At 43.6% G+C, this 229,670-nt stretch overlaps 1 protein-coding gene and 2 non-coding genes across 5 annotated transcripts; all 3 read right to left on the bottom strand.

Moving 5' to 3' along the window:
• Positions 1-4,634: 4,634 nt before the first annotated feature.
• Positions 4,635-193,814, bottom strand: LOC128941430 (ubiquitin-associated protein 2-like). Of its 3 annotated transcripts, XM_054283193.1 has the most exons (30): positions 193,716-193,814; positions 188,430-188,507; positions 187,454-187,564; positions 183,197-183,350; positions 180,027-180,104; positions 155,532-155,586; positions 154,249-154,352; positions 144,635-144,645; positions 144,244-144,261; positions 134,780-134,786; positions 129,341-129,393; positions 120,035-120,102; positions 117,716-117,914; positions 116,553-116,757; positions 98,934-99,205; positions 97,669-97,841; positions 95,718-95,925; positions 90,541-90,580; positions 86,638-86,821; positions 82,263-82,329; positions 80,775-80,961; positions 79,435-79,526; positions 78,472-78,519; positions 12,987-13,065; positions 11,330-11,544; positions 8,808-8,907; positions 8,617-8,724; positions 7,101-7,168; positions 6,201-6,389; positions 4,635-4,727 (listed from the first exon to the last, which is right to left on the bottom strand). In XM_054283193.1, exons 1-30 carry the CDS (start codon positions 193,812-193,814, stop codon positions 4,635-4,637), a joined length of 3,363 nt encoding a protein of 1,120 aa, XP_054139168.1. The 3 variants fall into 3 exon arrangements, with proteins under 3 accessions (XP_054139168.1, XP_054139165.1, XP_054139167.1); XM_054283190.1 differs by lacking the exons at positions 134,780-134,786; positions 144,244-144,261; positions 144,635-144,645; XM_054283192.1 differs by lacking the exons at positions 134,780-134,786; positions 144,244-144,261; positions 144,635-144,645 and having other exon boundaries at positions 86,638-86,809.
• On the bottom strand, positions 98,150-98,232 carry LOC128941439 (small nucleolar RNA SNORD121A). The gene has a single exon (XR_008483554.1). It is a non-coding gene; the product is annotated as a small nucleolar RNA SNORD121A (small nucleolar RNA).
• On the bottom strand, positions 149,515-149,585 carry TRNAK-CUU (transfer RNA lysine (anticodon CUU)). The gene has a single exon. It is a non-coding gene; the product is annotated as a tRNA-Lys (tRNA).
• Positions 193,815-229,670: the final 35,856 nt, after the last annotated feature.

Below are 229,670 nucleotides of genomic sequence, written 5' to 3'. Positions count from 1 at the left end.
TTGAAAAAGTTTCATTTAGCCATTCTTCTGGGATCTGCTGTTAGCTGCCCCTCTACTGAGGGAGGAAAACAAAAGTGTATCCCACTGCCCAGTGGGCCAGCATTCATCCTGAACTTCTTTTTGGCAGTGGGAGAGTCTCCTTCTCCAGTGCTTGCTAGTAGCCCTTGCCTCCTGCAGCCCAAGTCCAGTGCTGGCCTGAGCCTTCTTTCTGTTGCTTATGTAGGTCACCTGCTGGTAAATGCAGCTCTGCTGTAGCTCTGTGGGGTTGGCAGAAGATAAAGCTCCCTGGGGCAGCCAGGCTGTTCCTGTGCCTGCAGTGGCTTCTGGAACATAGGGCAGAGAGATGGATGGGTGCTGGGCTCCCTCCTGCCTGGCTGGCTGGGGCACAGATGGATGTGTGTAGCCCCACAAAGAGAAGGGTACACAGTGCTTTCAGGCTGAAAAAGAAAGCAAGCAATCAGGGTTTGACAGCCTATTTAGGAGTATGCTTCAGCTGATGCCCTGAGCTCAGCCTCCTGTATTATTTTGGGAGCTCTTGGCAGAGCTTAGGGCCCTCAGCACCCTCACCCCATTGCAGTGTGCTGTAGTTCAGCTGTAGTACTGTTCCCTGAATTCACCTTTCACGTGGATTGGCAGCCAGCCCTGCCCTTCTGTGCTGAGCCCTGGCAGCCCCAGGAGCAGATCAGAGGTGCTGGCCCTGCTTGGGCGGGACCCTCTGTTCTCACAAGAGGCAGTCACCCTGATAAGAACTGCAGGCTCAGGCATTTGGTATAGCTTGGTGGTTTTAATGATACATCACCAGCTGCAGTCCCTCAAGAGGTACTTTGGTGGGAGTAAACTTTGTTCTGTGATCAGCTTGGTGGGAAGCAAGGAGCAAGATGAGAGTGAGCAAGTTTAAAGTGTATTGCCTGGAGGGAGAGGAGGGGAAGGTCTGTGGGGGTCTGTTTAAAGTTATCAGAATGTTGCTTGGCTGGGGTTTGCTGCAGCAAGGACAGTCCCTGTCCCTCTGCCCCAGCTTGTGCTAGTGTGTCCTCAGCAGAATGAAGGCAGCCCAAGTGGTAATACCTTGTCCCCAGTGTGTTCTGTGATGGTCTGCTCTCCTGCTTGCTTTTTACCTGGGGAGGCAGCTGGAACCCTCCTCAAGTGTCCCACAAGGGCTCCTTCAGGTCATCCTTCCATCAAGGACTAACAGCCCCTGGTGCTTTTTGGAGCCAGCAGTGGGCCTCCCCCTCAGCTCCCAGCTTCACACCAGCCCTGGGAGAGTGATGCTGGTGTTGGTAAATGGGCCTCTGGCACTTGATGCAAGACTGGTCTCAAGGCCACACTGGGCCAGGAACATCAGCCTCCAGCTTTGAGGGGCTGTTTGGGGCATGAAGGAACAGAGTATGGCAACACTGGCTGTGCTGACTTGGTTTGAAATGATACTGCAGCTTTCAGGATTTCCCTTGTATTTTTGACTGTCTTCACTGTTCACTGTATGCTCTCCAGTGAGTTGTATTTTCAAGCTTGGTGTTGTAAGATGCATTATCTCATGTTAACCTTTTTAAAGACAGAAAGCAATCTATTTTGAGAGCTCTGACCATAACCAAACTAATTTCTCTTCCCCACTGTCCTGTTCAGTGTCATTGCTTGTTGACTTGCTGGTTTCATTTTTTGAGATATAAACTGAAATGAGGGTATTATGTTTGGGTTTTGGGTTTGTTTTGGTGGTGGTTTTTTTTTTTTTGAGCTTTTTTTACCTATTTAAGAAATTGTGGAAAAATGTTTACCTGATCTTTGTATTCTGTTTTTTTCTTAACCTTTTTCTCATCTCAGCCAATATTAGTGTTTACATTAGCAACTACCTGCCCTTTCAAATACAGTTTTACAGTTTTCAACAATTCTGAAACCAGCAGGGTACACTACATTTCTTAGTAGTTTTCTTAGCTGAAATCCCAGATGGTTTCCTTTTTTTTTCAGTATAATTTACCAGAAACAATTAACTGATGCATTTTTGTGTTGTCTTCCTCTTCAGTAGTTATGTTTTGTCTTTTCTGCACATCTATTAATAAAAATGTGAAATGAAAATATGCCAGTACTTTTACTTCCCTGTTAATTGAGTTAGTCTATTTGCATGGGTTACTTAAAGCTTTGAATAACAGCTGTTCACAAATTCAGTGGTGCTCCAGTATCAATACCTATACATGTACATAAATAATCTACAAGGTTATTGGAAAACTAAAGCTGCTGTTTGACAGCTGTCTATACCTTAAAGAACAAACTGATTTGGAGAAGCACTTTGGCAAAAAGCCATGAGATTTGCTGTTATATTTATTTACTCATCTTAAGTCAGCAAAGAGGAGACCAGGGAGAAGACTGTTAATGGTATCATATGACTGCAGCAGGATGCAAGGACTTGGAGTAATGGTGATGCTGGCATGGGGTTGGGGTGCTGCTGGTGGCCAGTTTTCTGGGGCAAGGTGCTTTGACTTCATGCAGAAAATCGGCAGAGGAATTGAGGTAATCACTGCCAACCACCCCTTCAGGGTGCTTACCCTGCCTGGCCCATGCTGTTCCCTCCAGGCTCAAGAGTGGAGAAGTATCTGTTTTTGCAGTGCTGAAATTAGCAGGACACGTGTACAGGTGTTGTATTTGCTATACAACATTGTTTGCAGCACAGCAACGGCCGAGTCAAATGTGTTTGGGGCCTGAATGTTTCTGCTTCACAGCCATGCTAGAGGAGTGGTTATGGCATTGTAGAGCTGACTTCCTAGAGGAGTCTCCATGTTGGGGAATGAGACGGTGCTGTCTGGGCCTTCTGACTGGGATCAGGCCTGCTTGTAGCTCCTGCCTGCCTTGAGCTGACAGTAGCTTCTTGATCTAGACGGTGTTGTACCAAAACCAGGACAAACACACCATGCTGCCCTGTCACTGGACAAACCTGGCTGCCCCTTGTGCAGTGGTTGGGGTTTTTTTTTCTCCATTTCCTTGATGGCCAAGTGCAGCAGAGCAACCTTGGTTCTACCATCACTGTGGAACAGAGACTTAAAGAGAAAATTCCCACAGAAGAGCCCTGTTGGAGCTGACGATAAGGGGAAAACATCCTGTTTAGGCTTGCAAGGGGACGGAAGGGAGGCAGTAAGTCTCCAGCCTGCAGAAACAGATTGTTGTATTCCGAGTGCAGGACCGAGCACTTCGCTTTATTGAACCTCACCACAGACCTTCCTCCTGATGGAGTCCCTGGACTTCATGGGCAAAGCAAGGAAGGATAGTGTTGCTGTGCTCCCTCCTTAACATTCCCAGCTGTTCCACAGGGCCTCAGACAGAGCACAGCAAATGCAGAACATGATGCTTGTGGCAGAAGTCAGGGTGCTGCCCAGGATCCCAACCCAATGCAGCTGCCTATGAGCTTTCAGTACCAAGGTGTGCTCACCTTTGTCACAGTATTCAGCATCTCCAGCATACCCATTTCTTGCTCTTACCTTCCCAGCAGGAGGAGGTAGAAAGGGACAGGCTGTAAAAGCAAAACTGCTTGAGGCCTTTGAAAATGCAAACACTAGTGATACATTCAAAAATTTATTAGTTGGAGGGAGAGTTAAAAAGAAATAAAACTCCTAAAACATTCACTGCACTGGTGTAGGACAAGAAAGACCAGGAGTTGCCTCCAGGGTATTGTTTTAGAAAAAAGTGGGGAGGGACAGGTGAAGTTTCCATCAAGTAGCTGTGTCTTTTCTGGGCAGGGTGGCTCAAGGCAAAAAGAGGTACAAGACACAGCTTATACTTTAATTTAAGAAACCGCTACATAGTTTTTGCCTCTAATGATAGAAAGCAAGTTGCAGGATCCACTGAGCCATCCAAAGTCTCTTGCTAGAGAAACAGAAAAACCCCAACCCAATACCAAAACACACAACCACAGCCTCCCCCCCCCCCCAAACAAAAAAGGCCTTTATTATTTAAAAAAGTGAAAAATAAAAAGGTGAGAGTGCAGCTCAGGGCCACAGTGAACAAACTGCCCACGAGAGTTCATCTTCCACAGCAGGAAGGAATGAGGACATGAAAGAAAGAGGAAGGACCCACAAAACTTTTTTTTCCCTTACCCCAGACCGTTTTTTATCTCTTTCAAGTAACAGCTATATTGAAGGGCTGAGGGCAGAAATCAAATAAACAGGACACATCTTGATTACTTTTTTTTTTTTTGGGGGGGGGGGGGAAGCAGGTCTTATTTGCCTGAATTTAGAATTGCATTAACTAAATGGGCTCCAGCTCAAAAAAAAAAAAAAGGCACAGTTTGTCTTTTGACAGAGTTATAAAGCTTAAAAAACCAAGGAAGGATGATCTATCTGATGCAGATGGGAAATTCATAATAAGTTTCCCTACAAAGAAAATAAAACAGGCTGCAAGATGCAGAAAACAACATTTAGCCTCTATTGCATTTACAAATACATATATAAATATATTACATACAACAGCAACTTCAAGAGGAAGCAGGCAAGTCACACTGAGAATGGCTGCCTGGCTGCAGTTCTCCCCCACAGATGTTTGGCTGAGCAGTAATTTCTCCTAATAATTCTAGGAATGGGGGTCAGCTTTTTATTTTTCTCTTTTTTTTTTTGCCTCCTCTCCTTTCATTCTCTCCCCCCTCCCCAGTTTTGGATTTAGTTTGTCCAGTATGGAGAAGTACCATAGGTTTTGGTAGCCTGAGACTTTTGCTGCATGGTGCTGGGTTGATTGCGTTGGCCAGATCCACCCTAGAAAGAAAGGAGACATGAGCACCAACACTACTAGGAAGATAAGCCTGTCCATACATAAGCAGAGGAGCTTCCACCAACACAGTGATGCTCCCCTCCCGGACAGATCTGTTTCTGCTCTGCAACATCTCTACATCCTGCAATCCAGGACAGTCACAGAGAAACCAAACAGAACAGCAAGGACCACCATCCCACTACCTCCCATTCAGGTTTAATGACAAGGAAGAAGAGGAGCAGGACTGGGGACAACAAAGGAACTCTCCCAAGGTGAACAGAAGCAGTACACCAGCCAAAGATGACACATATTAAGAAACAGAAGTAATTTCCTGTTTCTTGATTCCAAGGCAGAACGTTTTTTTGGGGAACATTTATAGTAAGGAAACACATGGGCTGGTAAAACCAAACCAGAAATTGGAATTAACATGCAACCTGCAAGGGGATGATTTCCCTGCCAGAATTACAGTACAAGTGTTCACATCTTGCTCTTCTGCCACAGCCAGGGGACATCAACACTTGCCTGGGCTTCACACCTCACAGCCCATCTCTCCATGCCCCACATCAGGATGGCCTCTTCACAGAATCACAGCCTGGCTGAGGCTGGCAGGGACCTCTCAAGGTTTCTTGCCCAATCCTTCTGCTCAAGCAGGGTTGTTCAGACCTATGTCCAGATAGCTCCAAGGATGGAGACTCCACAACCTCCCTGGGCAACCTGTGCCATGCTTGGTAACCATCTCAATAAAAAAATGTTTCCTGATGTTCAGAAGGAACCTCCTGTGTTTCAGTCTGTACCCATTGCCTCTGGTCCTGTCACTGGGAACCACTGAAAAGAGCCTGGCTCCATCTTCTTTGCACCTTCCCTTCAGGTACTTATATATATATATACATACATATATTGATGAGATCTCCCCTGAGCCTTCTCCTCTCCAGGAGGAACAGTCCAAGCTCTCTCAGCCTTTACGGATAAGAGATGACCCAGTCCTTTCATCATCCTTGTGGCCCTTTGTTGGACTCTCCAATACATCCATGTTTGTCTTGTACTAGGGAGCCCAGAACTGGACATGGGACTCACCAGTGCTGAGCAGAGGGGAAGGATCACCTCCCTTAACCTTCTGGCAGCACTCCTGCTAATGCAGCCCAGAATGCCTTTGCAGCAAGGGCATAGTGCTGGCTCATGGTTAACTTGGTGTCCACCAGGATGCCCAGGGCCTATTCTGCCAAGTTGCTTTGGCCCCCAGCATATACTGGTGCATGGGGTTGCTTCTCCCCAGGGGCAGGACTTGGCATTTCCCCTTGTTGAACATCATGAGATTCCCTCCCCAAGATGGCCAACAGTATTGAGTCTGTCAGTCTACAATTGCTGTCAAGGCCCTTTCCCAATGAGCAAAGCAAAAACCAGAAGGAAGCAAAAACCCCCAAGCCCTTGCTAGGAATCTGCCCTCAGGCACACTGAAGATGATGAAGGGGCTGACTCACCTGCCCATCTTGCTGAAGGTGGTGATGCAGCATCTGGGAATGAGGCTGCTGATGTGCAGGGAGGATATGGAGAAATGGGGCTGGAGCATAACCTGGGGCAGCACCAGGGTTCAGCCCAGTTGATCCGAGAGCAGAGGGTAGGCTAAAAGAAGGTGGTGTGCCAGCATGGAATCCCTGTTTGTCAAATGTCTGCACAGGAGGCGAGGGGGACAGCATCAGAGACTGGTGTGAGCAGCCCCATGGTGACCAAACATGAACAAGAGTGGCCCAAAGACACATCACCTGAAACTTTCCTCAACCCCCACAGAGCAAGCCAAGCTACACCTGCAAGCACTTCAGCAGATGAGCTTCAGCTCCTTTTGTCATCCATTCTTCTGAAATAATTACTCCAACATTTCATTTTTATTTCCACAGCTACTATGCTCCTTTTTTCCCTGACCTCTTTTTATTCAGTGGGACATGGGATGGCAGCAGTTGCCTGAAATCAGTCCTTCACACATTATGGGGTCTCAGGCTGAAATTACAAAAGCAGAAGAATCACTTGCAATAAGATTTTTTTCCCCCTGACCAAAGCTCAACCCAGCCTCTTGACTCACTTGCTTTGAGGGATATTTTGACCAAAGACATTAGTGCCATCACACTTCATTTGCAACCAGGACACAGCACATGTGGGGCAGCATGGGCAGCATAGAGTGCCCACACCTATGCCAACAGCTGCCATCAGGAGCAGTGGGACAGAGAGTGAGACTCCTCTCCAAAAGCAAACAGACAGCATAAGAAATGCCACAGCCTGTTGACTCTGAGAACCAAGTGGCTTGGGAATGACCCCAGTCTCCTCCACAAGGGCATCCATCGGTCAGGCCTCAAGAGCACAGGGGAGGAGAGTCCAGCATTGCTCACCTGAGTCTTGTTATAGACTGAGCCACTGATATCAGGCACACCCGTGTTACTTGAGGTCACAGAAACACCTGGAAAACAAAAAGCAGCCACCAACAATGGGAAAGTCAACCATCACCTAGCATGAGCCCCATGCTTTGCTCCCAGCACCTCTGACAGCCTCAGTGGATGCACCTTTGTCTGCAACCACTGCACCCCACACCCTGCTGTTGCTGCTGGCCCACCCAGTGGGGTTCTCCATGCTGTCAGACCCACAGCACTGCACATGGGAACAGAAGAAATGGTTACGGTTCCTCACTCCCACTGCAAAGCAGGAAAACAGTCAACTGGAATAAATCACCCACATTCACAACCCAGTGGTTACCACTTGGATTCGAACGCACTTCACCAGGCAGCAGTTTGCTGCATCAAACACTCATTTGAGCTCAGAAAAAGACAGCTTTCCCCTAGGATTGCACTGAGCAATGAGATTCAGTATCTGCTACACATTTGAACCCTTGTCCTTTTACATCCTGCAGAAGGGTGAGGTCTGCAATGTTCCTCTGCCCAGAGAAAATTAATATCACTGATTCAGGCTGCCTTCCATCTAGACAGTCTGGTGCCATATCAGGCTCAGGAACACTCACCAGCAAGGTGATTTTCAAACCAGCCACTTATTCAGTCTTATAAAGACTGTCTCTAATCATTTCACTTGGTTCAGAATAAAACTAGCTGTTCCTTTGGCCAGTGAATCAGAGGACTGGGCTCAGAGGGTGTGCACTGTTTTATGGTTGTTCCCTTCCAAGGACATTGCTCCTTTTTGTATTGCTCCTCTACAGATGAGAGCGAGAGCATGATCAGCTCTTGGCTGAACACAGCATTTCAAACACACAGCAAATGCTTGGTACTTTCTGAAGTCCAAGGATGAACTAGTTAGTGCTAAGCAGCTAAGTATACACTTCTCAGGTCTAACCAGCATGAGCAGAATAAAGCTTTCATATGAGCTATATAAATTATTCAGCCTTTACAGTCACAAAGGAAACATTTTCAGGCACAAAAGAAAGTGATGACTTACAGGGTGTACAGACAGAAGCCAAACAGCCCAGAGACCTGTGAATTTCCCTGTTCAACCCTAACACATGGCTACCTCAAGTGACTGCCAAGAAATCCAATTTAGTCTTCATTTGGCAGAGGACAATTTCAGCAACAGCATCTAACTGCTTAGGCTTCAAAAACACAGCACTGTTGCAGGATCACTATATTCTTCAGCAAAGAAAACTTCAACAGAGGAAACAGCTTACCATTTCTCCCACGTATAATTGTGGACAAAGCTGCACATCAGCCACACAAATCCTTATGCAAAGTTCAGCCATGATGTTTAGAAGGAACACTTGGGCCATTAAAAAAGCATTTTGTATATGTGAGATGGACAAACAGCTTGGATCGTGACCCTGTTTAGAGCTGGCTGCTGTGTTGACTGCACAGCACTGGGAGTTTGCCCTACTAAATCCCACTCAAGCAACCTCATGTTTCATGTTACCTTTCCCAGGTCCAGTGCCAGCAGATTTGTTTTGTGCTTGAGATGACCCACTGTAGCCTCCTTTGCTGTAATCTCCAGCTGCTGTTCCCTGTGTTAAGTCATCATAGCCTGCCAGTGTGTACAAGACAAGGTGTTACAGTGAGCAAACAGCTCTACAGATATGCATGTGAAAAGCACAGTGGTAAGCATACCTGCCCCATAGCCATGCTGCCCATAGCCACTCCCTTGCTGAAAAGGAGTCGACGTGGTGTTCAGGTTGACTCCATGCTGTTTAGCAGATGTTGGAGGTACCTGGACAAAGGAAGGAAACAAAAGACTGTTCACCAGAGAATGGTACACAAAACACAAGGTCCCTCTGCCATCTAGTGGAGAAGGCACCTTCACCTTGTGGGAAATTCAATCTGGAGTTGGGAGCACTGGGCTGACATGGGACATGGCATTCATGCTTCCAGAAGTAAATTGCTGTAGTGGCTTTATGCAAGCTCCAAGTTTTCTGCCAGAGCTGCCCCCCGATTACATCACAGCCCTCTCTCAAAACAGGCTGTGTATTTCTTTAGAATAATAGAATCATTAAGGTTGGAAAAGACCGCTAAGATCAAGTCTAACCTTCAACTGAACACCACCTTGTCAGCTAAACTATGACACTAAGTGCCCCGTCCAATAATTTCTTGAACACTTCCAGGGATGATGACTCCACCACCTCCCTGGGCAATCCATTCAAATGCTTAATCACCCTTTCTGTGAAGAAATTCTTCCTGATGTCCAACCTGAACCTCCTCTGGCACAGCTTGAGGCTATTTCCTCTTGTCCTGACCCTTGTTCCCTGGGAGCAGAGCCTGACCCCCACCTGGCTGCACTCTCCTGTCAGGGAATTATAGAGAGTGAGAAGGTCTGCCCTGAGCCTCCTTTTCTACAGGCTAAACATCCCCAGCTCCCTCAGCAGCTCCTCATAGGACTTAGTCTCTAGACCCTTCCCCAGCTCTGTTGCCCTTCTCTGGACACCACCACCTCAATATCTTTCTTGTAGTGACGAGCCAAGAATTCAACACAGGATTCGAGGTGTGGCCTCACCAGTGCTCAGTACAGGGGAATGATCACTGCCCTGGTCCTGCTGGCCACACTATTGCTGATACAGGCCAGAAGGCCTTCTTGGCCACCTGTGCACACACTGGCACATGTTCAGTGTGGTAATCACATATCCTCTGAACAGAGAGAGACATAGCTGTCCCAGGATTTTCCTGGGAAGCTGTGAGAAAATTAGAGAAAATAATTAAAACAATTATTATCTCTCTTTCTGTAACCGTTGTTTATAGATATGGTTCTGCAGAGTGTGCTATTCATAGTTCACCAATAGTGTGAGAGGTTTTTACTTTGAGACCAATCAAGTCTCACCTTAGTGAGTCGCATTATAAAAGGACCTGCTACTTTCATTAAATGGGCCTTCTGATTCACCTTATGAAGACTGGAGTCTTTCATTCTGTCCCTGACTCAACAGCATCAGTTCAGCTGGCTGTTGACCAGCACCCCTAGGTCCTTTTCTGCTGGGCCACTTTCCAGCCACTCTGCCCCAGCCTGTAGCACTGCAAGGGTTTGGTGTGACCAAGTGCAGGACCCAGTACTTGGCCTTGTTGAATCTCTTTCATACACTGACTGTAAACAGCAAATTGTCACCCACAGAATCAAATGAAACACCAACTTCTGTCCAAGTCTGTTTCATAAGACACAGTCATACAGGGTCCTAAAATAGAGTCATCTACCCTTCTGCTTGGAGCATCCCTCTTCCCAAATAACATTTTCCCTCCTGAGACTCCCTGCTCTCTGAATTAATCCAGTCTCCTCCATCCTCAAAAGGATTTCTTAGGCATTCTCGGCTCTCTGACAGCTTTGGATCTCCCTTTGACTATCTGGAGGGCGCTACAGGCTTTCAGGAACACCAAGTCCAAGAGCTGCAGCTGTCTGCTATTTATAGTAACCTGCACAGGAAGAATCTATGAGCTCTGGCCTTTTAAATTTCCCATTTTCTTGAGGAAGAGACTGCAGCTATTTTCTCATGCTTGCATGTTTTTGGAGATCCCTTACAGACTGGGAAAGATGACTGTTCTGCTGCCATGAGACTCCACCTGGAGTACCATATCCAGTTCTGGGGCCCCCAGTACAAGAAAGACCTGTTAGAAGAGGTCTAGAGGAGGGCCATGAAAATGATCAGAAGACTGGAGCACCTCTCCTTTGAAGAAGGGCTCAGAGAGTTGGGGCTGTTAAGCCTGGAGAAGAGAAGGCTCCAGGAATACCTTATTGTGGCCTTTCAGTACTTAAAGGGAGCTTATAAGAAAGACACAGAAACATTTTTTTACCAGGATCTGTAGTGACAGGACATGGGAGAATTGCTTTAAAGTGAAAGAGGGTAGATTTAGATTGGACATAAGGAAGATGTTTTTTCCAGTGAGGGAGGTGAGACACTGGCACAGGTTGCCCAGAGAAGTTGTTGCTGCTCCATCCCTAGAGGTGTTCAAGGCCAGGTTGGAAGGGGCTTGGAGAAACCTGGTCTAGTGAAAGGTGTCCCTGTTCATGACAGAGTCATTGGAACTACATGATCTTTAAGGTCCCTTTCAACCCAAACCATCCTGTGATTCTAAGATGTAGAAGGTTTGGGCTGAAGAGAGCAAAAACCAGAGAGGCACACAGGGAGGGTTACAGTTTAGGCTATCACACTTACAAACATGGTTGGCCCATATTGGAATGCACTCGTAACACCGGGCACACCAGCATAATAAGGTAACCCAGTGTAGCTGTACCCTGGGGGCAGGGTCGGATTGAGGAATGGCTGCTGAGTTGTATGGTGAGTCTGAGTCTGGTTCTGCTGTGACTGAGCGAGCGTGGTAGCAGAAGCAGGGGAGGCAGAATCCCCACGGCCAAATTTTGTTACGTCACCTGCAAAAGAACAAACTCATCAGAAAAGCTATCAATGCTACACCAGAAGTGGAGAATTCAAAGGATTCAAAATCTCTGAATACAAGTAGACAACTACAGAAGAGAACACATCCAACATTTGAAAGCCTGCAGTTGTTCATGGGAAGCCCTCTCCCAGTCTCTGTTCCTGATTGCTACAGGGACATTGCTTGTTAGTGGCAGAGAACTCCATGCCATGGCTAATCCATTGTTAAAATGGAGATACCAATACTTACCTATCTCACACAATCTGAGCAGATTCATTATATCAGATCATTGCAATAAAACATGCTAAAAGCAAAACTATGGTAAACAGCCAAAGAGCAGATAGTTGTTGGGTTAAAATGTGACTCTCCTAGAGGTTAAACTGATTAGCTAAGCTTCATGGGCTGAAACCAAGTCAGGATTTACAGGAAGTGATAGACATATTTTTGTCAGACTGTTTATTTGCCAAGCATGACTAGAGTTAATGTCTGGTTCCTCACACCACCAAAGTTCTGGAAACAATAGCTCAAGGCCAGGAAAGCAAGACTTGCATCATGGCTCACCTTTTTTAAGAAGTAGGAAAGGAAATTCGGTTATTACTCCAAAAGCAGACTCCCAAGAGAAATGATTATGCAGCAGAAAAACTCCCGAACACTTGCATTTTCTGGTGGCCTACAGGGCACCATGCTCACTTGCTTTTAGGGAGGTGACATATATCATTCATATCTATCTCATTTCCAACTAATATTCCTTTATATTGGTTACCAAAAAGTATGACAACACTTAAAATCATTGTTATAGGAATTATAACACCTATAGCTACAGTTTAAAGCTGTAATCAGATTGTAGTGAAAGAAAACCACTGGCTGAAAATCCTGGATAGCATTAGAGTCATCTTTGCACAACAATAACTGAAGAGTAAGAGCAGGAATGAACAAGGGCTTCTTAGACCAGGTGCTTTTGGGAATGAAGTACATTAGATTTGGAGAGGGTGAGAGGGAGCCTGATAGAGACAGCTCCTGCTGAGAACATACAAGTATTAAAATAGCAGTAACATAGGAAAGCAAGCCAGTCAAATTTCAAGAAGAATAATTAAGCTATGAAATAGTTTTCAAGCACCTATATGCACTTGGGAAGGACACTAGATGACACTACCATTTAAATTTGTAACAATTTTGCACTTATTCTCAAAGGGCATCCAACTTACTCTCAAGAACTGCTGAGTCACATATGAATTACTGACCAAAACCATGAAGAAAAAAAAAAAAAAAAGAAAAAAAAATCAACATCAGTGTTTAGAGAGAGATGCTTGCTTTTGTTTGGCTAGTTTGGCCTGATGGGTTTAACTGCCTACAGAAGGGGAAAATGACTGCTTTTTCAGCAACAGCAGGATGACCAGCACATCTCACTCACCATCCTCATGTTTAAATAATACTCACCTGAGAAGGGGTTGTTAGCAAGGCTTCCATCTCTGCCTGTCAAGGTTGCAGGAGCAGGAAATGTAATTCCGTAGTAATCCTTAGAAAAAGACATAATCATTTATTGATAGCTGAAATCATAACTAAGCTGGACAACTCTTATGAACCCTTATATTTTTTATAATATAACCCTTATATTTCTTATAAGCATAAGAAATTTTTAAAAGAACTAAAGGAAGTTTGTGCAGAAACTGACCTTATCATGTACAGCATAGCTGAAGGTTTACCTGTATCCTCAACTTCAAAATAAACCTATTTTACAGACTTTTTTAATATCATAGACAAACACTTAATCTCTTAATGGTAAATTAAAGGCAATGACTAAACGCTTACCCCTCCCAACCCGCAGCTCTGAGCTGTCATATTCCAGCGAGACTGTCTGGAGAAGCAACAGACCATCAGAGGTCAAAGACCTAAGTTGAAGCCAGGACCATAATCACAATGTGGATGTAGTCTAAAGAGTCTAAAGGTTTTAACATGCTCTGTTTTCTAAAAGTAAAAAACATCAGCTAGGAAAACTACAATTATTTTAAAAACTGTTGAAAAAGAGTTATGTGAAAAACACCAATCACTAATTTTTAAAAGTTTAATAGTAATAAAATGGTTATAATAATAGTAATATAATTAGAGTAATGAAAATTTGGACAATTAGGATTTAGGACAATACGAGACAATAAAAGCAAAGAGTTACGGACAGTCTGGGTACATTTTTCTGGGCAAAATAAGCCCGAAAAAGGACACACATTAACAGAGGATTAACCCTTAAAAACAATAGCCCGTTGCATATTCATACATCTCATATATGATGCATAAATTCCATTCAAACAAAAGATTCTGTCTGGTCAGTGTCAACTTCTTCCTCTTAGTCCTGACGGCATCTTCAGGGCTGAGCAAGGTGGGAAGAAGTTAGTTTCTTCTGATAATGGAGCAATAAATTCTTTTTCTCTGAAAGATTTAGGTGTCCTGTGGCTGCTATCTGGTGCAAGTACCTCATTCCTTTCTTTAAAAAAATATCCAACATACATAGTTTCTATTTTAACATTATGTTATAGCCTAAAACTATATTTAATACACTACTTAAAAAAATTAATACAGCATAACTTTCTAATGTAACACATATAATATTCATTTTAATATTTGCAAAAAGCCAATAATAAAATACGCATTTTTCACAAGTTACCACCTGATGATTGGAAAATTTACTTAAACTATGTTACAAGAGAACTCAGATCAGTAGTCTCTGAAGTGAGGTGCACAAGACAATCCACTGGGGTGCATGAAGTAATTGGTTCTGGTATAATTAATAAATACAATTTAAAAAAAATTAAAATAGAGCATGAAAAAAAAATTGTTCTCATCCTTTTTTTTATTTTCAGTCTTTTTTATTTTCATGTATGTTTTATGACATACATATTAGTACAATAGTATGCATATATAATTTATAAATAAAAATATATTGGGAGTGCTCACAATTTTTTTTGCTGATGAGGTGGTGCAATCAAAAAAGGTGGAGACCACTGCCTTAGATCATTCTTCTACAGGAAGGTAAGAAAATTCTCACCCTAGAAAGCTCTCACTTAGACAGGACATGCCAGCGAAACCAAAGCAATATTTTGTCTTCAGTTTGGGACAAAAAGAGAAAAATCTGCTCTTCCCTTTCTGGGTGAACTCCACATATGAGGCTGGTACTCTACTAAGTAATTTTCCTCCTAATTCTCATGGTTTTCTCCCCACCGCCTCTAATCCATCGAGTATCTTGCATTACAATGCCGGGTATGTATTCTTTCACCACCTATATCACCTTCTGATGAGCTGTTAATAGTCGCTTGTTTGCAACAGCTGCCCAATGCACACAGCCTAAAGGGGGGGGCCATCCCTGCTAATGGGACATCAAGGACTCACCAGTATGACTCATAGAATTACATCATCCCATTGTGAAATTCCCTGCCCTGAGGGAGGAACCAAACATTCCTACCTGTATGTAATCTGGGACTTGGGACAGCATGATACAACCACTGGACCTCCAAAGAAGGACCAGACCTTTCTACAGGATCATTGCTTGGACAAGGTCACATCCATCACTCTAACGGGACTGCTACCACCACCCTAACCAACAGTGTGTCTGGCTATATTCTGACTTTGTTGGTTTAAGCCAATGTTCCTGTAGTATTGCCATTTTTGTAATTGCCCTATTAAATTGTAGTTCTGATTTGGAATCTCTTGCAACATATTTGCGTGGAGTTAATTCCTCCTGCTGGCTTGCCTTCAAACCAGCACAAAGAGTTAATGCTTTAACCATTTACGTATCCATTTTCACAGTCTTCAACATTGGAAAAGCATCCTCCTCCTTCATACCCCTCTCTGCAAATTCCCCAGCACCTTCTGCCTTGCTGCATTTCTGCCCATCCCTCCCATCTCCTAAATCCAGTCCTTCATCACTGAACATGAAACCATCTGGCAAGGATTTAGTATTGCAGGTGTTTTCTGTAATTTGAAACTGTGTTATATTTCATCCTCCTTTCCTTCCCAGTTGATTCCATCTCAGCACCTCCAGCATGAATCACTTAGCAAAACAACCAAATTCATATTAAAAATCTTTGCAGGTTACTCAAAAGCAGCACTCCCATCTCATTCTAAGGAACATCATAACGCAAAAAGCAGATTTGAAAAAGAGATCTGAACAGGATTCATTGGACATGAACTGGAACTGACACAGTAGCATTTTTTCCCTATATAAATCAGAAAAAATAAAACCAAATCCACATGAGAACAGGATCTAAGGATTGCAATTATTACCACTGCCCCTCAGGTAGAGGATGTGCTGGTTTTAGTTTGGGTGGAGTTAATTTTCTTCCCAGTGGCTGGTATGGTGCTATGCTTTGGATTTGTGCTGAACACAGGGTTGATAATACAGTGTGGTCTTTGTGAGGGTCCCCAGGACGAGGGAAGAGATGAGAATCTGACCCCATGTTCTCAGAAGGCTGATATATTATATTATATTATATTATATTATATTATATTATATTATATTATATTATATTATATTGTATTATTGCTATACTAAAACTATACTAAAGAAAAAGGATACATCAGATGGCTCAACAAGAATGATAATGAAAGTTCGTGACTGACTCCTCAGAGTCTGACACAGCTGATGGTGATTGGTCATTAAGTTAAAACAATTCACATGTTTGGATAAACAATCTCCAGACCACCTTCCAGAGCAGCAAAACATGGAGAAGCTGAGGCTTCTCATCTTCCCAGGAGAAGAAATCCTGGTTAAAGGATTTTTCAGAAAAAAACACGGTCACAATATAGAGATGTTTTTCTTATTGCTGAGCTTACACAGAGTCAAGGCCTTTTCTGCTCCTGGTACGGCCATGTTGGGGAGGAGGCTGGGGGTGAGTGGGAGGTTGAGAGGAGACACAGCTGGGACGGGTGACCCCAACTGACTGGAGGGATATTCCAGACCATGAGACATCATGCTCAGCATATAAAGCTTGAGGAAGAAGGAAGGGGGTAATACATTTGGAATGATGGAGTTTGTTTCTCCAAGTCCCCATTTACATGTGATGGAGCCCTGCTTTCTTGAAGGTGGCTGAACACCTGCCTGCCCGTGGAAAGCAGTGAATTACTTCCTTGTTTTGCTTTGTTTGTGTGTGCAGCTTTTGATTTTCCTATTAAACTATCTGTATCTCAACCCACAAGTTTTCAAGGTTTTACTCTTCTGATTCTCACCCTGATCCCTCTGGTGGGGGAGTGAGTGAGTGGCTGCTTGGGGCTTGGTGCCTGGCTGGCATTAAACCACGACAGGAAAACCACATCAGCACTGAATATCCCTATCCCACACACCTGTGCATACACACATTCCAAACAAAAAACATTAGAAATTACGAGTGCAAACCAGTTATGTTTACATTTCATTCCCACCCATAGGAAAACATCAGAAGAGATACTCTGCTCATCAAACAACATGGGTATTTCCTGACCTACAGAAGGCATGCAGAAGAAGGTGCCTAAAGTCAAAACTGACATATCAGGAATAGACTCAAAATGCAAGACAGAAAAGGACTGAAAATCAATGTGTTTTGATGTAATAGAAGTAAGTTCCACTAAGCAGCTCACTAGGTAGCACGCACACCAGCTAAGGCATTTATAAGATCTCTACTACACAGGCAGCCTGCAACAGACTAACAGAAAAGACAGCATATCCCAATGTAATATACACCAAAATTAAAACAAACAAAACTCCCAAAACACAACACAGTGAGAATTTACAGCATGAACATAGGCATTAAGAAACTGAATTAAATTTTAAAAGGCATACACATACTCCTCCCCCAACTCACTACATCAGCAGCCACCAGTACCTCTCTCGACTAGAAGCTTCCCAGGAAGCAGTGATGACTTGCACTTGGGACTCAGCCCACTTTCACTTTCAAGGTGTAAACAGACTAGCATGTCAAAGACAATTATTTCTACCAGTTCCTGTGTCCCATACATCTAATGTTGCCCAATTTCCACAACAAATTCAAAACACAATAAAAATACTGAAAAATCTAGAAACCACAACCATTGCATGCATAGTTGATGGAAAAACCTTCACAACATTTATGCATTTATTTATAAATATCAACACACTGAGGAGAAACTGGGGGAAAATGACATATGACCCCAAAAACATTCTTCAAGATATTTGCAGAGAGAGAGGAAACATTCTTCCATCAGCAAGGTTGTAGATGTTATAGAGAAAGGTGGGGGCTGTGAAAAATGCGTATTTTATGATTAGCTTTTCGCAAATATTAAAATTAATATTATATGTGTTATGGTAGAAAGTTATGCTGCATTAATTTTCTTAAGTAGTGTGTTAAATATAGTTTTAAGTTATAACATAATGTTAAAATAGAAACTATGCTATGTAAGATACTTTTTAACTAGCTCAAGAAAGAGATGAGATAATCAAGAAATTCTTCGCACAGAGATAACAGCAACAAGACACTAAAATCACGAAGAGAAAGAATTATTGCCTCCTTATCGTGAAGAACAGTCTCCTTCCAGACTCCATGGAGTCTGACCATGATTTACAAGAGGAAGGGGGGGAAATTGACAATAACCAGAGAAATCCCTAGTTTGAAAGGAATGTATGCATCATGTATGAGATATATGAATATGCAACAGACTATTTGCTTTTAAGGGTTAATCCTTTGTTAGTGAGCCATGCTTTTTTAAAGAAAGCATCAGAACATTTGTATTCTTTGCTTTTATTGTCCTTTATTGTCCTAACTCTGATAGTCCAAATTCTTATTGCTGTAATTTGCATTACTATTTTTTATAACCATTTTATTACTATTAAACTTTTAAAATTTTAAAACAAGTGATTGGCGTATTTCACAGGGAAAAAAAAAAGACCTACAAACCAAACATTTTTGTCAATAAGAAATAAAAGAAAGCGTACATTAACTCATATATACAAATAATAAGAGTATGAAAGAAGAAAAATAGATGTTGGTTGACAAATTTAAAAATAAAATCAAGCAAGACCACTCACAAAAGAGACAAAAAGGAAACCCTAAAATGCATCCCCAGTACAGCTACCCCAAAAGCCTCTGCCACCATGCTTTCATCACCCACTGAACCATAACAGCACAGTGTAGAAAACTGTCAGGCTTATTGCCTCAAAATGTGGAGAATTGATGAGACTAGTTGAGCAAGAACTTGAGCTGAGCCACTTGCTTATCTTGCACCTGGCTTGAGCAAGGGCATGCTTATCTTAACAACTGAATGATGTCTGGGGTGAAGCAAAGGCCTCAGCTTGATGTCTCAATGAAGCTGGAAAAACAAGCACAGAAGCCTCATAGAAGAGCACTCATGCCTCTCTATCAGACAGTAGCCTCATACTCCCTTATCCACACATAACAAGTCTTGTTAGAAGTTTATAAATTATGACCTAGTCTCATCTCCTCAAAATTATAAATCTGGTCCTTTGCAAACACTTGGTGGAGAGGAGAAACACCTTCTTAAGAGGAGACACTTCACTGATTGCTGGGCAGATTGACAGTTCTGACTCATTTTCCTTTCTTCCTTAGCAGAGATGCCTCTTTCAGTAAGAAATTGCACTTAGCAGATGACGCCCAGATGAAAGTAAGCTTAATTAAATGTGAAGTTAAGCTTAGTGAACTGTGGATTCTTAGCTTAATTAATCATTGGCTAGCCTTAGGATATTTAGCATTAACACAGCAAGAGCATTTATCAATGGCAATTCTGAATCTGTCCCCTCAATAAACTATCTATATTGGACTTTGTGAAACTGTCTCAGTGAGTCCTTGAAGATGCTCTGTCAGGCAAAAGTTAAATCCATACTCTTAAAGCAACACACAGGAGACAGGTTTTCCCCACACTTCAACAGCAGCCCTCAGGAGAAAGTAAACAGAAAGTAAAACTGAAAATTTAAACAGAAATGCTGTCTAGATGATGATGAAAGAAAGGCCACAGAAATATCTAAAGTTGGCTGCCCAGAAGCAATCCAAGCACAGCATTTACTCTCACCCACCGCCAAGCCTGACCAGACTCCTGCCATGCAGCACCCACAGCCCTGCCTGCAGCATGGTGCCCTGGTGTTGTAGTGTGTTCATTAAGTTAATTTAATTCCTCCCCCATTTTATGTATCTGCTCCCCCCCATTTTGTGTAAAATGGTTCTGCCCTCCTCAGTTTTCCCGCCACAGCCCTGCCAGTTATATTGTCAATCTTTTAGGTTATATAATTCCTCCTCCCCTTTTTCCCTTATATGTATGCCTTTTCTCCTCCCTGGGCCAAGTCAATCACCCCTCACTCCACCTAGTATTCCAGAAGCTTCTCCTCTTTGGGGGTTGTGGTTGGCTGTGGTCCCGGGGCCCCTCCCATACCTGGTACCTATTGGGCTCTCCACTATGTCATTTGTGTTAAGCTCATCCCCTCTCCTCCCCCTATTGGTCTTCTGTAAACCCCTCCCGGGTCCACTCCTTCCCTTTATAACCTTGAGGCACCTTTTGTTCTGGGTCATTCGCTGGTATGTCAGGGGGTACCTCCCTGGCTGGCATCGTGGGTTTTCAAATAAATCTATTTCGCCCCCAGCGAGTGTCCAGCTCCTTCCTTCTCGTCGTTTAGCAGCGATCCAGTCCGCAACCAGCACAGCCCGAGGCCTTACGACGCTAAGGGGTGCTGGCAGACTATGCAGCTGGGTGTCGGCCTTAACCTCAGCTAGCCGGACTCTGACCTTCTCTGCCCTTGAAGGCCAAATACACCTTGCTGCACCCTGGTACTCCTACTCCTGCTGGCTTTTGCCACAGCCCTTGCTTGCTGCCACCTGCATCCCTGTGACATCAACTTCCCCCAGGACAGCTCCCAGCCCACCACAGCACTGCCACCACCAGCATGTGCCATTTGCCTTCAACATCCTCCTCCACATCAATCACTCACAGCAAGCTGTCGCCACTGCCCCCCACATCCTCCAGCACCTCTTGTACATCCTCAGCAGTCCTAGCACTCCCCAACACTGGGATACCCAGGCACGGCAGGACCTCGACAACCTCCAGCATTACATCCACCACCTGGAGCAATGCATGCCAGGCAATGGCATGCTCTTTGAAGGCCAAGGGCCTCACAACCTGCCATTCAGTATCAACAAATACTTCAGGCTCATCCAGGACTTCATCTGCACCTGCCTCTGGGACCATGTCCAACTCAAAGCTTGCGTCTGCTCTGAACATGTGGACACACTCATGTGGCAGATGAAGAGTCAGCCAGCTCCTGTCCCCCACCAAGCACACCTGCATCAAATGCCCATCTCGAGCCAACATCAGCAGCCACAGATTGAGTGGAGGCAACAGCAGCAAGAGCTGGGATTGTTCAGCACTGCTCATACCTTTTCCAGTCAGGTGCCTGTGCCAACAGGGAAACAGGCATGACCACGGTGAGGCTGGGGCCAGTCTGTGACACAGTCCATGCACTGGAGAAAATTGCTGTGCTCTTAAGAGAAGAAGGCCATCATACATATGCATGAAGGGCAAAGACAGGATCTCCACAGGCAAGCAGGGATAAGCCTCCCTCCTGCAGCCCATCCCACTGATGCCTCCTGCCCTGGTTGAAGGCTCTGGACAGCAGGCCACTCTCAGGGACCCACCATATCCCTCTAAGTCCACAGACATCTCCCACTGATGCTGGACCCTCAAGCACACACTTGCCCAAACAACATGCTGCCTGCCCTACATACTCCTCCTCTTCCACCACTACCCCTCTCCCTTCCAAACTGTCTCCCACTGCCAAGATATGAAAGCCATCTCCACCACCCCATCACAATCATTCAGCAACGCTACAGCACTGCTTGTGGCCTAGCAGGGTGGCATGGACAAAGTGCACCTGAAAGAGGCAAGGAAGGGGCTCACCAAGGCCTGGGGAGATTTGGACAAGGAACAGCACCTCAGTGCTACCAAACCCACCCAAGAACCACCAAAAAGCCAAAAAAAAAGCATAGGACATGCATTACTCATTGTTCTCCTACAACAACTGGCCCAGGATGCTTCTGCCTGTGGTCACACCAGTGGTCGGGGTACCTGCCTAACTACATAAAGTACATTGGCCTAGGCCTTCCTCACCCCAACACATCATTAGCAAACCAAAAGATATGCCCCCAAACACTACCACCCAACATGGCTCAAACCAACCAGTACAGACAGGGCAGAACAGCATTCCACATGAAGGAAACTGCTCACTCACTACCAGCATCAGCTGCTCCTTCACCCTCTGTGGCTGTTTCAGCTGGAAACTTGGCGGAAACACCAGTTTCATGTAGTGGTTTTGGTTCACCAATTTTTTGTTTCCTGGCCAATGCACCAAATAATGTGGTGGGTTGAGCGCTGGCCAAATGCCAATGCACCCACTAGAATTACTCATTTTCTGCTGCAAGATAGGAATTAACAGGAGAACAAAGCAGGCTCAAACTTTAAAGGGTATACAGAAAACTTTATAAACAGAACTAAATGAAGAATAATAAGAATCAGAATAAACCTTTAAAACACTTTTTCTGCTCCCCAAATCCTCTTTCTTTTCCCACTGACAATGCACAGAGACAAAACCTGGTATTTTCAGTCAAGTTACCACCTCTAAAATAGTCTTTCTTCAGTTCACTTAGGGAGAGGAGTCTCTCTTGCCACGCGATGGAGACTTCTCCACAAGAAACAGTTCGCTTGTGGTTTTAAATTTCCACCAATAGCAACCACCTGGGAATCTGCATTTGTGAAGTCCTTCCCATCTTTCACAGCCTTCTCACAGCTGTGTTCCTGGGCCATGTCAACTTATGGGGGTGCCATTTTTAAGGATGAGCTGTTGTAGCATAAAAACAAAAGTTCTCTTCATCCATCTCTGGGAAAAAGAGATTTTCTTCCATTCCTGGGGCAATGTTTCTCATCTCATCTCATCTCTCTCATTTCTTTCTGTTCAAACTTCTCATTTGATCACAGCTACTGCAACATCTACTTATTTCAACACTGGTGCCTCTGTTCATGGCTATGGTTAGAATGCTACATCCCCCAATGCATTTAATTTTACAGGGAAAAAGAGTCTGATGAATCAATTATATTCTTCTCCATAACCTTACAAGCGGATTTCAGCCCAAAACTAAGGCATCTCCTCATTCTTCTCCCATCTGGAATTTGACTTCTTCTTTTTTGACCTCAGTGTCTTATGTTATCTTCTGTGTGTCTTCACTCTTTCACTTGAGAGAGGATCAACATTTTGCAAGTTTCATCTGTGCAGTGAAAGAGTTAATATCTTGCCCAGGCCTGCGGGTGGTCATGTGATCTCTGCAGGGCTTCGGCCAGAGCTGTTTACTATGAAAGTTTCTTCAGCAGATGCACTGGGGGGGAGGGGAATGGCTAAGATCTCAGCAACCAGGCTAGGACTCAGCTGCAGCACACCGGAGCCCTGCGGCCTCCCCTCCCCCGGCCCGGCCACCACGCCGGGAGGGAACTTCTCTCTCTAAAAGCGGGAAGAAAGAGAGTTTTTTCCCAGGCTTGCCTGTCTTTAAAATATGAATCTCACAGAGGCAGATCTAGCTTTATTAATGGTTTAACAGGTTGTCAATTCTCAGAGCTAGCCAGCTATTAGTTTTGCTGGGCACAGAGGAAGCTCTTAGCAGCTTCTCTCCCCCTTTACTCTCGGAACCAGCCTTAAAGGTGCAGTGTGACAGTGGTCACAAGGGTCTTCAGGATGAGAGAGAGACGAGAATGTTGACCTCATGTTCAGAAGGCTTGATTTATTATTTTATGACATATATTACATTATAACTATACTAAAAAGAAATAGAAGGAAAAGTTCTCAGAAGGCTAGCTAAGCTAAAGAATAGAAAAGGAATGAATAACAAAGGAGCTCTCTCCGACTCTGTCCCAGAGAGAGCTCGGTCCTTGATTGGCCATTAATTGTACACATCCAACATGGGCCAATCACAGGTGCACCTGTTGCATTCCACAGCAGCAGATAACCATTGTTTACATTCTTTTTCTGGGGCCTCAGCTTCCCAGAAGGGAAAATCCTAAAGAAAGGATTTTTATGAAAAGATGTCTTTGACAGTGCAGAACTTAATATCCAGCACAAACAGACGATTGGGGATACAAGCATCATAAAGTCAACCCAGGACATTCCATCCCATGTCCCCATATCGTCAGCTTACTACCAAAACTAATACATATTCTAACTTTACAAACACATACATTATACATATATATATATATATCTATATATATATATATAGATATAGATATACATACAGTATACAGCTATATACAGACAATGGCAGCGACATTCAGCAAACAGTGATATTTACATATGGTTCTCACCCAACAATCAGATCTCCCTGAGGTACACATTGTGTTGTTCCATCTTTCTGCATTATCCACCGTGTGCAACCTGGTCCTTGAGCAAAGACAACCCCACAAATGGGTTTATTTGTATTTGGGGCAGAATTGATCCAAACTGTCTTCTCTAACAAACCTCTGACACGCACCACTAGGACTTTGTCTCCGTCTACTATATGCAGGGGCTCAGATTGGGCAGGGCCTGCTCGGTTGGTGGAACCTCAGGTGTTAACTACCCAGGTGGCCTTTGCTAGATGCTGCTCTCAGTTTTTGAAAGATCCCCCATCCAATGCTTTCAAGATGGTTTTTACCAGTCCATTGTACCTCTCCATTTTGCCTGCAGCTGGTGCATGGTAAGGGATATGGTACACCCACTCAATGCCATGTTCCCTAGCCTAGCTGTTGATAAGGCTGTTCTTGAAATGAGTCCCATTATCTGACTCAATCCTCTCAGGGGTACCATGCCTCCAAAGGACCTGCTTTTCAAGGCCCAGGATGGTGTTCCGGGCCGTAGCATGAGACACAGGGTAGGTTTCCAACCATCCAGTGGTGGCTTCTACCACTGTGAGGACATAGCGCTTACCTTGGTGCGTCTGGGGCAGTGAAATGTAATCAATCTGCCAAGCCTGTCCATACTTATATTTGGACCACTGCCCACCATACCATAGTGGTTTTACCCACTTAGCTTGCTTGATAGAAACACAGTCCCACCATCAGCCACAGACTGATTCAGACTGCACTAGAAAAGGGTAAGGCTCCAGAACATCTGCAGTACATTGATGACATCATTGTGTGGGGGAACACAGCAGCAGAGCTTTTTGAGAAAGGAGAGAAAATCATTCAGATTCTCCTGAAAGCCAGTTTCACCATCAAGAAGAGCAAAGTTAAGGGACATGCTTGAGAGATCCAGTTCCTGGGAGTAAAGTGCCAAGATAGATGATGTCAGATTCCCACCGATGTCATCAATAAGATCACAACAATGTCTCCACCAACCAACAAGAAGGAGTCCAAGCCACCTCAGAGGTAATAGGCACAGAAGCACAACTCTTCCCGGCACCCTGACTACTGGTGCTGGAGTGGATGTTCAAAGCAAAGGTTCCCTCTACCCACCATGCCACCAATGCCATATAGAGCAAGTGGATTGCTCTCATCACACAGCACGCCTGTATTGGAAAACTGAATCACCTAGGGATTTTGGAGATAATTACAAATTCGTCTGAAGGTGAAAATTTTGGTCTCACTGATGAAGCATGGAGTTTGTTATCAGAGACTGCACTTGCTCCCCACATCCTTCTCAGAGATCGTGTTGTCTGTAGCGGACAGTGGGAGAGAGCTCTCCTTTGCTTTTAGTTATTTTTTTGCTAGCTGAGGCAGACAAGTTCCCTGGACTGTGTTTTTTTCTTTTTCTTGTAACTGTTCAAACCTGCTCTGGACTGAAGAACTCAGAAAAACACCAGAAGCTCACACCTGTGGCCCCCCAGGGCCGGGATGCTGCATTCCAGCGCCAGAGGGACTGATAAGAGACTAAGTGAGCCGAGCTACACCTCATGAAAGGGACTTTCTGAGTTTGCCATCTCTTTGGAGCAGTGAGATGTTTTGTTGTTTAATATTGTTCATTTTTTCATGCTGGTGAATGCTTTGCCTGTTAAATAAACAGTTTTTTCCACTTTTCTCCAAGGAAATTTTTTCCTGAACTGGTTGGGGGAGAGGCTGCTTGAATTTGCTTTCTGGAAGGATCTCATTTGGAGGTTTTCTCCCAAATTTGCCCTAAGTCAAGACACCCTCCAACCACCAACTTACAAATATCTGCCCCCGAAACTGCCCTTCACACTGTCTGCTCTGGTTTCGGCTGGGATAGAGTTCAGTTTTTCTTAGTAGCTAGTACAGCACTGCTTTAGATTCAGTATGAGAAAATTATTGATAACACACTTGTCTTGGTTGTTGCTAAGTGATGCTTACCCTGAGTCAAGGATTTCTTTGCATCTCATGCTCTGCCAGGGCAGAGGTACACAACAGTCGGTGAGGGAGCATGTCCAGGACAGCTAATCTGGACTGGCCAGAGGTATATTCCATACCATAGAATGTCATGTCCAGTATACAGAATCACGGAATGGTTTGGGTATGAAGGGACTTTAAAGATCATCTGGTTCCTACCCCCGCCCCACCCCCTTGTGCCATGGGCAGGAACACCTTCCCTTAGACCAGGCTGCTCAGAGCCCTGTCCAGCCTGGCCTTGAACACTTCCAGGAATGGGGCAGCCACAACTTCTCTTGGCAATCTGTTTCAGTACCTCACCATCCTCATAAGAAATAATTTCTTCCTATTATCCAATTAAAATGTACCTTCTTTCAGTTTAAAGCCATTACCCCTTGCCCTGTCATTCCATGCCTTTGTAAACAGACCCTCTCCAGCTCTTTTGTAGGCCCCCTTAAAGTACTGAAAGGCTGCTACAAGGTCTCCCTGGAGCCTTCTCTTCCCAGGGTGAACAGCCCAAACTGTCTCAGCCTGTGTTCATAGGAGAAATGCTCCAGCCCTCTGATTATCTTCAAGGCCTTCTCTGGACTCACTCCATCAGGTCCACATCCTTCCTATGTTGAGGGCTCCAGAGCTGATTACAGTACTACAGGTGGGATCTCACAAGAGCAGAGTAGACAGGAAGAATCACCTCCCTTGACCTGCTGGTCATACTTCTTTTCATGCAGCCCAGGGTACACTTGGCCTTCTGGGCTGCCAGTGCAAATTGCCGAGGCATGTTGAGTTTCTCATCCACCAACATGTTAAAGTCCTTCTCCCCAGGGCTTCACTCAATCCATTCTTTTCCTAGCCTATACTTGTGCTTGGAATTGCCTTGACTCAGGTGCAGGATCTTGCACTTGTCCTTCTTGAACACTGAGGTTTGCACAGACCCACCTTCAAGGTCCCTCTGGATGGGATCCCTTCCCTGCAGCATGACAACTGCACTACACAGCATGGTGTCATCAACAAACTTGCTGAGGGTGCACTCAATCCCACTGTCCATGTTACCAACAAAGATGTTAAACAGCACTGGCCCCAATACCAACCTCTGAGGAACACTACTCATCACTGATCTCCACTTGGGCATTGAGCCCTTGACTGCAAGTCTTTGAGTGCAACCATCCAGCCAAGTCCTTCTTTTATTGCCAATTGTAGTGGGTTGACCTTAGCTGGATGCCAGGTACCCACCAAAGCCTCTATCTCACTCCCCTCTGCAGCTGGACAGGGGAGAGAAAATATAACAAAAGTTTTATGAGTTAAGGACCAGGAGAGATCACAACCCAAATACCATCATGGGCAAAACAGACTTGAATTAGAGACGTTAATATCCCATGGGGTCACAGTCTCCTCTCAGGCATCCACCTGCTCCAGTGTGGGTCTCTTCTGCAGGCTGCAGGCGCATCTTTACATCCCCATGGATCTCCACGGGCTTCAGGGGCACAGCTGCTTCATCATGGTCTTCACCACAGGCTGCAGGGGAATCTCAGCTCCAGTACCTTGGCCACCTCCTCCCCCTCCTAGTCCAGTGACCTTGATGTCTGCAGAGTTGTTCCTCTCACATGTTCTCACCTCGCTCTTCTCTGGCTGTAATTACAACTGCACAGTAACTTTTTCTTTCTTTTTAAATATGTTCTCACAGATGCATTACCACCATTTCTGATTGACCCAGCCTTGACCAGCAGCACATCTGTCTTTGGAGCTGCCAGGGATTGGCTCTGCCAAACATGGAGAAAGCTTGTGTGCTGAACATGGAGAAAGCTGGCTTCTTCTCACAGAAGTCACTCCAGCAGCTCCCCCACCACCAAAGATTGGCCATACAAACCCAATACAATGACATACCTATAGAAGCTTCTTTTTTTTTTTGTTACCCTTGATGTTCTTGGACAGATTTACATCTGCAAGTGCTTTAGATTTCCTAACCGGATTCCTGACTGCTCAATCTCTCTATTCCTCCCAGGCTACATGTCCCTACTTCCACCCTCTGTAGGCTTCCGTTTTGTGTTTAAGTTTGTCCAGCAGCTCCTTCTTCATCCATGAAGGCTTCCTGGCATTTTTGGTTGATTCCTTCTTCATTAGGATGCATTGCTCCTAAGCTCAGAGGAGGCGATCCTTGAACATCAACCAGTTCTCTTGGACCTCCCTTCCAGGGCTTTATCCCATGAGACTTTACCAAGCAGATCCCCAGAGAGACCAAAGTCTGCTCTCCTGAAGTCCAGGGCAGTGAGCTTGCTGCTGCTCTAAGGTTCTCAACCTCCACCATTTCATGGTGTTATAGATGAATAATGTAATAGTTGACTCTCACAATTAAGAGATAGATATTATGCAGATGATAAAATGTATAGTGATGTTATTGCAATAGTCCTCCCATAGTCCTCTTTCCCCTCCCCCTTGTAATAGCCTCAGTAGCCAGGGAATTTGGAGAGGGCCAGCTTATTACCAAGAGGTGCAGCATAAAAACACCTGACCTCCAATCAAGATGTAAGAAAGTAATCTCCACCAATGGGTGGCAGAGGAGTTGACTGACAAAACTTTGGGAGGGGCTAAGGGTAAAAAAGGCAGAGCATCCATTTTGTAGATGAGCATGTGACTGATAGTCACAAAGACTCCCAGAACTTCAATTTTTCCTTATGAAAAATTGAAGCTCTGGGAGTCTCTCTGACTATCAGGGTCTTAGAGTGACATTATGATGCTTGTATCCCAAGTCCTCTGTTCTGTTTATACTGGATATTATGTTCTGTGCCTTCAAGACTGGCTCTGAAGAGCCAAGTTTTGTTTTGTTTTGTTATCAGCCTGCTCACTCCCCCACCAGTTGGCGGGACACAGAGACGGGGCAGTACATAGGGCTGCTTTTGCTTTTTCTTTGCGCATGCTTTTGCTTTGCTTTTGGTCGTGCTTTGCTCTTGCTTTTACTCCTAATTGTTAGTCAGTTTAGCTAGGCAGTCCAAATTTTCCCTGGACTGTTTTTCTTTCCCTTTTCTTGGAACCACTCAAACCTGCTCCGGACTGGGACCTGGGAAACATTGAGAGTTTGCACTTTGTGGCCTGCAGCAGCCATTCCCAGCGACTGTGAGGCTGATAACAGAGCAACCACTCCCAGGAGAGACTTTCTGAATTTGTCATCTTTTCTCAGAGTGGTGAAAGAGTTTTGTCATCCGGTATTGTTCATTTTGTGTGCTGAGAGGTGTTTTGCCTGTTATATTAACAGGTTCTTTCCACTTCTCTCTGAGAAATCATTCCCGAACCGATTGGGGGGAGGGGCCGTGTGGATTTGCTTTCTGGAGGGGCCTCCTTTGAAGGTTTTCTCCCACATTTGCCCTAAACCAGGTCACTTATTTAGTCCTTTTGTTGTATTTTTGTTAAGGTTTAATAAACCTTTGAAATTTTAAGCAGTCATTTCTCACAATGATCACTGCAGCCCAGGCTGCCCTTGAGCTTCGTATTCCCCATCAGCCCCTTCTTGTTGGCAAGAACAAGGTCCAACATAGCACCTCTCCTTGTTGGCTCCTCTAACACTTGGAGAAGGAAGTTGTCATCAACATATTCCTGTAAACTCTTGGATTGCTTGTGCCCTGCTGTGGTGCTGTCCTTCCAGCAGATGTCGGGGTGAAGTCCCCACCTCGATGATGACCAGGGCTTGTGAATGTGAGGCTGCTCCTATCTGTTTATAGAGGGCCTCATCAGTTTGGTCTTCCTGGTCAGGCAGCCTGTAGCAGACCCTCACTTTAACATCACCAGTCCCTGCCCTGAACAAGTGCAGAATCAAAAAAAAACCAGTAAAAGATTTGGAAAACACGTCTGTCGCTGTTGAGGGTTAGGATTTTTCCTATTTTTTTTTTTCTTTCTCTCAGGGAATTTTGTCCCGTTTGTTACCTGGGAGATGATAATGACTGGTACTTAAGAGACAAAAGAAGTGGCCAAAGTGGAGGGGAAGGGTGAAGCTGGCTACTCTCTTAGATGGGGGGTTTTCTCTTAGGGAGAGCAGAGATACCTTCAGATTTTGGCTGGAGGGTGAGGGGCTGGGCTCAGCTTCTCTCTCTCTCTTGCTCTCAGGATCAGAGTGGAGACAGGTGGGGTTTAGTGCCAGACGGTTGCTGCCCAGAGGATTGGCTGCCACTATGGTGCCTTTGTCCTCCCACTGCTTCTCCTACCAAGGGTGAGTGTACTAGTTTGAAAGTGAACCAGTGGGAGATCTCAAGTCAGAAATACAATTAAATAGGAAAATTAAAATAAATGCAATAGTACAAAACCACTGACAGAGTCAGAATACAACCTGACACCCTGTTGGTCAGGATGTTGGTAGCAGTTTGAAAGGAATGGCAGATATTAAAAACAAGCTGTGGGTCTGCTGGTAGATAAAACTAGCACTGAGACATAAAAGAAACAATGGGAAGGATTCCACTGATTGATGAATGGAAAAAGATATTTGCTTTCACAAATAAACTTTAGGGTTGCTGATAAATTAAATTGGACATTGAAAGATTAAAAAAAAAATGGAGAAAAAATCGAAATTCCATAATGTAATATATGGAAGGGATAATTCATGCTATTAATGTATGGTATAAAATATTGTGAAATCCAAACCATGTCTTTTGACCACCCCGGTCAGGAACAGCTGTCTTATTTAGATTCAACTAGTTCCCAGACACAAGATAAGATAACAATCAATGCCTTAAGGTAGGAATAGAATCTTCCAGGACAATAATCGTTGGTTTCCCTGAGTTGTCAGGAACCACCCAAGAGCGATTGTCGCCTTGCTGATTGCATCTATCGAGATAGTCAGCAATGCCACCCTGATACATCTGAATACACGGCTCCTCTGAAGCCGATTGACACCAATGGCACACCTGGATGAGGCTTTTGTCCACCCCTACACATGGAAAGCAAAAGCCATGCATGTGAAGAGACACAAAGAAAATTTGGTCATCTTTGCCTCGGGCAGAATAAACTGTATAAAACCTCTCTGTGCAAAGCCCAAGCATGAACAGGGGGCAATTTGACACTCGGGAGGTCAGATCCGAGTTCACCTGGCACCGATCCCAGGCCTGACACTGCGTTTTTGGCTGTGGTGGTTTCGAAGACTGAACTTCGGTCTCACAGACAAATAAATAAATCTTTGCTAAATTTTTGATAATTTTCACTCAAGATTTGATCATTTATAACAATCTGGTGACAACCCAACGTGATTTGAATTTGGGGTTTGGGATCCCTTCCCCCCCAGTGGGCACCCCGCTGATTTCAGCGGTCTGAGCGGGATTGGGAGTTCGCAAGACCAATCAAAAATCACCGAACCAAAACCAGAGCCACAGCCAAAGAGGGATAAAAATGGGCCCAGTTCTCGGAATCTCAGCAAGATCCAGGGGATCTCCGAGCCCGAGGTGCTTCTTCCACTCGGAAAATCGATGTGCACAAAGAATCCATGCGGGAAAAGGAAACCTGAGTATCGCATGGTTGAGTGGGGTGTGACCAAGCGTATGTGTGAGACGTGATTCTATCACAAAGGGAGCGTGGGCCCCACGATTGCATTTCCACCATCCCATAAGGGATATGGTCGGTCAAGGGGGGAGTGGAACATTTTTGCTTAACACACGCGGGACCCGAGACTTGCAGGGAGTTCGAGGGGGAAAATCAGTCACGGTTGGGTCAGGAGGGGGAAGAGAGGGTCCTAGAAAATTCTAGGAGTCCGTCTGCCTTCTGATCTGGAGAAAATAGGCAAGAAAACCGGAGATCAGTCAAAAAGTCAGCGGAACGGTTCTCCACTTGACCGAGTAAGACTGGCGGCATTTTGCAAGCTCTGGAAATTGACATTGGACAAAGAATTAGGACTCACGATGAGCGTCCCAGCCGGAGGAGACAAGATGAGAAAAATCGCAGATGGGATTTTTGGAAAAATGGGGTTGGGAAAGAGCAGGTTTCAGAGAAAACTGCAGGAAAAATCTCCCCAGAGTCCTGGGAAAGTTCTGCCAGAAATACCAAGAGATAGTCTGTTGGGGTGGATGCTGGAACATTGGGACGAGAGCCCAAGGACAGCAGGCAGATCCAAGGAGAAAATGGTCCATTTTTGTATGGAAAAATGGGGAGGGAAGGAGATCGGAAAATACGTGGTGTGGCCGATTTTCGGCACATTTGAGGATTGGACTTGTGAGTCCTTGTATGATCATGTATTTGATCGCTGCCCGCAGGATTTTGAGGAAATTGAGTATGCAGAGATGGGGAGGTACGCTCGTACAAGTTTATACCCGGTACGAGCCCTCCAACGCACAGCAAAAAGGGAAAAGGAATGGGAACCTTTGGACAATCCTCCACCTCCTTACCTTGTTCCTCCACCACAGCCTGGACCAGCTCGGGCACAGCTGGTGCACACATTGCCTCTCGAAGCGGGGATCCTGCTGGGTCAGGTCTCGGCACCGCCGCTCCCACCGGAGCAGGCTGCGGCGCCTTCCCTTCAACGTGAACAAGTGATGGCAGCACCCCGCTCCCATGTGAGCAAGCACTGCCCCAGACCCTTCCCAAAACCGAAGAAAAACAGGTAACAATCCTCAGAGACAGCTCTCCCCCGGCCCATAGGACAAGGCGGCTAACAAGGAGGGCAACCAGGGGAGACAGTGGGGATGAGGAAGAGAAGGCCAGCTTCTTCCCTTTATGGGAGGTGCCGATGGCTCTGGGAGTGATGGGCTTTGTACATGCGCCGATCTACACCAATGATGTGAGTGCGTTCAAGAAAGAGATGGGAAAATTGATGGATGATCCTTTGAGGGTGGCAGAAAGGCTAGATGAATTTCTAGGGAACAGCTCATGCACCTACGAGGATCTCCAAGTGATCCTGATATCGCTGTTTAACAGCGAGGAAAGAGACATGATCAGGCAAGCCACGATCAAAGATTTGGAAAAGAGGACCCCTAATGGGGGGAGCGGGAACGAGAGGTAGACAAACCAGAAACCGTCCTGGAATGTCCCGACAGAAGAGGGGAGGCAGAAAATTGTAAATTTGAGGAATATGATAATTCAGGGTATCAGGGAGGTGGTACCCAAGGAACAGAACATGAGCAAGGTACTCAGGGAGTGCCAGGGGAAAGATGAGACCCCCACGGAATCATTGGAGAGACTCCGCAAGGGTTTGAGAATGTATTCGGGGACGGATCCCAATTCTCTGGTCGGGATGGTTTTGCTAAAAACTCAGTTTGTGGCAAAATCTTGGAAGGACATTTGGAAAAAGTTAGAAAAGATAGATGGGTGGCAGGAACAAGGATTGCAGGAGCTGCTCTGGGAAGCCCAGAAAGTCTACATGAGACGGGATGAAGAGAAACAGAAGATTCAAGCTAAGGTATTGGTAGCTGCAGTAAGGGAAGCACAGAAACAGGAACAGGTCAGAGACACGGTGAAAGCGGTGCCAGCGAAGAAGCAGAACCCTTCCCAAGGAAAAGGACCGAACAACCAAAAGAAGGATTTCAAGTGCTATTACTGCAAGCAAAAATGACACATCCAAAGGAATTATCCCAACAAAGCCAAGGACCAGGCAATGTTTCAAGAAGATTAGGGGTGTCAGGGGCTTTTCAGTTTGCGGTCTGGAACACCGAGGGAGCCCTTGATAAAATTAAGAATATAACCTCACAGGCAAGAGATGTGGTTTTTAGTAGACTCGGGGGCGGAACGAACAGCAGTTCAACAGCTGACAAAGGGGTACTCTCTGAGCGACGACTCCATGATAGTAATCGGGACGAAGGGGGAATCTTTCGAGGTTCCAATCATAAAGGATGTAGAAATAGAAATGGAAAACAAAAAGCGTATGGGAAATATATTACTGCTACAGGATGCGGATTTCAATTTGCTGGGGCGGGATATGATGGTTGCCCTGGAAATTGGCTTGGCGGTGGAAAAGTCACGGCTCAAGGTGAGTATGTATAAACTCACCGTTCAGGACGAAGAGAAAATAGACCCAAGGGTGTGGTATGTCCAAGGGGAGGCTGGGAGGCTGGACATAGAGATGATTCGTGTTGAAATTGAGAGACCAGAAGACCGTATACTGGTCAAACAATATCCCATCTCCATGGAGGGGAGGAAGGGATTGAAACTGGTGATTGATGAGTTGATAAAGAAAGGAACGTTGGAGCTGTGCATGTCTCGGCACAACACCCCAATTCTGGCTGTGAGAAAATAGACGGCAGCTTCAGGTTGGTGCAAGATTTAAGGGCTGTGAATCAGAGAACTAAGACTTTGTTCCACACAGTCTCGAATCTTTTTACTTTGTTAAATAACATTTCTCCCGAGGACACGTGGTACAGTGTAATCAACTTGAAGGATGCTTTCTGGACTTGACTTCTAGCGGAGGACAGCAGAGATTATTTTGCATTTCAGTAGGAAGATCCGGAGACGAACAGAAAGCAGCAGCCTAGGTGGACGTTGTTGCCTCAGGGCTTTGTGGACTCCCTGAACTTATTTGGGCTGGCACTTGAGCAAGTTTTAAGTAATTTCGTACCAACGGAGGGGACAAAATTGTTACAATATGTAGACAATTTGTTGGTTGCAGGTCCAAGGGAGGAGGTTGTAAGGACGAGCACAATCGAGCTTTTGAACTTTTTAGGGGAAAAGGGGTTGAAGGTGTCAAAGTCGAAGTTGCAAATTACAGAGCCCGAGGTCAGGTACTTGGAATATTGGTTAGGTAACCAAGGGCAAAAAGAAATTGGATCCAGAGAGGGTGGCAGGGATTATTGCCTTACCGCCCCGCAAACAAAAAGGGAGGTCAGACAGCTTTTGAGGTTCTTGGGATATTGCCAGCAGTGGATTGAAGGGTACAGTGAGAAGGTGAAGTTTTTATATGAGAAACTCACCACGGACCAGATCAAATGGACAAAGACAGACAAAGAGGAATTCAGGGGTGTCAAGGAAGCACTCACAGCAGCACCAGTGCTGAGCCTCCCTGATGTGAAGCGACCCTTTCAGTTGTTCGTGGATGTGAGCAGTCACACAGCACATGGAGGGCTGATGCTGGACTGGGCAGGGGTCAGGAAACCGGTAGGTTAATTGTCGAGGCTTTTGGACCCAGTAAGCAGGGGCTGGCCCACCTGCTTGCAAGCAATAGTCACTGTAGCATTGCTGGTGGAGGAAGCTAGGAAAGTAACCTTCGGTGCACCTTTGGTAGTATTTGCACTGCACAACGTGCGGGGCATACTACAGCAGAAGGTAGAAAAATGGCTCACTGATGCTAGATTGTTAAAGTATGAGGCCATTTTGATTCACTTGCAGGACTTGGAATTGAGAACAACAACTGTACAGAAACCTGCACAATTCTTGTTTGGGGAAGCTTCAGAGGAATTGATTCACAATTGCATGGAGGTGGTTGGATTGCAAACAAAAATCAGGGAGGATTTAGAAGAGGAAGAGTTGGATGAAGGAGAGAAGTGGTTTGTGGATGGATCAAGCAGAGTAGTTGAGGGGAAAAGGAAATCCGGATACACAGTCGTGGATGGAAGGACCTGAAAGGTGATTGAAGCAGGTCCCCTAAATGCGAGTTGGTCGGCACAGGCTTGTGAACTGTACGCAGTTCTGAAGGCTCTGAAGGGACTGAAAGGGAGAAAGGGAACAATTTTTACTGATTCTAGGTATGCCTTTGAAGTGATCCACACTTTTGGGAAAATTTGGGAGGAAAGGAGGCTGATCAACACGAGGGGAAGGGACTGATGCACGGAGAACTAATCTGGCAAATCTTAGAAGCTCTAAGGGTGCCGGAGGAAATTAGGCTGGTCCATGTCAAGGGACACCAGGCAGGAATTCAGTTCCGGACCAGGGGAAACAATTTGGTGGACCAGGAAGCCAAAACCGCGGCGTTAATAACGGTGAGTACCCCCGAGATCACAGGGACTGAGGTCCCTGATGATCCTCCTCAGCCCTCCCAAAAGAAGACTGAATGTTATGAAAAGATTGGAGGAGAATTGAGAGAAGGTAAGTGGAGATTACCTGACGGGAGAGAACTAGTTTCTAAAGATTTTACCAGGAGGATTTTGCGGAAACTGCACCAGCGAACACATTGGGGGGCACAAGCCCTGGCAGAACAATTTTTGAAATTTTTTGGGTGCAAGGGAATTTACGAATTGGCCAAACAAGAGGTACAAGGGTGCCTGATTTGTCAGAGAATCAACAAGACAAGGGCAAAACAGGCTGCCCTGGGGAGTCGCCCTGTTGCGTGCCAACCATTTGAAAGAATTCAAGGAGTTGCCAAAAGTGGGGAGATTCAAATTTGTGCTTGTGATTGTGGACAAATTGACCCATTGGGTGGAGGCTTGTCCTAGCCCATGGGCAACGGCTCAGACGGTGACCAAAAATTGCTGGAGGAAATTGTACCCCGATATGGGGTGGTGAATTGCATTGATTTGGACCAAGGGACACATTTTACATCAAAGATTATTAAGCAGATGGCTGATGCGCCAGGCATTCGGTGGGAATACCACACTCTGTGGCATCCCCAGTGTTCAGGACAAGTGGAAAGGATGAATCAGACCTCGAAAGTGCAGTCATCTAAATTGATTTTAGAAACTCGGATGTCTTGGTTGAAATGCCTGCCTTTAGCATTGCTTAATATCCGAATGATGCCTCATTCAGAGACGGGGCTCTCATAGTTTGAAATGTTATATGGAATGCCATATAGACATGGAATGCCGGTGGGACACCCCAGGTTTGAGGACTGCAAGATTCAACCGTATCCGGTTACAATCAACAAAAATTTGCAAGAACTTAGAAAACCAGGGATAGCGGCTCAGAGTGCTCCTCTGGGATTTGCTATCCACAAAATCCAACCGGGTGAGAGAGTGCTTGTGAAAGTGTGGATGGAGGTACCCCTCTCTCCTCACTGGGAAGGTCCCTTTCTTGTGCTCTTGACAACAGACACGGCCAGTCGGACAGCAGAGAAAGGGTGGACACACGCGTCTAGGGTGAAGAACGTCGAGCATCAGGAGGAAGCACCCGAGTGCAGGGTCACTTCTTTCCCAGGCGACTTGAAGCTCAGACTCCAATGTCTTTGTAAATGACCGATGGCGAGCGGGTAAATTGTATACTGTCTGATTGTGTATGCTATCCGTTTGTACACTTCAAGTATGAATATTGTCAGGGGGTGTTTGTTGTTCACTGTAGAAGGGAACAGTGGCCGAAGGGTCTGTTCACTCAGTGTCTGGAGGAAGAGCTCAAGCTGACTGACCGAATCCAAACCCTAGCCACAAATTTTGGAATCATTGAATTAGATTCACAGGAATGGTTTCAAATTTTTAAGAACGGGGTGCGTGGAAAGCTTAGATCAAAAGCAGAGATTCTGGATGTGGAGTGCCAGAAGTGAATCAAAGTACCGTGCAGTTCTGATGCAATCAGAGTGTCACGGTGGGGCGCCTTTAAAAGGAGGTATGCGGCTAGGTCTGAGAATGTGTTCCCAGAAGAATACTCCTGCTGCCGTGAAGATGGTCTTCCTCGCCACTGGTGGCACCCCAGGGGGCGGAGGCAAAGGCAGAGGAGTACGCCTGGTGGGAATCCTGATTGGCCTGAGCCTAGCTGTGTGCGGGATGCATAGTCTGCACACTGAGGTCCCAATGAGAGGTGGAAACAAGAGCTCAGCAGATGAGTGTGGAAATTGCATTCAGGTGGTCCCAGTTGTGAAAGGGGACGGGAGACCCTCAAGCATACCAAGCCCCGGAAGAATGTCTGAAGGATCCTGGCAGGTACTGTTGGAAAAACGGCACAAGGGTCAAATTGTGTGAATTGGAAACAGGGATTTGGTGTATCAATCCCGAGGTAGGGCTAAGGAACGGGCTGTCAGATGAGCACAAACACCAGATATGGAAACGAAACGCAGAAATATTGTCAATCCCCATTTTTAACCAATGCAACCGAACTATGCAGGTTGGGGGGAAGACAGAATCGATCTTTGTCGTGTATCACCAGGTGAATCCATCGTGTTGTGACAATGCGAGGCTGGGGATATGCACGATGAACGGGAAAATGTATTGGATGGAAAGAAATGCTAAATTTGATAGTAAATTTACCTTGAACAGACAACCAATCATATTGGATTTGGCATAGGCGAATGATGATAGGGTGTGCCTGTAATATGACCGGGTGGTCTGTTTCGCGAGAAATAAAGATGGTGAGGATCCTGAGGGAAGAATGAGAGAAATAACTCAGGAATTGAAACAAAGGGAGTCAGAAATGAGGATGAAACGAGTTAAATGGGAAAGATTAAAAACTCTGGGAGACCAGTATGAATTACTGGAGAAACAATATGGTGATGGGGAATTACTTTCCCCGGACAGGAATTTATTCATTGACCTGATGCACAAAATTGCAACCGAACTAGGATTGTCAAATTGCTGGATTTGTGGGGGGCTGAAGTCAGCAGAGAAATGGCCTTGGAAAGGCGAAGGTTTGGCTCCACAACAACTTCTGAAATGGGACAATCTGAGGGTCTCAAAATTGGCACAGAGGCCTGAGGGATGGATTTTGGACCAGAGGGTGATTGGAACCATCTGCATCAGTCGGGAAGGAAAGGAGTACACCAAAATGGTGGGATACACTCCCTGTGTGTCCACTCTGATGGTGAACTCAAACACCAAAAGCAAGGTCTGGCAGCCAGAACCCCCTTTCAGTTACTGGAGCTGGAAGAACGAGACAAATTGCAAGTGGAACAAAAGGATAGGTCTGTGTTGGGTCAAAAATCCTGGAGCCAACCCTATTCAATCCCTGGAGGGCCTGAAAGAGTATGGGGAGACCCAGGGAGAATAAACATCAGATGGAAAGCCCTGGATGGAATTTATTGTATTTGTGGGAAGAAGGCATACAGTGAGTTACCCGCAAGGTGGAAGGGATCATGCACTTTAGGCATGATCCGACCAGTCTTCTTTACTGTCCCTCGAACAAAGAGTAACCTATTAGGGGCTCCACTGTACGAGACCCTGAGGAGGGAGAGGAGAAGCTTGAAAAAGATGATACCCATGATAAGTGGCAAAGAGAACCTGGGGGGAGGAAGAGTGGCCGGCTGCAAGAATAATTGATTATTATGGGCCGGCCACGTGGGCCCAGGATGGAAGCTACAGGCATAGGACTTGTATTTACCTACTGAACAGGCTGATTCGGCTGCAGGCAGTGGTGGAAATTGTATCAAATCACACCTCAGAGGCCCTGGATTTACTTAGTTGGCAGCACACCCAGGTACAGGCATTTGTGTACCAAAATCGAATAGATTTAGACTATTTGCTAGCTGAAGAAGGGGGAGTGTGTAGAAAGTTCAATGAATCAGAATGTTTTATTGAGATTGATGATTATGGGGAGACCATAAGAGGATTGGCAGCCAAAATCAAGAAGGTGGCCCATGTCCCCATTCAGAAATGGAATTCGATTTTGCAATCTTCATGGTGGGACAGATTGTTTGATGGGGCCTGGTGGAACAAAGTTATGTTTTTTGTGCTCTGTTCAGTAGCTGGAATCCTATTCCTGCCCTGTCTAATTCCTTATTTTATTAGACTGATCCATTCTGTAGTCCAAGGGATGCAAATAGCAATAGTGCCCCTGGACCCGGAGGTGGCTTCCGGAGGCAACACATCTAAGATCATGAGATTGGGAGAAAGGGAGCATGCCAGCAACACTGCCGAAATATTGGTGAAATTTGAGAAACAAGTGAAAACGAATGAAAATAATACTGAGTACCATGGTGTTCCACAAGGGGAGTACAGGATAGTGTAATAAAGGTTACTCTTTTTGTGAAAGACCCTTAATGGTGGCAGGTAGAAGTAGAAATAAAAAGAATTTAGCAATTTGGGTTATAAAAGAAGCATGAATTAAATTAGTGATATAAATGGGGAGGGATTGTAATATATGGTAGGGATGATTCATGCTATTAATGTATGGTATAAAATATTGTGAAATCCAAACCATGTCTTTTGACCACCCTGGCCAGGAACAGCTGTCTTATTTAGATTCAACTAGTTCCCGGACACAAGATAAGATAATGATCGATGCCTTAACGTAGGAATAGAATCTTCCAGGACGATGATCGTTGGTTTCCCGAGTTGTCGGGAGCCACCTGAGAGCAATTATTGCCTTGCTGATTGCATCTATCGAGATAGTCAGCAATGCCACCCTGATACATCTGAATACACGGCTCCTCCGAAGCCGATTGACACCAATGGCACACCTGGATGAGGCTTTTGTCCACCTCTGCACATGGAAAGCAACAGCGATGCATGTGAAGAGACACAAAGAAAATTTGGTCATCTTTGCCTCGGGTAGAATAAACTGTATAAAACCTCGCCACACAAAGCCGCGAGCGTGAACAGGGGGCAATTTGACACTCGGGAGGTCAGATCCGAGTTCACCCGGCGTCGATCCCGGGCTCGACGCTGTCTTTTTGGCTGTGCTAGTTTCGAAGACCGAACTTCAGTCTTGCAGACAAATAAATAAATCTTTGCTAAATTTTTGATAATTTTGGCTCACGATTTGATCATTTATAAGAATAAGAATTAAAAATTAAAAGGGAAGGTTATACATTAGAGGGAAATCTTTGGTATCAGGCGTATTGTGAAGTCTGTACCTCTCAAGTACCTCAGCCAATGGGGAAAGAGAGAATGGAAATATGGCCGGGAAATTTGGATAAAAAGGAGGCTGCGTCCTCCAAAAATTTGAGACACCCCAGGGGAATGCCCCATGGACTCTCCCTTTGTTCAAATAAAGCAAAAGGACTCCTCTGTCTCCTATTTGGACACAAACCTCTGATGTTTGTGGATTAATTTTCCTAACAAGTTTGGTTAAATAGTGATTGAACTGGGACCTTATTAACACCTGACCTTAGTGGAAAAGGACCCTCACCATCTACTTGGGTGCCCCAGGGGAACACTTGGGACTCCGAACCCCTCCAAGGGAGCCTCTCCTGGATGCGTTCAGGAGCCAGGCTGCCACTGCCCAGCTCTGCTGTCTTCTGCCACTACTTCGCATTTTTCGCGACACTTTAACCCGATATCCTGTGTCTGCCCACCTCCCTGTGGTTCCTGCTACAGCTGCAGAGTTTCTGCTTCATTTTGTTTGCCACCCTCAGGGTCTGCTCACCCCTGCCATTCCAGCCTGCTGCTCTGAGGTTCCTGCTAAACCCCATCTTGTCACCCGAAGGGACCCCGGGAGCAACTGCCCCTGTGGGTTTGTAAAGGAAACCCCTTTTCTATCTCTTCTACTGGCTCGCCTGCCATTACAGCATGGAGAGAGGAGACTGAGATCAAGCCACAACGCCCTCTGCAGCTGTGGGGGAATCATTGCACCTTGCCCTGGCCTACTCGGAGTCACCAGCACTCCTGCCGGCTATGACCATCACTGCACCAAAGGGAAAAGTGCTTGATGGCCGAAAGAAGGCTGTTACTGGGTTTCTGGTTCTGTTTGTTGTTGCTGCCATTGTTGTTGTTTGTTTGCCTTTTTATATATACACACACTAGTAAAGAACTGTTATTCTTTTTCCCATATCTTTTCCTGAAAGCGCCATCATTTCAATGTTGTAATAATTTGGAGGGAAGGAGGTAATATTTTCCATTCCAAAGGAGGTTCCCAACTTCCTTGGCAGACACCTGTCTTTCAAACCAAGACAGTCACCCTGGCAATTCCAGAGAGACACAAATCACTGCAATATGCTGGGGCCTGGCCCAGGCCTACTGAGCCCTGATCAACACCACTCAGTACTCTCAGGGGTACAAGAAGGTCTCTGAGTCTGACAACAAGACAACAGGCCCTGCAACTACTTCAACCCCTGTGACAGGCCTTGCAGATGAACCAGAGAACCACCATGTGCCGGTATCAGTTGCCCCTATACAGAAGAAATGTACACAGAAGTCAGCTCATAAAAGAGCTTAGTAATGGAGGACATGGAGGGAGGGTGAAGAGGGTGAAGCAGCAGGATTGTCACAAGTGCAATTCACAGGAACAGGAGGAAGAGGAAGAACAAGTGGTAACCACTATTCAATCTCTATCCTTAAATGAGCTGCAGGAGATATTAAAAGATTTCATCTCTCATCCAGGTGAGTGTATTATTACTGCCTAGCTGTTCTGATGCTGAGATAACAGAGCTAGCAGTTTGGAAATAGAGAGTAAGGAAGTCAAGCAGTTGGGATCACTTGCTAAGGAAGCAGGCATTGACAAAGCAATGGGAAAAATGACATAAGCCCTCAGTCTCTGGAGGCAAGTCCTGTCAAGTGTGATGGAAAGGTATCCCTAGAAGGAAGATATTCCATGTCACCCAAGACTAGACTGCAGTTGAGAAAGGTATCTTACACCTGAGGGAATTAGCCATGTGAGAGATGATTCATTATGACCTGGACAATGCGTAATTACATAAAGATCCAGACAAAATCCAATGACTACAACCCATTAATTGGAAATGTGTACAGAGCACACCAATGTTGCATGCCAACCCATTAACAACATTAATCTGGAAAGACAATACATCACTAACAGTGGATGAAGTGGTTCACCATCTCTGGGAATATGAAGACAGTATTTCTTCCTCCCTCATCTCAGCTGTGAAGAAACTGTCCGATAAACTGATCCAGGAGTTCCAGCAATTAGGAGGGATATCACAGAATGGATAAGGTTGGAAGGGACTACCAGTGGTGTCATCTGGTCCAGCCTCCCTGCTCAAGCAGGATCATCCCAGAGCACATGGCGCAGGATTGTGTCCAGATGGTTCTTGAATACCTCTAGTGAGGGAGACTCCACAACCTCTCAGGGCAATCTGTTCCTGTGCACAGTCACACACACAGTAAAGAACTTCCTCATATTCAGGTGGAACTTCCTGTGCATCAGTTTCTGCCTGTTGCCTCTTGTCCTATTGCTTGGCACCACCAAGAAGAGCTTGGCTCCATTTTTTCGAAACCTCCTTTCTCATACTATATACATTAATGAGGTCTCCTCTCAGTTGTCTCTTCTCAAGACTGAACAGGCCCAACTTCCTCAACCTTTCCTCATAAGAGATTCTCCAGTCCCTTAATCATCTTTGTAGCCTTCTGCTGGACTCAGTCCAGGAGCTCCATGTCTCTCTTGTACTGAGGAGCCCAGAACTGGACACAGAACTCAAGATGTGCCTCACCAGGGCTAAGTAGAGGGGCAGAATCATTTCCTTTGACCTGCTGGCAAAGCTCTTCCTAATGTACCCCAGGATCCCATTGACCTTCTTGGCCACTGTGGAAATGCATCTGGCTGGGATGAATAGTGGTTTAGCCTCGGTAGCATATACAGAAGGCATCAAGCTGAGACCATGGGAAGCAGAGTACTGAAAGGGAGATATCTAGTCTGGTCATGGTGAGAAGAGTGTGGTCATGGAAATTAGTATGTTGATGGAATGTTAATGGAACTATTCTATATTAAGTCATGATTCTGGTTCTTGTTCTCAGTTGGTTCGGAACATGTCACATATAAGGTTATGTCCTGTTGATAGTGGAACCCTAGAAAAAGTTAAAGATAGAATCTAAAATGTTAGGCTTTGTGCTTTGCCAGATCAACTGCACCTGCGTAAGCAGTATGATAAATTATATAATTGTTAGATGTGATGATTGTTTAGTAATTAAATGTAATTATTATATAACCATAAGAAGAATAGTGAGAAACTATGTTGGAAATTCAGAGAGGGGCTAAATTTATGTATACAATAGAACAATATAAGTTTAATAATTAACATGAAAGTTATGTAACGATAGAGTATAAAACATGATAATTTTGGATGTATGGTCGGAGTCAGATTTGGGTTGAATATACCCCGATTCCCAGAGCTCTTAATAAAAGCACCGCATATAATCGCTCCATGATTATGTGTTTTTGAACGCTAACACTGTCAGGGTCTGTCCTAGTGGACAGATGACCTGATGGTTTGTAGGAATGATCTCAGAGTGCAAAAACCAACACGGTACAAGGGGGTTTGCAGTGATAATCAAATCAAATGCAATTTTATTGAAATAACCACAGCAAAAATGCGATAGAGGGATTAAGGGAGAGAAAAATAGAGGGAAAGAGAGAGAGAGAGAGAGAGAGGGGGAGAGGGGATATAGCTACCAACGCAGAGATGAAGTCCTTTGGTCCAGTCCAGCCAAGGGTCCGCCTGCTACGCTGGGGAGATCTCAAAGGCTCTAGCTAACTCAGAGGTTTTTATTACTGAAAATTGTGAGGGGGGGAAACAGGTACAATAGGGAACAGATGTAACAGGTAGTCCATGTTCTCAGCAGTAAGCGAGAGCCATTGTTTTCTTGCTCCAGTGGTCACAATCTGCAGGCAAACATCTCACTTCGGTCAGCTTGCCTCCCCCACACACCTCCCCCGGGCTGGGGGTTTCAGTCCCAGTCCTTGGAAGGAGCAGAGGGGCCTTTTAGGAGTTTCATGTCTCAGTCCTTGGTGGAGAAGCTTCTCACATCTCCGTCTGTCTGTCACGGTGGTTGTAATACAGGTGAGGGTCTTCTGTGGGAGACCACCCGAAACTCAGGAGAAGTCCTGCCAGGCCAAGAGGTGGGACAGCTTCCAGAGCTGCTATTGTTGCAAACGGGGCATGGTGCCCTCTTCTTAGCATACAGCAAACACACTTGTGAAAACAATAGCTTAACACTGAGCTTTCAGGTCTCAGGGCCCGTGGCGTGTGACTTTTCCCCTTCAGAGCCAGATATAGACGGGGGGGAGGATCTTCTCTTCAGTGGTTTCCCAAGGATGATTGTGAGGCAGATGAGGGAAAATTCTGACAGACTCTCACATGTCCTGAGTTCACGTTTGTGATTGGACCCTTACCCTCAGAATATCCCTATATTTTGTTATGTTCGCCACACCTCCCAGTCTTTGGATCTTGCCCCTCAGACTGTGCGGTTTCTGCGTTTGTTTTTTTGCTATTAAAGTGGATTTTTTGGGTAAATTCATTGTACCCATTCCTCTATTTATGCCACTGTCCCCCCAGCTGGACCAGACTTGGGATTGCAGCGAGCCGGACTTCAATAGACCACAAGGGCACACTGATGGCTCATGGATGCCTAGGTCCTTCTCTGCAGTACTGCTTTCCAGCAGGTCGGCCCCCACCCTGTGCTGGTGCACGGGGTTATTCTTCCCCAGGTGCATGACCCTGCACTTGCCTTTGTTGAGTTTCAGATGGTTCCTCTCTGTCCATCTCTCCAACCTGTCAAGGTTCTTCTAAAGGGCAGAACAACACTCTGGAGTATCAGCAACTCCTCCCTGCTTTGTGTTGCTAGCAAACTTGTTGAGGAGGCAGCTGCCCCTTCAGCCAAGTCATTGATTAATAAGTTAAACAATACTGGACCCAGTATTGAACCCTGGGGGACATCATGAGTGACAGGCCTCATTCAGACAGTTCTCAACCCACCTTACCATCCATGCATCCAGTCCACACTTCCAGAGCTTGCCTATGAAGATGTTGTGAGAAACAGTGTCAAATGCCTTGCTGAAGTCCAGGTAGACAATATCCATGGATCTCCCCTCATCCATCATGGTAGTTGTTTCATTGTAGAAGACAATCAGGCTAGTCAAACATGACTTCCCTTTAGTGAATCCATGTTGACTGTTCCAGGTCACCACCTTGTCCTCCATATGTGTAGAGATGGCCTCCAGATTGAGGGCTCCATCACCTTTACAGGGACTGAGGTGAGGCTGACTAGCCAGTAGCTTCCTGGGTCCTCCTTCTTGCTCTTTTTGAAGATCAGGGTGACATTTACTTTCTTCCAGTCCTCAGGCACCTCTCCTGATCTCCACAACCTTTCAAAGATGATTTTGTGAGTGGCTTTGCTATGGTGTCTGCCAGCTCTCTCAGCACTCCCGGATGCATTCTGTCAGGGCCTGTGGACTTGTGGATGTCAAGTTTGCCTAGGTATTTTCTGACCCAATCCTCCTTGACCAAGGGAATGTCTTCCTCCCACCATTCCTTTACCCTGCTCTCCTGGGTCAGAGATCCCTGAGGGCTGGTCTTGTCAGTGCAGACTGATAAAAAGGCAGCATTCAGTAACTCTGCCTTCTCTGCATCCTCTGTTACTGGGGTCCCCCATGGATTTAGTAACGGGCTCACATTATCGCTGGTTTTCCTTTTGTTATTGTTGTATTTGAAAGAGCCCTTATTGTTGTCCTTAATATCCTTGGCCAGATTTAATTCCAGATAGGCCATGGCCTTCCTCATCTCACTTCTACTTACTCTGACAACCTCTCTATATTCATTCCAAGTGGCCTGACCCTGCTTCCATCTCCTGTGTGTTTCCTGCTTATGCTTGCGTAGTGACAGGAGTTCGTTATTCATCCATGCAGGTCTCTTGCCACCTTTGCCTGACTTCTTGCTGATTGTGATACATCATTCTTGAGCCTGGAAGAAGTGGTGCTTGAGTATTGACCAGCATTCTTGGACTCCTCTTCCTTGCAGGGCCCATTCCCATGGGATTCTTCAAGAAGATCCTTGAGGAGGCCTAAGTCAGCTCTCCTGAAGTCCATGGTTGTGATCTTACATGCTGCCCTGCATCCTCCTTGCTCAGTACTGAACTCCACAATCTCATGGTCACTGCAGCCAAGGCCTTTCTTGTTTATTAGTATAAGGTTAAGTAGCTTGTTGGTTTCTCCACCCCTTGTGTCAGAAAGTTGTCATCAGTGTTTTCCAGCAACCTCCTCAACTGTTTGTACTTCTCTCTCTTTGGGCCCATATCTCAGTGTATTGTGTTTAACTGAGATAGAGTTCATTTTTCCATAGCACCCCTCACTCCTGTGCTTTGCTTTGGTAGCTGGAAGGGTGTTGAGAACACACCAGAGTTTTGGCTACTGCTGAGAAGTACTGTATCTCTAACATTCCTTCCCCCATCAAGGAGACTAGGAGTGGGCAAGATCCCGGGAGGGGACACAACAAGGCTAGATGACCCAAATTAACCAAAGAGATATTCCATACCATATGACATCAGTTCAGAAATATAAAGCTAAGGGAGACAGGAGGAATGGGGGGCATTAGTTATTTTACAATGTTTGCTTTCTGGAGCAACCACTACATATGCTGAAGCCCTGCTTCCCGTGAAGTGTCTGAACATCACCTGATGATGGGAAGTAGAGATTAACTTTTTCCTTTGCTTATGCACATGCAAACTTTCACTTTTGTTCCTTTGCTTTAGTAAGCTGCTTTATCTCAACCTATGAGTTGTTTTCCATCTTATTGTCTCCCCTGTCCCACTGAGGAGTGATAGAGCAGCTTAATGGACACCTGGCACACAGATAAAGGTCAAACCACTACATTCAGGAACTGAGAGCAGGTGTCCTTTCATTCTTGAGAGAGTATTCAGAAGGTACATGTGGAAAAAGTTTTACAGCAACTTCTGTGAGCCAAAGAGAAGTTTGATAAGAGGATCCATGTTTACCCCTGAAAGAATTTCCTACCAAGGTCATTGACATAGAAACCAAGAGAAAAGGATAAATAAGAGAAACATGCAACTGTCTATTCCAATAAGCACTTTGTTTTTCTTTCCTGACCAATGAGTACAGTGTAAACTTAAGAGTTTTGTAAGAATGTATAAAATACATGCATGCTATAATAAAAACGGGTTAGGAGTGTTGCTTTGTATTGTCTTCATCTCAACTACGACAGGTACACACCATGGGATACCCTGTGCTTTTACTTGTGGAACCACGTAGAAGGCATGAGGAAATGGGATGGAAAACCTACTTTGACTCTAGAGGCACAGGGGCAGGAATTGCAGGGAAAAACAATCACAACCCAATCCTGGGTTCATCCAGGAAAGTTGATGCTCCAGTGGGCAGATTCCCAGGCAGAATGGAAGGGCTGATTTCACTACTGATTCAATGGAACCAAGTTTTAATCCATTTCTACAAGAACTAGAGAATCCTGTAATCAGTATTAGAGAGGCCCTGACTCTAGCCAGGTGGAAAAGAGGGACAACTGGGTTTACTGGACTATGTGGATCCAATGGCCTGGAACGTTAGACCCACAAGAGTATAAGCCTATAGTAGATACCAGTGCACAGTGTACCCTAATATCATCGTGCTATGGCAAGTTGAATATGAGTCAACAGTGTGCCCTGGCAGGCAAGAGGGCCAACCGTGTCCTGGGGGGCATCAGGCAAGGCATCGCCAGCCAAAGGAGGTGATTGTCTTGCTCCACTCTGCACTTGTGTGGCCTCATCTTGAGTACTGTGTACATTTTTGGGCACCACAGTATAAGAAAGATATAAAGCTATTATAGAGCATCGAAAGGAAGGCTGTGAAGATAGTGAAGGACCTTGAGAGGGAGTTGTATGAGGAGTGTCTGAGGTCACTTGGTCTGTTTAGCCTGGAGGAGACTGATGGGAGACCACATTATACAGCTCCCTCACAAGGGGCAGGCACTGATCTCTCCTCTCTGGTGACCAGTGACAGGACCTGAAGGAATGGCATGAAGCCGTGTCAGGGGAGGTTTAGATTGGATACTAGGAAAAGGTTCTTCACCCAGAGGGTGGTTTGTTGGGGCAACAGGTGTTGGTGTAAGGAAAGAGTTGAACAGAGAGCAACAGAAGCACCTGCAGCAGCAGCAGAAACGTATCTACCTGAGACAGAACTGGACAAACAAGTCTCTACTTCTACTTCAGCATAAAACTGTACACTCTTTGTGTTCATTTACCATGGCTTTGGAGAGAACAATGGAAAATGTCAAGAGGACAGATTTTTGTAGAACTGTGATTGCGTCTGTAAGCTGTAACCAAAAAAAAAGCTCTTAGGAGTAAAGATATATATACTGGTGCTTCCAAATAAGTCTCAGATTCATACTCTCTGCTGGTGGGTCTCGTCCCTTCATGTATCACAGTGGCTGAGCACTGGAACAGTCTCCCCAGGAAAGTGATCACAGCATCAAGCCTGCCAGAGTTCAAGAAATGTTTGGACAATGCTCTCAGACACATGATGTGACTCTTGAGGGTGTCCTGTGCAGGGCCAGGAGTTGGAGTTTGATGATCCTTGTGGGTCCCTTTCAACTTGGGATATTCTATGATTCTATAAAGGGGCAAAACACATTTGTATTTCTGGAGTGAAAGGGGGATCCCAAGAGTTGACTGTATTGGAGGCTGAAATCAGCCTGACTGGGAATGAATGGCAAAAGCACCCCACTGTGACTGGCCCAGAGGTTCTGTTCATCCTTGGCATAGACTATCTCAGGAGAGGGTATTCCAAGGACCCAGAAGGGTATTGGTTGGCTTTCTGTATAGCTGCCCTAGAGACAGAGGAAAGTTATCAGCTGCCTACCTTGCCCAGTCTCTTGGAGGACTCTAGTTGTGGGGTTGCTGAAGATTGAAGAACAGCAGGTGCCAAGAGTGCACCAGCAGCAATATCACACCAACTGAGACTCCCTGATTCCCATCCATAAGCTGACTCATCGACTGGAGACCCAAGGAATGATCGGCAGGATCCACTCACCCTTTAAAAGCTCCACATGGCCAGTGCGAAAGTCTAATGGAGAATGGACACTGACAGTGGATTATCATGGCCTGAATGAAGTCACACCACTGAATGCTGCTGTACCAGACATGTTGGAGCAATATGAGCTGGAGCCAAAGGCAGACAAATGGTGCTACAACTGATATCGCTAATGTGTTTTTCTCAATCCTGGCAGCAGAGTGCAGGTCACAGTTTGCTTTCACTTGGAGGGGCATCCAGTACATCTGGAATCGACTGCCCCAGGGGTGGGCACATAGCTTTACCATCTGCCATGGACTGATCCAGACTGCACTAGAACAGGGTAAAGCTCTGGAACACCTGTAATACATTGATGATATCATTGTGTGGGGCAATGCAGCAAAGTAAGGTCAAGGGACCTGCCCAAGAGATCCAGGTTTTATGACCTGATGGACGTTGCCAGATACCAGTGGATGTGATCAACAAAACAGCAATGTGTCCACCAACTCACAAGAAACACAAGCTTTTGTAGGAACTGTAGGCTTTTGGAGAATGCACATTCCAAAATATAATAAGCTCTCTCTACCAAGTGATCCAGAAGAAGAATGTTTTCAAATGGGGGCCTCAGCAATGAAAAGCCTTTGAACAAATCAAAGACGAGACAGTTAGTGCTGTAGCCCCTTGGGCCAGTCAGGACAGGACAAGATGTAAAAAATGTGCTCTACACCACAGCTGGGGAGAATGATCCTTCCTGGAGCCTCTGGAAGAAAGCACCAGGAGAGACTCAAGGTTGACCCCTGGGGTTTTGGAGTTGGGGATCTGAAGCCCTCTGTACTCCAACTGAAAAGGATATAGTGGCAGCTTATCAAGGGGTCCAAGCAACTTTGGAAGTGATTGGCACTGAAGCACAGGTCCTCCTGGCACCCCAACTGCCAGTGCTGGGCAGGATGTCCAAAGGAGGGGTCTCCTCTGCACATCATGCAGCTGATGCTACATGGAGTAAGTGGGTCACACTGATCATACAACAAGCTCCAATAGGGAACCCCAGTCATCCAGGAATCTTGGAAGTGATCATGAACTGGCCAGAAGGCAAAGGTTTCAGAATGTCACCAGAGGAGGAGGTGACATGTGCTGAAGAGGCCCCACTATATAATAAAAAACAAGAAAGTGAGAAGCAATATGCCTTCTTTATTGATGGATCCTGCCATCAGTTTTCAGAGGTGAAAGCCATCCAGTTGGCCTTAAACACTGATGAACAAGAGAAATGTCCAATACTTTTTCTCTATACTGATTCATGGATGGTGGCAAATGCCCTGTAGGGATGGTTGCAGCAATGGAAGCAACAACTGGCAGCACAGGGGCGAACCCATCTGGGCTGCTGCATTATGGAAAAATATTGCTGCCTAGGTGGAGAACTGTCCTGGGTTGACTGCATGATATTTTTATCCCCAATTGTCTGTTCTGTTTATGCTGAATAATAAGTTTTGCACCTTTAAGACTTGTTCCAGATAGTGAAGGGGGAAGAAAAGAAGCGAGCAGTTTGTTTTCAGACACTGCACTCACTCCTCCACATTCCTGCTCCTGGACTGTTGTTGTCTGCAGATGGACAGAAAAAGGGACAGAGCTCTCCTTTGTTTTAGTTAGTTTTATCTAGCTGAGGCAAAGAAGTTCCCTGGACTGTATTTTTTTTTCTCTTTTTCTTTGGACCTGCTTAACCTGCTCTGGACTGAACACCCAGAAGAGCACTAGCAGCTTGCACCTGTGGCCCACCAGACTGGGCCTGGGCCGCGACATTTCCAGCACCAGAGGGACTCATAAGAGACTGAGTGAGCCAAGCTGCAACCCAGGGAGGGGACTTTTCTGAGTTTGTCATCTCTTTTGGAGCAGCAAAAGGTTTTATTGTTTAACAAACAGTTTTTTACACTTTTCTCCAAGGAGGTATTTTTTCCTGAACCAGTTAGGGGAGGGGTCAATTGAATCTGCTTTTCTAGAGGAACCCCTTTGGAGGTTCTCTCCCAAAATTGCCCTGAACCAGGACAAGAACCTGGTTGAAAAGGTACATCACATAGATGCTCATGTACCCAAGAGTCGGGCCACTGAAGAACATTGGAACAACCAGCAGGTGGATCGGGCTGCTGGGATTGAAGTGGCTCAGGTGGCTCTCCATTGGCAACATAAGGGTGAATTATTTCTAGCTCAGTGGGCCCATGACACCTCAGGCTATCAAGGAAGAGATGCAACATATAGATGGGCTTGTGATCAAGGGGTGGACTTGACAGTGGACACTATCGCACAGGTTATCCAGGTATGTGAAACATGCTGCAATTAAGCAGGCCAAGCGGTTAAAGCCTCTTTGCTATGGAGGATGATGGCTGAAATATAAATAGGGGGTGGTCTGCCAAGGCAAGCGCCATGTGCTTCCAATTGTGGGAGCAACTACAAGATTGCTGGAAACATACCCTGTGCCCCATGGCACTGCTCAGAACACTATCCTGGGTCTTGGAAAGCACATCTAATGGAGACATGTTACTCCAGAAAGAATTTAATCAGACAATGAAACTCATTTCCAAAACAACCACATGGACACCTGGGCCAAAGAACATGCCATTGAGTGGGTGTATCACATTCCCTATCACATACCAGCCTCTGGAAAGATTGAACAATGTAATGGACTGTTAAAGACTACACCAAGAGCAATGAGTGGTGGGACTTTCAAACATTGAGATACACATTTAGCAAAAACCAACCTGGTTAGTCAACACCAGAGGATTTGCCAATCAGGCTGGCCCTGTCCAATCAAAACTTTTACATATTGTAGAAAGAGATGAAGTTCCTGTAGTGCACATTAAAAATAAGCTGAGGAAAAGTCTGGCTTATCCCTACCTCAGGCAAAGGCAAACCCATCCATGGGATTGCTTTCACTCAAGGACCTAGGTGCGCTTGGTGGGTAATATGGGAGGATGGGGAAGTCTGTGTGTGCCTCAAGGGAATTTGATTTGGGGTGAGAATTGCCAATTAATTAAACTGTATGGTGTTAATAACTATATAAAACTGATAGTAAAAGGTTTTAAAATCATAAGATTTGGGGAATTAGAAAGAAGCTAGACTTAGTGGGGCCCTGGAAAAATGTTAAAAATAGACTCTGAAAATGTTAGGCTTTGTGTTTGCCAGATCATGTGAAATTGCACCTGCGTAAGCAGTATATGATAAATGATATAATTGTTAGATGTGATGATTGTTTAGTAATTAAATATAATTATTGTTTAATTGTAGGAAGAATCATGAGAAACTGTGTTAGAAGTTTGAGGGGGGCCACGAGGAGCCCATGCTTGGATGAAATCTATGTATACAATAGAACAATATAAGTTTAATAATTAACATGAAAGTTATATAACGATAGAATATAAAAACATGTTCATTCCGAACCCATGTCGGAGTCAGATTTGGGTTTGTACCCCTGACACCCAGAGCTCTTCAATAAAAGCACCTACAAATAATCATTCTCGTGATTATGTGTTTCTGAACGCTAACAACACTGTGTATTATCACCTCTGTGGCAGCTATATGCATCATCATGCTGGGTACCTTATGACATCCATCTTTGCCACATCCATTCTGGAAAAATGAACCTGACTTCCCTCTGATTTGTACATTAATGAAGAATGAACTTTCATAAACCAGAACAAGTGCAGTGGTGATGGAATCAGAACTGGCTTCAACATGCAACAATCCAACACTATTCACCATCTTTTCTGCCTGAAAGACTGTTAGGACAGATGGACCCCAAAGTCATGGACTACATTAACTCAATGAACTTTTATAGGGATGTTTCATAGACTAAGGGAATGATATCTGTCTGTATAGCTATCAAAAAATAGGAAAGGTGATGGGATATTGAGAAGTGTGGGACCTGGTATGATGCAAATGGTATGGAATAAGGGGTAGATACTGTCCTGGTTTCATCTGGGATACAGTTAATTTTTTCTTAGTAGCTGGTACAGTGCTGTGCTTTGGATTTAATATAAGAACAGTGTTGATAACACACTGATGGTTTGGTTGTTGCTAAGTGGTGCTTACCCTGAGTAAAGGGCTTTTCAGTGTCTCATGTTCTGCCAGTGGGCAGATGCACAAAAAGCTGTGAGGGAGCATAGCCAGGGCAGGTGACCCAAACTGACCAAAGGGATATTTCATACCACAGAACATCATGCCCAGTATATAATCTGGGGGAGTTACCACAGTCCAGTGGATTTTCATCTGGTGTACTAATTCCAAACCTCCATTTAGGCCTGGAATTAATGCCTTCTTGTTTGCCATCTGTGCTTGTTGTGGTGGTTTATCTTATGGGAACTTCCCTCTTTGACAGTATTTTGAGACAAGTAAACTGCTTTTAGTCCTGACAGTGCTCAAGTGCCCAGAGCTACCCCCTCAAATGATGTCTGGACTTGGAGAGCTCCTGAGATTGCCAAGAAATATGTAATTTTACAAATCATCCAAAATGTAAAAAAATGATGTATTGACACAAAGATGACAAATATACCAAAATGAAAAAATAAACAAATCACAACCAACACTGGCATATTTCATAAGGAAAAGAGACTTGGGCAGGAAGGGAAATTCAGTGGAACACAATAGGCATCAGAGCTCACTTGGGAGGGAAAGGAGAAATCACAAAAAAACCACCAGCAGTAAAACTGCCCCACATGTTGCTATCCCAAAACTTTCACATCCCCCACTGAACCACTACAGCCAACCTGCTCCCAACACACCAATACCCTCCCCAAGCACAGCCACTCCACCAATGCACTTCCTGAAGACCACCACAGCCAACAGCAAAAACTGAAAACCACAGCGGGAAACCTGTTGCCCTCAGAAAGCAAGGAAAGGAAAGCCATGACACCACATAAAGCTGCTCACATGGCAACACCCAAAGCATAGCACCAACCCACATCACCACCAAGCCTGACCAGGCTCACACACCCAGCACTCACAGCCTCACCTAGGCTGTGCTCACAGACCTACAGCCTTGCCTGTGATATGGTACCCTGGTGCTCCTGCCAGGCCTCACCACCACCCATGTCTCTGCAACACCACCTTCCCCTGGGACAGCCTCCAGCTCCTTCAGGCCATGGCTCCTAGCATGCCACAGCCCTGCCACCACCAGCAGGCACCCTTTCTCTTCCCCAAAACCCTCCTCCACACCTACAGTAACTGCTGCTACCATACTCTGCATCCTCCAGAAACTCTTCACCATCCTCGGGACCCCAAACAGCCCCACCCACCACCACTGGGATGGCAAGATATGGCATCACGTCCTGCACCACATCCAGCAGCTTGAGCAGTATGTGCCAGCCAGCGGCATACTCTTTGAAGGCCAAAGGCCCTGCAACCTGCTGCTCAGCATCAACAAATATTTTGGGTGTGTTATAGATGAATAATGTGATAGTTGGCTCTCACAATTAAGAGATGAATATTATGTATATGTTAAGACAAGTTTTGTAGATATATAGTAATGTTATTGTAATATGTCCTCCCATAGTCTTCTTTCCCCTCCTCCTTGTAATAGCTGCAGTAGTCAAGGCATTTGGGGAGGGCTAGCTTATTACTAGGAGGCACAACATGACAACACATGACCTCCAATCAAGATGTAAAAACGTGATCTCCACCAATGGATGGCAGAGGAGTTGATTGACAAAACTTTGGAGGGGCTTAGGATATAAAAGGCAGAGCATCCATTTTGTAAACAAGCATATGGCTGCTAGTCATGGAGACTCCCCAGCGTTGTAATTTTTCCTTATTCAGTCTTTGTTGTATTTTTTTGTTAAGGTTTAATAAACCTTTGAAATTTTAAAAGTGAGTGTTGTTTCTCACAGGTGCATCCAGGACTTCCTCTGCACCCACCATCACAGACCCTATGCCTGAGACCACATCTGCCTAGAAGCTCACACCTGCTTCCATCTCTACAGCCACACCCATATCATGTGTGATTAGCCCAACTGCCCTGACCAATACGCAGAGCTCCACCCATGCCACCATCACCGCTTCTGGACCACTGCCCCATTCCCATCCCTATCCTCCCACCTCCACAATCAGTGGCTAGATCCACCACAAGAACAGTCATGGACCCTGAGCCTCCACTGACTACTCATTTATTCTATTTAATTTGACAAGAGTGTTTAACTATTTATTCACTTATTTATTTGACAGAAGATAAAGACCTGTAGCAAAAAAGCATGTTGGTGCCTCTTGTCTCAGGAGCACAGTGACAACAAGCCTTTGTGGTAGGGAGAAGTGACCTCCACTCAACACCAACTCCAAACAGAGCTCTGCAGTTCCCATGCTCCACAACCTTGTGCACCCTTTGTTTTGGCATCTCCCCAAGAATGATATTTCCTCAACTTCTTTGGAAAACCTCTGCCAGGGTTTAGCCATCATCATCAAAATAATCTCTTCAGCCTGTATCTTCTCAACATTTTCCACATTTTCCACCTTCCATCCCAGTTTAGACTGACTAATGATTAGCACTGGAGTCCTCAGTAAAAGGAAGGCATGGACTTGTTGGAGAGTTGGAGTTGTTCAGCCTGGAGAAGAGAAGGCTCCAGGGGAAACCTTATTGTGGCCTTTCAGTACTTAAAGGGGTTTTATAAGACAGATGGGGACAGACTTTTTAATAAGGCCTGTTGCAATAGGACAAGAGGTAATGATTTTAAACTAAAAGAGGGTAAATTCAAACTAGATATAAGGAATACTTTTTTTATGATGAGGATGGTAAAACACTGGCACAGGTTGGCCAGAGAGGTGGTGGATGCCCCATCCCAGGAAACATTCAAGGCCAGGTTGGATGGGACTTTGAGAAACCTGATCTAGTTGAAGATGTCCCTGCTCATTGCTGAGAGGGTTTGTCAGAAATGGAATGTTATAATTTATGGCTTAAACATTTTCATTAAGGACTTTTGACTATTATAGCAAAACTGTACAAAAGCTGCAGAGAAAAACACCAAAACACTGAATGAAGCCCTGGACTGTTTGTTGATGGAGATAAGATAAAGTAACTTCGAAGAAGAATACATTCACAGAGGGATCAAGCTTAGCACCTTCAGGGTGGAGAGCACAGTCCTGGGGCTAACAGCTGCCAGGCTTGCACAGACTCTCACACCAAAGGGTGTGGGGGAGGAAGAGAGGTTTTGGGTGTGTAATGAAAAAGTCTCTGGTTCAGAGCAGTGAACACCCATCCTCCACTGTGCGGAGGACCTCAACTGTGGGGCCCCTTCATCCCGGGAAAAGCTGCATCCACAAGGATGCAGATGGGGTGTCATGGCCCATCAAAGGCCCCACCACAAAGGGGTCCCCAGACCCTGCACCAGAGCACTGCAGCCTGATGCAACAGATCCACAGTGTTGCAAGAGACAGTGTCAAACTTGTCCTCCCCAGGGGAGGCGGGTGGGCATTCCCACCTGGCCCAAACATATATTAATCCATGGGATTCTATACTTTGTGGTGGCAGTGGGCAGCGGGGGACTCTCACCACCAAGAAGACCAGATGGATGGGAACAACAAGATGTTGTTGGGACCCCCAGAAGGGTGACATGTTTCTATTTAACCCCTGTTATAGATGAGTAAATGGTTTGCTCTCACAATTAAGGGATGAACATTATATGTATGCTAAAAGAAGTTTTATAAATGTATAGTTATGTTACTGCAATGTGGTCCCCCCAGTATGTGTTATCGTGGGATGGTCTTGGTAATCTGGACATTTGGGAAGGTTGGCTTGTTACTATGGCAGCACCTGACCTCCAGTCAGAATGTAAGAAAGTGACCTTTACCACTGGACAGCAAGGAAGGAGTTGACTGACAAGGCTCTAGGAGGGGCTAGAGATATAAAAGGCAAAGCGCCCATCTTGAAGAGGAGCCAACCATGTGGTAAGCAGCCACGAGAGAGGCTCCCAGGCCTATTTTTCCTTATTTAGTCCTTTTGTTTTGTTTTTATTAAGGTTTAATAAACTTTTACAATTTTTAAACTGAGCAGTTGTTTCTCACACCACTGTCTCTCTCCTTGTCCCCCCATGCACAACTCCTTTTCTTTTCTTTTCTCTTTTCTTTTCTTTTCTTTTCTTTTCTTTTCTTTTCTTTTCTTTTTTCTCTTTGCCTCTTTTACTATAAAATAAAATATATCAAGTGTTTTTTTTGCACCAACATCTAACCTCATTGGATTTTAATAATGTTTTTTGGCTATATTTTGAACCTTTCTGGGTCCGATCCGTTTTAGTTACAAAGACTTAGTTTCCTTCGGTCTTTTGTGTTAAACTGGTTTGTAACAGGGATTGAACTAGATGACCTTAAAAGATCCCTTTCAACCCAACCCATTCTATGATTACATGAAGGAGAGACACAGCAGAGATCTCTTTGACTCGGCTGAATTCAGCTACTCATGCCACTTCAGGCACTTTTCATGCCAACTTTCTCATTGTCTTGATTGAAAACACCTTGCAGCATGAGCAATTCTCAGGCAACATAGACAAGGTCCAGCCATGGACCTCCAACACCAGTGTATCTCCTGCAGGGACAGTGTTGGAAAATATACCAGGTTTAAATTTTTTTATTTTTAAAGTTTAGTCAGGTTTGTTCGCCTCTGTCGCAGGGGAAGGGAATTAAAGTTTCTTCCCAAGGTATTTTTCTACCAGGTGTGGCAGGACTTCCTCCCCCCTCCTCTCTCTACCACAGATGGCAGGTACAGATGGGAGAGAGAACCCAGGTGGGTCAAAGGCCCAGCAAGGGGTCATCTCATGGTGCCAAAAGGTCTGCAGCCTGGCCAAGAATCAACATCATGATATGGAGAGCAGACGTGGGAAGCGATAAAAGAAAAATAAATATCATTGACCAAAGACACTTCTCTTTATGACTATAAAAGTCACACAGATTATCACGGAGGTAGAAGCCTCTGTTGAAAACAGAGTTCCCTCCTTAGAATTTTTAAAAGTTTAATAATAATAGGATAAAAGAAGGACAATATTTCCAGCACTGGGGTGCTTTTGACAAACTGCCAAAGAGCACCGGAAAAAACTTAAAATCATGTTCTCAATATACATTGCTGGAGTTACATGCATATTCATTAGCTTATACATTATTTAAACATTCCTGAGAGCTTTTGATATTGCAGGGGCTCTTCTAGGTTTCCCATCCTGGCTTATCTGTATGACATCCTGAGATCAAGTCAATAAATTTTATTCCTTCCCATTATTTCATCCCTGTTGTTTCACACTTTTCTAATAAGAGGAGTTATCAAACTCATTCCCAGCTTCCTCTGGTGCTCTGTCTTGTGTCAGTGTTATCTTATTACTTGGAGAGGTCAGTCAGTGGATGCCCTTACACTGTTAGTGTAAGAGATGCTCTCTCTTAGTGTGAGAGATGCTACTCACTTCCAAAAATGTAGAAAGGTTTATTAAACCTTATCAAAAATACAACAGAAGACTGAATAGAGAAAACATTACGGTGCCAGGAGCAAAGGATTTTTCCTACCATGTGCTCGTCTACACAATGGAGGTTTTGCCTTTTAACCCTTTTGCCCCTCCCAAAGTTTTGTCCATCAACTCTTTCTTCTCTGTCCAGTGGTGGAGTTTACTTCCTTAAATCTTGTTTGGAGGTCAGGTGTTGACATAGTGACAAGCCGACCCTCCCAAATGTCCCAAACCCAGGCAGTCTCCTGATAACAACACAAGGGGGTAAAACATAACTGTTAATCTATAAAGCTTTTCTTAGCATATATACATGACATTTGCCTTTTAATTGTGAGAGTCAATCATCGCATTACTCATCTATCACATTAGTTACACAAAAGCTTTTTCACATCTTATGTTTTGCTAAGGTCTATAGTACAATACGTTAATCATATCACTATTTCTATAAGCGATACATGGATATTATATTCATTACACTACTATTTCCATGTGCAATATAGTACATACTTAAGCCGATAGAGTATATTATATTAACAATCAGCTAAAAAGACAACATTTGTATCATATCTAAATACTTATGATCAATAACAACATGCAAAAGCTAATACATAAATGCGAAAGACAATATTATCTAATCATTTTTAACACCCCTTACACACTCCCTGGAAATGTGTAAGATGGCTACTTGTGGAGAGTTTTTGTGCAGACGTGGCTTGAGGAAAAAGGCCATGATCATATACAGCTGGTTAAGCAGTAAAAATGCAGCTGTAAGCAGTAAGTTCTCAGCCTTCTGATTACAAGAAAACATCAACACTGTGTCCTTGAGCAGGTAGTAAGACAACAATAACAGGGTGTATAAACAGGTACTAGTCTCAACAGAAAACCACAAAGCATCCTGAGAATGTAGCTACAAAAAAGGAGCTGACATTTAATCTGTAGCCAATGATGAGCTTAGCTTTTGCAATATGTATGAGCTTGATTAACACTACTATAAAAGCATGTAAGCCGGATCAATAAATTTGAGACTCAATGATCATCAATAGGATGTGCTTGTCTCCCTTCGCTCCGACAGCTACTTCTCCAAGCCTGAACGCATCTTCCGGGCTACTTTTCCAGAAATTGAGGAAAAGGATTTAGATGTGTGCCCCATCAACATCTGGATACATGGAATCCTAATCTATACTCTTTCTTTGCTAGCTGTAAATTGGTACCTTTAATCATTCACTTGATTTCTAAGTTGTATGTAACAAAAGGTTAACCCTAAGTAACATTGTAACAAGATGTGCAGGTAAAGTAAGCAAGATAACAAAGAAAGCAAGATAGAAGGGCAAGTGAGATAACAAACGCCATCAAGAGCAAGATTTCAAATTTTAACAAAACTTACACACTGCAAAATTAGCTAAAAACAGGTTAGACTGAAAAAACAAGAAGCACCAGGCATATGCTGAAGATAGAGGTAAAAAGTTCAAACGTGAGGAAGACTACAGAAGCCTTCATCAAAAGACCACCAGAAGACTGATGACCAGAACAGAAGGAACTGATGCATGCGTGAAAGCAAAAACTGCTATAAAATCATGACACAGCTTTATGAAAATATGAGTATGCCAATGATATGTAATGGCGATGTTGTGCAGGAGGACTTTTAAAATGTAACTGAAGGCTAAAGAAGATTGAGTGAGCTTTTGGCAGAGATTCGCCTCACTCCCAGTGCTGAATAAACAAATACCTGCTCTATAGCCGTCTGATTACAGTCTTATTTTCTTGCCCAGTTTTGGGCTTCACACTGTATGTTATCTACTAGTAGTTCCCTTTTTGTTGTTGTTGTTTTATGCCTGTGTAGTACATAGTCTGTTTAGAGTCTTAATGTCTGATAAATTTGATTCTATTAAATAAATAATTAATTCTATAATAACCAAATCGGCCATTCTTACAGAACTTGTGGATGAGAGCGGGTTTTGTGGTGCTGGCTGCCCCAGTGAGACTACTGTCTGCTGCCAGAGGCCTGGGCAATAGGAAAGTACTTATCTAAACTCTCATATCTATTCATAACACCAGGTGAGGCCTGATGAACTTAACATCTCAACAGACTGGGAGTAGCACAGAAGATACACAAAAGATAAACACATCAACAGCCATCAAGGACCATAAACGGACTATCAACTCTAAATATCACCCATGGTATGGTTGGAGACATCCATTCTGGGAAAAGAGAAATAAGAATGAGGACCTAATTAGCATCGGATGGAAAGAGATCTGTAGCCAATAGGAAACCAAATACTAAGAACTATATTACTTGGAACCAATGAACATTGAGCCAATGAATTTCTATGGGTTTTGACTGTATAAGTGTGGCCGCATTTCTCTTCACAGAGAAAAGCAAGGCACAACTTCCCAAGGATATTTCTGGGAATCGCAGCCAGGAACCTCAGAGAAAGAAAACACTATTCTTATCTCAATTGCTGCTTCTCTTGTTGTTCACAAGTGGAATGCATTGTGGAAGATTGTTTACCTGAAGGGAATTGGTAATTGGATTCTGGTGTGAGTGTTTTGATTCATTGACCAATTGAATCCAGGTGTGTGTGTGTCCGGACTGTCGGCGGACAGTCACGAGATTCTGTTCAGTGCAGTGGAGTTGAGTGCTTGTGCAGATTCAGTTTACACGTAATGTAATATAGTGTAATATAATATAGAATAATATAGTATAATAAATAATTAATTAGCCTTCTGATATACATGGAGTCCTCCTCATAATTTCTCCCAGATGTTGGAGTCGCCCTGTGTTTACTATATATAAGTATCTGAAAAATCTTGTAAAATTCATGTGTCATGGACTGATTTTCTCTGCATACCCCAGGCTATATGTGGATGAAATTATTTATGCTACACATCCTGGCCAGAACAACATCCTGGCCAGAAATAAAGTAATGCCTTGATTCTCTAACCCTAAAAATGCTGTTGGAGGGGTTTTGTTTTTTCTGCAGTTTCGGTGACAAGGGGACCTAGGTATGCCAAAACATCATGCATATGCCAGCACCCAAAGCATAGCACTCCTTAACACAACATTGCCTGACAAGACCATGGCTCCCAGCCTGTCAACACCACCACACAGACATTTTTCCTCCTCCAAAAGCTTTGATAAAACATATGATGTTATGGATACATATTATAATATTGGCTTTTCACAAATATTAAAATGGGTTTTATATGTGTAGTGTTAAAATAACTTTGTTATAACTATATAGTTTTTATTTCTGTTGTTAATTAAGCTTAGTGAAATAGCTATGCTTGTGTAAAAATGTCTTCTTAGATGGGATAAGATCTAATGAACATAGGATGAGGCAACTTGCTATAGATATGCCAACTATCAGCACTCATTGTCTGAAGACAGTGTGGACCAAGGCCCAAAAATTTGAGGTGATAAGAACAGACTAAAACCACAACCAAGGAATAAGCATGCTCTAAAAAGGTGTATCCAAGGAGGAGACATGCTAAATAATTCTTGGAACATGCAAACTAGTTTGGGGAAAAGCTTACTATGCATAAGGATCTATGAATATGCAACAGGTTGAAGGGAAAAGGTATTTAAGGAGTATCCGCAAAGATAACAGTGTGCTTTTAGCTAAGTGCCAAGATTAACCTGGCCATAATAACCTTTGCTCTTAGGTCTGAGTTGCAGAAAAACACTAACTCTACAACTTTGTAAAAGTTGTAAAGCCGGTATGTTTATTATAGCACTGGACGCATGTGGGGATTGTTCCCCCTAAAGGACATGCGCGCCCCTGAGAATTCCCAATCCTTTTTTATCCCCCCTTATTGGTACATATGCATAGAGATTCACAATAGCTTCATGCATATTCATTTTAGTGGTTTCACATTACAGCTTGCAACTAGTCCTTGTACAGAGAAAACTCTCTGGTCATCCTGTCCATCTCTTGCCTTAGTTTCAAAGTTCAAGGGGTCCTTCTTATCTCTTCAGCTTGGAAATTGCATTCCTTTTTCCTTGACTGAGGCAGTTTTTGTGAGGGCAGCAAAGCTAACAGACTAAACAAGTTCATGTATGTTAGCAAGGTACAAACTTAATAATTCAAAGTGGCACATTTCACCTAAATCTGAAATGGATTTCTACTCTGTTAAATTTCCACTCTGTTTCAGGTCCTTGTTTCTTATTGTCCTTTATTAAACTTTTTAAATTTTCACAGGAGAGTGAACGCTTTTTTCACATTTGACAATAGCTCTCGTAGAAGCAAAATGTGATCCTTGCTGTTGGAGGGGACCTTGAAACTTCAGCAAGTGAAACCACCACCTCCTTCTCCTCCTACTAGAGCTCTAACTAGATAAGTTGGTTCAGCTCCATCTTCAGAGGACTCTTGGATATCCCTCCTCCCTCCTCTTGGGGCACAGGGGCTCAAGGTCATCCCAAATGCAAGAACTTTGGCTTACAAACAGTCTTATGGGGGGCATTTTGTTCTTTGCTCCCCAGCCATCTCAGGCAAAAAGGTAGAGAAAGCACAATACTGCGGTTACAGGCACACACTCATGGGACCACAGCCAGGGACTCAACCCAGCAGGAGTAGGAGCAATATATATATCCAAAGGAAAAGCCTTTCTTATCCTCAAGAGCTTCAGACATAGGAGCTGGGGCAGCTGTATCCAGGAACACATCCAACAATCAAGTGCCTACACCCAGAGCCACTTCCTCAGAAGCTGCCGCCTCCTCAGAAGCTCCTGCCACAACTGCAGCAACCACTGCTTTCCCCCTCAAGGCCCTCGGTCCAGGAGGGGACTGACCAGGTTCTTCTAAACCACATTTCACAATCCTTCGAAAAGGGAAAAGATCAGCTAATATGAAAACAAAGGCAATAAACAAGGGAAAGAGACCACTGAAATGGAGGTTTTGGGGGTTCACTTTAGTTAGCAATATGAATTAAGCATTTAAATTTTAGCTTGTAGAATTGTGTGTTGAATTTTAACCTTTTACTTAAGAAACCTCTGCCATGGTACAAATGCAAATTTCTGAAGCTTCTTGCATAAAGAACAATAAATGAAGAAGACCATGGGATGCAAAGAACACAGATAAAGGGGCTCCTCTGTCTCCAAGGTCATCAAGACAGACAGACATACTCAGATAAGCACCAAGGGACCAAAAGCACATGCGCAAAGGAGAAAAGTTCAATCATGAGGAAGACCACAATCTTTGGCCTCAGAGACCACCAAAGACCCCTGTGCAACCACCACAGCAAACAACGCATGCCCAGAAGGACGTGGATCTAATTATCATGCGAGGCAAGGACAGGCAGGGCCAGGGGTTGAATATGCATCGAGAGGTTGTGCAGTGTAATGTATATGAAACACCTTTGCGAATAAAGATGTGGCTCAGACCAGGGCTCGGGGCACAAGTTTTCACAAGAGTTATCTCGCTTGTGCCAGGCACTGACAATACATACCCACTTCATAACTACATCAGATTATGGAGTCTATTCCGCGTATCGCTTCACCAAAACCTACACCAGGTCATTACAGACAGAGAAGACTTAACCATTGCCCTGGGCAGCCTGTTCCAATACTTGACAACCTTTTCCATTGTAATATGTGATGTAAAGTAATTCATGCTTGTGTGGGAAATGTATTAAATAAAAATTGTAAAATAAATTATATATGTAAGAAAAATCCAAAGAGCCTAAGACCACAGACAGCCCAAGAGACAGATTACCACATAGGTGGTAAGGAAAGAATGCCTCATTAGCAAGCAAAAGGACATGGCTGGTACGGAGATGGGCTTCTCCCAGAACCACCTGGGAACACCCAAGAATGATCAGCGCTTGATAAGTATCATCAATCAAGATACCCGAAGTCATCAAGAACATACATTTGAATACCCGACTTCTGACATGATCAATGCCCACCACCTCCCAAGAAACAGCATTGTCCAGCCCTGTACAGTGAAAAGAAACTTCATGCATATGGGGGGTGACAAAAGAAATGGAGGCACGTCTGCCTCAGGCAGAAAAAACTGTATAAAACAGCCCCACCGGAGACGGCATTTGTGAACAGAAAGAAGTCTGATGCGATAAAAGTCAGATCTAAGTTCACCCAGTGCCAATCCCGGGCTCGATGGTGTCTCTTTGACTGTGGCTATTGAGGACCGTATTTTCAGTCATGAAAAAAAATCTTTCACTATCATTATTAATTTAGCTTTCTCGCTGATTATTTATAACACCATGAAGAAATTTTTCCCAATATCGAGTCCAAACCTCCACTGGTGCAACTTGAGGCCATTTCCTTTGTCCTATCGCATGTTCCATGGGAGAAGACAATGTTAAAAAAGAGGACTGCAATATGATATTGGCTTTCGCATTTATATATTAGTTTTTGCATTGATCATAAGTGTAATATATGGTAGGGCTAATTCATTCTATTAAAGAATGTATGTTATAAAAGATTGTAAAAATCCAAATGCATGTCTCTGACCACCTCGGCCTGAGAGCAGATGTCTATTCAGATTACAATGAATTCCCAGACACAGCTAAGATAACAATCGACGCTTTAGCGTAAGAATAGACGCTTCCAGGGCGATGATCACTGGTATCTCCAGTCCTTGGGAACCACCTAAGAGCAATTATCGCCTTGCCGATTGCAGCAATCAAGATAGTCAGCAGCGCCAAACTGATACATCTGAATACATGGCTTCCCTGGAGCCCATCAACGCTGACTGCACACCTGGAGCTGACCTTTGTCCAGCTCTGCACATGGAAAGAAACAGCGATGCATGTGAAGAGTTACAAAAGAAATTTGGACACCTTTGCCTTGGGCAGAATAAACTGTATAAAACCTCGCTGCAAGAAGCAGCATTCGTGAACAGGGGAGACCTGACGCACTAGAGGTCAGGTCCTGGTTCACCCAGCGCCGATCCCGGGCTCGACACTGCCTCTTTGGCTGTGGTGGTCTCGGAGACCGAAATTCGGTCATGCAGATGGATTAATAAATCTTTGCTAAATTTTTTATAATTTGGCTCACGATTGATCATTTATAACAATCTGGTGACAACCCGACATGATTTGAATTTGGGGTTCGGAGACCCCTTCCCAGCCAGAAGGCGCTTCACTGATTTCAGCGGTCTGAACGGGATTGGGAGTTCGCAAGACCAATCAAAAATCACCGAACCAAAACCAGAGCCACAGCCAAAGAGGGATAAAAACGGGCCCAGTTCTTGGAATCTAAGCAAGATCCAGGGGATCTCTGAGCCCGAGGTGCTTTTTCCACCCGGAAAATCGATGTGCACGAAGAATCCATGTGGGAAAAGGAACCATGAGTATCGTGTGGTTGAGTGGGGTGTGACCAAGTGTATGTGTGAGACGTGATTCTATCACGAAGGGAGCGTGGGCCCCACGATCACATTTCCACCATCCCACAAGGGACACGGTCAGTCAAGGGGGAAGCGGATGCTTTTTCTTAACACACGCGGGACCCGGGACTCTTAGGGAGTTCAGGGGGGAATCAGTAACGGTTGGGTCAGGAAGGGGAAAAAGATGATCCTGGAAAATTCCAGGAGCCCATCTGCCTTCCGATCCGGAGAAAACAGGTAAGAAAACCGGAGATCAGTTGAAAAGTCAGCGGAACGGTTCACTGCATGACTGAGTAAGGCTGGCAGTGTTTCGCAAGCTCAGAAAATTGACATCAGAAAAGGATTCGGGACTCACGAAAAGCGTCACAGCCAGAGGAGACGACATGAGAAAATTTGCAGGTGAGATTTTTGGAAAAATGGAGTTGGGAAAAAGCAGGTTCCAGAAAAAGCCTCAGGAAAAATCTCCCCAGGGTCCCGGGAAGGTTCTGACAGAAATTCCAAGGGAGAGGCCATTGGGATGGATATTAGAACATTAGGACAACAGGCCCAGGAGAGCGGGGAAGTCCAAGGAGAAAATCATACATTTTTGCATGGAAAAATGGGGAGGGAAGGAGATCGGAAAAAACGTGGTCTGGCCGGTGTATGGCACATTTGAGGCACGGACTTGTGAGTCCCTGTACAACCACGTATTCGATCCCCGCCCACAGGGTTTTGAGGAAATTGAGTATGCAGAGATGTGGAGGTACACTGGTACAAGTTTATACCCGGTACGAGCTCTCAGACGTGCGGTGAACAGGGGAAAGGAATGGGAACCCTTGGACAATCTTCCACCTCCCTACCTTGTTCCTCCACCCCAGCCCGGACCAGCCCAGGCACAACCAGTGCCCACGTTGCTCTTGAGGCAGTGATCCCACTGGGTCAGTTCTCGGCGCCACCGCTCCCACCGGAGCAGGCTGCGGCGCCTTCCCTCTCACGTGAACAAGCAGTGGCACCTCCGCTCCTGTTGGGATTTTAGCTGACTAGAGACTGGAAAAGTACTGGACTCAGCCTAATTTGAGCTATTGCACCTGCAAGATAGCGTGTCCTTGAGCCTAGCTGGGTATGATAACAAGTAGACAGAGAGACGTGGGAAAAGGGAATGTAGGCCCAAAAGAATGAGGAAGAGTTGATGGTATAGTTTAACCAATAGATCGCTTGGCTTGCAGAATATTCATGATCTTGATACTTGTGTGTGTAAAAGTTTGAATCTCTTGCTAAATAAACAGAGCTTGCTGAACACTCATATTGAGGGTCTTGAGCCTTCCCTGAACCAAGACAAATGGCCTACTGCAACACGCTCCCATGTGAGCAGCCGCTGCCGCCGAGCCTTCCCAAAACTGAAGAAAAACAGGTAACTTTCCCCAGAGTCAGCTCTCCCCTGGCCCATCGAACAAGGCGGCGAACGAGGAGGGCAACCATGGGAGACAGTGAGGATGAGGAGAAGACTGGAATCTTTCCTTTATGGGAAGTGCTGACGGCTCTGGGAGTTATCGGCTTCGTGCATGCGCCGATTGATACCAGGGATGTGAGGGCGTTTAAGAAAGAGATGGGAAAATTAATGGATGATCCTTTGGGGGTGGCGGAAAGGCTAGATGAATTTCTAGGGACCAGTACCTACACCTACGAGGATCTCAACGCGATCCTGAGATCGCTATTCAACAATGAGGAGAGGGAGATGATCAGACAAGCCGCGATCAAGGATTGGGAACGAAGAAACCCCAATGGGGAAAGAGGGGACCAGAGGTGGCCAAACCAGAAACCGTTCTGGAGTGCCCAGACGGAGGAGGGGAGGCAGAAAATGATAAATCTAAGGAACATGATAATTCAGGGTATCAGGGAAGCGGTACCCAAGGGACAGAACATGAGTAAAGGTACTCAGAGAATGTCAGGGAAAGGATGAGACAACCACAGAGCGGTTGGAGAGGCTCCGAAAGAGCCTGAGAATGTATTTGGGGATGGATCCCAATTCTCCAATTGGGGTGGTTTTGCTGAAAACTCAGTTTGTGTCAAAATATTGGGTGAACATACGGAAAAAGTTAGAAAAGATAGACAGTTGGCAGGACAAGGGGTTGCAGAAATTTCTCCGGGAAGCCCAGAAGGTCTACATGAGGCGAGACAAAGAAAAACAGAAGATTCAAGTTAAGGTATTGGTAGCTGCAGTAAGGGAAGCACAGAAACAGGAACAGGTCAGAAACACGGTGAAAGCAGCGCCAGCGAAGAAGCAGAACCCTTCCCAAGGAAAAGGACCGAACAACCAAAAGAAGGATTTCGAGTGCTATTACTGCAAGCAAAAGGGACACATCCAAAGGAATTGTCCCAACAAAGCCAACGATCAGGCAATGTTTCAAGAAGATTAGGGGTGTCAGGGGCTTTTCAGTTTGGGGTCCGGAACACCGAGGGAGCCCTTGATAAAATTAAGAATATAACCTCACAGGCAAGAGATGTGGTTTTTAGTAGACTCGGGGGCGGAACGAACAGCAGTGCAGCAGCTACCGCAAGGGTGCTCACTGAGCGACGATTCAATGATGGTAAATGGGGCAAAAGGGGAACCCTTCAAGGTTCCAATCATAAAAGATGTAGAAATAGAGACAGAAAACAAAAGATGTACAGGAAATATATTATTGATAAGGGACGCAGATTTTAATTTACTAGGGCGGGACTTGATGGTAGCCCTACAGATCGGCTTGGCAGTGAAAAATTTCTGGCTCAGGGTGAGAATGTATAAACTCCCTGTCCAGGACGAGGAGAAAATAGATCCTAAGGTTTGGTATGTCCAAGGGGAGGCTGGGAGGCTGGACATAGAGACGATTCGTGTTGAAATTGAGAGACCAGAAGACCCTATTCGGGTCAGTATCCCATCTCCATGGAGGGGAGGAAAGGATTGAAACCGGTGATTGATGAATTAATAAAGAAAGGAACGTTGGTACCGTGCATATCCCGGCACAACACCCCAATGCTGGCTGTGAAAAAGACGGACAGAGGCTATAGGCTAGTGCGATTTACGGGCTGTGAATCAGAGAACTAAGACTTTGTTCCCCACGGTCTCGAATCCTTACACCTTGCTGAATAACATTTACTCCTGAGGACACGTGGTACAGTGTGATTGACTTGAAAGATGATTTCTGGACCTGTCTTCTAGCAGAGGGCAGCAGAGATTATTTTGCATTTCAATGGGAAGACCTGAAGATGAACAGAAAGCAGCATCTCAGATGGACATCATTGCATCAGGGCTTCATTGATTCCCTGAACTTATTCAGGCAAGCACTTGAGCAGGTGCTGAGTCACTTTGTACCAACGGAGGGGACAAAATTGCTACAATATGTAGACAATTTGTTGGTTGCAGGTCCAAGGGAGGAGGTTGTAAGGACGAGCACAATCGAGCTTTTGAACTTTTTAGGGGAAAAGGGGTTGAAGGTGTCAAAAGTTGAAGTTGCAAATTACAGAGCCCGAGGTCAGGTACTTGGAACATTGGTTAACCAAGGGTAAAAAGAAATTGGATCCAGAGAGGGTGGCAGGGATTATTGCCTTACCGCCCCGCAAACAAAAAGGGAGGTCAGACAGCTTTTGGGGTTCTTGGGATATTGCCAGCAGTGGATTGAAGGGTACAGTGAGAAGGTGAAGTTTCTATATGAGAAACTCACCGCAGACCGGATCAAATGGACAAAGACAGACAAAGAGGAATTCAGGGGTGTCAAGGAAGCACTCACAGTGGCACCAGTACTGAGCCTCCCTGATGTGAAGTGACCCTTTCAGTTGTTCGTGGATGTGAGCAGTCACACAGCACATGGGGGGCTGATGCTGGACTGGGCAGGGGTCAGGAAACCGGTAGGTTAATTGTCGAGGCTTTTGGACCCAGTAAGATGGGGCTGGCCCACCTGCTTGCAAGCAATTGTCGCTGTAGCATTGCTGGTGGAGGAAGCTAAGAAAGTAACCTTCGGGGCACCTTTGGTAGTATTTGCACCGCACAAATGTGCAGGGCATACTACAACAGAAAGCAGATAAATGGCTCACTGATGCTAGATTGTTAAAGTATGAGGCCATTTTGATTCACTTGCAGGACTTGGAACTGCGGATAACAACCGTGCAGAAACCTGCACAGTTTTTGTTTGGGGAGGCTTCAGAGGAGCTTGGTCACGATTGTGTGGAAGTGGTTGAGTTACAGACGAAGATCAGAGAGGATTTGAAGGAGGAAGAATTAGATGAAGGAGAAAAATGGTTTGTAGATGGGTCAAGCAGGGTGATGGGGAAAGAAAATCCGGATACGCAGTCGTGGATGGACGAATGGGAACGGTGATTGAAGCAGGTCCCCTGAGCACGGGTTGGTTGGTACAGGCTTGCGAACTGTACGCAGTTCTGAGAGCCTTGAAAGGACTGAAAGGGGAAAAGGAAACAACTTTTACGGATTCTAGGTATGCCTTTGGAGTGGTTCACACTTTTGGGAAAATTTGGGAAGAAAGGGGGCTGATAAAAACCAGGGGAAAGGGACTGATGTATGGGGAATTGATCCGGCAAATCTTATACGCTCTAAGGGGGCCGGAGGAAATTGCCGTGGTCCATGTGAAGGGACAGCAGGCAGGGATTCAGTTCCGAACCTGGGGTAGCAATTTGGCAGACCAGGAAGCCAAGACCGCGGCACTGATGATGGTAAGTACCGCGGAGATTGAAGGGATCGAGGTCCCAGATGACCCTCCTCAGCCCTCCCAAAAGGAGATTGAAAGCTATGAGAAGACGGGGGGGAAATTGGAAGAAGGTACGTGGAAATTGCCAGATGGGAGAGAACTAGTCTCTAAAGGTTTTACCAGGAGGATTTTGAGGAAACTGCAGCAACGAAGCAATTGGGGGGCACAGGCCCTGGCAGAATAATTTCTGAGATTTTTTGGATGCAGGGGAATTTATGAATTGACCAAACAAGAGATACAAGGACGCCTGATTTGTCAGAAAATTAACAAAACTAAGGCAAGACAGGCTGCCCTGGGGAGTCCCTCCATTGCATACCAACCATTTGAAAGGATTCAAGTCAATTTCACAGAGTTGCCCAAAGTGGGGAGATTCAAATTTGTGCTTGTGATCGTGGAAAAATTGACCCATTGGGTGGAGGCTTTCCCCAGTCCACGGGCAATGGCTCAGAGAGTGTCCAGAAAATTACTGGAGGAAATTGTGCCCTGATATGGGGTGGTGAATTACATTGATTTGGACCAAGGAACACATTTTACGTCAAAAATTATTAAGCAGATGGCTGGGGCACTAGGCATTCGGTGGGAATACCACACTCCGTGTCATCCCCAGAGTTCAGGACAAGTGGAAAGGATGAATCAGACTTTGAAAGCATAGTTATCTAAAGTAATTTCAGAAACTCATATGTCTTGGCTGAAATGCCTACCATTAGCCTTACTTAATATCAGGACGATGCCTCATTCAGAGACAGGGCTCACCGTTCGAGATGCTATATGGGATGCCATATAGGCATGGGATGCCGGTGCAACACCCCAGGCTCGAGGACAGCCAGATTCAACCATATTTGGTTGCGATCAACAAAAATTTACAGGAACTTAGGAAACAAGGGATAGTATCTCAGAGTGTTCCTATGGGATTTGCTATCCACAAAATCCAACCAGGTGACAGAGTGCTTGTGAAAGTGTGGAAAGATGTACCCCCCTTTCCTCACTGGGAAGGTCCCTTTCTTGTGCTCCTGACAACAGACACGGCCATTTGGATGGCGGAGAAAGGCTGGACACACACATCCAGGGTGAAGAAAGTCGAACATCAGGAGGAAGCACCCGAGTGGAGGGTCACTTCTTCCCCAGGCGACTTGAAAATCAAACTCCAACATCTTTGTAAATGACCGATGGTGAGCGGGTAAATTGTATACTGTCTGACTGTATATGCTATCCATTTGTACATTGTAAGTGTGAATATTGTCAGGGTGCTTTTGTTGTACACTGCAGAAGGGGGCAGTGGCCAAAGGGATTGTGCACTCAGTTTCTGGAAGAGGAGCTTGAGCTGACTGACCGAATCCAAACCCTAGCCACAAGCCTAGGAATCATTGAATTGGACTCGCAGGAGCGGTTTCAAATTTTTCAGAACGGGGTGCGTGGAAAGCTTAGATCTTAGGCAGAGATTCTGGATGTGGAGTGCCGGAAATCAATCAAGGTACCATGCAACTCAGATGCCGTCAGAATTTCACAGTGGGGTGTCTTCAAAAGGAGGTATGTGGCAAGGTCAGAAAATGTATTCCCTGAAGAATACTCCTGCTGCCGCGAAGATGGTCTTCTTCACCGCTGGTGGCACCCCAGGGGGCGGAGGCAAAGGCAGAGGAGTACGCCTGGTGGGAATCCTGATTGGCCTGAGCCTAGCCGTGTGCGGGATACAGAGTCTGCACATTGAGGTCCCGATAAGAGGCGGAAATGAGAGCTCCGCAGTGGAGTGTGGAAATTGCACTCAGGTGGTCCTAGTTGAACGAGGGGATGGGGAAACCTCAGCATACCAAGCCCTGGAGGAGTGCATCAGGAAGCCCGGCAGATACTGTTGGGTGAACGGCACGAAGATCAAATTATGCAAATTGGACAAAGGGATCTGGGGTATTGATCCCGAGGCAGGGTCACGGAATGGGCAGTCAGGCAAGCACCAGCATCAGATATGGAAAAGGAATGCAGAAATAATGTCAATCCCTGTTTGTAACCAATGTAATCCAATAATGCGTGTTGGGGGAAAAACTGAATCGATTTTTGTCGCATATCATCAGGTGAATCCATTGTGTTATGACAATGCGAGGCTGGGGATATGCATGATGAACGGGAAAATGTATTGGATGGGAAGAAATGTCAAATTTGACAGCAAATTCACCTTCAGCAGGGAACCAATCATATTTGATTTGGCACAGGCAAATGATGATAGGGTGTGCCTGCAATATGACAGGGTTGACTGCTTTGTGAAAAATAAAGACGGTGAGGATCCTGAGGGAAGGATGAGGGAAATCACTCAGGAATTAAAGATAAGGGAGTCAGAACTGAGGAAGAATTGAACAAGAGAGATTGAAAACACTGGGAGAACAGTATGAATTACTTGAAAAACAATACACTGATGAGGAATTACCTTCCCCGGATCAAAGCATTTATTGATTTGATGCAAGAAATTGCAACTGAACTGGGATTGTCAAATTGCTAGATTTGTGGGGGGCTGAAGTCAGCAGAGAAATGGCCATGGAAAGGGGAAGGTTTGGTTCCAGAACAACTGCTGAAATGGGACAATCCGAGGGTCTCAAAATTGGCACAGAGGCCTGAGGGGTGGATTTTGGACCAGAGGGTGATTGGAAACATTTGCATCAGTAGGGAAGGAAAGGAATATACTGAAATGGTGGGATACACTCCATGTATAACTACCCTGACAGTAAATTCAAACAATAAGGGCAAGGTCTGGCAACCGGAACCCCCTGCGGGGTACTGGAGATGGAAAAATGAGACGAATTGTGAATGGAACAGAAAGATAGGACTTTGCTGGGTCAAAAATCCTGGAGCCAACCCTTACCAATCCTTGGAGGGCCTGAGAGAATACTGGGGAGACCTAGGGAAAATGAACATTAGATGGAAAGCCCCAGATGGAATTTATTGGATTTGCAGGAAGAAGGCATACAGTGAGTTACCCGCAAGGTGGAAGGGATCATGCACTTTAGGCATGATCCGGCCAGTCTTCTCTACTCTCCCTCGAACGAAAAGTAACCTACTAGGGACTCCGTTGTAGAAGACCCTGAGGAGAGAGAAGAAGTCTGAAAAAGATGATACCGCTGATAAGTGGTAAGCAAACCTGGGGGGAGGAAGAGTGGCCAGTTGCAAGAATAATTGATTATTATGGACCGGCCACATGGGCTCAAGATGGAAGCTATGGATATAGGACTCCTATTTATCTACTGAACTGGCTGATTAGGCTGCAAGTAGTGGTGGAAATTGTATCAAATCACACCTCAGAGGCCCTGGATTTACTTAGTCGGCAGCACACCCAGGTACGGGCATTTGTGTACCAAAATTGAGTAGCTTTAGACTATTTGCGGGCCGAAGAAGGGAGAGTGTGTGGAAAGTTCAATGAATCAGAATGTTGCATTGAGATTGATGATTATGGGGAGACCATAAGAGGATTGGCAGCCGAAATCAAGAAAGTGGCCCATGTCCAAGTTCAAAAATGGAATTTGATTTTGCAATCATCGTGGTGGGACAGATTGTTCGATGGGGCCTGGTGGAACAAAATAATATTCTTTGTGCTGTGTTCAGTAGCCAGAATCCTATTCCTGCCCTAATTCCTTGTTTTATTAGACTGATACATTTCATGGTACAGGGGATGCAGATAGCAATAGTGCCCGTGGACCCAGAATTGGCTTCCAGAAGTGCCACACCTAAAATCATGAGCCTGGGAGAGAAGAAGTATGTGAGCAATGCTGCCGAAGTATTGGCAAAATTTGAAAAATTAGTGAAAACGAGTGTAAACAATACTGAGTATCAGGGGATTCCACAAGGGGAGCATAGGATGATTTAGTAAAGTTTTGTTCTCTTTGTGAAAGACCCTTAAAGGTGGTGGGTAGAAGTAGAAATAAATAGATTTTAGCAATTTGGGTTATAGAGGGAGCATGAATTAGGTTGGTGATATAGAAGGGGAGGGATTGTAATATATGGTAAGGATAATTCATGCTATTAAAGAATGTATGTTATAAAAGATTGTAAAAATCCAAATGCATGTCCCTGACCACCTCGGCCCGAGAGCAGATGTCTATTCAGATTACAACAAATTCTACACAGCTAAGGTAATGATCAATGCTTTAGCGTAAGAATGGATGCTTCCAAAGCAAGATGATCACTGGTATCTGAGTCCTTGGGAATCACCTAAGAGCGATTATCGCCTTGCCGATTGCAGCAATCAAGATAGTCAGCAGCGCCAAACTGATACATCTGAATACATGGCTTCCCTGGAGCCCATCAACGCTGACTGCACACCTGGAGCTGACCTTTGTCCAGCTCTGCACATTGAAAAGAACAGCAATGAATGTGAAGAGTTACAAAAGAAATTTGGACACCTTTGCCTTGGGCACAATAAACTGTATAAAACCTCGCTGCAAGAAGCAGCATTCGTGAATGGGGGAGATTCTGATGCGCTAGAGGTCAGGTCCTGGTTCACCCAGCGCCAATCCCGGGCTCAACGCTGCCTCTTTAGCTGTGGTGGTGTTGGAGAATGAAATTCAGTCGCGCAGATAGATTAATAAATATTTTTGAAATTTTTTATAATTTGGCTCACGACTGATCATTTATAACATCCTTTATTTAACTTTACAAAAGTTCTTTATCTTGAACTCTGTTTTTAACAACGCTGTATTATATGGTAGAGAGAATTCATGCTATAGATATAGATATATGTGTGTATAAAATATTGCAAGGACTCAAAGCTATGTCTCTGACCACGCTGGCTGGGGGAAGGGTCTTATTCTTATTATAACCAGTTCCCGGACAGCATTGAGATGATATCAGATCTGTTGCTGTATGAATGGAATAGTCCCGGGCTGCTATGGGAGATTTCCTTCAGTTCCTGCATTCGGGAGATACCATCTGGATCTTCCCGGAATGGAATGTCAAGGGGGAGCGCAGGAGACACACACATGGTACATGACTTCATCGCGGTACTCAGAAAACCAGTACATGTGAATACAACTTCTGCCTGGACACTCAGACATTCATCTGCATCTATGAGTTCGCTTTTGTCTGTTTCTCCATCTGTGTGGATTCTATTTTACATGCAAAGAAACACAAAGAAATATGTGGTCATCCCTGCCCCAGGAAGAATAAACTGTATATAAGCTGGCCGCGGGAAGCACTCGGGGTGTACCTCTGGGGAAATGCTGTCACTCTGTCAGCCGGAACCCGAGGTCACCCAGCATTGTTCCTGGGACAGATGCTGTCTTGGCTGTGGGGGGTTTTTCTTTTTTTTCGAAATTTCTATTTTTGTTATTGTTCCAATAAATCTTTGCTAAATTTTTTTACATAAATTTGGCTGCCAATTTGATCATTTATAACAACACTAACATCCACCTCACTACAACTTCTTTTCAGGTAGTTGTAGAGAGCAATAATGTCTCTCCTGAGCTTCCTTTTCTCCAGGCTAAACAACCCCAGCTCCTTCAGTCTCTCCTCCTAAGACTAGCCATAACTGGACTAAGAAATCTACACTCTTGACCAGCATTTTCAGCATGCTTTACTTGCTGGGTTATAAAATAAAGTTGCCTGAGTTTGAGACAGGTGTTCAGGCTGTGCAGCTGGACAGGGTTTTGTCTAGGACATCCCTGTATTTACCTTTGACTATCTCACTCTGGCTGTCCCCAGACTCCACATGAAAGACCTGGTTCTGACTTCAATCTTTATCTGTGGCATTCAGCCAGTGATACTTCTTTTCAGATTACTGCTCGTTGCTCCATTTCTGCATCTAGAGATACACTGAATCACTAAATCCGGTGACTTTTCTCAGTAACATACTACCACACGTTCTCTTCAAGATCCTTGTCCTAGTTTTCTGAAAACAAAATTATTTACCTTTCTGCCATCTAGGCTGAGACTCTTTGTGAATCTAACTCTCAGCTTCACTCAAGTCATTTACATTCTCGATACAGGTAAAGAAGAAAACTTCATTTACTCTCCCTCCTGCAGCTCACCTGCATTTGTTGCCATGATGCACATGCAAAGATCACCACCTATGAGTGTTGGAAAACATACCAGTTTAAAAATTTTTGTATAACTTTAGTCAAGGGGTTTTGCTTGCCTTTGCCCCGGGAAAAAGTTAAGTTTCTTTCCAGGGCATTGTTCCACCAGGTGAGGTCTGAGGAACTCAACATATCAACAGACTGGGAGTAGCCCAAAAGACAAAGGGCCATCAGTGGCCATTAACAGAACATCAGCGGCCATCTATGAACATCTACCCTCAGATGCCACCTCTGGCAGAGTTGGAAACATCTGGTCTGGAAAGAACTGATAAGAAAATCGTAGAATGAAGATCTAATTAACATCGGAGGTGAGGAGATTCAGATCCAATGGGAAACTGAAAAATGGGAGTTGCTCAACTCTGGACCAATGAACTTTAAAACAGTGCATCACTATGAGATTTGACTATAAAATTTGGGAGAAAATCCTGCAAAAACGTGTGTCATGGAATGATTCTCTCTGCACATCTGGCCTATGTGTGGATGAGAGGATTTCTGTGGTACATCCTGGCCAGAATAAAGTAATGACTTTCTAAAATTAAAAATGTTGTTGGAAGTTATTTGTTTTTCCCGCAGTTTTGGTGACATGAGCACCTCCAAAAGCTGTCAGATGCACCTACTGGCTGCCAATTTGCTTACTTGCTGTTCAATCCGACCTCTTAGTAAAAGAAAACATTGACACTCAGACTTCAACTAGCTTTGACAAGATGTCATACTCTCCCTATAACAATTAAAATTTTCTCAACTCACAAGTGAAATAGAGATTTTTGGAGTTCACTTTAGTTAGCAATATGAATTAAGCATTTAAATTTTAGCTTGTAGAATTGTGTGTTGAATTTTAACCTTTTACTTAAGAAACCTCTGCCATGGTACAAAGGGCATAGGAAAATGCAAATTTCTGAAGCTTCATGCATAAAGAACAATAAATGAAGAAGACCATGGGATGCAAAGAACACAGATAAAGGGGCTCCTCTGTCTCCAAGGTCATCAAGACAGACAGACATACTCAGATAAGCACCAAGGGACCAAAAGCACATGCGCAAAGGAGAAAAGTTCAATCATGAGGAAGACCACAATCTTTGGCCTCAGAGACCACCAAAGACCCCTGTGCAACCACCACAGCAAACAACGCATGCCCAGAAGGACATGGATCTAATTATCATGCGAGGCAAGGACAGGCAGGGCCAGGGGTTGAATATGCATCGAGAGGTTGTGCAGTGTAATGTATATGAAACACCTTTGCGAATAAAGATGTGGCTCAGACCAGGGCTCGGGGCACAAGTTTTCACAAGAGTTATCTCGCTTGTGCCAGGCACTGACAATACATACCCACTTCATAACTACATCCGATTGTGGAGTCTATTTATTCCGCGTATTGCTTCACAAGCACAGAACACATTTGCTTCTGTTTGCAAATTGACAGTTTGACTGCATCAATTTATACAACATAGAAAACTGGATGATTAAAAAAACAGAATATAGAACATAGAGATAAGCTCTCAGTCACTATCAAATGAATTAATTTGTGTTGCACAAATGATCAACACTGAAGATAACTTCTTTAAAACTAAATAAAGCAAGCCATTTACTTACCATTGGCAGCCTGGATTGAAGCATCTGGAGATCATCATAACCATAAATCTGCTTAAAGACAGATAGAAAATAAAACATTATAACACATTTCTCTGATGATGTTCAATTTGGGGCTCTGTTTAAACAGTTTGACCTAGGCCCAGTCTATTTTAGAGATGTACAAATATATTTCACATTATGCTATCATGGTGCACTGTAGCATTTTAAGGCTAGTAGAGCAAAGTTTAAAATGGCTTTTCACTCTGATGTTGCTTCCTTGTGACAGCAGTCTTCTGAGAATATTACTGTTGCATGTTCAATATGGTTTTTGCAGATGCAGCATTCATCAAATTGTTTAAAATCTACAGGGCATTCAGAATTGGGAGTAAGAGCAACAATCTTCCTTGCTGTAATAATTACTTCTGAAAATAGCAGAATTTAAGATTCTATTACTAGACCACAAAGCAACCTATGGTATCCCTCTCGCATTCAGTGTAATATAGAAGAATTACTAGAATTAAGTTTCTGATTCAAAAAACAGATAACCAAAAATATGTTCACCCTGGTCAGACACCAAAAAGTTACATGCGATCTATTTAAGTATGACAGACAGGATACATGGCACATTTTGACCATTACTCTGCATGATTACTATTACATTACTACATAATACTATCTAGTCCAGTAATACAAATCTAAATGGATCTAATTTTATTCAAAGGGCCTAAAACCTGATAACGCTGAAAACCACAGCAACGTGCATGTTTACCTACAACAGCAGCCAGATCAGGTCTGTACCAACACTTATACAGTTTACTATCAACAGTAAACCCTCACTGAATACATTTAGCATTCTTCAGCATTTGGAACAAAAATTTCAGGTGGAACATGTGCCAACAGAAATGCATTGGCATAGACAACAGCAGGTCTGTAGGGCTCACTTGCACCAAGGCTTAATCAATCAAGGACAAACAAATTGCTTACTGGGTAGGCAGGCAGAAGTCCTCCAGGTCCCACAATATACTGGTTATGCAACAAGGGTGATAAACCTTGAGGCAGATTTGGGGGAGCTTTGCCTATAGAATTAAAATACAGGCACTTTAACAAGTCTTTAGAAAAGAAAAGGCTTCAGCATTGAGACAAGATAGCTCACAAGTCCTGGCAGCTGCACTGTCTTAGTTTGTAAAAGCAGAACTACACAGAAGAATTTTGTGCTGGTTGATGAAAATGCTCAAAATAGCCTAGAGAGTTTAACCATGCCTCAAGGAAGGGAAACCATAGGCTACTTAAGACTGAAAAGACTCCCATCAGAGAACAGTCTAATTTTGTTATTTACTCTGTCCAAGAGAAATACAATAATTACTGGAAAGTCTCCTTTCCTTGGTCCCCTCCCGAAGGCAAAATTCAGGCATTGTTTTCAGTCTAAGAGCAAATTATCTCCTTTAATTTTCTGCTCTGTCAACACATTGCCACTTATCACCAGCAACAGACTGGAAAGCACTAAATGTTGCCAGCATACTGTGGGTGACTTACTGCACCTGGGAAAAGCAAAGAGGAAATTGAAACAGCTTCAATTGCCTACATGAAGCAGAGCTAGGAAGCAGAAAAGTAAAAAAAATCACTTTGGCCAGTCATCAGAAACTTTATTTACAAGCTATGGAAATGAGAAATTCTTCTGTAACTAAGTCTGATCTCAATATTTAAATCATTCACTTCCCTCCCTAGGATTTCCTTTTGGCAGTTCAGGCTAATTAGAAAAGAAAGAGAATTTAGTATTGCTTTCATTTCAGTGCAAGAAGCCTCCCAACCTTCCCTCTGTGGTTCCTTTTTCTGAAGTGCTATTTTCTGTGGAATGACCCAGACATCAGACACTTTTTTCCTTTCTCTAGATGTGGCAATAGGGAAGTGGCATATGATAATGAGGACACTGCAGTATATTTTGACACTGCCAAATAAATTCAAGTCACAGAGAAGACTGAAATTAAAGCTAATGTGAACTCACAGCAAAGAGCTGATTAAAACCTGGAATACAAACACGGTCAATCTCCTAGTCCAAAACTTCCCAAGTCAGAATTACTCTGGTTTCTATTTACAAAGCTATTTGGGGATGGAATATGTTACATAAATGCCACATTATGTCCTAACAAATATCTCAAATGCACAAACCCAGGCAATTTTATTTTATAACCCAGAAAATAAAGCATGCTGAAAATGCTAGTCAAGTGTGGATTTCTTAGCGCAGCTATAGCTGGCAAGATGCTCAACTGACAGCCCTGCTGATCAAAGTCCTCTGTCTCTCCACATAAACTGTTAATATTGCAAACCTGAAGACATTAAGGGAGCTGCCCGTGTGGTAGCAGACACACTGGTAACACTCAGGCCAAGGCTAGCTGTAGTGTTCATACTGCTTGCCATGCTGACAACTGAAGAGGTGGTGCTAGTGGCTGAGGTTGAAGCAGTTGAAAAAGTTGTTGAAGGCTGAAGTGAAGTTGTGTTCTCAACACTAGTGTGCTAGAAAGGAGACAAAAAGATTGAGGATAACAGAGCAAATGAGGCACAGTGAAAGATGGGGGGGGGGGGATGAACAAAACTAAAAATCAAACCAAACAATCTTTTAAGTAACAGCAGCACATGTAAAAAATAATGCATTATCTATGTATCAGGCAAGCAATTGAGTCGCATGCTTGTGATTTTTAAGCATTCAAAGAAAATTATTACATGAGACAAATTAAAACTGCTATATCATCACAAAATAATACCACAGTAACTCAAATGTCACTCCCTTGCATTATTTCTTGCCCTTTTTGCTTGTATACTCCTTTAAGCTAGGATTTGTTATGTTAAATAAACTATATTCTTCCAAAAGACAGGACACTGCTACTGTGATTTCCTCAGTGCATTTGTGGAATTTAAAAGATTAAAACTGCAGTGCCCCACAACAGAGTCAATGTGGTAAACTGAAACACAAACAAAATGTATTACAGGAACACATGAAGATAAAGGAGTTCCTGGTTTGAATCCAGCACAATACAGTACTTTAGCTGTAAGCTGATCACACCTGCAAAACAGTGTCATCAACACACAGAAACCAAAAAGAACTCTGACAGGAAAAAAGAAGTACATTTTGATAAGTGTGAATTTTAATTTACATATACAACAGGAGTGGAGCATTACAAACCAAAATTCAAGCATAAAGAAAAGCAGTAACTTATCTGCACACCTCAAATGGGATTGTAGAGACAGAACAAGGCAGTGTCTGTCTGACTTTAATTTGTGCAACCTCATCTAGAGCACTGTGTTCACTACCATTTGCCTTGTTATCTCTAATACATTAAATACACAGGTGACAACAATGTCACATGGTAAACTCTAAAATCATCTGTCCTGAAGCATTTGTCATGACATGTACCACTCCATCACCTGCACTTTGCCAGCTAATCTCTCCAGTGGAGTCTGTGAAGGGTCCACATTTTAGAGCAGTTTCAGACAGCCACATCTAAAGTTTTATTTCTTTTTTAAACACATTTTTATAAGAAATTCTTTCTATATTCCATCCCTCCTTGCTGGCACAAAAATTTCCTCTACAGTTGTGTGACTGGCAAGTCTCTGTAACAGCTTGTCCTGATCGAGTACAAATCACAAGTGGTAAAGACTTTTTTTTACCACTAGAGAGCTGGCAGTCCTCCTTCCCTGAGATAAAGCTCTTGTTTCGTTAATTAGCATACTGGAACACACTGAACTAAGAGAGGGTCTTAATCATCAGATAAACTGACTATATGCCAAATATCTGTGGAAATGCAAATAGGACTTACCACATGTGATGTGCTTGAAGACAACACTGAGGCAGAGGAGAGGCTGCTCTGATGACTGGAAAGGGAGCTAAAAAGGAATTGCAAAGAGTTAAGGTTATAGATGAGTACTATAATAGTTGGCTCTCACAATTAAGGGATAGATATTATGCAGATGTTAAAATGTATACTGATGTTACTGTAATATGTCCTCCCATAGTACTCTTTCTCCTCCCCCTTGTAATAGCCTCAGTAGCCAGGGAATTTAGAGAAGGCCAGATTATTACCAAGGCACAGCATAACAACACCTGCCCTCCAATCAAGATATAAGAAGGTAATCTCCACCAATGGACAGCAGAGAATGAGTTGACTGACAAAACTTTGGGAGGGGCTAAGAATATAAAAGGCAGAGCATCCATTTTGTAGATGAGCACGTGGCTGATAGTTACGGTGGCTCCCAGTGCTGTATTTTTTCCTTATTTAGTCCTTTTGTTGTATTTTTCTTAAAGTTTAATAAACCTTTAAAATTTTAAAAGTGAGCAGTCATTTCTCACAGTTAATAAAAGTATTTTTTCCTAAAACATTTTAAATATATATATGTATATACACACATACATATATACAAATAGAGTAGGTAGTAGAATATTAGTTAAAGAATAAAAATTGTAGCTATGTGTATACACATATACACACAGTAGGATAATAAAGAAAAAATTGTCTGTAGAAATGTGTATATATATACACACACCCCCTACATTTTCCCTTTAACTAATATCCTACTACGGTTTAATTTAAAAAATGAAGTACAGAAACAACTATTACTAACAAGAAACATCTAAAACACCATTCATTTATAACTATCAAATTACTATATTTTTAGAAAAAAATAACTGCTGGTTCAGGAATTATGTAAAGTCCAAAACCAGAAGAACACTCACAGAAACACATGGCTTGTTTCTCATTCTTTCCATAAGCAACTGCTGCATTAGGTGAGATAGTGCATTGGTTTGAGTCATTAGGGTATTTCTCACATAACCTGTATAACATTAGTTCAACCAATTAGACCTGCAGGGTATTTTCCCCATAACTCTACCAAAGGCCCCAAGAAACTATCAAAAGACAGGGCTCAAAAAAAAAAACAAAAAACCAACCAACAAATGAAGAGCATCTATGAAAGCCCAAAAGTTCGCCTTACTACTATATAATCTGTCAATTTAATCAAGGCAAATTAATACCACTACACCCTACCAAAACCAATTTCCTCTTTGAAAAGATGAAACAGAACTATTAGTTCTGTTTTATACATACACTGTAAAATATGAAAATAAAGAAACCCCTGATTAAAAACATTTGCAATAGCTTTGCTTTAGAAAGCAACTCTGCTTTAGCACCATCTTTTTTCCTAACTGACGAGGCCTGTGAACTATTGGAACTAACAGCAGCACTGACATACATCTGTAATCCAAAGATCTCCCTGAAAAGTGACTGAAATGGTTTTTTAAACATTTACAGTGACAGAAGTTATACCTTACATTCAAGGTCAAGAACATAACTTACAGCACAATAAACAAATTGAACACTGACACAGCAAAGATATAAAAACTATGTATGGTTTGGTGCTCAAAAATAACCTCCTCATTTGAAATCAGAAGCAAGAGAGATCCTAACCATAACAAATATTTTAGTGTTCTCTATGGAAATAGTCACAAGAAAATACAGTAGTTTTCATAGCAAAGTTGCAGGCTAAATTATATGCCCTAATTAAAGGGCAAACACTTCTGGCAGCTCTTTTGAGGTGCGGGACCAGAATAAATGTTGGCAGTTCCATAGATTAATTTTACTTTGACTCTAAAACTGTTCTCTGCCTGCAGAAATTACAATGACACCACTTCAAGCAGCAAGGAAAAAACCAGTTCAGTCGTACATACATTTTTAAACCACTCCCTTGCCCACTCTCCCCAGCTCTTCTATAGCCTTAATTCACTATCTGACCTATGGTAGAGACAGACAAGAACCACCAGCACAACCAAGCCAGACATGCTTGGAATTCAAGAATCATCTTTCATGGTGCTTTGTATCTGACTAACAGCATCAATCCTCCAACTAAAATTTCTACCAATGTACACAGCTTTTCAACAAACAAATGTGGGGATATATTTTCAACGTGAATGAATTAATTATTGTTGTTTGACACATTTACCATTTTATTCAACACAAAACACTAGTGTATTAAGAGACTATGTCCTAGCTGTCTAACAGAAAAAAGTCTGTGATAGCCCATAAAATTAGTTTCTTATATTAACAAATACAGTACAAAGGTGAGTAATAAAACATAACCAGCACAGCCTCGGGATATCACCTGTCTGAGGACAAAGCTCAAGTAACAGGCACTAAAATATCAGACAGACAGTGTGAATGAGCTAAGCTGTGCTAAATGCACTTCCAGACACACTAATCTGACATTTCAAAGTGTCTGAAGGAAATGTTTTAGAAAAAGGCACACACTTTCCCTGTGGAACCATTCCTATTTTCTAATTTTAAGAAATACAAATATAAATGAAAACACAGTATTTCAAAATTAGCCAGGAAGTAAATTGCTAGGGAATAATTTCAAACATACGACACTAAACAATCAGCAAGCACTGCAGAAAAAGTAGGAAAAACAAACTAGGGGAATCAATTTAGCTGACATGACTGAAGTAAGAGCTACTTGAAACACTAAGTTGTTTATAAACCACTGTCCTGGGTAAACCAAAATGTTATTGTATTCCATATCTATCTGTGCCCAACATTGTTACTGTCTCTTTAAGACCCTGCAGCAGGAAAACAACCATGCAAGGGCTGGGAGGTGCCCAGTTTTTTTGAGGTTGAGGCACTCAGGCAGAACTCTCTCTTGCCTCATGGCTCTGGCTTTTTTCCCTTTGTTCTTGCAGGGAGATGGAGCCAAGGCACCAGTGGGCAGAGGCTCTCTTTTGGGTTTCTTTTGTTTTTGTTTTTTTCCTAGAGGGTTGCCTCAGGTAGTTTTTTTTTCTGAGAGGCAAATTGAGTGCCTGCCTACAGCTGCGGCATTGCAACAAGAAGAACAGAACAGCCCCGCTCCATACAATCGCCTCAGCCCACCAGCAGTGCCCAGTGGAAATCAGAAGGCACAGAGTCCAAGTTGCCCCAGCTGGCTGCCTTGCCATCTTCTGCCAAGAGGAAGGCAAAGTCTCTTCCACGAGTTCTAGCCCTTGACCAAGTTCCAGCTGCCAGAGTGTGCCAGCCACCTTCACCAATGGAGCTGCTGCTGCCACTGGAGAGAAAAGAGGGAGGAGGGCTGCTGCCATCTTGATCTTTCCACACATGCTTGTCTGTGGAGGGTGCCATCTTGGGGGAGGGGTTACTCTGCCATTTTTAAATTTCTCCTTGTTCCCAGGGAGTCTGTGAGATTCCAGCAATTTTGTAACTAGTGACTATTACTGTTATTATGTTTGCCTGTTTCTGGTTTTTTTTTAGTAAACTGTTATTTTTTCACTTATATCTCCTCATATTTGTGAGAAATGACCTGTCACTTTTAAAATTTTAAAGGTTTATTAAACCTTAACAAAATACAACAAAGGACTGAATAAGGAAAAAGGACAGTGCACTGGGAGTATGTGACCATCTGCCAGGAGCTTGTCTACAAAATGGCTGCTCCGCCTTTTATACCCCTGGGGGTTGCATCAGGCAACCTTGGCCTCTCCTAAAGTCTGTCAGTCAACTCTTCTTTGCCATCCATTGGAGGAGACTACTTTCTTGTAACTTGATTGGAGGTGAGGTGTTGTCATGCCGCATCCCCTAGCAACAAGCTTTTCCCATTCCAAACTGCCCCATGCAAGGGGCACATGTACATGCCCTCCCTCCACGTCTCGGACAACCCTGACAACCCAGGTTGTCTGGTGGCAACAATACAGAGTGGGGGAAAGGGGACTATGGGGAGAACAGAGGATGTCTAAACAACAAACTACAATACCATAACTATACATCAATAAAACTTCTCTTAACATAGATACAATGTTCATCCCTTAATTGTGAGAGCCAATCATCCCATTACTCATCTATAACAATATTCCTATCTCCTTATTGGTGGAAAGGGATTGGTTAAAACTAAAGGGGAGGTAACTTATTTCAAAGTGTCCACCTCATAACTTGTCTTAAACCAAGACAACCATGGGCAGCAGCTGCTCTATCAATAAGAGGCAGCCCAGAGCTCATACTTTGTAACCAGAAACATCCTAGCCTCTTCTGAATCTCTCGCCTAATTCTAGCTAATGTCAGAAAAAGAGACCCTGGTAACTGACAGCCTCATACACAATCACCCTTATGTCTGTCCTTTCCTGACAATTGAACCCCTTTCAGTTTATCACAACTCCTACTGCACCTGCTTAACTGTGAGAGTGAGCTGCTGGCCAGATCACTGGACTGAGGCAAGCTGGACAAAGTTCCTGCATGCTGCAATGCTGAAGGCAGAAGTGAAGCAGTAGTGGACACCATGCTGGGCAGAGAATCAGCAGAAGGTAGTGAGGGAGAAGGCTCTGTCTTAAGCACAGGAACTGATGAAGTAGCTGCAACAAATTAAAAAGAGACATTCAAAGACAAATTCCAGCATACTTGACATATTAGCCTGGATTCAGGAACACAACAGTGTTCTCCCCTTGGTTTACAAAAATCTGACCAGTAAGAACCAATAACAGTATCAAGAATCAGGCTATTAATGAAAATTCAAACAGCAACATAACTATCATTTTTTCCCTTTAGGCTCTTCACCTACAGTAGATTTATAATTTTCAATGCTACGTGTGTAGCAAACTAGTCTTCTGCACTTAAACTCCCACTATCTGGATTACTACCTTTTGCTCACAAGTGAATCCTCACTTTAAAATTCCTTGCATTTGGTTCCACAAAGAGAAGTAATTTGTGCTGTACAAATCTGCTTTTACCTGCAGCTCTGCTTCTTCATTGCGACCTACACAGCACCATTGATGTTTAATACCTGGATTGCTGGAGTACAAGGGCACATACAACACATCAGTTCAGAGAACTGAGTCAAATGTTTAATGCAGTAGAATAAAAGAAGCTGTGATAAAAGGCCACAACTGGGTACAGCATTAAGCACTTTTGATGGCTAAAGAGTTGCCAAATATTGTCTAACTTTATGTGACCTAGATAACAAAAAGCTTTAAGCATGAATAGTACTTTCAGGTACACAGAGTAAAACTTGTTTACCACAGATGTACCTTTCCAAATGATCACTATACTAAGACACTGAACAACTCTACTGCCCAACAGAATACCCAGCTGTTTCTACACTTATCTCTTGTTCTCTGAAGATAATACACAGAATTAGAGGCACTCATTCACCAATAAAAGCAAAAGAGAGTTGAGCCCTGCCTTCTGCTGGACCATGCTTCCATACCATATCAGAGACTACTAGCCAGTGGATCATCACTAACTTGCAATGCATGTAAAGACAATCTTAGAATGGTCACAAAAGAAAATTCACATATACACTCAGAAGGTACACATCACAGTTTGTTCAAGTTACTGGTTTGCTTTCCTCACTAAATGACTCAAGTCGGGTTACTGGATTGCTATACAAACAGAAATCAAGAAGCCTTGGCCTTGGCAATAAGCATGAGGATAACTGACAACAGAGAAGGAAATTCTATAGATCAGGTTCAAGACCATTTAAGGAACCTGAAATCCATGGGATCTAAAGAGATACATCTGTGGGTCTGGAGGGAACTGGCAGAGGAAGTGGCTAAGCCACTATCCATCATATTTGAGAAGTTGTGGCAGTCCAGTGAAGTTCCCACTGACTGAAAAAGGGGAATGTGGTGGATGAGAGAAGAGTGACTGGCATAATCTACCTGGACTTGTGCAAAGCATTTGACACTGTCCCACACAACATCATTGTCTCTAAACTGGAGAGACATGGATTTGGTGGGTGCACCATGCAGTGCATAAGGAGTTGGCTGGATGGTTGCACTCAAAGAGTTGCAGTTAAGGGCTCCATGTCCAAGTGGAGACTAGTGATGAGTGGTGTTCCTCAGGGACTGGTGTTAGGACCAGTGCTGTTTAACATCTTTGTCGGTGACATGGACGGGGGGATTGAGTGCACCCTCAGCAAGTTTCCTGAAGAGATCAAGCTGTGTGGTGCGGTCGACATGCTGGAAGGAAGGGATGCCATCCAGAGTGACCTTGACAGGTGGGCCTGTGCAAACTTCATGTAGCTCAACAAGTCCAAGTGCGAGGTCCTGCACTTGGGTCAGGGAAATCCCAAGCAAAAATACAAGGTGAGTGAAGAATGGATTGAGAACAACCCTGAGGAGAAGGACTTGGGGTCTTGGTGAATGAAAAAATTAATATAAACCAGCAGTGTGCACTTGCAGCCCAGAAATCCAAGTGTATCCTGGTCTGCATCAAAAGCAGCGTGACCAGTAGATCGAGGGAGGGGATTCTGCCCCTCTACTCTGTGCTCATGAGACCCCCACCTGGAGTACTGTGTCCAGCTCTGGAGGCCCCAACATCAGAAGAAGGTGGACCTGATGGAGTGAGTCCAGAGTAGGGACAAGATGATGATCAGAGGGCTGGAGCACCTCTCCTGTGAAGACAGGCTGAGAGAGTTGGGATTGTTCACCCTGAAGAAAAGGCTGCAGGGAGACCTTGTAGCAGCCTTCCAGTACCTAAAGGGATTCCAAGAGAGCTGGAAATGGACTTTTCACAAGGGCATGGAGTGACAGGACAGAGGGGAAATGACTTTAAACTCAAAGAGGGTAGGTTTAGATTAGATATTAGGAAGAAATTCTTCCCTGTGAGGGTGGTGAGGCACTGGCACAAGTTGCCCAGAGAAGCTGTGGCTGCCTTATCTCTGGAAGTGTTCTGGGCCAGGTTGGATGGGGCTTAGAGCAACCTGGTCTAGTGGAAGGTATCCCTGTCTATGGCAGGGTGTTGGAACTAAAACTGAAATGCCTTCCAACCCAAATCATCCTATGAACTAAGAATATTATCAGCACATGCAGAAGGGAAAAATGTCACTACTTTCAAATGTTAAAAAGAGAAAATACATAATAGTTGGGATTAATGAAATAGATACATGGAAGAAGACTGATTCCACTTTATGTGCTTGAAATACAGAAAAGACCAAAAGTGTTCTCAAAGGGGAACTGGCTCAGAAAAAGGGACTAATAAAGCTGTTACAGAATAATTACAAAAATATTAGGAATTCTAAGATCTTTGTTTTCCATAGCAAAAAAAACCCCAAAAAAAACAAAACAAGTCCTGTAGTGAATTTCATACATAATTCATAAATTCTGTACACAAGAGTAAGAAACTTTTCCACTTGAAAAGTTGTTTTTATATATAACAATCTTTCAAGTGGTAACTCTTTGGGCATACACACTCCTCCTGCTCATTAGAATTTAACTTAGCACTAACAAAACATTGTTTATAGGCTTGAATGCCCAACTTCTTTCTACACAGAAGTATTAAAAAAACAGTCTGACCTACCTGAAGAGATGCTTAAGAGGAAGACAGACTTAAAGTCTTGGAATTCCAAAAGATGTTAATTCATACTGCTGCCCTTGAAAATTTCCACAGAGCAGCACAGGTCAGAAGATAAATTACTAGAATTTGATTTAATTATTTTAACTCCAGGAACAGAGATGTAGGGATGCTACAAGTAAAATACCACATTAGAACCTGGCCAAGATGAAGATAACAGTAATGCCTGTATCAGAGCCAGTATTATGTTATTCTTACTCCACTGCAAGGGAGCAAGGTACCTGGCAGAGGGAGCATGTTAGTCACCCTTATTCCCCATGGGCTTCTAATAGGGCACAAGTAGCACTATACCAAATGAGAGGTGCATTCCAAGAATGTCACTTTGTGTCATTACAGCTAAATGCTATTCACAGCTTCCCAACTGAGAATTGGAAGAATTACTAAAAATTTTTGTATTAATTTTAAATTTTATATTTTTAAAAATTTTCTCCTAATTTTGGCAGATAAATTCAAAAGAAAGCAGCAGCAAATCAGCTTCTTTAATTCTAAGACTGCTTAGGTTTGTAGATTTAGTAGAGCTGCTTTCACACTTCAGTTCTAGTCAAGCAGCAAGTAGTATATCCTATGGAAATACATAATAAACTCAAGAGAGTCAGTAATAAAATAGTCAGTGCGAACAATGTAAAACCTTAAACCAGACATCACTGCTACAGTTGTGCACACAGCAAGTAGTAAAGAAGGATCAGAAAGTCCTCTGCACAACCAAGCTTGGTAAACTTACTGTCAAGAGTTGCCTGTGTTCTAACACTGTTGTGCCCGTTCTGTAAACAAAGAAGAAATGGATAAATAAATTATCAAATAGGAATATTAAATTTTCAGACCAAACCACACATAGAACATGCTTCATGCAAAATTCTATATTAATTCTTAATTGAAAGACCAAAAAGACAGAAAATTAACTTTTTTAAAACCTTTAACAAAACCACATAATAAAGTTGTCTCGAGTATGAGGTGTACTGAACATACAGAATCCCATATACTGCTCATAATACATCCATCAGCTGGAGACCATCCCATCTACTGTATATAACATAAACTTCAGGTTCACACTGATATGAAAGAAAGAATTGCTATAACATATAGGAAATTGTCGGAGACGTTTTTTCACAGAAATCCTTTCTTTCAGATTTCTGCGTCTTCTGGGAGGCAGAGGCCCCAGAAGAGAATGTAAACAATTGTTATCAGCTGCTGTGGAATGCAATAGGATGCACCTGTGATTGGTTCGTGTTTCATGTGTACCATTAAGAGCCAATCCCAGGGCAAGCTCTCTGGAACACAGGGACAGAGAATTCTCTTGTTTTTAGATTCTTTCTTTCTATTCTTAGCTTAGCTTAGCAGCTCTGCAACTTCTCTCTTTATTCCTATTAGTATAGTCATAATGTATTATATATCATATATCAATAAATCCAGCCTTCTGATCATGAAACAAGATTCTCGTCCTTCTCTCACCACCCCAGCGACCCACTCAGGACGCTGTAATATTTGGTGACCCCTCGTGTCAGAGCAAAAATTAATTTGATAAGACCAGAGGAGCAAATTGCTGCACTGGGTAAAAATCCTGTATGTGTAGCATTTGATGGTTGCTTTGAAGTGACCACAGAAGTGGATTCAAGCCAGGAGCTGAAGAACTGAAGATCCTGATTTGGACAGAGTTCACAGCCAAGGCTGACCACAAGTGAACCTTCTTCTGGAAAACCTTCAGGAAGATGTTTGGAACGAGCAGCAGACCCGTGGAGCTGGCCAGAGCAAGCTGGACTCTTTCAAAAGGTACTGTTTGCTTTTCCCTTCCTGATGAACCAGCCCTCAGAAGTTTGTGGCTGTTCCTATGGAAGACACATGCCTTGCAGGAAGAGGTTCAGTTCTCCCCTTCAGAGGAGAAACTTATTGCCCTCTGGCAAAACTGGTGTAGAGAGGACGGATTTTTTTTTGAAAAAACAGATCTCTATGAGTTCTTTTGATGGGCAAAGCTTTTTGGGTTCTTTACTGATGTCCTATACGCTTTGGATGTTTTTGTCTGGGAGTGCATGAATTCCATTTTCCAGTTCGTCTGGAGGGAGGGGCCTTTTTTGCCTCCTGTATACCCAGCATTTATAAAGCTCGTCCCAGTTTTGAAACGCAGAGCAGCTGCTTTTCAATGGATTTCTAACTGCTATGGGCAGACTCCGTTTCCACCGTCCCCGGGAGGAGACCTGGTGGGGGATGAGTTTGGGCTTCCCGGCCCCCCCGGCTTCACGGCGGGGGGGGGCAAAACTTCACCGCGCGAAGAAGTTTTTTTTACTCTTTCTCCCGAGCCTGCGCAGATGAAGCCTTCTCCTCCCCCCCCTTCTCCCCCGCAGGGGGGATGGGAGTGGACGGTGCTGCCACAGCCGGCCTCTCGGACTCCGCCTCGCTCAGAGATGGGGGTGGTACCGGTCCCCGAGGCCTCCCCGCCCCTGCCAGCTCCGTCTCTCCGTGTGATCCCGTCTCCGCCTCTCCAGGCGGCCCCGCCCGCGGCTTCACCAGCTTCCCTTCTTGCGGCCGAGTCGCTGTTGCCAGGCGACGACGATCCGTCTCCAGCTTCTGGCTCAGCGGAGGAGGAGATCTCTCCGGCCCCTTCGGCCCCTCCGCCGCTTCCACCGGCCTTCCCGCCGCCTCAAGCCAAGACGGTCCCTGTTCAGGATGGTGTTGAAGACGGCCCCAAACCTGCGGGAACTTCGGAGCGGCCCGCGGCTGCTCCTACACTCAGCGTGATTCCCTCCCCGGTTCTGGCTTCCCCCCCGCTGCTTCCACTGGCCGCCCCAGCAGTTCTGCCGTTGTCGGAGGCTCTGTCCTCCATGTCGGCGTCAGAGACTGCCCTGGAACCGGCGGCTTGTTCGAGCTCGGACCATCCCGGACTGGCTGCTGTAGCAGCCGCCCCGGCGGGGGGTCTCTCCTTCCGTGGAGCGGGGGCTGCTCGCCAGCTGACTGTTGGGGCAGTCCAGCTGCCTGCTTTTAAGATCAGCATTCTCGGCGGGTTGGGGGGTGGTTTTTCGGGGATTGTCCCATGGTGGTTGCCATCTCTGCCGCCTCTCTTGCGCCCTAGTGGCATGGGGGGGCAGGTGCATCCCGAGAGCCCTGCCTCTGGTCCCCAGCCCGGAGGGGGTGGGGATGATGCCATGGGGCGGATGGAAGATACACCTGCTGCGTTTGCAGTGCAGAGATAGAGGGCACAGTTGGAGGAGACCATAGCTGGTTTGCTGTGGGAAACAAACATCTCCAGACCCCAGATGGGATTGCTGGGGAAGGCTTCTATTTCCCTGCTGCTGGCATGCCTCAGTGGTTTTGGGGAAAGGAAGCATCTCATTACCCGTGCTGGCAGCAGGGTGCAGGCCTGTGGGAATGCAGAGCCTGCCTCATGGGTTTGGCCTGGGCCGTTGGGCTTAGGAAGTTCCTGGGCCGGGCCCACTGTGTGGCCTCCTTATGTTTCTGGGAATTGTGGCTCCTCCTACTGGTCCTGGCCCCCCTTTTGTGGGCCAGTTTTGGGGTTTCTGGACCATCATGGGCCAGGGCCCCCAGGGCCTTTCCTTCTCTGGCACTGCTCTGCTCGGCTGCTGCTCTTTTCCTTTTCGATAAAAAAAAAAAAAAAAAAAAATTTAAATAAAAAAGATTGAAAATAGCGGACAGCAGCTCTGAAGCACTGAAGCATTGAAGGGCCAGAAAAGGACATTCCAAAATTGTTCAAATTGTTTGAAATTGTTTGAAATTGTTGTAAGACTGTGAATGGTTTTTGATAACTATTGATGGGACTTTTGCAGAAGTCTGTTTCAGGACTGTGGGATCTCAGTCTCTCAGAACTGGGGTGCAGGGTGAACGAGACCACCCCTGGGGGGCTCGGGAGTCCTGGAATGTTGCCAGAAATGTCTGGTGGCTGGACTTTGATCCCACATGGGAGATGACATCAGTATGAGGATAGGAGGATTTCACCGGGGTGAATGGTGAAGGGATAAGTTAATTGGAGTGTGAGATAAAGAGTTTAAGATTTCTGTACAGGGGGGTCTAGAGAAGTAAGATGGAGGAATTGGGGCGTGCCCTTCTCCTTCTTCTTCTTCCTCTAGGCCTCCATTTTCTGTGGTGATGTTGGCACTCCGGGATTGGACCTTACTAGGGGAACACTGGTTAATAAGGGTAGAGGGTATTGGAGAAAAATGATAAATATTGTATACGTAACTCCGGGTATAAAGATAGGTGGCCGCCCCAGGGGCTCTCAGTGTGTGCCCATGGCTGACTGCTGAGCAGAACTCTGTCAGGCCAAGAGAAAATCTTTTAGATAAGCAATTAATAAACACCGAGACCGAGAAAAAATCTGAAGTTTCCTCTCGTCCTTTCGAACCCGGGGGCCCAAGGCCATCTTTGAGCTTTTTCCAGACCATCTAAACAGCCCCAAAATCCGACAAGGACCAAAAGGACTCTCAGATATTCCAAGGGAAACAACTTCGGCTCTTGGACTGTTCCTGAAACTCAGCTGCTTGGACTTGAATTCTCTTTGCATTGTTTTTTGCATTTTCTTAGATTGTAGGATTGTTTTTAGTGATTGGTTAGTATTGTATATTTTACAGGTGAAGGAATTTCCTGTTCATTTCACATCAGCATTTTTCTTTTAATTTATACAATTTAGAAAGGTGAGATGTCGCAGACATTTTTTCACAGAAATCCTTTCTTTCAGATTTCTGCGTCTTCTGGGAGGCAGAGGCCCCAGAAGAGAATGTAAACAATTGTTATCAGCTGCTGTGGAATGCAATAGGATGCACCTGTGATTGGTTCGTGTTTCATGTGTACCATTAAGAGCCAATCCCAGGGCAAGCTCTCTGGAACACAGGGACAGAGAATTCTCTTGTTTTTAGATTCTTTCTTTCTATTCTTAGCTTAGCTTAGCAGCTCTGCAACTTCTCTCTTTATTCCTATTAGTATAGTCATAATGTATTATATATCATATATCAATAAATCCAGCCTTCTGATCAAGAAACAAGATTCTCATCCTTCTCTCACCACCGCAGCGACCCACTCAGGACGCTGTAATAGGAAATGGCTATGTTTTTGATCTAATGCAACTCACAATTTTAACTATCAAGTTACACAGAGGCGCCAATTTTTTTCCATTGAAAGATAAGATTTGAGAGGCACCAGTTGTTTTTTGGATAATGCTGGAGTACAGAAGTGGATAGTCTATGCTTGATCCTCACCAGTAAATACGAGCTAGTGCAGAAGACAGATGTGACTGAACCATTATATAACAAAGGCTAGGAGTAAATAAACTTACAAACTCTCAAAAGTTCCTTAAATATTCGATAAAATAAATTCTCTTAAAACAAACCTACATTCCATATACAAATAGAGTAGGTGCTTTTGAATATCTCCTGAGACTCTCTCTGTCCTAGATTAGATCTCTCCTTATGCTTTTTAAAATAAAAGATGAAACTAATTCCAACTGCAGTTTAAATCAAACAAAAGAGTAATGTTGGAAGGGCCACAAACAGTTTGGGATTCATTTTCTAGGTGCCATATTAATTTTATAAATAATATACCTTTGGATAGAAATGGTCAAGTTATGGCAAAATACCATAACTGATATTTACATACAGAAATAGTTCCTTTTTTAAAAACTAAGCTTCAGGGAAGGAAACTCAGCTAAGATGTCAAGTGTTACTAAGAATAAAGGTCAAACAGCAATTTAAGATGTCAAAACCCATAAAAGCAGAGGCTCTTATATCCCATATACAAGAAATGGCTACAAAATAAGAAAAGAAAAAACAACAGAATGGACCTGGGAATCAAAAATACTACTTGGCTTGGTTAAAATATTAACATATTTGGGTAATACAAGTCTAACACTGATAAGAATATTTCCCTTTTTTCAAAGTCTTATTTCAGAATTTCACTCACTGTAACTGCAACAGGGGTTGGTTCAGATGGTGCCATGGAGCTTTCATACACTATCCTACTAAGCACAGAAGTCTGCTCATAGGAGGAAGTTGTTACTGGGCTGGTGCTCTGGGATGAGCAGGTCACACTGGAAGAGCTGACAGCAGAGGTTGTGCAGGTGGATTCCTGTACTGTATTGCATATTGGCAGAGAGGTATTCAAAGGATCACTGGAAAAAGTAAAAATTATTTATCAACATGGCACACTAGATCTCAAATATCTTTGTGAAAATATCAGCTCCTATATAGTTATCTAGAACTACCTTAAACATGGAGTCAAATATACATTATTTATACTAGAAAATCTAATGAGAAAAAATATATAATTTTACTTTGGTCCCCAGTAATCACTGCTTCAAAACCATCCACTGCACTAAGCACCATTCATCTTCCTCTTGCCAGCCCAACCAAAACAAGAGTTTACACACAAGCACTTTTTTGGTCATGTCATTTTCACCTTCCCAAAGGATATATTAATGAACATAAACTCTTTTTTAAACAAGTAGATCCATAAAGTCTGGTATATGATGAGAAACACAGTCTCTTTTAACAACAGAATTCTGTCATTAAAGTAGCAGTCAAACAGAACTATGTAAAGAGGAAAAATACTTTAAAATATGCAGGACTGTTTTACTTTCTAAACACCTTTTTTTTAAGTTTACAGAACTAGAAATTATTGTGAAAATTAATTTTTAATAATATTTCTGATTTAACTTTGGGAAACTTCTTTCTGAAGCCAATTTTTGAATTAATAAGGAAGAAAAAAGGGTTACAAGTATGTTGGCATTTATCATCATTTATCATTGGCCATTTTAGCATTTCAGTAAGAGGTTCTACATAATGAAAGATCGGCTTTTTTTCTCCTCCCATAGAAGCATCAGATTTATAATCTGGTGCCAATGTACTAATACACATATGTGGTACAAAGATCATCTCTCCTGGACCAAAAATCAGAAGAAAAAAATTGTGTTGTGAGGAACAAACCCTCAAACAAATTTGAAAATCAGGAAAACTACACATAACATTGCAATGTTATAAAGGGTAGCTTAATTTTAAGGTTATATACATTCACGTCATCTCCAGCTTCATACTGACCCATCTAGGGAGATTTTGATTGTAATTAAAAAAAAAATTTCTTCTTTAAGATGTCATCCACAGAAAACACTTTACAGAATCAATTAGGTTGAAAAAGACCTCTGAGATCATTGAGTCCAACGTATAACCAAATACCACCTTGTCAACCAGACCTTGGCACTAAGTGCCACATCCAGTCTTTCCTTAAACACCTGCAGGGACGGTGACTCTACCACCATCTGGGGCAGCCCATTCCAATGTCTAATCACCCTTTCTGGGAAAAAATTCCTCCTAATGTCCAACCTGAACCTCCTCTGTTGCAGCTTAAGACTGTGTCCTCTTGTCCTGTCCCTTGTTCCCTGGTAGTAGAGCCCAACCCCCACCTGGCTGCACTCTCCTGTCAGGGAGTTGTAGAGAGTGAGAAGGTCCCCCCTGAGCCTCCTTTTCTCCAGGCTAAACATCCCCAGTTCCCTCAGCTGCTCCTCACAGGACATGCACTCCAGACCCTTCACCAGTTTTGTTGCCCTTCTCTGGACTCACTCCAGCACCTCAATGTCCTCCCTGAATTGAGGGGCCCAGAACTGGACACAGGACTCGAGGTGTGACCTCACCAGTGCCAAGTACAGGGGAAGAATTATTTCCCTGGCCCTGCTGACCACACTATTGCTGATACAGGCCAGGATGCCATTGACCTTCTTGGCCACCTGGGCACATGTTCACCTTATATGTCATCATATTTCTCCCTCTCATTACATGGCAATTGTGCCTTGAAATTTTTGGCAGAAACTTGACCCCTTAAAAAAGGCATGCAAGAATGTAGGAGGGGAGTTCACACATACTTGACAGATTTCGAGTACAAGCTATTGTTGGTTGCCTGGCTGGTATTCTCACTGCTTGAAGTTGATCCAAATTCTGTGAGCATAGGCTCTGATCCAAACTCCATAGCTCCAAACTGAACATTTAATCCTGTCACATCTGCTGATCCAGGCATCTCCACTGCTGAGGCAGGAATCTTAAAGGAGAACAAAACCCAAGATAATTCCTTTTCATGCACTATCTGTATTAAAGGTATAAGTAACTGTCAGTCTTGTCCCTTAACTACAGGCTTCTTCAGTTACTGGCTCAGCCTTTGCTGCTAACTAGATCTGTGACAACCCTCCACCTTACTTAAATTAACTACATTATTGTAACCTGAAATTAATTCATTGATTCTGTGCCCTGATCTGGAGCTGAAAGAGTAAGCCATACTATTCTACAATTTCAAAGTGTCATCTGTGATCATCCCCCTCAGCCAATATTCATCTTGTGGCTACTAAGTCAATCCAAAAATCACATAGTAAGAGTCATTTTCCACACAGAACAATTAGATATGTGCTTGGAAACGACATCACTGTATTTTGAACCTAAAAACTATTCAGCTTTGAATTTCCTGCTTTAAAAACAAGAAACAGACCATGGTCCTTGCTCTCCTTCTTCCTAGAAACTTATACATAGAATCATTAAGGTTGGAAAAGACCGTTAAGATCAAGTCCTACCATTACTCTAAGTCCACAACTAAACCATGTTTCTAAGCACCACATCTACATGTTTTTTAAATAACTCCAAGGATGGTGACTCCACCACCTTCCTGGGCAGCCTGTTCCAATGCTTGACAACCCTTTCCGTAAAGAAATTTTTCCTAATATCCTATCTAAACCTCCCTGGGCACAACTTGCAGCCATTTCCTCTTGTCTTGTCAATTGTTACCTGGAAGAAGAGACCAACCCCCACCTGGCTCCATCCTCCTCTCAGTTGTAGAGAGGGAGAAGGTCCCCCCAAGCCTCCTTTTCTCCAGGCTAAGGCCCCCCAGCTCCCTCAGCTGCTCCTCACAGGACTTGTACTCCAGCCTCTTCACCAGCTTCATTACCCTTCTCTGGACTTGCTTCAGAACCTCAATATCCTTCCTGAATTGAGGAGCCCAGAAATAGACACAGGACTCAAGGTATGGCCTCACCAGTGCCAAGTACAGAGGGAAAATTGCTTCCCTGATCCTGCTGGCCATACTATTGCTGATACAAGCTTTTGTATGCTTATATGTTTACTATGGACAAACTCAATTACCCACCTTGGATGCTGGAGTTATCCTCCGTTTTGGTGGTTTTAGCTGCTTCTGCTGGGTTTGGTGGGCAGTCACTTCCTGGTTATCCATAGATATAGTGGGGAGCTGTAACATTTTGCTAACAGCGGTAGAGGTGTCTACTGGTAATGGCTTGTGGAGTTTTACCTGGGAGAAGGACTCCAGCCCAGGAGGAGGAACAGGGGCTGTCTGTGTTTGTTGTTGCTGCCGCTGGGTCAGATGGATTAGAACTGGGGATGGTTGAGGCTGCGATTCTAAGTCTGGTCAGTGTTGGGAAAAAGAAACATCAAAATTAAAGTACTGAACTCTGCTCTTCATGCTTCTGCCATTTATGAAACAATCTGGGTGACCTGACACACTAGACAGCTATGATTTCATAGAGCGCGCAAGTCTCTTTCAGACATCACACAAGCTTCATACTGAACATTACCACTGTAATAATAAAGCTAACACTTGATATTCACTACTTTATATTGGAATATAATCCCAATATTACCAGGTGGAAAGTGCCTAGGCTCTCCTGGCCCTTGATGCTTGGCCTGAGGCGGCAGCTGTGGTATTTCACCACAGAGATACCTCTGGCTGGCTGGATGTTGCAGCTAGGCAATGGAACAAGTCCAGGCTTGCAGGACCTCAGGCTTTACCTCTGATGGAAAGGCTCCAGGCAAGGTGAAGAGTAAAAGGAGAGGATTCTGATGGAGGGTTATATCCAGAGTTTTATTCCAAGGTCATGGACACCTGAATCTTGGTAACAGCTCCAACAGAATGCCAACCACATGGTCTCAAGGTCCTTTTTAAGCCCAGGGGGAGGGGGACGGGAAAGGACAGGTGAGCCACCAACCAGGTGGGAGGGGGCGGGTCTCAGGGGGCAAGTGACACATAGACAGACCAATGACCCCAGGGCTTAGGGGCATCTTTTGAACTTCTGCCAACCAGACGACACCCCTGCTGGAATGTTAAGCTTGACGGGCAGGAGGCAAGGGGAAGGGAAAAGGTATTACCACACCTGGGAAAGGACTGGGAAGTCTAAGACAGGAAATGGCAACACACTGCAACAACTTTAAATAAACAGCTGTGGGCAAGCATTATTTAGAATCATTGAAATGTTTGGGTTGGAAAAGACCTCTGAGTCCTACCACTAACCCAGCATTGCCAAATCCAACACTAAACCATGTCCCTAAGCACCACATCTACACAGCTTTTAAAATACCTCCAGGGATGGTGACTCCACCACTTCCCTGGACAGCTTGATAACACTGTCCATGAAGTAATTTTCCCTAAAATCCAATCTAAACTTTCCCTGGAACAACTTAAAGCTGTTTCTTCTTGTGTTGTTACGTGTTACCTGGGAGAAGAAACTAATCCACATGTTGTTACAACCTCCTTTCAGTTAGCTGTGGAGAGCAATAAGGTCCCCTGAGCCTCCTTTTCTCCAGATATAAACACCTCCAGCTCCCTCAGCTGCTCCTCATAAGACTTCTTCATTGCTCTTCTCTGAACACACTCCACCACCACAATATCTTTCTTGTAGTGAGAGGCAAAAAATTCAACACAGGATTCAAGGTATGGCCTCACGAGTGCCAAGTACAGGGGAAGAATCATTTCCCTGGCCCTGCTGGCCACGCTATTGCTGATACAGGCCAGGATGCCATTGACCTTCTTGGCCACCTGGGCACACACTAGCACATGTTCAGCTGGCTGTTGACCAGCACCCCAGGTCCTTTTCTGCAGGGCCACTTTCCAGCCACTCTGCCCCAGCCTGTAGCACTGCAGGGGATTGGTGTAGGTACACAGTTTGTGGTAATTGGGAATGGGGCTGTGGCTGAGCCTCATCCCTAACGGGCTACAACTGTGAAAAGCAGGTGAACAGTATTGAAAGCAATGAGACATGGAGTGCTGAGGTATGCTGACCAATCACAAAAGGGAACAGAAAGCACACAGGTGCAATACATGACCAATGAGGGGTAAAAAAGGTTGGGCTAAAGAACAAAATGGATGGATACTTGCAGCCTTCTAAAGTGATGTGATGTTACTCTGTATGAGGATGCTTAAAGCTTTCTGATATTGTATGGTGATACTCTGTGTATTGTGGCCATCTCAACTGTGGCAGGTGCTGTGGCATATGCTGTGACAGGTTGGTGTGACCCAAGTGCAGGACCCAGCACTTGGCCTTGTTGAACTGAATACCATTGGCCTCAGCCCATTAATCCATCCTGTCCAGAGCCCTCTGCAGAACCTTCCTACCCTCCAGCAGATCAACACTCCCAACTAACTTGGTATTCTCTGCAAATTCATAGACCTAGCCAACAGTATACATGTTCAAGCCATGAACAGCCAGTGCCTCCAGGAGAATGTTGTGGGAGACAGTGTCAAAGGCTTTACTAAACTCCAGGGAGACAACATCCACAGCCTTTGCCTCATCCACTAGGCAGGTTGCCCTGTCATAGAAGATCAGGTTGGTCAAGCAGGACCTGCCTTTCCTAAACCCATGCTGGCTGGGCCTGATCCCCTGGTTGCTCTGTAGGTGCCACGTGATGGCACTCAGGATTATCTGGTCAATTACCTTCCCTGGAAACGAGGTCAGGCTGACAGGCCTATAGTTCCCCAGATCCTACTTCCAACCCTTCTTTTGGATGGACATGATATTTGCTAAATTCCAGTCTTCTGGGACCTCCTTTGTTAGCCAGGACTTGTGATAAATGATTCAAAGTGGCTTGGTGAGCACTTCTGTCAGCTCCTTCAGTACCCTTGGGTGGAGCCCATCCAGCCCCAAGGACTTGTGTGTGTCTTAGTGGTGTAGCAGGTCATTGACCATTTCTCCTTGGATTGTGAGGGCTTCATTCTGCTACCTGTCTCCATCTTCCAGCTCAGGGGGCTGGGCACCAAGAGAACAAACTGGTCTTGTTATAAAAGACTGAAGCAAAGAAGGCATTGAGTACCTCAGCCTTTTCCTCATCCTTTGCCACTATGCTTTCCCACACACCCAATTAAGGATATTCTCCTTGTCCTGCCTTTTGCTAATGTCCTAGGGTGATATTATGATGCTTGTATCCCAAGTCCTCTGTTCTGTTTATGTTGGATATTATGTTCTGTGCCTTCAAGACTGGCTCTGAAGAGCCAAGTTTTGTTTTGTTATCAGCCTGCTCACTCCCCCACAGTTGTCGGGAAACAGACACGGGGCAGTACATAGGGCTGCTCTTGCTTTCGCTTTGCTCTTGGTCCTGCTTTGCTCTTGCTTTTGCTTGTTAGCTAGTTTAGCTAGGCAGTCTGGATTTTCCCTGGACTGTTTTTCTTTCCCTTTTCTTTGAACTGTTCGAACATGCTCCAGACTGGGACCTGGAAAACACTGAGAGTTTGCACTTTGTGGCCTGCAGCAGCCATTCCCAGCAGTGGAGGGACTGATAAAAGAGCGACCACTCCCAGGAGAGACTTTCTGAATTTGTAATCTCTTCAGAGCAGTGAAAGAGTTTTGCCACCTGGTATTGTGTGCTGGGGGCGCTGTGCCTGTTAAATAAACAGGTTCTTTCCACTTCTCTCTGAGGAATCCTTCCCGAACCGACTTGGGGAAAGAGGCTGTGTGGATTTGCTTTCTGGATGGGCCCCCTTTGGAGGTTTTCTCCCAAATTTGCCCTAAAGCAGGACAGCTGCTGATATATTTATAGAAACATTTTTTATTGTCTTTTATGGCAGTAGCCAGATTGAGTTCTAGCTGGTCTTTGGCCCTTCTAATTTTTTCCCAACATCCTTGTAATCCTTGCAAGTTGCTTGCCCCTTTGTCCAAGGATGACAGACTCTCTTTTTTCCCCCCAAGTTCCAGCCAAAGGTCTGTGTTCAACCAAGCTGGTCTTCTTCATCAGCTAGTCTTCTGGCACATGAAGACTGCCTACACCTTAAGAATTTCCTTCCTGAAGAATGTCCAACCTTCCTGGATTCCTTTGCCCTTCCGGACTGCCTCCCACGGGACTCCATTAACCCATCTCTTAAACAGGCCAAAGTCTGCCCTCTGGAAGTCCAATGTAGCAGTTCTGCTGACCCTTATCCTCGCTTCTCCAAGAATCCAAAACTGTCATTTTGTGATCGCTGTGCCAAAGACAGGCTCTGACCACCACATCATCCACCAGTCCTCTGTTCACAAACAGCAGGTCCAGCAGAGCACCTCCCCTGGTTGGCTCAGCAGCTGTGTCAGGAAGTTCTCTTCCACACACTCCAGGAACCTCCTAGACTGTTTCCTCTCCAGTGTGTTGTATTTCCAGTACACATCTGGTAAGTTTACATCCTGGACAAGAACAAGGACTAAAGATTGTGAGACTTCTCCCAGTTGTTTATAGAATATGTCATCTGCCTCTTCATTCTGGTTGGGTGGTCTATAACAGATTCACACCTGGATATCTGCCCTGTTGGCCTTCCCTTGGATTCCTCCCCATGAACCCTCAACTGTATCGTCACCATCATTAAGCTCCAGGCAATCAAGACACTCCCCAGACCATACAGGGCTACCCCACTGCCTCTCCTTCCTTGCCTGTCACTTCTGAAGAGTTTATAGCCATCCACTGCAGCTTTCCAGTTGTGTGAATCATACCACCATGTTTCCATGATGGCAGCTATGTCATAATGTTCCTGCTGCACCATGGCTTCCAGCTCCTTCTGTTGTCCATGCTGTGTTTGTGGGTGTAGATGCACTTCATTTGGGCTATTGATCCTGCTGCCTTTTTGAGGGGGAGAAGCTCCAATCCCTGTGTGACCGTTCTCAGGCACTTCTGGGATTTCTAACAAACCAATAACCCTTGTGGAGCATCTCACAATGGGATGATGTAATTTTATTAGTCATGAAGTGAGACTCACTGGCCCATTAACAGAAGATATCTCACCAAAGGGAGGATTGGTTGTGGAAGAGATAAAGAAAACTGCCCCACCTGGTTGTAACAGGTGGCCCAATTAACAGAAGATAATTGCCCCACTGTTGCAGACATCTTTTCACTAAAAATCCTTTCTTAGAATTTTTTCCCTTCTGAGGAGCTGAGGCCTCAGAAACAAAATGTAAACAATGGTTATCTGCTGCTGTGGAATGCAACAGGTGGATCCGTGATTGGTCTCCTGTGGATGTTTGGATTTGGTGACCAGTCACAGCAGAGCTGGCTCTTGCTCTCTGTCTGAGCCAGCTGCCTTTGTTATCATTCTTTTCTATTCTATTCTTGGCTAGCCTTCTGAGGAAACCTTCCTTCTATTCTTTTTAGTATAGTTATAATGTAATATATATATATCATAAAATAATAAATCAAGCCTTCTGAACATGGAGTCAACATTCTCATCTCTCACCCCACCTGAAGACCACTGTGACCACTGTCACAGCCCACCTCTAATAGATGGCAATAGAATACACATCCCCAGCCACATCTTGCAACCTAAGACATTATCCACCGCTTATTCTATTACCATCTGCATCATACCCAAATCAATAAACTCTACAAAATGAAACCTTACACATAGTTCTCACCTAAGAATAGGTTTCCCTGTGGTACACAATGGGTTTCTCCATCTTTCTGCATTACCCACCAAGTGTAACCAGGTCCTTGAACAAAAACAATCCCACAAATGGGTTTGTCTTTGCCTGAGGTGGGATTAATCCAAACAGTCTTTCCTAAAATACCTTTCATGTGTACAACAGGAACTTCAACTCCATCCACTGTGTGCAAGGGTTCAGACTGGGCAGGACCAGCTTGATTGATAGACCCTCGGGTGTTGACCATCCAGGTGGCTTTTGCTAAGTTCATTTCCCAATTGCTAAAGGTTCCCTCGCCAAGTGCCTTCAGGGTAGTCTTAAGTAGTCCGTTGCACCATTCAACTTCCCTGGCAGCTGGTGCATGATAAGGGATATGATATATGCATTCAATACCATGTTCTCTGGCCCAAGTGTTTATAAGGCTGTTCTTGAAATGGGTCCCATTGTCTGAATCAATTCTCTCAGGGGTGCCATGTCTCCAAAGGATTTGCTTTTCCAAGCCTGAGATGGTGGTTCCAGGCAGTAGCATGAGGCAGAGGGTAGGTCTCCAACCATCCTGTGGTGGCTTCCACCATGGTCAACACAAAGCGCCTCCCTTGGCAGGTTTGAGGCAGTGTGATGTAGTCCATCTGCCAGGCCTCCCCATACTTATATTTGGACCAACGCCCACCATATCATAGGGGCTTCACCTGTTTGGCCTGCTTGATCTCAGCAGATGTCTCACAGTCATGGGTAGCCTGAGAAATACTGTCCATGGTTAGATCCACTCCTCGGTCTCGTGCCCACTTATAGGTGGCATCTCTACCCTGATGACCTGAGGCATCATGAGCCCATCGAGGTAGGAACAACTCTCCCTTGTTTTGCCAATCTAAATCTATCTTTGACACCTCTATCTTTGCAGCCTGGTTGTCCTGGTTTAGGGCAAATTTGTTAAAGAATCTGCAAAGGAGGGCCCCTCCAGAAAGCAAAACCCACACGGCCCCTCTGCCCAACCGGTTCGGGAAAAAATTCCTTGGAGAGAGGTGGAAAGAACCTGTTTATTTCAGGCACAGCACCCCCCAGCACACAAAATGAACAATACCAGCTGACACCGCTCTGAGAAAGATGACAAAATCAGAAAGTCTCTTTCGGGGGTGGTTGCTCTGTTCTCAGTCCCTCCGGCATTGGGGCAGCTGCTGCAGGCCAAAACGGTGCAAACTCTCGATGTTCCCAGTTCCCAGTCTGGAGCAGGTTCGAGATGGTCAAAGAAACAGGAGAGGAGAAACAGTCCAGGAAGGAATTTGGACTGTTTAGCTAAACTAGCTAATAAGCAGAAGCAAAAGCGAGAGCAGAAGCAAGAGCAGAAAAGAGAGCAAGCAAAGCAGCAAGCTGAAAGCAAGAAGCCAAAACAGCCCTATGTACTGCCTGTCTCTGTGTCCCTGATAAGAGAAACCCAAACAAAACTTCCACTCTTCAGAGCCGGTCTTAAAGGCACAGAACAGATGAATGGGGATAGAAGCATCATAACGTCACCCCAGGACACTGGTCTACCTGCTGATTGCTTTGGTGTTCCTCATTAGCCTGAGTCTCGGGGACATGGGCATCTACATGACAGACTTTCACAGATAGCTTTTCTACCCAAGTGGCAATGTCTTTTCAGTCATCAGCAGTCCAGATTGGCTTTTCTCTATGCTGCCAGTTGGCCTTTTTCCACCTTTCCAGCCAGCCCCACAGAGCATTGGCTACCATCTGCAAATCGATATAAAGGTATAGTTTTGGCCACTTCTCTCTTTCAGCAATGTCCAGGGCCAGTAGAATGGCCTTGAGTTCAGCAAATTGCCTTGATTCACCTTCTCCTTCACTAGCTTCTGCGATCTGTCATGTGAGGTTCCATATGGCTGCTTTCCACTTTCTTTTCATCTCTACAATGTGACAGGAACTGTCAGTGTAAAGACCGTATCATGTTTCTTCTGCTGGTATTTGGTTGTACAGTGGAGCTTCTTCAGCCTGTGTTACCTGTTCCTGCTCCTCCTCATCAGTGAGACCAAAGTTTTCACCTTCCGGCCAGTTTGTAGTCATCTCCAAAATCCCAGGGCAATTCTGGTTTCCAATCCAGGCGTGCTGTGTGATGAGGACAATCCATTTGCTCCATGGGGCATCAGTGGCATGGTGAGTGAAAGAAACATTGCCTTTGAACATCCACCCCAGCACCGGTAGTCGGGGTGCCAGGAGGAGTTGTGTATCTGTGCCAATGACCTCTGAGGCGGCTTGAACTCCTTGATAGGTGGCCAGCATTTCCTTCTCTGTTGGAGTATAGTTGGCTTCAGACCCTCTGTAGCTTCGACTCTAGAATCCCAGTGGTCAGCCTCAAGTCTCCTCAGGTACTTTCTGCCAAAGGCTCCAGGACAAGCCATTGTTCCCAGCTGCAGAGTAAAGTACATTCTTCACCTCTGGTTCCGTCCTGACTGGGCCAAGGGCTACTGCATGAGCGACTTCCTGCTTGATCTGGGAAAAGGCTTGTTGCTGTTCAGGGCCCCAGTGGAAAGTGTTCTTCTTGCAGGTAACCAGGTAGAGTGGGCTCACTATCTGGCTGTACTCAGGAGTATGCATTCTCCAAAAACCTATGGTGCCTAGGAAAACTTGAGTATCCTTCTTGCTGGTCAGTGGAGACATCATGATGATCTTATTGATGACCTCAGTGGGAATCTGACACCGTCCATCTTGCCACTTTACTCCCAGGAAGTGGATCTCTCAGGCAGATCCCTTGAGTTTGCTCTTCTTGATGGCGGAGCCAGCTTCCAGCAGAATCTGGATGATCCTCTCTGCTTTCTCAAACACTTCTGCTGCCATAATTCCCCACATAATGATATCATCAATGTACTGCAGGTGTTGTGGAGCTTCACCCTTTTCCAGTGCAGCCTGGGTCAGTCCATGGCAGATGGTGGGACTGTGCTTCCACCCCTGGGGCAGTCGGTTACAGGTGTACTGCACGCCCCCCCTAGGTGAAAGCAAACTGAGGCTTGCATTCTGCTGTCAGAGGAATGGAGAAAAACACGTTAGCAATGTCAATAGTGGCGTACCAGTTTGCTGCCTTGGACTCCAGCTCGTACTGGAGTTCCAGCATGTCCAGCACAGCAGTGCTCAGCAGTGGTGTCACTTCACTGAAGCCACAATAGTCCACAGTCAATTTTCATTGTCGATCAGACTTGCGCACAGGCTAAATGGGACTTTTGAAGGGTGAGTGGGCCTTACTGACTACGCCTTGGCTCTCCAGCTCAGGGATCATTTTGTGGATGGGGATCATGGCATCCCCATTCATCCGATACTGCTGGTGGTGCACCATGAAGGTGGCCATTGGTACTCGTTGCTCTTCCACCCTCGGAAGTCCTACTACAGATGGGTTTTTCTGATAGTCCAGGCAAGGTGTTTAATTGCTTAATGTCCTCTGCCTCTAGAGCAGCTGTTCCAAAAGCCCACCTGAGTCCCTTTGGGTCTTTGTAATAGCCGTTCCGGAAGAAGTCTATGCCTAGAATACAGGGCTCCTCTGGGCCAGTCAGAATAGGATGTTTCTGCCACTCCTTCCCAGTCAGGCTCACCTCAGCTTCCAATAGGCTAAGCTGCTGCGATCCCCCCATCACCCCAGCAATGGAAGCAGGTTCTGCCCTCACATGTCCCAATGGCATTAGGATACACTGCCCACCAGTATCAACTAACGCTTCATATTTTTGTGGCAGGGCCCCTCTAGCCCTGGTTATCATTTCTTTCCTGGGCATACATACTAGATGTTCCTTCAAGGGGATCCAACAGATCATCCTCCCTTCTCTAATACCCAGCAGCTTGGTGATGAGAGGATGAGGCTACCTTCACTTTAGTGGAACTCTCTCAGTTAGTGTTTTCCTCCTTGAGTTCATGCACCTGTGCTGCCAGGGCAGAAGTGGGTTTCCCATCCCACCTTCCCATGTCTTCCCCGTGGTCATGAAAAAAGAACCACAGGTCAGCTCGTGGGGTGTACCCTCTCTCTCTTGCTGTGGGACGTTCGGCTCTGAGTTTGGGGCCTGTGACTTGCACTGCTGCGGTGTGGGAACTGTTCCTCCTCACCTCCTCCCTCATCTCCTCTTGGAGGATCTTAATTACAGCAGACATGAGCCTGTATGGGGCCATTGATAATATTCTCATAAATTCTAAGTTTGTGTGCGACAGAACCCACTGTTTCTCAGTTGCTATTGGCATTAATCATTGCAATGAAGGTGGTGTATTGAGATGGCCCTAGATTTGCCAGACTCCACAACATCTGCCCTGGGCACCTGACCTTGTCGGGGTCATTATCATGCTGTCCTTCCCTCCCAAAGAGTACCTCCAATACCACCACTTCTCTCAGCTGTTGGATCCCTTCCTCAAGGGTTTTCCAGCGCATTCTTTGGTGGCGCTCCTGCATTCTCTCCCTGTGGACAAACCTCTCTCTGACACTCATTAAAAGCCACTCCCAGAGGGAAAGGGGCCCTGGCTCCCTTAAAAATACCTGATTCATACCTGAGTCCTGGGTCAAGGGTCCCAAATTCCTTGCCTCACCACCATCCAGTTGCACACCTGTACCCATAAGGTCCCAGACCCAAAGCAACCAGGTTGTATAGGCTTCACGCCCCTGTCATACAATGTCTTTCTGCAGATTACAGACTTTCGTATGTCAGGGACTCGGTGATGATCTCAACCGTTGGCTCCCCTGCAGATTGTGAGGGCCCTCCTTTCTTATCATTATTATCTGAGTGCTCTGATTTCATCTTAGACTTCTTTGTTTCTACAGGGGTGACTGCTGCTGGCTGTGACTGCCCTTGCAGTTCAGCTGGAACCTGGACGGTTGTAACATCTGTGGGTTCCACTGCTGCCCTATTAGACTCTCCCTCTTCGAGCCAGGGGAAGGGTTTCTCACCAGCTGGGGAAATATACTCCTTCAGCATCTGGCTCATCTTGCGTATCTCTCACCAGAACCCCCACCCAATCCGGGTGGTTCATTTCTGAGGTGGGCTGTGGAGCAACATCCCTAGTCCCTAGGTTAGTGTCAAGTTCTGTGGCAGCATTCCTATTCTCTGGGGTAGGTATCAAGGTGGTTGTGGGATCTCAGTCTCTCAGAACTGGGGTGCAGGGTGAACAAGACCCCCCCTGGGGGGCTCGGGAGTCCTGGAATGCTGCCAGAGATGTCTGGTGGCTGGACTTTGATCCCACATGGGAGATGACATCAGTATGAGGACGGGAGGATTTCACTGGGGTGAATGGTGAAGGGACAAGTTAATTGGAGTGTGAGATACAGGGCTTAAGATTTCTGTACAGGGGGGTCTAGAGAAGTAAGATGGAGGAATTGGGGCGTGCCCTTCTCCTTCTTCTTCTTCCTCTAGACCTCCATCTTCTGTGGTGATGTTGGCACTCCGGGATTGGACCTTACTAGGGGAACACTGGTTAAGAAGGGTAGAGGGTATTGGAGAAAAATGATAAATATTGTATACGTAACTCCGGGTATAAAGATAGGTGACCGCCCCAGGGGCTTTCAGTGTGTGCCCATGGCTGACTGCTGAGCAGAACTCTGTCAGGCCAAGAGAAAATCTTTTAGATAAGCAATTAATAAACACCAAGACCAAGAACAAATCTGAAGCTTCCTCTCGTCCTTTCGAACCCGGGGGCCCAAGGCCATCTTTGGGCTTTTCCCCAGACCATCTGAACAGCCCAGAAATCCCACAACTGGCGTCCCTGGGTGGGCTCGAACCACCAACCTTTCGGTTAACAGGCCGCCGCGGCGGGACGCAGGAGGCGCGCGGGTGTAACGTCAGAGCCGGTGCGACGATCAGCTCGAATCGCGGGTAGAGCCGGGGTGCCGGCGGGGGAGGCGAACACAACATCAGAGGAGGAGGGGTCGGATTCTGGGACAGACCGAGGGGCGGGAACCTCAGAGGTGAAACAGGGGGGAGACGATGATGACGTCAGCTTGGGGGACACCGGAAGTAGCTCAGAGAGCACGCACGCGCAGAGAGTAAGACGCGGGCGGGCCCGAGCCCGGTCCCCTGTGACGTCGCGGGTGAGGAGGGGCCGTGTTAGGGATTCTACGTCCCGCGGCTCCACACCGTCTCCAGATCTGGTGCCTTTAGTCTCGAGCCTCGGAGTTTCAGTTCCTTCCCTCCATGGGAGACGCCGAGCCGGAAGAGGAAGTAGGGTAGTCGAGATTGCACCGTCATCCGAGCCAGGGGGGCCGGTGACAGCGCCACCTAGTGGCAGGAGGGCAGAAGTGCACGACATGCCGGGTCGGCTCGGCGGAGCCACAGCGCCATCTCGTGGCGAGACTGCAACAATGCAGCAATTTTTTCCAACAATATATAAAAAGAAAAGCACCTCGAAGAAAACAATGTTAACACAACAAAGGGATTATCCATCTGATCCACCGATCGTGAGACATTTTCTAAACAACACACAGGCAAAGCTAAAGGGAGATCCTTTGGTTTTGGTCAGAAACCCAGAAACAGGTCAAATAGAGGGTCCTTTCAGACTAATCTCTTGGGGAAAGGGTTTCGCTTGTATCTCCACAGATCGAGGTCTGAAGTGGGTGTCGGTGCGGCATGTGAAGCCATTCCGAACACGAGAGCACGAGAACGCTGATCCAAGAAACAAAGAGACGAGTACTCAGACAGAAGTCGAGACTCAGACTGCGAAAAACGACCCAGAAGAGAAATAAAAAAAGAAACCAAGGACCTTGGGGGGTTTTCACACAAAAGCAAAGTAATGGGTTTCATGATGCTTATGTGCATTGTTTTTTCATTCATTGCAGTAAGCAGTGGGGGAGATTTACCTGTTAGTCAACCAAGGCAAAATGTATGGGAGGCTTTAGCTCGGGCAGCGAATTTAGACAGCATCTGCCTGACACATTCAAGACCAGGTAAACCGTTTTCAGCATGCATGGTTGGATTGCCAGTGGACCAATGGCCAGTTCCAGGGCACTCTGCAATTAACATTTCGCAGGTCATTAAAAATCCTATAAAAGAGTGGTGTGCTTGGACACACCTGCTTCCTGTGGCTTCTACAGAACCTCAGGAATTGGAGATTTTTGGGTCCATGACAATGAGACTCTGCATGCGGTTTGAGGCTCCAAAAGACACAAAGGTGAAAACTATTGATTTAACTCCCACTCATGAATTTTATAAGAATGCCTCAGCTTGGTGTAAATATACAAAGAGAACTACCAAAGGATCGATCCAAGTTCCGGTGCAATTGCCGCGGGGTCTGTTCTTAATTTGCGGGGACAGAATTTGGCACGGCATTCCTGCTAATGCCACGGGAGGTCCATGCAGCATTGGGGAAATTTCAATGCTATCGCCTGATTTGAACGTGTTAAGAGAGGGAAGGCACAGAGAAAAAAGATCAATACAGCAATATGCAGCAGATTGCAATGATGAAATGTTTTCTTGGGACAAGAAAACGAGTATTGCTACAGCAATCTTCTCACCTCAGACAGCATCGGGGGTGGCCTTGACTCAGATCGACCGCATGGGTTGTTGGTTGAGCAAACATGCGCGGTCTGTGTCTGTCACATTGGATGATATGTTAAAAGACGTCGGTAGTGTGAGACAGGCGACTCTTCAAAATAGAGCAGCAATCGATTATCTATTGCTCGCTCATGGACATGGGTGTGAAGAGTTCGAAGGGATGTGCTGCATGAATCTCTCAGATCATTCAAAGTCAATTCATGAAAATATCAAAAATATAAAGGACAGCATAAATAAGCTTGGTGAGATCACAGGATCATGGATCGATCAATTGGCAGAATTCTTTGACATCTCTCCCGTTTGGAGAGGAATCTTAAAAATAGGGTTTTATGTTTTAATAGTTCTCCTAGTCCTCATACTTGTTGTCCCATGCATATTTGCATGTTTAAAACATGCAATGAATCGGATGGCGAAAAAGATCTTTTTGGTGCAAACAGAAGGGGGAGATGTGGGATCTCAGTCTCTCAGAACTGGGGTGCAGGGTGAACAAGACCCCCCCTGGGGGGCTCGGGAGTCCTGGAATGCTGCCAGAGATGTCTGGTGGCTGGACTTTGATCCCACATGGGAGATGACATCAGTATGAGGACGGGAGGATTTCACTGGGGTGAATGGTGAAGGGACAAGTTAATTGGAGTGTGAGATACAGGGCTTAAGATTTCTGTACAGGGGGGTCTAGAGAAGTAAGATGGAGGAATTGGGGCGTGCCCTTCTCCTTCTTCTTCTTCCTCTAGACCTCCATCTTCTGTGGTGATGTTGGCACTCCGGGATTGGACCTTACTAGGGGAACACTGGTTAAGAAGGGTAGAGGGTATTGGAGAAAAATGATAAATATTGTATACGTAACTCCGGGTATAAAGATAGGTGACCGCCCCAGGGGCTTTCAGTGTGTGCCCATGGCTGACTGCTGAGCAGAACTCTGTCAGGCCAAGAGAAAATCTTTTAGATAAGCAATTAATAAACACCAAGACCAAGAACAAATCTGAAGCTTCCTCTCGTCCTTTCGAACCCGGGGGCCCAAGGCCATCTTTGGGCTTTTCCCCAGACCATCTGAACAGCCCAGAAATCCCACAGGTGGTTATCCAAGTAAATCTTCCCTTATCTCTTAATGATAAATAGAACTGGCTTAACAGGCATATAAGCAACACCAGCCACTGTATGATATCTTTAGCATTTAGAGAGGATTTGAACCCTTCAACAACTGGTGGGATAGACCCAAGGAGCTGGTTGAAGGGTTGGGAAAAAATTTCCCCTGGTGTAATTTCCTCACAGTAGGTGCCATTCTTAAAGTAACCCTAAGACATAGTTAGTGTGTGATAGCTCTGAATACATGTGCCTGCCTTCCAGAGGAAGTTAAAGATCCGCAAATTCCTCACTTTATTAACCCATAAACCAAACTGGATAACAGCCACAGTAGCCTTAGTTATAGGGCCTGTGTCTAGATAAGGGCCTGCAAATGGGAGAAATATAGCCACAGCCACATGGTAAGCTAGGGTAAGCTAGACCACATGGTGACACCTAATGAGGTTTTTATATCGAGCACACAAAAATTAGGTTACTCAAGAACTGTTACTCCTTTTTTCACCCTTTTTCTCTCGATGCCATTGTGCCTCACGTTGGGCGCCAAAATCTGTCTTGGTTTGAAAAGACAGGCGTCTGTTAAGGAAGGCAGGAGCCTCCCTTGAAATGAAAAATGTAAACCCTCTCCCTCCAAATTATTACAATTTTGAAATTAAGGGCCTCTCAGGCAAAGATATGGGAGTAGGAATAACAGTTCTTTATTAGGGAAAAAAAAAAGAAAATAAAAATGCAGTAATACTAAACAACACTGACAGAGTCAGAGCATGACCGGACACCCTGTTGGTCAGGGTGTTGGTAGCAGTCTGATTAAATGGTGGCTGCAGTCCTCCTGGAGTGACAAATGTGGTTCTGTTGAAGCAGTGATCCTGTAGAAGGTTGTAGTTTTCCTCTGAAGGTCCAGTGGTAGTGTAGATGGGCCTGGTCTTCCTCTGGGAATCCAATGGAGAAGAAAGCTGCTCCTCTGGGTCTCCAGTGGGAAAAGGCTGCTTGTGGTCTTCCAATTCTCAGACTATATCCAGGTAGGAATGCTTTGTTGTGGTGTTGAGGGTTCCCAGGACAAGGTGAGAGATGAGAATTGACTCCAAGTTCTAAGAAGGCTGATTTATTATTTTATGATATTATATTAAAAGAAAATGATATACTAAAACTATACTAAAGAAAGAGAAAGGAGACATCAGAAGGCTAGAAAAGAATGATAATAAAAACCCATCACAGACTCAAGGAGTCCAACACAGCAGGCTGTGTTTTGCCATTAATTAAAAACAATTCCCATGCTAGGTAAACAGTTCTCCAAATCACATTCCAGAGGAGGAAAACATGGAGAAGCTGAAGCTTCCCAGCTTCCCAGGAGAAGAAATCCCGGCGAAGGGATTTTTCATAAAATATCATGGTGACAATGCTTGGCTCCTCCCCCTGGGCAGAGCTTCTCACAATGGGATGATGTAATTTTATTAGTCATGCAGTGAGACTCAATAGCCCATTAACAGAAGATATCTCACTGGAGGGAGGATTGGTCGTGGAAGAGATGAAGAAAACTGCCCCACTTGGTTTTAACAGGAGGCCAAATTAACAGAAGATAATTGCCCCACTTCTAACAGATGGCAGTAGAATACACACCCCCAGCCCCATCTTGCAACTTAAGACAGTCTCAATGCTCTCCTGGGGTTTCCCCAGTTCAGGACACCATAATCAACCACTTCCCATAGATCCCCTGCTCTGCTGCAAAATGCACCTGCACCCGAGCTGCTTGCCTTGAATTTCTTAAAAAATATAAAAGCAAACCTATTCATACAGTGATGTAACATTATCACACATTAGGCCCCAAAAACTGTTATTAACTATTTTAGTCAAACACTGCAAGTTTTACGGCAATTAATTGTGATGATAAAATGTGATTACTTCTGAGGGGGTCGAGTTGCAACTTAGTGGTATTATGAGTTAGGATTCCCTTGCCCCTACAAAAGAAAATATTTTCAACAGAAATAGGAAGTCATCTACCATCTCAATATGGCTGAAAGTCAAGAGACACTGGATGCTTACAGGTTTTTTCCCAAGACTTCCCCTTTCATATTTTCAGATGCTGAAAGTATCTTGGGGCACTGGTAAACAACTGTGAGATGTACGCATTTGCAGTGTGAAGGTTTTTTATCCAGTTGAAGTGTATTAGAAATCAACTTAAAATGTACATAAACATTTTTTCAGAATTTCTGCATGTCAAAGATTATAACTGCTACCAGTTTGGCTGCTTATCTGTCTGGAAACATGCATTCACACAGCAGAGATACAAGAGCTATCACTCTTCACAGTGAGAATATTGCTAGGAACTACACTGTAAAACCAAATGTTTGTAATTTTCACTGTTTCTACTACTTTTACTCAATTAAATGAAATATCCATACAGTTATGAATAGAAAAAATGGGTAACCTGCATAATTTTCAGCACACATAGCTTCACACTGGGAAGGAATGCTGAGATGTGATGCACATGATGAAGAAATTATGTAGTACTCAGTCAAAATTCATGCAACGATGAGAAGAGAAAAAATTGGGGAAAAAGACAAAATATGATACAACCTAGAAGCAGCACAGGCACACTGAAAATAGGTATTTTGCAGGATTTGTTGAGAAACAAAGTGTACTGGTTTTGGCTGGGGTAGAGTTAATTTTCTTCCCAGTGGCTGGTATGGGGCTATGCTTTGGATTTGTGCTGAACACAGGGTTGATAATGTAGAGGTGTTTTTGTTATTTCTGAGCTTACAGAGAGTCAAGGCATTTTCTGCTCCTTGTACATCCATGCTGGGGAGGAGGCTGGGGGTGTGTGGGAGGTTGGGAGGAGACAGTTGGGACAGGTGACTCAAACTGACCCAAGGGATATTCCAGACCATGAAACATAATGCTCAGTATATAAGATGGGGGAAGAAGGAGAAGGGGGAAGATTTTTGGAGTGATGGCATTTGTCTTCACAAGTCACCATTACACATGATAGAGCCCTGATTTCCTGGAGATAGCTGAACACCTGCCTGCCCATGGGAAGGGGTGAATGAATTCCTTAGTTTGCTTTGCTTGAGTACGTGGCTTTTGCTTTCCCTATTAAATTGTCTTTATCTCAACCCAGGAGTTTTCTCACTTTTACCCTTCTGATTGTCTCCCCAGTCCCACTGGTGGGAAAAGGAGTGAGCAGCTGCATAAGGCTTGGTTGCTGCCTGGGGTTAAACCACAACACAGGCACAACAAAATTCCACTTAAATATTCAAGCATATTAAATCAAAGATGTCATTACATGAAAGCTCAACAACCTCTACAGATTCAATGACATTTATAGATAGACTTAAGCCTCTCAAAACTTAGTTTGTGATATACTTATAATGTCTATTATCAGCAACTAAGTGTAACACAATGCTGTAACCAATTATATTATTAGGATTATGGATTTTTACAAAAGTTTTTCATTTAGGGCCATTTTAAACTGCTATTGGCATTAAGACATCTTATAGGCTAACAGAGAGAAAGCTATATCAAAGCACTTACCAAACTGACTAAGGACTGAAGCCTGGGTAATGGGCGGTTTTTGATCCCAGGATGATGTGGTAGTGGTAGTAGAACTATTATTGTTTTGTTGAGAGGTAAACTGACCCAAACCTGGAGATTTCAATTGGTTCAAGATTTGGGATCCAGTAGAGTTTGTCAGTTTAGGAGACCCACGTTCTCGAAAGCCAGGACAAAGAACTGCAGACTACCAAGAGACAAAAAAAAAGGGGGGGGGGGGGAAGAGTGGAGTTGAGTATTTAATAAATAAATTGAAAATAATTTGAACATAACCATAGGGTCAATGCCTACAGCTGCTATTTGGCAGGAACCAAAACCTCTTCAGTCCTAGATTACTAATAAATCACAGAATTATTAGGGTTAGAAGGGACCTATGGAGATCATCCAGTCCAACTCCCTGCCAAGGCAAGGTCATTCAGATCAGGTGACACAGAAGCAGGTCCAGGTAGGTTTTGAACGTCTTCCTTCAGAGAGGGAGATTCTACAGCCTCCCTGGGCAGCTGTTGTAGTGCTTTGCCACTCTCACTGTAAAGAAGTTCTTCCTCATGTTGAGGTGTCACTTCTTGCACTTTAGTTTATGACCAATAAAAAAATCAGCAGCATATGACCAGACCCTCTCTGGTTATCACTGATATAACTTCATCACTGACTATGACATTACTGATTTACTTTAATCCATGCATCTTAAAATAGCATGCATTTACTAATAGTTGCATTTATTCTGTGAAAATCAGTTTAAATTCCCAATTTCAAGCCTTCACAATTGACTCAGAAATAATCAGGTTTCCACAAAAAGCAGATATGTGTTTGCAAATAACACAAAGTTTTCTGGCATAGAACTCTTCACTATAAACAAGTGATTTCATCCTAAATCAGCATGCAGTAAATACATCTGCTCTCTACTCAAAAATGAATACAAGTACTTCATGTGAACTGAGAAACAATTACTTAGCAAAACCAGAAAAAAAAGTAAACTTTATTTTGTGTGTGTGAATGGAAGGAATTAAATTAAGAATTCCTTCAACATGTGCGACCTGAATTTTATAAATACTGAACCATCTCATTAAATGGCCAGTACTGGAAAAGTTACTTAACCTAAAATATTTACTCATTAGGAATATTTAGAAAGCATAAGATATTTTTACCAGACTTTGAGGAGAATAAGAGTTTACAGCACTGGAGCTGCCATTTCCTGATGCCATCTGGGTGCTGTGCTGAGAATTTGTGAAAACCAGGGCTTGGCCAAAGGTTTGTTGCTGGGGAGCCTCAAACGAGTGGCCTTCTGTCTCTTGGGTAAGGGTCACAGGCTTTTCGGGCTTTTGAAGCAGTGTTACCAAATCAATGCTGTAAGACAAAGCAAAGTTTGGCTGGAATAAATATGATGATTAGACTATGCTGAAACTGAAAAAAGCACTCATACTAAAGCTGCTATACCAGCAACAGAATTATTCTGCTAGTTGAAACTTATCACTACAGCTAGAATATAAATTCTTTGCTCTCATTTAAATCATTATCAAATGTATATCATCACGTATCACATAAATAACCTATATGATTAATATAACCAAGTAACTGGAGACAAGTCATAAAAGATACATTGTGTTTAAGCTGATCCCTCCTGCCAACTCTTTCTATATATTGATAATCCACATTCTCTGTATATCACAGAGCAAGGGATCAAAGTCCTACCTCTGTATGGGGTAGGTATACAGACAGTAAAGAATTAAGTCACATGCAGCAATTGAATATGTGATGGTATTGACAGTATAGGGATAAAATGTTTCTAAAATCATGGAATATTCTGAGGAGTTAGAAAGGAAGGATAGGCCTGGTAGGCCCTGGGAAAATGTTAAGGTAGGCCCTGGGAAAATGTTAGGCTGCACCTGTATAATCATTTAATGAGTATGACAAATAATATGATTGTTAGATGCGATGATTATTCGGTAATTGGATATAATTATTGTTTAATTGTAACAGGAATCATGAGACACGATGTTTGGGGGGTTTGATGGAAAGTACAAAATCCATGCTTGGATGAAATCAATGTCTACAATAAAACAACATAATTTTAATAATTATTATGTAGTTATATAAGGGTATAACAACATGTTCATCTCGAACCCATGTTGGAGTCAGATTTGGGTCTGTTCCCCTGACAGCCAGAGCTTGTCAATAAAAGCACCTGCATATAATCATTCCGTGATTATGTTTTCCTGAACACTAACAGTATGGAAGTCACAGGAGCAGTGGAGATAAAAGCTACATTTCTCAGATAGTTGGCACATATCCAAAATTACTTTACAATACATACCTGAGCAGGATGAGAAATGTGAATTTTCTTACATTTAACACGGCCTAATTCTGACTTAAGTTTATCCTAAATATACCACAGGCTTGGGCTTAAGAGCTGCTTCCAGCATTTTGATTAGCATAGATTTTTTAATGTCCAAGCCTTTCTTATGGCAAGTAAAAAACCAAACAAACAACCAAAACAAAAAAAAAAATAAACCACAAAACAATACACCAGAACTCAAGCTGATGCACTAAAATATTTTCTAACATAAATTGAGGGACATCCACTGGAAGAATATTTGCATTAAAACAACAAACATGTGAGCATATCACAGAATAGTTAGGTTTCAAAGGGACCTGTGGAGATCATCTAGTCCAATCCTCCTGCCATATTACCTTTAAGAAGGAAAGGAATGGAATATACAATGTAAGCCAACTGACACCATGCCTTCTCCAGGTCACGCCCATATTATAATGAAAATTTTGCTGCAGTCTGAAGTATAGCAGTACAGCTGTATCAGGATGTTTGGGACCATTAGGCCATCTAGTTTTCAGATCTCATGCTATCCAACTACAGAAGTCTTCATCATACAACCTTAACCTGCTCTGTGAGGCTAATGCAGGCAGCAGATTCCACATAATTGGCCAGGCATTTAGTGAAGACAAGCAAAGGCAGCAACTACCATATTTTCCATTCTCTAGCTGAACTCTATATCATCAGTTAAGGCAAGTAATAGTGATGGCAAGGTGATTTTCCTGGTAAGCAACACAAGCTTTTCTGTCAACATATTTGTCAGAGCACTATATTCTGAACACTTTCTACATCTACAGGGGCAGAGTTTTCATTTTCTGGACAGCAAAGCCAGAGCTTCCATTTCAACAACAGCAGCACAGTTTTCTTACCAGCTATTTTTGTTCCTGCCAGTAAGCAGTCTGTGCAGAAGTCAGTATTATGTTCATGGATTTTCTAAGTTTGGCTCCACTTCTGTAGTCAATAATATGTAACACAGGAACCCACAAAAGCAAGACTTTCACAATTTTGAAACTAGCTTGACCAATCTCTGGCCAAGGCTGCCCTGTGTTTTAGTCAATGTTTTATATATGCAAGCTAGCATTGCTTCAACAAGCAGAATATTTTTAAGGTATAGGGAAACTATGGAAGAAGATCTTACCTTTGCCTAGGAGTCACATGATTCTCAGCTGGAACAGAGGAAGCAGTGAAGACTTTTGTTTCAGAAAGCTGAAAAAAGCGTGTAGGGGGGGAGAGTTATTTTAATCATACACATGCTCACACCAGTACTGTGACATCTTCAGAAATTCCATCTTAGTCACACACTTTTAAGATAAAAGTAGTCAAACTATCATTACAATCAGTTATGCTGCAGCTCTGCTTAGAAAAACAAAAACATGTAGTTGAACTTCAGCAAAGTCTTCTCCACAGAATCAAGTACCAGTTTAATGAAAGTGTTAGGAAATTTGATCTACTGAACACTGAATGGTATACTAATGTATATAAACATACATCAGTTTGGGAAATAGTTTAACTGAAAACTATACCAGTAGAAAGTAATTAATGCGACAGCTGGTATATCATCAGTGTGCAGACATCATTTAGGACTCCATAGAGCAGCTCTGATAAATCTCATTGCAGAAGTCTAACACATTGTACTGTTCCCACTCATTTCATGTATCTCTGTTTTACATTTCAGCTCACATCATCAGTGAAAGCAGGTTTGCACTCAGGTATGTACAGTGAACTAGCATTCATGGTTCCTTCTTGGCACTTCTAGGAGTGGCAAAACCATCTTAAACAGATTGCTCTGCAAGCACGAGTTTGAAAACAATAAAGGGAGAACTGTGCAATTGTTTATACTAGTATGTCATGGTTTGGGCTTGGTACAATGCCAGTGCCCTTATGAGAATACTCTCTCTCTGGTGTCTGCTGTGAGATGTGACCAGGAATAAGCAAAGCAGGCTCCTGCTTAGAAATAGAGAAAAATTTATTAACTAAACTACAAGAAAAGAGGGGGAAAAAAAACACAAGGAAAATAAAAACCTTACAAAAGCATTTTCCTCCTCCCCCCTCCACCAAATTTCTCAATGCAATACATTCTCCCAGATCACCAACTCTCAGTCCAGCACCACCCTTTAGAATATTCAATCTTCAGTTCATGAAGAGGAGAGGAGTCCTTCTTGCACCATAGGCTTCCCCTGGAAACACGTTGAAACCTCGTGTGTTTCCATGTCACTCAGCACCGCTCGGAAAGTCCTTTGATATCGTGACACCTTCCTTCCATGCCCAGTGCTCTCACTACTGTGCATGGACCAGAGCTGCTTCTAGGGTTGTCTTTCAAGGATGCCTTGTCTCACTCCAAAAAGGCACAGTCTCTCCTTCAGGACATCTGTTCCCCCCGAATTTTTTCACCCCCTGGGGCCGAGAGGTACCTACACTGAACCTTCCTGGTTCTGAGGCACTGCCTCTCCCTAAATGCAGTCTCTGTGTCACAGGAAAAAAACTGGTTCAGTCTATGGCCACACAAGAAAAGTCCAGCCAGAAGGCCACTCCGTCATCTCTCCCCCCCACTCAAGAGTCTTCTCTACTTCCCTAGTGGCCTATCCCTTCTTATCTCATCTCTTATCTCTCTTCTCATTCAGCTCCAGGAGGATCAGCATTTGCAAGGTCTCAATCATCCAAGAAAAGGGTTAAAAATTTCAGTCTCTGCCTGTCCCAGAGCTCTGGAACTCCCACGCTGCCCTGCCAAGCACCTTCTTGCCGCACCCTCCCTTCTCCTCTTGGGCCGGCTGCTATCAAATTCAGACGCCAGCTCTCCCTCTCTCTCTTCCCTGGGGGGGGGGGGGGGTGGCTGCCCGATGTCTCTTGGTGTTCCTCCACCCTTCCATCCTCAAGGGCCTCCTCACCCTCCATCTCTGTCTAGGCCCAGGCCTTCCGCATGGCTGCCCCTCCCCCTGTCCAGCAGCAGCAGCTGGACGGGGGAGGGAGATCCGACCTCTTTCCCGACAAAGTCCGAAGAGAGCTTCCCAGGGGCGCAGCTCTGGTTTTTAACCCCTGTGTTTTCTCAGAGGCGGATCTAATTTTCAGTGGTCGTACCAAGTGCCAATCTTAAAATCTGAGCATCCATTGGTGGTTTGATGGTAGTGATCACAGCATCTCAGAAATCTCATTTCCGGTCCAACCACCACATAGTATAACAAGTCAAACCATCCACAGCAGAAAACTGCTGCTTCCACCATGCTATTACAATAGATACTTGCACAAGTAGCTGGGGAGGGGGAGCTGGTTGGTTGGCATTTGGGGGGAAAGGGGATGATTTTGGTTTGTAGGGAGGTTGATTGTTTCTTGTTTGGGATTTTTTAAATAGCTTTTCTTTTTAGAAAAATAGTAGTTAAACAACTACAACCTCCTAAGGTTAATTCATTTCCATTGACAGGAATACTTACAAACCAGAATAAGTGTAAAGCCAGTACAGGTTTGGTTTAACAAGGCAGAGATATGACTGTATAATGGTTATTTTTTAAATTAAATTTGCACAAAACCACCCTTAACTACTTTGGTGTAGCTGTGTATTTAGATTAAAGAATAACTGACCTATTCAAACATGCACAAAGAATCCCTTTAGAATGTGACATTTGAATGTAGCTCTTCCAGGAAATTATGCATTTTTAATTGCTAGCAGCCCAGTTTAAAGGACATCACAAATATGAGGCAATATCATCTGCCATCCTACAGGCAGCTCTACTGAAAGCACGTATGTCCCTGTACATGGTCATCTGGGATTCTTCTATGAGACATTTGATTTAAGTAGGATGCAGAAGGTCTGACTGGGAGCAAATCACTTACTACTCAGAGGCAAAGTTCAAATGTTTCATGTGCTCTCCCCTAGCACTACACTGGGTCATGAAAAAATAAGTACCACCACAATTCCTCCCTTAATTTCCTTACCTTCCTGTTAATACAACATATTTTAATACCGTCTTTCTGCAATACAACTCTGTCCTGAGCATAATGCTGCCAGCCTGCAACTCTATGTACTGACCAAAACAAAAAAGATTCAGCTCAAGCATATTTCCAATTTAAAAGGCTGTTTCTCTATCGCTCAGCTCTTTCCCCACCATACATGTTATTATATAACAATGTGTACGGTACTTTCTGTGGTGTTATGAGACTCCTGCATTATATGGCACAAGGAGGTCAGCTAATGGCACAAGCAGCAGCTTATGGTTTGCAATCTCTTAGTTAAATAGCAAATTCTTTGTAATGTCGAAAGTTTCTTATGCTCACAATACCCAGGATAAGATGAACCATGGCCAAAACACTGATGAATCCTGAAAACTAAGCAAATTGAGGAGCCTGAGGATGTTTGTGATAATGCAAAAGCACGCTTGACAAAAGAGAGGAAATGTTCTCTTTAAGTGAGCCAGTATGCAAAATAGACATCTCCAGCCACCAGCTTGGCTACATTGAAGTTTACACTACACCCTGCAGCAAACTCACTGCCACAAGCTTCAAACACGTAATCCAAAAGTCTGCTGGGATTACAGCATTTGTCCAAACACATACTTTGTGCAGCAGCAGCTGAAAAGCTTTATTACACAGATATATTTAATATTTCTTAGAAGTAATATCAGCTCCTAACAAAGTTATTTATGCTCACTGTACACTACACTCAAATCTTTCACTGAGGCTCTGGCATTTTCCCAGGACTGAATGAACAGTTGTGAACCATTCACAAGCAGCAGCCCCACAAGGGTATTTCCTCCATCTGCAGTGAAATGTCTGTGCTTTTAATCTCCTGTTTCTATGATAAAAAATCATTCTCCAATCACCAGACATAGAATATATTTAACAACTGAGCTACCAAGTCCTATGGACAGTTGATAAGTGAGGACCACAAGAAAATCTACTCTGGCATACTCATAAAAACTCAACAGCAACAAATCAGAAATAACAAAACCTTATTAGTGTTTTGACATGATGTACTGAAGGTAAAGAAATAAAACAAGTTCTTGTGCTGCTTCCTGGTAAAGGAAACACTCCCACTATTTTTCTTAAGTGTTGCCATTGTTTCAAATAAAAATGAAAACTAACAATATTATATACAAAATGTTTGCCTTCAACCACTTTCCAGCAATTAGCATGTATTCTATTTCTTCCCTTCTGATAGTTTCTGTAGTTAAACTTAATTTTATTCAGCTAGAAGAATATAAACACAATTTTAAGAGGAAAATCCAGAGCCATCTACAGTACCTCAATATTTGTCTAGTCCTTCATTGTCCATACAACCTCAAATTTTCACTGCAAGGAGTTTCCTCTATTTAATAGCATACGGACAACATACTATACTTGTGGTAGCAGCTCTCTGGCCACAGAGAGCAATACACAACTTTCCCAGCCATTGTCCTAGGGAAGGCTATGAGAATATCAAAGAAAAGAATGATAAACTATTCTTATCTTAACTTGCTGCACCTGTTGTTGTGAACATGTTGAATGCATTATGGAGATTTGTTTACCAAAGGGTGGTGTCTTAATTGGCCAATGGTGATGGTGTTTAGATTGAAGGACCAATTGGGTCCACCTGTATCGTGACCGTCTGTAGGGGCGATGGGTTTCTTAATTAGTATAGTATAATAAAGGGATAGATCAGCCTTCTGAGAATCATGGAGTCAATGCTAATTATTACCCAGCTGGGGGCCTGCGATAACAGATACTTGCTCAATACTCATTGCTAAAGATAATAACCAGTCCTGTCTAGTAATTAGATCACAGAAATCAAATTGTTCTCAGGTAAAACAACATGAAATTTCACTCACCTACACCTAACTTGTACTTGACTAGGGAATACCACATTTAAGCAAAAATATTCTTCAAAAAAATGCCTGGTCTTTACCTGCAGACAGCAAATACATCAGCTTCCTTAGTTGTTTCAATCATTAGTCATGCTGCTAGAATTGTTTATAATGCATTTAAATTCATGGATCTATTTTTTAGCCACAGGTTCACATTATGCCATTTTCTGCTAGACTAAAACAAGAACCCATTATATGCTAATAAAGTCACCTTTTCAGATTCAGTAAACTAAAAATCCCACTCTCAAACACCAATACTATCAGTAAATATTTTCAGCTATTTTCCACATGTTTTGTTTTGTAAAAGCAATGAATAATTGGATGCAGTATTTTGGAATCAAGTTCTGGAAAGTTCACATTCTGAAATATAAATCAAGAATAATTAAGAGACAGGGAGGAGTGCCTAAAGACAAAAAGACTACAATAGGGTATTTTTGCCACAGCAACACCTCTTTAGGAGATCATGCTGAGCTGTTCCTTTTTCATCATCTGCTACAATGCTGAAAATTTTTCAGTCGCTGCTTTCCAGACATCAGCCCTTTGTTCTGGATGCGTACCTTTATTCCTATAAAACAAATGGCCACTTGGCTATATTAAAGTATTTTTCATTTGAGAACAAGTCAAGTCTAGCAGCGCTTCAGATTTCTGTATGACTGGCTTACTTTTAATGGCCATTCCAAAATCTTTTTTCATTTCTCACAAATTTTATTCAGCAGTGATCTTATTACTTCCAAATCATTGATAAAGACACTAGATGGCATCTGGCCTGGGACTGGATTACTTTATAGCCCTCCTAGAAATGCCCTCCTGCAAAAGATTTATTGGCTAAAATTTTCATGGCAGATTTCAATCCACCTAATGTGTTTCATGATAGCATGTAATTATATTTAGAACAAAAAATGTAGATCAAATCTCTTACAAGGACATACTCTATATTTGCAGTTAATTTGAAATTTACTTAAAGACCAATATTAGGTTTATTTGAAGTGGACCTATTTTCATACAACTACACTGAATGACACAAGGTGCATTCTTATGCTTCCTTTTTTTTTTTAATCAAATGAATCCATTTTACTTTGTTTTTCCCCCAGGGATGTTTTGGGCTAATTTGCCTGCAGCTCACTATTTCATTCACTCTTTCTGAACATCAACACATGAATAACTTTCTCCTAGGTTACAGGGATTTTTCCAGAACACCAAAATGAATAAAAATTAACAACAGGCTACAAATTTCATTTGCTGTTCCTTTAAGATTGATGCACAAATTACTTGAGTTTGATAGTGTCCTGGGGTGACTTTACGATGCTTGTATCCCAGATTGTCTGTTCCGGTTATGCTGGATATTAGGTTCTGCAACTTTAAGACTAGTTCTGAGAGCAAAGGGGTAGAGAAGAAGCATGGAGATTGTTTGCAGAAACTGGACTTGCTCCCCTGCATTTTTTCTCCTTCCCCTAGACTGTGTTGTCTGCAGCACGGAGAGGGAGAGAGCTCTCCTTTGCTTTTAGTTAGTTTTTTTGCTAGCTGAGGCAGAGAAGTTCCCCAGACTGTGGTTTTCCTTTTTCTTGGAACTTTTCAAACCTGCTCTTGACTGAACACCCAGAAGAACATCGGGAGCTCACACCTGTGGCCCACCAAGGCCACATTCCAGCACCAGAGAGACTGATAGACTGGGCGAACTGAGCTACACCTCACAAAAAGGACTTTCTGAATTTTTCATCTCTTCAGAAAAGCGAGAGGTTTTATTGTTTGATATTATTTTTTTAAGCTTGTGATTACTTTGCTTGTTAAATATACAGGCTTTTTTCCACTTTTCTCCAAGGAAATCTTTTCTCAAACCAGTTGTGGGAGGGGCCACTTGAATCTGCTTTCTAGAGGGACCCCTTAAGAGGTTTTCTCCCAAATTTGCCCTAAACCAGGACAGATGGTTAATTACCTAACCGGCATTGCTCAACACCCCTCCTGTATTACAAATGCTGCATTGTACCAGCAAACAGGGGTAAAACCAAGGCCATAAATTTTCAGTATCCTTAGCCCTTCATTTACTTCTAGCATATACTGCAGAAATAGAGGAAAGGTTTAAAGAAGCTGCCAGCTTTTGCTGACAGTAATCAATACATAAAACCTATGAATTTTAGAACTTCTTTTAATTTTCTTGAAAGACATGTCCCTCTCATTAGGTAAGGATGGAGCTTTCATATCTGTTATATGAAACATTCACACATTTCTGGGAATAACACTGACACACCACCCTAGAGGAGGAGGCAAAAGGGATGACTTCCAAGACAATCTCTTCTGAAAATAAACTTGAAATAATGGATGTTCATATAAAGGACAAAAGACTTCTTAAAAGCTAAGTTTTCCTTTCCATGTTTCTTGCTATCTAGGTTGTTTTCTGAACTACTTAAGCTTTAATATAATAGCTGAAAACTTAAAATCATAAATGTGAATTTCATGCATGATGATCACAAATGCCAAATATATTGCAGACATGAAGGCATCTCCTGCCTGTTAAAGAAGGAGAACCCAAATTCTTATAAGTACTTTACACAACACATCATGATGAAACAACAGGAATGAAGCAATTAAGTGCCAAATTCAGCATATTACTAGCTCCTTTTTTAAGATTATGAACATGAAATGGACTAAGTGGAATAATTATGCAGATTTAAAATAAAAAGCATCAAATGAGGAGTCTAAAGTTGATAGTAAACTTCAGCACTTAATTATATAAAAGTCTTGTGATAAAATGGTGTTATAGTTTTGTCATGGGAGGAATTTAAGAAAGTGATGTAAAAGCTTTTTGTGTAACTAACAGTCTATTGAACCAATGAAGAGCTGAACACACCTCTGTGAAAGACACATGTTAAAGATGAAAAAACCCAGGAACTTCCTCTCTCTTTCCCGGAGGGGAAGAAGGTAAAACATCCCGGGCCCACCAGGTCCCATCATGGCTGGGCCCGGGAAGCCCGCTGGGCCCCATCCCGGGCTGGGCCAGGCAGGCTCTACCGCGAGGGGCTGGGCCCCTCTCCAGGGGCTCCGGGGGACTCCAAGCCCCGTTCTGACTGGGCTGGGCCCCAGCAGCTGCCAGGCAGGAAGGGGGAGGAGGCTGCGAAACCCTGGCCGGAGCAGGGCTGGCCGCAGCTGTTAGATCTTACCATCAGATCCCCTCCCCCCAGCGCCTGAGACCAGAGGCAGCCCTACAGCCACGCAGAGTGGCCCTGCGACTAGAATTAAATGCAAAGAAAACAAAAAACCAACCATAAAGCCAATCCTGACATAGCCCCAGCCGCAGCTCCCACCAGAAGTTACTGGCAGGTCAAGTGATCATTTGAAGGGCCCAGGTGACATGCTAACTCTTTCAATACTTCAATCCTCCCTCGAGTGAAAGGAACAAGATGCAAGCATGTAAAAGAACAACATGAAAACATCACAGTCAGTGAAGAAGAAGTTAAGTCCCAGATGGGAGGGATGACGAGATGCCTTAATTTAAAACTGAAATCCTCTTATAAGCTATGGAAAAAAGACTCTTTTCCCTATAACACATGAAACTATGGGGAGATGAAGGGTTCAAATTGACATCAAGCAAAAACCTCCATACTAAAATAAGCAGATATTAAAGTAACTATGATCCCATGAAAAGTTTGAACAGAAAAACAGAGTAGTCCTGTGACCCCAGGAGATCTCTGTTCCCAGGAATGAAGATGATTTTAGAAATAAATAATGAGAACTTTTACCTTTAACCAGCTCATCTTTAAATCAATACTCCATAAGTCAACATAGCCCATAAACAAGCTATGGGAAGGCTTGTGGAAAATGAGAAGGGGTTCACGATAGCAGATTTCCCCCAGGCAGCTACTCTTCGTGACCAAACTGTTTTTCCTCTTCTGGAGAAGTCTCCATAACATTAACAAGAGGAACTTCTCTCCCTAAGTGAACTGAAGAAAAACTATTTTAAAGGTAAACTAACTAGAAAATTCAAGTCTTGTTTCTTTATATTATCAGTGGAAAAGAAAAGGTTATAGAGGGAGGAGAAGTGTTAGGAAAAGTTTGTCTTCTTACAACTTTTTTTTTCTTTTAGTAACTGTTAATAAAATTTTCTTTATACTCTTTTAAAGTTTTAAGCCTGCTTTGCTTTTCTCCTAATCCTATCTCAAAACAAGAAGTGAGTACATTAGTAATTGACCAACACCAAAACAGACCACACTCTTTAGTACATTAGCCCAGGAAATTTTAAATTAGAGAAATCTTAAATTAAAAAACCAAAAACACTACATATGGCTTTAAATCCTTAAATAATAGGGGGAGGTATGTGGTTAACACCCACCAGCACTGAGCAGTGCAGAATTATAATTCAGAAAAAATAATTTAGGATAAAACTTAACATTTTATTACCTATGTATTGTCCACCAAGAAAAAAAAATAATATTTCTTGATTCAATTTTATTCTAAAAAAAAGCTTATATATTTTAAACAGGATTTGCAGCAAAAAACACAATAAGAAATATCACTGCATGCATACAAAGTATTACTTCAAACATTTACTTTTTGAAGACAACACAAAAACTCTGAAAAGGTTAAATAATCAATCGGTCTACCAAACAAGGCACACTTACATCTTCATTCCAATCTTCTGCAGTCCATTCTTCTACTGAGTTCTTCCATGCTCCTATTGGAATTAGCGGAAGGAATAAAAACAGTTACAAGTTAAAAACACAATGTCATATTTCAACCATTCTGCTTTATAAGCAATCCTGTTTTCATTATTCGTGGAACACAAAGCAAGGAGATAGTGGTTGGAAACATGGGAAGCTCTAGAAAACTGTTTTGCAGATTTACAGTTTTGGGAAGTGGGTTTGTTTATTTTCTCATTTAATTTCTGATTTCAGGTATTTCTTAGCCACTATGGTACCAGACATAATTTGCATGAACGCATGTCTCTACCCAGTGATTAATTGCAAACATTGGAAGAACTTCCTCCTATGACAGTGAGAGGTTACTCAATTCTCCCATGAGATCTCTCGGTTTCATGCACAAATTCATAAAGAGCTTGAACAAAACATGACCACACCACCTCCTCTACCATTCATAATCCTACTGGCAACATACTCAAATTCAAGACGTAAACTAGAGCTCTGGAGGCTCCTTTCCAATGTCTTAACTCTCTCCTAGGAGCAAAATAAGCCCAATACTTTCCCCCAAGAGAGCAACTTTCATTTAAAACACATAACTGATATAATGGCATCAGAAAAGTCAATAGCTTCAACTGTAGCTGCAAAATGCTTTGTCCCGTAATTTGTCGCAGAATTTTTTGGCAAACACTGGAGGACAGCACACAGCCCACAGCATCCAGCAACAGGAAAACTACAGGAAACAATCCTACAGATGCAAAAACCTGATCCATCATGGTAGTTGTTTCATTGTAGAAGGCAATCAGGCTGGTCAAGCATGACTTCCCTTAAGTGAATCCATGCTGACTGCTCCTGATCACCTTGTCCTCCCATCTTGGTTTGGAAAGACAGGTGCCTGCTAAGGAAGGCAGGAGCCTCCACTGAAATGTGAAATGTAAACCCCCTCCCCCCCCCCCCCCTCCCCTCCAAATTGCTATAAATTTTAAATTAAGGGGCTCTCAGGCAAAAAAAAAATGGAGCAGGAAATAACAGTTCTTTACTAGGGAAGAAAAAAAAATTATAAAATAAGCAATGCAGTAAACTAAAACAACACTGACAGAGTCAGAACAAAACTTGACACCCCATTGGTCAGGGTGTTGGTAGCAGTACAATTGGAAATGTGGCTGCAGTCCTCCTAGAGTGTCAGGTGTCGTTCCGCTGGAGCAGGGATCCTGTAGAAAAGGGTGGTCTTCCTCTGAAGATCCAGTGGAAGAAGAGGCAGCTCTTCCTCTGAGGAAATCCAGTGGAGAAGCCGTGCTGGTGTTCCAGAATCTCAAGATTTTATCTGGGTAGCAATGCTTGGCTCTTCCCTCTGGGCGGAGCATCGCACAATGGGATGCTATAGTTCTTATCAGTCATGCAGTGACATTCAATAGCCTACTATCAGCAGATGTCTCTCCGGAGGGAGGAGTTGTTGTGGAAGAGATAAGGAAAACTGCCCACTTAACAGAAGACAATTGCCATACAGAGGGCAAATAGAATACAATTTGCTTGAAAAATCCAGAAAATTATCCACCCCTTCTTCTATTTCCATCTGCATCACAATCAAACCTTACACACAGTCCTCACCTAAGAATAGGTTTCCCTGTGGTACACAATGGGTTTCTCTATCTTTCTGCATTACTCACCAAGTGTAACCAGGTCCTTGAACAAAAACAATCCCACAAATGGGTTTGTCTTTGCCTGAGGTGGGATTAATCCAAACAGTCTTTCCTAAAATACCTTTCATGTGTACAACAGGAACTTCAACTCCATCCACTGTGTGCAAGGGTTCAGACTGGGCAGGACCAGCTTGATTGATAGACCCTCGGGTGTTGACCATCCAGGTGGCTTTTGCTAAGTTCATTTCCCAATTGCTAAAGGTTCCCTCGCCAAGTGCCTTCAGGGTAGTCTTAAGTAGTCCGTTGCACCATTCAACTTCCCTGGCAGCTGGTGCATGATAAGGGATATGATATATGCATTCAATACCATGTTCTCTGGCCCAAGTGTTTATAAGGCTGTTCTTGAAATGGGTCCCATTGTCTGAATCAATTCTCTCAGGGGTGCCATGTCTCCAAAGGATTTGCTTTTCCAAGCCTGAGATGGTGGTTCCAGGCAGTAGCATGAGGCAGAGGGTAGGTCTCCAACCATCCTGTGGTGGCTTCCACCATGGTCAACACAAAGCGCCTCCCTTGGCAGGTTTGAGGCAGTGTGATGTAGTCCATCTGCCAGGCCTCCCCATACTTATATTTGGACCAACGCCCACCATATCATAGGGGCTTCACCTGTTTGGCCTGCTTGATCTCAGCAGATGTCTCACAGTCATGGGTAGCCTGAGAAATACTGTCCATGGTTAGATCCACTCCTCGGTCTCGTGCCCACTTATAGGTGGCATCTCTACCCTGATGACCTGAGGCATCATGAGCCCATCGAGGTAGGAACAACTCTCCCTTGTTTTGCCAATCTAAATCTATCTTTGACACCTCTATTTTTGCAGACTGATCTACCTGCTCGTGGTTTTGGTGCTCCTCATTAGCCTGACTCTTGGGGACATGGGCATCTACATGACAGATTTTCACAGGTAGCTTCTCTAACTGAGTGGCAATGTCTTTCCATTCATCAGCAGCCCTGACTGGCTTTCCTCTACTCTGCCAGTTGGCCTTTTTCCACCTTTCCAGCCAGCCCCACAGAGCACTGGCTACCATCCACAAATTAGTATAAAGGTAGAGCTTGGGCCACCTCTCTCTTTCAGCAATGTCCAGGGCCACCGGAACAGCTTTGAGTTCAGCAAGTTGACTTGATCCACCTTCTCCTTCGGTAACTTGTGCAACCTGTTGTGTGGTGCTCCATATGGCTGCTTTCCACTTCCGGTTCATCCCTACAATGTGACAGGAATCGCCAGTGAAAAGATTGTAGTGTGTTTCCTCTGCTGGTAGATGGTTGTATGGTGGAGCTTCTTCAGCACGTGTCGCTTGCTCTTGTTCCTCTTCATCAGTGAGACCAAAGTTTTCACCTTCCAGCCAGTTTGTAATTATCTCCAAAATCCCCGGGCGATTCAGATTTCCAATATGGGCACACTGTTTGATAAGAGCAACCCACTTGCTCCATGTAGCGTCAGTGGCGAGGTGGGTAGTGGGAACCTTTCCTTTAAACATCCACCCCAGCACCAGTAGTCGGGGTGCCAGGAGGAATTGTGTATTTGTGCCAATGACCTCCGAGGCAGCTTGAGCTCCTTCATAGGCAGCCAAGATTTCTTTCTTGGTGAGAGTGTAGTTGGCTTCGGACCCTAGTGGTCGGCCTCGAGTCCCCCCAGGCGCCTTCTGCCAAAGGCTCCAGGACAAGCCATTGTTCCCGGCTGCAGAGTAGAGCACATTCTTCACCTCTGGGCCTGCCCTGACTGGGTCAAAGGCTACGGCATGAGTGATCTCCTGCTTAATCTGGGCAAAAGCTTGTTGCTGCTCAGGGCCCCAGTGGAACTTGTCCTTCTTGCAGGTGACCATGTAAAGATGGCTGATGATCTGACTGTACTCAGAAATATGCATTCTCCAAAAACCAGTGGTGCCTAGGAATGCTTGTTTTTCCTTCTTGCTGGTTGGTGGAGACATCACGGACACATTCAATAGCCTATTATCAGCCGATGTCTCCCTGGAGGGAAGAGTCGTTGTGGAAGAGATAAGGAAAACTGCCCACTTAACAGAAGACAACTGCCATACAACTGCCATACAGGTAGCAAATAGAATACAATTTGCTTGGCAATCCAGGACACCTCCATATGGGTAGAGATGGCCTCCAGAATGAGGGCTCCATCAATTTTCTAAGGATTGAGGTGAGGATGACTGGCTAGTAGTTTCCTGGGTCCTCCTTACTCTTTTTGAAGATCGGGGTGACATTTGCTTTCTTCCAGTCCTCAGGCACCTCTCCTGATCTCCACAACCTTTCAAAGATGATTGTGAGTGGCTTTGCTATGGTGTCTGGCAGCTCCCTCAGCACTCCTGGATGCATCCTGTCAGGGCCCATGGACTTGAGGATGTCAAGTTTGCCTAAGTGTTTTCTGTCTCAATCGTCCTTGACCAAATGTGTAGCAGGCACAGGGACTGCAAGGCCTCCATGGCGGTCAGCAGCCTAAGATAGGAAATGCCTAGACATGATGACTGGACCAAAGAAACCCCTCTTCTGCCCTCAGACCCTTGCTTATCTGTCTGTAGGATTATAGGTCATATTCGCCTCGACCCTTACCATTGGACAATTTCCAAAACTCCTAAACCCTTTATAAAGTCCCTCCTCTGCCCAGCTCAGCAGAAGAGCTGTCACTGAGACCCTTTGCAGAAGATACCAATAAAGACATCTCTGTGGAACCTCATACAGCGCTTCTCCTCTCTCTCCCTGCATCTGCCAAAGGCACTGAGCAAGTAATGCGCTGAGAATCACTAAAGAGCTGATCTCACTTAAGAGCTGAGCTTGCTAAGATTGCCTGCAGCCCTGGAGCCTGCCTGAGGGGCCCGGACAGGTTGTGCTCAACTGGACTTCTCAGTCTGGGACACCCACGGCAGCCGTTTTCGGGAAGACCCTGAAAACCCTGGATCTGCCTTATATTGGCGCACCGAACAGAACAAGAACTCTGGAGCGGCATTTCTTCTTGAAATTGTTATTGCCTTCACTCGTCAAGACCTCATGAAGATAAATTCTCTGTTATAAAAGAAGTTATCTGAAGAAGTGTATGACGACCCTCACGTAGACATCCGGGACAAGATCCCGAGGAGCTGGACAAGGCAGATCACCAACCAGCAGAGTTTTGACCCACATTTGGCTGAAGAAGTGAAAGTTTTAAAACAGCCTTTATTGCGCGCATTTACCTTGGGTCCTCTTTGGGTTTTTTTTCTTTTTTTTCTCTTTTTTCTGCTGGTGAGGAATCGGGAAGTAAGGGATCAAAACCCAGTAAATTAAAACAATCCCAGAATGAGAGAGATTTATATTTACAAATCCTAGAACTCCTATCTACTAACAGCTTTTCTTTCTCTAAAGGCAATCTCTCAAAAACGAACTTGAAAAAATTTATAAAATGGATTATTTCCCAGTTTCCAGATACTAACACACACACTATCACTCTAGATTCCTTTTGGGACACAGTAGGAACAAGAATATATACCCTCCAAACTAATGAATATTTTTCTGTAACTCAGTTTCTACCTTTCTTTCATTCTATAACCAAAGCTGTAGAAAAAACGAATAAAAAAAGCTCAATTTCTATGCAATCTTCTCCTGGGGAGGGCATCCAGACCTTATCTCTTCCACCAGAGACTCTCCCTTCAAATTCTAATCACGCTGATAACAATCTTCCCCTCTCAGCCCTTGAATCCAGTCCTCCACTTTCTCTGGGTTCTAATGCCACCTCTGGGGCTGTTTCACCCTTGACCTCTGTTCCCAGGACGGGAAAACGGAATTCGCGTTGCTCCCATCCACCCCCTCCGTGCCTGTGGGGTCCGTCGGTCCGTCTCTCCCTTGGCTTCCCCCTGGACGCAGCAAGCACAAATTCTGCTCCACCAGTTGCACAACCGACAGCATGCTGCTTGCACCCTCCTGCCGCATTAGCTCCGAATGTATCTGCGCTGGTTTCTATTGCATTGGCCCCCCCACCCCTACCACAAACCCCCCTCTGCCACTGCCCCCCCCACCCTGTCACAACCCCCCCCACCTCTGCTGCCACACCCCCCCCCCACCCAAGCATGTCTCCCTACCCCCGCTACCATCCCTGCCACAGCAGGTCTCCCTGCCTGCCTGCCCGCCACAGCCCCAGCAAACCACGCTGTACACCCCGTTGTACCCACAGCACCCCCTGCCAATCCCACCGCCTCCTCTCCCCTGTTTCTCTGGTGCCCCCATCCCCAGGCTTTGCAACAACCTACCCACCCTCAGGGTCTCCGGAACAGAACCTCCAAGACCCCCCACGGTAGCACCCCACTTCCCCACATGCCTCAGTCTTGTGCAGGCAGCGCCACGAGTGGCGCTGCCATTTCAGCTTCACTTCTGCCTCCCACTAGCCAAGCTCTGCCATGTGCCTCCTCACATTCTCTCCAGTCCCATACAACCCTGCAAAATCTCGCTCCAACATGCCATAAAAAGCATACGGCACTGCCTTCTCACTCTCACTCCTCCTCTGAGGACAGCAGTGACAGCGAGTCTGATTGTGATTCAGAGGACATTGATCCATGGACTCTAATCAAAATGGAAGCAACTCAAGCAGGGGATTGGGAGCTGGCTCAGAGAATTTCTGCCTTCCCAGTAACTTTAAAAGGGAAAAAGAGGTGGGATCACTACTAGAACAACATGGAAACCTAACACAAATAAAGAACTTATACAACTGCAAAATATAGCCAAAGAACACAGTAGAAGTTCAATATTTTTAGAAATTTCCTAGAAGCTATCTCTACAGCACATGTTTTAGTACCCCACGATATTAAGAATATTGCCCACTGCCTTCTTTCCCTGGCAGAATATATGTTATGGGAAAGGCATTGGAAAAGACAGTTAAAAATATTATCAGATACCTATGCTAAAGATGCTGATAAGCCAGATTTTACAGTCGAACAGCTGGCTGGGGAAGAGGATTTACAGAAACCCTCTCACCAAGCTAACATCTTACCTAAGGCAGCACTACAAGACATGGCTATTGCAGCAAAAATCTCCTTACTTCTTACCCCAGTTAACTCTATTCCTACCCAACACTTCTCTGATATTCAACAAGGAGTAGATGAAAGCTTTATCAAGTTTGTGGACAGAATTAAGGATGCTCTGGAAAAACAGAGAGCACAGAGGCAAGAAAAGAACTGTTGTGCAAGCTTGCCATGAGTAATTCAAATGAACAATGCAAAACAATTCCGAGGGCTCGACCCTTGGATTCAGAACCTACCATAGAGCAAATGCTGGAAAGCTGTACACGTCATTTGTCCACTGAAAATACAGTAGCCCAAGCAGTTGCTAAGGGTATTGCAGAAGGAGTTTCTGGTGCATTTGCAGTAGTGGCTTCCAAAGACCAGGCCCACTACTTTCATTGTGGAGAATTTGGACATTTTATAAAAGACTGTCCAGACAGGTCACCTAACCGAAAGCCCCATAACACCTATCAAAAACCCCAGAATCAGCAGCGCTACCAGCAGTGTCCGGGAAACTTCCAGCGGTGCACAGTCAGGCTCCACGCAAAGACAACAAATCAAAAGCCATCCAGACCCAGTCATGCATAATCCCAGGAGATTCCAGATCACATGAAGAGGATCCAACACACGGAGCGATACTGATGGGAAGCTGGCGCCAGCTGGTAACTGCTTTGTCCACTGACTTTAATAATGAAAATGTTTATTGTGTTCCCACAGGCAAGCATGGGCCAAAAGGTGGTCCTTTTGACATCTTAATTATAGGTGACACTCTCCATGGCCCAGAGAAAATCTTTGTTGTTCCAGAAGTACAAACAGTGCGCCCGCGACAAGAAATCTCTGTCCAGCTGTGCTGCACAGACTTACCATTTTTCCTTTCATGGGGAACCCTGATCTCACAAGCCTTTCTACTCCCAAAGAATCACAGGGAACAGCTTCTTCTCAACCCTACAGCAATGTAGGCACAAGTTATGGGTCCAAGCAAGCCTACCATTGAGTGTGGCCTTTCCTGAAGAGGAGAGAAGATGGACCGACCAGGGATGCTGGACACTGGTGCTGATGTGACCATCATCGCTCGCTCAGAATGGCCAGCACACTGGGAACTACAGCCGGTAGCAGGCATGATTTCAGGGATTGGTGGAGCCATAGTGTCTATGCGAAGCAAGAACAACATCCTCGTTGAAGGGCTTGAAGGCAAGCTGGCAACGATCTGCCCATTTGTGGTAAGGGCCCCCATCATCCTTTGGGGCAGGGATGTTCTATCCCCATGTGGAGCTTCCCTACGTATTCCCTGTCGGGATTTCAAATTGGGGCCACTGAAGAGCACGCACTGCCAGATACCCTTCGGATCACCTGGAAATGCCATGACCCAATCTGGATAGAACAGTGGCCCCTCTCTAAAGTCAAACTGCGCACACTACAAGCCCTTGTGGAAGAACAGCTTGACAAAGGCCACATTGTCAAGACCGCCAGCCCTTGGAATTCTCCAGTCTTCGTACTGCAAAAACCTGGAACAGACAGGTGGAGGCTCCTCCACGACCTTCACAAAATCAATAAGGTCATTGAGGACATGGGTCCCCTCCAGCCTGGCCTGCCCTCACCACCGATACTGCTTAGAGACTGGACACTTGCTATCATAGATATTAAAGACAGTTTCTTCAGCATTCCGCTGCATCCCCAGGACGCTCCACGGTTTGCTTTCTCCATTCCCTCTCTTCACAGAGAGGCTCCACTCAAAAGATATCATTGGTGTTTTCTTCCCTAAGGAATGAAAAACAGTCCCACTAAATGTCAGTGGTATGTTGCTCACATTCTGTCTCCCGTTTGGAACCTATTTCCAGATGCAATCATCCACCACTATATGGATGATATCCTGGTCTGTGCATCAGAAAAAGCTTACTTAGACAAAGCAGTTAAAAAGACCATCGAAACCAAAGAAAAGGCAAGATTCGAGATCCATGAGGACAAAATACAGTACACCAAGCCATGGACTTACCTTGGAGTCCAGATCCAGGAAAGGACCATCGTACCCCAGCAGCTCGCCATCCGAGACAACCCAAAAACCCTGAGAGACTTACACAGTCTGTGCAGATCCATCAACTGGGTACGTCCCCTGCTAGGAACTACAACAGAGGACCTTGCTCCCCTGTTTAACCTTCTCGTGGCAACAAAGACCTGGACTCTCCATGCACTCTCACAACAGAAGTCCAAGATGCCATCGCCAAGGTCCAAGAATCCCTGTCTTCACGCAAAGCTCATCGCTTTGAGCTCAGCCTGCATAGCTCAGCCTGCCTTTCTAGTTCATCATTCTGGGAAAAGCACCTTGGTTCTATGGACTGATTTTCCAATGGGATACTCAACTTCGAGACCCTTTACTAATACTGGAATGGATCTTTACAAACAACCAACCTACAAAGACAATTACCACCTTCCAAGCAATCATGGCACATCTCATAAAAAAGGCCAGAACTCGCCTCTGCTCCCTTGCAGGGTGTGAGTTCACATGCATATACTTGCCACTGAGCACTGGGGTCCTGGAGCATTTGCTCCAGACCAATGAAAATCTCCAGTTTGCCGTACATAGCTATACAGGCCAAATTTCTATCCATATCCCAAAACATAAACTTCTAAATTGTGAAGTAACCTTTTATCTGACCCCAAAATTAGTCCAAAGTAAAACACCTCTCAAAGCTCTAACCATTTTTACAGATGGCTCAGGGTCATCCCACAAGTCGGTAATGACATGGAAAGACCCTAAGACCCAAAAATGGGAATCTGACATCCAAATAGTGGAGGGATCTCCACAGACCGCAGAGTTAGCAGCTGTTGTCAGAGCCTTTGAAAAATTCAAAGACAAACCCTTTAATCTGGTCACAGATTCAGCTTATGTTGCTGGTATAGCTATGAGAGCAGAATATGCTCTTCTCAAAGAGGTATTCAATCCAAAGTTACACCAATTGATTTCTACATTAACACGCCAAATCTCCCACAGAAAGCAACCTTACCATATCATGCATGTGAGGTCACACACTGACCTCCCAGGTATCATCACAGAAGGGAACAGGAAAGCAGATGCATTAGCCATAGCAATAGAAACTGCTAACGTCCCTAACATCTTTGCCCAGGCAAAGTTGTTGCACACATTTTTTCATCAAAATGTGCCTGCTCTTATCAGAATGTTCAAGCTCTCAAAAGATCAAGCAAAAGCTATTGTTGCCACACGTCCGAACTGTCAAAACTACCAGATACCATCTATGGTGATGGGCATCAATCCCCGAGGTCTGAACAGCTGCCAGCTGTGGCAGACAGATGTAACTCACTTCCCACTTTTGGGAGGTCAAAATATGTACACGTATCAGTTGTTATGTTTTCTAGAGCAGTATTTGCATCAGCTCATCCAGGAGAAACTACACAGCACACCATTAAACATTTCCTCCTTGCCTTCACCACCCTGGGAGTACCAAAGGAGATCAAAACAGATAATGGACCTGCCTATATCTCTCGTAAGTTAAAAGAGTTCTTCAGTGAGTGGGGAATAGAATACAAGAAAGGCATACCTGCAAATCCCACAGGACAATCCATCATAGAAAGGACACATCGAACCCCCAAAAGAGTCCTCAGTCAGGAGTGCAGAGAAACAAAAGTTATATCTCCAGTTGAAAGACTTTGCAAGGCTCTCTACGTCATCAATTTCCTAAATTGTACAACATCAGAGCCTGACCCCCCCAATACTTCGCCACTTTGCAAATACCACCCAAGCAAGGCTCACTGAGAAACCACCAGTGCTAGTGAAGGACCCAGAAACACACCAAATTTCTGGGCCTTTCCAATTGATTACTTGGGGAAGAGGGTATGAGTGTGTTCTACTACCATCTGGCCCAAGATGGTATCCAGGAAAAAACATAAAACCATACCTAGGCTGCAAACACTACTCCCACAAACAATGACAAGAATTCCCCTGAGTCAAACACAAAACCTCCTCAAAACCAGACGAGTTCTGCTTGGAGATGAAGACATTGCTGAATGTCCACATACAGAAGAAAAGACCATCCCATCACGCGACAGCAGACGAAACAGAAAGCTGAACAACATTCTGCTGCATCAAGCCATAAGCCAGACACAGCCTGAACACAAAAGTGTTCTCTGAGTTATGTGTTATTACCCCATTTTACCAAAAAAAAACTAAAAAAAATGTGGGGGGGAAGGATTGGAGGAAAGGAACAAGGGACAAAACTCTAACCCTTCCTTCCTACCATAAAGATAACAAATTTTGCTTATATTCGCTATCAGAAGCTCCATCCCTGTCCAAAGATGAAAAATATCTCTGTTGGTGCTGTCCTCACTGCTGCTGAACTCCACAATCTCACAGTCACTGCAGCCAAGGCTGCCTCCAACCTTCACATCTCCAACAAGGCCTTCCCTGTTTGTCATTGCAATTCAACCTAGATAGTCATCTGTGACTCTTTCCTGTTTCCCTTAGTAACAAGTCTAGTTTTAAAAAGTTATAAAGCCAATAAAAAGTATACTACATATTTTTGGTAACTCTTCAGCTATTTCTCTCCAATTCCTCACTTCCTGTAACACTATTTGATTTTTTTTTTAATAATCAGCCATAGATATTAGCCCAAAAATAATTTTATTTTGGTCTATCCCAGACTTATGTAATAATCCTTTCCTTCTGGATTACATTTACATTCTAGAATAACCTGTAAGTTTTCTAAAATTGCAGCAGTCCTAAAAAAACCAACTTCCTTGTAAGTTTTAAGCTACACAATTCCCTTCTTCTCCCACTGTAATTTTTTTCTTTCATGTTGTTCTTCATTTTCAAAGTTATTTAAGGCTGCTCATAACCAAGATAATAACGAAAAATGTTTTTCTGTTAAATTTATGAAACTATTAAAGTAGAAGTATCATTAAATTATCAGAATATAATTTTTTATAACTTACTTTGAGAAGTGACCACCTCCAACATAATTTATTTATAAGAACTGTTGTGATTTGAGGTTCAGGATCTCCCACGGATTTGTACCTTACAAAAAAGGCTAAGAGACTGAACACTCAGCATGCCTGTAAGAAAATATCAGTCATGCTATTCAAGTTTATTCCCTTTTGAATAAGGACTGGTGGTTTTGCTTTGTCCTACCTGTCCCTTCTCTTTACCTTTCAGTTGTACATTACTTCCATAAAAATTAGGATGTAGAAAACCAAATGCCAAATTATTCAAAATACAATCACACTTAAACATTATGAAGCATTAAAGATTTGCCCTTTACTCTCTCTCTTTTTTTTTTTATTTCAGCCAACAACACTAAATTTTACCTCCACAGAACCACCTAGCTTTTCTATAGGATTATACAATGGCCCACCTAGAAACACCTTTTATTCAGGCTACTGCAATTCCTCTGGCACCTGCAACAATTCAGGACAAGAGGTGCTAGAGTGCTTTCATAGAAGGTATGGGGGCAAGTACATTTTGGAAACAAATTGTGTAATTATTTTCAGTTGAAAATGTTAATGTTGATAATTTCCCAGCACTGGCTTAAAGAGGAAATAGCTAGTAAATACTCAAAACTTCGCAGAGTTTATATTTGCATGATGTCTTTAGAAAACATTTTAATATGCAAAATTGGTTTTGTTCCCCCAGGTAGTCATCCAGTAACCTCCTTTTCAATGTAACTGCAGATGTAAGATACTAATTCTCCATATAGCCAGTATGTGCTAATTTTTTTTTTTTTTAAGATTAAAGAAGAAATAAGACTGAATAATAAGGAATAAAGAGAGGGATTTACATTCTGCCCTTTCTCTCTCTGTATATACTTATCTGAAATCCTTTGCAAGCCCACTGCAGGCTATATGGGTTTCCACACATAAACATCATCCTCATTCACATCTTTAGTAACTCCACATTGGTAACATAATTATTACCGAGTCTATTGTTTTGTAAATAACATAACAGCACTGTAAGTTAAGGGAAAAAAAATGAAAACTAATACTTGTGATTAATAAGCAAAATCAAAACCTCAGGTTTTTACAACCTACTTCCAGTCCCAGATCATGTCTGCCACTCCTTCCCCCTACCTCTATTTCCATCTTCCTTCCCAGCACTTTCTTCTATTTTAAAACTATTACCTCAACTGCAGCATCCTCTAATGACCCCCAAGATGCTTTCCATCACAAGGTTGAAATTGTTTCCCACTTGGACAAAACTAAATAATTCAATTTTAAAGCCTACTCTTTTTCGAGAAGTCTTTTTAGCTCAGGGACTTATTTCTGACATTCCTACAGCTTGTCTAAAGAAGAAACACAAACAAAACATTCTCCCTATAGTCATATATAGAGAGATGTAGAAGCATGGAAGATAAGGGGCTAATGTGTGTGCTTCAAACACCACTAGCTGGATGTCTGTGGAACCAACCAAGGGTTGTTGGTAATAACACGCTGAGAGAAGGAACAGGATGTGGCTGGAAAAGGGGCCATAGGGAGGTAGGGCAACAATTTTCTGGGACAAATGTCCTTGTTCTAGGTCCTGGAGATAAGCACAACACAGTCCAGCACAAGCACAGGAATGAGATTGAGAAGAGGCCATGAACGGGCTGGGGAATGGGGGATTCAACACCACCAAAGACCCCCAGAAGCCGCCTGATCCATTTCCAGAAAGGCCTAGACGAGACTGTGCATGAGAACTGATTTGCATAGAAACAAGAAACTTATCTCCAGGATGGGGAAATCTTATCTATAAAAAGGCACCCCCACAAGGCCCAGGGTGACTGGTGATTTCTTTCTTTCTCCCCCCTCTAATTCATCTCTCTCTCTCTTCCCTTTTACCCTACTCCTTTATCCAAAACCCACTGCTGTGTGCTTATATAGGAGATCAGGGATTAACACACCAATTTCAAGCCAAATGTGTAATTGACAAATAAATCTCTCTAAGCTTTTGCAGATCACCTGATTTTTTTAATTCCTTTCAACCACAAACATTTACAAATCTTGGGTGCTCCCTTTCCCTTAAGGGTGGGATGTCACAAGAGACATTTTTGTTTTGTCAGTTATGGTACCTTTTCCCTTTGCCTGAAAGTAAATTAAGATGAGCAGTAATAAGGTACTTAGCACCCCAAAAGAACATTCATGCTTAACTAGTTTGCTTTCAATTTCCACCAACCAAATGATTTTGCAGGAACTCCTCGCACTGACACTCACTCATTCATACCCCTAGGAATCACTATTCTGACAAGGACAGGGAAAATTCCCAAATGCCTTCTCACACTTTCTCCGTACCACGTTCCCCCACCAAGATACTCTTATTCCTAGGCATAATTCTTCCATTACTGGAAACTGAGGAGATGCCTACAAGAAGGAACAGTTTGCCATAGGGAACGCACATGAAGGCTACCTTGAGTTAACAGAGAGGGTCATAAACATTTGAGTTCACTTAGGAAGTGAAACACAAGTCAGTCATGTATAAGCCTTACAGTTGCATTCATTAATAACTAATCAGTGAATCTTCTACCTCTGGTCCAGTCTCCTCATGCCTTTCTTCTCTGTCTTCTTTCTTTAGCTAACCTTATTGCTTCTTCAATACTTGTGACAAGATACTTTGTCGTCTGCTACCATATAGCAAACAACATTATCAGTATTCCTAGGTGGAATTTACAAGTCATTAGGCATTCTTCTAACTTATCTGTTAAACTTATTTGAAAAATTAACATCAGTGAAAGTAAAAGATGTGTTTCTGTTTGCACTATAGCACCAAGCAATTTCAGAAGTAATTCCTAGAAAAGATGCCATAATTTGGCCAGTGCTCCCTTTCAGCAGCTATTAATATACTCAAGGCCACTCTCCCACACTGGACTAGAAGGGACACAGAGTGACGAAACAGCTGCATCATAGGCCCTCCTAAATTCGGAGCCTATTATTGTCTTCTCAGGTTAAGTGGAAACTGCCTTATATGAAGTTTAGAAAGCTGCATCTCAAAAGACTCACAGCTCACAGCAGAGCCAAACAGAGCACGCTCTGGCCTCCAGTCTTCTCCTTCCACACTTGACACAGGTTGATGAAAAATCATCTGAGCAAGCTTCAGCAGTAAAGAGATCAGAAGTTATCCTTTGCTGGGGTTAAAAAAATTCTCATACTACTCGATGGTTCCCAAGTGTGGACAATAACATACATAAATTTCTCCATCCTGATGCAGGTTTTCCTGTGTCTTTATCTCCTGTAACAGAATACAGGAGGCAGAAAGGTATCCTGTTTTACCAATCACAGACAAGCAGGTTGTGGATGTTCTCAGAGAGAAACAGATAGTTTTCCAGGCATCATCCTAGGGAAATTGTGAGAAGCTCAGAGAAAATAATTAAAACAATTCTTATCTTGGTCTCTGCAGCTGGTGTTTGTGAACATGTGGATCGTGTTCTACATGATGTTAATGGAAAGATGGTGTTGTTCCTAATTAACCAATGGGGTGACAGGTGTTATTAAGAACCAATCAGGTTCTGGGTGAACAATGTTGCATATAAAAATGTGAAGTTTTGTAATAAAGTGAGCTTTTATGCCTTCTGAAAATGCATGGAGTTGTGTCACCTTCATTCCCGTTCCTGACTCAATGGTGACAGCAGGTCACATTCTTAATTTCTGAATTGCCACGAGATCACTGTTAATCAGTTCCTTTCCAAACTAGGCCTGTCTCTTGTTTTTAGCCAGGAGTGTGTACTTCACATTTGAAACTTCATACAGAAACACACAGCTGCTTCTATCTTCAGACAGGCCGATTACTCTTTTGGCTTTCATTCAATTGCCTACTCATGCTTTAATTAATAATGCTCTTCAAAGGTAGCAGATCTTAGAATTCTCCTCCATCCTAGAGACTCACATTCTTATATTATACAGGGGGGGGTGCCAAAGCCATCTCAGTGTCACTGAGTGAATTCATATTTGTAAATGTTTTTTCTTTTTCTACTTAAATATTCATACTCTACTGTTCAGTGCCCATGGACCAATCACTTTTAGTAGGACTTATGTGAGATATGAGTTGTTTAGCTTAATAAGTAAGTTTTAAATAAGAACGAGTCATTTAAGAGTTATAATATTGTGTGATTTAGTATGCCGTTTGCTTAGCTTTACTTGCTTACCATGAGTAGCTGTATTTGCTGAAGCCTTAGGCTGCAAGCTGTATTTTCACCATAGATATGCTTTTGGCTAGAACAGAGTTCACTTTCTCAGTAATTTTCCTAGTAGCTGGTGCAGTACTGTGTTTTGAAGGCATAGAAGCCCAGAGATTTCTTTGTTCTGGGTACCTACTCAGAGACAACCAGCTCCAGCTGACCTGCTGCTATACCACTCTATTAAACTACTTATTTTTATTAAATCCAGCACCTGAGACTGCTGTGGAAAACCTAGGGTTGAGCCTGAAAAAGAAGGAAGTGCACCCAAGAGTAGGTGTGTATTCCATTAGTAGACTTAGTGGAAATAGAGAGGAGTGTGTGGCCTGATCAGTGTAAACTGCACAAGGAGACAAGGCTGGTGCTTGGCCTGATCAGAGTAAAGTGCACAAGGATAAATTAGTGATGGGAAATATACCCAACACAGAAAAGGGGGTGCACTTGACCAAGGTACTACAAAACTGGAAAAGAATTTTGGTACAGCAAATTATCAAAAAGAAATACACACATATTTTATATCGAGAAGACTGGCCATTTATAACTAGAGATGGAACCCTGGCAGAACAGTGGCCACTGCAAGGGACCTTTGATCAGCACAGACTTACCTTTCTGCAACACAGACTAAAGGATAGGTTCCCAGGACAAATGGATTACTGGTACATTTGGGATGGTTGGGTGTGAGAGAAAAAAACACCCAAGTCAGGTGCGAGATGAAAGAAGCATCACCAAAGGTAATGCTTGCAGTAGCTGAGCTTACTGGCCTAGACAAGCCTCAGATAATTGCTCTGCTGGCTGCCAGATTCTATCCTATACTTTCTAGTGTCTTGCCTAATCCTGCTGCCATGCAACAGAGGGCTGTGGTTGGAGCACCACCTGTATTGCAAATATTTACTAAACCACCTTGGAATCCTGGTGACTTGGCTTTATGTGGGAAGTAAAATGCCAAGACTAAGGAATGATGCTGAGAAATGTACTCAACTATTTTCCAATATATGCACTGGATACAATCCAAGCTAGGGAGATACTGAGGTGTTGCTGAGAAAATTATTCCAACCTGATAAAAGATAACATAAATAATAAGAATGCTGAATTGGCTCAACAGGCAAGAGGTGACAGAAACCCCTGGGCAGCAAATAATCCAAACTGGGACTATAACAGCTACTCATTTTTTCATCTACCAATTCCCTAGGGATGCTCTCAGTTCATTCTCCACCCACCGTGTATTTCTGCTTGGGATTTCCCTGACCCAAGTGCAGGACCTCGCACTTGGACTTGTTGAACTACATGAAGTTTGCACAGGCCCACCTGTCAAGGTCACTCTGGATGGCATCCCTTCCTTCCAGCATGTCGACCGCACCACACAGCTTGATCCCTTCAGGAAACTTGCTGAGGGTGCACTCAATCCCCCCGTCCATATCACTGACAAAGATGTTAAACAGCACTGGTCCCAACACCAATCCCTGAGGAACACCACTCATCACTAGTCTCCACTTGGACATGGAGCCCTTAACTGCAACTCTTTGCAACCATCCAGCCAACTCCTTATGCACCGCATGGTGCACCCACCAAATTCATCTCTCCAGTTTAGAGACAATGATGTTGTGTGGGACAGTGTCAAATGCTTTGCACAAGTCCAGGTAGATGATGTCAGTCACGCTTCTCTCATCCACCACATCTGTAAACCCTGTCATAGAAGGCCACTAAATTTGTCAGGCACGATTCACCCTTAGTGAAGCTATGTTGGCTGTCACCAATCACCTCCTTATTTTCCTTATGCCTTACCATAGTTTCTGGGAGGATCTGGTCCATGATCTTGCCAGGCACTGAGGTGAGACTGACAGGCCTGTAGGTTCCTGGCTCTTCTTTATTTCCCTTTTTAAAAATGGGGGTTATATTTCCCCTTTTCCAGTGCACATGAACCTGTGCACCTCCAGGTTCCTTAAATGGTCTCAAACTTGATCTTCTCCTCTAGCAGGCAGTTCCTCATTTTCCCACTCCCTGCCTTTGCCTTCTGCAACTAGGGTGATGTGGCTGGAACACCTGCTGGTGAAGACTGAGGCAAAAAACTTTGTTGAGTACCTCAGCCTTCTCCATGACCTGGATAATCAGGTCTCCCCTGTCCTTTGGGAGAGGGTCCATATTTTTCCTAGTCTTCCTTTTATCACCAAATTACCCACAGAAGCTTTTCTTGTTGCCCTTGGCATCCCTGGACAGGTTTAGTTCTGTTGGAGCTTTAGCTTTCCTAACCTGATTCCTGGCTGCTCAGAAAATCTATATTCCTCCCAGGCTATATGTCCCTGCTTCCACCCATGTAGGTTTCCCTTTTGTGTTTAAGCTTGTCCAGCAGCTCCTTGTTAATCCATGCAGCCCTCCTAACATTTTTGCTTGATTCCCTCTTCATTAGGATGCATTGCTCGTGAGCTTAGAGGAGGTGATCCTTGAACAGCAACCAGTTCTCTTGGACTTCCTTTACAGGGCTTTATCCCATGAGACTCTACCAAGCAGATCTCCAAAGAGACCAAAGTCTGCTCTCCTGAAGTCCAGGGCAGTGAGCTTGTTGTGCATCCTCCTTGCTGCTGCTCTAAAGTTCTCGAACTCCACCATTTCATGGTCACTACAGCCCAGGCTGCCCTTGACCTTAACATTCCCCACCAGCCCCTTCTTGTTGGTGAGAACAAGGTCCAACACAGCAGCACCTCTCCTTGTTGGCTCCTCTATCACTTGGAGAAGGAAGTTGTCATCAACACATTCCTGTTAACTCTTGGATTGCTTGTACCCTGCTGTGGTGTTGTCCTTCCAGCAGATACTGGGGTGGTAGAAGTCACTCCTCATGAGACCAGGGCTTGGGAACTTGAAGCCACTTCTACCTGTCTGTAGAGGGCCTTATCAGTTTGGTCTTCCTGGTTGGGTGGTCTGTAGCAGACCTCCACTATAATGCCACCTGTCCCTCCTCTCCCTTTAATCCTGACCCATAAACTCTTGTTTGGCTCTTCATCCATTCCCAGGTAGAGACCCATTCTTTCCATCTGGTCATTGACATTTTAATTTTGTCACAAGTTCCAAAGTACTAGAACTAGAATGTTATATATATGCAAAAGGGGTTTGAGGAAAAAAGGAAGTATGTTCAATTGTGTCAGTCCTCACCACCTGAAATACAAGTACCTAATATACAACCTGGAGATGGAAGTGTTAATTAAGGTGTTTTCACAAAAATCCAAATTAGAACCCAAATGGGAGAGGCCATATACTGTCTTAATGTGTTCTAATTTTACTTTTAAAGTTTTATGAAAAGAAAATTGGATACACCATTCTCATGTCAAATGAGCAATGAATAACCAACCAGCTAACAAATATCTGCATTGGAAAGAATCTATATACCAAAGACATGAAGTGGAGCATCTCACTACTCTTGGTGTTGTTAATCCAGAGGACCACAACTGCATGGCTAAGTATAAAGTCAATGGATGACCCACTGTGGTATAAAGTTAACAAGACTAAAGGGGAGGTATGTGACATAGACTTTTACAGGATGGGTGACCAAACCTTGGAAAACCCAATGAAAGAGCTCTCTTTTTGCAAATTGTATACAGCTCAAAATCTAACTTTGATAGAGATAATCAGCAAGAAGAAAGTTCATTGTTCCGATGATACTAACTGTTGTTTAACAGTCAATTCCAGTTGTTGTGTATGGTTGGACATGGAATTTCAAGTAAATAGAATATATGTTAATGTCCCGGGGTAACGTTATGATGCTTGTATCCCCATTCATCTGTTCTGTGCCTTTAAGACTGGCTCTGAAGAGTGGAAGTTTTGTTTGGGTTTCTCTTATCAGGGACACAGAGACAGGCAGTAAGTACATAGGGCTGTTTTTCACTTCTTGCTTTCAGCTTGCTGCCTTGCTTGCTTGCTTGCTTGCTTTTCTGCTCTCGCTTTTGCTTCTGCTTATTAGCTAGTTCTAGCTAAACAGTCCACATCCATTCCTGGACTGTTTCTCCTCTCCTGTTCCTGTGACCATCTCGAACCTGCTCCGGACTGGGACCCGGGAACACTGAAGGTTTGGCTGCAGCAGCTGCCCCAGCGCCGGAGGGACTGAGAACAGAGCAACCACCCCCGAAAGAGACTTTCTGATTTTGTCATCTTTCTCAGAGCGGTGTCAGCTGGTATTGTTCATTTTGTGTGCTGGGGGGTGCTGTGCCTGAAATAAACAGGTTCTTTCCACCTCTCTCCAAGGAATTTTTTCCCGAACCGGTTGGGCGGAGGGGCCGTGTGGGTTTTTCTTTCTGGAGGGGCCCCCTTTGGAGATTCTTTAAAAAATTTGCCCTAAACCAGGACAAAATATTGGCGCCCAAAGTGGGGCTCGAACCCACGACCCTGAGATTAAGAGTCTCATGCTCTACCGACTGAGCTAGGGGTGGAAGCACAGCCCCACCATCTGCCATGGACTGATCCAGACTGCACTAGAAAGGGGAGAGGCTCCAGAACATCTGAAGTATATTGATGACATCATTGTGTGGGGGAACACAGCTGCGGAAGTGTTTGAGAAAGGGAAGGAAATCATCCAGATCCTCCTGGGAGCTGGTTTCACCATTAAAAAGAGCAAAGTAAAGGGACCAGCTCGTGAGATTCAATTCCTGAGAGTGAAGTGGCAAGATGGACGGCGTCAGATTCCTACAGATGTCATCAACAAGATCACAGCAATGTCTCCACCCACCAATAAGAAAGAGACACAAGCTTTCTTGGGTGCAACAGGTTTTTGGAGGATGCATATTCCTGAGTACAGTCAGATCGTGAGCCCTCTTTACCTGGTCACCCGCAAGAAGAACAATTTCCAGTGGGGCCCTGAGCAGCAGCAAGCCTTTGTCCAGATCAAGCAGGAGATTGCCCATGCAGTAGCCCTTGGCCCGGTCAGGACAGGACCAGAGGTAAAGAACATGCTCTACTCTGCAGCCAGGAACCATGGCTTGTCCTGGAGCCTTTGGCAGAAGGTGCCTGAGGAGACTCGGGGTCGACCACTGGGATTTTGGAGTCGAAGCTACAGAGGGTCTGAAGCCAACTATACTCCCACAGAGAAGGAAATCCTGGCTGCCTATGAAGGAGTCCAGGCTGCCTTGGAGGTAATAGGCACTGAAGCACAACTCCTCCTGGCACCCCGACTACCGGTGCTGGGGTGGATGTTCAAAGGCAAGGTTCCTTCCACTCACCATGCCACCAGTGCTACATGGAGCAAGTGGATCGCTCTCATCACTCAGCGCGCCCGTATAGGTAAACTGAATCGCCCTGGGATTTTGGAGGTCATTACAAATTGGCCCGAAGGTGAGAATTTTGGTGTCACAGATGAAGAGGAACAAGAACCAGTGACACGTGCTGAAGAGGCTCCTCCCTATAACCAACTGCCCCCAGAGGAAACACGCTACGCTCTTTTCACTGACGGTTCCTGTTGCATTGTAGGGATGAACCGGAAGTGGAAAGCAGCCGTATGGAGCCCCACACGACAGGTTGCACAAGCTACTGAAGGAGAAGGTGGATCAAGCCAACTGGCTGAACTCAAAGCTGTTCAACTGGCCCTGGACATTGCTGAGAGAGAGAAGTGGCCAAAGCTCTACCTCTACACTGACTCATGGCTGGTAGCCAATGCTCTGTGGGGATGGCTGGAGAGGTGGAAAAAGGCTAACTGGCAACGTAGAGGGAAACCAATTTGGGCTACTGATGAGTGGAAAGACATTGCTACCAGGGTAGGGAGGCTACCTGTGAAAGTCCGCCATGTAGATGCCCATGTACCCAAGAGTAGGGCCAATGAGGAGCACCAGAACAATGAGCAGGTAGGCCAAGCTGCAAAGATAGGGGTGTCCAAAATAGACCTAGATTGGGAATGTAAGGGAGAGTTATTCCTAGCTAGATGGGCCCATGATGCCTCAGGCCACCAGGGCAGAGATGCCACCTATAAATGGGCACGAGACCGAGGGGTGGATTTAACCATGGACAGTATTTCTCAGGTTATCCATGACTGTGAGACGTGTGCTGCCATCAAGCAGGCCAAACGAGTGAAGCCCCTGTGGTACGGTGGGCGGTGGTCCAAGTACAAGTATGGGGAGGCCTGGCAGATTGACTACATCACACTGCCCTAGACACGCCAGGGCAAGCGCTATGTGCTGACCATGGTGGAAGCCACCACTGGATGGTTGGAAACCTACCCTGTGTCTCATGCTACTGCCCGGAACACCATCCTGGGCCTTGAAAAGCAAGTTCTGTGGAGACATGGCACCCCTGAGAGGATCGAGTCAGACAACGGGACTCATTTCAAGAACAGCCTTATCAACTCCTGGGCTAGGGAACATGGCATTGAGTGGGTGTACCATATCCCCTACGATGCACCAGCTGCAGGAAAAGTGGAGAGGTACAATGGACTACTAAAAACCCAGTTGAAAGCTTTGGGTGGGGGATCTTTCAAGAATTGGGAGCAGCATTTAACAAAGGCCACCTGGTTAGTTAACACACGAGGTTCCACCAACCGAGCAGGTCCTGCCCAGTCTGAGTCCCTGAATGTAATAGAAGGAGACAAAGTCCCAGTGGTACATATCAGAGGTTTGTTAGGGAAGACTGTGTGGATTAATTCTGCCTCGAGTACAGACAAACCCATTCGTGGGGTTGTCTTTGCTCAGGGACCAGGTTGCACGTGGTGGATAATGCAAAGAGATGGAACAACACGATGTGTACCTCAGGGAGATCTGATTGTGGGATAAGAAGGATATGCAATATCACTGTTCATTGGATGTTACTGCCATTGTCTGTACATTAAACCATACAGACATGAGATAGAAGGAAATGTGTAAGAGTTGAAGGTCTGGGCAAGTGGAAGATGGAGAAGGAAATGTGTAAGTGTCAAAAGTCTGAGCAAGTGATAGATGGAGCTTTAAGTGACTAAAGTGAAAAGGGGGAATCCTGCAGCTCTGTAATATAGGGCCTGGATTCAGTGGTCCAGTGTGGGGATGTGATGAAGGCATGATGGGTATTGCTTGTAATTTTGGGGAAACAGATGGAAATTTTGTATGAATAATGCATGATATGTGGTAGTATGTTGATGATATGGGGATAAGGGGTGGAATGTCCTGGGGTGACGTTATGATGCTTGTATCCCCATTCATCTGTTCTGTGCCTTTAAGACTGGCTCTGAAGAGTGGAAGTTTTGTTTGGGTTTCTCTTATCAGGGACATAGAGACAGGCAGTAAGTACATAGGGCTGTTTTTCACTTCTTGCTTTCAGCTTGCTGCCTTGCTTGCTTGCTTGCTTGCTTGCTTTTCTGCTCTCGCTTTTACTTCTGCTTATTAGCTAGTTCTAGCTAAACAGTCCACATCCATTCCTGAACTGTTTCTCTTCTCCTGTTCCTGTGACCATCTTGAACCTGTTCCGGACTGGGACCCGGGAACACTGAAGGTTTGGCTGCAGCAGCTGCCCCAGCGCTGGAGGGACTGAGAACAGAGCAACCACCCCCGAAAGAGACTTTCTGATTTTGTCACCTTTCTCAGAGCGGTGTCAGCTGGTATTGTTCATTTTGTGTGCTGGGGGGTGCTGTGCCTGAAATAAACAGGTTCTTTCCACTTCTCTCCAAGGAATTTTTTCCCAAACTGGTTGGGGGGAGGGGCCGTGTGGGTTTTGCTTTCTGGAGGGGCCCCCTTTGGAGATTCTTTAACAAATTTGCCCTAAACCAGGACAGTTAATGTGACATGCAAAAAAATTCACCTAGGTATGCTCTTGACTAGAATAGACTTAATTTTCTTCTCAGTAGCTGGTACAGTGCTGTGTTTTGGATTCAGTATGAGAATAATGTTGATAACACACTGATGTTTTAGTTGTTGGTATATAGTGTTTACTCTAAATCAAAGACTTTTCAGTTTTCCACGCTCTGTCAACTAAGCTACTGCACAAGAAGTACAAACCAGAAGATAAAAAGGCTACAGCCATCAGCAGAAGTTGCGACTTGACAAGATAAGAACAGTTAGTGGTCTGTCTGTGGACACAGAGAAAGAATACAATAAAGGGTTATAAGAGCCCAGACCAAAAATCACCATTGGACCAAGCGGTGTGTGAAGGTATGTGGTAATCACATATCCTCTGAACAGAGACATAGTTCTCCCAGGATTTTCCTGGGAAGCTGTGGGAAGCTGTGAGAAAGCTCAGAGAATGAATTAAAACAATTATCTCTCTTTCTATAACTGTTGTTTATAGATATGGTTCTCCAGAGTGTGCTATTCATAGTTCACCAATAGTGTGAGAGATTTTTACTTTGAGACCAATCAAGTCTCACCTTAGCAAGTCGCATTATAAAAAGATGCACTATTTTTCATTAAAGCCTTCTGATTCACTTTCTGAAGACTGGAGCCTTTTCTTCCCATCCCTGACTCAACAGCGTCATCGGTATGTGATGAATGGGTGAAGAACGTGTGCATAACTACGAGGGCATAAAAGTCTAGGGTTTTCTTTGTTTGGGGTCCCTCTCCAGAAGCATCCAGATTGAGTTGACCTGCTGCTGTATCACTCTTAATTATTTTTATAAAATCAGATGCCTGAGACTCTGCTCTGGGAAACCTAGGGTCAAGCCTGAAGAAGGAGGAAGCATGCCTGAGAGTGAATGTGTGTTAGCAAGGAGTTGAAAGGGGCACCCACTGGTTCACTGGAGCTGCCTACTATGAAGGGACTCTGGTCTAAGCAGTTAAAGTCTCAGGTGGTATGTGTGTGACTCCTGCAATGGTGAGAATGCTCAGGCATTGGTTTCTCCTTTAACACAGGTCTTCACATACAAGACTCTTCCAATAACTCTTCAAATCCCTTTGTCTCTCAAGGGTTTGTTAGCATTAAACCAAAAAAGTTGCAAATTGCCTTCCCTTCATTCTAACAGTCAGGCTACAGCATGAGCTCTGCACATTAGTAGCAATTAAGCTATGAAAAAGAACTAATATCTGTGTCATGTGAAATATAATCACATTTTCAGAAGTTAACTGAACACTAACAGAATGGTTATTTCAACTGCAATTTGCTACAGGTCTTAATTTCAATCCTTCCACTTCTTGAAGCATCTTACCAGTTCCATCATCTGCATCATTCTGACCAGTCTCCCAAATCTCTGATCTTGTCCCAAAGCCATCAGTGGCAGAAGACTCCATATAGTCTGCAGGATTAAATGTCCTAGAGTTTTAAAAGTTTAAAAATGGAAGAGAACACATGGGTCATTCAATGAACATAGATGTCATCATTTTTATCTGAGGTTGCATTAGGTTTAACTTCTTGATTTCCACATAATCTGTCTTGATAGTTTCAGTTTCAAAAATGTTTCCTCTATGAGCAGACACAGATAAAAGAGGGAGAAAAGAAGGGGAGAAAAAAAAAAAGTGAAGAGACTGAAAAAAATTACTGTAGAGAAACTGAACCAAACCAACAATTCCTGAAATAGCAGTTAACAGCATACCTACTCCCTCAGTCTTATAAAGCATTAGTTTATATGCATAATGATATGCCTCTCTGAGGTGATAGTTTCTCAGAAGGTGGTTTACTGATGAGAAATCAGTATCATGTCCTTTAAGAGCACCAGACCTGTGCAGGACAGGAGTCAGACCATCAGTAAGACTACTTCAGAATGCACTCTTGACACCAATGCCAAAACACACGGATAAAGCTAAAAGGTGAAAGAAAAACCTCTTTTCAGTTTATCATCTAAAAGTATGAACAAGAAGAATTATCAGAAAAGTAGACAATCATCTGTTCATCATGACATCAATGATGCTACATGAAATGTCATTAAAGGCAAACACTGAGTGAAAGTAGTGGAGGCTACATTTCATAAAGCAAGTTATTCCACAAAAACTGAGAACAAACTTTAGAGCTGCTGAGTAACTTCTTTTGATTTTGTTTTGGGGTCAATGTACGTCCAAACAGCTAAAGCATGAAACCTCAAAAACAGGAGAAAGTTTAGAATCACTAGTCTTTTGGGTTTTATATAGAACGTGAAAGTTCTACATTACACTGAAAGATTTTTTTTTTAATTGACCTAGCACTATATGCACCACACAAAACTTTCAGTCTCCAAGACACTACTGATGGCTGCAACTGATAGGTACAAATGGTTTCCCCAAGTTTGAGATATTAACATTGAGTAAACTCACATTAGGTTTGTATAGGTGTGTCTAGGTAGAAATACTGGTTTAAGACAAAAATAATCCATTAATAATCTAAGACATTTTGAATTTTTGTATCTATACAGGTTTATCAAACATACAGCAACATTAAGACACACAGTGGCAACACTGTCAATTAATATTGCCAGTGAGTTTGATCCTTGCCAAAATCTGTGCTCTGTGTGTTTCTTACCCCATGCCTTGGGTTGAAAACCTCCCTGCTCCTCTCCCTCTGCCACGTCCAAACCCTAGGAGAGAAAACACCATTTAATAGCAACAGCAGAGTAGCCACCAATTGCTAGTCTGTCACATTAGAAAATATAACAGTTGAAGAAAAAAAAGTACTGTGGTTAAATGTAATTTACTTGTCAAATTTCCCTAACATATGCAAGTAAGCCACAGTTCATATAACACTTTGTGTTTCAGTAGGACTTGCAATTCTTTGCTATCTTTTCTGTATCTAGTGAAGTAGCTCCAAATGCCAAGAAAAAGACTTTAACTAAAGAATCATCCCATGAGACTGCTATTGCCAAATCATTAGACATTGTTCAAATTTCATTTAATTTTTCCCTCTTGCCTAAATGCTTTAAAATTCCAGCCTCCCTGCATACCTTGATCTCTCAAGAAATTCCATCACTTCTTATCTGTGAGAAGAAAGTTTAAATATTCCATTTGCTTCCTTCTCTGACTCAGTCCATCCCTACCCTCCTGTGCTTTCACCAACCTGTTCCAACACATTGCTTCTGTTTCCCCTTTAAGCATAACTACTGACATTATAATTATCCAATTCAAATTACTCAAACCTCCTTATTATCACCCACAAGAATATTAATTTCTATTTTAACAACAAATATTTGTTGCCTCAAATTTTGGTTACCAACCTCAGTTTACAAGCTTTGTAATATAGTGAATGGCTTTATTTTTGCATGTTGCATAGTGCCAAGAAAGCACAAAAATTTTTGTATTATTAACCGTCCATAAAGCACATGTCTATGCAAACTGTCAGAAACTATTTCTTACATGTGGCATATTTCTACATAGTTTTGGTGGAATTTTTTTCTTTTTTATAACATCAGTATCTGAGGCTCCTTCAGTTTGTTGGGTTTTTATTTGAGGGAGACTGTTACAGGGCTTGCAAGGGTTTTTCAGGGTGAAGAGAGAGACGAGAATCTTGACCTCGTGTTCAGAAGGCTTGATTTATTTTATGATATATATTACATTATAACTATACTAATAGGAATAGAAGGAAAAGTTCTCAGAATGCTAGCTACGCTAAGAATAGAAAAGGAATGAATAAACAAAGAGCTGTGTCTCAGCACCGAGTGAGACCCAGCTCTGCCGTGAGTGGTCAGTAAATCCAAACATTCACCCAAGACCGATCACGGATCCACCTGTTACATTCCACAGCAGCAGATAACCATTGTTTACATTTTGTTGCTGAGGCCACAGCTCCTCAGAAGGGGGAGAAATCCTAAAGAAAGGATTTTTATGAAGAAATGTCTGTGACAGGAGACTATGTATATTATTTGGTATTACATGAGTTGCTGCTGAGAAAAAAGTGATGTTTATTTTAATGACAAAGTTATGTGGTTATAAAAAGTCACTGAACAACTACAAGTTTACCAGAACACAAAAGTTATAATCCTAAGTCACTGATATACCGGTTGTCCAAACATCAGAATTACCTATGAAAGGCTTCAAATTTGCATAAAAATTACCCCTTATTTTGAGGGGACCATCAAAACTGAATAAACAGTAGCTGCAAGACATGGCAAATTCAGTTTAGAAAGTTCCTATTTTAATGACTTTCCTTTTCCTCCCCTCACTACTTGTTCTCCTCCTTGCCCTAGTTCACTATCCATGTTTTAAAAGACATTTCTGGACTGCTAAAATACTGTGGTGGTTGGACCTTGGCAGGAGGTCAGGTGCCCACCAAAGCTGCTCTTAACACTCCCCTCCACAAATGGACAGGAGAGATATCACTCACCAATTACCATCACAGACTAAACAAACCTGACTTGGAGAAATTAATTGAATTTATGATCAAAATCAGAGTAAGATAATGATGAGAAGTAAAACAAATCTTAAAAACACCTTCCCCCCGCTACCCCCTCCTTCTCAGGCTTAACTTTATTCCTGATTTTCTATCCCCTCTCCCCCAACAGTGCAGTGAGATGAGGAATGGAGGTTACAGACAGTTCATCACATGTTTCTGTCACTGCTTCCCCTTCAGGTAAAGGAGTCCTTTCCCTATTCCTGCATGAGGTCCTTCCCATGGGAGACAGTCCTTCATGAACTTCTCCAGTGTGAGTCTTTCCCACAAGCTGCAGTTCTTCATGAACTGCTCCAGTGTGGATCCCTTTCATAGGGTCAGTCCTTCAGGAACAGGCTGCTCCAGCATGGGTCCCTCACAGGGTCACAAGTCCTGCCAGCAAACCTGCTCCAGTGTAGCCTTCTCTCTTCATGGGGCCACAGGTCCTGCCAGGACCCTACTCCAGCACAGACTTCCCATGGGGTGCCAACCTTCTTTTGGGCATCTACCTGCTCCAGCGTGGGGTCTTCCACAGGCTGCAGGTGGGTCTGTGCTCTCCTGTGGACCTTTATGGACTGCAGGTAGACATCCTGCAGGTCTTCACCATGAGCTGCAGGGGAATCTCAGCTCTGGCACCTGGAGCACCTCCTGCATCACCTTCACTGACCTTGGAGTCTCCAGCACTGTTTATCACATATTGTCACTCCTCTCTTCCTTGGATGCAATTACTTCTGTGCAATATTTTTTTCCCCATCCTTTAATATGTTATCACATACATTACTACTGTCGCTGATTGGTTCGGCCTTGGCCAGTGGTGGATCTGTCTTGGAGCCAGCTGGCATTGGCTCTGTCAGGCATAAGAGAAGCTTCCAGCAGCTTCTCGGAGAAGCCATCCCTGTAGTCCTCCCCTTCCCTTGCTACCAAAACCTTGCCATGCAAACACAAGGACTTCTTAGAAATATCAAATTATCAGGATAGCTTTATCCACATTTTCATTAAAGGGTTTACCCCTATTCTATACAGGATGGCAACCATATAAACCTGAAGAGGAAAGATTTCCATCTAGCAAGGCAGAACAACAAGAACACAGAAGAATGAAGTCTGACACTAGGCCATTTTCCCTTCTTGACACTCTTTTCACAATCATCTGGAGAGAAGAGACAGAGATTAGGAAAGGGGCAACAAGTGCAACCTGGCAGTTGCCATCCCTCTTCACTGAGCCCGCACATGGAGCCGTGCTCTTTGCTCTGTCATAAACAGTGTCCCAGATCCTGCTGTCCCCATCTGATAACTCAGCCTTCTAAACCTCTTTGCTCAGCCTACCTCTTCTACTGCTTTTCTCTCCTTCACCCACCTAAAATCCACAATCTGGGAAGCTGATCCATGGCATTACAGGGTTGCAGCTTTAGAAGTGAGTGCACTCTGGATTATCTTTCTGCCGAGTAAATATTGGTTGGTTTTCTTAAAAGAGTAGAACCAGCTAGAAAAGTTTACTTGGGGACACTGTACTTCCTACAGCTGTCAATACAGTATTAAACACCATTTACTAATGATGCACAAAAGAGAGATCAAACGTTTTTTACAAACTCAACTACAAGACTGACTGGGAGCTGCAAATCACAGTAACAGTCAAGCAGAAATATTTTTGAGTGAGGCAGACATTAGGTACAAAGAGAGTAGCTGGAATAGCTAGCATAAAAGTAGAAATAGATTTTAGAAGAGGAAGTCTCTCCAGCCTCCCAAGTGAAAAAATCTGAAAAAATAACTTAAACATATTACACATAAGATGAAGTTTTAGTAAACAAGGCATGTGTACGATACCATACCAGGATGGGCACAATAAACTACTGGCTGAAAACAGCAATAAGAACTTCTAACAATTTTAGAAACTGCTAGAAAAACATCATGTTGTTCCTGAAGCTCCATGCACAGTCTTAGACTACCAGTCAGCTAGGCATTTTCAAAGTGATCTGGTATAAAAAGTTAATCCTGAACTTGAATTTCAAGTAGATTCCCTTAACTTCATAAAGCTGTGTCTATGCCTTTTGTCAAAACTGAAACTAAGTTTAATCAACAAATGCAACAAAAAGTATTCTAGTGAAGACAAAAGAGCAGTACCAAACCAGCAGGGTTAGCACTAAATTCAAATTGGTAAGACACTTATGAAGAACTAATTCAAAATATGGGACAGTGAGTACCCACCACTGAAAGACCACACTGACATAGAATCTCATACATCACGGTCATTGTGAAAAATGCATATTATATGATTGGCTCTTTGCAAATATTAACATAAATACTATATATGTTAATTTGGAAAGTTATGCAGTATTAATCTTTTTTAAGTAGTGCTGTATTAATCTCTTTTAAATAGTGTGGTAAATATAATTTTTTGGCTATTAGCATAATATTAAAATAAAAACTATGCAATGTAAGATACTTTTTGTAACTAGCTAAAGGAATGGATAAGATAATCAAGAAATTCTTCACATAGAGATAACAGCAACAAGACACCAAGATCCCAAGAGAAGAATGATCGCCTCCTTATCGGGACAACACAGACTTTGAGGGACCAAGCTGATTGATTTACAAGATGAGGGGGGGAAGCTGAAATTAAGCAGAAACACCCCTAGTTTGAAAGGAATGTTTGAATCATGTATGAGAATTATTATTACTATTTTCATTGCTATTAAGCTTCTAAAATTTTAACACAAGTGAATGGCGTTTTTCACAGTCATTAATGCAAGATGCCAGCGGGAAGAGCTGATATTCTCTGACACAATCTAATCACTACTATAGTCTTAAATTCTCATGCTCAGAAAGTTACTTCACTGCAAAATTAAAACATGGTCTTAAAACAATTAAAAGCCACACAGCTTTCTATCATAGAGAAGTTAGTCAGGAAGCAACTGTGAATGACCATCAGGTATTTCCAAACTTTTGCTACTTTTTAACAGTGACTAAAAGGTCAGTGAGCAAACAGGGCTTCACACAATTCAGAGCAGGGACCCATATTCTGAGCATGCAATCCCACAGTAACTTAAACCCATTTAAATCAGAACTACTACAATAGAAGTTTCTCACTAGTGATCACAACTCTGCTCTTTCCTGCACTAAGCTTTTCACATACTGTCAAAAAAGTAAGTGAGCACAAAACCACCATCAGAAAACAAAATTATTAGGTCACTGTTGTGGCTCTTCAAACCAGTTTCCTGCTTGCTAAATGCCAGAAAACCGGTCACCTTTATACAAGGATAAGCCACCAAAACCCCTGTAGTCCCCAGCTACCATGATGCCTGCCCTCTTTTTATTTTTTTGCCTTGGTTAATTTTAAACTTAGATCAATCCTCTAATAAAGCTCAAATGTACCAAGAGGCAGACAAGATAAATTCTTCCCTGCAGTAATGCCAGTTTATGCTTTTAACATAAAAAGTATAGCTTTAACACTACTCTAAAGAGATGCACAGATATGATTTATATTACAACAGCCAATGTTCACTAATTTTTTTTCCTGTGGTAATTCACAATCAGCAATTTTTCTAACATTTTTATATACTGACAAAAAGACAAGTGACGTGGCAGTAGCTCATTAAATCTTCCACCGACTCTAAAGGAATAGACTTTCTTAAAATCAATCAGCATATTGAGAGCAAAAGCAAATAATGGAATCAGGCAAATAACAAAATTACACACACCTCCCTCAGTTGACTAGGTTCACATTAGTCTCCACTTACTCAATTTATATTTTTCTTTTCTGGAATGAATTATAGAGAAGTCAACCTAAGCAGGGAGTGAGATTTTGTTTCCACTAAAACCCATTGGGAGTTAAAAACACTTATAATCACAGAATCAAGACTTCACTCTGGTACCATCCATGCATAGAAAGAATTGTTCATCTCATACACAACTATTCTTCCCGCAAAACAAATGCACACTACATGGAAGCATGAAAAAGTTGTGAAGCATAACAACTTGGATTGGAGCACTCCATTAACTTAATAACCTAATATGTAAAAAATCCAGTTTGCTGAGCTTGCAGACTGTCCTGGGTTGACTATATGATGCTTTTATCCCCAATCATCTCATTCTGTTTATGTTGAATAATAAGTTTTGTACCTTTAAGAGTGTTCCAGAGAGTGAAGGGGGGGAGAGAAGAACCGTGCAGTTTGTTTTCAGACACTGTACTACACTCCTACACATTCCTGCTCCTGATGGTGTTCTCTGCGGTCAGACAAGTGGGACAGAGCTCTTCTTTTGCTTTTTAGTTAGTGTTAGCTAGCTGAGGCAGAGAAGTTCCCTGGACTGTTTTTTTTCCCTTTTCTTTGGACCTCTTGAAACTGCTCTGGACTGAACACCCAGGGGAGCACCGGCACCTGCAGCTGTGGCCCACCGGGCCAGGCCTGGCCTGTGACAATTCCAGCACCGGAGGAACTGATCAGAGACTGAGTGAGCTGAGCTGCAACCTGGGGACGGGGTTTTCTCAGTTTGTCATCTCTTTTAGAGTGGCAAGGGGTCTCATTGTTTGATATTGTTTTGGTTTTATTGTTTAATAAACAGTTTTTTCCACCTTTCTCCAAGGAGGTAATTTTTTTCCTCCCGGACCAGTTGGGGGGAGGGGCCGATTGGATCTGCTTTTCCCAACGGAGCTCCTTTGGGGGATTCTTCCCCAAATTTGCTCTAAACCTGGACACAGACCTAAATCTTTCCACTGCATCACAGAAACTTTATTTTGAAATTCAGATTTTCACAATGACAGGTTTAATTAGGTGAAGACACTCTAAGGTTAAGAAATAGGCTTAAGAACAGTAAGGGAACGCAGACTGGAAGTGCAGGCATCACCTTATCTCTGCACTTATCTCTGACTACACAATAATCAAACAGTCCTGGTCTCTGCCTTGGAAATACAGAGCCAGCCATCCTCCCAGCAGACATTAAGGTGACAGAAGTTTAAGCCTTGTAAAGAGATAAGGACACTAAGTATAGAAAATTAATATTCTTGGTATTCCATATTACCAAAACAAACACTGAAGTGATATTCAATATATTATAGTATCTTGATATTAATTATATATACATTACAATTCAAATAATTTTGTCTTGTTAGTTATAAAGATAGAAGCATTAAATCAGTTTCATATTATAAAGCACGTACTCTAGTAACCATTTATAGAATCAGAATAATTAAGGTTGGAAAAGACCTCCAAGATTAAGTCCAACTGTTGGCCTAGCACCAACATAACATCCCCAAGTGCCACATCCACATGCATTTTGAACACTTCCACTTTCTTGTAGTGAGAGGCCAAAAATTCAACACAGAATTCGAGCTGTGGCCTCACCAGTGCCCAGTACAGGGGAATGATCACTGCCCTGGTCCTGATGGCCACACTATTGCTGATACAGGCCAGAATGCCATTAACCTTCTGGGCCACCTGGGCTCATGTTCAGCCAGTTGCTGACCAGCACCCCCAGGTCCTTTTTTGCTGGGCAGCTTTCCAGCCACTCTGCCCCAAGCCTGCAGTGCTACAGGGGGTTGCTGTGACCCAAGTGCAGGACCTGGCCCTTTGCCTTGTTGAACATCATATGATTGACCTCAGCCTATTGATCCAACTTGTCCTGATCCCTCTGTAAAGCCTTTAGACCCTCCAGAAGATCAACACCAACTTGGTGTCATCTGCAGACTTACTGAGGGTGCACTCGAACCTTTAAAGCAATCATGGATAAAGATATTAAGCAGGACTGGCCTAAACACTGAGCCTTGGGGAAAAGCACTAGTAAATGGCCTGTAGCTGGATTTAACTCTGTTCCCTGCCACTCTCTGAGGTCAGCCGTCCAGCCAGTTTTCTACCTAGCTAACAGTGTGTCCTAGGGTGACTTTATGATGCTTGTATCCCCATTCGTCTGTTTAGCCCAGAAACAAGTTTTGCACCTCTAAGACTGGTGCCAAGAGTGAAGGGGGGAAGAAGAAGCCTGCAGTTTGTTATCAGAAACTGCACTCACTCCTCCACATTTCTGCTTCTGGACTGTATTGTCTGCAGATGGACAGACAGACAGCAGGACAGAGCACTCCTTTGCTTTTAGTTAGTTTCTAGCTAGCTGAGGCAGAGAAGTTCCCTAGACTGTGTTTTTTTCTTTTTCTTTGGACCTGTTTAAACCTGCTCTGGACTGAACACCCAGAAGAGCACCTGCAGCTCATACCTGTGGCCCACCAGGCCGGGCCTGGACCACAGCATTTCCAGTACCAGAGGGACTGATAAGAGACTGAGTAAGTTGAGCTACAGCCCATGAAGGGGACTTTTCTGAGTTTGTCATCTCTTTTGGAGCAGCAAGAGGTTTTATTGTTTAATATTGTCCATTTTTGTGTGCTGGTGAATGCTTTGCCTGTTAAATAAAAAATTTTTTCCACTTTTCTCCAAGAAAATCTTTTTCCCCTAACCAGTTGGGGGAGGAGCCACTTGAATTTGCTTTTCTAGAGGAAACCCCTTCAGAGGTTTTCTCCCAAATTTGCCCTAAACCAGGACACAGTGCAACTGGCCAAGCCATGAACAGCCAGTGCCTCCAGGAGAATGTTGTGGGAGACAGTGTCAAAGGCTTTACTAAACTCCAGGGAGACAACATCCACAGCCTTTGCCTCATCCACTAGGCAGGTTGCCCTGTCATAGAAGATCAGGTTGGTCAAGCAGGACCTGCCTTTCCTAAACCCATGCTGGCTGGGCCTGATCCCCTGGTTGCTCTGTAGGTGCCACGTGATGGCACTCAGGATTATCTGGTCAATTACCTTCCCTGGAAACGAGGTCAGGCTGACAGGCCTATAGTTCCCCAGATCCTACTTCCAACCCTTCTTTTGGATGGACATGATATTTGCTAAATTCCAGTCTTCTGGGACCTCCTTTGTTAGCCAGGACTTGTGATAAATGATTCAAAGTGGCTTGGTGAGCACTTCTGTCAGCTCCTTCAGTACCCTTGGGTGGAGCCCATCCAGCCCCAAGGACTTGTGTGTGTCTTAGTGGTGTAGCAGGTCATTGACCATTTCTCCTTGGATTGTGAGGGCTTCATTCTGCTACCTGTCTCCATCTTCCAGCTCAGGGGGCTGGGCACCAAGAGAACAAACTGGTCTTGTTATAAAAGACTGAAGCAAAGAAGGCACTGAGTACCTCAGCCTTTTCTTCCTCCTCTGTCACTATGTTTTCCCCCACACTTAAGTGAGGATATTCTCCTTACCCCTCCTTTTGCTGCTGATACAGAAACATTTTTATTATCTTGTATGGCAGCAGCCATATTAAGGCTTTGGCCCTTCTAATTTTCTCCCTGTACAACATTATAACATGGTTGTAGTCCTCACAAGTTGCCTGCCCCTTCTTCCAAGAGTGATCAACTCTTTTTTTCCCCCCAGCTTCCAGCCAAAGCTCTCTGTTAAGCCAGACCTGCAATATTCCCCAGCAGCTCATCTTTCAGCACATGGGACAGCATGCTCCTGAACCTTTAAGAATTCTTTCTTGAAGAATGTACAACCTTCTCAGATTCCTTTGTCCTTCAGTGTAGGGAAACAGAATATAAGAAAATAAATATAGTGTAGAAAGTAATCTTACCCCTAAGGAGTTGCAGCTGGGCCAATTATCAAAGATTAGGAATAGGCCTGACTTTAACAGGCCACAGCTGTAACCAATGAGAAGAAGAGTGCTATAAAAGAGTGGGGTGGCTGGTTGAGAGGGGAACTGGAGTCAGTTGGTTATTTTGTGAAGAAGAAAGAGTGCTCTGAGGAACTGCCCACGAGAAACACCAAGAAAGTATGAAACTTTTGCGATAAGGAGACAACCGTATGGAACTCCTGCAATAAGATGACAACACTTCAGGACTGCCTCCCAAGGGAGTCCATCAGGCAGTCTCCTAAAAAGGCTAGTACCTATAGCACAGAAGCTGAAATACTGAGTATCAGGGTTTTCCCCCCTCAGTGAACATCATATTTTCACCACAGTGTCAATCTCATTTCTGCTATTTTCAGTGCATATAATTTATTAAAATTATATTGTTCTACAGTAAAGAAGTAACACAATGGCCCAGAAAATCTTCACCTATAAAGCAGTCAGTAAAATAACTCCAGCCTCAGTAGGTAGCTTAAAATAGAGACAATGCATTGCAAAGATATTAGCTGACCCCTATTTTTTTATCCAATGCCTAGATTCCTACATATACAGGCTCTGCAGGAAAAATTTCTAAAAAAGCATTCTGTGGTGATAACCAGCCATGTATTTACTTGCAGCTGAAGCACCTAATTCTGTGTAACAGAAAAGACTACCAGATGAAATGATAGAAGACTATTATTATTTTGTCTTGGTTTTGTAGACAAATTTTGGGAGAAAACACCCTGTAATGAGTATTTCCTCTAAAAGGGAAGAAAAATACACAGGCTGACTGTGTGACCTGGAAAACAAAATGGTGACTGGTCCCTTTTGTTTCTGGGAAGAGTATAGTATTTTGGGCAACCCCAACATCTGGGAATGATTGGTACCTGACTATTGGTTCAGAATGTTGAACAATTGTTTTATCAAAACTATACTATATTGCACTAATATTATATTAAATTACATACTAAAGAGATATTAAAGAATATTAAAAAGATACTAAAGAAAAATTTGTGACTATCTGAGACAACTAGGACACAGCTTTAACCTAATTGGCCAAGGAATTAAAACAATCCTCAGCAGAATCTAATTGACAAATTACTTCAGGTAAACAATCTTCCTAACACATTCCACATGTGCAAAACAACCGGACTAGAGAATAGAGATAAGAATTGTTTTCTCTTCTCTCTGTGCTTCTTCAGGAAAAATCCTGTGAGAGCGAATTATGTCTCTCTCTGTTCAGAGAATGTGAATACCACAGAAGAGTTCACATAGCAGCCTGGAGCAGAGCAGATGGGAAACCTGTTGATGCTGTTGATCCTCTAGCGTTGGTTTTCCTCCTCACAGCAAGCAAAACTGGTGGATTTTGATGTCCCTTCTTTTGCTGTCTCGGTCTTTCCTGGGGTTCAGACTGGCCATGGCTGCCCCACAGGCTCCCCGAGCCAGAGAGAAAAAAAAAAAACAAAACCAAAAAAAGTTGCTGAAAGGATTTGCCAGTGAAAAGCCTCCATGCCAGGGGAAGGTAAAAAAACCAAAAAAACCCCAGAAGCTTCTTGCCTAAGTTGGTGAAAATTAATCTAGCAGAAGGCAATGAAGTAACAATCTGTGTAGCCACAAACCACTGGAGAGAGAGAGATTGAACAGAGCCCACGCCCGGGGCTCCCAGGCTCTGGCCCCACCCCCTGGTTCATCTTAAAGATACTGCAGATATTTCTGGGCATAAAGCAGATGATTACGGAATAAAGTACATCATAAAATCACCCCAAGACAATTTCTACTAATATCCAAAGAAGGGTCAGCCATCCCTGAAATACTGAGAAATAAATTACACGGCTTTATATAACTCCCTGCAGATTTCACAGTTTTTGTCATGGTTTAAGAGCGGCACCCCCTAATTTGGTGCCGCACGACCACCACCACACTCACTTCCCTCTCCCCTCCAGTGGGAGATTTAAGAGGCAGAGATTATGGGTTAAGATAAGAACAATTTACTGGAAACAGCATCGAGATAAAAAAACAAACAGTAACAGCAACAATACTAATAACAAAAGCATACAAAAACCCCACATTCACCAACTGACCTGGCACCACACAACCCCCCAAGAAAATGAACAAAATGGCGGGGGGACCCTCTGCAAGCCACCTTTTTCTTCCTGATGGTAAGCAACATCCCCCTCCTCCTCAGAAGTGAGAATTCCTTACTGCTGCCCCCCCCCCAGCAGTGAGATGCACCCAGAGGCTCTAGGATCCATGCCCTCACAACTACTTTGGAATAATTCACTGTTCTGGCCAAAAAAACAGGACATTATCTACCCCTTGTTCTATACCATCTAGCTCATGTCCAGATCTTATACCTTCCAAATATATACGTATGTATATATAAAAAATATACACAAGCAAACATATAATTTCTATTGTCAATGGCCAACCTCCAAGATGTCTTTAGAGTTAATTTAGTCTGACTGTGGGTTCTATCTGTCCTAGATGCCTTCCAGGGGAGGAGGGCTGGTGTGCTATCATCTGGCTGCTGCATCAGGAGCTCATGACTTGTGTATCTGGAGCAGTCCATCCTCATTGTCCATGGTAGCTATGGCACAGTGGCAGAATCATTCAGCAACCGATATTATACAATTCAACATTAGAGACTGTTCTCACCCAAAATCAAATTCCCTTGAGGCACACATCACATTTCCCCATTCCTCTGCATTACCAACCAAGTACACCCAGGTCCCTGAGCAAAAACAATCCCACAGATGGGTTTGCCTTTCCTTGAGGCAGGACTAATCCAAACTGTCTTCCCCCTAACATATTTCTCATATGCACCATGGGGACTTTATCCCCTTCTATGGTATATGGAAGTTTTGATTGGGCAGGGCCAGCTCAACTGGTAGAGCTCTAGTGTTAACTAACCAGGTGGCCTTTGCTAAATGTAGATCCCAATGTTTGAAGGTCCCACACCCCCTCACTACTTTAAATGTGTTTTTTAACAGTCCATCGTACCATTCAATTTTCCCAGAGGCTGGTGCATGATAGGGAGTATGATACATCCATTCAATTCTGTGCTCTCCAGTTCAGCTGTCTATGAGGTTATTTTTGAAATGAGTCCCATTGTCCAGCGCAATTCCTTCTGGGGTGCCATGTGGCCACAGGACTTGCTCTTCAAGGCCCAGGATGGTGTTCCGGACAATGACATGAGGCACAGAGTATGTCTCCAGCCATCCAGTGTTTGTTTCCACCATTGTCAGCACACAGTGCTGGCCTTGGTATGTTTGTGGCAGTGTGATGTAATCAATCTGCCAGGCCTCCCTATACTTATATTTTGACCATCGTCCCCCACACCACAGAGGCTTTGCCCACTTGGCCTGCTTGCCAACAGCACATGTTTCACAGTTATGGATAATCTAGGATATAGTGTCCATAGTTAAGTCCACATCTTGATAACAAGCCCATCTGTATGTTGCATATCTTTCCTGATGACCTGATGCATCATGAGCCCATTGAGCCAGAAATAATTCACCCTTATGTCACCAGTCCAGATCCACCTGAGACACTTTAATCTTGGTGGCTTGATCTACCTCACCTCTTTTCCACATGCACCCAAGAGTCATACTACTGAAGAACATCACATCTACATGATGTACTTTTACAGTCAATTTCTCAACCTGAGCAGCCATGTCTTGCCATGATTCAGCAGCCCAGATGGCTTTCCCTCTGTGCTGCCAAATAGTGTTTTTTCCATTGGTCCAACCACCCCCACAAAGCATTTTCTACCATCCACAAGTCAGTGGGGAGGTGGAATGCTGATCATTTCTCTCCTTCAGCAATATCCAAAGTCAAATTGATGGCTTTCAGCTCTGCAACGACTTGATCTACCTTGGCCCTCAATAGCTTCTGCAACTCACCGTGTATGAATCCATAAGTCAGCTTTCTGTGTTTGATGTATCCCTACGACATGGCAGAAATCATCAAGAAAGAAATTGTACTGTTTTTCATTTTCTGGTCGCTGACTATATGGTGGGGCCTCCTCAACACATTATGTTTTCCTCTTCCTCCACTAAAATTAGTCTGAAATTCTCACCTGCTGGCCAGTTTGTGATGACTTCCAAGATCCCTGGGTGATTGGGGTTTTGAGCTTGCTGTGTGATTAACACAACCCACTTACTCCACATAACATCAGTGGCATGATGTGTGGAAGGGACTTTCCCTTTGAACATCCAGCCCAGCACTGGCAGTCGGGTTGTCAGGAGGAGCTGTGCTTCAGTGCCAACCACTTCTGAAGCAGCTTGAACCCCTTTATAAGCTGCCAGTATCTCTTTTTCAGTTGGGGTGTAAAAGGCCTTGGATCCTTTGTATCCCTGACTCCAGAATCCCAGGGGTTGTCCTTGGGTCTCCCTAGGTACTTTTTGCTAGAGGCTCCAGAAAGGACCATTCTCCTCAGCAGTGGTGTAGAGCACATTTTTCATATCCTGTATTGTCCTGACTGGCCCAAGGGCTACTACATCAACAATCTCCTGTTTAATTTGTTCAAAAGCTTGTTCTTGTTCAGGACCCCTGTTGGAGGTGAGGAAAAAAAAAAAAAAAGGAAAAAATAATTTCTCTCAGGGAATTTTTCTCCCATTTGTTGCCTAAGAGATGAGAACAACGATATTTAAGAGATAAAATATGTGGCTGGGAGAGGGGAGGGATGCAGTTGGCTGCAGTCTCTTACCTGGGAAGTGAGCTTGGTAGCTGGGGGATTTTTGCTTGGGAAGTGCAGAGATACCAAGAGACTTGGCTGGGGGTCAGGGGCTGGGCTCAGCTCTCACTCGCTTTCGGGATTGGAGGGGGGATAGTTTGTGCTTTTGATGCCAGACTGTTGCTGCCCAGAGGATTCGTTGTCACTGCAGAGTTTCGTCCTTCACTGCTTCTCCTTACTGTGGGTGAGCCTTTGCTTGCAAGAGTGGTCATTGAACTAGGCCTTTTCAACACCGAACCTCACTGGGAGGGACCTTCACCATCTACTTGGGTGCCTCAAGGGTAACCTGGGACCCCAACTCCCTTCCCTTCTCCAGAGGGAGCATCTCCTGGCTTTTTGCAGCAGCTGCTTGCAGGAGCCTGGCTGCCACTGCCCAGCCCCACTATTTTCTGCCACTGTTTAGGGTTTTTGCTACACTTTGCTTGCCACCCCAGGTGTGCTTGCCTCTGCTGCTCCAGCCTACTGCTCTGAGGTTCCTACTACAGTCCATTTCGCCACCCAGAGGGACATTGAGACCAGCTGCTCTCCATGAGTTTGCAAAGGAAGTCCCTTTTCTCTCACTCCCGCCATCTAAGCTACCATTAACCACATGGAAAGAAGCCACTGAGCTCATGCCACAGCGCCCTCTGCAGCCACAGGAGAATCAATGCATCAGCCCTGCCTGGCCAAGAGCCAACAGCACCCCTGCCAGCTGTGAGCAGAACTACATCAAAGGGGAAAGTGCTTGACAGCCAAGAGAAGGCTGTTATTGGATTTCTGGGTTTTTTGTTTGTTGTTGCTGCTGTTGTTGTTGTTTGTTTGCCTTGGTGCATATATATATATATATATTCTAGTAAAGAGCTGTTATTCCTTTTCCCATATCTTTGCCTGAAAGCCCCATAATTTCAAATTATAATAATTTGGAGGGAAGGGGGTCATATTTTCCATTCCAAGGGAGGTTCCCATCTTCCTTAAAAGACACCTGTCTTTTCAACCAAGACAACCCCACCTGAAACTCTTTTTCTTCCATCACACATGATAGAGAGGGTTTACAATCTGACTGTAATCTGGAATATGCATCCTCCAAAAACCCATAGTGCCTAGGAAAGCTTGTGTGTCCTTCTTGCTGCTGGTGGGGACATAACTGCTATTTTGTTGACCACTTCTATTGCCAGAGTTGGGTAGTCATCTGAAGCACTGTTCGTTCTCCTTCTTTCTTTGACATCACTGCCAGTGAGTTGGTATACAATGATGGCATACTCCATAGGCACTTCTGCCATATGCATTGTATACACCAGACTGCATCTGGATCTACAGGAGACTGCTCATTATTTTAATCCCTATAGAGTACCTCCAGCACAGCTAATTCTCTCAGGTACTAGATACCCTGCTCCATGGCATTTCACCTGCTTGAATGCACTATTAGAAACTTTTTGAGAGAATACCTTTCCCTCACTCTTGACAGGAGTCACCTATAGAGGCTGAAATTCCCCGGAGCACGGCGAACAGGAGCGGGGCATGTCTCTGGGGGCACAGCACAGCAGTTTGCGCAGTAGTTTGCACAGGCAGGGCAAGCAGGCAGGGTTGCAGGTTCCTCCTGCTAGTGAGGTTTTTTGTTTGTTGTTTCTGTTGGTTGGTTAGTTTTTGGGGGTTTTTTGTTAGTAATGGTTTTTACATGATTAAAAACTGCAATCAGTAAAAGTGTATGTAGCCAAGTAGAACCCTCCAAAAAGGATGCGTCTGTCCAGATGCATTCCTGCGCAGTGTTTGAGCTTATCAGTGGTTCCAGGGGGCGTTGCAGAAGAAGCCTGCCTGTGGTGGTGAAACACCAGGCCAGAGGCCTTACAAACTGAATCCTGACTCGAGCCAACAGAAGCCCTGAGAAAGCTGACAGCTCTTCATGAGAACAGTCCTGAAGCAGTGAAAAACAACTTGTTTTCCTTGAGAAAGAAGTCTAGGACTGTGGAAAAAAACCTGCTTGCCCTGAGAAAGAACTGTGAAAGGACTGTGAAAAACACTAGCCACCTGTAAAAACTGTTTTTACACTGTTAGGTAGAAAAATGAAAACTATGTGTTACAAACAACTCTTTCTGCACGTACACACCGGGGGATTGAGTGACCAATCATTACAGGGTAACAACTTGTTACTGACCAATTGGGGATAGACATGGGATGTTCTTTAAAAACTCTATATAAAGAGATATGTGAATAAACCAGGATCTTTTTCCTTCTTTGCTCCATAAAAGTGTGTCCTGCATCTTTCTTTAAGGAGCTCTACAGCGACACCTGCCAGCAGTGTGAACAGGTGAATGATCTCCTTTCACTGGTGCCTGAGCTTAGGGAGGAAGTTGAAAGACTATGAAGTATTAGGGAAAGTGAAATGGAAATAGATTGGTGGAGTTGTGCCCTTCCATCCTTGAGGGAGACCTATCAGGAGTCAAAAGACTCCCCTGCCTCTCACTGTCAAGCAATAGGAGGACACCTGGTGGATGAAGGGGAGTGGAAATGGGTCCCTACTAGGTGAGGTAATAAAAATTCCTCCTGACCCCTATCACCTACCCAGATGCCACTTCAGACTAGGTATCGGCCCTGGATCTAGAGTCAGCCAGAGGATGTAGAAGAAAATAATCTGCCTGGAGAGCCTCCCAGTTATGCTTAATCTGTCAGACAGATCACCACCTCTACCATTAAAATGAAAAGAAGGGTAGTTGTAGTGGTGACTCCCTTCTGAGGGGAATGGAGGGCCCCATGTCAACTGGACCCAACTGTTGCCTTCTGATACAAGGCAGGCGACCTGGTTCAGACGAACAGCACGGCAGCCCTCTCACTAGGGCCACTCGGGCCAATGACACACGCAGACATCAATGTGATGGACGGTCAAAAGGCGTTTATTATCTCGTCTCTTGGGTTTTTATAGTCTAGGGGGTCTCTACGTCAGCATGGGTCTGTCTTTACCTTCTATGGTTAGTAAGAGGTGGACTGTTACTGGGTAGGGGATGGAAAGTTACTGGAATTTGGTTAGGCGGGTTACATTCCTATGTTAGTTTCTTATCTATGGGAGGCAGATGGTCTTATCTAGGGGGATCTGAGGGTCCTGGCTTTCCGTGACATCGCGAGATCTTCCGCGGCGCCTTTCCCTGTCTACCACACCCAACCCATAGAGAGGTTTGCTGCTTTCCTGGGGCCCAGGCACAGGATATTACTGAGAGACTCTCTGGGCTGATTCAGCCCTCTGACTAATATCCACTGCTGATACTCCAGGCTGGCAGTGATGAAATTGAAAAGAGGAGTGTCGGGGCAATAAAAAGAGACTTCAGGGCACTGGGTCAAGTGGTTGATAGGGAAGGAGCACAAGTAGTGTTCTGCTCAGTCCCTTTAGTGGCGGAGAAAATCACTGAAAGGAATAGGAGAACCCATGTTATTACCAAGTGGCTCAAGAGTTGGTGTCATCAGTGGAATTTTAGGTTTTTTGATCATGGGGCAACTTTTTCGGCACCTGGCCGGCTGGAACTGGATGGGCTCCATCTCTCTGTTAAGGATAGAAGGATTTTAGCTTATGAACTGGCAGAACTTATTGAGAGGGCTTTAAACTAGGTTTGAAGGGGGAAGGGGATGCAGCTGGGCTCTCTGGAAGCAGGCCCAAGGGTGGTAAGCCTGAGATAGGGGTGAAATCAGTAGCCTAGCTGAAGTACATGTATACTAATGCATGCAGCATTAGTAACAAACAAGAAGAGCTGGAGGCCATGGTGCAGCAGCAAAGCTATGATGTTGCCATCACAGAAACATGGTGGGACAATTCACATAACTGGAGCACTGCACTGAATGGCTACAAGCTCTTCAGGAGAGACAGGAAAGGGAGAAAGATGGAGGGGTGGCCCTTTATATTACGGAGGCTTTGGACGCCATAGGTATTGAAACTAATGACGATGAAGTTGAATGCCTATGGGTAAGAATTAAGGGGAAGGCCAACAAGGCTGACATCCTACTGGGAGTCTGTTATAGTCCACCCAACCAGGAAGAAGAGGTGGACAACTTATTCTATAAGCAGCTAGAGAATGTTCCAGGATCACCAGCCCTTGTTCTTGTGGGTGATTTTAACCTAGCAGACTTAATACAGCAGAAAAGAGGCAGTCCAGGAAGTTCTTAGGGTGTGTGGAGGACAACTTTTTGTCACAGCTGGTGAGTGAGCCCACCAAGGGAAGCACTATGTTAGACCTGTTGTTTGCAAATAGAGATGGGCTGGTGAGAGATGTGGTGGTTGGAGGCTGCTTGGAGCATAGTGATCATGAAATTATAGAGTTCTCGATATTTGGTGAAATCAGGAGTAACATCAATAAGACTTTTACAATGGACCTCCAGGAGGGCAGACTTAGGCGTATTTAGGAGACGTATTCAGAGAGTTCCTTGGGAAGTAGCCCTTAAAAACAAAGGAATCCAGGAAAGGTGGGCATGCTTCAAAACAGATCTTGAGGGCAACAGGAACAGATTATCCCTGTGTACCAAAAGATGAGTCGATGACACAAACATCCAGCCTGGAGGGGCAATGAAGTTTCGAAGGAACTCAGGAATAAAAAAAAAGATGTATCATCTTAGGAAGGAGGGTCAGGTTTCTCTCAAAGTATTCAAGGGGGTTGCTCAGGCAGGTAGGAAAAAAATTAGAGAGGCCCAAGCTCAGTTTGAACTTAATTTTGCAACTTTTGTAAAGGATAATAAAAAATGTTTTTACAAATACATTAATGGTAAAAGGAAGGGTAAGACCAACCTTTGTTCTCTATTGGATGCGGGAGGGAACTTAGTAACTGCAGATGAGGAGAAAGCATAAGTGCTTAATGCCTTCTTTGCCTCAGTCTTTAGTGGGAAGACAGCTTGTCCTCAAGACAACTGTTCTCCTGGGTTGGTAGATGGTGTCAGAGAGCAGAATGGTCCCCTTGTTATCCAAGAGGAGGCAGTCAGAGAACTGCTGAGCTGCTTGGATGTTTATAAATCTATGGGCCGAGATGGGATCCATCCCAGGGTGATGAGGGAGCTGGCAGATAAGCTTGCAAAACTGCTCTCCATCATTTACCAACAGTCCTGGCTCAATGGTGAGATTCCAGACGACTGAAAGCTGGCCAATGTGACACCCATTAACAAAAAGGGTAGAAAGGAGGATCCTAGTAATTATAGGCCAGTTAGCCTGACCTCAGTACCTGGTAAGGTAATGGAGCAGTTTATTTTGAGTGTCATTGCACAGCACTTAGAGGATGGCCAGGGTATCAGACCCAGCCAGCACTAGTTTAGGAGAGGTAGGTCATGTTCGACCAACCTGGTCTCCTTTTATGGCCAGGTGACCCACCTGGTGGATGCAGGAAAGGCTGTGGATGTTGTCTATTTAGAGTTCAGCAAGGCCTTTGACACTGTCTCCGACAGTGTACTCCTGGAAAAGCTGGCAGTCCACAGCTTGGACAGGTGCACTCTTTGCTGGGTTAGGAACTGGCTGGATGGCCGGGCCCAGAGAGTGGTGGGGAATGGTGTTGCATCCAGCTGGCAGCCAGTCACTAGTGGTGTCCCTCAGGGGTCTGTGCTGGGGCCAGTTCTGTTCAATATTTTTATTGATGACATGGATGAGGGTATTAAGTCTTTCATTAGTAAATTTGCAGATAACAATAAGCTGAGAGCATGTATCAATCTGTTGGAAGGTAGGAGGGCTCTGCAGAAAGACCTGGAATGGTTGGATAGATGGGCAGAGTCTAATAAGATGACATTTAATAAGTTCAAGTGCCGAGTCCTGCATTTTGGCCACAATAATCCCCTGCAACACCATAGGCTGGAGACGGTGTGGCTGGACAGTGCCCAGGCAGAAAGGGACTTGGGGGTACTGGTCAACAACCGACTGAACATGAGCCAGAAGTGTGCCCTGGTGGCCCAGAAGGCCAATGGCATCCTGCCTGTATCAGGAACAGTGTGGCCAGCAGGAGCAGGGAGGTAATTCTTCCCCTGTACTTGGCACTGGTGAGGCCGCACCTTGAATACTGTGTCCAGTTCTGAGCCCCTCAGTTTAGGAAGGATGTTGAGACGCTTGAGCGTGTCCAGAGGAGGGCAACAAGGCTGGTGAGGGGCTCGGAACACAAGTCCTATGAGGAACTACTGAGGGAGCTGGGGTTGTTTAGCCTGGAGAAAAGGAGACTCAGAAGTGATCTTATCACTCTCTACAACTTCCTGAAAGGTAGTTGTAGTCAGGTGGAGGTTGGTCTCTTTCTCCAGACAGCAACTGACAGAACAAGAGAACACAGTCTTAAGCTCCACCAAGGGAAATATAAATTGGATATTAGGAAGAAGTTTTTTACAGAAAGGGTGATAAAGTACTGGAATGGTCTGCCCGGGGAGGTGATGGAGTCACCATCCCTGGATGTATTTAAAAAAAAACTGGACATGGCACTTGGTGCCATGGTCTAGTTGAGGTGTTAGGGCTGGGCTGGACTCGATGATCTTAAAGGTCTCTTCCAACCTAGTAATTCTGTGTCTTCTTCCTAATTTTCTGGTCAATGCACACATCCCAGAACAGGGATCCTGGTTGCTTGGCCACCATACCCCAGGATCAGAGCAGCCAGGTCACCATGGACTCACCCAACTGGCAGCTGAAATCTTTTCACATATCTTGCAGCTCATCCAGGGATAGGAATCAAGTGATTATCTCTGGTCCTGACTCTTCCTCCTGTTGTGTGGGCCCTGCTTCATCTTTAACCCTCACTAAGTGAAATTATTCGGCCTTGGATATTTTTTTTCTGTATAGGTATGACTGCTACCAACATAGGTTGTTCCTCTTTTTCAACTGCAGTTTGAGTGGCCACAGTGTCAGTTGCTCTGCTTTCCTCCTCCTTCCCCTGAGGGTGCTGTCTAGTGACAAGCAGTGTCCAATAAATAGTAGCCAGGGCCCAGAACACTGCAACAAGTTGGTCCCCTGTGGAGCGGTCACAGCATTATCCTTGCAAATATTCTGTCATTTTAACAGGGTCCTATATTTGTTCAAGGGTGAACTTCCAAACCATTGGGGCAAAGAATTTCCCTCAAAACTGGCTCATTTTCTCTCACATTCCATGCCACTCATGACTATCCATCTACCCTTATGGCAGATCTCTGAATAACCTCCCTAGATAGTTCTTTCTTGATTCTGAACATGGTGTAGACTGCACTGAGGAGACCTGGCAAACTTAGCAACAAGAAGAGGCTTTCCTTAACATCCAAAGGAAATTGAAAATTCTCAAAAGCTGATGTAACAGGCCTGAAGCAGGAAGACAGGGTAAAAAGCTGGGGAAAATCATCCTTCCCTCTTTCCCCCACAGACTAGGTGTTGCAGTGTGTCTTAAGCTTCCGGGTCCCTTCCCCAGGTGTGCCAATATCCCCCTCTCCCTTCCCTCTCGCCCCTTGCTGAGTGAGTCCTGTCAATCAGGCTTAACATTCCAGCAAGGCGTCGTGTGGTTGGTCAAGTTCAAAGGATGCTCCTCAGGCCTGGGGGTCATTGGCCTGTCTAGGTGTCCCTCGTCCCTTGAGACCCTGCCCCTTTCACCTGGTTGGTGCTCACCTGTCCCCTCCCCTTCCCCTGTCCCTGAGCTTAAAAAGGTAATCAGGCCATGCGGTCACGATTCTGTTGGAGCAGTTGCCTACATTCAGACCTCTGTAACCATGGAATAAACCTCTGGATTAAACCCTCCAGCAGAATCCATCTCCTTTTTCTCCTCACCATTTGCCTGAAGTCTTCCTCCTGAGGTAAACGGAGTTCCTAACAAGCCTGGACTTGCTCAGTGCCCTGCTGCAACCACCAGCAAGCCACAGGTATCTCTGGGGTGATTACACCACAGTTGCTGCCTTTGGCCTAGCAGCGAGGGTCAGACTGGCCCAGGCATAATCTAACTGGTAATATTGGGATTCTTATTCCAATAACTAGGTATGGTTATTAATGAATTTCTAGAGGTAGCACCCAAGGCCATGGCAGGAGAGCAGCACGGAAGACACATCCCTAATGGCCCTCATTGCCCTTGACGTTATAATGTCATAAACTGATATCACACAGTACAGCAACAAAGCAATCCTGATCCCTATCCCTGCTCTGAGAAGGAGCAGTGACAAGCACATAGTGCATATACTGAAACACATACAGGGTTAGGTACCACAACCATGTGAACAGACCAAGCAACATTGTGCCTAGTGGCTCCATACATAATACAACAAATTCTTAGATCAAAATTGCTTCCCAACGACTCTGGGCAAGTCTGTTATCTCAACACTTCATGCCTCACACTGGGTGTCAATTAAAGGCTGTTGTGGTTTAGGAGCAGCACTCCTTAATTTAGAGTGTGTCCCATTTTCCTCCCCCCACTCGATCCTCCCCTTCAATGGGAGATAAGAAAGGCAGAGATTATGGGTCGAGATAAAACTATTTACTGGAAAAAGCAATGAGATAAGAAAATGAACGGTAACAGCAACAATGCTACTAACAAAAGTACAAAAAGAGGGCGATTTGCATGCAAAAAACCCCAAAAAAATCCCCACATTCATCAACCAACCCAGCACTGCATAACTCCCAAGACAATTAACAAAATGGTGGGGGGACACTCCATGTGCCATCTTTTTCTTCTCGACCATAAACCATGCCCCCTCCCCCCCCTCCTTCTCAGAAGTGAGAATCCCTTCCTTCCACCCCCTGGCAGTGATGTGAGTAGTATAGAATAACAATCTAGGCATGCCCAGATGGCTCCAGGCACTTCTTCCTCATGGCTACTGTGAGAAAAATAACTGTCCTGGCCCAAAACCACAAGAGGTTTGCATTAAAATTTAACTAGGTATTTCCTGCCACAGAATACACATGTTTGTAATATAGTAACACTGAAGTCAACCAGTTTATCCCACACAGCTGAAAACATTTCATTAAGATACTTTTCTTACATGAATGCACAGTCTAAAATACTTGGTAGAGAGATACAGTAATACTTTGTACACTAAGCCAGTGAATGAAAATTGGTTGAAGTTGTTCCTATTCAGTCAGATAGGTCAGTGTTTTGGCTTAAGACATGATATTAATCTAGAGAGCTACAGTGTTGACAACAAAAGCAGTCTATTGTTCATAAGGTTACAAAGAAAAAACAGACTGCATTTAATCTCTACATTTCACCCAACAATTTAAAAAACTCCTACCTTTATGATTTGAATATAAAAGATTATTTTATAAAACAATTAACTTAAATACTTACATTCCATCTATTAACAGTGCTAACATACCAAAAATCTATAGCTGTGAACTATGCCACACCCTCCCCTGCAAGGCTACCTCTCTACACACACCATTTGGTATTTGCTGATTCACAGGTACAACTGAGTTGTTTTTGCAATCCTTTGGAAGCTACATGTCTTTGCATGTTTCCATTCCTTCAAGATGCAGATCTGGAGACAAAAGTTGGATGTGCCTGTCTTTGAATGCCTCGTTACTGACTATTCCAAAGAAGAGAGCCTTTTGAAGGCAGAATTTTTTGCCAGTCAGACATTACTTAAGTACATTAGCTCTGCTATGCACTTTCGCAATGTAATTCATTTAATACCCACTTCCTCACACAATCGGCACTGTACCCAAGTTATTAATTTTCATTCCTCCTGCTCTAAGAAGAAACAAGCCTCTTTCCACTTCAACCCATGAAAATCAAACCAACTACACATCCCTTGATTCCACATCAAATCCATTATCAACACCTTTCCTATCTCTTCTACAGGAGAAGATTGTTGTACCTAAAACTCTGCAGTATTCTTTTTCCAAAGTTCTTCTCATCAAGTCTTCTATGCTGAATGCCTTCTCTTACCAAAAAGCCTCTAAGGTGGCTTGTACTTTCTCTGATTGGCTACCAAAAACAGAAGGCAAGCCTGACAACCAGATCTACCCCCAAAAAACAACAGAAGTACACATCAAATCCTTCCCTGAGAGCCATACAGATGGAATCTTGTGGTCTCCTACTGCCAAGGTACATCCTGCAGAATCCAGCATACTCCCACTCTCAAAAGGCTGACATGAATCGATCTGGGAAAACAGGTCTCCATAGCCAGAGAACACAAGCCTGCTACACAGGAAATTACCATAGAAGTCATCTGTGTAAATTCTTTTAAGTTGTTCTGAGACCAAGACATAACAAGGAACAAGGGAGAGGAACATACCTAAATTAAAGGTGGATGAAATGCTTATGGAATCAAAGGATAACCAACAAATGCTTCAAAAGAAGTGTTTAAAGAAATAAATGGGAGAGTTCGTTTTCAGGATATGAAATCGTTGGTGCCAGTCCTGCACCAATACTACCATCTCACCTCTCCCACGGCTTCGTTTCCCCTGGTCTGAAGGCCCGTCTCCTTGACTGTTGTCCACTCCATTCTCTTCAGCTCCGACTGTGGAGAGAGGACAGCTTTAGACACTCATGCATGAAACAGTATAGCCATCTGCTTAACCTAAACCTCAAAAAAAAGGGCAAGATTTTCAAGTGGGCTGGTTAACAGATATCAGTCAGTCCTGTTCTTCTGCAGCCTAGCTACAAGCAAGTTATGTTTACTTTGCGCTAAACCATTAGGAAGCAAAACATCTAAGAGGAAAATGCCCTTCAGCAGACACATTTCTGTTGGGTTGGGGTTTTGGAGGAAGGGAGAAAGGCAGTGTTTTGCAGCCTACACTATTAATTATGGCCTCACCTCTTTTAACAAGGTAGGAAAAAAAGCTGTCTCATACTATGCTTCCTCAATAACAGGCTATGTGGCAACAGTGAAAGAATAAGGAACAATCAAGAACACCAACTCTTTTGTCTGCCTATACCATATACCTGTACAGCCAGGGAAACTTAAAACAACTCTCCTTTGTATTTAAATCAGAAGGATAACAACCAGGTGAAGGTGAGGCATTAGAAAAGCACACTGCACCTTAACTATTTCACTGAAAACTCCTGAGGAAATACTCCAAAAGATGTCTGGCTCCTTGAAGGAAAAAAAAAAAAAGACTGAGAACTTAAAACACTGTTGAGATTTTGTACTGCACAACTTTTCCTAATGGCAGCAACAGAACCAATAATGCTTGCAGTGGAAGGAGATATCAAGACTTTGTAACAACCTGAAACAAATCTTTAATTCCATTTTGCAAAAAGAGACAAGCAGCACCAGCCCTTCACTTTAATTTTGATGGATTTGAATTCAATTTTTCTAAGCATAGCTGCAAGTTTTATTACTATTTTTTCCTAACTTTGACATTATTTTACAAAGATTCACAATGTCTTCACTGGCACAATATTTGAAGATATTACAATAATTAAAAGAATTTACTAATATTATTTTTTTCCTGCTTTTAAGTCAAAAGCTAAACATATTTTTTCATTGGTGTTTCTCTGCTCATCTATCAGTGTGTATGGCCCTTACAGGCAATTTATATAGCTTTGATACTGCTGATAAAACTTAAATAGAAAAAAGCAATGCGCATCCAATGGTGATCTAATGTGATGCTACCTAACTTGGAAACATCAGTTTGCTTTTGTACCATGTATTTTTGCACCTGTATAAGCTGTAGAAAAATTTTAAACATTTCAACCCACAAAGAACTTTCTGTGTTGTATAAACTCACATTTGGTTGGCTTATGAGTAACATATGCTAAAGAGTAATAATGATCCCAGTCTTGTCATTCCCCTTTATAAAAAGATGAGAACATCTTCAGGTTCTCCAACTCATAAAAGGAAATATAATCAAAACTGGACAATTTTTTCATTAAAAGAAAAAAAGGTGTATCAGCTGTGCAGCAACATGCTTCTCAAGCAGTTTTACAGAGTCAATTCTAAAACTTAAAAAAGAACAGCAATTTGTATAAGATCAATCAATCAAAAAAGGACAGAAATTTAAATTTAGTGTCTCTGAATAAACACAGACCATCTCAAACCCAAGTCTGTCCTGGTTTGAAAAGGAAGTGAGTTTTTTGGGATGCTGTGGTCAAACCAATAGGTGCTCAGATTTGAATATTAGCACCTGGTGTGGCCACTGAGGACATGGATACGCCTCTGAGAACACAGGGGGTTAAAAGCAGGGAACTCCCAGGGGGAAGCTCTCTTGGGTTCCAGTCCCTGAAGGAGGTCAGACCTCCCCTGCCTGGCTGCGGGCTGGGCAGGGGAGGGGAAGCCACGCAGCCGGGTGAGGTAGGCCAGGGCCTTGGAGAGAGAAGGGAGGTGAAGGCCCCTGCAGGATGGAAGGGTGGAGGAGCACCAAGAGGCATTGGGCAGCCACCCCACCCTTCCGCCAGGAGAGAGAGAGAGGGAGAGCTGGTGTCTGTGCCTGTGCCACCTTGAAATTTGATAGCATGGCCAGCCAAGAAGAAGGGGGGGGGGTGGTGCAATGAGAAGGTGCCCGGCTGCTGTGGGAGTTCTGGACAGGCAGAGCCTGAGATTTTTAACCCTTTTCTTGGATGATGGAAACCTTACAAATGCTGATCCTCCTGGAGTTGAATGAGAAGACAGACAGAGATGAGATAAGAGGAAATGGGCCACAAGAGAAGTTGAGAAGAATCTTGGGTGGGCGGAGGTGATGGAGTGGCCTTTGGCTGGACTTTTCTTGTATAGCCATGGACAGAACCATTTTTCCTGTGACAGAGAGACTGCATTTAGGGGGGAGGCAATGGCTTGGAGCCAAGAGACTGCACTGATGTTATGTGAAGGAGTGCGTGAACAGAGACAATGGGTGAGGAGGGTGGTGGTGCCCTCCGTCTTCAGGGAAGAAGAAGATCTCTGTTCTCGAGACGCCTCGGCCCCAGGGGGTGAAATTTGGGGGGCCAGGTGTCCCAAAAGTGAGAGACTGCTTTTTTTTGGAACTGGGCAAAGCATCCTTAAAAGGGAAAACCCTAGAAGCAGCTCTGGTCCATGCGCAGTGGTGAGAGCACTGGACATGGAAGGAAGATGTCACAATGGCAAATGTTCTCCGGGCGGTGCCACATGTGACATGGAAACACAAGAGGTCTCAACTGTGTTTCCAGGGGAAGCCTATGGTACAAGAAGGACTCCCTCTCCTTGATGAACTGAGAATTGATTATCTGAAGGGTGGTGATGGACTGAGAGTTGGTGATCTGAGGGGTGGATGTATTGGAAATTTGGTGGGGGGAGGAGGAATGTTTTTTGGAAGGTTTTCATTCCGAGTTCTGTGTGTGTTTCTCTTTATGTATAGTTGTAGGTTAATAGAGTTTTCTCTTCTTTATTTCTAAGTTGGAGCCTGCTTTGCTCTATTCCTGGTCACATCTCACAGCAGACACCAGAGAGGATATATTTTTATGGGGGCACTGGCATTGCGCCAGCGTCAAACCGTGACATAGTCACAGACAGATCGAGCATACCTGTTGCATAGATGATCCCTTCAGTGCTGAGCTATAGGTCGGACACATTTTACTCCATTAAGCATTTGCTCTTAACTCAACCATGCTGCAAAAAAAGCATCTGAATCTTTAAAAATGAACCCAAATACATACACTCTCGGCCACGGCTGCCTCCTCTTCCCCATCTGTTGGAACTTCCCCATCCACGGCTCATTTCTCTGTCCCCTCGTTTCTCTCTGTTCTCTTTGTTTTCCAAACCTTCTTTTCCAAGGTTTTTCTTCTTTCCCCCTACAGTCTCCCAAGAAGTCTATTTGGATAGAATAGAATTAGATACAAAAGTCAAAAAGGAAGAAACAGCTCTCAATGTATGCTTCTACCTCACATCCCTCCAGTTTATGGGAAAAAAACAGCCATACATACATATTACACTGATACAAATGGAAACATAAGTTGTATTTTCTGAAAGAAATGAAAAAGAAACACGTTTTAAAAGATGGATTTTCTTATGAAATGTGAGAATCCCAAATATTTCTGGCTATAATGGACTTTTACTAGTTCAAGGAAGCCTAGATATGACCTCAACACAGAAAATCTGCAAAGCAAGCAACAGTTTCCCTCTCAACTACCTCCATAAATCTAGCAAGGGAGCATGTACAGAGCTATTCTTTTCTCCAAAGGAAACAAAAAAATGTTTATAAGTATCATTGAACAACAGACAGTAAGTACGTGGCCAGGGGGAACTGCTATGCAGATGTACTAGAATTCAAGCACCAAGAGACAGAATGGCAAAACAATAACTTAGGAAAACTGGAGCTTTGGCTTTAATACGAAATTCCACCTTTAAAATAAATTCAGGGATCATATCAGCTCTATAGAAATTGAAAATAAAACAACTAAAACACTCATCAAGAATAGCACATAAACTCATATTATGCAATTGCACAGTTAGTCTATTGAGCTGTTAGCTGCAAAACAAAGAAGAAAAGTATTACGTGCAAACCATTAAGATGGCAGAGAGGTTTACGTACACGCCCCCATCTCTAGGAGCTTTTTGTCTAGGTAAGGTATTTGAGAGGTAAAATTGCACATGCAAATGAGATGGCATCAACCATAAAGCACTACAAAAAGCCATGACCTCTGACAGGCACCTGCATTCAACAAAAAAGGTTGGCTATCAATAGTTTCAGGTTCTGTCCTATCTCTTCTCAATTCAGACAACAGCAACTCAGCAGCCCTCACAAGGTAGGCAATGATCAGATAGTCCAAGATGCCTAGAATTGAGGAAACTAATTCTACTGAGAAAGCAGGTAACAAAGCAGTTTATAAATATTAACTCAATGTTTCAGTATCTCCTTTGAGACAATAAGTACAACAATAGTTTTGGTTTTGGTTTTTTTTTTTTTACATGATATAGGTGAGAAAGAAGGCTGAAATCACTTTTCAATTTCATCCCCAGTATAGAAGACGATATTGCCATAAACCAACTTAGGTGAAGCACAGACAGCACAGATTAAAAGTACAAAATTATGTGTTTGAGCAACGCCACATTATTTGTGAGGCAGAAAACTGTTTCCCCCAGTAACTATCACATGGCTTCATCTGCCATAGCCTGTGTAACTGTATTATGTACTAAAATACTCCTAAAACTTTAGTTATTTCACAGGAGAAAAAAACCCAACCGGCACTGACAAATCAAGAACCAAATCCATACATTTCAGAACGCACGACTATTTTACTGATGGGCATGATGCCAAAAATCTTGAACCATTGCAAGAAATACCCAAAACTGGGTGAGACTGCAAAGTTGAAGAGGAAGCAGCCTCTCCTTAGTAAGGTTTTTCATGACTTAGGAAGGATCAATAAAATGATGACTCTAAAAGCATCGGATCCATGCTTTCCCACAGTATAATTCTGAGGAAAGCCTCAAAAAGTTGGGCATGTCCTTTCAGATACAGTATGATGCTACCTCTGGACATGGGAATCCATCACAGACTATGGAATCTGTCTCCTTTTGCAATCAATTAGCGCCCTTACAATTTCAGCTAAGGATGCCTGAGGCAACCCTAATGACAGCTGTGGGCCTGACCTTCAAAAATATGTAACAGAAACTGCCTTGCTGGCCTGGTCTTAGATGGAAAGAAGAATAATCTGAAAGGTCCCCTTTGTTCTATCTTAAAAGGCTTAGGAAGTAACACATGGTCAGACATAAAATGGATCTTATGACTGTAGGAAGTTAAATTAATAGAAGTCTTGGGCAAAGAAGCATGCCCTTCTCAACTCTCATCCACAAGCCTCTGTCTGTCCAAAGATAGACTGACACAACTGTTGCAAGTGAAGTCTTCATAAAGACTAACAGTCACAAAGCATAAAGCCTTAAATATTACAGCATTTGAAAAAAGACAAAACTGGCAAAGTACCAAGAAGTTATAAATGGACATTCTAGCTATCACTCTTTCTTTTAATTCCTCAATTTGGATAGACATGTCTTCTTCCAAATGAGGTAAAAAAGCCTTCCAGTGCATCAAAGCAGTGAAACTAAAAAAAAAGATATTTGGGAATCTGCATTCAGAACTAGTACCACCTCTGCTTCCAACCTTACATCAAATCCACAGTTAAAGTGTTCTAGAGTATAACAGCCTTCAAGTTGGAGGCCCACAAATTTGCATTAAGTTTATTTACATTCTGATGAGAACCCCTTCTAATTAATACTCCTTCCTTCTTAAGTCCTTCAAATTGTCTGTATTTGTTTGAGTTGCATTTTGTCTAAAAAGTGCAGTGGGTTCAGAGGGACTTGTCAAAAGAACAATATATGGATATGCTGCTTCTAATTGATAAATGAGTTCAGAAAGTTTCTTCCATGCCATCATCACTTATAAAAATTTGCTAAAGTACAGAAGCATTTAAAATTCTCTCAGTCAGAAAACTATTTTCAACTAGAAAATGGCAAATATGAGAAGTACAAAAGAACACAAAACCAGCATATTACCAACACAGATTTAATAATGAGATGCTCTCTTCTATTTCCAACTTGACAGTTTGTTCAGCATTATCTATTTCTGTGTTTTAGATTACCTCAACACTGATAAATGAAAAGGGAATAGGAAAGAAAGTCCTCTCAGTCAGAACAGTATGTGTTCTAGATTTAAGGTGTCTGGGGGTGGGTTTCCTCATTAACAATAAGACAGACCACACGTCCTGACAAATCACAGGAAATACGGAATGTTCAGCATTAAGAACGGAAGTCCAGGTTTCTTTGCCAATTTAGATGAGATGGAATCTAGCTTACTGTCTTGGACAAACTAAGAAGTCCCTCCAGCAAAAGCTTGAGCTGCAGCAAGACATTTTCCTGGTATCTCTTGGGATAGAAAATTGCTGTGTAACATTCTAAACAATATTATTTGTTGTTATATACACATCGTTTAGTCTCCTCTATCTGGTTTTCAATGAAGTTATGCAAATGAACAACAGTGAAAGGATACTTGTATCCTCTTTTGCCATTCATAGTGCTGTCAATGCAACTTTCAGATGTGGAAACCTCCTCCAAATTCAATACTGACAACGCAAACCTACATAAGCTGCACAACTTGAAATATTTACATGCACTTTAGGTTTATAAAGACTATCCTTTGAGGCAAACAGACTCGAGTCTCATGGTTGAGAGGTGCTACTGATGCTTTAAGTTTTAGCCTTCATATTTTTTAGATTCTCTACTGCCTTAGTGTGTGACTCTGAACTTCATATAAAGTGTTAGTAACTTGTCCTCACAGTTTAGTTTGACAAAACAATCCTTTTCCAGCCTGAGAACCAAGGACACTGTTGCAGCTTCAGGCCCAAAAAAGTATAAACAACAGCAAACTGAGGAGAGCAATCAGGGAGAATGTGACTTCATAACCTGAAGCTGCAATTGGACAATTAACCCCAATGTGTAAATGGACCAAAACTTATAAAAGTGTGAAAACTCACAACCGGTTGTCCAAATTGCGTAGAGCCACAGCCAGGCTCTTGTACTGCCCATGGTGTATCCTTTTAAGGCCTTTTAATAAATACTTACTTTATTCCTTTAACACTGTCTAGCCTCTGTTCCAGGTAGCCTCTCTAGGCATCACTACAAACATTGGAGCAAAAAAACAGGCCTGTGTCTGACAGAGCAATGATTTCTGCTGCAGAGTTAAAATTATTGTATGTAAATGAAAACCAAAAGATTCTGCAAGAAATCAGCTAAACACCTACAACATTTTCAAGGTTCAGCCTAGTCTAAGGTATGCATGCAGCAGAAAAGCTGTCCTGGTCTCCATTTCCTCCAAAAGAATTTGGAGGCATGGAAATTGAAAGCTTCCAAAATGTGACTTTCCCAATCACTTCTAAGAAGTAGAAACAAAAAACCAGCTTAATAGGAAAGTAAAACCTTACCGTGTCTGAACTTCCTTCCAGCAATATGTTAATTGCTCTGTTCATGTCCCCATTACAATCATGTAGTGCCACTATGCACTCATCCTGGTTTTTCCCCGTCACTTCCATAAGCTGGCAGTAAGAGTCAGACATGTTAAAATATTCAAATTATCTTTGTAAAAATAAGAGTTAGTATCACCACAGATTCAAAAAAACACGCATAAGCTACTGTGTCAGAGCAAACTAAATTCCTAAATAAAGGTAAACACAAATTAAATTATAATCACGAAAGCACACTCTCACTTTTTTTTTCCCCTTTGACTTTATGCTTGGAGATTTCCTATGCAGAACTTCATTCTTGTCCTTCCCACCAGCACAGCTACAGGCATTATTGATGAGGGTATTATGGCTTCAGGAAGTACAAAACTTCACTTCTGGCACATCACCAAAACAAGTTTATAACAACAAAAAGCACTTAATGCTTCAGAGGAGGTTTTAAAAAGGAAAAGTCAATAAACCTGCATACACAGCTCTGGGAGGTCAAATTATTTTTTAAAATAATACCTCAATTTACCTTTAAGCTATGATTCTATGGTTTTTACTTTTCCTGAAAAACAACCACTATATTGGCAAACTCAGTTTACACAGATTACATTTTTCCCATGTGTGTGTACACATGAACAACCTAAATGCATTCTTTATTCTGACAATTATTCAATTGTGACCATACTAAAGAGATATAGTCTGGAAGAGATCAGCACAGATGAGTTCTGGCTTAAAGGCCAAAGGAAAATACACCAATATAACCATACAGTCATAGTTATATTACCACACAATTTCTTGAAAACAGACTTTACAGGGCAACAGGAGCAACTTTTTCTAGTTAAATTTCTATCCCTGTGAAAAAAGCTTCATCTAATCAGAAACATGCTCTACCTCCAAAACACAAGTCAGCATTGTTACAGGGCATAAAAACTCTGTATCATAAGAAACATACTTGTTTCACTTTATCTTCAAAATCTGTGTCATTCTTATCATAGATCATCTGAGCAAGGCGAATCTGTTCTGCTGTTGCCTGAAAAACAAACATCAAATAAAGTACACAAAATTTAACTATTTTTTTAAAAGTATCTCCTAGTTATCTCAATCACAGAATACACAGAGTTGGAAGGGACCCACAAGGATCATCAAAGTCCAGCTCCTGGCCCTGCACAGGACACCCCAACAATCCCACCCTGTGCCTGAGAGCATTGTCCATACCCTCCTCGAGCTCTGACAGCCTTGGGCCATGACCATTTCCTGGGAAATCAGTTCAGTGCTCAACCACCCTCTGGAGGAAGAATCTTTTCTTGATATCCAGCCTAGCCCTCCCCTGACACAACATCAGGCCTGTCACTGGTCACTAGTGTCACTTTATTTTTTTTCTCTCAAGATTCTCAAAAAGAATATACACAACAAGCACAGCTGTGCTACAGGGAAGGGATTAACATCTCTATACCCATTTTACAGTTAAAAAGTTAGCTAGAACAGAAGCAATTTCAACATATTCTAATGTGTTTGAACCACAGTTAAAGCTCACCACATAGACAAGACAACCATATAATAGAATTTACCACAGAAGCTTACACTTTATATTTCTTTTATTTAATATCTACCACTCCAGAGATCGTTTTATCATAACAAATTGACAATGGTATTTCTAAATTTACCAAATCTCTGATGATCCCTGTTCACATCACCTTCCACACCTCTCCCAATAACCACCTGACTGTAGTTTTATGAGCACGAGACTGAGTCATGCCTCAAGATTCTGCTCATGAACAGCTGAACTTCCTTTTTTATAACTGAATACTAGTCTCTGAAAATTGCTAAAAAATCTTGCTCTTGACAAAATATTTGGTGCTTTTGTAACATTTCTGGACAACAAATCCATGCCGGCAACTTCTCCAAAAACTGAAAGACTAAAATGGATGGATGCAGTAAAGAGCCATAAACCCAAATAGGCTATGGCTACCCTAAAGAGAAAACTACTCAAAAACATTAATGGCACATCATACAGGCTGCTCTTCATAGTGCAGCATCTGCAGCCTACTTAACTGTATTCCCATGAAAATACCAAAGATAACTGTATGCTACATGAACTTGGACCTCATTTGATTTCTGCCCAAACAGAAGAGGCTACTATCTCATGCTAGAGAAGGCTGATACTGAAGTGAGCCAGGACCCAAAATGCAAGTTGATGTACTGCAGACTTCGTTATTGAGAAGGGGACCACATTATCCCCCAAAATTCTTGACAGAAAGGATTCATCCTAGGCAGTCTCACTTCACAGGATACTCACATGAAATTCTGTACCTCATGAGTTCAGACTTAAAAAGTCTCAAACTGGTTCACTTCTGGAGTTTACTACAAATGCAAGCTTTAGACAAGATCACCAAGCATAAATCCTGAGTCTAAAAAATTATTCCACCATAAAACACCAGCTGCTTATTGGCTGAGAAGTTACTGCAGCTGTCCCAATTCCTTGAGGGAAGTAATATTTGCTATGCTCAGAGTCAATGTTCCAAGACAATCAGCATTTGTAACTGTCCTAGGTGACCTAGATGACCCAAAAAACCTCATGTATTTCCTATCTTCTCCATGCCAACCTGCCCAAGATTATTAGTCTCTTTAAGACCTGACAACCCAGGAAGCGGAACTTGTGTGTTTTACCCCAAATCAGGGAAAGGAGGGGGGGTGAGTCCTTTTAAAAAACAGAGAATGCACACCAATGAGCCCTCTTGTTCTCTCTGGGCTCCCAAAGGGGTTGCCTTGGGCAGGTCTCCCAGTCACAACCCACAAAGCTGCATTTCGCAATCCAAAGCTACTTCAGAGCAGATTTTGAAACACCTTTGCTACTGCTGCCTGCTGTTTCATGAGGAGGGGTTGGGATCCTTTCTTTATGAGTTTTTCAGCTGCTACTCCAGTTCCAGCCACCTGACATTTGCCAAGGAGGAGTCAGACCCATTCTCCACAAGTTTTCCAGCTGTTGCTCCAGTTCTAGCCATGCCAAGGAGGGAAGTTTCTTCCAGTGTTTCAGCAACATTGAAGCCTTTTGGACAAAAGTAGGGTTTTTTCCCAGGTTTTGCTTTGTCCCTGTCCCCTGTCAGTTGTTGTTTGAGGGAGAAAGGAGTTGTGGATCAGCAGACTCAGTTGCTGTGTTGATTTTCCTTTGTTTTCTCTCTCTGCCAGTGGTCCAGAGAAGGGGGCTTTTCCGCCATCTTGTCTTTGTCCTCTAGGCCACATGGGCTCCTACAGCTGCCATCATCTTGGGAGGAGGGGGCTTCTCCACCATCTTGTTTTCTTTGTTCCCAGGGGGACAAGGTGACTCAGCACCTTTGTATCTAGTGGTTATTGCTGTTTTTTTCTTTTTAATAAACTGTTATTTTTTTCACTTATATCTTCTCACATTTATTTCTCCTTATTGGTGAAAGAGGAGTGATTAAAACTATGAGAAGGTAACTCATTGTGGAGTCTCCACCCCATATAATTGCCTTAAACTAAGACAGTAACAGAGTTAAAGACTCTGCACTACTTCACATTTTCAAAGTGTCACACTGACAGGCTGACAGCTTCATATGCCAATCAGTAACAAAAGAGGAGAGCCTGCTCTGGAATTCCCTGTGCCAGCCCTGGTGCTGCCCTCCACAAAAGCTTCCCAGATCAGCACGGTACTCTGTGTAAAGGAGCTTACTCTTTGTATCTACTGAGAGCTCAGCAGAGAGCAGAAATAAAAGGTCTGCTGGTTTCAGAAATTAAGTCCTGATGATCGATCTTCTTGCTCCGACTTCAGCCTCCTCATGCTCACAGCAACTTTTTAGCTAGTGAAGAGATTTTCTTTAAAGATATCCAGAATATAAACATTCAATGTAATTTCTATAAAGACATGATGGGATATTTGACCAGAAACAGGAAACCAATGAGATTCATTTCTTCTGTAAACCAACCTTTTTCAAGTCTGTGTCAGAAGACAAAAATATACAAACTTTATAATACTATCAAATGAGCAACCATATCTTTCTTTAGCTTTCCTGTGTAAGGAGAAAGCTTAGAAACACAAGCAGGTGCAATATCACTAACATTTATGCCAGTGGATTGCACACAGATAGAATTGAAGATTCAGAAGAAAAAAAAAAAACTCAACAAAACCCCACAAGATGTGTTTACTATACAAACACCAAATTAATGTCACAAAAAGTCTTGCTTTTTTTCCCCAGTGAATGTTTCTTCTTCATTTTTAAGGCACCATTGTTAGAAATGTCATTGTAGTATCCTATAAAACAGTATAATTAGGTTTTAATTGCAACTAAGAAAATGGTAGCATCTTAAGACAGCTAGAACTTCACTCAACCTTACAAGATACATTATCTTTGCAGTATAACAGAGTGAAGGAAATTTTTAACAACTTTGAACTACCAGAAAACAGAAGTACACAAAACACAATGTAACAGTAATAGGCCCAGATCTTAAAATAAAATAGTATATTTATTATCCCGAAACAATGAAAATGAACTGTGATGTAATTTCTAAAATAACTTAAATTATGTTCAATGTGACTATGACAATGAAACCTCCATTTGAGAAAGTAACATAATTCTACATTCAAAAAATGAATCAGTGGTAATTGAATAGTATCATCCCACGTTTCTGTTGATCTGTAAAGCATAAGGAGGGAGGTTCATCTGATCTAAACAATAAAAATATACAGTGCACTAAAACATGTCTGCTGTATATTAAATAATCATCTTTTCCACTGAAATGACCAAACCTATATCTATTAGGCAAGAGGTAGAATAAGTGGGGAAAAAAATGCAGAAAAAGGTCTAAGACTTAATGCTTAAAATCAATGAATCACATCAGTTGCAAAAATACCCTAGTGATAGTGCAGTCTCCCACTGAGAGCATGCTCCATTAGAGAAGCTGCTTGAGGCCAGATGGAGATCCCACAACCTCTCTAATCCATGACAGTGTCTGTGGTAAACAATTTTTTTTCCCATTTAACAGCTGGAATTTCCAGTGTTCCAACTCGTGCCATTGTCTCTGAGGCTGGCTTCACCTTTTTTATACCCTTTCATGAGGTATCTGAATAGAAGACAACCTGGCCTTGTCTTCTTAGGGATGAACAAATCCAGTTTCCTCAGTCACCACTCATTCATCCTGTGCTCCAGCCTCTCAACCATCTTCACAGCTCCTTACTGGGCTTGCTCCCATTTGCCAATGTCTGCCTTGCATTAGGGAACCCAAAACTGGGCAGAGTACTCCACTGTCTGGCAAACATCAAAAAAGGGGAAGCCATCACTTCTGTCAATCTGCTCATTATACTCCTGCATAGTTACTTGTTATAAAGCAAAACCAAATTCAACTTCATTTGTTGAAAGTCACTTTCTAAACCCACACATTAGCATGAATCACCACTATGCAAAGCACTGTAACACAAGGAGATAAGGGCTTGAGATCACATAATTAATATTGTACAGAGCAGAAGAGCCTCTCCATGTTAAAGATCAGTCTAGAAAATAAGACAATTTCCCAGGGGAGCACCTCTAGACTGAGAACTGAGGCAATTCTTGAATTTAATCAAATTTTGAAAAGTACCTGACAAAAGAATAATGAGTTGCCAGGAACAGAGACATTTTGCACTTTAACCCAAGCAAGCACACAACCTGAATATTCTGCTGCTGAGAACCAAGACAATGGGGTAAGAGCTTAATTTCCATCTTGCAGATACTCAAAATAACTTTAGTCTGCTAGTGGACAACCATCTTCATTTCACTTTGTGAAAGCACTGCACAAGAAGTTTAGAATTTTGTGACCTCTAAATATGCTGAACCATGCTGTAGAACACAACATGGATCTAACAAAGCTTTTCCCACCCACCCAAATTCCTCTATTGACCAGAAATTTTCTAGCATAATGAGGCTGGCATATGAAAGCTGAGCTCTGAAGACACTAAGGTAACAGGACAGAAATCCTGACAGGGATAGGCATAGAATTCCTCACTCATGGGAAATGTTGCTGAAGAACACAAAGCTCCTTCAGAGACAAGAATACAGGGACAACTTAATGTTGTGCTGGATAACTAAGCAATTAAAGCAAGATATCAAACAAACAGACTTTTCCAAATAGGACCATAGCCCCCCTGCCCCCCCCCCCCAATCTTTTCCCAGTTTTTACTGACTTGGGGAAGAAACAAATCGTTGCATGCTCACTTTCAACTCAAAGAAGATTATATAGCAGCACGTACCTGTACTACTTGTTTCTGTGGTTGTGTTGGCTGAGAGGTTGAAATTTGCATTTTGTCCCTAGTACCCCGGGTACGTTCACTGACCACCGAAGTCATCATATACAGTATATACAAAACAATGTATGTACAAAATAGAAAGTCTGAAAGGAAAAAAAGAGTTAAGGCAGGATACTGATCCCATACCCCAATAATATACAAATGTAGTAGATTGAACTCTTCCTGCCTTTACCACAAAGTCTATACAGACTCCTGAGAAAGCAGCTTCAATACACTATTTTTGGATTTATTGCAATCTTTACAGTAAAGGGGTAAATGAAGTGGATAAAAAGCATTTTTGTTAGCTGACTTTGGTCTGTCTAGATCTCTACTTCCAGACAACATCTGGATCTCACAGCTTTTCCCAGTTATTTAACATATAGACTTTTCTATCTGCTACTCTGCTGAAATTCCAGCTCCAGCTGGATCACTCCTTAGATTTCTTTAATATCTGCTGTCTTGTTTGGATGCCTAGAATTTACCTACTCATACCCACTCAGAATGCAAGCAGAAGTCACATTCACAACACAGGCCATTTCTTTCTTCCCTATCATTAAACTGCTTTCCTGCACACATACATGAAGTCATAGACAATGCCCACTCTACTTCCCACTCTCTCATTCTCTCTTATAGAAAAATTATGATCCTTACCTTGAAATACAGCCTTTGTAGCCAATATTTTTATGTTCTCCCTCCCACTTTAAGAAATTATTTACAAAACTACCTATTACCCTGCTTTAAACATACATTGGTTGTATGGCAACAAAAGAAAACAAAACTCAAACCACACACACCCACCAGTGCTATCCTATTTGTGGTAGTCAGCTTTCATTCTAATTCATTCTCTGTCATTACAATTACTTTGAAACAATAAATTTATTATTCCCCCTGTGTTTTTACAGCATCTGACACAAGGTTAATTGACAACCATGGCTTATAGTTACTATGATAACAGGAAACAGTCTTGTGACTGGTCAGGTCAGAGTTGATTGCCTGGTTGCTGTCCCATGACACTGGGAAGTAAAACTTGCAAATTTAGGGAACTAAAGACAACCTACAAGTGGTGTACCTGGGCAGGAGATGTGCAAACAAGCAGCAAAGTGCCTTTACTGCAGCCCAGAAGTACAAACGTGCCTCAATGTGGTATTTACATTCTCTGAACAGAGAGACATAATTCTCTCTCCCAGGATTTTCCTGGGGAAGGTAGTGAGAAGCTCAGAGAAGAGAAAACAATTCTTATGTCTACTTGCTGCTTCTGTTGTTTGGCACATATGGAATGTGTTATGGAGATTGCTTACCAAGAGTGATTTGTTACTTGGATTCTGCTGATAGTTGTTTAGATTGATTAGCCAATTGGGTCAAAGCTGTGTCATGACTGTCTCAGTCACAGGTTTTTCTTTAGTATCTTTTTAGTGTAATATCTTTTTAGTATAGTCTTAATAATAGTATTAGTGTAATATAATATAACTTAATAAAGCATTTGTTCAGCCTTCTGAATCATGGAGTCAGAGCACATTATTCCCTACAATGAGGATGCCCTAAATCGATACCTCAGCACACAACTTGTCAGGGCAGCAGCTTTGATGCAAGCTGCTCACTAGCATTCACAAGGAATGGGTACTCAACAAATAAAGTATCAATAAACTCATCACAATTTGAGCATAGCACAATAAGCAATAAAAAAAATAAAACCAGGCACCCTTATAGAGAACATGACAGAGAGCACTAGCCTCTCTGAAAAACAAGCTAATAACTTCACCTATGATAGTCTGGAGTTAGCCTACTGTGATTTACGATATGTTAATTCCACTGGGTCTCAATTTGTTGTTTAATCCAGGTTTGTTTTTCAGTATGAAAGGGTACTTTAAGGAAAAAGACATGCACGCAAATATTTGAAACTCCTGGGGGGATGAAGCAGCACAGGAAGATCAGCTTGCTGTGAAAAGAGCCCAAACAACCTGAATATAACAAGATCTTTAGAGAATGTCCTCATCTTGCTGACAGCAACTCATGAGCAGCACAATTTGGCAACAGGTCTGAAGCAAAAAAACAGTGATGGTAAGAGCCTCTTCCTGGCAGCAGTATGAACTTGCACTTGCTTCAGACAACTGTGGAAACACACCCGCAGTTTGACGGTCTCCATCAAGCCAACATGGGCATGTTATAATCCATTTCAGATGTAATAGTCATCTTAAAGCACAATTGGCAGTAGACACAACAACCAGCCCAACCCCAGCACAAGAAGCAGCTGAAGGGCCCTGCTCCACCACCAACAGTGCACTGACCAGGGCAACATTACACCTCCCTGGCATGGACATACCTTCACCACACCTACTTTAAAGTACCAAAGCAACAGGAAAGAGAAGGGCAGTTAGCAAGTGCCTTCGAATTACCATAGTAACTATAATTTTGAGCTTTAAGTGGGATATTACTAATAAGATAGGGATGTAGCAGGATGCTCTGTCTGGAGTGGGGGTAAAGCAACTTGAACAATACCTTATTTGCAAAGCTATCACTGGTGAATGGAGAAGGGGGGTCATGCAGCTTTTGGTGTTGAAGAAATCCTAAAGCCAGACTGACTCATCAACCCCAAAGTTAAACATCCTGATAGTGAGGTTAAAATATGGCAGATGTGGTAAAGTACCAGAGATAAAGGAACCAAAAAGTGATAGTACTGATAACTTATCTAAAGTTGCTGAGCTGACACAGCTGTTGACTGACAGTCAAACACCAGTATAAAATCCCAGTCCTGCTTTTTAATGGTAGGGTCTTCTAATATTATCCTTTCTTGGAGTACATGTGGAGATTCCTTCCTTGAGTGGGGATGCCCCCCAAGGTTATTCCTCGAGACTGAGCAACAGATTTGCCCACAGTCATTGGTATGGGTAATGTCAATCTCTACTTAATAATTACTTTTTCTAGCTTTAATATAATTGCTTTAAAGATAGTGCACTATACTAGTTAGTGTGGTGGTGCATCCTCTCTCCACCCTCAGGCCACACTATGATCTGAGAAATGCACATTAGGCCTTGGCCTTGACAGCAGCACCTGGGCTGAGCTCCTCTTGAGCTTATCAGAAACAGTCTGCTCCCAGAAACTGGTGCTGTTTAAAGAGCTCCTGCTTTTTAAGAAACAGCTTTGGAAACTTATTTTTCCTGCCCGAATAACCATCCAAGTGGACTAACATTTGTTATTGAACTTTCAAAGAAAGTTACTGCCCCAAATTGTGGCCAGGATGGAAAATTACTATGACTAAAGCCCACTCTCTTGAAGCCCTATAAACAGCAGTCCAAAGTGAGACCCTTTGAGCTTTCCTGGACCACAGCAGGATGTGACCAGCAACCTCCCTCTGAGTGGGGCCTCTCAGAGCCAGCAAACTCTCAAACTTGCTATACTTGGAGGATCACTGAATGCCAATGACAGATCCCAGGCTGATACCCTCACTCCTCAAGGCTCAACCCTTCACCCACTGACAAGATGCAAAGGCATCCAATGCGAGTATATCACTGATTTCAAAGGGAATTTTTCATAGGTATATACCTTGTATATATTCTTTAGGCCTGTGCATGTGAGTGTGAATATGCTATAGTAAATGGACTAGGAACATTGCTCTCATACATTCTCAAGTACTTTAGATTTGTAGGTAAATTGCCTGGTGAGTTACTATTCTGCTATAGTAAATTCTACATTAATCCTTAGTTAAATTGTTTAACTTAATCTATCAATTAAGTGCGGTTAAAACCTTTGGGTCTAAACTGTTGGTCAAGTCTAGGGCACAGTGTAGCAAGGGGGTCTACTCTCAACTTAAGTGACTCAACAGGAGAGTCTTATTTCTTTTTATCCTTACCCCTTGTGTAGCACAGGTTCCAAGCCAGAGGGAGTGGTCAGGGTGAGCATTTTGCATGTGAACCACTCTCTCTCTTTTGTACACTTGTTATTGCTGCTGTTAGTCTTCATTTTTTTTTCCCCTCTCATTTCTGTTTCCAGTAAATTGTTCTTATCTCAACCCTTGATCTTTACCTTTCCTGCCTCCAATTCTCCTCTACAGTAACCCACGGGGGGAGAGGGGAAAGGTAGGGGGGAACAAGCAGCAGCAGTTTTAGTGGGAGCACTAAATTGGAGAATACCATTCCTAAACCACAATACTCTAATCGCAAAGTTACTCAGGATTTCTCACAATGACAGGGCTAGGAAAAGGCTGCAGGATACTGCTTCATGATAGCATGACTACTGTACATGTACGAGTGTAGATTTTACTGCTATGCAGTAGCATGATATAAGCATGAGAAAAAAAGTGGAGTAAAACATACATGTCTGTAGCTGTCATCTAAAGCATTTCACCACCTTTATTACTGCTTGAAAGGAAAAAAGTTTCCAAGAGTCAGATGTTCCTCAGGAGTGGTGCTGATTACTCAGTGTCTGTAATGTCCCAAGCCAATAACACCAAACCTGAGCTTATGGATACTGGGAGGATTTCTGTCTCATCTTAGTTTTCTGTGGTAAATAGGAAGAATATTGATGGCCAGGAGTAGACCTGCATCACTGGCAGAACATCACAGGACAGAGAAAATGTATTATCAGTACACTTTCATGTTTTACCAATAAAAGAGGATTGCTGCGAGTGGCCAGAGTACCAACACAAACATATAAACTAACATATACACTTCCACTTTGTTAGCAAAGCATACTGAATAAACAAGTGAACACTCTTAAAACCCACTGAGTTGTTAGTCAAAATTATTATTTTGTCAATTCAATCTATAATGACCTAAGAACACCCCCAATCTACAGAAATCAATACTTTTTCACTACAAGAAATGTTCATTTCAAGGATTACTATTCCTAAACAAATGTTATACAGAGCAAGAGAAATATACAAACAGGTCTTGCAAATAAAGACAGCATTGTTTTGTAAGAGAAAGAAATGTTCACCATCAAAAGACTGGAGTTAGGCAATGGCTGGTTACACATCGAGAGCCCCTCTCAAAAGCATGATGTGGAAGGGGGAATGAACAGGACATGTTTTCCACTAGTAGAGCAAGTTTCAATCATGAAAGTCAAGCAATATGATTAGCATTATTTAAAAAATAAAATTTTCTAATCTCACAATATCTATCTTTGCTATTATCCCAGTGTCTCTGCCTAACAGATGCTTTACATTTTAGTATATACTGCTGATGATTATCCTTGTTTTAATCAAAATCTGCCAGCTACACCCAATAAACATCCAACAGACTTGCCCTCAACTTCTTCATAAACATTCAAACTTCAGATGCAACAAGTACCCTTATTCATACATGAATTTCTGAAGGAGGAATCTAAACTTCCCCAAAATCAACTTTCACTGGTATTTAAAAAAAACCAAAAACTAAGGACAAGTGCACCAAAATTGGAGAAGTCTAAATAACTTCAACCTAGGGCTTTATCTTTCACACAACCAAGGCAATCTTCAGACTACTAAAAACCTGGTTAGCAAAACCCACCTAGCTCTGCTGATGTCATAAAACAACATTCCTCATTTGCCCTGATTCTGGAAAATCAAAAGAGAGTGAATGTCCTAGAAGATTCAGAGGACTCAGCCTTATGTTTCAAACATCAATATCTACAAAGTCACTATTGTCATCTTTTGATGCCTTTCTGCAAGAACACCACCATTTTAGATAGCAACCAGCTGAACTTCCAAATGCCAAAAGAATAAAATCCTGATCCCTGTCCTAATTATAAGCCTTATGATTGCAAGGACCTGCAAGATACACTAGTTACCAGCACTTACCACTGACTGTAACATAACTTTAGGTAACACAGTTAGAAAATAACATGCAGTTAGTCTATATGTCTAAGCACCACTCTCAGGACCATCACAACAAGAGGATCTTACTAGACCATAACATAGACCAGACCACAGCTATTGCCATGAAATAGAGAGAAAGAGGAGGGGAGAGAAAAAAAGCTGAACTGGTCCACATAGAAATATAATATATAGAAAATAGGAATTCTCTTTGAGAGGCAGCCATCATGGGGAGCATGCAAGGAAGGGCTAACAGCAAGTTCATTTTTAAAGTATGTTTCTTTGCTGAGTAATAATTGAAGAAAACGTCTTGGCTGTCTGATATTCCAAGACCTGAAGGAAAAATTAAATACATGTTCCTGTCATCTTTGATAGAAGGACCTAATTTCTTGTTCTCTGTAATAGAAAAGGCTTTCCTTATGCAAACCCTCTCTGAAAGGAGGTTGTAGCCAGGTGAGGGTCAGTCTCTTATCCCAGGTGACCAGCAACACAACAAGAAGACAGTCTTAAGGTACACCAGGGGAAGTTTAGGCTGGACAGTAGGAAGAAGTTCTTCACAGACAGAGTGACTGGGCATTGGAATGGGCTGCCCAGGGAGGTAGTGGAGTTGCCATCACTGGAGGTGATTAGAGAAGACTGGATATGGCACTTGGTGCCATGGTCTAGTTGACCAGGTGGTGTTAGGTCATAGATTGGACTATGATCTCAAAGATCTTTTTCATCCTAGTTGATTCTGTGAAAAACTACCAAAGTAGAAGAGAGAACGTATTCCCATCACTCAGCACACCATATGCTGTCCTGAACTGACTCAGTATCTCGGGTCAGGAAACAGAGAAACCAAAGTGGCTCAGAGGTGAGCCCTGGTGCTTGCACAGCCACGCACACATTCTACTTCCTCTTGTTACAGGAGGAAAGGAACACCTCCATTTCCAAGTCCTCTGTAGAGAGATAGAATGTAAGAAAATAGTGCACAAAATAATCTCACCCCTGAAGAGTTGCAGCTGTACATAGTGCAAAAAGTACTCTCACACCTGAAAAAATGCAGCTGTAATAATCACCAAAGATTAAGAACAAGCCTGCTCTTAAGTCACAGCTGTGTCCAATAAGAAGACGAGTGCTACAAAACAGTGAGTTAAGTGGCTGTGAAGAGAGTTAATCAGTTGTGCTGTGAAGGGAACTAGAGTCAGTTAGCTGCTTTGTGAAAGAGTCAGTGCTGCAGAGAGATGCCCATGAGAAATCACCAAGAAGGTATGAGACTTTTGAAATATGACAATTGGTGACCCCAACATGATTCTGATGTGATCCCATAGTGATTTAAGTAGAAAACTGTAGAAAGAGCAGTAGTGATCCTGTAGTAGCTTAAGAAAAAACACTTAAATATTAAGCAATGTGATCCCAAAGTGATTCAAGAAGATGACTACAAACCCAAGAGAAATAAGACAGTAGAATCAAGCAGACCAAGAGCCTGAGAGCCTAAAAATCCAGATGAGCTATAGCCAAACAAACCTGAGCGCCTAGAAGTCTAGACAATGTATGAGATACCTCCCCCAAGAAGAAGAGTGCTAGATATGAGATGCAGACGCTACACATTTTGCTTATTTAGTGCATTGGAGCAAGCCCCGTGCCCCCTGCCAAAGTATAACTGCAGTCCAGAGGGGACCCAAGACAGTGCTGAGTTCCCCCAAAAATGGCAGCGTGTGCAGCAAAACACAAGTCATAACATGGAGCTCTGAGAAGCAGAGTCAGAGCTGCACAGACAACATGTAAGAGAAGCCTTCTAAAACTGTATAATAGCCATCTCCACAGTAACCCAATGTGATTAGAGATTGAGCTGTAAAGCAAAGTGCAGCCAGAGATGGAGCCCAGTGTAGCACTGAGAGCAGCAAGAAAAGCTGCCTGGTCCAGACTTGATAGATTTTGACATCTAGAGTACAAGTGAGCCGCTGAAGACACAATAAGAAATTACATATTAAGTAAAAAACAAGCACTGGAACAAAAGCAACATGGAGCTCTGAGAGGCAGTCAGAGCTGCACAGACAATATGTAAGAGAAGCCCTCTAAAATGGTATAGTGGCCATCTCCACAGTAACCCGATGTGATTCGAGATTAGGCTGTAGAGCAAGGTGCAGCCAGAGATAGAGCCCAGCATAGCATTGAGAGCAGCAAGAGATGCTGCCTAGTCTAGACCTGACAGATTTCAACACCTGGAGTACAAGTGAGCTGCTGGGGACACAATAAGAAATAACATATCAAGTGAAGAACAGATTGTTTCATCTACGTGGGAAACAGCAGAGCAAGAAAGGCTTGCAGTGACCAACTAATACAACAAAGAACTGTAAAAGGAAGAAGAGAATCATTAAAACAGCAGTTAGAGCTAGGGACAGAGTACCTCTATCATTCAGTATGGTGTATTTGTTTGCTGATGAAACGTGTGCATTTTGTTTGTGAATTGCAACTATTAATCTTTGATTAGGCATAAGTGTAAAAGTTTATATTCCATAAGCATAAGTACACTCAACAGATACTAGATCGATGTTGTCCAAGTTCTATAGCAATTGATAAAATTATGTAACTGTTGATTTGTTACTATCCTAATATATATAGCCTTTAACTTATTCTTGTGAGTTGTCATATAAAGTTGTACAGTTATTGTTATTGTCAATATTCTAAAAGTGTAAGTATAAAAGTTTCTGATAATATGTAATGTAAGTTTGAGTAATGAATCAAAGCACACAGACGCATTCCAAAGTTAAATAGAAATTACACAAAAGATGTTTGTACTGGGTTTACTATCTTTTGCAAAGAGCCCTGCAAAAGACAGTAAACACAACATTAGTTTATAAAAAGCTTTAATGTATGTTCCTACTGCGACATGTTGCCTGAACATTTGTATATTGTTAGTCCTAAGTGAGATATGTGAATATGTTAAAATATCAATTTACTCAAACATATCTTTCCAGAGATGCTGCAACTTTGTAATTAAAAGAAAAGGGGGAATTGTAGAGAGATAGAATGTAAGAAAATAGTGCACAAAATAATCTCACCCCTGAAGAGTTGCAGCTGTACATAGTGCAAAAAGTACTCTCACACCTGAAAAAATGCAGCTGTAATAATCACCAAAGATTAAGAACAAGCCTGCTCTTAATAAGCCACAGCTGTGTCCAATAAGAAGACGAGTGCTACAAAACAGTGAGTTAAGTGGCTGTGAAGAGAGTTTATCAGTTGTACTGTGAAGGGAACTAGAGTCAGTTAGCTGCTTTGTGAAAGAGTCAGTGCTGCAGAGAGATGCCTATGAGAAATCACCAAGAAGGTATGAGACTTTTGAAATATGATACCAACAGTCCTCTGCTTTCTTATTTTCTAGCCTAAGGAGATAAAAGAAAATACTAGCCAAGTCAATACACAGTATAATTGCTATTTATTCAATCACTGCTACATTCACTGGTAAAGAACCATCAGTATTTCAAATTTCTTCATACCTGTTTCTGAACAAAGAAAACCAGAAATAGTAAAGTCCTTGGTATTTTTCCTCCTAGGGTTTCCTTAGTAGCATTCAGTAAAAGGGCACTACAGTGTCTACAGCTTCCAACAAAGAAGCAGCTAGCAGAACTACAGCTTGGTCATCCCCTGCAACAAATATTCAGACTGAATTATACACTGCATTAACTAGGAGGCTTGTAAAAAACATTAACTAGTTCTTCACAAAAGGAGAGGTTTTTCTAGCTGAGGAGAAAAAAAAAAAAAAAACAAACAACTAGGTTTTTCAGGGATGAAAATAATTACCCTCTGCAACCAGAAAACATCCTTCCTGAAGTCACACACAAGTGAGGATGGCTAAGCAGAGTTTGGGAGAAAATACCATGACAAGAGTTTTAGTTCATGTTTGGGACCTGGTTGTATATTCATTCAAAGTTCAATCCATAGCACAGGTAGAACCCAAACAGTTTATTCTGTTAAAATAAAGTTTCAGCTCATATCTAATACAGCACAACTGCAAACTGTCACCACAGAAACAGTACCAAGAACTGAAAGCTGTAAAAGATCATTTTTATTTATCTGCCAACTCTGGACTGCTCCTTCTGTTGTCATAACCATTGTTAGCATCTTGTCTAGCTTTAAACAAGGTGGGTTTTTATTCATTTCTTTTGATATGAAACCTCATCCCTGACCTGCTTCAGTTGGAAAACTTGATTTTACGCCCAGGTTTTCCTACTTTATTTCGAGCAATATTTTTCTCATGATCACAACTTCTCAACTTGGTGTCACATGTAAATTCACTTATTCTTGTTATGTTGCCCTAGAATTTTCCATGAGGCCAGGTCTATCCAATTTACACCAAAATTATACCAAACTATCCAAAAGAGATGAAGGATTAACAATCTTTATAACTTCAAACATAATACACGCTAGAAAGGAGCAGATAAATCAAGTGCCCTCCACGCAATCTTATCAAAATAGTCATCCAAGCTGTTCTTGTGTGCTTAGCATAAAAAAGATTAAGAAACTAACTAGGAAGCGGGAGATAAATTTTATTTTGCTTTTTCAAAGATACCAAAGAGACAAGTTACATATGATGTCAAATTGCCAAAATTCTTACTGCACTTAATTCAGTATTTATTCTTTCCAAAAGAAGTGGGGGTGAACCACCCTTAAACTTCTCCTAGACCCACAGTCACTGCTCCAGCTCTCCATATTTACCTTTTTCTGCATGTCTGGGCTTATATGTTCTTTGGCTGCCATGTGTTTTCTGTCTCTGAAAGGAGGTCCTCACTCTCCTCCTACCATTTCTTTCCAAACCAGACTAGCTTATAATAAAACTTAAGAATGTGCAGTGAATATTTTTTAAATTTGAAAAATATGAATTAGCAAATAATTTTTCTTAAAAACTTCCTTCCTATTGATAGAGCATTAAGAAACTTTTTTCACAGGAATTTATTCACTCATTCTTTTTAAAGCTTACATCTCATTTTAAGTATACTTTTGTATTCTACAGGATCATTCATTACCATGCTGTACTAACAGCCCTTGACCCCACAGACGTATGCTGACTTTATATGATGTGCAGCGCAACATTAAAATGCCTAAGTAGAAAGCATGTTTTCTAAAACATGCCAAGAAGATGTCACCTATTTCACCATCAATCTATAAAACCAAGTACTCTGCTGCAAGATCGAGTTATTCATTTTGAAAGAAAAGGGATTTCTACTCCTCACATCCCAGCTTATTTATATTACTTGCAGCACCTCACCCTTAGAATTCTGAGACTGCATCTAGACTATATGCTTTGCTAACTATGGTGTTCAATTCTAGCAAAAGTATTAAAATATTACAAGTATCAGCTTTAGCAACCATATTGCACCTCAGCCTAAATTATCCTACATGCTGTATGTACATTAAACCATTATTTACAATCCAAACAATTCCAAGATAGAACATACACGTGACTTAGGCAATTTTATCGCTATCAGACAATTAAATGTTTGACCTGTTTCTTTCCTTACAGAACCACCAAATTATAGCCTTCATTTCAGCTAGAGCAAAGACAGCCAATTACTCATTATTTGCAATAACAGAAGTTATTTGGATTTGAAATATGCATCTTATTGCATTTTCACAGCATTTTAAACACACATACCAAACCCACCCACCTCTCCACCTATCAAGAGTCAAGAATTACTGTTACCACCACCCCCAACACTAAATTAAACCATTGATCCACCTCCTTCTCAAAGGCATGTAAAAGCATATGGCCTTGAGTTTGTCTGAAAGACTACAGACTTGACTATGTCAAGTAGCTTAACCTAGAGAAAAAGAAAGCTTTGAGGAGGGTGTCTCAAAGCATATAAATACCTGAAGGGAAGGTACAAAAACAGAGCCAGGCTCTTTTCAGCAGTACCCAGTGACAGGACCAGAGGCAATGGGCACAAGTATTTTATGATAAAAAACCACAATTCGGTTAACATTTGAAACCAAATAGAGGAAACAAAAGGGTTTTCAGAAGCCATATGCTTCATTCTATATTATTATATCCATCATCCTCAAAACACTTAACAAAATAAATACAGTTGAAAATAAATTATTTTCTTTGCTCAAATACAGTTGCAAATGATAATTCATTTTCTTTGCTCAAAAGCAATCTCAATATGGTCTCTAAAACATCATCCTACTTCAGGGAACAGTATTTTAGTCATAAGAAATACAACTAAAATGTTCTAGATGAAGCCTATACCACACAGAATAAAATTGCAGAAAAACTTCCTCTCTCTACAGCTCTTCATTAAAAATGTTTAGGAATATGATCATGGCTACTGAATTTAAATTTTACTCCTTCAACCACAGGGCTGCCTAACAGATTAAGATGGACTCCCCCCCCCCCATTAAACCAGGTCAAAAAAAGTACAACCTAATAATTTAAATCTAGAGGTTAAGAAAGTGTTTGTGTTTTCTCCATTTAACTTTGGATTCAAATAGTGAATGATCCCGTAACACAAATTCCACTGAATCTGCATCTTTTGAAGATCTGTAATAACCAGTGTTTCCTGTACAATAAAGCAAAAAAAAAAAAAAATCCCACTCCAACCATAAAGTTTACAACATAAATATTACTTTGAGCAAACCTTAAGTCTTGAGAAAGATCAAAGATCTCTCAATGTGGAAAACATTTCATCATTTTTAATGCAAAATGCTACACACATTCAAGTTAAGAACTCCTCCAAGCTCATCTATTGGAGGACTGATTTAATAAGCTAGGGAGGAAGGGGAAAAAAGCTTGGCAATTTTACCTTCAAAAGAAGCCACAGTGTCCTGCAGCTTTCACAAAGACAGCTAAACAAAAACCCAAAAATTCAAGAGAACTGAGAGTAGAAACAAGTCCAAGGGAGCTGAGCAAAGTTGTTCACATAAGCTATCTTACAAGCTTTAGTCTAGTGGGAACATAAATAAAACAGTATGCTCAGCAAAATAATTATGGTATAGTAAAAGCAAGCTGAAAAAGCCATGAGATCTTAGGCATCAGACTGTATCACCTCTAATCTGTCTTTAGTCACTGTTTACTCTTTGCAGCATTGCAAAGTAGTGGGAAGAAAAGGGCTGAGGGTACCACACCTGAAACAGCCTGCAGGAGCCCCAGGCAGATGGGTAGTTCCAACAAATTCCCAATTTGGATGGCCAAAATTAAGGAGTATGGACTTTCAAGTCAGAGCAAAACAGAAAAACCCTCTGTATTATTTGTAAATTATGAACCTGAGGCAATAATAAATGAGCTACTTCACCTTTCATCCTGATTAGGAAAGTTATATGAAAAACAGTACAAGTCAAAACTAGGTCTCTGAGAAGCAAAGAGGACTTAATGGGCTACAAACAAGCAGATTGTATTAGAAAAAAAACAACTATGAATTCAACAAAATGCTCCGGCAAAATAACAATACATATTTCCTCTAGCACCTTCCATTCAATAATTTTGAAGTCTACAAACACAACACTAAATTTCTTTAATTTTCAGCTACAAAGGGGATAAGTCATTTGGCTTCTCTTTTACCAAGGCCAAATGAGGCTTTTGCAAACCCAGGCACAGAAAATAGGTCTTCAGAATCCTGCTCAGGTGCTTTAACCAAATAAGAGTCAAAGATAAATTTAAAAAAATATTAAAATATATTCGTTTGTATTCCTAGTCTTTCATGAAGTATCTATTCAAGTACTGGTACTAAACATCACTTAAATTGCAACTAAATATTACTATCATTAGCAATCAATGGTAATAATTAACAGAATAGTAACAGTCCATAATACATAAATTTCTCAAGCACTATTAATCAGCATACTATTCTGCTACAATCAGTATCACTAGGAGGACACCAACAAATGTAAAACATACCAAGAAACGTCATTCTATGAGGAAAGCATCACAGAAATCCATGAAAGAAATGTAAAACACCACAAGTCTACTCCTAAGTTCTATAAAGGTTGCTTAAAAACTGGAAAAACTAAAAAAAAAACAAACCAAAAAACCCCAAACCAAAACAAAAAACAACACACCACAAAAAAAAGAAGCAACCAAAAACCACACACACACTCCTGATAACAAACAAGATTTTTTTTTGTTTGGGTTTTCCCTTAGCTTCCTTAGATTTTAATGGTGAGTTAGTAACTCCAAAGTCCTCCAGAATTGTCAAATTCTTTTGCAATTCATGGCACCAGGAGCTTTTTTGAGGACTGGCCAAAACAATGCAAGTGAAACAGTCTAAATTTCTGAATTTACATGCCTTTGTTTTTATTACTATAAACACTTTTTTAAAAAAATCAACATACTGATAAAACTGCAACTTGAACAGAGCTTGCCCCATTCCTACTCCTCCCTACCTCCTTTAAATTGCTGAGGTCATAAACACAGCTGCCTCATTTTCTACAAAATTGATTTACACTAGTTAATCCAGTTTCTCAGTGTAACCTTCCAGGAGTCCCAAACATCATTAATGCTACAAAATTATTTAGCCTTGCTTGCTTTCAAGTTATCTAGTGTAAGGTTAAAAATATATTCTTCAAACAAGTTAGATCAAACCACCACAGAAAGATCAGGCCCAGGTATCAATATTGAGGGAATTACTAAAAGGCCCTAGTTCATATTAAAAAAGTAAAGCCTCGGAAGGCTGAATTGCTACCATTTGTTGTGAAGAGCTCTGCTTCAGTGGCAAGTGCTACTTCCCCTCCCCTCACATCCAGCTCCAATTTCTCTTCTTGAAAACAGCTGCTCTCACACCAGAATAGCCTCTCCATTTCACCAGGCACCACCACTACCCCAGAGGCTATCACACCTTGATCTGCTGCTGTATTATAAGCATTCAGTATTCACTCAAATTGAGATTACTAAGGACCGATTACTGCTTTGTAGCTAGAGACAAAGCAGGCTGACCCTTATGAGCTTCCCCTTACATAGCTCCACACCAAACCAGAAGTTTCTGTTCCACTAGACCACATGTTCCTTTTGAAGGTAACCAAGCTACACGTCAATGCACCAAGCTCAAAGGTGCACCAGGTCCCTTTCTACATCCAGTTTCTTGCAGAAGGGTTTCTACCCGCTCACTTTTCTGCTACAATTTTCTTCAGCAACAATAGCAGACACAGAAGAGCTTTCTTTTTTTGTTATTTTTTAATGAAAAAAAGCCAGTCCAATAATAAAGCCCTGCACTGACTTGCAATTCTCAACAAGCACACATAGTCGGGGTGAGGAAAGACCAAGTAGAAATGGTTAGCAGAAATCTCGAGTAACCTAGTGTTGCTGCCAATACATTACCGTCAGTGAATTCTGTAGCTGTGACTGCAACGCAGCTACCCTACCGCACCAGTGAGACAGCAATGGGGAAGGAGATAAAGAAAACATGAAACTAATACCCTACACAAGGCACAAATCAATAGTTTTTCACCTACTTGTTCCCTTCCCATGATGCCAGCCCACCTTTGGCCCAACTCGAGATTAGAAAGAGACCCAAAGATGCCTCCCTCCACCAGATGCACTTATCCGAAAGGTCCACTGCACCCCCCGCCCTTTCTTCACACCCACAGGCCCAAAGAACCAGGAGAAGCACAAATCCTTCAGGAGAAACCCCCCCCCCCCAACCCAGCTATAACGAGATGAGAAATATGGAGAAGGGGGTGCAAGACTTCCTCTCCAGAATAGAAATGGGCAGAAAATGAACGCACTTCTCGCAACACCCACCAGGTGGGCTTCCCCTCCCCACACGAACCCGGACTGGGGCAGGAACTACCCGCACCCGCGGCCTACTCAGCGGCTCCTAACCGCGTCCCTGAGAAAACAGGAGGAAGGGGGAAAGGTGGTAATCTAGAACAGGACGAAGCTTCCCTCGGGCAACCGCCAGCATAAGTAGGGCAGAGCCACCTCCCCTCACGCCACCACCCTCCTTCCTCCCCGCAGCTGGGAAGGGGCAGAAAGCCCGGCGAGGAAGGGCGATCCTAGCAGACACCCGCCGCAGGACAATAGCTCACACCAGAATGAGGAACCGGCCCTAAGCGGCAGACCCGTCCCAGGGCCTCAGACCGCTGAGGGTCCAACAGCCACCCCCAGACCGTTAAGATGAGAAGGGGCACTAGGCCTCCCTTGGGCGCGCAAGTCCACCACAGCCACCACACGTACAGGGCAAGCAGCGAATAAAGGGGCAGATGCGCGTGTATTCCCATCCAGCCGTTTCCCCCCCTCCGCTCCCGCAGGAGACAGCCCCGGCCCCCTTAACGCAATACCTGCCCAATGTGCTCACAAAGCAGCAGTGACACTCACCACCGTCACGTGACCACCTGCCTGGCTCCCCCTCCTTCCGCACACACACGTGAGGCCGCTCCCCCACCACGCGACATCACGTGACATTACATTACACTCTCCCCTTCCGGACACTTCACTCCTCACCAGCCCTTCCGTCTGCCCTGACACGCATATAGCCAAGGCTTTGCCCGTCCCCCCAAGCGCCCGCGCAGCGGAGGGGTAGGCTAAACCCCTTCAAAGCTGCGCTGAGGGGAGGGGGTGTAGGGTGCATCTCCGTGAAGGGGTCTTCTCTGCACTGGCTCGTCGCCATTGCCGGCTACTCTGTGGACGGCTCTGAGAGAAGGCCGTAGCCGTTCCTAGGGTTGCTCCGTGGAGGGTTGATGCGTTGGCGGAGCCCGACCGGGAAGGGCATCTGCGGGGATGGGCAGCCCCACCTTAGCTCTCTGTCAGGCTGCGGGGAGACGAAGACTTAGCACCCTAGAGAGCAGCCTGGGCCATGGTGGGATGGGTTTAGGAACAGGGTGAACGTTCAGAATCATGGTTCAGTACCTCTCACTGGTCAAAGGAGCAGTTTGAACTAGGAGCTCTGAGGTTTTTTGGCTTTACTTCTTTTAAAAAGTGGGCTTTATTTTCTGCCCCCCAGGATTTTGGCAGGAGTCATTTATATCACAGATTAAAACTCATTCAGATTGCCAGATTATGTTTGTCAGGAAAATTAATCCATGATGTCAGAGATTTATGTCCAAAAAAGAGACAGTAGTCCTGTAACTTTATCTGAATAAAGGAAGAGGCCATGGGGCATTTCTCATGGGGGTCTCTCAAATTGCTGGAGGACACAGCCTCCTTTTTATCCTAATTTTCCAGCCAGATTTCCCTCTCTTTTTCCCCATTGACTGAGGTACTTGAGAGGTACCGACTTCCCAAATCGCTTAATACCTAAGACCCTCTTCTAATGTTCCTCCCCCCCTTCTTTTTCCCTAAGTCCAAGAATTTAGTATGGCCATGAGGGAGCAACAGTCTGTGTCAATTAGTGGAATTGCTATGGAATTGGTGGTCCCCCCCCATTGCTTCTTTCACCTATCAGAATCTAGCTTTATCTACCAGCAGGCCCACAATCTGTAAAGACACATCCCTCTCATTCCTTTAAATCCCCCCTCTTCTTATTTTATAAATAATTGTCTTAATTTTTTTCTTCCTAGATATTTTTTTTTGTGATTATTTGCAGTGACCTCATTTTCTGTCCTTTTGTAGCCATTTCTGGATCAGTAGGCATGGCTACTACTGCATCCCCTTGATCACATGCTGAATGAGCTGCACTAGACAAGGTATCATGCATGGTAAAAAGATTAGAGTTGCTATCGCACATAAGAGGAAAAACAGCATTGGTTCAACCCATAGTCCATGAAAACATGTTCATCTTTTCTCATGTGTTCTATGTTTGGACTGGAACTGATGCCTTGAAAAGGCTGACCTGGAAAAGAGACTAGACAGAGCTAAGAGAATAAAGTAGGTATTTATTAAAAGGCCTTAAAAGGATGCACCTTGGGCAGAACAAGAGCCTGGCCAGGGCTACACCCAAGATGGACCCAAAATGGTCACAAAATGGATGACCGGTGTCCTGGTTTAGGGCAAATTTGGTAGAGAATCTCCAAAGGGGCCCCTCCAGAAAGCAAACCCACACGGCCCCTCCCCCCAACCGGTTCAGGAAGAATTCCTCAGAGAGAAGTGGAAAGAACCTGTTTATTAAACAGGCACAGCACCCTCCAGCACACAAAATGAACAATACCAGATGATACCACTCTGAAAAAGGTGACAAATTCAGAAAGTCTCTCTCGGGGGTGGTCGCTCTGTTCTCAGTCCCTCCAGCGCTGGGGCAGCTGCTGTGGGCCATAAGGGGCAAACTCTCAGTGTTTCCAGGTCCCAGTCTGGAGCAGGTTCGAGATGGTCGGAAAAAGGAGAGGAGAAACAGTCCAGGAAGAAATTTGGACTGTTTAGCTAAAGAGCAGAAGCAAAAAGCAAGCAGAAGCGAAGCAGAAGCAAGAGCAAAGTGAAAAGCAAAAGCAAAAAAAAAAAAGCAAAAGCAGCCCTATGTACTGCCCTCTGTGTCCCCCGAGGCTGATAAGAAAAACTCAGACAAAACTTTCACTGTTCAGAGCCAGTCTTAAAGGCACAGAACATAATATCCAACATAAACAGAACACATGAATGGGGATACATGCATCATAACATCACTCTAGGACAACCGGTCACGAGGTTTCACACTTTTATACGTTTTGGTCCATTTGCATACTGGGGTTAATTGTCCAATTACAGCTTCAGGTTATGACATTCCATCCTCCTTGTTTTCTCTCTTCAGTTCTCTGTTGTCTATGCTTTTTGGGCCTGAAACTTGTAACGGTTGTCCTTGGTCTCAAGCTGGAAAAGGATTGTTTTGTCTAACTACCCTGTGAAGAGAACTTATTGACACCTAATATGAAGCTCAGAGCTACACACCTAGGCAGCACAGAATCTGAGAAATATGAAAGCTAAAATTAAGGCATCAATACATGAGCTTTCTTAATTTTTTTAATCTGTTTTACTACTTTTATGTTGTCATCTATTTTCTAACAGATATTTCAGTAATTTAATTTTTCATGAACTTCTGCTAATAGATCATATACTTTGATTCCTATCTGATTTTCCTGAGCTTGTTGTAGTAAAAAAAGAACAATTGTGTAATATACCCCACATAATATATCCCTGACCAGTTTGGAGGTAACCTGCAAAAGCATGTTCATCACAAATCCAACAATGCCTTTTCAAAATCCAGGTTCCATGGGCAAAGGGGCTTTTCCATTTTTCATCATGATTTGGTGGGTCAAAATACAGCTTGCTTCCTGGGCCTAACAATCCTCCAACAATAGTTGCCCCACCATAAGAATCACAGTATTTGCATTTCCTAGCTCCCACATTAGGTTTCCTGCCGCAGTCCACCGGAACCTGGGCTAGCTCTTAGAACTCCAGCGCTGCGCCAGGAGTGGGGAACTGCCTCGGTATGGGGATTTACCAGAGGCAGAACCTTTAGAGCCACTTGCTCTACGGGGCCAGATACAAGCCATGACAGGGACCAGGCAAAGGAGAAAGGAGGAGGCTCTCCATCTTGAGGTTCCACAAGGAAGAGTTTATTCCAAGTAAAGGGGACAGAAGGAAAAAGCACTAAACACTATTGGCCAAGGGGTTTTGTACAGATACAACTCAGGGGGTGGATACAAACAGCTAACCAATAGGGAATCCTCAGGGGACGAAAGAAGGGGATTACATCAAGTGTCTGGGGCCAGTTGGGGTAGGAGGGTGGAGGGGAGGGGTCACATGGGCCAATGAGGCTTCAAGGAATACGGGAATTCCAAAGGGGTGGTGTAGTCAGGGATTGGCCCAAGGTGAGAGTGGCAGGGAAGGTTCTGGAACAAAAAGGGCCTAGGTTGCCTTGACAGGCAGGGAAAGAGCTGGAACAAGGAACAAGGGGCAGGGAATGACATGAGGAGCTTTGAGGGAGGGTAAAACCCAGGGGTAAACCAACTTGGGGAGAACATGGGGATACAACAGAATGAACCACTTAACAAGGAATCAATAACATAAATTCAAACCACAACAGTTTCCACCTACAGTTACATCCCAGATCTGTTTTGTTAGATCTGGACCAGAAATTATTAAAAAAGATTTGAGTTCCATTTCGGTGTTTCCACTTTCACTAATAATCAAGGACAACGTGTCCTACTTGTGGAATTATCTCAGGGGGAGCTTGAAAATAAGGGATCAAAAAACCTGTTCCTCCCCACTGCTTTACAGCCTTCAAAATCTCTTCAGTAATTATGGTAGGAACACCTTACCCAGCTACCATTAGTGAGCTTAACATGTGTTTGATTCCATCTGCCTCGATATTTGGAACAATCATAAGGAGGGTAGTTGGGGTCCAAATGTCTAAACCCAAATATAAAGTCCAGTCACAAATACTTTTTTCCACGAATATATGTCCTCTGTTTTATTTAGACAATAAATGCCTTTTTCAGAAGAATGAAGTCACCATGGACTTCCTCACCTCAAAATCCCATCCCATTATGGACTTTACTCAGGGTGCTGACCCACCATTTAGGTACAACTGGGCTAGCCACCTATGGCCAGTCTTCAGATCCTCCTGGCCTATCCGCAGATCCAACAATTGCTAAGGTTAAAGGTTTTTGTTACTTCTTTTCCTAGGACTAAAAAAACAATTCTCCTACCTCTGGCCTGAATCTAACTGATAATATAAAAGATTATTATTATTAAGAAAAACATTCTAATGATGTAATCTAATAACCTAATCTAATTCTCACGTTGTCATCCACTCCACCTGTGATGAGTGAAGGCACAGAAAGCACCTAACAGAAAACAATGACAGCAAGGATTTGTCCCTCAATGACTGGAGATCCGAAGGGAAGGATGCCCATATAGACTATTTCAGCAGACAGTCTGTGGGTAGGCACACAGGCCTTACCTTGATGTCAATGTATTGGCTACTGCTCCGATTCACTCTTGCAGAGTGTCAGTCATGGCCTCCTGTCCTTCTCCTCCAGCTAGGAAGTCCAAATCTCCAGGGCCTTAGAGACCTTGACCCAGGTGTGATGGGTCCACCCGTGTTCAGCTGTCTTGACAACTGTTTCTGTGGTCAGCCACACTTGGAAAGGTCCACACCACTTTGCCATCAGTGGTGCTTCTTTCCACTTCTTAACTAGAACCCAATCTCCTGGTTGGATGTTACAAACAGCCAAGTCCAAAGGCAGGGTCTGTGCCAGATGAGCTTCCTGTCAAAGAGATTTCACAAGAGAAAGTACCCTGGCCTCATATTGTTTTAAATACGCATCACATATTTCTACCCCCCACTAAGTTGAGAATTGCAAGGGTAAGGAATTCCAAACATCAATTCAAAGGGAGATAATTGAGTATCTCCCCTGGGTCTGGCCCTTATTCTTGCCAAAGCTAGTAGCAAAAGCCGTACCCATGACATTTTAGTTTCTATCACCATCTTCAAAAGATGTTTATTTCTCCATTCATTTTTTCTACCTGACCCAAGCTCTGGGAGTGCCACAGGGTATGGAGGTCCCATTGTATTCCTAAAGCAGTCATAACCCCTTGAAGGATCTTTCCTATAAAATGAGTTTCCCTATCTAAGTCTATTGCTTCCACAATCCCATATCTTGGGATTATTCGTTCCAAAAATACCTTAATAACTGATCCCTTAGGTGCTGAAGCAGTTGGAAATGCTTCTGGCCACCCTCTTAGCTGACATACTATTACCAGAAGATATTTAAACCTTCCCACTCCAGGCATTTCATTAAAATCCACCTGACATCTTTGGAAGGGACATACAGCCCAAGGCCTCCCTCCCCTGGCAATTTTCTTTGTAACCCTGTTATTTGCATTAGCATAAATCAAACAACCCTTGTCAGCGATGGAGAGAGACAGGGAGACTGACTTGGTGATCAGAATCCAATTTTATTGTGGGATTCAAATGCTTATATACTATTTCAGGGAGACTAGTTATGTGTACTACAATGATTAGGTTAAAATCACACACAAGCTTATGCATATAACAGCATCTCTTGCTTGCAGAGTTTAATGGGATTTTCTTTTTCCAGTAAACCCATTTGATTTAATCTTTTTGCAATCTAGGTCTAATTTTCAAAGTTCCGTTTGCTTTTGCCAAGGCATCCTGTTATCAAATCTCTTATGTTTACCAGGTCCAAAGTCCATCATCTGTCTTGTGTCCCCAAACATTCCAACATCTCCCCCTTTCCTTTCGACCAAAAAATACTCTTTTAATGGCCTTATTAATTAATCTCTGCACACATTGGAAGGTATCATGATTAATACAATTATTATCCAAATTACCACATACATACCTATCCTAAAAAGACTCTTTTAGTTAGGAACTCCAGCCACCAAAAGGCTCAGGTTTGATCTTTATAAACTAAAAACGTTCCTGATAGCAACTGCATTACTGGATTTAGAAAGGCTGACAGAAGTGTAATTGCGCCAAAAGGTTTGATTCTTATACACGAGGTGATAGGGAGAAACATCCCAAACTTCAGACTGATTTCTTCCCATGTATTTAAAATTAACACAAAAATCCAATTTCACAGAACCCAGGAACTCTAATTCTTGAGGTTCCAAGGGTGTTTCAGGAAGGTATGGGATTCAATTTGATATGATTTGCTTTCAAAAAAAAAAAATTTTTTTAGTGTAAAGTTCTGGAGGAGCTATATTCCCCCTAATTTTTTTGGTTTTTAATAATGTGTGTTTCTTGTTATGAACATGAAGGTAACATAAAAGCCTAACAATATGTAATAAAACAATAAACTTATACTAACTAAAAAAAAAATCAGATAATAGATACAATTAGTAGCAGATGAAAAATAGAATGGTGATTTAAAACAGTACATTATCAATTTCCTAAATATTGTACTATTACTTAGAGCCTGTAGTAAATGGCAAGCTTTATTTTTTTAAGTGAGGGCTTGGAAAATCATTCCTGGGTAAGACTTCCAAGTTCACCTTAAAAGGACGTTTAGCTATTATAGGTCCAAACTTGGTAAGTCAAAATTACTTGAATATAATTTTGGTGCAGAAAATTTTCTCTACTAGTTAAGGCCAGGACTTGGCCAGGGTCCAGGCTTCTAACTGGAAGAGTCTTTTAAATATATTTTAGAAACCTCTTAGTAATAGTAGTTAGAAAAATATTATATGTCTTATAAATAGCTATACAAAAATAAGTGAAGGTTTGTAAAGTAGCTGGCTTTCTTATTTATCGTTAGTTAGTCAATGGGACCATAGACAAATAGCAAATGAATAAAGTAATGCTTGTTATAAAAAGTCAGTGAATTCACATCATTAAATTAACAGCATAGTCAGCGTTACTTAATATATCAGTAGACATTGTCTTAAGAAATTGAGGCTATATTTTCCTAGACATATGTGATGTTATAAATGATCAGCCAGAAATACGAATTTTATTTTCACGACCAAAATACGGTCCTCAAAAATCACAGCCAAAGAGACAGTGTCAAGCTGTTTTGCAGAGAAAAGAAGAAACCTCACAACTTCATAAAAGTTGTAAAGCTCGGACGCATGCAGAGGAAGTCCTCCTCAAAAGGCATGCGTACCCCTGGAGACCTCAGGTCTCCTTTTATCCCCCTTCCAAACGCATATATATACAGTTAACTTGTGGTCTTGGTCCCCGGCCGTTTCCAGTATACTGATTAAACGCCTGGGACCAAGGCCATTCAGCATTGCTTTGGATAGAGGTACTCTCTAGTACTAAAACTTCAGTTATAATTACATACAAAACAATTCTGTAAACTAAAGTATGAACTACTCCTGACCGAAATATACTCATTTTGCCCAAGTAAGTTTTAGTCTCAGTTCATTGTCTCCTGGTGTCACTCCTCAAGGGGCTTCTGGGCCTTCTTCACTCCAGAGTGATGGATCCAGGCATTCTGCTCCTTGATTTTGATTGCAGTGAAGGTGGTGAGAAGCACTTGGAACGGTCCCTCCCACTGTGGTTCCAAGGTCTTTTCTGTAAGAGACTTAACATATACATCATCCCCAGGCTATCTCTCTGCTCCGAGTTCCAGCCACATGTTTCTCAATTTCTCTGAGCTGTTTGCTTAAAGCCACCATGTAGGTGGACATTCTGGACATTCCCTTTGTATTCTATATGGTCTTCTATAAGGCATTTCAAAAGGATTCAGCATTCCTTTAGCTCAAGGTTTAGTTCGAATTTGCAATAGTGCTAGTGGAAGAGCTTGGGGCCAGGGTAAGACATCCTGCCCCAGTCTTATGATTTGCTGCTTAATCAAATGATTCATTCTCTCCACCTGGCCACTTGATTGGGGCGGTATGGGGTGTGAAGTTCCCAGTCTATGCCCGGGTGGCTACTAATTTGTTGCACTGCTTTGGAAATGAAATGTGATTCTCTATCTGAGGATATCATGGCTGGAACTCTGAAGCGTGGTATTATTTCTTGTAAAAATAATCTGGTCACCTCTTGAGCTTTGACAGTTCTGGTGGGGAATGTTTCTGGCCACCCTGAAAATGTATCTATCAATACCAGTAAATGCTGATATCCCCCTTTCCTTGGGAGTTCTGAAAAGTTAATTTGTCACTGCTGTACAGGCCCATGGCCTCTCCCAGTCTGACCGAGTTTCGGCCCGGGGGGGTATTTTGGGGTTAGTCTGGAGGCAAGGATCACATTGTCGGCTTACCTAAGTGACAGTGGCATGTAAATTCCTGACAACGATTCTTTCAATCAGATGTATGTTCTAGAAAGCCTGTGGAAATTACTACTTCCAAGTCAACACTTCATTTCAATGCACTCTGTACTACTGGCAGCCTTGGTCATTCTGGGAAAGGAGCCACACTCTATAAAAAGCTTTTAAGCAGTTAGGCCCTAGTGTGTTTTCTAGTGCTCTTCCTTCACTAGTAACCATGAAAATGGGAAGGGATTACTAGCTCTCTTTCAATGGTAGCCCACCCCTTGCAGTTGTACGACTCTTTTGATTAGTATTATTGTATTATGGCTTACCTTCGAGGAAGATCTGTACCTCACCCTTTGCTGCTTTCTTTGCCTCTCCATCCGCCAGCTCATTTCTTTCCTCCAATTTTAAGCTCACTCTCTGGTGTGCCTTAATATGCTTTTTCAGGAAGCTGAACTGCTTCCAGCAGCTGGATTGTCTCTTCTTTCCCTGTGAGGTCAGCAGTCCCCTCTCCTACCAGATGGCTCCATGTGCATGCACGACTCTGAATGCCTTTTGCTGTTTCTAAAGCATGGGTCCATGCATTTATCTCATCCTCCTGTGCAGAGGTGCCTATTGGTAAGGGTCCAGACTCTATTACCTCTCTGCAGGTAGTCACTGTGTACTTTGCAATGTCGCTTTCCACTGGCAATGTAGCTGCTCCTGTCAGTGAACCAGGTCTCTGCATCGTCTAAAGGAGTGTCCTTTAAGTCTGGGCAGCTGGAGTAGGTAGCTTCAATGGTCTCTAGGCAACCATGGTGTACTGCTTCTTCTTGATTCCACTGAGAAAAGAGGCTGGGTTGACAATATTAGTCACTACTATCTCTACATCATCTTGCTCTACCATGATGTCCTGGTATTTCAGAAACCTCTGTGGTGAAAACCAGTGGCCACCCTTTACTTCCAGTACTGCAGACACTAGCACAGTCATTTTTGTCCTAGGGTAGACTTGGGTGCCTCTTGAATATTCAGCACAACTGCTGCTACACCTCTGAGGCAACCTGGCCATCTTTTGGCTGTTGCATCTAGTTGCTTAGAGAAGTAAGAAACTGCCTTTCAGTATGGACTCAAGTCCTGAGCCAATATTCTCAGGGCAATTCCTTGTGTGGTAAAATAGAAAGAATGCTTTACTTACATCTGGAAGTCTCAAAGCTGAAGCTGACATGAGGGCACTCTCTAGCTGGTGAAAGGCCCGTGTGGCATCTTTTGTCCACTGGAGATCTCTGTTTCTATCAGCAATAAGAGCATAGAGGGGTCGGACGAGCAGTCCATAATTATAAACCCAGAGCTGGCACTACCCTGCCATGCCTAAGAAGGTTCAGAGTTCCTTCGTTGTCTGGGGTTTCGGGTTTTGGCATATGGCTTCCCTGCCTTAAAGTCTGCTGCTCAGCACTTAGTTCTTACCCCAGGTAGATGACCTTCTGTATCACTACCTGTGCCTTTTTCTTTGAGATTCTGCATCCTTGGAGTCCTAGGAAATTCAAAAGGCTTACCATCCAGGCTTCCCTCGTCCGAGTGGCTACTGGAAGATCATCCACGTACTGCAACAGCCTCCTTTCCTCTTGTGGAGCTTCCCGGGACTCTGGGTCTTTGCAAGCTGTTCTCCAATCGGAGTGGGGAATTTAGAAGCCTTCAGGCACATGGACTATGTGAGCTTGAGTTTGAATGCAAAAATTTTCTGGCTGGCTTCGTGGATAGGGAGGCAAAAGAAGGCATCTCTTAGGCCTAAAACAGTGAACCAGGTTAGCTCAGGTGTTAAACAAGTTAGTAAAGTACATGGATTTGCTACCACAGGGTATAAATTCTGTGTTATCTTATTGACAGCCCTTAATCCAGTACTATCAATTATTGGGCTGATTCCTTCTTTATCTTCCTTTTGAGGGTACTACTCAACTCTCACTGGTTGTGTTCTTTCCTTAAGCTTGATTACCATGGGAGGGTATTTTTCACTCTCCCTGGTACCGCAGAGGCCCATACCCTTGAAAACACTTATTTACTTATTCTAATATCTCCTTATTAATGTCTTTCCTAATTTCAGTGTCTGTTAATGTTAAGCCTAACATCTTCATTTGCCTGCAGAGTGACCTTTCTCGTTTGAGAATGTTTAGCAAATTGAGCGAATTGTACAAAAGCTTCTAAGTACACATAGTACACATGTTACTTTAAAGGTTTGCAAAAGTATGCCTTCTTAGACTGGCCAGTTGTTCAGTTGTTCCCCACACTACAACATAAACATTCTCCACAGGTACTGAAGCTTTATTTAAAACTGAATATATGGCCCTTGTGTCGACTAAAATTCTTCCCTTTTGGGGAGGTCATTTTTATCCTTCCTCCCTTACCTTGGGAGGAGCCTTTACCAAATCATATGTACTCATTTTGCGAACTGTGATTGCTTTGCATTTCAGCATGATAATCTTTGTTTGACTTCATACATTGCTATCTTATGCTGCATGCTGAACAACACGTTTGATTTGCTTTCTCTTTGCCTTGTTTTCCTTTTCAAGGGCCAAGACCAGAGGGCGGTCTGATCTCACAGTCTCTTTGCCATTCTGGGTGATTTCTAAAAACAAAAAGACATTTCAGCATACAAAAACTCTATCCCATTTATCTTTTTATTTTAAAAAAGTACTAACTGCAATGAAGTATTATAAATCTTTTTATTTTCTGAGCTGCTCTTACTGGCAGCCTTCTCCCAGTGAGGACCTCCTCCCAAAAAGGGGCTAATTTAGGAACCTCTTTGCTCTGGTCAGTTCTCATTATCTCCTTCTCCTTGCCCTATCTCGCTTCCAGTTTCTCAGTCTTCCTCCTACACACACACAGCTCCAGGTGGCAGGTATCAGATGTGATTCCCACACACAAGCTCTAAGATCTTACGTTCTGAATCAACTTGATCAGAAACCTTTGATTTACACTCGGGGCATGTGCCCTGATGCTTATTAGAACAGCATTATTAGCGTTTCTCACAAACACCACACTGCAATAATACCTGCACATCCAGCTTTTGCCCACAGGTCATTCCTGTGTTCCCTGGGGAAACAGGGCAGCCAGAGCTGTCCCTGTGCTCAGGGGACAGCCACTATCACCTCACACAGCGTGCCAGCCTCTTGATGCACCAAAGGCTCCCCGAAATTGCCCGCAAAGGCAGGCTATTCTGTTTGTTACAGAGAACTCTAAATCCCTACAGCAGACTGTTCCCAGTCCAGACATACTACAGTACCAGCTGAAGTCTCATTAACAAATTCATCTCTTCTATCTAAACTCTGTTTTCCAAAATATCAGTCTTTTCTAGTTCTCTTCTTCCACAATCTCATTAAGGACTGTGTCTACTTACACTTGTTTTACTGCCTTGCAAAAAGGCTGTGCTTGTAGCAGAAACTCTGATATGCCCACAGACACAGACACACATGCACCCCCCCCTCCTTTTATCTCAAATTCACTAGAGCCAAGGCTTGAATTGCTGTGAGGGGGAGAATTCTTGGAATTCCTTTAATTCGCTTTATCATAGTTAAGCATAAATCGCCATATTATAGTTCTCCTGTGTAAAATGCTACTCCTGTTGCAAACAAAATCTTAAAATCTCCACAAACACTACTATACAATCTGAGAAACAAATTACCACAATGCAGTGGAAGAAAATCACCACACAAAATCACTGGGAAAGGGCATATCTCTCAAAGTGCTCACTTTTCTCAAAACAACACAGAATACCATAATTCAGCATTTACTCACATCAGTTTTTCCTTTACACAATCAATATAACAGCACACAGTCTAGAGATCAAGTCCAAACATCCAGGGCAAAGGAACTCCCTGAGCTCATACTCACGGTTAAAATGCACCAAATCTACACAAATCACTACATTTAAATACAATAAATACCATCACTGACATTCCTCCACTCGGTCTCCACAGGGCACTTCTCTCCCTGCCCCCACAGCCTGCTGCAGCTGGTGCCTCACAGCTGCTTCAAACACGGGTAGTACTCACCCCCCCGCACTGTAGAGCACTGTAGATCTACTCTCTTTTATACACCATACACTTATACACTTGCATGATTAGAAACACAGTGCACTGACCACACAATGCATTAACCATACAGCAACAGTGTCCGTACACCACACACACACACAAACAAATCACACAAGGGTTCAGCAGTTCTGCTCTATCAGAACAATGAACCCTGATACACACATACACGGGTTCACCCGGCTCACCCCCAGGGTCACTAGCGGTTCCGCCCTAGCAGAACGATGAACCCCGTCTCTACTGTAGCTGCTCCATCAGCTGTACCCAGACGTCTCTGAGTGATTTACTCCCTAACTCTCTTTTCCCTCCCCCGGGGGCCCCTCAGTACATACCGTATTCTCCTCCGCAGGCCAGCAGGTCCTTGTCTGTCCTCGCAGGAGGCAAGTTGAGACGAGTGGAGCCTCCTCCAGGAAAATCCTGGGGCAAGCCTAGGAGTCCTTCGGTTACCCCCTGCCCCTGCGGGGACAGAGACGGAGATGTAAGTTATCTCTCTTCCTCCTGGCTGGCGCGCCATAATGTTTTGACGAGAAAAGAAGAAACCTCACAACTTTATAAAAGTTGTAAAGCTTGGTATGTTTTTATTACGGCGCGCGTCGGACTTATGCAGAGGAAATCCTCCTCAAAAGGCATGCGTACCCCTGAGGATTTCAGGTCTCTTTTTATCCCCCTTCTAAATGAATATGCATAGTTTCACAATAGGTTCATACATATTTATTCTTCTTGACATTTATCACCAGTTCTTCATTATCAAAGGAACTCCTAGGTCGGGGGCAAATCGACCTTGTGGTCGGTTCTGGTTTTTTTCTCTGTCTCCTCACTGTCTCTGCCCTGCAGTTTTTCCTCCAGCTTTGACCTCACAGAATTTTCACCTCTCCTAGACACTTCACCTAATTCAGAATGGATCTCTACTCTGTCTCACATCGGACCTCCCTCTGTTCACGAATGCCGTCTCCATCGGGGCTGTTTTATACAGTTTTTTATGTCTGAGGCAGAGGTGCCCCGATTCCTTTTGTAACCCTGCATATGTATGAAGTTTTCTTTCACTGTGCAGGGATGGACAATTGCCGTTTCCTGAGTAGTGGCAGGCGCTGATCATATCAAGGGAAGTCGTGTATTCAGCTGTACGTTTCTTGGCGACTTCGGTTATCTTGATTGATGATATCTATTAAGTGATGATCATTCTTGGGTGTTCCTTGATGATTCCAGAGGAAGCCCATCATTGCGCCAGCCACGTTCTTTATTAGTAAACGAGGCATTGTTGTCCTGCTGCCTCCAAAAGTTTCATAATTCCGATGTGGTAATCTGTCTCCAGGTTGCTCATGGTCAGAGGCTCGTTGGATGTTAAATTCCTTTTACCATTTTTATTTTTTACATTTTCCCCTTAATCATGAATTACTTCACATTATTTATTACAGGGCATACAGTATCATAAGATCAGCCCAGGACAGGCTGCTTCTTTCCAGTAGAGTGATTGTCTCTGCGGCTATGCAGCACATTGTCTGTGTCTAAAGATACTGTTGTAATTTTGGGTTTTGCCTGTTTTTTTTTCTTTTCCTTCGACTCTGTGACTGGAGCTTACTGGCTTGCTTCTCTGCCCCCTTACTTGCTCAGGAGTCCAGACCCAGTGTGTGCTGCACCCCATCTGGGCAGCCCCCTTTGCACAGCCCAAACCCAGGACCAGCCACAGCCAGTAAGCTATTCAGGAGAGCAATTCCCCACCCAACCACGCTGTTCTCTGCCTCTGCTTCAGGGCTTCTTGCTACACTGTAACCCAACACCCAGACAATCCCACGGCTTCGAGCAGGGCCCCAGAGTTTCTTCTACATTTTGTTTGCCACCCCGAGGTGTGCCTGCCTCTGCTGTTCCAGCTTGCTGCTTCTGAGGTTTCCTGCTGCAGTCCATTCCATTTCCCGAGTGGCAGTGAGACCAGCTGCTTCTCATGAGTTTGCAATGGAAACCTCCTTTTCTCTCCCACCAGCGTACCAAAAATTACCATGTGGAAAGAGGGGGTTGAGCTTGCACCACAGCGCCCCCTGCATCCGCAGAGGAATCATCACCCCTGCCCTACCCACTGGGAGTCAACAGTGCCCCTGCCGGCTGTGACCATAACTACATCAGCAGGGAAAGTGCTTGATAGCTGAGAGAAGGCTGTTGTTGGGGTTGTGCTTTTGTTTGCTGTTGCTGCCATCATTGTTGTTTGTTTGCCGTGCTATATACACTAGTAAATGACTGTTATTCCTTTTCCAATCTCTTTGCCTGAAAGCCCCTTAATTACTTAGTAACAATAATTCAGAGGGAAGGAGATGTCATGGTTTGACCCTGGCACAATGCCAGTGCCCCCATGAGAGTACCCTCTCCCTGGTGTCTGCTGTGAGATGTGACCAGGAATAAGCAAAGCAGGCTCCTGCTTAGAAATAAAGAAAACGTTATTAACTAAACTACAAGAAAAGAAGAAAAAAAAAAACCACAAGGAATATGAAAACCTTACAAAAGCATTTTCCTCCTCCCCCCGAGACAGAGTAAAAATCCATTTTGAATTAGGTGAAGTGTCTAGGAGAGGTGAAAAGTCTATAAGGCCAAAGCTGAAGGGAAAAATTGCAGGGCAGAGATAGTGAGGAGACAGAGAAAAAAAAAAAACCAGAAACGACCACAAGGTCGATCTGCCCTGACCTACGAATTCTTTTGATAAAGGGGAACTGGCGATAAATGTCATGCGGAATGAATATGTATGAACCTATTGTGAAAATGTATGCATATGTATTTGGAAGGGGAGATAAAAGGAGACCTGAAATCCTCAGAGGTACGCATGCCTTTTGAGGAGAGCATTCTCCGCATGCATCCAGCGCTGTAATAAACATACCAAGCTTTACAACTTTTACATAGTTGTGAGGTTTCTTCTTTTCTCTGCAAAACACCCCCACCAAATTTCCCAATGCAATATATTCCCCCAAATCACCAACTCTCAGTCCAGCACCACCCTTTAGAATACTCAATCTTCAGTTCATGAAGAGGAGAGGAGTCCTTCTTGCACCATAGGCTTCCCCTGGAAACACTGTTGAAACCTCGTGTGTTTCCATGTCACTCAGCACCGCCCAGAAAATCCTTTGCCATCGTGACACCTTCCTTCCATGCCCAATGCTCTCACCACTGTGCATGGACCAGAGCTGCTTCTAGGGTTGTCTTTCAAGGATGCCTTGTCTCACTCCAAAAAAGACACAGTCTCTCCTTTGGGACATCTGTTCTCCCCAAATTTTCACCCCCTGGGGCTGAGGGGTACCCACACTAAACCCTCCTGGTTCTGAGGCACTGCCTCCCCCTAAATGCAGTCTCTGTGTCACAGGGGAAAAAAAATGGTTCTGTCTATGGCCACACAAGAAACCAGGAGGATCAGCATTTGCAAGGTCTCAATCATCCAAGAAAAGGGTTAAAAATTTCAGCCTCTACCTGTCCCAGAGCTCTGGAACTCCCATGCTGCCCTGCCAGGCACCTTCTCGCTGCACCTCCCCTTCTCCTCTTCGGCCGGCCGCTATCAAATTCAGACACCGGCTCTCCCTCTCTCTCTTCCCTGGGGGGAAGGGGGTGGCTGCCCGATGACTCTTGGTGCTCCTCCACCCTTCCATCCTGAAGGGCTTCTTCACCCCCCATCTCTGTCCAGGCCCAGGCCTACCGCATGGCTGCCCCTCCCCCGCCCAGCAGCAGCAGCTGGACAGGGGAGGGAGATCCGACCTCTTTCCCTCGAAGTCCCAAGAGAGCTTCCCTGGGGCGCAGCTCTGGTTTTTAACCCCTGTGTGTTCTCAGAGGTGTGTCTGAACCTCAGTGGCTACATCAGGTGCCAATATTAAAATCTGAGCACCCATTGGTTTGACTACAGCATCCCAGAATTCCCATTTTCTGGTCAAACCAGCACAGGGGGTCATATTTTCCCTTCCAAGGGAGGTTATCGCATTCCTTAGCAGACACTTGTCTTTCAAACCAAGTCAGATTTTGGTGCCCAATGTGAGGCACAAGGGCATTGAGAGGAAAGGGTGAAAAAGGAATAACAGTTTTTGAGTAACCTAAGTTTTTGTGTGCCGAATATAGAAACCTCATTAAGCAGCACCACGTGGTCTAGCCTACCCTGGTTTGGTTGGCACATGGTTATGGCTATATTTTTCCAATTTGCAGCTCCTTATCTAAACATGGGTTCTATGACAAAGGCTGCTATGGCTGTAATCCAGTGTGCACAATTGGTCAATAAAGTGAGGAATTAATGGATTTTAAACTTCCTCTGGGATGTGGGCACATGGATACATGGCTATCCCACACTAAGTGTATGTTTTTGGGGTTTCATTAATAATGGTAATCATTGTGAGGAAGTAACCCTGGGGGAAATCTTCTCCCAACCCTTCAACCATTTGTTTGGGCCTACCCCAACAGCTTCCAAAGGGTTCAAATGTTCCCTAAATGCTAATGATATCGTACAGTGGCTAGTGTTGCTGATAGGCCTATTCTATTTAGCATTCAGAGATAAGATGAGGTTGCCTTGGATAACCACCCTGATATCTACCTGTCCTAGTTCAGGGCAAATTTGGGAGAGAACTCCCAAAAGGGTTCCTCTAGAAAAGCAGATTTAATTGACCTCTCCCCCAACCAGTTTGGGAAAAAAACACCTCCTCGGAGACAAGTGGAAAAAGCTGTTTATTAAACAATAAAACCTAAACAATATTAAACAACAAAACCTCTTGCTGCTCCAAAAGAGATGACAAATTCAGAGAAGTCCCCTCCTCAGGTTGCAGCTCGGCTCACTCAGTCTCTGATCAGTCCCTCCGGCGCTGGAAATGTCACAGCCCAGGCCCAGTGGGCCACAGGTGCAAGCTGCCGGTGCTCCCCTGGGTGTTCAGTCCAGAGCAGATTTAAACAGGTCCAAAGAACAGGGGAAAAACCCACAGTCCAGGGTATTTCTTTGCCTCAGCTAGCTAAAACTAACTAAAACAAAGGAGAGCTCTGTCCCGCTCTCTGTCCATCCACAGACAACAACAGTCCAGGAGCAGGAATGTGGAGGAGTGAGTGCAGTGTCTGGAAACAAACTGCGTGCTTCTTTTCTCCCCCCTTCACTCTCTGGAACAAGTCTTAAAGGTGCAAAACTTATTATTCAGCATTAACAGAACAGATGATTTGGGATAAAAGCATCATATAATCAACCCTGTACACTACCTCAGAGACTAGGGATGCTGCCCAACAGTCTGACACTCCCCCTGAGCCTGACACTGCCCAACAGTTTTACTCTGCCAAATATCCCACCTCAGAAACGAACCACCCAGATTGTATGGGGGTAATAGAGGAGAAAATACGCCAGGCGCTGAGGCAATAGTCTTCCCCAGCTGGTGGGAATCCCTGTCCCTGTCTCAAAGAGGAAGAGTCTGATGATGCAGTAGTGGAACCCACAGATGTTCCAACCATCCAGGTTCCACCTGAACCACAAAAGCAACCACAGCCAGCAGCAGTTGTTCCTGTGAAGAAGAGAAAGTATAAGATGAGATCAGTGCACCCAGTTAGTAAAGATGGGGAACCAGGGCCCTCATAACTAGCAAGGGACCCAGAGCCTGAAATCATCATCAAGTCCCTGTCTCCCTAATCTGTGAAAAAATATTGTGAGACAGGGGTGTGAGGCTTACATGGCCTCGTTACTTTGGGTTTGGAACGTTATGGGTACAGCCGTGCAACTAGATAGTGGTGAAGCAAGGAATTTGGGGTCCTTGACCCAGAACGCAAATATTGATCCAAGTGTTCTTCAGGGAGCCAGGGCCCCTTCCTCTTTGGGAGCAGTTTTAAATGAGAGGTTTGTTCAGCGACAGAATTCAGGAGCCCTACCATAGAATGTCCTGGAATAACATGGAGGAAGGGATCCGATGCATGAGAGAAGTGGCAGTATTGGAGATACTTTTTGGAAGGAACTGAGACATGGGGGTTAGAAATGAAAAGGTAATTGATTTAGGATAGCTGACTTAGATGATGTATGTTGCTTAACATTTGCTGTGGTTGCAAGGCAGGATTTTTTTTTTTGCCTGCAAAGATGGGACAAAAAGAATGCAAGGATATCCTGATAAGGAGAGCTACTTACCTTAAACAAGGTAGAAGGAATACAAGGCTTGCAAGGCTGTTGAAGATAAGAGAGGCTCCTCAGACCATAAACTGGCTTAAACCAGCCTTGCGGTTTGAACTGTGACCAAGAGATGAGAGGACATGCGCAGGGAGAGAAAGTTGAAAAGTTCACATTAATGAAGACTCATTTGCCCTTCCACCTGCAACCACCAGACAACCACCAGAGAGCACTGCACAAGCGCAGGACTGATAAGCTAATTATAACATGAAGCGGGGCTAGGTGGGGCTAGGAAATTAATATGCATGGATCTATTGCGAAACCTGATGCATATGTAACATTTCAGAGAATAAATAGAGGGTTAAATTTCTCGGGAGGCACATGTGTCTTGGGAGGAGCTATCCCCCAAGCGCCTTGGCCACATAAATGCATGCCTACTTTTGTGGAGTCTTTCAGTGTTTCATTTTTGGCGAGCCAGCTAGGAGCTCTCTGTCTGGCTGCAGCATCAACTGAGAGGCAGACCTCCTAAGGCGTACCCCAGGACCTTCCCTGGAGGAGCTCCGCATCTCAGCTCACTCACTGCGGAGACAGACAACAGACTGCTGGGACTGTGGACACACAGTATGTATCGAATCTAAGGCGAGGGGCCTGTAAATCATACACATGGCTTGAAGGACTGCTGGTAAGCCACTCAGAGACGTCTGGTGCACAGCTCAGTGCCTGTGTAAGTAAAGGTTTGGGGCTTGCAAGCAGCCACCGGCCAATGGGGTGGCCAATAGGGCAGCTGACGAAAAGATTTGCTGATCAATTGCACAGCTACTAGCAACCCTGGGGATGGGTCAAGTGAATCTTTCTTTTTATTGCTGCTATTTTCTGTTATTGTGTGACTGTTACATCCAGACATTTTAGTTGCGTGAGTGGCTTTGTAACTGTGTGAGTGGCTTTGTGGTTTTGGTTGTGTGAACAAGTGAGACATACCTTCAGTATGGGGGGGAGTGCAGAGCTCTACCCATGTTTCCAGGAAAAGCGAAGCAACTGGAAGTGCGGAAGAGAGTGTGTTGTGTTTAAGTGTGATTAGTGTATGTTTTAACCAAGGCTAGACAAACTGAAGGGATCCCTTTATCCCAGTGGTTAAGGCTTGATCCTTGGGAATTTGTAAACCCAGTAAATCATTGGATAGACAGAGGAAATGAGCAGGTTCATCTAGATGGATTATACCAGACCTCTGCAGGGGAACTGGTAGCTTTGGACTGGGAGCAGCCTGCACTACAGAATTTGAATATTCAAGAAGGCATAAATGGAATAGCTTGTTTTTAGGGAAGTTTTAGAACTCTCAGTCCATCATGAGGTTGGCATCTCACCTGGGTATTGTTGAGGAGTAGAATTTGTGCAGGATGCTACTACTGTTCTTCTGCAAGGCGGCAGAGTGTGTGCGCTCAGTGCGAGTGGGG

The sequence above is a fragment of the Melozone crissalis genome, unplaced genomic scaffold (genome assembly GCF_028551555.1).
Source record: "Melozone crissalis strain CALT ecotype California unplaced genomic scaffold, PUWL_Pcris_2 ptg000035l_1, whole genome shotgun sequence".
NCBI classification, from domain to species: Eukaryota; Metazoa; Chordata; class Aves; order Passeriformes; family Passerellidae; genus Melozone; species Melozone crissalis.
The sequence above is the reverse complement of the archived record's forward strand: the minus strand, read 5'-3'. Positions and strand labels throughout refer to the sequence as shown.

Excerpts from the sequence above, each read along its gene's own strand:
- LOC128941430 (XM_054283193.1), bottom strand. The coding sequence starts at position 193,814 with ATGATGACTTCGGTGGTCAGTGAACGTACCCGGGGTACTAGGGACAAA. Across the intron at positions 154,353-155,531 it reads TTTTCAACCCAAGGCATGGG|GACATTTAATCCTGCAGACT; the intron begins GTAAGAAACACA and ends TTAAAACTCTAG. Across the intron at positions 99,206-116,552 it reads TTCAGTCCTTAGTCAGTTTG|ACTTAGAATCGCAGCCTCAA; the intron begins GTAAGTGCTTTG and ends AACACTGACCAG.